Genomic DNA, 231,290 nt, shown 5'->3' with positions numbered 1-231,290 from the left:
AATGTAAATTGTTTCTCAAGACTCTGGAGAGCAAGTTTCCTTTTAAGTCCAAGAAATAAATCTGATACCAATCTGGACATGCTTTCTACATGAGAGGACACTTTACTTACTTCATGTAGAGGAAAAGGAGGCTTATGGCGTTCTTTACATTAAGTATGTCAATATACATATGGTTATCCATTACAATATATATATGTGTGTGTAAAGTGTATTTCGGTTTTGACATGAGGTTAAATTTTTAAAAGGTGAGAAGGATTTTGAAGAAAAGAAATGTGAATCATTAAAAATGTGTGATATTTATAAATCATTTTTACAACAGAAACTGATTTGCATTGGGTTTTAGATAGGACAAGATAGTTGAGGCAGTGTTTGGCTTCAAAACTTCTTTATTTATTAAACAAACGAACTACTAAGTAATGAATCCAGAGAAATATGAGCTTATCAATCAAACATGTTGTAGTTGTTACTATCACAACATCAAAATGGTTGTTTTTAAGGTTTTTTTTTTTTTACATTTCTAAATATTTTTTTGTGAGTGCTTGGTGCATTTTGTTTTCCCCTCCCACCTTCCACTCGGGCCTCTTCTCTCTGCTCACCTGCATTGGATCTCCAATCAACACACCTGCCTGCAATCATCTTCTCCTTCAAGAACCCTGCTCCAATACTCAGTCTGCCAGATCATTGTATCATTCACGGTTTGCTGGTTACAAGTCCAGCTTCAGTTTGCCTGCTTACTAACTTCTAACTGACTAACTTACTTATTCTTACCTGCCTGCCAAACTGACTCTGACAGTTTTCTTTTTGTCCCCAGGATTATCTATCTCACCCTACAAAGCCAACCATCAACTAGCCAGCCAGTAAGCCACCCCCTGTTCACTGCCTCTCCCCCAGCCCTGGCCCCCTCAATGCTTATTCAAAAAATAAATAATTTCTTGACACTGTCAGTCTGGTCTGCATTTGGGTTCAGCCACAGTTGTAACAGGTTCTTAATTAACAGACAATGACTTTTTAATATGTCTTCTAATAAATATCAAAAGCAGTGAAATGCTGGACTTTCCTCCCAGCAGAAAGATGGGGGATCTGACAAACAACTGTTCCCAGAATTTTAAGAAAGGGCTGTTTTTGTTCCCTGCCTTATCTTCTGCATGACGTATTTAAACTGCACAGACTGTTGCAAGATCATCACATTTTCATCCAAAAAAAATCAAATCACTCAGCTCGGTTTACTTTTACACAAAACGATTATGCAAAAGGTACAAGCTGTAACAAATGACCCTGCTTAGTAACAATTACAAATAAAATATTCCTACTGAATCAATCATAGATTAAAATCTGAGCCAAACCACTGAAACATATAAGCGTTAGAGGTCCGCTGTGATATGAAACTAGCCAAACTAAATGTACTGAATCCAGACGATGAGTCTCCAAATAGATAGACAGATTGCACAACCATTATTTGAGATTCCAGGAAAAAACCATTTTGGGGCCAAGCAAAAATTTCCAGGGCAGAGTTTGTCCAGCTGCAGATATAAATACTCCTTCCTGCTCATAACTGCCTAACATGCTCAAAAGCAATAATTAAAACTAATAATATTGAAGAAAAATAAACAGTCAAAAACATGTGGTAAGTGGAAACTTTTTCTTTTTTAACATGTTAAATGTTACAAAGTTTTATAAATTATTATTATTTATAATTTCTGTTTATTACTATATAGGATAGTTTTGTAGCATTCAAAAAGATTTTTCACACCGCAGCATTTATTGCCTGAAAGCTTTTGTGCAACAGTTAGTATTTAATCTGGACTTTTATCTTGGATAAAGATATCCAACTTCACCAAATTTTCCAGGAACTTTCTCCATGAATGTTTTGTGAACTGATTAAAATTAAATGTTTAATTGTGCAGTTATGTGATTGAATAAATCCAATGTTCAAAATGTAACTGTAAATCCTGATATGGGCACATCATGACTTACATAAGCGTTGAATGTTTGGGGATTCTGTGTTGTCTGAAGGTTTTCCCTGGCTGCGCTCCTCCTGGCTACATGCTGTCTTGCAGATGTGTTTGATGCTGGAGAAAGGATTAAACAAACTGTGCCAGGTAATTAAAATCAAAACTTAGTTCCATTACTTTTCTAAGGTCCATGGACATCTGTTTGACATTTCATGACACATAGCTACCGAATTAATCATTTAGTACTAAAGGTCTGGACTGACTGATTGAACTCACATTTCAAGTCAGACTGTAGTCCACAATACCTTCTTGCCTAAATACATTAGGCAAGAAGTAGATAAGTAGATCTAACACCTCCTCACCAGATGCAGTTCAGAAAGATATTTTACATCTTCATTCACAGTTCAAAGTTAACAATTCAGAGTTGAGCTGTTCATGGACTCCATCATGTACTCCATCTTTTTGATGGTATGTTGCCATCAAAGAAGGTCACTTGAAGCAGTATTCATGGTTTTTGTCACACTAAACTCATGTGGCTCAAAGCACAGGGAGTGGATGGGTTCCCATCTTTGCCCTGTGATGAATACATTAAAGGCCACTGTTTTTCTGGTAGAAACGCTCAGAGAATGAAAATATCTCATTCAGGCTTCAAAGCTGCATTCTAAGCAGATCCCTGGTTTAGATATCGACTGCAGCGCATATGCTTTATCAAGATAACTATGGTATAACAAAAGAATTATTTATCACAAGTTAAAGTTCTACCAGAGGGAATACAGGGAAGAAGAACAACATTTTTTTAAAATGTTAAAAAGGTTGAATTAATCACAATGGTGAAGTGGTCCTAATATTTCAGCTCAAGAGCAATCTGACAGAATAATTAAGTAGTGGCTTCATTTAGGTCAAGAGACATGAGAACAAGTACAAAAGACTACACAAAAACCTTTTAAGTGTCTATCAGAACGTCTGAGGCGTATGCATTAGTAGAACACATGTATGACCTTCAAGCTTTGAAGAAATTGTAGTCTGGTTGATCATGGAGTCAACAGCAATCAAAGACATGTTTCATTAGTATAAAACTGAGTTAGAAAGAACACTGATACTTTTCTCAAATGAAATTACAATAGGACAAAAAAATACTCATAAAGAAACTACACTCAACAAAAATATAAACGCAACACTTTTGTTTTTGCTCCCATTTGTCATGAGATGGACTCAAAGATCTAAAATTCATTCCAGATACACAATATTACCATTTCTCTCAAACATTGTTCATAAATCTGTCTAAATGTGTGATAGTGAGCACTTTTGCTTTGCTGAGACAATCCATCCCACCTCACAGGTGTGCCACATCAAGATGCTCATCAGACACCATGATTAGTGCATAGGTGTACCTTATACTGCCCACAATAAAAGGCCACTCTGAAATGTGCAGTTTTGTCTCACAGCAAAATGCCACAGATGGCGCAAGCATTGAGGGAGCGTGCAATTGGCATGCTGACAGCAGGAATGTCAACCAGATCTGTTGCTCGGGCATTGAATGTTCATTTCTCCACCATAAGCCGTCTCCAAAGGCGTTTCAGAGAATATGGCAGTACATCCAACCGGCCTCACAACCGCAGACCACGTGTAACCACACCAGCCCAGGACCTCCACATCCAGCAGGTTCACCTCCAAGATCGTCTGAGACCAGCTACTCAGACAGCTGCTGAAACAATTGGTTTGCATAACCAAAGAATTTCTGCACAAACTGTCAGAAACCGTCTCAGGGAAGCTCAACTGCATGCTCGTCGTCCTCATCGGGGTCTTAACCTGACTCCAGATCGTCGCCGTAACAGACTTGAGTGGGCAAATGCTCACATTCGATGGCGTCTGGCACGTTGGAGAGGTGTTCTCTTCACGGATGAATCTCGGTTTACATTGTTCAGGGCAGATGGCAGACAGCGTGTGTGGCGTCGTGTGGGTGAGCGCTTTGCTGATGTCAATGTTGTGGATCGAGTGGCCCATGGTGGTGGTGGGGTTATGGTATGGGCAGGCATCTGTTATGGACGAAGAACACAGGTGCATTTTATTGATGGCATTTTGAATGCACAGAGATACCGTGATGAGATCCTGAGGCCCATTGTTGTGCCATACATCCATGAACATCACCTCATGTTTCAGCAAGATAATGCACGGCCCCATGTTGCAAGGATCTGTACACAATTCTTGGAAGCTGAAAATGTCCCAGTTCTTGCATGGCCAGCATACTCACCGGACATGTCACCCATTGAGCATGTTTGGGATGTGCTTGACCGGCGTATACGACAGCGCGTACCAGTTCCCACTAATATCCAGCAACTTCGCACAGCCATTGAAGAGGAGTGGACCAACATTCCACAGGCCACAATTGACAATCTGATAAACTCTATGCGAAGAAGATGTGTTGCACTGCATGAGGCAAATGGTGGTCACACCAGATACTGACTGGTTCTGAGTCCCCAGACCCTCAATAAAGCAAAAACTGCACATTTCAGGGTGGCCTTTTATTGTGGACAGTCTAAGGTACACCTATGCACTAATCATGGTGTCTGATGAGCATCTTGATGTGGCACACCTGTGAGGTGGGATGGATTGTCTCAGCAAAGCAAAAGTGCTCACTATCACACATTTAGACAGATTTATGAACAATGTTTGAGAGAAATGGTAATATTGTGTATCTGGAATGAATTTTAGATCTTTGAGTCCATCTCATGACAAATGGGAGCAAAAACAAAAGTGTTGCGTTTATATTTTTGTTGAGTATATGTTGGTCAAAAAAATGTTTTTCTCTACATTGGTACTGTAGGAGGTTTTATATTATTTTGTTCATTTATTCAGAACATGAAACATAACAAAAAGGTGAACATAAAAAAACCCAGAACGAAAGAAACCAGACAGAAAATAAATAATAATTATAAACAGTGTTTATCATAAAAGAACAAACAACACTAACATTTCAACTTTTATTCTGTAGACTGGCTGGAGAGCCAGAGCTGGAAACAACAATTTGTCAAATTTTCTCTGTACAAACTTTCATTCATTACACACAAATAATGTATACAAGCAACTTTTCTGTAGCGACCTTGCTACACAGAAAAACTTGTAACAGCACAGCTACAGCCTAACAGATAATTATGCAGTTAAGCACGATGCCTCTCTAAACCGTCCACAATCTTCTGCAGGTGCTATCATCATTTAACTATGTTCCTCTATGAACAACATTTAATTGCAAAAGTAAAAGTCGAATAAAAACTCCACCATCTATGAAAGATGAAACATGTAACTGCTCCAGAGTATCAGACAAAGGTTTACTTTTTGGAAATGGACCAGTGGCTTGTTTCTTTTGTTTATTTTTTTCATGTTTATTAAGATTTTTTCCTGATACTCATTGCTGAATAGATGTGAATTAATATGTGGTGAAGGACAAAGCTTTGGCTCTAGAGTGAATATAATTTATAAATATATTAGGTTTCGAAACCACTTGAAGGAACAGACTGATATTTAGAAAGCTTAGATTGGAGAAAGCTGTAAGCAGGTTTATTGAAATCCACAAAGCATTTATTAAACAAATGTCATCGGTCATTAAAAGGTCTGATGAGTTGATCTATTTACCATTTACTATTGCTTGACATGTATCGACAACGCCTATAAACAATAAAATAAACCAATGTCTGTGTCTACATCTCAGCCCCCAGGTTAGGTTCTTTCCGGTCTAGGCGAATGATTGGAGGATCTCTGGCTCCTCATGTCCCCTGGCAGGCCATGATTTACCTCTCTGACAGCGTTCTGGATGGAGGCTATGCAGGGGGTGCCTTGATCTCTGACCGCTGGATTTTGACAGCTGGCAGGAACCTTTTTGTCCAGAAGACTAGGCAAGCTACTCGGGGGAAAAATCCTAATATTCCTAAAGTCTATCTGGGAATCTCAGGTCGGGTACAAGCTGTTGAGTCCAAACAGGTGGCTGTACAGAAGGTGAGAAAAAAACAGTTTCTCAGCCTTATTAAAGATCCCTTTCACACTACTAAATGAATGCCGTTTATCCATTGTGTGTGTAACTTTTCAAGTTCCAGGAAATATTGTATATTTAACTTCCGTATAAGTATCACCAATGAAGCTCTAAATGTAAATAAACATATAAAGTAGATTGCACTGACGTGTATGTGCGTTGTATATCCTTAACAGTGTCAGGTGGCAACAGACATTTCTCAATAATAGTTTAACCTCTTTTTACAAAGACATCCTGGTGTGGTTTGGAGACATTTTTCCTACCTTGATACAATAAATATGGCAACACATTTTTTATTAAAATAGGCTTTAGGCTTTAATTTTATAGGCTAAGATGTCATTAGTCTGTAGCTATAATAGCCCTAGACATATAGACAATTCACTCATGTTTGTGGAGCTTTTCTTTAAAACTACAGTTCCAATTTCTCTAAAAAATGGTTTTAAAATGAATTGAAAACATATTCTTGACTGGTTTTGTCTAAATCAAAAAGCAGCTATTTGAAAACTGAAAGCAGAGTACAACTGAGCCAACAAACAGCCGGACATTTTGGCATATAAAAAAGAAAATATATCCCAAACTTATCTTAAAGTATATGTGACTGGCAAAGTACAATTCCTTTTATAATGGCATTTAAAACAAAATTACCTATTATACAAAGAGTCACATGTAATGCTGTGATATGCATAACAATTCAATAAAAATAAAACAATAATTCTCAAACACTAAATCAGACTTCCCTCTCTTGATTCTTCCTGCAGGTTGTTCTCCATCCAGGTTTTCAGAACCAAACTGACTGGGACAACGACCTGGCTCTGATCCAGCTGAAGGAGCCTGTGGTTATGAGTGACGAAGTGACACCCATCCCCCTGCCAGAGAGAAACCAGGACTCCCTGGGAGGTATTGGGATCATCACAGGCTGGGGTTGGGGGATCCATCTTAGTCTTGCTTCGTCACTCAAACGCCTGTTCCTTCCTCTGGCTGATCACTCTTCTTGTAAGAGCTATTATGTCAGGGATGATAGCACACCAGCTGTAGACGACAACATGTTCTGCACTGGCCCTGCCCCGTTTCAGCATAACGTTTGTTTCGGTGATGCAGGGGGTGCTTTGGTGTTCCAAGATGATAACACTAAGGATATTTTCGCTGGAGGAATCCTGTCCTATGACAAGGCTTGTACCAGGAACAGATATGCAGTCTATATGAAGATTTCTGCATATTTGCCCTGGATCCACAGTGTCATCAGAGGAGACACAGAGAGATCGGCTGCTTTGCGCTCTGATGTGATGTCTAAGCTGTCATCATGGTGACAGTAGAGCCCCAGGCTTTCTCTTGTTTTTCAATTTAATCTTTGATTGATTTTATAGAGAAACTAATGTATGAAATCACATGATTTTTATCAAAATCTCTTTATTTTATCACTTTAGTGTTCTGTCGCCACTTTGTTGTTTTACAAATAACATCAAATTATTTTGCACCTTCTTTTAAATAAAGCCAATATTAATAAAAAAAAAAAAAAAAGGAAACATTATCGTCAATCATTTAAGTAGATAGCAAAAAATGTCCAGTCATTTATTGACATTCCCATTGGTTGCCTTTGACCGACAAAAGGGCCAACTAAAAACCAGTTGAAACAAAGCAGTTTTTTTCCCTGGTCTATAAGAGTTTTTTGGCTTTATCATAACCGTTTTTTAGTTTCTCAAATCGCTCCTTTGTCAAAATGTTGTCCTGCATAGTTTAGCTTGCACGTGTTCAATTCTATCTATCTATCTATCTATCTATCTATCTATCTATCTATCTATCTATCTATCTATCTATCTATCTATCTATCTATCTATCTATCTATCTATCTATCTATCTATCTATCTATCTATCTATCTATCTATCTATCTATCTATCTATCTATCTATCTATCTATCTATCTATCTATCTATCTATCTATCTATTGCTGGAATTACTTGATCCTGATCGCTCACAGAAAACGAGTGAGTCATCTTCCTCAGCTACACAGTGAAAGTTTCCACAACAATTATGATCTGAACAGTGTAGTTCTACTTTTTGATCGTCAAACAAGGTCTTCTTTTTGACACACACAAGGCAACATGTACGAGTGCATCACATTTTAAAGCAGCCCTAAACAGGACAAGTGATTAGGAACATCAAACTAGCAATAAGGGCTGTAAATGAAGGGCACATAGAGCATTAAAATATAATGATATTAGTGCTGGTGTGTTGTTATACCAAGTCGAATTAAACATACAAAGAGTATGACTTTGTGTTTTGGTTTAAAGCAAATAGATTGGGTGGGGCCAGCATAAGACTTAATTGGGCCCTTGAAGAATTAATTTTGGCAATTTCTTTGACCGATTCATTTTTTCAATCTCTGGCCAATATACCGATTTTTTTTTCGTTTCAACAAGTATAATTATTATGCATAGAAGTATTCAATTGTATGCATAATGGCTCTTTAATTATATTATGGATTAAAGCCCACTTTACCTTAGAAGTCCTATCATGACGTTTATCTTGAGGCAACCATGACTATTTTAGATATTCTTAGTCTAAAATAAGGAACTATGATAAACAAAGCCAAGCTCTTAGTCTACAGGTCACCCATCTGCATGTCATTTACCCAAATCCTTGTTTCCCTGGGAGAAGAAGCCAGTCCAGTTTTGCCAGAGCCCCTGTGGCCAACTGCAACCTCCTTGTAGACAGCAAGTAATACGCTGGCGGCTTGAGACAGATATGCTGTGACAACTTGCTCTCAGGTTGGCAAGTGGCCTGAAAATATATATATAGTGCATATTACTTAGAAACCAGAATGAAGAAAAATTCTTTCACAGGGGATTTGTTCAGGATTGTTTAAAGCCTTACTAACTGGGAGGATAAATTTAGAAAACAAACTTTTTTTTCGTCCCAAAGAAGCTTCTATACACATCATTTTGCTATGTCTTGCCTTACTGTTAGTTATATAAAACTGGTATCAGAAACTTTAAAACAAACTACAGATTCAATAAAATGTTAAGAATAATTCTCCCTTGTTTTAAAAACAAGGCAAAAAATGGGATTTGTAAAAGGGAGTAAGAAATTGTTTAGCAAGTCTGCAGCAGGGGAAAGAGGTTTTCCTCTTTGACTTCTAAAATATTTATTGTGCTGTCAAGGGCCATTACTCTACACCAGTCTCAGAGTGTACTCTCTCTGGCTCCATCACTCCTGCAGAGCACTGACTTACATCAGAAACCAGAATTAGTATGTACATGAATTGAGTATGTTGTCTTAGCATGTTGTGTATCTAATGATGCATTTTCACAAGTCATTCAAGACTGAATATGAATTTTCCAGCGCCTCAGTGTGTCATGTTCAGTTTGTTTTTTACATGACACATGTTTAACTTTGGATAGATTATTTTCAAGCCATTACTAATTTTAACAAAGTTGTCTTTAGAGATTCATGTTTCATTGCATTCAATCCATTATATAACAAGCAAGTAGTTTGTAGCTCTGTGCGCCTTCAACTTTTTGATCACTGTGTTTCATGTAAAATCATCCTTGTCCAAATTATAAAGCAAAAATTCCATTTGCTTGATTAATTTAAGATTTCTTACATCACATTTTTCATTGTCAAAATAAACTTATACACAAATCAAGTCTTAATGTGCACTCTGTTGTCTAATCTTCACATGTAAAGAGTTAATGTACAATGTGCCTCTCAATAAACAAATAGTTGGCTTTGAGGAAGCAGTAGCCTATACAGCTTATATCAGCCACACGTAGATTGAACTCCTCAAACAAAAGACTCTGGCTTTGAGGATGAAATGATACAAATCAATGATACTTCCTATGCCAGTTTGTTGATAGACACATGCTGTGTGCTCAGCTGTCAGATTATGCACTCTGTCCTCATATGTAACTAGGAAACTAAAGCTTTTTGAGCGTCATGTCCTCTACCTCTGTATTTATCTCACCAAGCTTTTCATATACAACTAATGTAACAGATCCTATGAAGTAAATCATCTGATAACTAATTTCCCACTGGTTTACAGTCTCTATCAGTCATCTATAACTTTTATAGATATCAAAATAGATGTGAGTGGATGTAAAGCATCTACAGCATGAAAAGCAACATAATTAGTTTAGCCAACTAACTTACAAATAAGATTATACTTGCTGAACGATTGTGTTCTTTTTTTTTTTCTCTGCTGGAAGCTTTTCCGTAATCAGTACGTGATTTGTGTGCAGTCATTGACACCTCGGTCTCATCTATCAATGTAATTCTGAGAAGCTGACAATGTGCATTAAGGTCTCTTGTCATGGATTGTCAAGGTGCTATACAATAAAAGCAGAGAAAAGGGCAGCACATTTTTAACAGCTGCTTTGTAAAGATGTACACATTTACATTTATAACATCAGTAGTGGCAGTAAAAGGCTGATGCAGCCTTACAGAGGGGCATCATCTGACATTATAGAAAGATGTTATAATGTGCAGAAGCTTCATTCTAAACGTGTAACTGTGTACTGTCTTTCACAAGATTCGCTAAATCAGTTCAGATTTTTCTCTATAGTACAACCTAATGATGAAGCCATTGCATTTTCAGTTTAAGTAAGGATGTCGGTTGGGACATCATGAAGAAAATGTCACAAGCTGCTCTCAGTGTTATGTATGTCATCTAATGTAACAGACTTCAAGTCAGTGGTGTGTGTGTTGTTTTTTTTATCATGGAAAAGGTTTAAATTGTTACATTATCAAAGGTTCCAGCAGAGCCACAGAGAAAGGTTTAGAGGAGTAAATTCCTCTGACCTTTATTTTGGAATTTGAGACGAAATGTAAAACCAACCTGCTTGCTTGGGCTTCTCTGAAAGCAGTTCCTGTGTGCTGGATAAACAAGGCCCCCTGGTGGCCATCAAAGTAATAGCGTAACCTTGTGTTTTTAATCTATGAAAAAGATTTCTTGTGAAAATATTGCAATAAATGTACTGATTAATTGAACTTAAAATTTAGAATCAAATTTCATATATATGATGCAAAATCAAGTGTCATACATTACATGGCCAAAAAAATATAACATGCCACATCAGCTTATTGGGTATAATTACCAATTATATGTAGTAATATATAACAGATGTGTTTATCTATGTTTTTTGTTGAACCCTTGTGATGCGATGCAACTATCACTGAAACCATACTCGCCAAGCACCCTCCTTTCACTTAGCAGAGTCTTAGACAGGAAATATACAGAGGTGTGAAAAGGCTTTAGAACTGAAATATGCGTGTATGTGCACAAAACAGAGCTCCCATGTCATAGAGCGTGTTCCTCTGACCATGTATGAAAGTTATGAAACTGACACATGGAGCTATGTCACGTCTGACATGAAGCTCTGTCTTTTTGACTATTTTTTATAGTAGTATAATAAGAGATAGATAGATAGATAGATAGATAGATAGACAGATAGACAGATAGATAGATAGATAGATAGATAGATAGATAGATAGATAGATAGATAGATAGATAGATAGATAGATAGATAGATAGACAGACAGACAGACAGACAGACAGACAGACAGACAGACAGACAGACAGACAGACAGACAGACAGACAGACAGACAGACAGACAGACAGACAGACAGACAGACAGACAGACAGACAGACAGACAGACAGACAGACAGACAGATAGATAGATAGATAGATAGATAGATAGATAGATAGATAGATAGATAGATAGATAGATAGATAGATAGATAGATAGATAGATAGATAGATGGTAAAAGGGAGGGGATGTTTTTTTCAAGGGACATTTGAAAATGGAGGAAAAGCCATTAATCTATTTCAAGTTCTATTACATGTAGTACATTCACAGACTGAGGCCCAATTTCAATTCCTTTCATTCAACTAGTCGTGTGTTAAGCCTTGCTGAAAAGCTGAATCCACTCGACAGACATCCATCTCTAATCTATCTGTGAGAATAATGACTCTTTCCTGAAACAGACTTTATGTACAGTAATTGAAAGAGAAGAGACAATCATCTTCATGGCTGCATGATTCTGAATTTGAATGTCCTTTCTTTCAAAGAAGGCCGAATGACATCACTATTCAAATAAAACTCACCCGTCCATCATGAAACAAACACCCACACAAGCTACTGGATCTGTGCACACAACCATGGATTACTCACACAAGGGCAACCATACATCTTTTGTTGCACGGGAAGTACATGAATACACTCAGACTTGAGCTGCCTTATTGAAAATATCAGCAAAGTTCTGAGTCATCATCCTGTGACTGGAGACAAAATGTTATGGCACAAACGTTTACAACTGTGTCCTTGTTTTTGAGAGTAGACAAAAAAGTCATCCATGGTCAGAAGCTTAAAGGTTAGACTCCTCTTTTTGTCTAAGGTCTGCCTGTCATAGACCACTATGTTCCTGCAGTTCCTCCTTCACTAATTTAGTTAAATATTACATACACTTATGAACTTAGGATCTTTTTCATTCCTGTACCATGTTATGAAGCAGAAGTGCACGTAACTAGGAATCATTGACCAAATAATCAACGTATAATATATGCAGCATACTGTACATGCAGACCATGGAAGACAGATAAAATACAGAAGATATACAGTATTACAAGAGTCAATATTGTATTTGTGACAGGATAAACTAGTTGTCATTTTTTTACCACACAAACATGGTCGGAAGTTCTTGTGGTGAGTTCTTTTTTCAACTCTTTGGTCAGCAGTCATGGTTAACCAACGAGTTTTAGTTTACTTAAAAACATGCATTATTACAAACAATTCATTACATCACCATCACAGTTCAATTATCTCTAAAAGCAAAAAAGCAATAGAAGTTAAAGGAATTGAAAATTAACTGTGATATGGTTCAAGTTGATATACATTTTGAATACAGGAAAGAATTAACTGCATGTTAATATGATACAAATAGTATATTTTAAACTATTTGGAGAACATCATTCATTTGTGTTTTATCACTTGGACACATACCATGCTTTTATTCAGCTTTTCCAGAGTTTAGAGATGTTTCATCATTAGCATGTGCATCCTCTTCATCTCGCTCATCCCATATAAACTCTAATATGCAGTCCTGCATCTCGGACTTGAAGACACTGTTGAAATATTGATTTTGCTCATCTGAGAACATGTTTTTCCAATCTCCTATCTTGCCTAAATTGAAGGAGCAAGGGAACAAAGAGACAAGCAAGACAATTAAAAATTAAAATACATGTTCTTCTCAGTTGATTATAATTATAAAGTTTTTGTTGTCTTTTTTTTTAACCTTTAAGATAACAAACCACTCAAAATAGTTGGTGTAGATTCAGGACAATATAATGATCACAATAATATTAAATGTCAACACTCGTACAACTGCATGTCTTCATGTGACTAAGCAAGGGCCAGGAGATGGTTACCTTAGCTCAGCATAAATACTTCAAACAGGGAAAACAGCCAGGCTTTTTAAAAATTAACAACATCTGCATATGAACTCCTCCCAAGCTCACCTACACGTTATATTTACTATTTTTAGCTATGTGGTGCTTTATATACAAGTGCTGACATTGCTGGAAACTCAAGGAAGTTACTACCCTTGTTTGATAGTGAGACTTGAAACTACTGTTTGGTTTGATGAAAGTATCAGGTTGAAGAAGAGAGAAGAAAAAGTTGTGTAATCCCTTTGACATGTTGTTTTTCTCTCCATGTAATCCCTCAGACTCCTTATTCATCGTTACACATGAACTTTTAATGGTCTGTAAATAAGAAATTAAGAGCCCTACCTTTTCTCATGAAAGTGCTCTTCGTATGGTCCATTATGTCTGGTGCGACCAGGGTGTAATTGACCATGTTGTTGTGTTTCATGCTGTTGAAGGTGGAGTGTCTCACACAGTTGTTGACCTCTTCCTCCCCCAGGGGACACTGCAAGAAAGAGCTCACCCTCTTTATGGCCTCATGTATGTCCTAAAAACAGAAGGAAACCATGTCTCGGAAGTAAACATACAAGTGACAATCTGCAATGAAATGCTACCTATATCAAAGACTAATGTAAAATATGAAGATACATTTTGATGGCTTATAAAAGTTTTAATAAATGAACTTTGAACTAAAGTCCTTTGGTCTCAGGCCTGTGATTATAAAACAAGATGATTGTGTATCTTAGAAGTAATCCCAGGCTTAGGTTTCCATTTAAAAACACCAGCCAGCCTTTTAGTGCGAGCAGATAGAAAAACTAAATCAACTTTACCAGCGACATCTCCTCATAAGTGATGTGAAGCAGATTGTTCATAGTGGCTGTCTGATTGGTCCAGCCTTTCACATGGTCAAACCAGGATCCATAGGACACTGTAGCAATTAAGTGACCCATTTCAGTCAATCAATACTTTTGGCTGAAGAGCTCAAATCACCTTGCTCTTAAAAACACATCTTTTTTTCTTGACCATACTCACACTTGCCCTCCAGAAATAATTTTAAGAACTCAGAAAACGAGCCGGCCGCAGGGAGGAAGTTGGCCATTTTGTGGAAGTGGTAAAAAGACACTACAACGTCTTTAGGGTTTCTGCTCACGTATATAACCTGTAAGAGGAAACAGGAACGGTGTCAAAATAGTTTTACAACACACTAAAAAATGTATGAGTACAGAAATATTTTATAAGGATTAGCCAATGTTTTTTTGTTTTGTTTTTATAACTACACAACATAAACTTGATTCAAATTCCTCAGAGTATTTAATGAGGTACTGAGCAGAGCATTTTCAAGTTTAAGAACCAGCATGTCTGTTTGTTTGCTTCTGTTTTTTAATTATCGACCTTACCTTCAATTTTGCCTCTAAACTCATCACTCTCTCTCTTAGCTTTTTATGACTCTGTGGTCTAAATATGAGCATCAATATGTATATCTGACCTTAGCTTTGGATCTGTTGAGGCCGGGGCCCAGTAGGTGATAAGGCAAGTGTGTGGTGATGACTCGAGGTGTGCTGGGTGAAGCCTCCAGTATGGCAGCAAAATAATATTGCTCAAGCCATGGAGACCGAGTCCAGTTTGGGACATTCTGAGACATTTGCGGGTCCCCTTTGTTGGTTATGAGACTCACAATTTCCTGCATCCATGTGGTGCCTGTTGAGAAAACAAAGAGATTCACCTGGAACTGGACTAAGTACACAACAGTTCAACAACATGAGTCATGGTATTTGGATTTCAGCATTAAGTCTGTAGGAAGTTCTCTCTTTCTTACCTGACTTTGGATAGGAGACGATGAGGATATCCGTGTCCTGAAATGGAAATTTAAGAGCAAGTTCCAAGGAGTCCTGGGTATGCAGGTGTCCAGGAAAAGAAATACCATGAAACATTTCAATGACATCCAACCTGGCCATATTAAACGTTGGTAACCTAAGTATTTGCCAGCCTGAAACCTGTATGAGCCTGTCTCTCTCTCTCTCTCTCTCTCTCTCTCTCTCTCTCTCTCTCTCTCTCAACACTCTGGGCCTCTTCATGCGTCCGTCTCTGTGAGTGAGAATGACGGATGAACACACACAAAGGCTTTTCATGAGCTTGAAAGAGGAAATGGGAATCGGACTCCGTCAGTGGGTGGATTCTCAAAATGCTTTCCAAAGATGACTGCACGTTGCTCTATGTCAAAGTGAGTAAAACAGGAACATCATTTAGCAATGCTCTCATTGTAGACAGACCCACTCACCTAAATTATTCATCATTGTTTAACATCAGCTCTCAAAAATGTATAGCATTGCAAATGAAATGACTCTGAATGTGTATAACTTGAAAGGGTTTCACTGGAAGAGATGAAATCCACAACCAAATGTTTAACAACTTTGCAGCACACTTAATAAATCATTCAAATCGATTTTTGTGAACATCTGTTTTTTAACATACACTGCGTCAAGTTGTTTCAGATGAAAAACTTTTTTTTAATTCACTTGCTGCCACTACCTATGCATTACCAAACAATACCGACAAAGGCCTAATTATAGGCCTGCACTGTAATTTATAAGCCTATAATTGAGCCTTTTGTGATTTCCTCTCTGTGTGGGCAGATGTTTGTACTGAAAGTTAAAGTTTTTACTGACCTGATTCTCAGTCTTACGTCTTTCATCGTGAAAAGAGAGACAGACATCATTACACTGTGAGCTGTTTTTTTCACAGTATAGACAGAGGACAGACTCTGACTGAAGGGTGACTGTATCCAACTATTTATGTGGACAATATTGACCTTATATTGTCCACTGCAGCTGTTTATTTTGAAATACAATATTTGGTGCAGAACGCTGCAGCACGCCTTCTTACTGGATCCAACAGGTATGAGCACATAACTCCGGTGCTCTCCTCTCTCCACTGGTTGCCTGTTCATGCCAGAGCGGATTTTAAAGTGTTACTGCTGACTTTTAAAATTGTAAATGGCTCTGCACCAGCATACCTGACTGGTCTCTTAGATTTGTATGTGCCTGCTCGGTCACTTCGCTCACAGGGGACTGGCCTCTTAGCTGTCCCTAAGGTTCGCAAAAAGACTATTGGTGAGCGGTCCTTTTCATTCCGCGCTCCCACTCTCTGGAACAGCCTCCCTGCGGACATCAGACTTTCTTGTTCCATTGATGTGTTCAAAGCAAAGTTGAAGACCCACCTTTTCACTGCTGTTTATGCCTGATGTTTTTAATGATGTGTTATGTCTGTGTGTTGAGCTTTTAAGCTGTGTAAAGCACTTTGTCTAAAAGCGCTCTATAAATAAAATTATTATTATTATTATTATAATATTTGATGTCAAGAAGTATTTATGTAATTTTCTCAAGAATTGAACATTTAGAAAAGTTTGGAGTCAGCTGTTTTTGTTGATCTTCCTCAAATAAACATAGAGATGTGAATATGTTAATAAATAAACAATACTTCAATGTTTTTATTCTACAATTCATTTATCAGACACGTCAAAAGGTACATAGACGTATGTAAATGTAACATATTCTTATTATTGGCAACCAAGGGGGACTTCTTATTTCTATTTTTGAGGGAAAAAAAGTTTTTTTTATTTTTTTTTAACAATTCTTTGAGCAGACGCTTTTATCCAACGTGACGTACATCAGAGAATAATTACAACACAAGCAAGGATGTAGAAAAGAGGAAACGATGTCAGTAAGCGCAAACGAACAGCTTTAAGTCTGATCGGACACACAGGTGCTGACAGGTCGGCTGTTTCACACAGACAAGGCACAACACTGACGGCTGTTCTTGAGAGCTCTAATCAACATAGAGACCATCAGCACACAACAGCAATGTAGCGGCGCATCGTGGTGTCATGCTAGTTATCTTGCCGTTAACTATAACACTACACTACACATAGATAATTAAATATATCTTCGGGTGTGGATACAACTTCTGCTGTCCGTCTCATACGTCTGTAGAAAGGCATTACATACACAGACAGAACACCAACAACAGTAAAATAGTACCTCACTTGTCTTTAAACCAATATCACTCCGCCAACTGGAACCATCAGCAACCTTAAAGGCAAAGTGCATCGTGTAAACAGTTACTCCTGTAATGGTATGTAAAGTACAACCTGTAAATATAAATGAAAAGCATTAAATCAAATAATGTTTATCAACTTGAGAAACATAAAGATCTATACAATAAAACTTCAAGACAATGGATACTCATGTCAGTCTTTATAGCGTTTCTTCAAGGTGCAAGAGGGGAAATAAACAGCACCATCTATTTTAATGTGTTTGACATATGAAATCAAAAAAGCATGCATAAATTATGCATAAATACTGTATTATGTTATGTAACTCTTTGACCTGGTATAGTGGCATTCATGAATTATGATTTGACAGTGATGATGAGCTTTATTTATTATTGGGGTGACAGCCTTGAAGATAAGGAGGTGAAGATAATGAGGGCAATAAATGAATGTTTTTTTTATGAGGGATACCTTTAGGGGGCTATCTTATCAGTTAAATGTGTTATAAGTTACAAGTTTGTTTGTGGCCAGGATAATGCTCTTACTCTAAATTATTATCTGATTAACTCAATTAATCAATTAATGTCACTAAGTGCAATGAGAGACATAAACACTGTTGAGTACATAGCAGGCCATCTCTGGTCCTGTCATAGCTGCTAACCCGAAGCAACTTTAAGCGATTATATTGTTTCTCTTTCCTTTAATACCAATCAAGAGGACATCTACAGACATCTGCAAAACTTGTTTTGATTAAACATTAAACGTTTTTATTACAGAAACAACTTCTAACCATATCTGTGAGATAATCAAGCTGTTAGAGATTTTTCTTTGATATGCCACATCGCAGCGGATTGTCTTGGAAAAGAAGAGGTAACAAATAGTGCTTCAGCGATTTCGATATTTTTTTCAACTAATGAGCGATGAATATCATATCATACCATTTTTTATACATGAGAAAGGTGGAGGTGTGGTATTGAAAAGAGTAATTGCACACAGACATCCCAAATAATAAGGAGTCATATGTTACTGAGAGGATCCTGAAAGTGTGCGAGTATCAAGATTCATTTGAATGCAGAGATTGATGAGGCATTTATGCTTTAAAATGTATAAATTTAATTCCACAGGTGTTAATAAGGCACATACATGTTAAAAACCAAACAGATGTGAATGTGAGGGATGGACGAAGTTGATGATATGTTGTGACATCAAGAAGCTAGACTTAGTAGTATTGGCTTGAGGCAGTCACTCTTCATTGAACTGTTGTCTTGCTTTTGAACTTTGATAATTTTATGCTGACTTTTATAGACCCAAGGATTTCTTGTCAGCATGTGAACTTTAGAAAAACTCTCAATAGGTGCAATATACTTTTGCGAACATGCATTGGATAACATGAGTTTGTTATCAGAGTTTGCAGGACAGTAAAAGCTACTGTGCTACATTTATGACTGCTGACAGTATAATCAGAAACAGACTCAAGAGAGGAGGAGCGATGAGAAGAGCAGAAAACGCAAAAGCACAGAAAACTGGAGTAAGAATCTGACTGAATCGACAGATACAAACAACAACCACAGATTGATTATTGGCAATCAGAGAAGAAGTCTATTCCTGCAGCAATAGGTCACCAGGATTGCATAGAGCTCAAAGGAAGACCAAGAAGAACTATCTTGCAACTCTGTTTAGGAAAAAAGAAGTTCAAGGACACAGAAGAAAAAAATCTGCGTATGTAGAAGTGTTTAGACGTTTTAGAGATGCTTTCTAACGTTATCTCAGCTGTGTATTTGTCACTCTGGGTCAGTTCTTCTATGGTCAACTCGGCTGATGATCAATACATGACCAGAGCTCTGAAATTGATGTCCGAGACCCCTCTCATTGATGGGTAAGTGGGAACCTGTATTGCATGAAGTCAATGTGCTGTTTGAATTGTGCAATCTACCCTTTTGTAGTTTGATCAAAAACAGCTTAAATATTTTGGAAAGGCCACTTCTGGAAGCATTTTCTTCTCTCTGCTGCTGAGCCCAAACTAGCCGTTCTCCTCCCTGTTTTCAAACCACAGTGTAGCATGACTGTGGTGAAAAGGCTCTGCGAGCGAGCCATCTTTGACTTTTTGATCTTTCAGACATAACGACCTGCCATGGCAACTTCGCCAGCAATTTAACAATGAGCTCAACAAAGTGGATCTTCACACGCTTAACTCAACACATACCAACATCAAGAAGATCAAGGATGGACGGCTGGGGGCACAGGTACAAACAGAACACAATTTATGGGAAAGTTCAACACATGGTTCTATACTGTATGTGCTCCTGAGTAAAACTGTGCTTAATGAATACACTGCTCATATCACTGAATAAGAGAATAAATATTAGGAGTATCTCAAGAAAACCATGACTTTTTAAAGTGACTTTTCTTATTCTTAACAATAAGTTTTGCATTTTGATTATTAGCCCTGGATTCTTTTATACATCTTTGAGTGGAGCTTATGTTTTAATGCCCCTGAAAACAAGGTTTGTCTTTCCTGTTTCATCTTAAATTCCATTTTTCCTGATGCCAATCACAAGTGTTTATGTTATAATGGCCTGTTTTAAAACCTGTTAAGGAAATCATGTCATGCAAAAGGTTGAATAATCTAGTTGAACAAGGAAACATATTAATAACATATTTAGTTACCTAACCTGGATTACATTTTATTGGAAAAGTTTTATTGTCCATGAGGAGCATTTTAGTTTGCAAGAGAGGTCCATACAGGCAATACACATCGTAAAAGCAGCACAAAGACATAAATGCATAAAACATAACTGTAGGAGGACAACAGTCCATGCAAAAGAGGAGAAACTTCAGCCTTAATGAACCATCAAATCTCATCTGACAATACTGTATCTTTATATTAACCTCTATTAAGTATCTATCAACTTGTAAGTTGAAAATTTAGGCAACACTTGGAAAAAGAAGTATCAGCAAACTGCTGGTGTCGAGGAAATTATGAAGAGTTGACTCCACACAATAAGACTCCTTAGACTCAGATGGCTCATGTTGATGAAAGTTTATCAGATGAATACTCGAGGAGACATGATTCAACATCAAACTTGTGGTTCAGTGCCATGTTCAAACATAACAGCCAGACTCTGCATATATTCAAATAACTTCATCATTATCAGGGTCGTGCCACATTGACCCACCTAAACTAATCAATGACGTCAAGGAGCCTGGAGCGAACAACAACTCTCCCAGACATCCTTGCAGATATCAGGAAGAGCCGACGACTCTCTCCGCTGTCCTTGGTGTCTAGATAAAGCTGAGCTCTGACTGACATCAGCAACAGTGAATTAACGTTACACATTAACTTAGAAATTACAGAAATTCCATGACAGCTGGCTACACCAGAAACCTTGTCAAATGTGCCTTCATGAAGCTATGATTGCTGTAAATTATATATGATAAGTGGATGGACTTCATATCTGGGAAATGCTCTCTCTAATTTCACAACTGCAACACTTCTTTAGTCAAGCAGAAAATCTCCTCATGACTTTGTCAGAAATGTGTTTTTCGTACTATGCTAGCTTAAAGCTCCTTTAAGAAGTTTTCACCTCATTATAAAACACAGTGAAATGTACACTGATGCCTAAATGTGACATATATTCATTAAATATATTTATGTATTTGTTTTTAATGACCGGAACTGTTGCCATGAGGTAGGTGTCAGACAAAGTTCATTACACTCACAGAGTGAGATCTTTTTCTTAAAAACACAACAAAGCGACGAGTGAACAGCTTGTTCCACAGTGGCCTCCCATGCTTCTTGCAGGAGCTCAAGTAAAGAAAACTGTGTTTTTGGAAGTTGACATGCTATCAGGCATCAAAGCACCACACACAAAAAAAAACATTATTTACTGTATATTGAATGACAGTTTTGAAAGGCATGGCAATGATTTCTTCTGTGTCTCAACCTGTGATTGTTGATTGTTTTTCCTGCATTAGTTGCTCTCTCCCAGGTGTCTTTGGTAAAAGAGAAACTTTCCATAGATAAGCTGCAATATGATAATTCAAACATTATTCTGTATCTCTCACACAGTTCTGGTCGGCATATGTTCCCTGTGAAACTCAGTACAAAGATGCAGTCAGACAAACACTGGAGCAGATAGATGTGGTTCACAGAATGTGTCAAAAATACCCAGACACCTTCATGTTTGCCACCAGTGCTGACGGTAAGACATTGCAACATAATTTCAAGCATGTTTCAGCAGTGTCATCTCTAGTGAGTTCCTCCCTGACTCTGCTTCTTGGATATATCACTCTTAATCTCTCCTGTTCCCGCTGCACAGATATCAGTAAAGCTTTCAGCATGAATAAGACCGCCAGTCTGATCGGGGTGGAGGGGGGTCACTCCATTGACAGCAGTCTGGGCACCCTGCGCACCATGTATCATCTGGGGGTCCGTTACCTCACACTCACACACTCCTGCAACACACCATGGTAAGTGTAGGTTAATGCCCAACACGTAATCAACAGGTTATGAACTTACCAAATGTCCAACAACTTCAACTCCTTTGACAGAGGGCGGCTGGAATCTGCTGGGAATCAAATTCTGTCTTCAGGGTTGAAATCAAAACACAAAGGTCGCTTAACGCTGTGCCTGCAATTAAACTGCATATCTTGACTTTGATCTGAAGTCGCTTTCTCTTGTTGAAGCTGACCATATCAGCTGACAAAGACATTGGAAGACTGATCATAAAGACACGGTAAATCTTAAAACTGTGCTAGTTTCAGTCAAAGAACTTCCCTGATGGCTTCTTTGCATGCATATGAACTTATAAATACGATAGCGTACAAGTGTCCTGTGCATAGATCTGTGAGAATGTGGTGGAGGGGATTTGTGTTCTTGAGTCATGGACAGATTAATGGAATCCTTTAATTATATAAAGGTTCTAAAACCACATAAGAAAAATACTCCTTATAGGCAATTAAGTTCTGCTTTGTCAATCGTATTTACTGTAATTAGAAGTTTCAGATGTACTCAAAGCAGAACTGTAATTGTCTTTCATGTGTGATTATCTGTGTCTGCAGTGTGGACAGTATTTTTCTGTTGCTGAAGGTACAGCAAAATTGAAATGACATAAAATAGAGCTTTAACTTATGACCATTCAATCACTATTATCTTATTGTATCGCCTGAGCTTTTAGGGAAGGCTTGGATGTTTCGTTGTGACGTCTTATTGGTAGATTTCATGGTCAGTTTAGGTCATGGTGTGGGGATTTCCGGGGATTTCCAGCAAGTGTTCTGAGCACTCAAGGCAAAAACAATTTGATACTTAGTAGCTTTCCCATAACGAGTTTTACTGCCATCTTATTGTAACTGCACCTGGCTCATTCAGATCAAATGAACTTGAGGAAATAATGTCTCACTTACAACTTCTAAACTGTATCCGTATATTTTTCTGCACACCTGTTTTAATAAAGTAGTTAAATGAGTTGTGCACCTATTGTTTTGACAACAAATATAATTATCAAGTAATGTTTTTTTGAGTGTGTGCATATGGCATTTATTACCAATTTGTCCAGTAAATAACAAAACAATTTAATGATAGTGTCCAGTGATACTTACTTTGACTTTGTTTCATAAAGTCTATTTTCCCATCAGGGCCGATAACTGGCTTGTTGACAGTGGATCAGAGCCATCTGAACACAACGGTCTGTCACCATTTGGCAAGGTCTGTGTACCAGCAGAGAAGGGCAAAGTATTTTATAATGTAATAAGTTTCAAAGTAGTGTTTTAAAAACGTGGGGGCTGTTTTACTATAAAACTTTTTTTTTGTTCCAGAGTAATTAAAGTCTGACAGCTGAGTTACATCGAAGTATCAAATTAATGTTTTAGCTGTTAAAACAACGCATTACTCCAAAAAAATAGTTGACATTTTACATTGTTAATTATGATTGTATATGATATTATTTTAAATAAAAATCAGGCGCATACTTTGTGTAACATTAAAAAAAAAACATGCAAATTGTGCTTTTATTAAACAGCAACTAGTTGTGGAAATGAACCGTCTGGGGATGCTGATCGACCTGGCTCATGTGACTGTAGCAGTGATGAACCAGGTGCTGGACATGTCTAAAGCTCCGGTCATCTTCAGCCACTCCTCCGCCTACAGCATCTGTCCACACAAGAGAAACGTTCCTGATGATGTCCTCAGGAGAGTGGTGAGCGTGAATTTGAGTGTTTTTATGTGCATGGGGTCATTTGACTGATAAGTGGAGTAATAGGCAGGCTTTATAGGTATCGATCCTACTGTTGCCAAATGTGTTCAAAGATTTATTCAAGTATGATTATCAGGCAGAACATTTAATTCTTACGGGCAAACAGGTAAGCAACATTTCTCTGCTTTAGCAGTGGTTTTGTGGTATTTACTCTTCTTTATATAAAGTTAGGTCATTCATTCCTGTTTCCATTTTATTCATCAAGCCCTCAAATATGTTAACAAAATGAATCTAAATGTGTAGACAGTTTAAAGATCTGAGAGAAGTATTAATCGACATCTCTTACCCAATCTGAGTTGTTTTTTATTGTTATTATAGTATTTATATTTTAGGGAAGACTAAAACAATTTTTTAACTTTGGCTCTCAAACTGTCCTTCAAATGAAACCACCTGAATGTTTATTGGGGTTGTTGTTTATGAGGTCACCATGAAAGGCTGGCGACTTCTGGTTTAATTTGTAACAGTCTTTATTGTGCCTAAAAAGTTTATTATGTACAATTTATTCTGAACCTTTATTACCACAGTGATCTATAAATGAATGATAAGAATACATCTCCCTCTGATATGTGGTGAGAGCGAGGTGTACAGTAATTTAAAAAGGATATGAAAACCGCTCCAAACTACCACAAGCCATGCAGTGACTTGCCTGACGGCAACCAAATGACTGTTAAGCTTTATGAAAACACATCCTACCTTTGCTGCTGCTTATTTTAGATAACACACCTGTAAATGCTTTTTTATGGCACCATGGGGTTAAAAGTTGTAAGTCAACATGTTGGTGTCCAGTTAAAATGACTCATTAGTTCCCAGGTTACAAGTAATAACACGAACTAACATTAACGCTGAAGAGAACATCTGGGTGTGCCCTGTAGAAAAACACAAAACAATAAAAAGCAGCTCAGTCAAAACCAGTATATGGTGACTGTAATAGATAGATAGTTTGAATGCATCTAATGGGCCAATTTATGTCTCTCCTGTTCCCTGTTCTTGATCTGCATTTTCTCTCCCTCCATACAAGGCATCAACGTCAATGAGTTTGACACATCAAACAGCGTCAAACTCATTGACCCAGAAACTGTGATCTACAGATAGAGCATTAAGCTTTCTTGTAACATCCTGTGTGTGTCTGTAGAGTCAAGCAGGAGGAATTGTCATGGTTAACTTCTACAATGACTATGTGACCTGCAGCAAGACCGCTAAGATCTCTGACGTTGCCGGTAAATAGTCTACCTGTTTTGACTATAACAACAACTGTAAACCTGATTAAATATTACATTTCATCACCCATGTTTATGGCTTTCATCATAGATCACTTTGACCATATAAAGAAAGTGGGTGGAGCAAACATTGTTGGCTTTGGAGGAGATTATGATGGTGTTACAAGGTCATTACACAACATTCAAACATTGATATAAAAGACTGAAACATATCTAATGTGTTTAAATAAAAGTACACAGTGTATTTTAGACTAAAACTGTCTTTCCTGAATGACTTCCTCTCAGACTTCCAGAGGGTCTTGAGGATGTGTCCAAGGTGCCCAAAGTGGTGGCGGAATTGCTGAAGAGAAATTGGACTGACACAGAGGTTAAAGCTGCTCTGGGAAACAACCTGATCCGTGTCCTGAAAGAGGCTGAGCGGGTGAGGATCTGACACACATGCATCTGAACTGTTCTTTTTAGTTATTGCAGTCTTTTGCAGTCACACAAAAAGTATTTCTTGTCTTCTTTTTCTCCTGCTTTGAATTTGGTTTAGTGTGCTTTGGCGCCTACCGAAGGTCTTTGAGTGCAACTGCACTTAACTGTCTTAAAACGTACACAATGTATTACTTTATTCTGCAGTTCAACTGTCAATGTCAATGTCAGCTTTATTTATATAGCACATTTAAAACGGCTAGTGGCCAACCAAAGTGCTTTACAGTAAAAGACAGAATTAGTTTCAGAAACTAACCCCCCACGAACAGCAAAAAAGATCAAAATAACAAGAAAACCCAATAAAAGTGACTTATACACTGCCAAAAGCCAAGGTAAACAGGTGTGTGTTTTAGTGCTTTAAAAAATGAGAGACTGTTCGCAGTCAGCACAGTCAAGGGTAAGGAGTTCCACAGAGTTGGGGCTGCAACTACGAACGCTCTATCTCCTCTAGATGTTAAAAAGAGTCGAGGAACGTCTGAAGGTCTGATGAACATCTGATTAGCTGACCTAAGGGCTGGTGTACCACAATAAGGTCGGACAGGTATTCTAGGGCCAGCCCATATAGAGATTTAAAAACAAATAAAGAATCTTAAAATGAAGTGTTCGTTCGTTTTTGTCATTGTGCAATTAAAACTTTGATAGAGCATATATATTTCTACTGATATGCCTTCCCTGATCCTGAAATATCAACATGTGACTCACTAGTTTAATTTAGAGCAAACCATCCAGTAGTTTCTTCCATAGTTTCATAGTTGTGGCAATGCAGAAGAAATGGACCAATCAGTCAAAACATAAAAACAAATGTTTGGAGCTATAAAATCTAATTTGAGTTTTTGTCCGCTTGCTGAAAAGTCTCGTCTATGTGTTTGTCAGATACGTGACGGTATGAATAACGCAAACCCAGATGATGTTCCTATTCCATATGACGAGGTGAAGAACACGTGCAGGACGAGCTACGGGTACGAAATCTCAGGAGCCATTCGTCCGCTCAGCTCAGTGGCCCTCGTGCTCACGCTGGTTCTCCAAGCTACAGTTCTGTTAACAGCTTAATTTAATCCTCATTCATTCAACTGATGGTATGTATGAGTGTATGTAAGAAAACAGTCCATTAATTCAAATATAATCTGAAGAACATCTGTTTTAGTTTTCAAATCGACTGAATCACTGAAGAGATTAAATTGGTTGTTTAACAGAGTTTTAACAGGTTGTTCTCATCCTATTGGAAAGATTTACTGCAGATTTACTTACACTACAATGATCTAAAACCCTTTAACATTGTCACAGTTATCTTATTCATTCATCATGTCGGACCAAGCAGAGTTTATCAAATCATCTGGCTGTTTATCATTTTTAACTAAAAGCCTGTCAGAAAGATGTCACTTGGCATATTTTGAGTGTTATTAAAAACTGTAAAATATGCAGTGTTACCCGAGTGCACATTCAAACACAAATCTTACTCATTTCACAGGAAGCTGAACAGTTCCCAATAGTTCATATTATTGGAAAACAGCTCCATCTAGTGTTCCGAGAATGCCTACTTGTGCTGATTTGCATGTTTTGAATTTCATTTACAGATTAAATATTCCGCTTCAGGATAGGAAAATTTGACTTCAGCTTTTGTAGTGAACCACCATCTCACTGTGTCATAGTTATGTTTATGCTTTTGTCTTGTGTGAAGCATTTTAAATTGTGTTTCTGAAATGTCTTATATCAATAAATTCTATTTGACTTGACTAAATAAAAAAATCATCCTTGTTGTTCACCAACTGAAGGTAAATGTAGAAATCGACAAATGTTAACGACACCATGAAAGTTGATGAAGGCCCCACACACACACACACACACACACACACACACACACACACACACACACACACACACACACACACACACACACACACACACACACACACACACACACACACACACACACACACACACACACACACACACACACACACACACACACACACACACACACACACACACACACTTGAGTCAAAGCAGTTCAGGATCAGTTTTTACTTCACATAATGTGAGGCCACAACAAAGAAGAGCTTCCTCACTGCTTACAATTAAATATCAGATACAGAAAAACAAGGCAAGAGAAACTGTAGGTTGTATTTGATAGATGTCATGAAAATAGAAAACAGTAGAAAACAATGCCCTTCAGTTCAGTTTGGCTCATTTAAATACTGAAGGATTGAAACAACATTTACTTTTTTGTAGCAATCTCTAATCCTAACAAGTCAAAGAAAGGCCTACCTTCAGCTTTGGAGAAGTGTCATATAGTATTTACTATGGCAATTTTTGGGGGGGGTGGGGAAGATACTATAATATTCCACTATTTTTGCCAAACAGTGGAATATTGGATTTATGGCACAAAATATTGACCAGTTCATCTTTTGGCGCCCTCTAGTAGTATACACACACAACAGTGTGAGTTTGGTATTCTTTGCTCCTCGGGATCTGATGAATCAGACTGACAGAGTTAATGAAAAGTGTACGAGTCACTGATAAATTGACAAAGGGATGCTGCTCACATGACCTACAGCTGCAGCACTGTTCAGAGTGCTCTACTGGTGAAACTAGAGTCTGACCCTTTGGTCTGAATGGCTCCACATGGTCTGGCAGGAAACATTTCTGTCCAGGCCAGAGTTAAAAAGTTGTTGCAAGGATTATACCACTTAGTGGTTAGGCTCAGAAAAAAACAAGTCATGAAGGCCTTTAGTTTTTCAGTGCATTATCTGGATCCACTTGAGAAAAATGCCACAGCACATTAACAGCTTCATGTGTAAAACACAACAAGAATAAGAGACAGATTTTTTGCAGGCAGTAACAAAATCATTAAATCCAGGCTCATGATATTTCTTCAGCTGAGTTATAAAAAGCCAGTGACTCAGATGGGTTTACAGGAGGATGGTCATTTCGTCTTAATGTAGAGGTATGTCATGAAGGACAAAGACGGATAATCCAAGTCTGTATTGATGAGGCGGGTAAACAGCTAGGATACGACCTCTCTCAGTGTCTCGTTCTCCTGTCCCTGGGTTTCACTGTCTGACAGGAGAGGCGGGTGTGTTGGCACAGCTATCCTATAAGGCAGATTGTCTTTAGTCAACATCCTCCTGGTGGCAGAGACCAGTCGGGAATAGTTATCCGGGTTGTACTCCAACAAAGGGGGCCGAGCGCACAGTAATGGCAGGTTGTCCCTGTCAGGCCGGGACAGGAAGAGAGGAGGCCGCCGCTGGCTCTCGCCGTCCTTAAGGGAGTCTGGCAACTGCTTGCGTTTGCTTTCAGGTAAGAGCATTATGCAGAGAACAGAGAGGACAGCGAAGGATGCGAAGATAACGTTGTGGAGGAAGTAGCCGCCATTGTTCTGGATTTCCATCAGGGAGGAGGCCGCCATGCCAACACAACCTGCTGCCAGCACGAGGCCGAGGCAACCACCTCTGACAGAGAGATGGTAGAAGAACAGGAAGAGGGGATTTTTTTCATTAAACTATCAGCAGGACTTATACAAACTATTACTAGAACTTATACAAGGGTAGTAATTGAGCTTTAAATAAAATTCAGTTTCTGCCTTGTACTTGAACACTCTGAAACTCAGTTTATAGCTTTGACACTGATGATAATGTTCCTAAACAGCTGGGAAATTTAGTTTACAGAAAAAATTCCCGAAAGCAGGAACCCATTGTGCATTTGTAGTATAGCTTTTAAAGCAGCAGACAAAACAAATACTTATTCAATTTAGCCTCATCCATGCAGATTTACCAGTACAATTAAAATAATAACAACATCATCCTCATTACTTTAGTTACTTAGACACTTACCGTACCACGGTCGGCATCACCTCACAGGCAAAGAACACACTGAGCATGGCAAGAGCCTGAGAGAACAGCAGACCCACAACAGAGAGCACCAACACCAGGCCTCCACGCAGGTCTGCCCAACAAACAAAAAAAAAGTTTTCAGTGCCTTATATGAGGTGGTTAAAAAAATAAGTAAAAAGATAGCTTAAAATAGGCAAAAAAATCTTTCACAGAAAATCAGACAACGACATGTTGAGGTTCACCAAGGAATCGTTTTGGGGCTTCGGGGAATTAAAGAAATAGAAAATATAGTTGTGACTTACACTGAGTAAGGGCGAGCAGAAGCAGTGATGACAGTCCAGTTATGATGGCAGAGAGCAGCAGCATACCACGCCGACCAAAGTGATTGACAGACACACAGATGAAGATGCAGGCCAGGGCTCCTGTTATCACTCGGAGGAAATAGCTGAAGTAGAAGTTTGTGGAATAACTGTGCAGGTTTCTTGTGAAACAGTACTGGATACCTGTTCCAATGAAACTGAAGGAAGGCAAGCATTAGACTATTCACATCGACAAAATACAAAACTTTGCAAATGACTGTTCACATGAGAGGAAAACGTTTAAGCTTTAGATGTTTATTGCATGGACATGTCAGCGGACATCTTTTTTTGCCTACTGTTAAAACTCACAGTGTGAAGCTGAGGATGAGACAGTTCTTCCAGATCACATGAGTCCGACGGAGCTCCAGAATTGAAAAGTACTTCGGCTGACAGTCTTCTCCGTATGCTGAATCAATCTCTGTAAAAATGAAGTGAGGTTAGAAAGCCTGGGAGGAATTCAGGAAATCCTAACTGAGCCAGTGTTTTCAGGCCAGGTGAAATGTATCAGTGGGGACGGCTAGATTGATACTTTCGTCATTAGAATTGCAAAATAAAACATGGCATTGACAATTTAAGGCTCTAAAATGTAGGAAGGGAAGCCATGTTATTTCCCCTTGAATAAAATATGGCTCTTGATCTCTTTCTTAGGCCTCCTCCAGGGTAGGTCGGAAATCTAGTGAGGTAATAATGACTCTCCCTGCATTGAAGAACAGATGTACTTCAGGACCCTGAGTTCACTGAACCCTGTTTGGTTAAGAAACAGAGGACACATCAGTTCTATCTGGTGGAGTTTGATGTGACACAGGAATGTCATTTACACAGACAGAGCAGTACTGGAGTTAAGTTACTCTTTCAACCATTTGTTTATTACATTTTTAAACAAAGGTCACTCCCTCCTCTATCCTTATCAGTGACATGTTATAAAATGAAAAATGTGCTTTTTTTAACCAACATGTTGAAAATATATAGAAGATAAAAAAGGAGGGTTACAGCTAAAGTAATGCTGACATAAAATATCACAAACCAGATTTCTATTAGAATTTGAAGGACTGAGTTCTTACTCAGTAGAAATAACATATCCTAATGCTGTTTCAGGGGAATTCGGGTAAAAAAAAAAAAAAAGCAGTCAGTCAAGCGTCTGTGTATAAGATGGATTTGATTGATAACAAATATGATGTTGTTGTTTTTGGTTTCAAAGTTATTTCAGGTCAATTTTAGGCCAGAGGAATGACAAGAGCAAAATGATAAAGTATATATGAAATTGAATTAATTATACATGAAGTGAACTACCTGATTGAAAACTTAAAAGGTTTTTCCCCAAAACTTGATAATTGACTAACAAATAGGCTTTAAGTGTTTCTGTATGGGTGTGTGTGTATGTGCACCTGACAGCAGAGTTTCACCAGGGTAGATTTCATCTCGCAGACAAACACCGTTCCTGGTGGAGAACTCCTGCAGGCTCCTCTTCACCTGCGGGATTTGAACTGTGGCCAGCAGCCAGCGAGGAGACTCCGGAAACACTGATGCACAGCTAAAGAAAACAACTCTGTTATCTCAAAGAGATATGAACATTCTTTGTAAAATTAACACAGAGGAAGAGAGGCAGAACATGGGCACAACCTGCTGTCCCTCTTTTTCTCATGAGAAAGAAAAAGTTGTTATATCATACAGAAGCTAAAACACAGAATGATTTCAATTGACTTATTCCTTCAAAAATAAGCTTTTGAAAATGAGCCTTTGATAAGAGACATGTTCATCTAAAAGGAACGTGTTTTATGTTTTTATCTGAACTACTCAAGTTGTTTTTTCAGTTCTCTGAGTTCTGTGTGCTCATCTAAAAGACTTCATGAAACTATTTCGATTAATATCAAGACTTAGCATTAAAGGCATTCACAAGGATTTTGAAAGCAGGATTTAAGGTATTTAAAGACGAAGCATGTGAATTCAGTTGTGGCTACTAAACGGTGTGAGCTTGAAAAAAGAGGATCTCCAACCATCAGATATGTAAAACGGATCAAACTGTAACACAACGTAAGACTGGCGGTCTGAACGTCCATGCAAATAAACAAACTGTAATTAATGCTTCACCAAATACACATGTATAGGTCCCCTTATGCATGTTATATTTTGACCATCTGACTCACCACCAATAGGAAAGCAGCAGGAGCAGAGGCAAAGTGGCCACAGCCTGCAGAATTGGCCAATCACGGCACAGAACAGCGATGCCCGGCAACAGCATCTCTGCAAACACGGCGAAGAAGCCACTGATCATGGCAACCATGAGACGATGAGGAGGATCACACAGTTCCAACCCTGAGAGGATGAAGGGAACAGAGAGCAAAGAGAGGTCACAGATAGCATCAAACACAGCCGAAGCTAAACTAATACATCCGTCCAAAACAAATCAATTTCCTGTCAGGCTAGTAGCCTCTTCACACACGAGGCTACCAGCTAAAGTATGTCGCACTACATGTGTTTGTTGGATGATTCACATTTCATCCCAACTCAGAAAATCACACACAACTCACAAAATACTATAAAAAAAACAAGGGAGCCGGTGGCCTAGTGGTTAATTAGTGTGCCTCATGCACAGTGGCTTCAGTCCTAAAAGTGGGCGGCCCAACTTATGGTTGATTTGCTGCATGTCATTTCCTATTCTCTCGCTCTCAGATGGCCAAATCTATCCACTGTCCTGGTCCTCTTATAAATGCATGAAGGACCAAAAATAAATCTAAAAGAGAAATAAAATACAACAATATAAATAACGCTCTTTAAAAAAACCAAAAAAACTTTAGTAACACACAACATTAATGAGACACCGCCCACAAAGAGTTACATTTGTACGCATTTAGCTATCTCTTGTTATTTGTTTGTCTGTTATACATGTGCCCAGAATCTACACATCTTTAGGAGAAGATGTTCTTTCTGTCTCATGCTCAGGTACTACATACTGTATGTAAATTAGCTTATAGGTCTGGTAAAGCTAATAGTCCACGTACTGTCCCTGTACAAAGAAGTCCTAATACTTAAATTACTTGAACAATATCAGAAAGCATATTTATAGTATATTTTCCTTTTACCTTCTACAGCCCGACCGCAAGGTCCAGCGGTTATGACCTTGCATAACCGCTGGATGACCTTGCGGTTATGCAATTTCTTTTCTTTCTTTTTTTTATGTTTATGTTGGCCCTACAAAACCATGTGAAACACAATTTTCATCTTATACATTCTCTGAAGAAAAAAACGTGTTCAACTTTCTGGTTGATGTCCAACACCATACTGCTGGTACTGAACTGGAATGGTCAAATTCTAAGCAAAAGAAATAACAAAAAAAAAGAGCAAAGGTGTTTAAGGCTATAATATGCTTGAATAATAATTACAGTTACAGTTAAAATATTCTGACTTGGTAGGACTTTGACTCCACCACCTATTTCTCTTACTACTACAAGCTCTTTATACTTTGTTTGCAAGGTTTAAACTTTGCCGATGGAAAAATACCAAAATACAAAGTTCAACAGACTAGATAATGCTGCAAGGAGATAAAGTCATCTTAACCTGAGGTACGAATGTAAGCTTGTTTGGGAGTGTGACCAGCTGTGTGAGTCTCTCCTGACCTTTAACCTCCTTCCTCTCCAAGCAAGAGAGGAAGGAAGGGGAGTGAGGGAAAAATAGAGGCTTACTCCATGCTCATTTCCATGCCTTGAGTTCTGTCCTGCTTTTGTTTTATCCTCTGAAGAGGAGCAGTGCTGGCAGGACATCAATTTCTCCTGAGCCTTCATCCTACCTATCCCAGCCCTGAAAATACAAATCTGGACTCAATCTAGTCCTGACCTTGCAGGAATGCATCTAAGACCATCTCCTCCCACACAGGAATGTGTACAGTTTCTAAACATGCTAACAGAATTACATTCCTGCAGCACCTAACTCCTGCTTCGGACAGTTCCTGGAAGAAAACACATGGTTTTCGTTATAGTATGTATCCATACCAGTCAGAGACGTCTCATCATGAAGACATTCATGCTGAAGAATGCCACTGAGCGTAGAGTGGTAAACTTGAGACCCCCTCAAAGAGGACAGCTGAGAGGTAGGAGTAAAGAAAACCCGAGCAGCTGTCCGCTGTCAGTCAGTAAGAGCAAAGCACAAAATACGTCTTAAAGTCTGCCATGCGTGTTCCCAACCAAAGGACTGAACAAAGTTCATATTGTCACATTTTTATTTTCTACTTAGTTCTTAGTATTAATCAACTGTTTTTATGCAGTTTTCTACTAACGTCATTGTAGAGAAACAAGCCTGCAGACCCACATTTCCATGTTTAACCAATAGACTTATGTATTTACATTCTGCAATTACCTCTCCATACATTGTTTTTTTTTTGTTATTTATAGTGTCAGGGTCTACCATTCCTGCACAGGATGCAAACTGCTGTGGATCACACAACGGGATTCAGAGGACACAATGAAGCATGTAATCATGTGTTTCCTGTATTTGTTTCACAAAACTGCTTCACTGTGTGCAGCAGTAACCTACTTCTCATCACAACAATGTAAAGACACAAAACAGTTGCTTCTCCGTCATATTTTCTTGCTCGGGGAGTGTGTCCTGTAGTTTCTGTCAATACAAGTGATTACAGTTGCCAACAAATGAAGCAGCACTGAGATATGTTTCATAGAGCTGCAGTCCTGTTGTGTCTTAGTCCAACATTATTTTTCTTGTGTAAAAATGAGGCTTGTACCTTAGTGGTGCGTATTTGGCACCAAGTTGTTGCATTTGAGCCGCCAGGACTTCCTACACGTTTAATGCAACTGAAAATACCGTATCTCTTCCTTAAGAGTTTACATAGCGATTAACCCAAAGACAATTCAGTTGGATTATCAGACTAAGTAAATAAGAGCTGTAGCCGTTGTGGATTCAAAGGTCAGGAGCCAGTCTGGAGATGACAAATACTAATGTTCAAACTGAAGACTCATGAGCTTAATGTTAAAAAACTTAAACAGCAGAAGACACGAAAAGAAGAAACAGATGTTCTTGATCTTTGCTTTTGAGATTGAAAGATAAATACGTTTTGCATTCAGCCATTTGAGTTTAACCAACATGCCTGAAAGTTCAGGGGGGCCATGTGTTCTGTGCATCCCCTTTATCACATCTTAATAAAAGAAACAACCATATCCGATTCCTTGACACAATGTGACTGTTATTAGATGATTTCTCATATCTTTATGTTATCAGCAACAGTGCCTTTGATACAAAGATAAGAGTCTTTAAAGGAGTTGAAAAGGGATTACAGGTCGTCTCCTGTTCATTATGTTGTTAAATTAATCTAAAACATAAAACAATATCTATATAAAGTTGTGTATATGATGGATAAAATTTTAAATTAAGATATTATCAATCTCACTGTTGATATGAGATGTTTGACTGTCATGTGTTCTCATATCATGAAGCATTCACATAACTTTCTGAATGCATACAACTTGTTTAATTGCACACTATTTTGTCCCTTTAGGCGCACTGTAGTCTCTGAAGTGTTTCCATGTGATGAAAAAAACGACACTGCTGTGCCTTTAATGTCTCATGTAATTTAAAAAAAAAAAAAACGCTCTGGCAGCTCAGTCGATAAATCAAAAGTCATATCCGCCTAATTAACCCTTCCCTTTTTTACCGTTCCTTTCAGTTGTCACCATTTAGTCTAAAATCGTCCGTTAAGACAAAGAGAAAGTACTTTCAGCTAATTCTTGTGTTTCATTGGGAATATTTTTGGACTTTAACCAAACTTGACAAAATGAGCAGTAATCGTATAAGCTTGAATATCTAGTTGTTGCGATCTTGGAAAGACACAATCTTCATTAAAATAGAAACATGATGAATTGCCTTGCCAGACTTCAGCATATATGCAGGATACTCACTGGCAATGTACGAGGTCAAAAAGACCCCAGCAAGCATGGTGCCGTGACAGAGACGGAGCAGCAGAAACATCACCGCACTGTTGGACAAACAGACGGCCACCCCTAACAGACTGGACAGACTGAGGGAGAGGAGGAAAACTCGACGACGACCCAACCTGAACACAGAATGACATGCAGTCAGACTTCACTGTGATCTTCTAGTCATGAAACTTCCACAAGTAAAACACTGGAGCACCAAAGTGTCCACTCCTGAATCAACAAGTTAACTTTAACTCCACTCATTTGTAGTACAGGTTTAGCTGTTTGGCCTTCAGCCAGTTTAACAAACAGGAGCTAACACTAGCTCTTCACTCATAAACTAAGCTAAGAAGCTAGCCAAGCTAGGTAGGATAGTTTGGCAGCATATGCAGTTGTTTTCCCACAAAGTCATAAATGTTGTAAAGGTACAATATTAATGTTTATTAATAGCTTGGGCTTTTGGTTGACTAAGAAGAGCTTTAATATCGCTGCTACTAAAGCTGCCTGGAACAATAAGGTAGAGATTCTAGCTTCATGAGGCACAGCACATATGACTGGCAGATTAAATTATAATATTACAACTTCAGGTGACATTTTTTAAAGGATCAAAGTGTTGATTCAATTATACAATTTACACCTCCATATACAGTCAAAGCAACTTACCAGTCACACAGTGTACCAAGGCAGATGTATCCTAGAATCCATCCTGTCATGAAGCAGATGTGCTGCAAAGGGATTTTCCAGTAGTCACTGCACACCAGGTTCCACTAACAAAAAAAAGACAAACATTTTCACATCCTTGGATCTCGAAAACTGAGGCTAATATTGACTTGTTCAAAAGGACCTTTGAAAAAACAGAAAAGTTTCTGTAAATCAACTTAAAATGATCTGAATGCATCACCAAAAACACAAATTGAACCAACGGGGGAAAAAAACTGGTTATGCTTTCCTTTAACTTATACAAGTTATACAAGTGCTTTGATTATTTATCTAATTAATCTTTAAAGATGTTGTTATAGTAGTTATTCATTAAAATCTAAGACCTATATAAAGGGTTCATGGTAAAAGTTGTTTAGTGTTACCTCAACAGTTTACTGCATATCTGACCAAATCTGTGGTTTACAGCACCAAACTAATCTTTAAGTGTTGACACTGAACACTTCAATCTTTAAAAGTTCACTTTTATTTAGTTTGATTCTTAAAATAGGCTCAGGCATTGCTTTAACCTCTGTGCAGTGTAGCTTCAACCAAATATTACTCAAAGAAAGTACACAGAGCAATTGTTGTGGACTATTTCCAGCAGACTAGTACACAGTTGGTGCCGTGGTAGATGATTCTGGCTGCAGGATGGTGTTTATAAGATACAAAGAAACTGTAATAAAGGGACCCAGTTTGACTTGCTGTAGTAGGAAAATAAAAGAGATCTATAGCATCAGGAAAATAAGCTTAATCAAGCAACAAGGACTGTTGGACATTCAGGACGCTGGAGGTCAGATTGTGCTATTTTGCTAAACAGTTCGACTATTTTATACAACAAATGTTATACTCTCAGGTGGCTTACATTGTAGGTGGAAGCAGTAAACATACATGCTAACCCTGCAGTGGGCATGCATGTTGGATTCATGTTGGATTCATCTCAATTCAAGGATTCAATATGCTGAAAATATCAGGCTACAAGTCAAGTCTCTAACAGAGAGAGATTGTTTTGAGGAAGCAGGAATGTAGATCATGTCCTTTCTTATTGAGTTAAGATGTCTGCTGACAGTTTTATTACATTACAACAAAGTAAGACTCAAATTAGAACATACCAGTAGCTCTTCGCCTGGTTAATATCAGGCACTGAATGTAAGGAAATTATTGGCCCCTCCTTTCTCCTTCTTTAAGCATTTTACGGATACACAATTTGGCTTCAAAGTTTGGGATTAAAGCATTTAAATTAATTAAAGTAGACTTTAAGAAAGTGCATAACTGTGAAAATTGTGAATATGAACAAAGCTGATGCACATAAGTGTAGAAGACATTTTTAAAGTTTTCAACTTAGGTCTGCTGTGGCTCAGTTGGTACAGTTGGTTGTCTCTCAACCGTGAGGCTGGGGGTTTGATCCCCAGATCCTGCAGCCACACGTCAGATGTGTCTCTGGTCAAGACAGTCAATGCTTCATTGGCAGCATATGAAGTGGATTAGTTTCCATTTGATTGTCACTTTACATAGTAACCTCTGCCATCAGTGTGTGAATGGGTGAATTTGCATTATCCCAAGGAAGGACTTCTGGCACAACTATATGAAATTCATATTAATTAAATAATCATTTTGTCCCCAATTCTGTCTCAAAACCTCTGGATGCAATATATGAAGTTTGCCTATATGCTACATGTTATTATTTTTATAAACACACACAATCGTCAGGGAAATGTCTAATAAAAATACAAATATCCTAAATCTAGATGTTGATGAATGTCTCTTTGTCAAGTCAGTGAGTGTCGATCGAAAGACCCATTTTAAATTTACTTGTGTAATCCATATTTGTGAATGACGTCATGGCAGGGGAAGTGTTGATGCTGAAGGAGATGATGAGGGTCTCAGGAAGGAACATTTAGGCCTCAGATTTAAGCACCACATCATTATACAGCTGTAATGATGTGGAAAGGAGGAAAAGTCTTGTCACTGCCAGTATCTATTTCCTGAAATCCATTATATAATATGATACTGTGAGGAGAAGTTGTGGGATAATTACCCATAATGTCTTTTTCCTGATTGTCAGCACCCCCTCTCTACAGGACAACGGTTTAGGGCCTGTAAACCAAATTCAACCCCTGTTGTTTTGAATGCATGCTTCAAAATGCAAAATGCACAGTCACAGATGTAATTCACATATGTGCGGTCTGATTATCAATATTTGCGCACTGGGATGGATCCTTGAATAGAACAAGTCCAGTACGACAGGCTGTGGGGAAGATAAACAAGTTCCTGCTGCTTATCATCACAAGCAGCTGCACAACAAGACTTAAAACATTTTAACCAATCATCTGAGTCAAAGTTTGATAGATCGGAAATGCAAACACCAAAGTCCACAATCCAGTAAAAATGCAGACATGAACTATCGTTATGTTGTTTTAGATGGAGTGCTGGTCGAGCAGTAAACTGGGAAACAGAGAGGCAGACAGCAGACAAGTGAGAGTGAAAGAAAGCTCTCAGTGAGTTTGAACCATGTTCAACATGGGCAAATATTTGACTGCATGCTGTGAACAGTCACCTTCATGGACACACATGCTTCCAGCAGAGATAAATGACTTTTAAAGAGTGGAAACTGGAACAAATCCAGATCTAAACCACCATGCTGGAGCAAAGCCAATAAATTAAAACAGTTGTCAACGTGACAACCGTTTTAATTTCAACGTGACCAACAAAGGAAACATCTTCCAGTAGGGTTTTAGAAATACTTCTATAGAAAGTGACAGTTCATGTATATTCCTTGATTAGTGGTGAGTTTAATCAAAGGGTTATAAAACAACAACCTGGGGATGAAAGCTTGTTTTGATACAATGATGAAGCCCCTCAGCCATATTGTAGTTTTAAAAAAGTTCAGTATCTTATTTTAGTTAGTAATTTCTAAGAGGTCCACATTAAAGTGCAGTCTCTTACCTCAGTGACAAAGTTGCTCTGAAGCCCCGCGACATGGGTGTACTCCCACCCTTTGGTGCAGGGCACCTTCTGCCTAGGTACATTGCCCGAAAAGTCCGAGGTATTTGGTGGGTACTTGAAGAGTTCACAGTGGCTGAGCCCGGTTCCGCTCACCCAGGGGATTGTGAGGTTGAGGTATCCCTGAGAGGTGAAGTTGCTGAGGACGAAAGTTGAAGGCAGGAGGTGCGGGTCTGGTTTGCAGTGGTACGCGTCCGGGATCAGGGTGTAAAAAACGTCGCTAAAAAGGTTAAGCATGACGGCGAAGTTTGGCAACCAGCTGAAGACGACAACGATTCGGTTGTAGCGTCCATATCCGCCGGTGTGAGGGAAGACCTTCGCCTCGTAATCCATTTGAAAGCGGGTGTCGGCGGTGGTAGATGAGTCTGGGGCCATGGCGCGGTGCGCGAGAAGCAGCAGCAGGTAATGCGCTCGAGGAGGAGGAGAAAGCGGAGAAGGGTGGAGATATGAGATGATCTGACACAACGCGGCATGGGGATCAAAATACGACACACCTACCTGGCATCCTCAATGACTAATTGCTGGGTCACTCCGAGTTATATTAAACAACACGGGGAGAAGACGGTTCAGAGGAAGAGCCAAGTTTGTTTGTTTACCATCTATCGCGCGTCGCAGTGATTTAGATGATTAAACATAAATCTTATGATTTTATATTATGGCAGAACGTGGTTCCAAAGTGAAGTGATAAAGATGAAGAAATACATCATTTTAAGATTTAACAATTCCCACTTCGTGATAGAAGACGAACTTTTGATACCACACCAGATAAAACAAAACTTAAAACCCAACTGATAAAAGGTGAAGTCTAAAATCGAGTTTGCTTCTTCGCCTATTACCTGCGTAAAAGCGGTGCAAAAACCTGGATCCTACGTCACCTATAATGCAGTTTCAACAATATATCCCCTAAGTGTCTCCTTATCGCCATATGATATCTAATTTAAAATGTAGATCAACTCAGTTATGTTCGTTTGAGGAACTTCAAACTGTTCACATGATCCGTAGACCTCCTGGTCATGACTTTACATTTTTATGCTTTTGACATCAATTATATGACTTAAATAATTATTTCTGGTGGCATGACGTTATTAAAGAAGCTTACAAAGCCAATCTCACGTTAATTATGTGTCTTTTGTTTTGTTTGTTTTATTAGACTCAAATTGTCTTGTACTACCTGACTATACTTACAATCACATTATAAGTTAATCAGGCAATTTGATGTAGAGAACATGATTTTAAAAAGAAAAACAATGCTGTAGAACTGGTTATTAATAGTTCTTAGTTTGACACCGCCCTCAATAATGTCTTCATTTTAATTGATTCAGCCTGGAATTACAGTAGGCTTTAGTAAGGGTCCAGTGATAAGTCACTTGATACTGTGTGTGGTGTTATCAATGCTTCAGCTGGGATTGGACCCAAGATGTCAGTGCTTTTCTGGCTCAACTGGTGACACATTTGTTTCATCTGGCTTTAACTCCAATTACACACTCCAAGTCAACACTCATGATGGCAAGAGTAAATGACAGGAGTCACGCGGAAAGTTTGTCTGAGAGATGACAGCACATGCAGGCATAACAAGGCACGACTGGTTTGTCTTCCTTGTGACAGTTCAGTTTATAATTCAGTAAATGTACATTTATAATGACAGTAAATGTATGATTTAATGTGGTATAAATGTCCAACATTTACAATAACATGACTCCCATGAGCACCAGAAGAGGAACAATAAAGGAAAACTGTGACGTTTGGCTGAACCAAGCTGTTCCTTTTGACATTCAGGCTCAGTGACTCAAGTTTTCAAGAATGTGATATCATCACATGCACCAAGCCATGTCAGAGAAGCCATTTTGAACATCCTGGTTATGAAACATCCTGTTGGCTTTCATGTATCTTTTCAAACACCAAACAAGGTTTCCTCATCTTGCTGACAGAAGCCTTGACTACTCCAGACAGCCATAATTTGTTTGGTGGTTAAATTGATCATGTTTATTTAATTGTCACAGTTACTCTGTTATATGAAGCCCATATTCCCTGATAAGTGGATTTATTTAGTGTGTAGAAGATGAATCTTTGTGATGTTATTGCATAAAAATAAGCTTTTATATAGAGAGAACAAATGGGACAATGCAAACACAAAAAGAAGACTTTCAGGACGGCATGTAATATTTCAAAATTTTATTAACGAACATAATCTCTGAGGAACAACAGCAGTTCTCGCGCTCTCTGTACATGCAACTGTAGAAAATAACAATTTAGAATTTTTACTTTTCAGTTTGAGTCTTTTTTCCCATCCATCCTCATTTTCAGTTTCTCGTGTTTAATTTTTTGTCTTTATTTTTTTGCAGGAAATCAACAACAGCTAGAGGTGAAAGTACTGGATTTCTGTTACAGCACTGACAATAGCATCAACGACCCCCCTCTCATGAATCCCCTCCCTCCCTCCCCTCCTAGCTGCTCCAACAATATGTACACAAATAAACTACATTGTACAAATAAAAAAATGTTACATTGTTACATCATAATCACCTGCAGCAAGCGCACACAGCTCGTTTGCTGTTAGAACCCCACATTCTACGCAATTTTTCAGACTAGTACAAAGAGGAGGGTGCAAAACGTCCTGGGAGGTTTTATTTACAGAGCTATGTACAGTATGTCTCTTTCACGCATTACAAGGAGGAAAATTTACACAGCGGAGACCAAAGTCAACTCAAAAACATACCACAGGTGTCAGAAAAACAAAACAAAAAAGATAATAAATAGGTTATTTCTCACCATTTAAAGAGTAGTTCTCCATGCTTTGTATTAGTCATTTTCCACTCTAAAAAAAGGAACAAAGAAATAGCTACAGTCTGGGTTTTAATTAAAAAAATATACAAATAACCAACGAAAACTAGAAAAAGGCTTGAAATCGTGATTCTATAGAATGAAAAAATAGCAATTATGTATATTTATGTCCAATAAGAAAAAAACAACACATAACAAATCTAAAATAAACAAAACGAATGAATGTGAGGAGAGTAGAGGTAATATGTTGCTGACTGAGGTGGCATCAGGCTAGCATCTGTATCACCACAGCCAAGTGCTCTACTGTGCATCTGAGGATTGTTGTGTTTTTGTGTCTGTCTTCAATTTAACCAGAATTCACTGCTGTCTCGTTAGTAATTAAGATTCACACTGGGGAATCAATGCGGATGGATGTGTTTATCTATTGCTCTGTGCAGCGGTGTACCGCAGTCTGGGGGAGAAATCACCTTTCAGCTGTGTCCACCATCACCATTTCAAGCCTTTGTGGTTCAAATTAAATGATTACGCAAGTAAAAACAAAGGCAGGGATTAAACCGTTGAAAAAGGGATGACACAATAAACGGAAAACGCACACTTGTTGATGTCTTGTAAACAATAGTGAAAGGGTGTGGTTGGTCGGGGCATAGTAACGGTATACATTCTGCTCAAAAGAGCAACGTGATTGACATGCCACTGGTGTTTATGCTCTATACAGGAAACAAATAACCCTAAGATGAACACGACAACATTCAAAAACTACATAAAATGAGCTAAAAAAAAACACGCAGGGATTCTGTGAACAAAAGACACTCTTAAAACCTCTTCCCAAAAACTAAAACGAAACTGTGTCAGAAACCAACAACAAATGAAGAACATGACACACAGGGCTTAAAGAATACATTTGTGGGTATTTGTGTCTGTTTTTGTATACCAACCAGTATATGTTTGTTTCTGAAACATTTCCAGACCTTTACATCTAGCCACCTTGTCTGCACAGTGTAATAGCAACAACCATTGCACTTGACTAGACATACCATACACAGCTATGCTGACTGACAGTGTGTTAATAATTTAGAAATGTTCAGATTATATTGCCATCAGGATACATGAGCAGCTCTCGCACAAAGACGGGCCCACTTAAAAAAGAGGATTAATAAAAGGAATCACAAATCAATGTTAAGATGGGGTTTCAATTAAAGGTTGACTTAAAAAGTAGAAAAAAAGAGATTGGTTCAGCGTGAAGCTATTTCTTTCCCCTGTTTCTATTAATGTCTGTTAAACTTTTTGGTTCATTCTTAAAAGGTTTAAGTCTCGTAACTGTCTGCTTGGGCTCAACATAAGGACGTGATAGCGGCAAACAGCCACTGCATAACAGAGTAAATAAGGAAGTAACCTAATGTTTAAAAATCCCTGACAACACTAGCCAAACGCCTGTAGATTAAACATGGAGTAAAAGACGGATGAAACTGGGGCTGGTGGTTTAAATCTGTGATGACTTCACTGATGCTGGGGTTAAACTTAAATCAGATGTGGGGAAATTATCTCCCTGTTGACGCTCACAACATTTACATTTATTTATAAAAGCCCATTCTAGTGAAAGGCCACATGTCTCAAGATAAGCCAATTAGGGTTCTGCAGTTTTCGGAAACTCTGGTGCCATCTAGTGTGTAGAATTGGAACAGCACATTGGGACAAAAGGACAAAGTCATCACGGAATAAAACTATTTAGTGGCTGTTACAAGTCTTCAGTCTTAAGAGAAAGCAGACGAGCTAGGAGAACAGACAACTATATGAAGTTCTGAAGAGCCAGTTGGCTTTCAGACAATGACGCTTTGTGACGAAATTATTTCAATCCAAGTTCAGGAGATTAAAAACAACAGCAAATATATTCGTTGGAAACATTTCCAAATTATAATGATGGTTTTGCTTGTGAATGACATCTAACTCTCATCCCACCCATATATATCTATGTGACTTTGCCCAACAATGAGTACATTTTTTTTTCACTGAAAAAGGCATTTTCTTGGTTGGAATTTTTTTTTTTTTTTTTTAAGATATAATCGTGTATTAAAGCAATGAATAATAATCCTCTGTCTATTCTTTAAATAAATCCTCAACAACTATTCTGCTACATCTGAGGGACTATATGGTGGTTGGCCTGTGGGAGGCCGGTTTAATCCAGAAGTGATCTCTGTCAGCTATTTGTGAGTCATGATCCATGTCCAGGTGAGTTTCTAACCCTGGAGTGGGTCAAGAGATGGGATCAGACAACTGTACTGGAGTCTTTCAAATACTGACAGAATCGTGTACACATTTTGGCCCATGGATATGAGGGGGGGGGAAAGTGCTGCCCAAAAGTGAACTGTACATAAAAAGATAATTTTTATTTCTTTTAGGTTTTTTTCTTTACACTTAACTGAGTGATATTACAGTACATAGGTTATTTACAACTGTGCAGTAATGTGTGGCAAAATAAATTATCTAGAAGGCAGCAAGAATACATTGGTTAACGAATATAAAAACTGTACATAATTTACGGAATACAACTTTTTTTATTTTGTTTTTGTTTTTTTTCCATTAAACTAATATTGGCTCTGTAGTGTTTCAAGTCACTTCCTCAGAAACAATGAAATGCCCAAGTAAAGAAATAGACAAAAACAATATTTCTCTCCTCCTGCCGAACCACGATTTCTCAAAAGTCTCTTGAATCTCAACATTCGTTATGTTTGTTTTTTCTTTCTGGTTGTCCTGTGGTGTTTTTGCAGTCCATGGCGGTCTGATGCGTTTTTATTGGAGCGAGCAGGATGGCTGAGGAACACTCCGGTCTGTCCTCAGAGATCCATGCCTGCTGTCTTCTGTTTAGCCAGGCTGAGAGGCTGCAGGCTCAGTCTCTACCTCTCAAACACTTGGCCCTGATGTGCACACACATCCCTAACCCTCTCCCGTGTTCCCTACCTGCTGCAGGCTCTGGTGCTCTACTGTTAAGCAAGGCCTGGTGCAGTGTGAACAGAGAAGGCCTCCTCTGGGTGTACGGCCATATCAACCCAAAGCCATCAGCGACTGGTCCAGGCTTCCTGGTCTGTTCGTCTGTAGATACACGAGGAGGATTCACATGATGCACCACAACTCAGTGGACTTCCTCTGGGTCAGTGCTGGACTAGTTCTCTTGGCCCACCAGGAGCCTCGAGTCATCAGAGGAGGCTTCTCCTCAGTCCTCTCTCAGGACAGGCACCACGCTGATGGGATAGCTCTACTCTGAGACCTCCTCCCAGTGGTGGTGGTGGGTCTATTGAAGCCGGGATCAAAAAACAAACTCAGAAAATATATCTCTGTCCACCAACTGAGCACTGAGGAGTTCTGTCGCAATGTCAGAGTCTCAAAGCAAAAACTTTTTCTGCTTCTCAAACTCTGATCAAATAAAAGAGTAAAAACTTTGAGAATGAAAGTGCAAGTTGTGTTTTTCTTTTCTCCTGTAAAAACAACTTTCCTTCTTCATGGAAGGGAATCGAGAGCAAGTTTTTTTTAATTTTCACTCTTTTTCTATAGAATATAATTTTTTTTCTGTCTTATGTCCTCTGTCAAACTTGCTAGCCCTTTCCATTCGTTCGGTTTCGACGAAGTCTCTTTGAGAAGAAATGATTCAGACGAAGATTTGTTTCCTTCTTTGAGCACAGGTGTGTCACGCAGGCAGCAGGACAAAGTCATCGTTGACATCGACCATTGGCACGTAAAAGGACGGCACTTCATTTACGCAGAGGGACTTGTGCACTGCTGGGTCAAGCTCCTGGACCTTTAACTGCCACTCCATCCTTTGCACTGCGTTGAGAGCAGCTGCCTCGTGTTGTTGCCGCATCAAAAGACACGTCTAAAGGAGGAGAAGCCAAGATATATATATATTTTTACAACCATTTGTATGTGAAAAAGAGATTATGGTATTCGTACCTTAAACAAAAGACATCAATACAAGGCAGAGAGGGGTTATTTACCTTCATGCGGTCATATTTATCATCCACATCCTGGATCCAGGAAATGAACTGGCGAGCATTAAAGCGATCTCTCACAGATTTATTCTCATCCCCCTGAAAACAAACCCAATTCATAATACACATAAGTCAAGAAACAAGATTATTTTTGTCTGGCTCTGTAAGAATAAATAATCAACTCTACATTAGATACATTTCCTACCTGGCTCTCTGATGGCATGTTGTATACTTCAGAGTCCAACAGCATTGTGCAGGCGCTGAACGGCACAGCCTGGTTGGCTATAGTCCTGGCCGCTCTGCAGTGAACCCTTAAAACCTCCTGCTCGCAGGAAACAATCAGCTTCTCCTGTGAACAGAGAGCAGTGACAGAGGTACACGTGAATATCAGATATAAGAATAGAAGTCAGTAAACCTACAGGCTTGTTGCCGAGGTGAATAGAAATTGGTCTTTATGAACAAAGCAGCTACACATGTTTCAAAGAAATGGTCCTCACTTAATGAGGTAGGAAGATGAAATAGATTTGTGTCTGCAATTCACTCAGGTTCAGCCCAGGAGCTGAGGGTATGCAGATTTCAGTTGAAATTCCATTAAGGACAGGCTTTGATCTTTCTTCAAAGAAGTGCTCATGGTATTAAGTGCATATAGTAAACGTTCATGTATTAAACCAGGGCCAGGGAGAGAGCCGAGTGTATTAAGAGAATATGATTGAATATTTCTTACCCGTTCTATGCTGTGCTGCAACCTGAGCTTCCCTCTCACTGCCTCCTGTTGTCTGAAGAGCTCTTTCAGAGGCTCTGACAGCGATGGAGGTGGAGCAATCTGATGAACAAACAAGGGAAAACAAAGAGTCTCATATACATGCATTTACAAATACATGAACATTCATATGTAGCATCAACCTGTACTGGCTCTATTTTAAATACTTAAATTCATGTTGTGATGGGAAAAAGCAGAAACACCATGACTCACAACAGGTATGTGAAGCTTGCTGAGCGGTTTGCCATCCAGAAGGTAGGAACCCGTGTAGGTCACATATTCAGCGTAACACTGTGGGGCCTGTGGGGTAATGTAGCACAAAATCTTCCTCTTCTCTTCGATCTTCTTCCTGATCTGCAGGTACTCAAAGTAAGGATTGGATCGATCACTGTGGTAGGGCTCGATATCATCCAGCTTGATAGCGTTAACGACAACAGCCAAGGTTTGCTGAATCATTTCTCTCGTCTGCTGCATGGCTGTGTTTACCAGCTGGACCTGGACCTGCTGCCCGGCAGAACGTGGGAATTTCCTCTTTCGTGGGTGCTGAGTCTGTGACTCCTCATCATCAATGGGGAGCGGGCGACCTTTCGTCGTCTTACTGATCACAACCGACGCAGACGTCGTCACAGCAGTGGGGACAGAGACTGCTGGGGTTGAATTAGTGGAGGAGACACTAAGCACAGATTCTTTGTCTTTCTTTGGAGCTGAGAGGGACGAGGCTAAAGTGGGCGTTGGGGTTCTCGTAGGGATTGGATTAATGCTCACTGCTGGACTGGTTGTTACGGGGGTAGCGGCAGAGGATGAGGTGATTATGCAGGAGGTAGGAGGGATTGCAGCAGCGGAGGGATTGTTCTTGGCACGATTGCGGGTCATCCTTTGAGGAATTTCATCCACCTTCTTGGGGAGATCTACAGTCGGAGATACTGTTGTTAGAGGTACTGGAGTTAGCTTGGATGTGGTCTCTTGAGTGTCAGTTAGTTCGACTGTGTTGGAAAGGGCAACTGCGACAGGGAGCTGAGGAAGAGGACTGCATGATGCAGGCTCTTCTACGGGCTCTGCTACAGGCTCTGACATCTCCTCCTGCCTCTCCTCTGACTTCATGGCAGACACCGATTCCGTGGTGAATGGCGAGGGCTCAGTTAAGGTCTGGACTTGTATCTGACTGGCATCTGATTTCATTGATGAATACAATATATTAGAATCCAGCTCCTCGGGTTCTCCATAAAGTCCTTTTCTTTCCAACATGCTGCCTTGTTGCTGTGTAAGACAGAGGGAGGGGTTAACTGGCACACTTTGAGGCTCAGGGTCCATCTCTTGCTGGAAATTGGCATGTGGTGATGGTACCACTAAGTCTTGTCTAGTAGGTTCCTCTAAAACTAGATCTCCAGCAGGACATGAAGTTTTATCCAAGTTTGGCGAGTCCACCTCCATTATATCATCTCTTTCTGTGATGGTATGTCTAATGTGGGGTGTCGCAGCCTTGTTGTGGTCAGCTAGCTCTTGGTCCCGGGGATCAGCTTCTTCTGCCTTGTCTGGTAGTGGTAGGTCAGGCAAGGAGAACGGGCCAAGGTCGTCCAATTCATCAGCATCAGCTGAGAATGGGTCCGCCCAGGGCACAACCGGCTCAGGGGCCTCAGCTGGAGACATATGGCTTTCAGTGGTGGTATTGAAGTTATGAGTAGTCTGTCTTCTGTCTGGTTCCTCACATGTTGACTCACTGTCAATTTGCTGACTTTCCTCTATGCTGGGCTTGTTGCAGTCTTGAAAGAACGACTCCAGCCTATTGGACGACGATGAGGTGTTTAAATAGTTGGGTTCCACATCAATTGCTGCATCAGGCCTCTCTGGAGAGGGGATGTCTGCCACAGCATCCTTCTGCTCATCATATTCCTCTGGGTCCTCCTTATGCCACCTATTCCAGGTGGCATAAGGGGAGGTAACATTTGGGTGGCCTGACAGGTGCTGCATGTCGCTGTCTGAGTGCGAGTACGGGCTGGTTATTTTTGAGACCGCTGCCTCTATCTCCCCGTACGTCCGATGGGGTGATTTGAGATCCATTTCAGTGCTCCATCCCAAGTTGTGATCATAACAGTTCTCTTCGTGGTTGGGTGCAGAATGTGCGGGGGAGTGCTGGTGAACCTCTGGACCCTGTGGGTCTGGGGACTCTGCAGGCCAGCTCTTCCTCAGAGGGTCCTCGACTTGAGGGGAGAAGGAACACGGTTCCCTTGTTTGCTCTGGCTCCCCCACCGCACATTGGTCCCCATCGTCTCTCTCATCCAAATCACCCATGTCACCTTCTTCTTCCTCCTCCTCCTCCTCCTCTTCGTCGTCGTCATCATCTTCGTCCTCATCATCATCTTCCTCTTCCTGTTCATCCACGGCAGAGGGAAGATTTGAGTGGACCAGGTTAGGCTCACTGTGGTGAGGCTCTGAGATGTCATCAATGTCCAAGGGGGGCAGGGCTGCAGGAGCCGGCGTAGGTGGTGCGGCGATGTCGAAGCAGGGCTCCTGGGGCTCTGGCCGGTGCACCGGTGTAGAGGGTTTGGGCAAGTAGCTGTTGTACACACTCTCAGGAAGGTGTTCATGACCTTCTGAGTCAGAGAGAGTTGTTGATGCCAAATCTGGACTGTGATGGGCTGGTTCCTGTTGCGGAGACAACATTCTTATGGGGGAGAAATAAGGAGGCGATATGCACTCGAGCCCATCCACTGTTGCTGATTTGTCCTCTAGAGCTTGTGAGGAAGATGTCGGATCATATTCAGCGGCAGGATCACTCTGCTGTCGGAGGAACTTGTCGGCCTCAGCCTTGAACTCATCCTCTAAAGGCCTGCGGACGTCAGAGGACACAGATCGGCTCACAAGTGGAAGCTGGAGGTTCTTTGCAGGGGTCGGGCAAGTGCCCTCCTGGAAACTCTGGGAGCTAGAGTACCTGCTGGGTTGACAATAAAAAGACAAGAAATGAGAAAAGTGTCACATTCAAAGAGAGAACAACATTTACTGTTTAAAAATAGTGTCATTAAATACCTTTCAAAGAAGGATGGGAAGCAGGCGTTCATTGACATAGTCATGGCCGATGAGGTCTGACAGTCCAGTCCATCCAGCATAATGTCGGGGTAATCCTCTGCACTACATGATGGAGTTCGTGGAGTCTGCATTACTTCCTCAAAGCTGGGGCAGGAGATGACCGATGTTGGTGTGGGAACACCAGTAGGCCTGTTTTGATCAGGTCTTGGAGAAGCTGGGAGGTTCTCCTTCATTTGATGGCCAGCTAGCCAGTCCTTTGAGTTTTGACTGTCAGTGGGCTGGAACTTCCTGCCAGGGGACATCATCTGTGCTGGCAGACCAACATCCTTCAGCTTCTTTTCTTTAAGACTCGACTCCAGACTGTTGGACTTCTTTGACGACAGCTCACTGCGATTCTTCCGCACTTCCTCAGTGGACTTGGTTTTGTCCTTGAGTTTGGGGTCCCCTGACTTGGGTCTCATCTTCTCCATCTGCTTCATCCTCTCTTTATGTCTCTTGTGGCGCTCTTCAAACTCCTGGTCTTTAAGACTCAACATCTGACCAAAGCTTGTCATTTGATAATCTCCATCCACCAAAAGTTTTTCACGTGGACGGTTATCTTTCCGCACTGTGTCTTTGGACTGAGAGATCTTTTCATTTTCATCCTTGACCTTTGACTTACTGTGGTCCAATCTGTTGTCTTTGTCCAAAGTGTCTCGATTTCTGTCCTTTTTCATATCAAATTTAGGACTGTCTTCTTTTGTGCGGTCTTTAAGAACAGTGACCTGTGGGCTATCTTTGGAGCCTGACTTCACATCCTCTTTAGAGTGTTTAAAAGATCCAAAGCCATCAATGTACTTGTTCTTCTCCTCCTTTATTTTCTCCTTATGTTTCTCCTTTTTCTTTTTATCCTTTATTCTATCACTAATGACACCAGAAGTTTTCTCTTTATCTTTTTTGGACATCTCTTTTTCAAACTCCAATGTTTTATCAAAGTCGTCTTCACCGTCTCCCTTACTCCCATATGGGAATGTGTAAGGGTCTGCCTCTAGAGGCATTGGCTCCTTCTCAAAGGGTAGACTCTCTCTGCGGCTGTAGGACTCTCTAATCTCCTCCGTCTTGTCACGTTTGTCTCCTTTGTCCTTTTTGACCTTTTCTTTCTCCTTGTCGTGACTTTTCTTAGATGACGATGAAGATGAGTGTCGATGGCGCTCTTTCTCTCTGAATTTGTCCTGAGGTGTGGATAAGGACAGGGAGTCTCTTCTGTCCTCAGACATGTCGATCAGGCTGATGGAGTCATAGTAAGAGGTGAGGACCGGCTCATGACCTCGGTCGGTGAAACTATCTGAAGAGATTTCACTGTTCTTGTCATTTGAGTCGTCCTTGTAGTCATTCATAGCTTCCTCTTCCAGTTTTTCTAACAGGGACTTTTCATTCTCACCACTGCCTTTTGAAGGTTTCCTTTCCTTTGAGTGGTCCAGCTTGTCTTTATATTTGCTCTTTGTCTTCTCCTCACTGGTGTCTCTTTTGTCCAAGAGCTTCTGCTTATTTTTCTTGTCCTGGTTCGAGTCCACTGACATTCTGTCCTTTCTTTCCTTGTGTTTGGCATCCACTGAATCTTTCTTGTCTTTGTTGTGTTTCTCTAGGGAGCCTTTCCTCTCTTTACCCGTGTCAAATGTAGCCTTTTCCTTCTTTTTCTCTTTATGGTCTTTGTCTTTCACCCTCTCCGTGTTGTGTTTCGCTTCTGCTGAAGATTTTCTGAGTTTCTCGGAAGGGAAGTGATCCAACTCATCCTGGTCAGGAGTCGAGTCTTTTCTGATGGTGTCGGAGAACGTTACACCTCCATTGTAGCTGTCCTCATCGTCATCACTTTCATCAGTAAATATGTCGGCTATCTTGTACCACGTTTTCTCTCTTTTCTCAGTTTTTCTTTCCTCCTTCTTCACCTCCAAGAAATCCTTGTCCCTATCAGCATGTTTGTCTTGAGAAGTCTTTTCTTTCTTGTCCTTGGTCTGTTCGGAGGACATCTTTCGATCCTTGTCTTTGCCATGAGACTCTTTGTGTTTGTCTTTTGCTCCCTCCTTCTTGTCTTTGGCGCCCCGATCGACGTCCTTTTCCTTGACCGTTTTTTCTGTGGAGGCTTTCTCGCTCTTATCCTTCTCCTGATCAGCTACTCTGTCTTTTGTTTTGTCTTTGTGCTTGTCAGCTTTCGTCTTTTCTCGCTTTTCTACTCCGTCGCTCTTCTTTTCTTTCTCCTTTCCGGAATGGTTTCTTTCTCTGATATCACAAGATTTACTGACAGCATCAATGTCTTTGAAGAAGGTATCATTGCCATATTCATCTCTTACAGATTCCTGCTTGATTTTCATGTCCTTTCTTTCCTTCATGAAATCATAGGAGTCTTTACGTTCCCGACTTATGTCCAGAGAATCTTTGTCTTTTTTGTCTTTTACAGTTTCGGTTGACTCCTTCCGCTTCTTTTCTTTTTCAACTGAGTGACTTGAGTTTAGTTTTTGTTTCTCTGACCAGTCCTTTTTCTTTTCATTTGTCTTTTCTGATGAGTCTTTTTCTTTCTTCTTAGACGTGGCCTCTTTATCTGTTCTCTTGTCATTGTGATCAGATTTCTTGTCCTTGACTTTGTTTTCTTTTCGCCTCGTCTCTTCCTTAACCGTCTCAACAATTAGCTTAACGGCATTGTTGGCTTTGTATTCCTTGTACTCTTTCACAGAAGCTTCCCAGCTCTCGTCCCCGTAGAGGGAGGAGTCAGAGGACATCTCAGAGCCCCATCTGTCATGATGGTCATCTGAGGCACTTAGCTTCGTGTCCTCCAGGTTCAGGAAACGGTTGTTGACGTCATAGCCTTCATACTCAGGCTCTTCCTTCGGCGCCTTGTCTTTTTTGCATTTCTCCTTCTCCTCCTTGGTGTTCTTCTCCTTGTCCACCTTTAGATGCTTTTCCTCTTTCTGCTCACTTTTACGGTCCGCTTTTAAAGAGGATTTCTCCTTGGACTTTTTCTTTTTCTCTTCTTTGTGAGCCTTTTGTTTCTCCTCCTTTGGCTTCTCCTTCTCTTTTGCATTTCTATCCTTGTCAGATTTTACAGGCTTCTCCCGCTCCTCCTTAATCGTCTTGTCCTTGGTGGAGTCTTTTGCTTTCTTGTTTTTCTCCTCTTTCGCTGTTCGGTGCAAGTCTTTTCCAGATGACCAATCCTTATCCTCGGACTTGTTTTTCGAAAGCCTGTCCTCCTTCTTTGAATGGTCTTTTTCATGTTTGGATAACTTGACCTTGCTTTCAGCTGCAGATTCTGACTCAACAATTAGTGACTTCTGTCTTGAATCATCAAAATCAAAAGAATAGCTTTTGACAAATTTCTCATTCATGTCTTGATTAAGTACTAGACTGGGAGCTTTGTCCTTCTCTTTATTTTTGTGCTTGTGCTTTACTTTATGCTTTTTCAGCACTTTGCCATCTACATCAGTTTTAGAGATTGAGCTGTCTGCATTGGAGTTTTTGTAGAGATCAGAATTTTTCTTGTCTACAGTGTTACTGTGCACATTGTTATTCTTCTTTTTATTCTCCTGCGCTTTCCTCTTAACTTGTTTTATTGACTCTACACTGGAATCAGCAGAGGAGTAGTCAGATTCGCTGGATAGTCTCGTTCTGACTGAATCTGAAAGAGAACTGACATCCGACCACGTAGGAGACGACACAGTCTTCCAGCCATCTGTCCTCCACTGCTTTGGATGCTGTTCTGCTAATGATGGTACTTGTTTTTGAGAGTTCAAGTTGCCATGGGATGAGGAGGAGGATGCATTGAAGCCAGGGGATTCCTTCAGGCTGGCTGCAGAAGAGTCCTTTAGACTATTAGAGCCCTTATCATCTTCACTCTCCATATCTCCACAATCAGAATCAGATGTACAGAATTTGTCATTGACTTTGCCAAACCTAACTTCTTTACTGATGTTATTTTTACTCTCCTTCTTCCGCTTCTTTTTTACTTTACTTTTGTCTTTCTGTTGCTTTGAGCTCATGCTGCCAGAGTCTCTTGTCTTAGTATTTGTTGGCTGGGCTTGTTGCCGTGGCGTAGGTGCCGGCGTGAAACACAACGTCCTATCATCCTCGTCTGAACTGTTACTGTCAGAGATGATCCGCCTGACAGTTTTCTTTGGTGTGAGCGAGTTGCTTTTGGAATAGGTTTTGACCTCCATCTTGGGTATGGAAATGAAGCTGTTAGCCTTGGGGATCGGTTCCTTGCGGAAGTCTTTTTTTAACAGGTGTTTATCGTCCACGGGAGGCACGCGCTCCTCCTCATCATCCTCATCAAATTCATATTCATCTTTGACAGGTGTGACGGCGGACTTAGGAGGGTCTGTGTTCTTCCCTTTCGACTTGAGGCCCTTCTCAAACTCTGAGTCTGTGTTATTGCCTTCAACGGAGCTGGAGGGTGCAAACGAGGGGGCGTCCTCCTCTTCTGAGGATTCTGTAAAAAGATAAAAGAGGCACAATCAATATTAACCCTTTGACCTTATGCATCTCATAACAATCATACAAGCAGGCTGCCTAAAGATTTAATATATATATATACCTGATGAACTTTCTTCACTTGAGGTGTAAGTCCCTTTCCCCAGCAGTAGATTCAGCATAGTTGGAGAGTTGGCAACCTTTAATGGCGTTTCACCTCTCCTGTTGCTTTGCCTTGGGTCCCCTCCATACCGTAAAAGTAGCTTGACAACCTGAAACAAATAACAGATAACTGTTAGACAGACATATGGACATGATGTGCTTATAACATGTCTAACAAATCCAAACCAAATAACTTTTATAACCTCGGGAACAATAAAGACGCTGTTTCACTTGAGCTGCTTTACAGAGATGGATTTTCCTTTACCTTAAAATGTCCATTATTGGATGCATCATGTAGAGGGGTGTCATCATCCAGACCCTTTGTGTTGACCTCCGCTCCGGCTGCCAGCAGCTGCTTGGCCACATCATAGTACCCCCTGTTGCATGCCTCATGCAATGCAGTCCAGCCTAAACATAAGGGGATCAACTTTTTAAGGAGGTGTATGCAACAAGTGACTGTAAAGACTTTTAAAACAGTAAGTCTCGATATGCACAAAGTAATGGATCATCAATGAAAAGATCTTCTCACCTGCAAAGTCTTTTACATTCACATCAGCTCCCTCACTGATGAGCTCCTTGATGCGGCGTACCTCTCCGCGGATTGCTGCTCGGTGCAGCCGAGTCTCTCCCCTCTCATTCCGTTTATTCACTTTGTCTTTGGTTTTAGATGCAGAGTTTGGCGTTCCCTTCTGACCCAGACTGGACTGTGACTGATGCTTTGGTGTTGTGTCTGTAGGTGTGATGGAGAGTTCACTGTCAACATTAGTTTGAAGTGCGTACAGCCACAAGAGGGCAGTCTTACTCTGGCAACAAACCCCAAATGTGGTTGGACCTAGTCCACTTAAGTTTATTTCATCACATTTACAAGATTAAACTAAAGCCTTAATCACATTCAGATCATTGAGTTTGCAATGCTATTGTCTGAAATGATATTTGAAACACATTCATTTAATCCAAGTCTATGCCTTCAGGCCTGCAGCAAAGCAATGACTACTATTAAAAGTGGTGATGTACTGGTCCTCTGCAGCCTTATTCAAACTCAAATGTCAACAGCATGAGAAAAAGAACAATGTAAGGGCAAAAAGAAATTGTTCAATTTACAGCCACACTCTGCACACCAAAAATAAAGTTGCAGTTACAGGGGAAATATGGGGGGAAAACACGTATCAGAATCTGTGTTCTGATTAGGCTCAGGTGAGTGGGTTGATGCAGTACATCCAGAGAAATGCAATACCTGCAGGAGAGTTTGTTTTATTTGCTTTGTGGTCACATGATGTATCCAAGAAGAACATTTCCAGTACTTAAGGTCAACCAAATGTGACTTCTACTGCTGCCAAGACAAGAAGAACTTTTTAACTGGTAGAATTGATAGATGCAGCTGGAAAGGGAATCGATGTGGATAAGCTGGAGCCTTGTTCAGCTAGATTTAAATGGAACATTGGTTTTGGTCCAAAGGCAGAGTTTGAGTTTGTGCTCAAAACTTCAACCAACGACTTTACTTCAGGAAAATAAACAATAACAAAGAGCCTCATGTTTTAGCTTCTCCCTGTGCGAGCCTACCTTCTTCACATAGTCTATATAGAAGGCTTTATCCCATCTCTCTTTTCTTGTATGCCTCCAATCCACAGAACGTGGCCTCCATGATAAACACGCACCTGGACTGTTGATGGACTCCTCAGCTGTCATTTGCATGAGCAAGGCCACCTGCTGCCGCTCAGAGAGGGGGTACCCAGCCCGGATCCCTGGCATCCCCATTCCAAACGGCAAGCCCGCCTTCCGAGTGTTAGTGGGCTCTTTTTTAATGCGCTTTCGCTCTGGACCTGGTTTCTCTGTAAAGAAAGAGAAGAAGAAGGGCGGAAAGTTGATCAAATTGCTTTGCAGGGACAAACATGTACTTCATTCACAAATTTGAATCTTATTTGCCCAACTGTGCAGGAAAGACAACACGTCTTATTAAGTGTTATACCAAAGAGTACAGGGAAGGATTGTCTTTAAAATCATTCTATATTGTTCTTATAAAACTGGACTTGACATCCAAACCAAGAGTCTCATTTTGACTTTCCAAAACAAAGCTGTTTCACTTTGTTGGCTATTTTGAGGTGTGTTCAACACTACTATTATAAATGTTTTCATGTATACTTAAGTCAGAAAATGTAAAAACAAAAACTTTTTACAAGCCGGCCCCTACAGCTCTCTGTTCAAATTGTCAGACCAAATGACAGCTAAGCAAAAAGTGTTCAAATGTCAAAGTTACAAACTAATGTTCTCATTACAATACTTAGCCTCCGGGGTAAGAGTTTTTAACCTCTGAAAACAAACACAAAAAGAAGAAAAAACACACATGCTCACATACTACATAACATGCATGGATGTGTGTGTGTGTGGTGGGGCTGACTTTTGTGTTATTAACCAGCTGCCCCAGAGGACAGAAGCAGTCTGTTTATGTCCGTCTGTCTCCAGGCCAATCAGCCTGAATGGAGTAGAGAGGGGGAAGAGGGTGTGACTTGGCAAAACCACAGTTATTAGAAAATAGTTGGTTTACATTTCAGTTCAACAAGGCCTTGCCAAGGTCACCACATGCCTGCCTGCCTGCCTGTCTGTCTGCCTGCCTGTCTGCCTGCCTTACTGTCTGCCTGCCAGGCTCACTGGAGACCCAGGGCTACTGGACGAGGCAGCTGCTCCACAAAGACACACCCTGCAATTATTTTCAGTGGCAACATACAGTACCATCTGATGACCCTTACGAAGGGAAAAGCTCCTGCAACACTTCATCACTGAGGGGGAAACAACTGCTGAAACCCACAGCTAGAAAACACTAGCAACAACACAGGCTACTAGCACAAAGACAGACATGGAAAAAGCACTTTCTATTATGCGTGTACAGAGAGTAGAGCAGAGGAAATGGTGTTTGAGTCTGATTTTTCTTGGGGACTTTTCTCATTCCAAGAGTGGCTGCGTTGTTGAAGGCCACAAAAAATGAAGATAAATAAGGGGAAGGAGGGAAAAATGCCGGCTTATGCTTCCGTTCCAAAAATGTTTCCAGGAAAAGCTTTTTTCCAGTCACAAGAACAGAGCTGATTAACTTTCACTAACATCTGTGAATACTTACAGCTAATGTTCCTCCACCCTTCTTTGATACACTCTCACGTTCTCCGAAGCAATTGCCATTTAGACACATTCCTTCTGCTGGGACTCTAACAGTGGGAACCACAGAGTAGACGCAGTCCAAACATGTTTTCTGAGCAGCAGAACAGAGAAAGTGCTACGCCAGCTTTTCCAGGCTACGTTTACAAGATTGGGAACCAGGACTGTTGTTATTACATTAATGCACACACATGCAGAGGGCCGCTGCCCAACAACATACAAGAAGCAAGATTCAAGAGAGGCAGCAAGCCGCTTATTTCTCACATGTACAGTATCAGACTTCTGGAGTCACAAATGAATAATGCAGACCTGGAATGTGAAGCATGTGAGATTTGAGCTTTTTCACATTTTAAGCCACATCAGCTAGACACAAATGACAAGTTCTTAACTCAGCAACTACTGCATGTGCATCATTTGACAAGAGGCTTTGAGAACAGCTTTACACAAAATGTGTTCCACATGTTGACAAAGGAGGGAGGAGTATTTTCCTTCGTTAATCACCCTGAGAATCTGAGGGAAACATTCTGATCAAAATGGTCAAAAGGACTCGATCAAGTCTTCCGTGAGTCTTTAACTATTTTCCACAGAACTGATCATTAATACACACATGCAGATTGCTGAGCAACACAAATAAACAAAGAATTTAACAACATATGCCGGCAACATTTGAAAACTCGCGAGACAAGATAAGAGATCATAAAGAATAAAAGGAGTAAGCAGGCACAGCTAGCTAGTAGCTATGCATGGTCAGCCGTGAATAGACGTGTAGCTGAGCCAAGGGAGGAGACCACATCAAACATAAATGTCTTCTTATAATAGAGGCAGAGTTCTGATATGGCAGGCACACAATACTACAGTGTCAGCTAACGCCAAGACAAAGAGACTGTCTGCTTCAGTCAGCCAACAGACTCCTCAACAAGACAAACCACTCCAACCAGCCTGACCAGGTACGTCTGACCGGAGCGGGTTGGAGCACAGCAATGTTCTGCTCAGGGACAAATAAAAGTTGCATAAACAGGAAGTGAAGGGAGAAGAGGCAGGAAGTGGCCAACAGGATGTTTTGTCAGGGCTTTGTATTGCGCAGGAGAGACTCATAAAAGTACAGTGTGAACACTGCGGGGTGTGCCTGTCCCTGGTGTGTCTGTTCTCTCTGTCTAACTTGTACATTTGTTACATGTTGTTTTGAACTGCTCTGCAGTGAGCGCGTGGCTTCTGTTAGGGGTTTCACTGTATGTTGTAAATCTGGCAAGAGGGGAAAAGATGGGCTGAAGAGATTTTAAAAAATTCCAGTCCTCTTTTGCAACTTACTCCACACAGCCAAACTCGCACTTCAGCTCCACAAACCTGACCATCCTTACTGTGCATCACACCTGAGCCAATGGCAAAGGCACTGCAGCCAAAACAATCACAGCTCTTTCTTTTTCTAATTCAATTCCAGAATGTAAAGTTTGGTTTTCTTCCTACGTGTGATTTCACCTTGTGAGTCACCCATGTGAACAGTGAAAGAACTGGTCAGGGTTAAGGCCTCACCTTCTTATCATTTTTTTGTTTTTCAGAGCAGCATGCTACAGACGGACAACGACTGGTTCAGTCGCAGGTAGTCAGGGCTGTGTAAGTAAACTACAACAGAATTGTGTGTTTCAATGTCTCAGTAGTCTGATTTTATCATAAAGGATGAATGCTTTCAAGATTGTTTCTGTATTTTTACAATTTCACTTTTGGCCACTTTTTGGAGGGGTAGAGCAGGAATCAAATATTCGGTTGATTTCTTATGTATTTGCCGTTTCATTGACGATGGAGGTTTTTTTAATTACAGAATTACAAATGTGAAAGGAAGGATGATCTCAGGCAGGAAAATTGCTGCTGTCGAGCAACTTCTATCTAAGAGGTAAAGGGAGGCTTGGCAATTCAAAGAGGGGAGGGTTGAGCACTGAAGTATGCAGGTTTCTGATTAACTTCAACGTGATTGATCTGCAGTGTAACGTTTACACGAGTACAGAAAGTACTTTCTTTTGCTTCATTTTTTTTAAACACTGAGCAGACAGCATTGAGTCTGATTTGACATTAATGTAGGTAAACAACATTACCGCATAGGTTTGGTTTGATATTCATTAGGACAGTTTCCAACACTAGATCTGAAAGCACCGACAAACATGAAGACATAAACATGTAATGAGTTAAATTTAAAAAAGCTCAAAGGGATAAACAGAATTATAGACGATGTCGCAGAAAATTAGCCAGTGGGATCATAACACAAGGCTGACACATTTTTTTTTCTTCCCCCAATTAAGGCATCCGAGGTTGACAAATTCATCTATTATACATATTTTCTGTTTCCTACATTTACACGTACAGAGTTCAGGCCTGATTCCACGGTGGCTGGTACAGTAGCTTTCTGGTTGTGATGCAAGCTGTGAAGCTCTTCGTGGCACTCTGGGTTAATACTTGTTATCCCACCAGATTTGCTGCAGTGCGTTTTAGGAGCATCCCAGAAGCAGCTCTACACTCTGCTTCACTAAAATCACACTGCTAGTTATTTTTGATTGAGCGGCTGTCTTACAGATGTTCCAGTGTAAAATCCAAACTTTGAGCATGTCAGTTTGTTTTACCAGGATTTGAAAGAATTAATGTCAGCTAAACACTTATCATCCAAGCTTTTACTTAATTGACCCTCATGACAAGACTTTTGAATACCAATAGTTTCGCCTGCTAAACAATGTGAGTGCAAACCAAAAGGGAATGGAGACAGGAGATAGTAGTGGGTTAGGCTGAGGATGGCAATGTGGGCTTGTGATGTGTCAGAGGTGTAACATTTAGCAGAGGTGTTAGACTCTGACCCAGCAGGGTCAGAACTTAAAAGGCCAGTCGACAACATAGGACTATAAAGCAGATATGCAGATACAACTCAATATACAGTTGAAAAAAGTACATAGTAACACAAGCCCTGAATGTCCATTTAAAAACATACCAGGGATTGGTTGAAATCGTTGGTACCAAATATCAATATTCTAGTTTTTTTTATTGTTCTGAAGAGATTTCCCTGGTAGTTTGACTCACGAGCCGTCACTTCCCGACTCCCCGCGGTCACACTAAAGCCATGAAAGAGGGTCAGGTAAATTAATTGGCTGAGGAAAAAGTTGACAGGGGGATAAAAGAAGCAAAAAAGGGTTAACCCTAACCCCGTTTAGGTTTTGCAATACACCAGATATTGCATAATCACTTGATATTTATCATAGTGAGCCCCTTAATGTGCATTTCTCAACACTGATCCATACAGAGCCAACACATTCTCTTGAACCATTATGAAACAATAGATTTACGTATGTCATCACAGACAGATGGCATCAAGACTGTATAAACGATGATTGTGTAATCTTCAATGGTTCTACATCTGTGAGGACACAAAACTTTCACGCCACATTTCTGTTTGTAGGAGAGATGTAAAGTCAAGAGCCAAGGGCTCCGTAGCTCAACAACAGATCAAGTGATTAGCATAATAAAGACAGTGTCCAGCTATTCTTCCCGAGTGGTGAGAGTTCACACCTTTCCTGACTGGGGGGGGGGTGGGGGGTGGAGAAGCCACGAGAAGCTCGGAGCAAACAAGCCAAGAGGTAAGAAAAATCAGACCACAGAGACCAATTTGATAAACATCTGACCAGGATTGGATGTTTACATTTGAAACCACTGACTAAAAGCAGTCATGTATTGTTATGGACCATAGAGTGCTTTAACTGGGTTTGGAGAACTTCTTCAGTACACATACAAGCATGCAAAAAGAAATGGCTCATACACTACAGCGACCTCAGAAAATGAACGAAAGGAAAAAGAAAGACAAAAGTGAGAGCATCTCAATCAAAAATCAAAGTTGTATTTACGTCTGCTACACAATCCCAACGCTACAAAACACATGTCCTATCTTACTGGACATCCCTCAAACCACTGAAGTCATCTGCTGCAACCTGCACGAGCCAGTCTGGTTTAAAGGGAAATCTCCCAACATAAACCAAACTAGCATCTCAGTCAGCGCTGATGAGTCAAACCCAGAGCGTGGAACCCTTAAAGCTAAAGTTACACGAGCATGAGCAGTAGGCCTTTTCTCCCTGATTAAAAGAAAACACACAGCAGGAGTCTTACCAAAGCCAGACCTGTCCAGGTCGGTATGTGACAATAATTCTCAAATGCATCATGAGTTCTTTCGGTCTTCCTCTCCTCTCAATCTGGGATTGTAGCAGATAAATCCTCTGTTCTGCCACGGACAAAACATCTACATTGAAACTAGCACTTGGAGCTCATTCACTACACAGAAGCCACACCCCTTTTTACAAGGCACGCCTCTCTACTTCCTGCAAGCCACAGAGGATGTGATGTAGCAGCTCTTATTCCTCTTAAATTCCCACTTTACAGGTACACTGAGGGGGAGAGGTAAACACACACGGAGTAAATGAATCAGCAGCCTCTTACCTGAGTCAGAATCTTTCTGGTCTCCATTAGCTCCAGTCGTGAAGGGCAGCTTCCTTTTAGAAGCCTTTTCTTTCATCTCTTTGAGCCCATCACTGCGATCCAACTTGGGAGTCTTGTTTGACAACACTTTATCCTGTGGAAGAAACAAAACACATCTTGAATAAAACCTGAAGTTACAGGGTTAAGATGGATAGAAAGTGACAGTCCATTCGAGACTCTGAGCTATCCATGCACAGCCGCCTCTTAGAGTTTGTGCTTAGCCCCGAATCTTTTTAGCTAATGTAAGCTTTGCAAAAGGAAAACTTTTCCATTGAGTTTCCTCCTAGATTCTTGGCTCCTCGGCCACATTATAAGGAGCCAGGAGCAGGGAGAGGAGGCTCAGCTGACGCCGTTTAGGCTCTGTGGTCGACAGCTGCTGGAAACAATCACAAGGCCGAGTGTGTATGCTATCAACAGATGTAAATATTAAAGTATGCGCTTAACTTTTCCTATGATAGTGACTTTCTTATCTTGACAAAAATAAGAGCTAAAAGGAGAATGCAAAAAAATAATAATAATAATAATCTGGAGGTATCAATAAATTTTTGCAAGATTACAAAACAATATTGTCATACATTCATTCCATAAATCTCAGTGATATCTTCAAATTATTTTGTCTGAAACTATTTAAAAAAAAAATCAAATGATTTAATAACAGTGTGAAAAGAGAAAAGTTTCTCAGTCATGTTTACAGCCAGCAGTTTCTATGAAGGAGAGATTGAAGAACAAAAGAATCCGACCCACCAAGAAAAACAAACAAAAAGAAACAGATATACCAAACACAGAAGAGAACTACACAACGTTCAAGAAAATGTTCAAAGCAAAGCCTTAACGCAAAGACACATTCTTAATTCAAAGCTTTTCACACCAATCATATTTAAAATGTGGAATTGTTTTATCATTTAGAAGAAAATAGAAGCCAAGCGTCTGCCTCGATAGTTCCTAGAAGTTATCAGTCAATGACAGTATCGAAGGTCTGAAATGAAATAATACAGAAATAAAGTGCACACTTTCTGACAAGGGTCCTTATGTGTGTAAATATCTGACAGAACAGTTAAAGGGCCTTCAGAGCAGAACCAAACATTCATCTTCCCCCAACAGACAACTGATATTTCTGATGACCTTTCCATACAGTAAGTGGCTTGTTTTCCTGAATGGCTTGTACAAAACAGTGCGTGTCATCTGGTACAACGTTAAGATTTAGTTTTCCATCAACATGCTCCATTAACAGGACTTCATCATGGAGATACAGGAGCAGGTAAGGTGTCATGTAAAACGTTTTTTTCTTCTGTCTGCTTCTCATGTCTGTCCTCAGGGCAGGTTTTCCATTATGTGTCGACTCTTTTAACTCCTCCTCCCCCCCAGCCCTGCCCCAGTCATAGGACTATGATGTCATGGTACAGTAGAGACAAACAGTGTGGGCTACAGTGAGCTGATCTCTCGCTCTCTTCCTCTTGTATTCTCTCGGTGTCTGAGTCTCTGCTCTGCTACACAAATGCTTTGCAAGAGATCACATCATTAGTGGAAAAGCGTGATCCACACATCTGGGCAATGCAAACAAAAAAAAAAACTACAGTGCTTCTAAGTGAGGCGATTAGATGTAAGAAAACGATTTCTTAAAATGATATTATAATATGTATGAAACAACGTTGATATATTGCATTGTTAGAATATGGCCACATCCCCACATATTTTCTCCAGATTTAGACCAGGTTGTTTCTTGTTTAAAGTGACTAAAAGAAAGCTTTGACAACTCAACATTTTCCTTAGATCTGCCTCCATAAGACACGCTGTTTGATGGTCTCCTAGCAATGCCTGCTCTTTTCGTCTCTCTGTTTTCCACCCACCCCTGTGCGCTTCATTCCCTCCCTCCCTTCCTCCATGCCAGAGTCTGATGCAATCCTTTGCAGAGGGCTGTAAATCCATGCCTGCATAAGCTGTACCTCTCCTCTCTCCGCCTCTTGGTGCTGCTGCTGCTGGTAGTTTAACAGTTGGCACACATTGTGACATCATCAAGCTGCGCCCGAAACTTTGTTCTTTTAAAAACAACATGACTCTGCCTGTGTAAAATGCATTGAATAGCACCCTCACATATTGCATTTCATGCAATGTTTATTGCTTGTCATAATAACAACATGACTCTGCATGTGGTTGTGCAATTCAGCTTTCTTTTGCCTGTGTTTAAGGGCATAAAGGCTGCATAAATCAGTTATGCAATAGAGTTGTGTAATTCTGTAATTCTTCATTACAGCAGCCCCCGGTAAATGTTGGAAAAGTTGTAACCATTCTTTAATTACAAAACTATTCCCCCTGGAAATGTGGACCAGCAAACACTGTAATTCGTGGGTTCTGTTTATTTTTGTACACATATTTGGTAAAAGGCAGGTTCCCGAGGCAAGACAGGAAAAAACAAAGAAAAAAAAAAAACAACAACTCAGAAGTGGCAGATGAAGCGACTGTCCAAATCTGTAATGAAAACGTGTATACCTATAATAGTGCACAAGTTCTAATTTATTGACGCGCATCTCCAGGTACATTGGATTGATTGCGATAGAGTGCCGGAGTGCTGACAAAATTGCAGTTAGAGATGACCTTTTCACCTGTGGAAAGCTGTGATCTGCATGAAAATACTGGTCAGACTTTGCTGTGGGCCGGGATGGGTACAAAATAAAGCAGAGCAGAGGCAGCCGCTTCCAATTCTGAATGTAGGAAAAACCCCTAAAGAGACATTTGTCACTGGCCTGTCTTTAGTACCAATGTGATATTACCCTTATTAACAGAAACAAAGATAAGTTAAGAGTACTATGTTTTACATTTAAAACTTTGGCATGTTTGGTGTCAGCTAGCAGGGTCTCTCACCTACTACTTTGTTACTGACAGCGGGAGTTTCTAGTCTTGGACATCAAAACATTGTTGCACCGGATGACAAATTTGAAGCTTACTACAATGCACCTCCTTGATGCAAATGACATGCCATGCACAGGGCACATTCATGAAGCAGAAACTGTCAGAAATAAAGGGGACACTGAGGAGCTGGGTGGGGATAGGTGATACTTTCTGCAAAAGAGAAACATTCCCATACCTTCTACTTGAAGGATAATCTTCCCCTCATACGAAAAAAAACAAAAACATGTTGCTGTTTATTTCTGCTAACAGCCCCTCACTGGTTTATCAGGCCTTTCACTGTTTTATAACTGCTGACGAGATGTAGAGGTTTATAAACAGGTTTTAAGGACTACCAGTAATTGATTATGTACTGTACACAAACAGTGTGTGATTGGGCACCATGTGTGTTTGTAGGTTGTTTTTTTCCTCACTCTTACCTTCTTCCCACCCTGCTTTTCCACCATGTCAGTGTTGAGTGGGAAGTGGTCCAGCTGGGGGGTTTTCGAACCCCCACCTTTGGGCATCGTTCAGCTCTCCCCACGCCAAGCTTCATTCACGCTGCCATTGCATCGTCATCAACCGTCTGGAACAAAGAGAAGAAGAGATGGGGGGGGGGAGTTAGCAACTGGCCACTAGGTTTCTTTGAAAACACATTTACACACAGCCAGACAATACAGCCATTAGCGGTACATCAAGCACTCTATTTTCTACCATCACACCCCTACTCTGGAGGGGGAGGGAGAATCGAGAGGGAGGACAGAAGGGTTGCAGCTGCAGCAGGCAAAATGGCTTATTCATCGTACAGGCTGAAGCTAAAGAGCAGACAAGGTCTGTCCAAATACCTCAAATCATTCTGGGTGATCTTAGCCGAGAAAAAAAACAGCAATCCTTCTAAACAACAGACGCATACAATCAACCATCAACCAAAACAGTCACTTTCTGGAGTTAGGGAATGACGCGACAATACCATGTGAGATATTGCATAACCCCAAAGTTGTGGGATACCGAGAGTGCTGGGAACAGCTGAGGAATGTCCTCAGGAACGTGATGAGCAAGTCTTAACAAACACTTAAACAGCTACATGACAGTACCCACCATAGCCAGCTTGTTATTGTTGGCGTCTACCACAGTCAGCTGAACGAACTAGGAGTTTTTAAGTGGTTGTGCAAAACACTGAAACTTATGCTGAAGATTTGGTACGACATTAAAAAGCAAGAGCAGTGCAATAAGAAGGTGTGCTGGCTACATCACATGGCAAGTGTTCTGCTTTTCAGCAGCTCTGTGTCTGACAGAGATTTATAGCACTTTGCCTAAAGAGCCATTGTTTACATTTTCAACGGCATAATCCTAAAAGGGAGGAGAACATTTGACATATGGGGAGAGGATGAGATTTTCTTTGGATTATATTCTACATGAATGTACAATACAAGGCCAGTAAACAGATGAGAAATCCAGCACAGTTCACCAGGTTTGCTGATTTCAATACAGAATGAAAGTCGCTCACAGGAGCTTCAAAATACAATTACAGATGCATATAAAAGATTTGTCAACAACTGAAGGTTCTTTGAGTTAATGTTTATTTTGACTTATATGCAAGAGTAACACCACAGTGCATCACGATCATCTGCCTTCCTTTGTGAAGAGAGACCCATGAATTAATCATACATGCTCTCTTATTCTCGCCTCTTTAATCCACTTTTTCTTACGAGTACATCCAGTATGATCATCCCTGTGACTGACCGACTGTCTGCTTGGACAGATGAAACCTTGGCTGCATTTTTTTTCCTCAGCTCTGAGACACTGGCACTCCCATCTTCCTGGCACTCCTGTCTTCTCTGGCGCCACTTCCAACCCCCCCCCCCCCTGCCCTCCCCCCAAATCCCCACCCTCCTTTCCTTCCCTTCCCACTGCAGTCATCCTATCCAAAGACAGCTATTTATATCCCTCCAGTCAAGTCAGTCAAGTCAGAGACAGCCAGCCAACCAGAGCAGCATACAGTTACAGAGGATGTACTGCTCCACTTTTCCTGCTCTATGGAAAGAGACACAGCAAACTATGGGCCTTTTCTTCTCTCCTATGGCTCATTGTTACCTATTGCTAAGTGCCAGCTCCAACATCCCCTAAAGCCCCACCACAGCAAACAGAGTGGCAGGAAGGTGGACCACTCTGACAAATAAACTCATCTTGCAGCAACACAAACACACACCTCAAACTAGGTCATCTGGGCTTCGAGAACAATCATTGCTGAACTATTCTCAGTCTACTATGACGGGGGGGGGGGGGGGTTATAGAAACATAGCATTTGACAGACTTCGGAAAAATAGGGAAATTATGTTTTTCACAGTATTACACAGGCTTTATTTTTATAAAGTAATTTCAAGCCAACCTTAAATACATAACATCTGCAAACAGTGTGAGCCTGTTTCAATCAGTGCAGTGTTGCTGCCATTAAACAACTGAATCATAATGTTTGTGTTTTTTTTCACACATGTATAATTCCTAATTTATTTTCTAACTGGGTATTCCTGCAACTGTCTGGAGTCTGCATGTTGTCTGTTCATGGGAAACAAACCATGTTGTCTTTTTAAAAAAAATGTTTATGTATTTGTACGTACATGATGAAGTCAGAATTTGAAGCATATTTTGATTAAATATTTGGCGCCCAGTATCAGGACTGTTGCTCTAAAATAAATAAATAAATACATTAAGAATAACACATCCTTTGTGAGGAAGTCACAGAGTCTGATCACAAGTTCGACTGTGAAGGTCAGAAAGCCAAAGCTTTGTAGATCCAAATTTAAACCCCTACAAATCAGCCTGCAGTGTAGTTTAAATCAAACAGCTGCAGTCTTTAAAAGAAGAAAAAAGAAAAAAGACTTTTATTCTTGGGTTGCACGAAAGCTGAAGCAAAGTGGACACTACACTTTGAATGACTAATATAGCAAGTCAGGCTACAATAACATGTTTTGTGATATAAAACAAAAAACTATTGCTGTTATCTTTTTGCTAATACTGAAAACAGAGCCTCAGGATACACGTCGTTCTTGGATCATGTTGGTACAGTGATTTATTCACCAAGCTGCACCGATTATACACTACTATTGTGTGAAGAAGTCTAATACATTTCTGCCTCAACAAGGTAATTACTGATGGAAATGTCATTTTGCCAACTTGGCAACAGCTGCACAAGCTATTTCCAGGCATGTACTTGCTTAGCTTTGTTTATATGTACATATGCAGTACACGCAAATGTATGTGAAAGGTGACAGAGCGTTATGTAACACAAAGCGGTGGTGGATGATCTAGACCGGCATCCTGTTTCTTAACAGCTATCTGGAAAATGAAAGACAACAGCACACTACTGAGACTCTACAGGGAAGATTTATAAAATATGTCAACAAGTGTTTCAACTTCATCTTTTCAAATTACATAAGCATATTTCTAACCCCAACATGTATCTGGATACCGAGGGAAATCCTTTTTTTTCCAGAGGGATTCTGGGTATAGGAGCATCATATTAACAAACCTATGACATAGGAGCTGCGATATAGGGTTTTAATTTTCATCACTTGATGTCAGCCAAGTTCGATTTGGCCATGGAGATGATGACTGCAAGAAGAAATGGTGAGTCAGAGAAGCAATCTCTTCCAAATGAAGGACAGGACCTGCCAGTACAGGCATCCATCTCTACTCAATCACCCTTGCAGACACACAAACACCTTTCTTACTATGCCCCTCATTCCTTTCTCTCTTAATCCTCGAGCATCCTCTCCATCCTGTGAGCCACTCCCTCTGCGGTCAGATAGAGGCCAGCTCTTCAGCATATTGCAGCAGACTGTTCGCACACTCACAAATGCACCGACACACACCACAAGCCCACTTACACCAGGATGTTGTAGTACCAGCTTAATGAAATGGAAAACATAACATTATGCCTTTAGTAAATGTTAGGGCGTTCAGAAAGCTACAAAAGAAGCACTAAGCTCTAACACTGTTAACACAAACCTGTTAAGTCCATAAATGATGCTGTGGTTTTATTCTCCTTAAAGCATCAGGAGATCATGTCTTAAAGATCGTTCAACATCAAGCTTGCATTCAGGAAAAAGTAACTGTTAAATCTTGGAGGGATTAATATATATATATTATTTTTTTATTGGACGGCCCATCAAAAGAAGAAGTGGGTCTACATGCATGTGCAAAGCATTTCAAAAGGCTTTAAGAATAAAATGCTGATTAATTAACAGTTTTGCTTCATTAAGAAATATAAAAACATTCAACCTTGAAGACACATTTTTACAGTCCCCTTTTTTCTTGCATTGTAAGCAGTTCTGAAACAGTAGAAGTTGATAGTGGAAAAGACGAACGTGAGCACATATACACACCCGTCCACCCACACTGAGGAAAGTAAAACGTGCTGGTGCAAATATGAAAAGTGGTTGTTTGCTCCAACACCATACCACTCCTTACTCATGGCGCTCATTGTACACACAGTAACACACCTTCATTTTTTCTCTTCCACAACAGCAGCTGAACAACACTGCAGCTGTACACAGGGATGGGCATGTCGCTCTCTCTGTCTGTGCTCATGTCAGTAGAGTTTATGTGTGTATACTGTAGTGTGTGCACGAAACCTATTGCTTCTTGCACAATCAGACCCTTGATCAGCAGCACACTCGCTGGCAGACAGTCAAGTGTTATCTCCCTCTATTACACAGATATGCCAGGGTTTACACACGGCAACGTACATGGTGAAATAAAAGGAACACAGGTTTGAGTATCCTCATCACAGAGGTGTTTATACGTCACATAAGGCACGATAAGTTTATTATTTACAGGGTCATCACGACTTAACTCCATAAGAAACATATCACATCTGCTGCTGCAGAAATGCAGTCATAATGAATCACGAGTCTGCAACTGAACTCAGTTGTTTATATTTGTCACTTTCAAAAGGGACATTTGACCTTCCATATTACAAAAACATAATAAATCAATAATTTGTGTTGGCATGTAACATTAAAACCTGTGACAAAAAATTGCTCAAACTGGGTTAACAGCTAAACTCTTGGTAGTACGTCTACTAGACGTGCATAAATGACTTTTAAGGTAAGAATTTGGTATGGTGCGCTTTGACACGTAGTGCTGTTAAGCCTTCACTGCTTAGTCAATGTGCATTTGTTTACAAGCAGAGGGTGCGAGGGATGTTGCAAGAAGCAAAACGACTATGTTGACTGACTAAGTACATTACTGGATTTTGCACAAATGTGACTCTGCAATGGTCTCCAACCTGTTGAGTTGATGAGTGGAGTATGCCCGTGTGTTGTCAGCTGTTGCCGTGATGTAGTCTGTGGCTATATGGCTACATTGTAACGTAAAATGGGATTACGTATTTATTCTAATGCAAACCTGACCTGAGACATAACTGAGGTGAGATTACTTTCTACACCCAGCAAAGTAGCTAAAATGAGACACCGATGACATGGATAACAACACAGCCCAAGGTTACGTCAAAATCTGTTGATGAATAAACTCTGCCTCTTGCTCCGTCAATCCCTTTTTTCTCTTCTTAGCTTCATTCCTCATTGTCCTCTTTCAAACAGTACAGAGACGGCTAACAGGCGTCTAGTGCCTTCCTGTTGAAAATTACAGTACAATCAAAAAGACATACGTGGAACTACTATTTAAGGTGGAAAAGTTAGACATGGTTTCTTTAAAGGGGTATTCAAAGGAATGTCGCTGGGATTCATGTTTCCAGTGTGCACTCAACTGCGTGTCCCTAAAACTTCATACTTCAGTGCGGCTTACTTTTTCCTTCCTCATCCTAATCACACGCTGTCTGCAATGTTGTAAGATGACCCGTCTCAACTTCAGAGATTTCTAAGCATCACACCACTCACAGTCCTTTTATTCATCAACACAACTACAGCCATATATCTCAATGAAAAATGTACCACATCATTCAGCTGTAGTTGGTCAGGCGCTTATCCTGCAGTGTATTTACATGCCATGCAGGAGAATGTGCTATAGAAGGACAACAGCAGCTAGCTAGCCTGTTTGGTGTGCAAATAAGCCAACCAGGGCTCGGCTGCTGTATCCTGGCAACCAGAGCCCAGCTTGGCTGCTCAGTCCCTGACTTGGGCCCATTCACTTCAATATAAACCCGTGTAGAAAAAGAAGAGACCAGCATACAAACCTGTGCTAACACATACACAGGCTCAGAGAGGAAGGATGCATCATGTTGGAAAAGAACTGCTTACAAAGAGGAGCGAAGCAACCGTGTGCAGGCCTGTTGAATCAAGAGCAGTAGTTCACTGTGCAGATCGAGGCTGGATACCAACCTGATCCACAGAACTAGTTTGTATTTTTGAGTTTACAAGTTTTGCATTTCTTTTTCTGCTTAAAAAGCCTGCATACTTAAATGTCAATATGAGCAGCAGGTGACACACAAGGGCAACTGGAAATGACAAATATATATTTGAAATATGAGTGAGTGGGAGTGGTCCTATTATCCATGAGGCTCTCGGAGTAGAGAGTGCCAGAGAGCAAGAAAGGAGTGAGATGTGGGGAGGAATCCAATCACTCTGTCTGATTTTCTATTCTGAGCACGTTCACTCTCCCTTACACCTCTCTGTTCCATCCAATAACAGCTCAGTGCTTGCAGCCTGCCTGCCTGCCAGTCTGGTAAATCATGCCGTCTTTGCCAGTGACCTCGCTAAGATAGTGGCGGGCCTCTATATATATGCCGCTAGGCTTCAGGAAAGGCCAGAAACAATCTAGTACTTTTTGGCTTCCTCCTCTCCAATCCCTTTCCTTCATCAGTGCTCTGACTCATTCTCACTTCTTGCTCCTCTCCGAGTACTTCTCTCTCATCTGCCTCTCTCTCAACGCTCAACATCTCTCTCTCTCTCACACACACACGCACACAGGCAAAAGCCTGACATTGCCACAGCAACGTGTGAACGAACTTGCGCGCGCACACGCACACGCACACACACACACACACACACACACACACACACACAGAAAGCCTGTTGCCTAGCAACTCGGGGATGAGACAGATGCAGGCCTATCAGAGAAGCTAGGGATGGAGCCGTGAACAGAGAGAGGGAACCTATTGATAGAAGAGTGTCTCTGCATATCAACCCCAAGCAATGAGAATTCAATCACTTTATGACCTTTACATCAGCGTCTGACCAAACAGAGCGGTTTCACTCACATGCTCAGATGTGCTGACAAAAGTCATTTCTAACATACTCAAGAGGGTACACTTACTCTACATCACTCACTTTGGATAAATGTTTGAATTGTGCAAAACATTAAGGACTACTGCACAGTAGGCTGTTGTGCAGTAGAAGTGTTCATGCAGACGTGTCAATTGAAATAAACAGGAATAATCCATTCAAGCCTTGCAGAAATTAGGAGCTAAGAAAAAACACAAAAATAGCTCTTCAAACATTAGCTGAAGCTGCATTATCTGCTCCAATTCTCCAGATAGCTTGGGCTCACGTTCACATATCCTTCCCTCCCCCTCTGAGTGAGTGCTTGTTACATTGTTGTTATTTCCCTCTCTCTCTCTGGCTTGTTTGCTTGAGCCATGTTCGCATGCAGGAAAAGGTATCAGACTGATCAGGTCTGTAAACAAGGTTATTGAAAGTGTCTTTGTGAACAGAGTTTATTCTTTAAACGGGATTATTATTCTTTTTCAGTTCCTTGCCATCTTATCCGGTCAGGATTCCAGTTAGAAATTGCTTGGCATTAGCCTGGTCTGCTATCCGTGTCCAGTGTGTGTGTGCGTGTGTGTGTGTGTTTGTGTGTGTGTGTGTGTGTGTGTGTGTGTGTGTGAGCAAGTATGAAGCGGTTAGATGGCTAGCCACTTAAAGCCGTACCCTTAAGCTACACCCACGCACAGCCGCTCAGTGAATTTAGATCACAAGAAAGAAACAGTTCAGCACAGATACACATTTTGAAGAGCCAGCGGAGGTCTAAATATTTCAATCATGCTGACCTCAACTATTTACAGTTGTTCATACCATCAAGTGTTTGTGTGTAAAAACCCTTTTTGAATCACTGTTAATCTGTCAAGTTTGCTTCCTGGTTACAAAATCATCCACTAGCTGCTAATTAAAGGTGAATAAGTTCAAACTAAAATCTTGCTAACAAGCTAGTATAACATTTAGAGTTCAAGTTACAAATGCGAACAGCCTGAGAAAAAGATGCAACGGTTCCAATGAACCCAGATGTGCATGTAACCTAATCAAACATTACAAAGAAACTACTCGTGTTAAACTAATGAGTCTAATTAATACAAAAGAGCAAAAGGACTTTTATTTGTCCTAAAATCTTAACCATCACACCCTCGTAAAGTATTGTAAATGTTTAATGCCATTTTTAAATAGTTACATCCATAACCCTCTGAAGTTGACGCTGTCAGACACAAGACAACTCAGCTGTGTTTACATCATGAGCTCTAAAATACGTCACAGCACTGAAATACGGTATTTATTATACAATACAATTCTAAATGGATTCATCCTATCCATCATATTCTACTCTCACATCGGTTCACGAAACCGCTCTAAACAGCGTGGAGACTGTTCTCTGGACAGAATACATATATCTATACACACTCCTCGTCGTTCCAGAGGGCCACATCACAGGGGCCACCACAGACACTCATTTCAAAGTGTCCTCTCACCAGGACATAGAGGAACAATGTCAGTCCTTGTTGTTTTTACATTGTACATTGTCTCTAAAGTATAACATTAGCTTGGGTGGCTCTCCACTTAGCTCACAAGGACAAAACTACATTTCAAGACATTTTTGCATAGATTTACAGTTAAAAACCATTAAATAAGACAGAATGAGACAGCTGTTGAGATGGAAAAGCAAAACCTGTACTACAATGCTAACATTAGCAAGCAACAGCCCAAGCAGGGCACAATGTCAAACAGTTTCTTCAGCCACAAGTCACAGTGCCTAGAACCTGTTGTTTGGCTTAAGGCCTATGAGCCAGTGCTGTAGCTTGGAGTGAAGGCTTTCATGGCATGTTTAATCCAGTTTTAGTTCTAGTTACAAGAAGACAAATCCAGCATTTTCCTGAGCGCGTAACAGACAGAGGTATTCAAGACTTGATGAGCGTCAATCACAACCAATGCCTGAACGTCATTGTACAATTCTCATGCCACATTCATAGAAACATTATGTGGAAGGAGAACAGGCTCTTGTTATTATACCACAACAGCATTCATCCTCTATCTGAGCAGACACAGAACTTGAACATAACATTTATTTTGCTTCTATGACAGTCAAAAAAAAGAAAAAAGAAAAGAAAGGAGGAAAGAAAAAAAAGCCTCTTGAGGGAATTAAATACTTTGTTTTCAAAATCAAATTGTCTTGTTAAAAGAGACATTCGCAACCCTACTTCCACATGTGCATGTTATACGCAGATGTAGTGTGCAATTTGTTCAAGTGTGTGTGTGCGTGTGTGCGTGTGTGTGTGTGTGTGTGTGTGTGTGTGTGTGTGTGTGCACGTGTGTGTGCTCTACCTCATTATTCCTCCAGAAAGGGACTGACAGAAAATAAATGATTGAAAATGTGTGTGCCTTCTTGACAGAACATGAATGAGTGAGTGTGTACGTGTACAACTAAGTGTGTATGCTAGTAGAATGTGAGGCACGGTGACTGGCTCTACATTAATTAAGGATTACGTGAGGAGGTAAAAATAAATGCAGAGCAGAGGGAGAAAGCCTGGATGGATAATGAACAGACCAAGAGCAGCAAGGGAGGAGAGGCACAGAGGGTGGAGGTGACCTTTCTATAGATGAGCATTATAATGTCTCGTAAAAAAATACTGACAAACACAATGCTGTCAAAAAAGAAACAAAACTGCCACTCCCCTTTCGAAGCAGATTGTATGCCATGGTGTAACTGTAAAGTTTTAGTGTAAATGGGACAAGACTCGTACAAAGTTACTTTAAATGTTCCTTCAAACATCGAACCCTGCTTTTGGGCAGGTTGCACATTTTTCTGCTGTCGTCCTACACAAAGCAACATTACAGGTGTGCAGTGAACCGCTCTCATTACTGGCACCGCAACTACATTCTGCCAGGACGTGGATGTTTGTCTTCAGTTTAAATACACACGTTTGGCTGGAGTGCACATACTGTACAAGGCAACGCTGATTGCTCAACCTTCCAGATACAGTGGATGACTCAAACTAGTTTAACAGCTTGATCTGTGAAACACAACAACTCGGATCATGTCCCCGAGTCTTCTGCACGTTTCGCTCTGACATTTGGAGCCAGTTGTCCTACCTTCACACCGACCAAAGGGCACCCGCCTTCATCCCTCGTCAGAGCATGTGTCAAGGTTTACTATGGTACAGCAGGTAGACGGGTCACACCACTCACCACGAGGATACATATCAGTCCTAAAACATTTTCATCTCCTGCACCAGGAACTCTTTCCTCCTGTACATTTCAGCTGAAGATGACGCATTCAAAAGGAAAATGGCCGAGCACTCAGCAGGCCATTTGGTTTGATCATATTCAAGGTTTGCATTTGTCACATGCTCATACAGATGTGCAGTGAAATGTAAGGACTGTTCCGCAAGGCCAGGCAACACCAACAACAATAACACTCAGTTTATCAATAAAAGAACAAAATATAATCTATAAAATAAAGAGTTATTTGAATGTACACTATAATAAATATAGAATAGTGTAAACAGTGTGAAGTGTCTGTGTGTAAAGTGTAAAAGTGACCAGGGTCCAGTTAAAATACTAATGTATGAAGACATCTACATTTTGAACCGACCCCTCTTTGAAAACAGATTCATGTTTTCGTTCAGAGCACAGCCATCGGTGAATTTATCATGACTAATTGCAATTTTGGCAATTTGTCAATGTGGTGGAGCTTTATCGTTATTGCCAGTCTAGTACACCAGAAAAGGAGCTGCCAAAACTGCCAAAGAGTAAGACAAGTTAAAAAAAAGAAGAAGAAAAAAAGAGAAATTACTATTTCTCCATGAATAGCATTTGTTGTTGTTGTTGTTGTTGTTGTTGCAGCAGCTGAGGATGTGGACTTGATGAGGGACACGTCAACACTGATTGGTCCGTACAAATTATTTTGTCCAAAAACCCAAATAGACAGCCAGTTCAAGACCTGACTCAGACCAAGCCTGGAAGTTGGACAGGTGCCAGTCCTGAGCACTGTCGAGCACCAAACCCCAAAAACTGCCCGCTGTGGGCAGTCCCCTCACTCTGAAACCTCTCCATTAATGCATCTTTTTAAAATAAAAAAAAAGATATTCAGCCATCCAAAGAAGACGACCTGATTTAAAGAAAACAACTTTTTACATCACAATAACCCAGCTAGTCTTATAACTATCACCTGATCAAGACTGCAGGAGTATTTACTCTCTCTGGATTAAAAGATAAATGAAATGGGGAAAAGCAGATATTGATCATTTCTAAATGAAGAATAAACCTAGACACTAATTCTTCAAGCAAATGCAAGAAACAAGTGTCCACAAAGTCTTGTAATGAAGTTAAATATGGGATATACTAGGAGTTGATTTATATAGTCATACAATTGCACCACATCCTATGGTACATCTTGAAACCTGGTGATGTCCAGAAACTTCCATGAGCCAGTGTGCTTTAGACTCATGGTAACAGGTTTTTTTTATTTTTTATGATGAAGACCCTTAAAGTCATGGCATAGACCCCTCTGTAATATCAATGTTCTTTTGCACGTTCTGCAGCACTTTCTATGAGTTATTACACACAGACCAGGAGGTGGGACAGGTAGCTGACTTGGCATGTACATAAACATAGGAAGAAAACCAACAGCAGAGACCAGCAGGAGACAGACAGCCAAACAGGCAACCTGATCCCTACAATGCCAGAGAAATGCAGGCAGAGCCCGAACAGAACAAACACACAGCTTCAATTTCAGCAATTCTAAATGGAGCCTCGCTGGCGAGGCAGAGGAATCATTCCTCAGACACACACACACGCACACACACACATACACACACACACGCACGTGGGTGCAGCGTAGCTGGGGACCAAACAGAATGTTAATGCTGTCCTGGTGCAGAGGGGTGGAGGGAGGCAGGATCCCAGATGAATTATAAATCACTGGGCAGGGCCGGATGGAGGGATGGAGGGAGGGAAGGATGGAGGGATGAAAGGCCTGCTACTGCAGAGCACAGCCAGCTGAGAGCTGGGGCGGTGCCTGCCTAAAGAGGGGGCAGAGAACTGATGCCAGACTGACGCTGTGGTGAGGGCACGTTCATTATCTTCAGTAGAATGTACACATGACTAATATTCATATGAATGCATGTTTTAGGACATATTTACCTATTTGCATGTTATTGAGGAGCAGAAAGGTGTTTGGATGCCACATTAAAGTCTTTGGCAGGCTCAGAGATCATGCTCCTTAAGATCAGCTTCCCAACGATCCGCTGTCGGGACCCGAGAGGTGATGGATTCAAAATCATCATGACTGTCAACATGCGAGAGTCGCCACACACCATTTGAATGATAATAAGCATGGCCATGTGTTTCCTGATCCTGTAGTCTCTAAGCTGAAGAAGTACTTCCCCTTCTGGACTGTGTTGGCTTGCATGTTCCATTAGTAACGGCAATGTAACTACAGTCTGAGCGATTTCACTGCAACAGATGTGGATTGTTTAAAATGTGGGCATATGGGGGCGCCGATAGCGCAGCGGCAGCGTGCGCGCGCGCGTACCATGTTGCGAGGCTTTGCTCCTCGCGCGGGCGGCCCGGGTTCGCGTCCGGCCTGTGGCCTCTTTCCCGCATGTCTCTCCCCACTCTCTCCCCCCTTCCGACTCTATCCACTGTCCTCTGACTCTATCAATAAAGGCAAAAAGGCCAAAAATAAATCTTTAAAAAAAAAATGCGTATATGGGCATATGATGATTCGCGGTGGCTGGCTCTTGTGTGTGAGTTTGTGCCGAAATGTACATTGGTGAGTTTCGGCGTGCTCACAGTTATGACAGCAGAGATAGAGAGATAGGAGAAGGTCGCTGCAGCTACATAAAACATGCTTAATACTCGGAGAACAGTTTTGAGGACTTTTTGGGAAAACCTTTACCCGCCCTGTGATGGAAAATCTACCCGCGTTTGCAGCTCGCCGGGTGTTAATTTCAGACCCTGTGCCCAATATAATGAAAAATCTCCGCTAATTGCAGTTACGTTAAACCACAAGCAAATACATAACAAACATCCTATTTCCGACAAATCCTTCAAAATAAAAGCCACATGTAATAAAGTTGTATGAATGGGTTTATTGGGAAATTTGCATCAGGAAATGTGGTGTTTTCAGCAGCTTGAGCTCAGCAGAAAAACTAACCTTAAAGCCACACAGATCCAGTTAGGAGCTACAACGTACTGAACTCATAGCAGAGTGGTCTCCTACACCTAAATGAGTCGAGCATGGCATGAAACAGGCGTGTGCAGTTTCTGCAATGTGCATGCACTCAACATGCTTTATATGCCATGAATTTCAGAAATTCCTTCGCCTTGGCCAACCCTCACTTTGAGCTTGTTGAAACAAAGTGTCCTGGGGCCTCAGTGTAGTGAGGTCTGAAAAAAGCTTCATGCTATGACTCGATGGTGATATAAAGAGATGAACCAGCAACTGGCAGTAGAAGTTAAAAACAGAAGTTAAACATACAACAACAATGCTTCAAACTATTAGTGCATGCTTCTTAAATCAAGCACCCAAGCAGTGTTCAAGCTGAATTAGCACGTGTGTCTCTCTTGTGCGTCAAACTGTGTACGTGTGTGTGTGTGTGTGTGCGTGCGTGCGTGCGTGCGTACTGGCTCTCCATCTCAGTCCAGAATGGAAACTGAAATAATTGGAAGGAGCACAACCCCGAGGGGATTGTTCTTCCGTTGTTCAGAAGGTATCACTTCCAAGTATCTGAGCCTGCACACAGATGTGCATAAGCACAAACACTCACGCACATAAACTTCTAGACAACAGTTATAAACATGTGTGTGCAATTTAGACAATTAAAGCTCTAAGCCATGACCAAATGTTGCCCTACCGCAGAGGAAACAAAAACCGTTTCATGTGAAAGGAGAGAAGATTCAATAGAACAGTAAGTAAAAAAAAAAAGAAAAAAAAAGTTTTTGATATAATACAAAATTCAAGGGTTGTCACTATTTAGGCCATTTCCCTTCCCTTAAAACTTTAGTGATGTCAAACATGACATACTTTGACATCAGTAGGCTGTGTTGTCTTTGCACAAACATGTGACATTACAGCTTTATCAACCTTTCTATTTTATGCATACTCCTGAACATTTATAGATGTAATAGCCTTCTTTAAACTTGCATCAAACTCCTGAAAAACTCCTAAAGTAACCACATTTTCCCCCTCACACTTTATTTGGAGTTTCTCCTGCGAGCCTCTGAGTAGTCCAAGTGAGCTGAGGCCGCAGCACGACATAATCAGGTAAAATTCACCCTAACTTAGCGGGAAAGGGGTTGTGGTGCACAAACACTGACTGCATGCAGACGCAACCAGTCTAATCTCAATGCACGGAATTAAACTACAGCTATAACTTTTATATTGTGATTCTGTCAAACTACATTGGAGCTGTCGCAGTGAAGGAGTCCCTCCTGTGGCAATTCAAGGTGGCTTAATAGTGCAGTATGAGTTACTGTCCCATCAACCTTTTTTCATTTTTTTCTTGCATATTTGTTTGTGAACCAGGGGTGTGAAACTGGCCAACCACCAAGAAAAAATGTATTTATTATTTTCTTAACAAGGAGGCTATGAATTCAGAGACATAGACAAACACTCTCGCTACTGAACAGTGTGCAAGCACCGCTGCATAAGCAAAGCACCGTCACGGCAGCAGCAAATACCACCAGAATCGACAACACAGCCCCACTGTTCTCCATAAGAAAATAATAACATAAATAAAAGTCACCATTCAAATGATCTTGTGGGGCAGATACTATTTGCGAGGACAGACGTCAAATTGGATGCGTTTCCTCGTTTCACATGGATCTTTTTGGCACAGATTTCACTGAGAAGTTATCAAAAGAAAGTTGGTTCTTCTTCATCGTTTGGCTGAAAGTCGTTCTCAAAGGGGCCAATTTACATTCAGTTCAGGTACCAGTGCAGCTCCCATTGTTTACATGTGAACATGTGGTGTGTGTGTGGGCTGACTTCACGTGTGGTTGTGACGGTTGCCCCCAGCTCCACATTGGCTTGTTAATGTTGTGGTCATTTGTTTTTGCAGTTACAGCGACAGCCCTACAACACAGAGCATTGATATACAGCCAATGAATATGTTTATTTAACAAGCTTGAGATCTTGTCACAAACCTTGTGTACAAAGGGTGCAAGAAAGAGAATACATTTAAAGTCCAGTGAGCTTTAATGTGACGCATAATGAAACTGTTTCAGGCACGAGGGAATGCAGGTGGGTGAGCTGCTTGTTTGTGCAGCCGAGCTCTGCAGGTTATCTTTATTTTCTCACACTATCATGAGGTGAGGAACTTTATTTATCCGTAAGGAACTTCAGTCGTGTAAACAAAAAAACAAACAAACAAAAAAAAAAGCCTCAGTGCACAGACAGTGCACACGAATGGCAGCGTGGAACAAAATATCCCAAACACACATGCGCATCAACATGTGAAGTGCAATCAAAGGGAGTGAGTATAGTTATCACACATCAGCCATAAATAATGCAAAGAATTATAAAATGGGTTAAAAAAAAAACCAAAACAAAAAAAACCATTCACGTTAACTTGTGAACGTATTAAACCTGATAAATAGGTCATGAATAACGTTATGAAAAATGAAAAAATAGATGAGCCATTCGTGAGTCTTGCTGATGGAGGCTGCAGCACAGAAGGACAATAGATACTATGGAAATCCCAGCTGAGATGCAATCTTAGCTCTCCTAAGGCATCATGTTAATGTCAGCTCAATTGTCTCACCACAGCTTCCTGTGCAACATAGAACGCAGTGCAGTAGACGGTAAATGTTAGTGTTTAGGGACACACAGTGCTGCACACAAGCTTCAGACACTGTCAGGACAAGTTAAAGAGCTCCCAAGCAACATCTCTTCAACTGACTTGAGACACTGATACACACAGTGTTGGTGCATTCTGGGATGTTATGACTTTATATCCTCCCGAGTGTTGGGTGACATCAATAGGGGAATAAAAACATTATGTGGTGTAACAGACCACAAATCCCTTGATTTGGATAGGATCATGGATTTGTTTTATTATTATCACAGATTAGATTGTTTTTTGTTGTTTTGATTCTTCTTTCCTTATCAAGATAGGAGTCAAACTGTGTCTTTTAACATCTCCCCAACCAATCAGAATGCTTCTTCATGAACCTTAATAATGCATAACCTCTTCTATTTTTTTTTCACTACAAGGTATACTCCTCATTGGTACAATTCCCATAACAATAGCAGAAGCAGATAGATTGATTAAGGCTATGGATCATGTGCGGCCTGAGCCGTGGGGGCTGATCTGAACACACCAACGGATCGAGCATCATCTATTTCACCACTCAAAACAGTCTCAGCCAACAGATGACTTTAACCATCCAATCCACCTTTCTCTTGACTACAGTCAATTTCATTGATACAACAAAGGTCGTGATGAGTTTATGTTTTATTCTGTGAATATTGGCACTTTTTTCCAAGCATGCACCAGCAGCTTCAATGAAAGCTCGAGAACACGTGTTGGCTTGTTTTGAGGTTTATTGTTTTGTTACTCAAACTGCTAAAAGAGTTTTCAAACACCTCTTTTGTCAGGTCAAATGTGTAAAAAAAAAAAAAAAAGAGTCCTTAACGAGAGGAAAAACACGCATTTGATAGAAATGATCCAAGACTAAATCGTTTTCACCAGCAACATGCTCTGCTATTGGTTCAGTAAACAGCTTACAATCTGCATCCCTAATATGGATAAAAACTCTGCTTGATGGGAACGTCTTGAGTTTGTAAGTTCAGCGGCGGATAAAGCAGCTTAGTCATCCCAGCAACTATGATGAAACTGAGCAAAGCGTCTGAGCGCGACAACACACGCATGTTTGGAGGAAAATGAAGGGAGGTAAATAAATTACCTATGATGGAGAGGTAATTACAGCAACAAATTGCATGCAACCCAAAGTAAGGAAGAGAGCTGGGGTTTGAACGGGGAGGGAAAAAAAACAGCACGCAAAATAAAATTAAGGACAGGGCTGATGCAAAAATCTAGCGCTATAAATATACATTTTTGTTTTTATGTTTTTCAGAGAGCGCTCTCATGCAGACTAAACCAGTCAGAGACCTTTTGGTGCACTGGAATGGCTGCCAAACCAACTCCTGATCTTCCACACTCTCTCAGATGTTCCCTACCCCCGCACAGCACAGCTGGAATTTCCTCTTGAATGGCCCTGTGCTGACGCCCACTCTCTTTTTGGAAAACTTACTTTGAAGATGAGCAGAGATGATAAATATAAAATAGTTATGCTTGGCATGACGGGGCCTTCTGCTTAAATATCTGAAAAAATGAACAATGCTGGCATATTTTTTCTACAGGCCACCATGCCCCATGACAGATTTCTCCTGGTCTTACTAAAAATAAAAGTGGAAATACATGGTGTAGTGTAGAAGTGAAAGGGGATAGAGAGCAAACTTTGGCTGCACTTTACTGCCTCTCCCTGAATCACACAAAGTCAGTCTTTGCTTGGACTGCAGCGACATCAGAGGTTGTTGAAGAAGAGCCTCTTCTTAAGGCCTCATTCTGTCCTCCCTAAAAGAAGGGTGGCCGCAAAAAAGAAAAAAAAGAAGAAGCTCAATGTGGAGAGGCAGTTCAGAGGACAAGAGGTGCATTGAGGCAGGGGGAAAGGGGATAGGTGATACAGGCGTGTGAATGTACAAGCCCAAAACCAAGCCTCCTCAGATTTCCTTCACAAAGCTTCCATTTTGCAGTGGCACTCCCAACCCCCCCTTTTTTCCTCATCTTGCACACAGATGCAAGTCCCTCATCGGCTTCTTGCTCCATTGTGCTTGCCTGGCCATTTAAATGTGCTCTCAGCATGCCCTTTTATCTCATGGCATAATGTTGCATGTAACGGTTGGCTACCATTATACACTCTTAACTGTCAACCCTCTGTGTATGTGATGTAATATTGGAGTGTTTTCAGGAAGCACTGAAGGGGGGGGGGATGGGCTCGCAGGGCATTGTGTTTTTCCTTAGCTCCTCCTTCTGTTTTTGTTCGGTTGAGTGACTCATCAAAAAAAAAAGAAAAAAAAAAGCCCCTCTCTGCACCCTTTTCCTCCCCTTCCAAGGTCTTGCCAATATGAAAGCAGCCCTGGAGAGAAGAGGACAAAAGCTCACACATGTCAGACACTCAGGCCATTTGGGATCTGGGTCAGAATAGTGAGCTGGTCCTGAAGTCTGGTGATTACTGGTAGATGCCTTGGACAGACCGCAGACGCACAAAGACTCTTCAGCTAACTTATTACTTTAACTTCAGAAAACATTTTAAAGTTTTAATTGGAGGGAAAAAAAAGTTTCTACCACATCTAAATTAGCACACTTGTGTCAAGAGGCCACATTGGGGGAGCTGAGAAGCAGAAGGCGTCATTCATATGCAGATACTCCGGGTGGAAGAAGCACAGATGAAGAAGAAAGGGGTTTCCCCCAACACAACAACATGGCGAAACAATCCCTCACAGGGATCTTTACAGACTGCTTTCTGTTTCAAAAAGTGCCATAACTGGCTCAGCCATCATCACCTCTTTCGTACCTCTTTCACATTGATTCCGAGATGACAGAATATTGGAGTTCCTGGTCTGTGAATACACATTGCATTTCGGCGTTGCGGAAGCATGGCACGGCGGGAGCTCGACATAGACGCAGTCGTGCACACACACACACACACAGTGCTGCACTCCCCTGTTGGCTCCGCTGAAACCGTCTCGCCTCTGAAGACGGCAGGAACGCTCATCTCCCCCCCCCCCCCCCCCCCCATCACACCTCTGCGACATTCACACGGAAGGCGAAACTTCACAGGGGCGTAAACATCACGGCTTGAAACGGCAGCCTGAATAGGGCTACAAACTCACATAAATAGCAAACTGCTCCACAGGTAGCATGCTGGGGGACGAGTAAAAAGGCACCTCCAACAGATGTTGCAGAGTGCGCTGGCCTGGATTTGACCCCATTGGATCGTCAACATTGTCACGCAATGGGGTTAGTAATGAAAAACAGCTAACGTCTGATATTAAGATAAAATATGCGTATGCTGGTATAAATAATGTGAACGTAAAATATTTTACATGTAAAAACCTGTGGATAACTTGGAGCTGGAAAGAAAAGAAAAGATGAGGAAATGTTCATTTGTCACCTTGACAGCAAACTTATGGCCAAAAATACCAAAATAGGCCGTAGAATTTCATTTCTGACGTAATACTAAATCTGCTTGCCGCAGCTGATGGATTGGGAATCTAGGTCAGAGTAAATGCAGTGTAGAGAGAAGGAGCGAGGCAAGCATGTCTGTTTTTTTTTTTTTTTTTTTCTTCCACATTGCATTTTGATGAAGATTTTCCCTTTTCAGAACAGAAGCTGCTCATTCTGAACGTCTTTATTTTCAAACAGTATAGTGCTTGGAATCGCTGTGCGCAAAAAACATAAACACAATTAACACGCACGCCATTGTCGGGAACAAAACTGTAAATGACTGTACATTTTTCCGTTTGCGAGATGAATAAAGGATTATTTTATCTGTAAAACATTTAAAATGAAAAGAAAACAATATATGGTCCCTTACCAAACACACTTCTGTTCACGTGGCCGTGAAACTATGGAGGAGCCCAAGTAGGTTGTCTGACATGGACCTCTAAAATTGACTGTGCATCAAATGTCGTGACTGCAAGCCATGGGGTTGGAATACTGGCTAACATCGCGTTTCCTGCATTTTCCAACCTGACCGTTGCCGTTACATATCTGCAGGAGCAATGATGTCGTGAGCCATTATAATCACCTGCTGCTCAACTCCAATACGATGCGCATCAATCACATGGTTTCCTGTAAAGAAATAAGTGACTGCAGGTACAGAAACCTGGTGATAAAACAGGAATAGAAATTGGACTGTCGAATATCGTTGGAGGTGAGTATTGCAGAACTACGCAGACACATTTTACGCACAAGTACTCAGAACAGCGTTGGCCACTACGGCATAGCTACGGCGTACATTCCATGCCGAAGTATAAACCAGGCTTTACACAACACTGAACGTGAGAGGGCTCAAGATAGAGCAACTGAGCAGGGATCGGGCTTTTGAAGCATAAAGGAGTGAGTCATGATGACCTACATAGGCTATGGGGAGAGAGTGAGAGAGAAAGAGGAGGGGGTGGGGGTGGGTTGGTAGAGATTCCTTGCGCATATCAAAGTGTTTACTTGGCTCTGCATGTGCCTTCTCACTGTGGGGGGAGGGATAGGGCAAAAAGGAAAGGAAGGGGGAGCAGATAACATTAGGATGGAAAAGAAAATGAGAGGACAGGAAAGAGGGAGTTAAATGTTACAATAGCTGACACAGTTGCTGCCTCCCTTGATCTCTGCACTTTATTGCACATGGCGAGCTCAGCCAAGAATTTCCCCAAACCTACCCGTAAAGACAAACGTACCGATGTCTGGACTAGCACAGACATACAAGGCACATGCTTGAAAAACAGTCAAGGCAAGCCCATTCGAATGCCGAGCTGCAGGCACTGCGGTGGAGTAAAGGGATAAGTACAGTGATTTCAGTGCATGGTGAGGCAGTGCAGTGTCTCCGTAATATCCCTGCTAAAATTCACTTTAATACCAAGGAGACGAGCAATATTCCTGGCTGATCAATAAGCACTGCAGAGAGATCCTGTTCTCTTTGAAGCCAAGCCGTGGATCTGGTTTCCTAATCACCTCCACCACTGCACCCTGCTCCTCCTCCTCTTGTGTCCCTCCCACAGATTTTCCAATACAATGAAGCAGTTTTCACACTACATGTGGGTCTGAGCTGGGTCTGTCTGCTCGGAGGAAGAAAAATGGGGTGGCTGCTTCAGAGAGAAGCACCGAGGGAGAGCAAAGGAGAACAAGGAGAAGTGGTACTAGAGGAGGGGGAAAGGATCAGAGTAGAAATTGGATAACACAAACGGCTATCATATAAAAATGTGTTGTTGCATGATTTACAGTTGAAATAGTCACCAGATCAGGGGGCATGGGGTATTCATAGTGTAGTATGGTGAGGCTCCAAGCTTTACACTGGTCGGGATGAATGAGACTTTACATGTGAATTAAAGCAGTTACATGAAGAGAGAATATCTTACCAAACACATTGTTACAGTTTCAAACATAAAGGCTAAACGGGTACTTTCATTGACTGTTACTTGCTTTACCCTTATTACTATTCAAATCCCAAAGGGAGAGACCACAGTACTCTCACTGATTAAGACTTTAACGTGGAGCTCTTTTTTTTTCACTGTATGTTTGGCTCAAGTTTGTTTTGACAAACTAATGTTACTACTTCGAAAAAATAATCCTCAAAATCAAATCTGTGATTCAGGAGGTACACCACCTCTCCCTCCCTCTTTCTACTTTCTTTCCCTCTCTCTGTTTTTTTGCTGCATCACCATTAAATGCGGCCATGGGAGCTCTGCCAAAGAGCTGTTAACTGCCATCTACAAGAGGAAGGCTGCGACCAAAACAACTACGCTCTGTGTTTCCTTCCTGTCTGCAAGCTTTCTGTCACACATACATGCACAACGTTGGACTATCTTATAATGCGTTCCTTTTATTATAAAGAACAGGACTACTGATAAGAAAGCTGTAGCTTGTGGTTGCAGGCGAGCTCGTAGCACAGAGGTAAGGAACAGGTTGAAGTTAGTGAGTTTGAAGGGTGTGATGGTTACGTTCACATTTGTTTCAGGTAGAGTTTAGGAGGTGAGCGAAGGGAAGCTGAGGTTAGGGAGGAGATGGAGGACAGACACAGGCAGCTGGGGGGGGGGAGGAGGGGAGACGCACTAAAAGGACTGGTGAATTATTGATGAGAACCAGCAGGCTGGTCCTCAGTCCTAATGCACAGACACACTAAAGGTGCACACAGGCATTCACACAGAGGATGGATATTGTTACACATTACATCAGCCTCTGCCTCCTCCTCTGTCTTTTTTTTTTTTTTTTCTTCGTCAGCCACCACCCACAACTTCAGCCCCAATGTAGCCCTTCTGTCCTCTTGCCTCTTTCCCTCAACCTGACTCTGGTCCTATGTAACGCCACCCCTGCAACAACTTTCCCCCTCCCCTACGAGTAAATCCTGCTAAATAATGAGAGCTTCAATTGGCTTCTGTCACAATTCAAAATGATAAACATGCAATACTTGTGTTGCAGGCTGGGCTACACAATTTCAGAACGCGTTAACCACAAGATCTGAGTTCACGTCGAGGCGAGGGAGCCACTACATTACCAACGCTCCAACAATGCTCTGTTCTGGTCAAGCACTGTGTGCTGGTGGACACATCTATCCTGCACAAACACAAAGGGGGGGGCTGAACCAATCCGACTGCCATGCTTACTCCGAGCTCTGTGTGTGTATGTGTACGAACACAGAGACGGAGAGATTGTTGACGTCATGCGGCCTGCAGGAAATGTTGTGTCTGAAACAAAAGAGCGGGGCGAAGCACAAGGCTGAGGAGCAGATAAATAAGGTATGGAGAAATGAGGAAACCATAAGGACAGATAACAGGTTAAAAAGATGCTAAATAGTGTTTGGACCTCTCTGGGAATCAGGAAAAAAAAGAAGCAGCTAATAGTTTGATAACATGCTGTTGAGTACTTAACCAGATCCTAGAAGAGCCGTTGCAATTTTAGAAGATATTCACGAGATTCCTCCAACCCAGCCAGAGAAAAATACGACAGACACATGAATTATAAAATATACTATCCATCTCTAGACATGAACAATATGTCACATAAAGAGTATTTGTCAAGTATAGAAGCAGAGTAGAGAAGGAAGTAGAAGAATGGATAAACAAGCGCATAGTAAACCATTTTAAAAGACACTGAACTAAATATTAGTCCATCAGCTGTTCACACAGACGTTATGGCTCTGGAAGACAGGAGCATTGTGTGCGTCTGTTAAAAGTCCTTACACTCCAACCATTATTAGTCAGGTAAACAAACTAACTATATTTACACACTTGGCCCGCGATGTCAGTGAAATTTCGCTGTAGCCGTGGACCGTTTCTCTCCAATTAGCCGGCCTTCTCTCGCCACTCGACCTGGACCAATCACACAGTACGAAAGCATCTCGCAGGAACAGTCCAGTACTTTGATCGAGAAAATTGGGACGGAAATGACTGTGGGCTGTGTCAGGGTAAACCGGCATATCAACCAAAGCAATGTGTAACAACATTTCGCACGGGCATGTGGATGCTAACCTGCAGGGAGGACACAAGTCTGGCACTGCTAACGTTAGCCACACGGGAATACAGTGAGTTTTCTTAACCTCCTGGTAATTATGTGGTTGAAAACACAACTTTAAATTTTACAATGTTGACAAATTGCATCACAAGGTTTGGAAAGAAAATCTACACATTAAGACAGGAAGTGAATGTTTACTGTGTCATTACTGAAAAGGGACTTGTATCATTCGAATCCAGTAACTTGTTTTGATACTAAAATAAGCAACTACAGATTAAACGACAGTTTGAAGTTTGCCCAGCAGAGACAGGAAGGTTTTACTGATGATGCTCATGCACTCCACCACATTTTGGTATATGTATACATGCGTGCAGAGCACTGCATGCTGAACGGAGCAGAGCAAAGCTGACCTGCCTCGCTCTTCCTCAACATTGTTATTGCCTGTGGAGCTCTGGTCTGCCCCTCCCCCATCGCTCTCTATTTCCCCTCCCCCTGACTGCGGCAGGCAGGCAAGCAGGGCAGATGGTATCCTAGCAAGCAGAATGACCCTGGTGTTCCTGCCCCTTGTTTTGATCCTGCAGTCCTGATTGTCCAGGCCTAATCCTACACTAGCCCGAGCTGCTGGACCTCTGCCAGCACTCTTATTAAGCACACAAAGGCTTTTCATTACAGCCAGGGTGCTAGCTAACTCGTCAGCCTACACACACTACCTCTGTGCCGTCACTCGGCTGCTTTTCTTCATTCTCTACTCCTCTCCAGTTTCCCCTCTTGTACTGAACACTAGCTTGGTCTGTACTCGGAAATATTCCACAATGAGCCCATCAGCTCCTCTTCCATCCCTTCAGTTTAATGCGACTTAACATCGTCCATCGTCCTCTCCTCTCTTATAAGTAACATTGTAACAACACCAACCGTACACAACTGTACACAACACATACTTTATAGTGTAGCATTAGCACAACATCTAAGACAGATAACACATCAAATCCATTGGAAATGCAGATTTGAATAGTTCAGATTCAGATTGAATGTGGTCTGAACTTTCAGCACAGTGTCAGGCGACAAATGATGCCACAGGGCAGAATAATAACAGTGATAGGAAGGGAAGGGAGACACTTTATGGAATTTGTCACACAATCTAAATGTGTGGCTGGGAACAACTTGATATATATGACAGAGGTTGTTACTGCTCTGCATGACTACATTCATTCTTAGCAGGGATTACTACAGGATAAAGTCAAATAACTACAGCCAGTCTTACTGCGTCTACAGAGCTACACAACTGAGATCGTCCTTTTTCTGGGAATAATCCCGTTTACTTCATGCTGACTGCCACTTAAGGCAAACGCCTATCAAGACGATGTGATGTATGGTAAGTTATTCATGCTTTGTTTTTATTTCTGACCTGAACTCATGCCACTCTCTTTGAATGAGTTATCTTACTCCACCAACAACAACGGTCTGTTTGCTTGCCGAAACCATTTTAAACTACAAAACGTTTGTTTTAATAGCAGAGAGAGAAGAAAGGGAGAAAAACGACTGATTCCCTGTGAGCAGCGCAGTCAGAAGCTCGCAGCTTGTTAAGGTGCTGTGCGTGTTTTGTGTTGTTTTTTTTCTCAAGGCTTAGCCATGCACTCTGAAACACTCGCTCATTCTTGCTTCCTCCTCCCCTTTCCTCGCTCCTCTCCATCTCTCTGAGCTCAAATCAAAGATTATAACTGAGAATTCTACTCCATGTTGCCTAGCAACCAACACAAGAAAGCCTCACTACATAAAATCACATGAGGGACATGTGCATGCCCATGCACAACCACCCACACATAATAATACAGGGTTTATGCTTCCCCGAGGCCAAATCCAGAAAAACTGTTATGAAAATAGAAGCTTTAAATGAAGTGCTTACATTTTTTTTAAAAACATGTTATGGTGAGGTCAAAAATAAAAAGAACCTGCTCATTCTGAAAGTCTTGATTTTCAGGCTGTACTCCATCTATAACACCTGTATAATAGTTAGAAAGCCTGTTCAACTCTTAAGAGAACTTGTTTTTATGTGGCTTGGTTCCCTGTTGCTGGTAAAGACAAACTAGAATTACAATGTAGTGAAAAACAGGAACCTGACTGCAGGAAACAACAGAAAGGAAGGCAGACACTAGTTGAAGACAGGTCATAAAGAGGGTGACTTTTACTATTTTACAGCCCTCATGTTTACCAACACAAAGGGTTCAGTGTACAGTCCAGCTAGCCGTTGCCCGGCTCGACCAGATGTCGTTTACTTGACCAGAAACACACTGACTGTTTCAAAATTAACACGCTGGGACTTTTTCTTTGAATGATGCTGTTGGCTGAACTTACTACAGGAATTCTGTTAGAGACACTCGGCTTATCAGCCTGAACAGGTTGAGTCAATGCAGATGATGTAAGACAGATCGTACCAGACAAGCCAACCTTCTGTACTTAAGAATCCATCAGGCTTAGTGATCAATAGGAATAGGTCCTGACTTTGTGCCGCAGCTGCCGCATTGCAATAAAAGCCTCGCTGGGCCTGACCTGGCAAAAGCGTTAGATTACTAGAAAAACCTTGTCCTCTCCATCTTCCACCCTAACACACAAAAATAAGTGTGAACTTGCTGTCACATGCTGCAGACTGTGCTATTGTATACTGCGATTCTTCTGTGTGAGGGAGAGGTTTGTATGCATGTTGCATGCACATAGCTTGCTGCAGAACATTTCCTCTTATTGCATCTCATTGCAGACACTCGCGTACCGACGCTTATCTCTTGCTAGACACCTGAGAGGATTACATATTAGAGCTGTTCAACAAAAGGTAGCCTCCCTGATATGAAGGCTGTGTTGGACGTGTCTGGTGCTGTCAAACGACACGTCTTCCCTTCACTGCCTCCTTTTTGAAGGCGTCTACAACATAGGACTGTGCAATTCTCTACATGTACAGATTTGCAATTATTTTGATTCTGCGCAGAAGATAGCAGGTCGTCAGACCATGATTAAATCGGTCGACATGTAAAGTGAGTGTTGCTTCTGAGCCTTGCAGTTTCTTCCTTTACCCATGTTTGCCTCTCCCCTCTTCTCTGGCCTGTGACATCATCACCGCTCCAAAGAGGCGCTCTATATTTAGCTGCTCACACCCCTGCTGGGTCTCACTACTCTGTCAATGCCTCGGCCGAGCTCGATCCCCCCTTCCTCTCTGCCTCAGATTCCTCCCTGTTCGCTGGGAAGGTTGGATCCTTTTTAAGAGACAGAATTAAGGGGAAAGGAACAGAGCTGGAGAAAAAAAAAGGACGAGAAGGAGATAAAGGAGGATTCTCATTGAAAAAGAAGAAGGGGAGGGTTTAGAGGAACCAGCAGAAGGGTGTGAATAGCTGTGCCGTAAATCAGCCTCTCCATAAAGTCTCCTTGGGAGAACAGCTCACATGTTGCCTCGTTACGCCACACTTTTACAATGTGAGCTGGCATGCTCACACTTCAAAAAAACATTTTATTTTTTTTATTTTTTAAATTAAGCCCTGCAGAGCTCTGCAACACTACCCTGCACTCTTCCAGTGCTCAACTGCACGTTATAAAAGAGTGTGTGTAGGGGAGAGAGGATGGGGGAGGGTGCAGTGTGTCTGTGACTGGCATTTCAAACATCCTCCCTGCACAAAATAACATCCTGGGAAGATAATCTGCGAGCGTGTGACAATTTATTCAGGCTCACGTTTCTGCAGAGTGTGAAAGCCACTGAGCGGTGGAGGGGAAGTGCAGGAGACCGATGAGTGCGTGCTGGTTACTTCTGCCTAGAGACACCCAGCTCACAGCTTCAACCACACGCAGAAAAGGACACAGCCTCGTTTCATTTGCTCTTTCATTTCCACCACCTTACTTAATAGCAAGTGCACCTTCATTTATTTTACCCATTGTTTTTTTTTTGCTATCTACATCACTGCATTCTCCTAAAGCCACCCATCCCCCTCGCTGCTGTTTGGGCTGCACATTAAAACTGGAGGGAGGCTGGAATTAGCTCAAGTGTGATGCAGAAGAGGAGGGTTTATGGTGTTTTGGACGAGTGAGCAGGAATGTACCAATTTATGGCTCTCTTTCTACAGGTTTTCTCGGCTTACTCTGGTCTACAGGAGCCTGGAGGGTGAAGGCAAGTCATCAGGGTCAACACCAACTGCACTGGGCCAGACGAGCTACGAGAGCATATCTGATTCACTTTCACAACACTGCTTCCATGCGCCGCAGATATATCCGATTAAATACATGGTGGTGCGAGTTGTTTTGCCACAAACAACATTTCAAAATGCCTCGTCTAACAAGGCAAGAGAGTAAAGTGTGAACAAATTGTTAGAGTATTGCTATCGAAAAATGTGCAAAAAAATACATCACAAAACTGATGACAACAATGAGAACCAGAACATATTTTATAAACATGCACACTGCTTTCTCACTCAAATTGGAGCGTTGATATATGCATGTACCATTTGACCACTCAGATAAAGCTGGAGCTCGCTGGCAGCTACATTGAAAAGATAGGAGAGAGAGAGAAAATTGTGGTGAAGGAGATTCTCTTGTGTTGGAAGAACTGAACTCTCCAACAAGAAACAGCATCCCTGCTATATGAGATTCTTTTGGAATTGGGACAAACTAACGTACCAAACATTATGAACGTCAGAAAGACAGGAACTTCAACAAGCTTCACTCTGAAGCCCATCCATATTATGTTGAAATACACGTTTGCCTCTATCCCAACCTCCAACCGTCACAGTTTCATCATGAGTCTGCCTCTTCAAAATAAGTACTGTAACTTTTCTCGAGACGATGTTTGTTATGAATCCGTGTCAATAAAAACAAAGATTGATTGAATACTTCACACTGTTTTTATATATTGTGCAGCCAGGCAGATAAGAGATCTACTGAACAGAAAAAAACATGTCCATGAAGACAGCAGTGTTATTCTACACACAACAGCTGATGATTCACTTATACAACTAAGTCGCTCGGGTTCAAAACAAGACTGGGATCGAGTTAGCGATTTTAAGAAGTGCTGGTTTCTGGAATAAAATGAGAGCGTGGTAAAGAAGCGCTCTAGAGAAGCTGAAGTCAAAGGTTGTAGCTCTAAGTCTGGCTTGGTCTAAGCTGTCGTACTCGAGAGGCCTCCTTTGCTCAAAACTGAACCCTAGTACAGACCTGGATGTGAGCTTCAGGCAAAAGGAACATTATTGTAACTCCACATTCTAGGATATAGGAGCAGCCCATTAGTTTTATAAGCAGTGCACACAAATGACTTTACCCTGATATGGTCCAAGACCCGTCAGACCCTAAAGCAGCAGACGACTTCAACAAGTCACTGGCGTACATTAGAGCAACACTTGCACACTCACTCACCCACACAGACACACACCATCAACCCCCCAAGTAATGTGCTAGTGATTGAAGTGGGAACTAGGGGCTTCACTAACAGGTGGGCACACATGCTGCTCGGGAGATTCATCAGATTATCCCCCCGAACACTCAGGGCAGGCTTGCCTTGATACACAGTGTGCATGTGTGGTTAGTGTACAGGCTTTTCTCTGCAGGACAAGTGAAGAGCAGATCTACCTCATCTCATTCCCGATCACGTACACATGGAGCTCTGTTAGGACCCCCCCAACACACACACACACACACATGCACACACCTTTATTTCATCTAGTTACTAGATTCATGTATTGTAAGATGTGATGAAAGCGGTTTGGGTGAGAAACCATAGCGATGCATCAGGCTATAGACGCAGTGACAAGTCCTGACCATTTCAACAGGTGAGGTTCTTCATTCTGTTGTATTCAAATCGCTTTTCTGCATAGCACAAAGACGGGCAGTCTGCTGAAAAGAGTATTTCTCCAAATCAGTGGACGTGACGTATTTCTGAGGAGGAGAAGTTTAAATTGCAGTGACAGGACGAAACAAGATAAGCAGAGACACTCACTCCAAATCACAGTACATGTATAAATCCTGCACTTTACATTTTAGGGGCATTTTAGTTTTATCAGGTGCTGCAATCACAATCCCTGTATGGAGAAGATATACTCAATATCATAGGCCATGTATCATGATCGTACCCTACAGTGTGGTTCACAGCCACAGTAAAAATGTCCATTCTATAGAAATGACCAAAAATATATTTGACTAGATCTTTCTACGAATACCTTGACATGTTGAGCAGCCCAACTGGCTCAGTGCTGAGGTTAAGAGTTGATACATAAATAGTACAGTGCTGTCTGTTTTGAACCCCTTAGGCCTCTTTGACAGGTGCGGTTCCTTTTTTTCACAAGTCACCGCTGGTGGCTACATGTGGCACGACACTGGAAAGTTGGAGAAAGCAATGCCAACTAGGCCACAGGTAAACTAAGGGATCAGGCTACAATCAACATTTCTTCCTGATAAAAAAAAAGAAAAAAGAAAAAGTGCAGCTCAGTGATGAAACTGGAGCTGAGCTGGTCTAAAGAAAAAACAATGAGCTGGTGTGAATGTCTGATACAGATACCTTGGATAAACTCGTCGACCCGTTTGTGTGGGTGGAAACACAGAAATGCACCAAGGGTTTTAAGAGACCAACCAGCAGCTTTGCCACTTTATTTCATGAATGTGGGTTGGCAACCATTTCCTGATGCCAGCATTTAGCATTCCTCTCTGCTCCGGTCTAAAAACAGGACTGTGAAACTCATGGGAGAGAGACAGACAATACATCAGACTTCTTATTTTCCAGTTCAGCTTATTCAGAGTGCGTTGCTCTACATCACACCAATACAACAGGGACAGCCAAAACAAGCCTAACAGCTGTGTCAGCAAAGCAAAGACCATAAAAAGAATCAAATATTACCAGCATGAGCCACACAGGAAAAAAAATATCTGGATGAAAACAAGGTGTATAGGGCTAAAAAAACAAAAACAAAGCGTGCCCCTATCACATCTTCCAAGGAATAAAACTCTGTCACATGTTCATGTTGTTTATTTCTGTTGAAGCTTAAATCCTTTACTTTCACACACATGATCATTTCCTCCTGTTCCAGCACTCGACCACATCCGAGTGACGGATTCATCCAACATCTACTGGATTCCGTCTCCACGGAATGACAGTAGTTCTGTTTTGCAACCGACCAACAATGTTACGTCCAGAACAAAGCACACGTGTGATGAGTTATACGTTGAACTGGAAGTTACATCACAATAGATTTGAAAAAGGTGAACGCCACGAGACTATATCTCAACATACACTGCAACGCTAAATAATCCAGCCGTGATGACTGGACTTTCTTTTCCTTTTGCTTTGATTCAGCCCAAAACATCTCACAACGTACAAATACGACGCCATTCTGTGTGTTAAATGTGAAAAAAGAAAAAGAAAAAGAAGCTGCTGCTTCTGACACTAAAATAGCGGGTCATTGTTTACTAAATAGCTCAAATGAGTCATGCGTTTAATAAAGTCGTGTGTACTACAGATAGGTTAGCTACTGACCACTGGTTGGGGATAGTACTCATTCATCTTGTTGCAACATATGACACACGCTCAGGTGAAATATAGCAGGATTTGTCTAGACAGCCTAAAAGCTGCAAAGAGCCTACTCAGCATTCGAAACCTGCAAACTACAGCACTGGAAATTACTAAAGCCATGTACGCCTTCGCTAACCGGCAATTAATCTATTAGTCAAATTAATTGGCTTATAGTAGTAGCAACACTTGCCAATGTGACATTGTTATCTAGAGGTGCGAGAGCTAAAAGCTGCACTATAAAGGACTCCCGATATAGGGAGATGCAATGCAATTAAAAAAAAGCAGGTCCAAGAGACCAGCGCTGATTCAGTTCCACTCATCATCTTTGAAGGCAATACTACCAAACGGGCAGTATGACATGTCTGAATCCAAACCTCTGAACAAGAACTGTTCGTCAGATCGTTGTTTCCAACACCAACACACAGGCAGCATCATCACGCAAGAGTGTTGAATCTTGGCTTTGTAGTCAATGTATACCAACTCAACACACAAGAGACAGAAGTTACAGTAGGTCACATTCCACCGTGGTCTGTGTCCATTTGGCTTTGTTCCATCCAAATAATGTTTGTATTTCTGAAGAATGAATGCAGCAGGCTAACTGCTGTCGAGAAAAATGAAAAGATGCAAAACTACCAAATGTGTTCACTGGGTGAGTTTAAACCTTTTTGATGTGTCCAGGAGCAGCAGATAAGAAGCAGGACAGAAAATAGACAGTCACCACACCTCTGATGTCTTATCGGAACACATCACTGTCACACAAACAAGCCACTTTCTCCTCACAAGCACACACACACACTCTCTGAATGTGAGGGCGGATGAGAGTGAGTCACTCTACCTTCTGGCCATGGACAAAAAATAAAGCAATCTGAGGCAGTGAGACTGGGCATTAACAAATCTGCCTTCATAGTACATGTACAACTTGTGCGCACGTAGATAAGAAAAAGTGATCAAAGCCCAACTGTAACAGACGGGTTCAATTATCAAGGTAAAATATGGTCATTAACATGACAACACTCTGGTCTATATTTATAACATCTTCCCAGGTTTGCTGCTTTCTATCAGGACATTCTGTAGGATATAAAAAACAATGCATGAAATGCTTCCTAACATGTGTTGTTCCAACTGAAGCTAGAGCAAAGAAAGTGAATGAAAGACTGAGTTATTGTCTGGACCAGTGATTTAGGCAGAAATGGGAAAACAGGGGGTGCAAAAAAAAATACAGGGGGTGCAAATTATTTTTCAGTGTCACTAACGGCGGCGCGGCGGTTATGTGCTCCCTAACACACTAGTTTTGAAGAAAACTGAATAAGTCTCTAAATGGTGCATTCTGTTCAATAAGATGCATTGTTACACGTTTTAGTTTTCACATTTTAGTTTTCCCAAGCTTCATAATGTTGATTTACTGTACAGCCCCTACCCTGACACACCCCATCATCATTTGACTGCAACTCACTTGGTTCATGTTGTCTAAGCCCTTTGTTGGCCCACTGCTTCTATCTGCACTTTCTTTAAAAAACAAACAACAAACACATAAATTCATAATATTACATGTGTCATCCAGTAATAATAGATCCCTAGACCTTGATAAGTCAATCATCTGGAGCTAAACCCTGCAGTCCGTTGATTGGTTGAAAGAGTCGTCACTTCCTGTGTTACGTTGGTAAACAAAACTCCACCGTGTTTAAACCATTGACTGTAACACAGCTGATTGTTTACGTGTGTATTTCTCCTCGCCGCACACAGCCTTCTCTGAAACAAAGCTGGATTGAGTTCTTGTAATAAACAGTCACATGCCAATGACAAAGTGGATGAACTGCTGGATGTTTCCAGCGTTGGTTTTGTTTATGTAGCGTTTTTCTCTTTTGTTGGATTTATTAGTTAGCGGATAGCTGTTAGCGGTTAGCTGCTACCATCTGACGCTATTTACATAGCGGCTATCGTTATCCTGACATTCCGCCTACCAAATAGGGCACGGGTGGCACCGTACAGAAACCCGTGTAGTAAGCACGTCTATTAAATGTAGATTTTTGCACGGCCTAGGTCAAGCCGTGCAAAAATTTCAAGGCCGTGTTTTTTTTAAAATAGGCCGTGCAAAAAGCGGCTTCGCGGCAGGCTACCTAAATCAGTGGTCTGGACCCACATTACAATGCTTTTCACAAACATCTCAAGAAATCGCCTGTAAAGAACATACACGATAAAGCCGATGGGTGATAGAGCTGATTGTTATCCGAGTCGTAAAAAAACCCTGGGAGCTTCTCACTTCCCTTATTTCCATCGAGCGTACTCCAAGTTGCGTCTTAGTCAAGTGAAAATGATTGATTAGGTTCTAATTGATGACATTTTACAAAGGTGAAAGGTGTTTGTGTATACTCAAACTCTCATCCTCCTTATCATCAGACATTCAAACAGTCTGAGGGATGATAAACAGAACATGAAGGATGTATTGATTTGATAGAAGTTATAGAGCTTCATATTTGGTTGTTAATCTTCATGTCAGACTCTTTTTAATCCCAGCTCATCATAGACAGACTCTTTACAAACTCACAGCCGTTTATAATCTCTGTAAATGTCCGTCAGTCCGCTAAGCGTCTTTTTAATGTCCGTCTTTTCTCCGGTATTAAACTCTGCTCATGTTGACAAGTTTCACTTGAGTCTGATCCGCTGCAGCGTCCAATCAATGAGTGATATCCAAGAAGGGGGCGTGTCTGACAGTAAAAAGAGTTTGGTGAAGTAGACTCTCGTGTTTCCTCGATCGCCGCTCCTCGGATCTCTCTCCTCGATCCTCTCTAGCTTTGGGACGATCCCACAACGTGACGGATCTGGAACTCTCCAGTGGAGACGAGTTATCCGTCTCCCATCATGTGACTGTAACCTGTGCGTGTCACATCACAGTACATGTGATGTTAGTCAAGTAACATGAAGCAGGTCCATCTGATTCCTTCGTTTCCATGGCTTATCTTCCATTGAAGTGTGTGTGCTATCACGGTCCGTGGTGAATAAATAGTCTGCGTCTCCAACAATAAGAACAAACAGGCTACATGCACACATCACTGCCTTTACAGTTACACCAACATGACACGAGGCAGACGCTGAATCATAGATTTTAATTGAGTGTACTTCACGCTATCAGCAGCACCGTGTCTCTGTGCTCATTGATAGGGCTGGGAAACTTTTGTGTGTTTTCAATTTCAATTCTATGAATCAATCGAGAATATATTTTCCATTAAAAAACAATTCAAGATTCATGATTCAAAGTCTATGTTTGAATTAGTAATTCAGGATCCACTCAAGTCATCTGTGAGACCGGCTGAATTTCTTGCTGCTCCATTTGGCCTTCTGCTGAGTTAAATGGTTAGGAAGAAGTGACTGATAAGCCAAAAAAAAAAAAAGAAGATTTTTGGAAGTTATCAACTTATCTGAAATCTCAGAAGATAAGAATCCCCCCCCCCCAACATCTACATGTTAATGCTGTGGCCAAATATAAAACAGACTGTTTACTGTATAACACACGTTGAAGTGTTTTGTGAGTCACAGGTAGCTCAAGACGGTTCACAGAAGGTAGCTGTTTGAATGAACACGGAATAGTTTAAGCTGGATGTGGAGGAAAACAGAAAAGTAAAGATTGGCCGGACAAGAACGAAGTAGAGAGGCTCATTGGGGAGGAGTGAGCAGCAGTATAGGAGAAACAAGCCGCCGAATACATTTGGATTACATTTGTGTGTTGGTTTCCCCAACAACACTTCTAAATATAACTCTCCACAACTGGAGCAAATGTTGAATAATGAACTGTAGGATGTGGTGTAAAAGAAGAGACGGAGGGAAACATTCAGGCAACATTTTAAACAGAGAATGTTTTTTTTGTTGTTGTTGCAAGGATCATGACCAAGCATGTTGAAATACAATCCTTCCATCAACAGAATGATCATGTTTACTCTGAGATGGATCATCTTTAGGTCAATGAATGAAAGGAAAATCAAAACATCATATCTGGGTAATCTACTGGTGCTGTGTGTTCAGTTAGTAAACCTCTCACACACTGAAGGGAACAGGAAGTTTCTGCTATTAAAAAAAGAAAAATGAAATTCAGCTTTCTCAGAGGGCCGGTCCAAAAAGGAGAGGTGGTATCAGTGCTAAAAAGGTTTTATACAACACAGACACTGTGGGAGTCTGGAAAGGCATGAGTGCAGCAGAAATAACTTGTTCTTGAAGCAACACTACCATAAATACATGCACACAGCTGTTGTTACTAATACTAAAACTAGCAAAAAGGTCCCATATCTGCATCTGATGTAGCATGTGGGGAAACCACCATCCAGGTACGAAAGCCAAATAAAGTGACTTCCATATTTCTGCTCGACTCAGCGGCCACTTGCAGCAACAGTGACAAAGGCTTTGTTTTCATAATGTCGGTAATAGATTGCAAAATATCAGCAGCAGCTGTATATATATAAAAAAACAGCACTGAAAGGTTCATATTTAAGACGAGACGTTGCAATGCAATCAAGGCATTTAAGGAGAGCAGTAACAACTGACGTCTCTCAAATCAGGCAGAGCTAAATCGAGGCTGCACAATTAATCCCATTCTCATTGTTACCATGATGAGCGATTGCAGGGTTTATCTTGATGAAGTCATTTTTTTTTGTAAACAAGCAATGCTTTCTCACTCAGCATGCACACACATTGGAACTAATGGATGGAGACCATGGGCATAATGATTATGCTTTCACATCATATTACAGTCAGATGAAGCTTGAGCTGTGCTTTCAGCTGCCCCTCAGATTCAATGGTGCCAATTTTGTGGTCAAGTAAACAGCTTTTTGTTTGTATTTCTGATTCAAAAGGAACTGTGGAAACAATATCGTTATCACAATTTTAAACAATGTTAGAGCATATTGCTTGTTTTTTTTGTTCATATGGTGCAGGCCGAGTGTCAAACAAAGACTGTGGGAAACACGGTCACAGATAATTAAAGGCCGGTGGGTTTAAAGAGTTAAGTTGGAAAATCAGGATGTATCTAGAAGTATCACATGCCTGCATTCAGATCATTCAGGAACTCAAAAGGTCTGCTGGGTTGATATGATTGTGATACCACTGAAGATCTTTGATCAAGTGCTTCTCATGCTATAAAACACTTCTCTAGTTTACTTTGCAAAATTGGCAAAGCCAGGAAAAAGCTTTTCAAAGGCTAAATCTGAAGAGTGAGGGAACTAGCATATAGAGCTGTCCATTTATAAGTGAGTGCTTAAATAAGTTTTATTTCTGATGGGGAGAGGATAGAAAAGGGTGCGAGGTTTTGAAGCCTGAAAGGAAGTAGCATTCACTTTTGATCTGAGGTCACAAAAAGAGGCCCGTTGTTTCTTCAAATTGTAGAGGCGCAACCATGGCAAGAAAACAGGAGAGTAGTGATGAGTGCTATAAAGGAGTAACCCAACACAGAGCTTCCCGACGTGCCACTTTGTGAAAAGAGAAGATTAAACCAAAAAAAGGTGTAAACCTTAGGAAAATGAACTGAAGTTGACTTCCAATAAACTCGAAAACATGTTTTCGATCATAGGTCAACTCCACCAAGACCCCATCTCCGCAGCCCCCCGCCCTCTACCCCATAAAACACAGAGTCACTAACAGAGCTGACACTTTGTCTGAAACAAAAGTTGCCCCTCGATACTCTTCCCCGTTTGCCTTTTCTCCAGTGACTGTGGCTCTCCTTCTGTTATGGTTATCTACATTTCCGAGAACAATAAGGCGGAGGCAGTGAAGCCCAGAGAGGGTCAGGAAGGGCCACAGATGTCTGCCCCCGGTACCCACCCCTCCCCATGCCACGTTCAGCTGTCTCACTTCTATTGGTCAACAGCAGAGGGGAGGTTGAGCATAGTGGGTAGGTATTGGTTGCATTGGTGCTAATGAAGGGTTTCTAAGAAGGGATGGAAAGAGGCACTGAAGCTATTGTGACCATTTACTATTACATAACTGCATGGCTCAAAGACGTAAGTCAAGAAGAGCTGCCACAATGTGATGAAGAAAAGCAGACATAAAATCCAATTAGATGGTCATTGGTCAGTTGAATACAAAAAAATAATAATAATAACAGCCCAACTATGGGAAGAGATATATGATGACCTGTACTCTCTGCAGTGCATCTCTTCTATACTTCTTCACACAGAGAGCTTCCCTCCTCATCAACAGGCAGAGTAGGTATTGATCTTCCCTCTGGGTTTCCTATTTACAGTCTGCTGGTTAGCAGGGAGAGCAGAGAGGGTGTCTCCCAGAAACAACACTCAGCAACCATTGATTTGTAATTAAACCAGGACCCTGCATTCTTACACCAAATCCCTGACTCGCACAAGCCTCAGAATATGACTGAACATACGGTCATGTGAGCCCATGGCCTACAAACACCAACAGTAAGTAGAATACAACCAGATGGTGAGCTGCAAAACTAAGAAGTGGCTCCTTTTCAAAACAATTATCAAGTTCTGTAAAGCACATTATCTAAATGAAAACGCAAAATGCCATGTTACAGCCGTCATGTGCATGCCAAGTCAAAATGATGTCCTGGACACCTCGGCAAGCAATGTTTGGCTACGTCTGCTACTGCACGCTTGCAATGACGTCAAAACGAAGGAGAAACCGGCGCACAGTCACAATACAAGCCCCAAACTCTCTTTGTGTGTACAAAAGGCCAAAACACAGAAACATACCAGTCTATCTGTGGAGTGGGCCTTTAACTGAAATCTCATGTCATTGATATATCTAACTTTTTGGGCTTTACTAAATCTGTATTTACTTAAGTATTTAATTCCTCCATGGCACAAATTAAAGCCAATTCAGCTCGAGGTCTGTATCTGAATAGATGGGAGAGCAATGCTATTGGGAAAATAACTACTCAAAACATGATTTTCCTTTGAACTTTAAAGAGTTTCAAAAACTATCACAAATTCTTGGTGAGCATGGGTGTCAAGAAAAGTGCCAGAGAACACAACTAGCTGAGCATCCTGGTCCAAATCAAAGCCCTCTCCTCTTTCTTCTAAACACTGTCTGAAGCAATGAGAGCTTCTCGGTGGCTAAAGGGTTTTCACGATCAGCAACGAAGTGTTTGCAGGTGAAACCTTCACTGAAAGAGCAAAGCAACAAGGAAACAGTGCCTGTCTGAAAGTAGACAGGCACAGTTAAGTCTACGGTTATAGCTCGATCAGGCCATTTAACTGGACTACAGTCCTTGTCCCAGTATAAGTGCATAAAGGGACAATCGATTTCTTGATGGAATATGTCCTACTTCCCCTGTGCTAAATGCCCCGCATTAAGCCAGATACAAGTTCTTCTTCTGGTTTATTTAATATTTCAAATACAAAAAAAAAAAAAAACCCTCCATGTTTCACTTCTTTATTTTTATTTCAAAAGGGACAATGCATATTTGTCATCTGTCGTCCCTGAACAGATTTGATAAAAGGCTCCCCTCCTTCAGCTGAAACATCATAAACTGTGTCTCCTGAGGTTCTTGCTCGAGCACTTGTATCGACTGATACAATGCTACGCGACTTTGGGTTCAAAGCCCATGTGGGAACTGAGGAGCAAACCACCTTAACCAGTGTTGACCCAATTGGGGCAAGAATGCAAGAGTAAATCGAACCCCAGCCGCATCTAGGTTTTTTTTAAAAATATAATTTGGACTAACATGTATTTTAAAAGTCCAGTTTTAGTTGCAAAAACTCAACAAATCAATTATTTGAACATCATGTAAACTGAGTGGACCAGAGAGTGTGTGGTGACAAGGCATTCTAGGGTCACAGTTACAGTAGAGTGCATGTCTGGATGTAAGAGCTGACAGCAGAGTATATGAGAAGCAGCAAAAAAAAAAAAAAAAAACAAGTTCAATGGGGACAGAGCAGACAGGGAGTTCCAACATGGAGGAGCCATATGTCAGCAAAGGTCTCTCTCTTTCTCTCTCTCTCTCCCTCCCTCGTACTTGCAGAATTCCACAAACTCCCATCCCCATACCCACAAACACAGAAACCCCTCCTTGCACGCCGCAGAGAGGCGTGCAGGTTGGAGGAGGAGGGCCAGGAGGATGAAGTGGCGTGGGAAGGGTTAAGTCCAAAAAAGATCCATCTGCTTCCTCGTCTGTCCTCTTGGCTGGCTGCTGGCCTGAGTCCAGCTTTTACACAGCCTGCAGCCTGACACAAAACATAAACTCATAAACACACAACTGGATAGCATGAATCCAAACCACAGTGCTGACAGATTTGACCACTTCTGCAAATCTTTTTCTATAAATATGAAATGGGAAATGCCTTCGACAAGATACGCATGCCATAAGCAAAAGACCTGCACACGACATTCAAGTCAACCAGTTTAACAGAACTGGATTAGAGATTTTGCATCACCTCCGAGTTCATTCAAACACAGGGAGGCACAGGTAATACGAGAGGAAATCACCTTATCATGCGTTCATGCTAAAATGAGAATATCATTTTACTAAAAACCAACACGTCAGCGTGCTGAATAAATAAGAAGATATCAACATGATTTTCATCCACCTAGTCAAGATAGAGAGAGAAAAAAAGAGTGCACATGCGGACAGAGGAGCAGCTGCTAAAGGAAGATGATAAATGTTTATGTTTTACTGTTTACAGTACAGGGCTCATATTGAAATATTCTTATTCTCATTTGTTATTTTGCTAATATTTATCAAACACAAACATCTCCGCTCAGCTGAGGGCTCCCACTTCCCCACACTCTGAAGCTCATGGCTGACACGGCAAAAACAGGCGGTTCTCTTATGATCATAATGTTTTGTTTTTCTGTTTTGTTTTTTTTTAGCAGAAGGGAGCACTCCTTAAATGAATAGGGGAAAGTGTTTGGATACTTGTTAGTTTAACTGTTTTTGAAAAAAATAAAATAAAAATCAGAATCAATGATTGAAAAAAGTAGCCGGCTGTAGTTAAGTAGTTGACTGTTTGGCTGACAGCGAGCGTTTGTGGAAAGCCAGAGTGAACACCTGAGAACATCTTTAGCATTGTTGTACTTCCACACCAGCCAAACTGTAAAGCAAAGCACCTCTTTGGAAATACTTTCTGAAAAGATAACACATTACAAATCTATGTTATTATACATATCACATGCACCAAAGAATGTTCACCAAGAATGTAACGCTAAAAGAGATTGAAGCGTCTTGTGTTTGCAGCTACCGAACTACTGGCTACAGTCAAGTTCATGGGTCGAGGATAAGACTGACGGTGAGAAATCAGTTTCCAAACAAATATCCCAGAGGGACAGCCTATCCTCTCAAGTCAACTCCCAGGACCATACAGATAGTTAGCTAGCCAGCTTTAGCATCTCTTACAGCTAAACAGCCCACTGCAAATCCCAAAAGTTCATCTGAGAGATCACATTTGGATGTGAGTGTTTGACATCTGTCGTTGGTTGAGGGCTACAGTTATCAGGACCAGTTAGCAGTCTGTTTACATTGTGTCTCTCGCTCCGCTATCTGTCAAACATGTACAATAGTCCACCCGCTCAGCAGCCTGGAGGCTACATGAACATTTACAGACATTCTCCCTCCTTTTGAATGATTTAAACAGAGTGGAGGAAAGGTCTTTATCAAGGTTAACGTCGACTCGACAGGTGGACGATTTACTGCAAACATAGACGACACTGAGGAGTCCAAAATAGTATAGGCTTGTTAAAAGCCTGGGGAAGTTGGAAACACGAGTATCCCAGCTCACTTCTTTCAGTTCTCCTTACTCTTCAAAGTCAAAAAGTCAAAGCCGTCTTCGTTTATTTTTGCCACATGTGCTTGACGTACAGAAAAATTGCAAAAGGACATTTCTCTCCGAACCACGGAGCAAGCCGTAAAAGTACAAAAAGATTTGAAAAAATAAAATATATAGGATATAAAATACAGACACACCAAAGTACAAATAATGTAGTGAAAAAGAGGACCAAGTGTGCTTTAAAGTCCTTTTGTCTTTTATAAAGTGTCCAGCTGATGAGGGGAGAAAAGTTCAACTCTTCAGTGATATATAAACCCCACTTTAATGTCTTTACATGACAAAGAGGAGGACTCTTCCTCCCATCATACCTGTATTGAATGTGCATGTAAACACAGAATGTCATAAACTTGCATTTTCTTTCCTTTCTAAGACTTAAAATGTACTCAAATATAAGCAAGAGCATACAAAATCCTTTTATTACTCAGCTGTGTAAATACTTTAACCACTTAGGTAATCGATACCTTCAAAATCTGAAAAGAAGCAGGAAGGCCACAACAACAAAGAGAAGCTTCAGTTTAAAAAAAAAAAAAAAAAATCTCTACTTGAACACTACTCCGATGAAATACAGTACATGCCTGGACCTATCAACGCGCAGTCTGCAAAGCCGGACAGCTGCAGGGAATCAAAGGCAGGAGCATAAAGGGAGGAGACAACAATATGTGCACTGCTGCATACACTCATAAGGGAGTATGTTGTGTGTTCGCAGAGAAGAGGGGTTTGTCTGATGAAGGAACACCTGGTTAGGGAGAGGCCCAAACCTGCTACACCCTCACAGTTACTCCTCTTTTGTAAGTCAACAACACTACATGAAAACCTGTTTCAGTACAGTACACTGGACCGGATTTTCAATGGTGAAGGCAACGCAGGCGGACTTGTTTAGGCCGTAAATATTGGAGGTGCGTCGGTGAACAAGAGAGGGACACAGAGGGGCGTGCAGACTTACAGTATGTCAGACAACAAGGTCAGCTCATCCCAGGAGAGGGGTTGGCTTTCTAACAGAGTACAGCTACTTGAAACCAAGGTCACTACTCTGTGGCTGAGAGAAAGGAGACAGAGCAGTGGGGCCAGACAGGGACAACTGTGCCACATGGGCTATGTATAGGTTGGAAGTGTTTTGAAGGCTAATGAGTGTACAACAGTGTTTAAAAAAAAAAGAAAAGAAGAAGTGTGATTTGAATATACAGGCCTTCAAATTGTACTGTTTATACTGCAATACATCTTACTGGCAGAGAAGAAAATCCACACAGATGTAGTGTTTTGCTAAATATGTGCACTGTTGCAATAGCTACAATCTTTTTAGCAGTTTAGTAGCCGCTATCAGTACTCCTTGAACCTTTCATAGACCTTCTTATTGTTTGATGGCCTTCAAGAAAAGGGATGTTTTCTAAACTTTGCACTCGAGCACACTGTCAAATCTTCAAACAGCCTAAAATATGGTCTAATGAGTGCTAATCCAGACTGAGTGCTAACACATTGACATGAAGGGGAAACAAAACACAAGACTAAGTGTGTCTGTTCTTTAAATACGGCCACTGTCCTCAGGATGATGGGACAACAGTGAGGTGGAAGAAAAACATAATATCTAAAATAGTCTAACTAATTTAAACTAAATCTAATTTTAACTTACTTACACAATCAACAAAACGTGAGGTTTGTACACGTGCACAGCATGCGGCGGCTGCATGAGGACTGTTACACGCAGCTAGATAAGGGATATTGGATGAAACAACAAAACCAAACGGTGTAAGGAAGGAGGGTGAATTCAATGTTATCTTATCTTTCCCCACCTTGGACAAGGGCCTAGCAGCTCTAAAATTAGCCATCACATCTAAACAGTGTTTGGTGTAGCTACTCTTTGATGGGAACTTGGCTCATGGCTGACGCACAAGCAGATCTCCAAATGCAGAGATGGAGCCAAGAGAGTGTAAAATGCAAACTGGAGACATGCAGTCCTTCACTTTCTCCATTCCTCCCTTCCGTTGCGGGCATTTGGATGAAGCTTTTATCCAATCTGTCATTGAAGAAGCCTACTACAGCAGTAGAATAAACATTATATTGTAGTGCATTAATATTATGTGTTTGAGAATTACACATTCATCACCTTTGGGACAAAAAATATTGTGACAATATTATCAGGACTGCAAAAGCTGGCCTCACTGCAGACTCCTCACACCCCGGACCAGACTGTTCAGACTCCTCCCTTCTAGAAGACGTTACAGATCACTGTACACCAAAACAAACCGACATAAGAGCGGTTTCTTCCCTCAGGCTCTGTGACTGTTCAGAGTGTCAGACCTGCCGCTGTAAAATACCGTTAACTGAAATCATCAAACAAACACCCACTGTGATTGTACACACGACTATTTAGAACTACATTTCATGTTTAATAGCAAATAATGAAATGTAATGTAAATATTGTCCTCCTCATCAATCTACACGCATTGTTTATGTTTTCAATAAAATACAGTTGGAGTAATCAGCATTTAATTCTTCTGACTTCCACCAATTACTAAATCTGTTATCTATAGCTGTTATAATATCAAGTTTAAAAAAACGACATTATCGGCACATTTTGGTTAATGGAAATAAGTCATGCACTTCACTGAAAAAAAACAAAACAAAAAGACATTAACAGTGCTGCAGAAGAAGACAAAGGCAGCAGATATGACTCAACAGACTGCAAAAATAAAAACAGGCAATTTCTTTTAAAAACAGGATTCTAGCCGATGACTGTAGGAGAATACATGGCAATTCATAGACCACCAACATCATAAAGTCTTAACCAGTTGAACCATCAAGTAGAGCTCCTGTTTGTGTGTGCCTGTGTCTTAACATGTACTTAAGTTTGTGGAAAACAGTGATTGGGAAGAAACCATGAGCTCCCAGCAGCAGCAGAAAGGGAAAACTTTTTTGAAAACAAAGCACAAATCCTTAGGCCATGGCTGTAAAGGAATTCTACTTTCTTGCCACTCGCTTACATAATAGAGGTGAAACGGATCAGCAAACTTTGTGTGGCCTATAATAAATACAACTTCAGACACCCATAGCAGAGTCTCAGTGGATAGAAGGCAGTGTTTAAGCAGCAGCATGTAGATCTTCTGTACAAATTACAGCACAATATAAGTATATTAGTATATAAGTGTATATAAGTATACACACTTATATAATATAAGTGTGTCTAGCTCATCCTGATATCTGTAGACAGACGACAAGAAACCTTCTCATATTCTACGCATTTATGTTGTCTAACTTTTGGATCAAAGAAGATGAGGGAACTGTCGAGCAAGCGCATAACGCCAAGGCCAGTTGGGTTGTGACTGTGGTGTATAGATGCAACCGCATAATCTAGCTATGTTCGCAGACTTTGAGAGAATCAACTAATATCAGTTGGATTAATATGTTTACATCTATTTTAAAAGTCCGGTTTTAGTCACAATAAGCTCTCGGGGATAAAAAAACAAATCTTTGATCCTTGACGTTTCAAACTGCACGTAAATGAACTGATTAAATGCTTACTGGTCTGAACCCTCATGACGCAGAGACTGCCAGGTGGGGTAGTGTGTGTTCGTGCGTGTGTGTGTGTGGTCAAACGGGACAAAAACACGCAACTAGGGAAAGCTCGCAAAGCATATCTCAACCTGTTAGCTGTGAGAAATTTCACACTGATTTTGAAGTGAACTCTAACCTGCTGAGTCACCACTGGGCATGCTGCTGTGGATCTCCTGGACAGGGCAGTGATACATAGTACTGCATGCCCGAGCTTCACCATCTGCCTGAAAACGACGACCTATGGCAGACCTCAAATTCCTCTGCCTAAGATGTGAGCTCCCCGCCATTCAGCTCGCTTTAGCGTATTTCTCTGCACTACACGCCACAGTGCCTCGCCTGTTCCCTGCAAACAGACTCCCTCTATACAGCATTAGTATGCGGGCTGCCAGGGGGGGGGGAGGAGCAGCAGAGGGGAGGAAGAAGGGAAGGCTGGGAAAACAAAGCCTCTATAGTCGTCTCTCCAGCCGGGCCAGGCCGAGCCGAACTAGCGGGGGCGAGTTATGTAATGTGACTGGCAGGGCCCACTTCCCTGTTCAGAGCTGCTGCACACACTAATCCCCACTGAGGAACAAGCCCTGCTTTTGAGGAGGAGGAGGGGGAGGGGGGGGAGGGAAAGGGGGAGCTTTGAGGAAACCAGAGGAGAAGGTGTGATTACAAGAATTTTGGCCTTTCATCTGCAACAAACCTAACACAGACACTTCCCCTCTATGCTCCTCTACTGAAAGGTAACAATATCGATCGATGGCAGCCATGTTGATTATGCACCACTTCCATACAAGAAGCCTCTGTGTGACATGTTATAATGACACTCTCAGCACACCTTGGCTTCTACATCACATTAGAGGAAACAGGAAATATGATGGTCACAGTTAACATGATGCACATGTAACTCAATGTCATTACACACCTTACTGCAAGAAATGCCTTTTTCTTTACTGAATCTACCCCTAATGTGTCCTACTCCCAATATGTCCTTGCTACCTTCAGCTGTTCTGTCAAAGAAAGCCAAGTCACAAGTAACTAAACACTCTGGTGAATATCCTTCCATATTGTTCGATGTTTAGTTCAAGTCTAAAACCCCAGAAGTTAGCATTCTAGCGCCATGGGGTCTATCCTCTTAAACTCAATGGGGATTTGAAATGGGTTTGTGGTAAGAACAAGCCTAAGAGACTTAAGTTGGCGTTTTGTTAGATGATATAAACTATGTTAGGTAATACCCCCACTTGTGAATTTTTAAGGTTTTTAAGAGTCCTTAAAAATGCGGCTGCTAACAAGTGGCTAAACGTGACTCCAGGTGTTATCGGGGACATGAAATGTCATCACGCCGGACACAACCGTTTCAAATGGAAAAGGTACATGTGTGATTAAAGTTACGATAAGATGTGATGTCTCCTGTACGTTTAATCTTCAGTTTAAGGCAAAGCAACGGTTTCGCTAGCTTGTCCAAACCCCTGATTTAGCTTATCAGGGATTGTCTGAAGCGTAACAGGAGTGATTTTAAAATCTTCCAGCACTGGTGAAATTCGCTATAGCACAACGTTTAGTCGGCTTCATTAACACTTCAAACATCAGAAAAATGGGGCTAATTTGTGATGATAATTGAGCTGAACGAAATACCTCTCATTAGAAACGCGTTTGCCGCAGAGCTTATTTTCTCCAATGATCCAAAATCCAATACTAAAATCCCATTGGAGAATGTTTGATTCCATGGCCATGCTGCATCCGGATTGGCTGACAAAATTACACTTGGTTTGTTCTCTATATGATGAGTGATGATAAGCCTATGCAACACAAGGTTGTCACATAAAGAGAGAACTTCTAGAAGCCTTCACTCCTGTGTCTTATATTGGTGCACATGAGCAATTCTATAATCACACTTTGATGCCAGAGCAGATCATTGTCAAACCCACACATAACCCAGAGAGGGAGAAGGTAGACACGCAGGGTTTAATAAGGCTGAGAGGAAGTGGCACAGTCACAGAGTGAAAGAGAAACACAGGGTGAAGAAAAGGACAAGCCATCGAGTCCATTCTTCTAACTCCTGAGACCAGGTGGAGGATTTAAGGCAGTTAAAAATAAGTCTGATTCTGATTTACTTAGCCGCCTGCCTGGAAACCATGTGACTGGCATCACATGAGGAGCGAGAGGAGGAGAGTGGCAGAGGGTTTATGTGTGTTTGTGTGCGAGTCCAGCCCTCATAGGCACACACACCCACAGCATGCACTCCACTCCTGGCACCATAATAAGCTTTGTGATCGGTTGCCTTGGTTTCCACTGACAGTAAGCAGATATAGGCTGCTCGGAGAGGTAAACAGAAGCAGTTCTTGCTTGTGCACAGCCACAGGCGCACAGACACAAGAGGTGGGTGGGAGGAGAGTAAGTGAGACGGAGACAGAGGGAGAGAGACACATTTGTGCAGAAGAAGAGGGGGGTGTGCTCGTGTTGCAGCAGTCAGTCAGGGCTTCATCATTTTTCTTGTGTATTTTGTTGATTAACTAACATTTAAACTCCAGAGATCAATCTTTGTATTGTCTCCATCGCTCTATGAATTTGTGCATCTGCACTAAACAGCATAAGATAGGAATGTTTACTTGCTGTAAAGGGCTGCATTCGATGCAAAAGGCATACCACATGGAATTTCTCTGATAAATACAAAAATGTTGTTTGAATGAACACGGTAATGTGCTGAAGATTAGGCTACATTAGACACACAAACTATCAAAGGGTTTAGGGACTTGTATCGGTTTTGCTCTTCTTATTTTTAACGAAGGAATTGTGTCTAATGTTGTATTCAAACGAGGGAACATTCCTTCAGCTTAACCAAAAATGTGCACTCAACACAATTTCAATTCAAGGAAACACATGTTGCTCACTTGCTTTACTTAGAAACAGATTTAGACTCCCATCACTTCAGAGAAGCATTTCATCCTCAACTTCTATTGGTGTCATGAGCAGCTCTCGGCTGTTCAACCACCGTCTTGTTGTGATTCACTGAACACCAGAGTTCACCCCCGAAAACTTTTTTTTCCCCAATGTCATTTTGCATGAGTGAAATCTCATTGAAACGTCAAAGAAGTGTTTGTTTATATTTTGCAATTTTAAATGATACCCTGTCACTTACAGCACGGGATATTTTAATGTGTTTACACGTTCTAATTTGACCCTTTTGGGACTGAAAACATCCCAGTAAATATCATGTATGATAGCAAAGAAAACAGCTGTGTTTAGGCATATCAGCAGTAAACTTATCTTATACCAAATGTGTTCTGTGCTCATTAACACGTTCAGCATCAATTACTGACAGGAAGACGGATTTTCGTGTGTGCAATATATGTGTGAGTGACGGTAATGGAGAGCTTTTGCTTGACACATGCTGGTTTTGCACTACAGAAGCGGTGACCTATTTTTCACAGTCTCTTACGCACACACAAATGCACACAGGCGCACAGCCTCTGAGAAAGGGACAGGGAAACAGAGGTTAGGCATGCACTAAATCCTGCTCTTAATACATGCATACCAGTGGATAGAGTTCAATGCGGCTGCGCTTTCAGTCTGCTTGTTGGTACAAGCAACTACTGCATACACAGTCTCTTGCAAGACTTACAATAAAGGGTAGAGCCTGACGCTTGCAGTGTGCAATCATACATGTATACAAGTTCTCTCAAGTACAGACCGCCTGTCTTTAAAAAAAAAATATGATCCTGGTATTTAGGATAAGCAAGGGCCTGTTGAGTTGTCTGAATTTCAGTGATTGCAGAAGAAAACCTGCTATGCGAGATCAATTAGATCCACACGTGCCACATAGTGCACACTTGTCTCACTTGGAAAGCAAGGAGACTTAAGACAAGATTAAAGTGCAAATTATGACAATTCAATCCTGTGTTCCTCACTGCTGTTCAAAAGGACACACACACACACACACACACACACACACAATCAGATGTAGCCGAAAACAAACCATTTTAAGAATCAATGTTCCGACTTGAAGGCTTTCATGGAAAGGGTCAAGAATCAGCAAGTTGGATATATTTTCAGAAACATAATCAGTAAACTTACCGATTCCATGGCTGTGGGAGAATGTCAGTGGGCTAAAATCCAACAAGAAAAACCCCTGCTGCCGCAGACTCCCCAGAATCCTGAAAGACAAGAGCAGACATTAATTAGTGGGGCAGCACAAGCAGTTTAACTTTCCTTACAACAGGGAGGTAGGCACTGTGCTGGATGCAGGGAGTCATGTTTCTGCTCCCAACATTGCTTATCTAGACTTTATAAAATGAAATGTGACATTCTCCAGGGTTCAAGCTTCGGTCCTACACTTTTTAACCTTTACAGTTTATCTCGAGGAAATGTCATTGGGAGGCGTTGCATCAATGTTTGTAGTTATGCTGATGACACACATCCATGGATTCCATACATTGCTGTGTCTCCTGATGACACAGGGCCAATTGATTCCCTTTCTAACTGCATTTCAGATAGTGAGTTATGGACAGCAGATTACTTTTTAAAGATCACCCGGGACAAAACTCACTTTTTTTCACCCTGAAAAGCAGGTCAAAGGTTGAGGTGTGATATTTGACACAGACCTCAGCTTCAAACCTTCCATCCATGATGTTACAAAGAGAGGCATTTTATCATGAAAAGAACATAACCAGAGTGCAACTGTTTTTCTCCAAAGCTAACGCAGAGACACTTTTTCACGCTTTCATCACTTGCAAAATTGATTACCGCAACGCTCTTCTTTCTGGTTTTCAGAAATAATATATGTTGCAGCCACTCAAAAATTCAGCTACAAGACTGTTTACAAAAACACATTTAAAAAAATAATCTTTATTGGTTTTTAAAGCTTGTAATGGTCCTATTCATCAGATTTCCTGTTCAGAGCTCACAAGAACAGTCTTTTACTTGTTCCAACGTCCAAACTAAAACGTATGGTCAGATATCTGTCTGAGGCTCTAACATAGCCTCAGACAGAGAATATAGCCTGTGCCCCTTAATAGTTTGACTCAGTTTCACTTGTACCCAGCAGAGCATGCATTTGCATCTTCATTTTTGGGTCTCACTGCTGGTCTTTTTCGACTGATGTCTCGCTTGTCTTGAGTTCAAAATGATTAAATGAAGCGGGCTGTGGTTGTGAATCACGCTCCAATGAGCAGCTGTAAATACTGTAACTACGCTAATGGAGCTCAGCTTGAATTATTTGTTGATAAACGTATTTTTGGACAAATCCTTCACAATTAAAGCCCCCTTCGAATATGTTGTTGGAATGATTGTATTTTGAAAGAGACCTATCAGGAAATGTGGTGTTTTCAGCAGCAGCTGAACACAACTCTGCAGAAGAGAGAAAAAAAAAAAGAAAACCACAGAGATGCAGTTATAAGTTACAACGTACTGCTGAACACTGAGCACATTATAACTTATTTAGATATCTTTCTTGGCTCTTAGTGCATGAATATGGATTGAAATGCATACTCCTTTTTTAATATTGTAACACTGTGATATTAAAGCATTAATGAAAAAAACATATACATATATGATGATATGAATCGCAGGTCTATCTCCCACCACCAACGTAGGCTTCTATTCTCTAACTTGTATTCATGTTTGTTTACTTTTATCTGCTCTTGCTTCCCTTCAGTTCTCCTCTGCAAACACACAGCTCACAACTCTCACACAGCGGCTTCTCAAGCTCTGCCTCTCTTTCTGCCCGTCTTACAAAATTCATCAGCAGTACATTTTACAAAGACATTAACATTTTACAACTTCAACACACTTAAAAATAAAAGTCTTCAGTGATTCCATTTAGAGAACAGTTGGCAATGTTTCACTTTTTTCATTATTTTCTCATCAAGTAACTTTCTATAAACTTCAAGTTGAAAGAAAAGAAAGTTTCCAATTCAATCAGAAATAAATAAGGACCCTCAGTGTAAAGAACCCTCAAAATAAAGAACAGCAAAGAACAGTTTGCTGTGAGAATCTCACAGCTTAACTGTTAACCTTAACTGGTATACTTGTAAAGTCGTCATATTAAGTGTATGAATATGTGAAGTATGAATATTGTGAGGTTAGTGGTTGTATTTAGCTGCTGCGTCATGTTTGGCCAGTTGTCAGGGGCCGGAGTGGAGCAAAAATGCCACAGCAGAATTTTAGTCCCAGTCCATCCCTGGCAACAGGTGACACACAGGATTTATATACATATGTAGATATTTATATTTAGATGCACTGATCCACTTTTTTTCCAGTTACAATACAATTCCAATTTTTATCATAATTAGTTTCGGTATTATGTGTAAGGTTACAAAAAACTGTGGTAAATCAGGCATTGCAAAGAGCTGGCTTCAAATACAAACAGCAACAACTTGTTTTTTAAATTAAATATCTACAAATAGGAACTGTTGGCTCCAGTCAGATATGTGTGAGATCTAAATGACTTATTCATCCAGAGGTTCCATGTTTAAGAGTTTGTTATAGTGTCTTTCTTTTGCAGATAAAATTCAGGCCTGAAAAATTCTGTTTAGAGAACCAAGACAAAAGACTCGTACTCCCAGCATGCCTTGCAGATACTGCCAGTGTTCTGAATCCCGAGCTGGGATCATCCATTGAATGCATTGCGAGCAGAGTTTTCTCAGAGAGCGTCTTATTCATATACTGAATTCAAACAGTATCAAGAGACTGTAAAGAGTACGTCTCGTTCAGTTCTGCTAAGAACAGCTAGCTTTAGAGAGTGCATTTAATAGAGTTCTTCATGTGAAACTGTGATAATATTTGCTAGTTATTTGACCACTGAGTTGAGTGTCATTGATTAATTTGATGTTGCTTTGTTTAAATAAACTCTGTTAGAATTCAAAGAACAGTTTGTGAGTAATGGTGTATTTGCATTGGGACATAGGTTGAGTGCAAAGGGCTTTGTGTTCGGGTTTCATTAAGTACAAATTGTTAATTATAAATAATGTTAGTATTTATTTATTTATTTATTTTTTTTATTGAACTCAGTTTGATATAAGTGTTCATTAAGATCAATAATTATTAAATATTTATTCATGTTAATTTAATAATCAAATGTTATTCTATAAAACCCCAACAGTACTTTATAATCACAGAGGAGAGTTCCATCTCTTCTGAGGTCGTGACGGAGATGATTTGAGGGCCCTTAAGTTCAGTCTTACAGCGAGACTCTTTGAGCTGAGAGTGTTTAAATCACCAAACCATCTTTCGTTTTCTCTTGTATTTGTTGAAATAATCGTGATTGTCATTTCGACTAAAATTGTTTGGAACTAAAAACAATCCACCTTTTCAGATCATGTCAGTCAATTTCACCATGTTAAATGGGCTGTAAAAGAAGCCGACACAAATAAAAACTCTTTCAAGTCTAGGCCACCATTAAATAGCAATAGTCACTAGCCATAACCAGCCTAGAATATCTACTAAAATGCAGCACAGGGCGACTCGATGTAAAGAGTTAGGACCCAGCATCTTGATTATGTTCCCAACCTTTCTGGCTGGCGTGTCGCCCTTCCCCCAGTCCCTTCCCAGCTATGAGGGCAAGGGTTTATCAGGATTTAGGAGGCAGGGCATGGGGAGGGGGGTTATTTAACAGAAGCCCAGTGTTGGACTAGACCAGTGACATTCCAGACTCAATATGAACCCACATTTGTTCCATCAATCTGGTATTAAGACATCACAAGGGGACTGATGACCAACAGTCATTAGCAACAAGCTGCCAGGTTCAAAAGGATTTTGAACAGCAACAACGAAATAAAATAAAAGAAATCACAAAAAAAAAAAAAAACTCAAGATGTATGGGCCCTACTTTGTAAGTGTTCATTTTTAATATTTCCTATGAGCTATAAGAGCACATGAACTGAGAACAGCACGGAGGGCTTTAGAGTAAAAAGTACAAAGCCTTGTAGCGTTGGCAGGGTGGCAGGTGGGTATGCGGGACAGGATTAAGGCCAGACGAGGATGGCCTTAGTGGTAAGGAGGATGATGATGGTTAGATGCGTATTTGTTGTTTGTACTATAGTGGAACCTGTGGGGCTTTCCCAGCGGGAAGTACAGGATTGACGGATTGTTATAATCCAGCCAGGAAGCAAAGCACCACCCCCCACTAACAGAGTTTTGAAAACATTGCCTTTGATGATCACCTACAGAAGCGGAAGAGAGAGAGAGCAAACTGTTACCAAGATGTGGACACTATAAACTGCATGCTTACACCAACATGCATCAAATGCCACAAAACTGTTGTTTTACCTTTTTTTTTTTGCAGCATTTAAGCGAGTGTGTGGGTGGGAATGCATTCCTCTTCCTCAGTCTACTGTTTCTACACTGACCTGCACCTACGTGATGTGCCTATAACTCCCCTCTTTTCTACCACAACAAGCAGAACTCAACTTTGTGTTCGACCAAGATTCATCAACAACTAGTAGTTGAAGCAAGCAAACCAATGCCAAAACAAATAATAATAATAATAATAATAATAATAATAATAATAATAATAATAGCTATTAGTGGAAAAAAAATATATATATCTTTTTCTACGTCAAAAATCTGTCACAAGTTATTGGAGCAATGAAGATCAAAAAGGAACAATTTCACAGATGTACAGAGACTCTTAAATGCTGCTTCTGGATTATTATTCTGTGATTTAGGTGCTTATTCCTTGCACAAAACCTTATAGCTCCTCTTCATAAGAACCAAAAGACAACATACAGGACACCAACTCAACAACGACGGTTTAAGAAAGAAACATTAATGAAAGGTATAGAAATGCCAATCAAGAGGCTGTTGAACCAGCTTATCTGGAGGTCAAACTCAGCCTTGTTAGACACGTTTACTAAGTTGACAACGTTGGAATGAGGAAGCAATGTGTTCGACCAGTTTTGCATTTGTTCAACCAGGTGCTATACCACACGCCTTCCATCTGAGAACATGTAACACTATCCCCGTACATACTATACTGTGCACCCCGGCCAATGACAGCTGGCTCTAAACTCAGCCTTCCAGAGACTCTACTCGAACACTTCAACCTTCTTAAGAGGTCCAACAAGAAGTCTGATCTACCAGGTCGTCTTCTTAAACAAAACCTACATTTTTTCACATTTGATAAAAACCTCTGGACAAAAAAAAGCGCAACACGTCATGTGGCCCAGTAATCATTTAATCTTGATTATCTTGTTTTCATGATAGCGGGAAGCCAAAATCATAATTGGAACATGATTAATATCCTGGCAATATTTCTCAGTCATTAGACCAGAACCCTTTATGACATGTAACATAACATTGGAAGTTCTAGTATTAACCTTTTTCAAAATATTTCATATATATATATATATATATATATATATATATATATATATATATATATATATATATATATATATATCAATATGTTCATATATGTAAATCAAAATATCGTTACTGTGCACAAGACTGCAGATGAGCACAAAACATCAATTATTTTCTCAGTCATTAGAAAGACAAAAACAATACAAACTGACACGCACTTTCAAGATTCCATATAATAAGTTTGCTTTACACATGAATGTTGGAGAGCTGATAAAAAGGTCAAATTAGAACGACTGTTTGCTGGGCTCCATTTTAAGCAGACCTCAAAAGAACAAACACTGCATCTGCTGTATTCCAGGCTGAGGCCAAACATTTAGCATCACCATGCATAATTACAGCACATTTTTACTTCTGCATCACCATGACAACATATCTGCATATTTAATACGTGTGCGTGATCACTGGATGTGTCCCTGTTATCTAACAGCTGAAATCTCAGCAGAGCCCTTAACTACGCTCGTCGCAGCAACGGAGGTGTTGTCAGGTGCATGTGAGGAACCAAACACTTTGACAGAGACCTTCAACACGAGTCAGAGGCTGTGATGCTAGCTACCTACAGCCTGCCCTGACACAACAATAAACTGCGATCTAAATGAAACTCATTTTGGTCAAATACAGTAACAACAGCTTCATCTACTTTGTCCATGTCCCTCTGTGTGCTTTCATATCCATCACGCATGATTAGGATATCGGGCGACGATTGGTGCAATAGACACACCAACAGCCTGCAGACAGCCAAAAGGACCTCCTGGTGGGCTTGACAATAGAAAGGGGGAGACTGCTAGTTTCACGTGCATAACCAGTGGTGACACATCACGTTTAAGTGTGTGTGTGTGTGTGTGTGTGTGTGTGTGTGTGTGTGTGTGTGTGTGTGTGTGTGTGTGTGTGTGTGTGTGTGAGAGTGTGAGTGTGATCTGGGATTATGAGGGAGACAGGGGCTCTAAAGCTGACTTTAGAACACTGGCATCTTTTGTCTTGCTTCTCTGTTAGTTGGCATCCGATGACAGGAAAAGCTTCCATTTCCCCATACTGGTTACGATTCATACAATATACCACAAGCGGGGACCAGTATGACTCGCAGGGCTCTAAAGCAGCTCTGCTGTGATATCTTAACTGGCCGTCCTGTCACAGAGCCAAACAGAGCCGGCTGAAAGGTGACCTGGAACAAGAGCGCGTACCTCAGTCTGTTTCATAAAGAATGACGGAGTCCTCCCAAATATCACGCAGACACATTAATTCACATTCACAGACGAGCTGGACTGAGTGAGTTCCTAAGCAGGACAAACTTAGCCAGGAGATCACAAATGTTTGCACAAAGTCTTAGCAGAAAACTAGCGAAATAAAACCTGTTTACCTTAAGTTCTGTGTCATAGACTTCCTCTCAAACACCACACATGAGCACTTTGTGTTATTTGCCGTGTGGAAACAACTGAGGGCCACGTTCATCAAATGAATCCAAGGCTGAGTCTGAACAGACTTACACAATGAGAGGCTGGGTGACATTAAGTGAGATTTGCCACTGACCCAGCTTTCTAACATCACTTGTGCCCATCAATTTAACCAACTTATCTTTTCTATAATCAACTTCCTTGTCCATGTGTCAGCATTGATCGGCAGATTTGGCAAATACTACAATTTCAGCTGCATCGTGTTCCAGTCAGCTCCAACCTTTTCCCTCGTTCTGTTTTCATACTCTCGGTCACATTAAGCTCTAACTGAGATTTTTCTCAGACTGTTGGGAGTGGGGAGCAAAATATACTCAACTTCAACAAAACAACTGACCAACTCTTAATTATTATGATTGTATATGAATATTTTGCACTACAGACACTTGATATCAGGACAATGAACACAGCTCTGAGTGAGAAACTGTGCACTGACATTTGGCTCTTTATTACAAAACGCAACCACGCTTTGTTTGAGAGAAGACTGTGCGCTGCGAGCAGAAATATAGACGGATAAACTGATTGATTGTGTATTTAAACATGGCGGGGTTGTGTTTGTCTTTTAATGCTGCTGTTATATGGGACCAATCAACAGACTGCAGTGTTTAACTCCACCTTTTAGGGTCTGATCGATATACTTGACACCTCAACAGAAGGGTACCAAAAAGCAGGATGGTACGGCGCGGTAATTTGGGGATCTTTCCCGGCTTTAGTCAGTAGAAACACAACAAAATGTGAGCTGTACTGAGACGAAGTGAACTGAACCACTCGGTGGAAACATGGCTTTAGAGAGGCTTCATCTCTAAATTTAAAAAAAAGGACTGTTCAATATTTTCACATCATAAAATGATGTGCTGAAGATAACGGGTTAGCCTAGTTGATGATACAGTGTGGAGTGGCAGTCACTTGGGAGCTCAGTAATGGTTAGTGCAGTGATGTTGATGAAGAACACAACCTATTTTAGGTCTGAGCACTTAACAAAATAAACAATAGGAAGCAGGAGCAGAGGAGGAAAGAAGCCTGGGCTCAGCCTGCAGTATGTGGAAGCATCAGGTATCAGCGCTTATTGTTGTATCTTCACTAATTTAATTCAGTCATCAGCTTTCCTATGCTCAAACATTGGAGGGGAAATCTGACACTGAAGGGTGTGGGGAGAATGCCAAGGGGGAGCTGGAAAGGAGGGAGAGGGAGAGAAGAAGAGATGCACACCACACCTCTCGCTTCAAAAACATCTACATTATTGATAATGCTTGGTTTCTGCAGGGAAGGACCACAGCTCGCGGATCCCTTTTTATTTCAAACGTGAGCAACGAACACAGAGAGCATATTGGCAGCTCTATCCAGATCAGTTCAGCTCAAGACCAAACACGCGGGTGAGAGATAAAGCATCAGCACAGAAGATGGCAATGAGCGCTAATAGAAAAAAAAGCAAATGTGGAGGAGAGGATGAGACGAAGTGAGAGAGGGAGCAGGGAGTTCTAAAGAATATACAAATGGTGAGTCTGTCAGACCGCTGGGATGTGTGGAGACCAGGTGAGCAACAACAAGCCTTGGAAATAAAATCCTGATATTTAGTGAAGGCAGAGAAGCAAGGCAGGAGGACGAGGGAGGGAGGGGATGCAGGCTGCAATGAGAAGGAAGCAGCACCACCACCACTCGTGACACAGTTAGCGACAAGGCTTGTTTGTTCAGCACAGCCATGCGGCGGCAAATGCATCTCTCTCTCTCTCCCTCTCCCTCTCAGCTCTACTTGCTATGAATCTTCTGCTGTTGTCAAGGTAACAAGCTCTCTGGACTGGGAGTGAAAAAAAAATCTTCACATTCAAAAGATGTCTTTTGAAATGCTGGCCTCAATCTGAAAAGCATGTGTTCTCAATATACAGCACACGCTATTGAAGGTATCATGAGCTCTGCTCTGCAGCTAAAGCATATGCTGATTTTTTTTTTTTTTTTTTTACCATGGAAACAGAACGATCTCTGTGATGCAGCATGTTGGAAAATAAAGGATGGTAAAGGCAAAAGTGTCCTTTGAAGTTCATAGTCATACTAATTGATCTTAGTTCTCATCAGTAAGTCAACAGCGTAGCCCTCAAGTCTCGTGTCTTCTCCCAGCACAATTTCCAATGTGACCAAATGAGACATCTGCGGGATTGCATCCTGATTAGGGATGTAACGATTCACCCAACTCGCGATACGATTCTTTCACGATTTAATTTACAAAATGAGACTTAAAAAAAAGATTCCTTTCATTTTTTTCCCATGAAGACACCAGTGCACCTCTTAATCTCTTTAGCACTTAAATTCGTTTGGGCGAGTGGGGCTACAAACCTGCTTGTTAGCAGCTGCCATGGTAACGGCTTCTTCTCACAACCAATCACCTGGGCTCTACAGCTGCTGACACTCACTAAATAACTGAGTCCCTAAATTAACTTTTTGACAAAATCTGCCATAGTCCTACTTAGCTTTCCAAACAACACAAATATATGGGTGTCCAAACACAGTTGCTCGTTCCTTTTATCTTTCTAAGCACGATCACAATCTCCGTTTGTGATGAGGCAAAGTAACACTACCTGGAAACACTGCAGTATTTCTCTTCTCTCTGCATCAAACCCATGTCGCAGTGGCCTCGGCCATCGTCCTACATCAACATGCGTGTGTTGTTGTGTCTGCGTGTCTCTGCAATACTCCAGTATAAAAAAACGGTTTGTGTACATAAATCCATGGCGACTGAAACCAAGCTTCAATGTTGGAGTTTGAGATGATAAATACTGAGCAGCACTTTGATATACTGCAATTACTGCAAAGGAGAAGAGAGTAACATTGCATTATAAAGCGAGATTAGTTCAACTGAGTTAGCGTTACTTGAGACAGAGGTGTAACTTCTCCAGCTTCAGCTTCGTTCGACATGCAGCAGGCAAGCGGGCCGGGTTACAAAAACAACTGCTTAAGGCCAGCTACCGTAGCTTTCAAGGTACATTAGTCAAGAGAAGATCGAAAAAACAAAAACATGAGGTATAAGCACAAGGAGGCTCGAGCGAAGACAGACAACAGGCAGTCTGCATCACATCATCATCATCATCGCTGTGATGACACCAGAGAGGAGAAGGAAATAATAAAATAATGTTGAGTTGAGATCTGCTCCCATTAAGTTTTGTGGAAGTAGAGCTCTTTGGAGGGCTGATACTGTTTTGTCTGTTACCAACACGGCGAACAACAACGAGGAAATTGGACAAGATGTATGAAGAAAGAGGAAGCAGAATTGTGCAGGACAACAACATGCCTATTTCTGGACTCATCAGCAGTTTTCACTATGGATGGATTTTACAATCACTTTTCATTTCATCCAGAACTTGTTCTACAGACAGTTCTGATGAGCAATACACACCGCAGAAAAAAATAGCAAACAGCAGGAAGGTTTGTATTTTACATAGTAAAAAGAATAAAACCAGCACTTACCCAAGCAAGAATACAAATAGTAATTCAAGTATTTGGACATTTAGATTACCACGCCTTAGTGTGCGTATTCAGGAAGAAAACCAGACATGAGAATTCATTTGAACTATTTCAGATACCTGGTCTGTAGTGTAGTACTCTGAACCATAATGATATTGAATGTTGAACTCAGAATGGTGATTTGGCACTACATTTATCACATTTGGGAGAAAAGCCAAACCACTGCCTGGTTATGGTGGACTACATTGAGGGGAAAGTTTCATTCAATCATCTTGCATTGGAAAAATTCTGCGTTTTAACAATGGCATTATATAAGTCAGTGAAGGCCAGCCAGCCGTATTCACCAACACTGTGATTTGATTTTCTATAATAAAAGCTTCTTTTTTTTCCTGTCATACAGCCTTGCACACAACCAGAACGCTTCCACAGTTCTGCCATTTGTCCTTTACTGTTGCCATGGTTGCAGTGAAAGACACAGCTCCATGAATGTTGGAAATGGGAGTAGTAGCTGCACATGACACATTAAGGACATAAACACACCACACATGCTCTAACACCACACAACAAGTCGACTGCGATGGTTCTGAATGCCTGCGGCTCTCTGCTCACCCACGCACTATTTCAAGCCGGTTGAAAAGTAGGCATTTAATAAATATCTCTGGCTGACACACATTGTCTCTGCACATATACTAAATCATGTATCCTGCTACAACACCAGCGCTCGGATTCCACATGGAGATGGAAATCTCAGATTAGAATCAAAGCACATTTTTATGTGTCTTAGCCGTTTGTAGCATTCCTGTTCATGAAGATTAGAGAATAGAGATCAGCCCTCCCATGGTTAACAGTGCAGTGTTTTGTCATACACCAGTGACGTTACTTGACCAAAGTCTTTTGAGAAGTAGTAGCAGTAAAAGCAGAGAGTTCTTGTAAACGTTGTGCGAATAGAAGAAGAGAAGTAGAGCAGGCATAACTGAAATAGGCAGTTGATGAAAAAGATGATTTTGAAGGATCCAACGTCAATAATCCGTGTTGCGCAGCAATCACGGGGATTCATAGACACGGCAGACCGCAGACACCCCCCCCCCCCGAACAACACTGAAAAATCATCCAAAAATGACCTGAATCCTCCGTGATTTCTCCTTGTTTACAGAACTGTGCAAGATCAAATGGTCACGTCTGTCCCTGAAGACAGTAAAAAGCTTTTATTATTGTCCATTTGAAAAGCAATGTCAGTCCTTCTCTTCTCTGGTCTACTGTCGACCTTTTTGAATCCGAGCATGATCACAACTGAGAGTTTAACATGACCATGGTGTGATGCCGTGGAATCTACAGTGTAGGTGGGGTATAGGGTTATTTCCAGATTAAGCTGACTGAAGGGCACATGGCCTAGATAATATCCTGCTTCAAAAGTGTGTTTGGTACAAGCAGCCAAGCTTGGCACGTGTGAGAGTATGATGCCTGGACAAAGAGCCACGTCAGACCTTTCTCTCAGGTTGTTTAAATATAAACTCTCCTTAGAAATTGTTGAAAATACAAGGCAGCCGGGCATTTAAATCTTCCTGAGTTGCTTGTTCACACATGCACCTCACACAGGGAGACTACAGCCCTGTTCAGACTGCCGTATTATGCCACAATATTTACAGGAGTTTGATACAATTGTGAAAAGCACCTTTACAGTATTCTGCCACAGTCCTACGTTTCCTTTTGTCCACATTGGAAAGCTGTCCATACCCGCGGGGTGCAGCGAGGCCGCGAGGACAGCAGAGGTTGTATCGCGTGTTTGAATTTCATACGAGTTGTGTTTTTGAGTCATATCTCCCCGGCCTCACTAGAACTACAGATAGGACAGAACTTTCATTGTGAAGAACTTGTCCAAAATATAATTCACTGATCTTCAAAATAACGCAGCTTTAGCGGAGCTACACTTAGCATTTATTCTTTATGATGTTGTCTGGAATCAACTATGTTTAGTACACATCACTGCGTCCGCTCCCTTCTTTTAGTCATCCTGGACTTTATGAAATCATGATGCTAATCCTCGCTAAGGGCTAAAGAGAGGATTCCAGCACATAGACCATCACAGTAAAACGTCCTGTGGTCTGAGTGTGCAGGACCAGCTGCTCTGCTCATAAAGTCAGTAAGCACAGGATTGACTATATTCATGTTGTTTTCTGTCACATGTTTTAAATGCGTTTATTCAATGCCGTGGCCAGTAGGTTGACCGGACCGCCACAACGCTGCGCAGTGTTCGTCAGCACTGATTACGTCCCTGCCTCTATGCGTCGACCGTCCAAGTCTGCATCCACATGCATCCATTCATTTCAACCTCACTACCTCTTAGCATGAAAACATGATGGTAAAAGTACGAGTTGGCAGCAAGATGTTAGAAGCATATCTGTTCTGACTGTATTTTGTGTCAGACATGAAATGAACTGCTCATGTTGCGCAACACACAAAAAAGAAAATCTCAATGAGTTCAACACATTTAGGTACAAAAACAATGATTAAACAAACAATAGATCTTCTGTCAAACCTCCATCTAACAGTAGAGAAAACTGCTTGCTGCATAGTTTACTATAACTTCTTACAAAGGAGGAAATGAGGCAAACGCCCTTAGCTTCCTGCAAGCAGTGCTTCCTGAGGAACCAAGGCTACTGCAGAGAGGTGGAGATAGGGGGGAGGAGACAGTCAAAGAGAGAGAGAGAGAGAGAGCGAGAGCTGAGGACCATGCGAGGATGCAGAATGCATGCATACTGCTTTAAACTCTAAGGATGGGAGACAACAGGCCGCAGTGCAAAAGTGTAAGCAAATAACAGAGAGAGCACGGGTGTTAGGTGGTTAGAGAGAGGACAAGAGGAGAGCTGAGCCAAGTGTGTGAGAGAGCAGCATAACAGTGCACCACAGGACTGAGTGCAGGAGATGATCTCATCTGTCCAAGAATCACACAAGAAATTGGACATGTTTCACACGAGTACTCGGAGCATGTGACGTGCTTGTAAGGAGTGTGGCGACTTGCATTATCAACATGCTGAGGGGGGATAGCAGGGCTGGCTTACTTAGTATGTTTCCAGAGGACTATTGAGCAAACATTTTACGTTGACAGACTTCAATCTGCATCTCTCCTTCGACCAAACGCTCCTAATTTAGCTCTTCATTATTTCATAATTTAACAGGAAAGTCTTTCATAGCAGAGCAGCTGCAGCTACAAATAGATTTTAATTCGGAACTGCTCTGCAAGGAAACGGCTCTGCTCAAACGTGTATTTGTCTGAAATGAAATATGGCGTTTCATCTACTGACAAGTGTCTATGCTGGTGGACCTTTGAGCATTGCTGTTATGTTGAAATCATACATAGTTATTATTCCTTACAAGATCTATGTTTTACTGTTGATTTCTTTCATCGTAGGTCTCGCACATTTAATTCTACAGATTTTCTACGACGACAGAAGCAATTTTATTGCAAGATACCATCCAATTGGTGATACTGTTTTAGTTTTACTGATTACCTGTCTTTGAAGTGAAGACTTTCTGGCCTCACAGAACAACATAACACAGTTTGACAGTTGACCCCTCTGTTTCATATGCCAAAGTGTCCCTGCAGCAAAAGTTCACATCAACGTTTCTCAAAGAAACGCCAAAGAAACACTGAGCTTTGCATTATAAAAAAGAAGCTTTCAAATTCTATAACTAAATATAATGGTTACATTGATTAAATATCTGGTCCCTTGAGACAAAGAATATCCATCCTTTGTCTTTTATTTATACTTCGGGGGAAAGAGAAAAAACACATTAAGTATACACAACTTTGCCTCCCAAACATGGCCTTAAACATCCTTCAATGGCTCACCTTCATTCGAGTGATAGCACACGTGTTGACAGGAAATGCAGTGATTATGGGTGAAATTGGGCTTTGCATATGTAATGAGAAGGAATAAAAGACCTGTCCTACATCCACACCAGAGATTACACTGCTGGCTGCTGTTTCTAAAAAAAGATTCACTGCAGGGAATATGAGTGACACAGGCACACACGCAACCATACACACACACAAAAAAAACACACAGATGGGCACAAAAACAAGGCAGTGTATTTATAGGCATGAAGGTTCTAGTATCAAAGAACTTCAAAGATCAGTGTCTGGTTAACTGTAGTCATCTAATCAAAGATTTGTGACTATTCGAAGCCTTGGCAGACAAACAGAGCGAAATGTTGGGACATATTATTGGTAGCTTCAGGCCAACTTGAAACCTATTCTGTATTTCCTGTTTTCCCAATTTCTACTTCTCATTAGGCGGCTTCCTTTCTTGGCAAACTAAAAAGTCAGTGAAATGTCTCTGCAATGTGACACGGGTATACAATGTGGACGTGCAAGCCTCGATACAAGAGCCAAACACATTCTGGCCTGTAGCTTTAAGAAGGGCTCTATGTTGCCACATATTCAGCAGGGAAAGTCCCTGTGCAGGCTGACTGAAGACGATGTGATTTTCCACTCACTGCTGACTGCTCTGGCTAAACACGAGCGCTTATTCATATCCTTGCACCAAAGTGAAAGTGAAAACATTGTATTTTAAAATGACTCTGAATAAATCAAGAAAATGAGAGCATTATTTATTTTCTTCATTCATCATTTATCCTGCTGAAAATATCATGGGTTTTTAAACCAATGAAAATGTACGCATTTTCTCATGAAAAACCAGGACATGTGTTAAGCCTGAATCTGTGCGATTGATATGTGATGGAGAAATCTTCTTTTTTTTCTTCTTTTTTTTTTAAACATAAGCAAGTGACTGTCATGTCTATCACTTGTATAACCCAATGGGAAACACAACATGACATGTGATATATTTAACATTCTTACTCATCCTCTTCATAGTTATTTCAGATTTTCAAATCAAAATAGACCCAGGTAGTGATCATGCTATGTGTTTGAAAGCAGGCATCCTTACACACAGTTCAGTGTGACGAGATCAAACGATGTAGAAAACAAGTAAAGTGGGTGAACTAAAATTAGCAACATCTTGTGTTTTGCTATCTATCTTCTTAAATACTATTTCTTCAGATTATGTATATTAGCTTTAAAGATCCCTGACATGTACAGCACAAACCATAGTTTTAAATAAATAAGTCAACTGTTACTATCTGGTCCAGGCTAAGCACCACTATAACCCTCTTAACAGAGCACGTTTAAAATATTTACAACTCCATGACATGCCTTCAATATAAATTTCACAAAGATGGGACAAGTGGAGTCATGGTTACAGAGCTTTTCTTTGTGTACTCGTTTAGTTCATGCAGTCTCTAATGTTCCTGTTTGAGGATCTAGAAACATTAAATGTGTGTTGGGGGAAGAAGTGATCCCCACTGTGGGGGGATGTGTGTGTCCCACTGTTTCTGCAAAGCTATTACGCAATGTGGATTCACAGACTGGGAAGCGAATATTACGCCGTTATGGAATCAATATGAATGTACAAACATGTAATGATGGAGTAGCTTCGTTATTGTGCTCGCACCCTGAAAATAATGTTTCACTTTAAAAGATGAATGAATCACAGAGACCTTCCCCTTAAGGATAGACTTTCCGTCAGAAGGAATATGTGATTGTTTTTCACTTAAAAAAGTACCAAATACTTGGTACTTTTATGAAGCAACTGTAAAAGGAAAAAGAAGCAGAGTCTAAAAACAGGTCACCAACTTATTTAACAGTAAGCTGCCTTCGCTCTATCTGACTGGCCAAATGGAGTTCATGCATGGCTCATTAATACAGGGCATATGAACCATTGCTCAGGTTGAATGCATGGCATGTAAATGTCAATGAAAATATGAATTCTAATTTAACCCTGCTGTCTTACCTGTGAGCTATCTATCCATGCAGTGTTAAGAGAGTCTTCCACAAGCACAGATCAACGCACAGCTCAAACTGGGAAGGTCATTGCATGAGAATGGCAGAGAAACGATCAGGGCTTTCACCAGGAGAGAATAGATTTATTGACAGATGTCACTACGGTTATTGTAAAGCACTTTGTAAACCTGTGGTTTTAAAGGTGCTGGTTAGTTGGTGCATTTGTCTTTTCTTCCCAGCTTTCATCTACACATTTATGATGTTCTGCTTCCAGATCTTTACACAGAAACGAGTCATAAGCGTTGATATTTTATTCTGTGAACTTAGCCTTTAACTTTTCAGTTTGAGTCAAAAGGGGGGGGATCATGGATCTTTATAAAGATCCATGATCCGATCTGAACCATGTGATATGTGATCCATCTGAGGACATCTGATCTATGCTGCAAAGACGGATGAACGGAGGCTACGGTTTGTCTGTAGGATCTTTTTGCTGCAAATTTCATTATCAGAGTATGTGCTTTAAAAATAAACGCGTCCCGAAAGTTGGAATCCATGGCAATAAATAACAAAAAATATTTCTCACTCAGTCTGTCCACATTTGACCCGTCTGATGGAGGACAAGTTCTTTAACAACATGTTGATGCAGTCAGATGAAGCTCCATCAGCTATGCTCACATCAGTCTGTGCCAATTTAGTTGTTAAAAAATGTTTTCTTTTTTTTTTGGCTTCAGGAGGAACATGTTGCAACAAATCATTGTGTAAAACATGTAGCAAAGAATATCAGCATAAAAACTGAGTCATAGACAGCAGGCTTTACTACACTCAATTTGTTAGCAAATTATTAACATTAAACACACTGTACATCATGCAGCCCTCTTATGTGCATAAAAAGTAGACTGTATTTCTGGTTTAATTTCATGTATTTTCCATATCGCAATATTTATATGGCAGACAGAAAAGATATCAAAATATCTTTTCAACACCTTTTTTTCAAGATGCATCTCTAGTCTGACATCTTAATGAGTTAAAGAGGTGCCTTCTACCAGCCGATTGCACATTATAACCTCCATTACAGTCTGCCCAAAGTGAGGACTTCAAACTCTGCAGCCAAAGTAAGCAACACAAATAAGCCTTTATAAAGAATTCACATGAGTAAATCATCTGTCTGAAGGCAATTACCCACAAAAATGTGAGAAGGCAAAGTACAAACAGCAGCACTGACAATAGGTGTAGCGGGAGAGAGCTGTTAAGGCTGACAGTGGGATGAATCAAAACCTCTTTATAGCCACCAGCCTGGCTGTAAAGACAGAAAAGAGCTGAGTGGTGAAAATGCATGTAGTGGTCAAAGAGGGTGCTTAGACCCTTTGTGTTAAGTATACTGCCCCACGGCATGCTGAGGTGGGGAAACAAACCATGGCGGCTCGTAGTAGTGAGCAGGGGCATGGGCCCCGACTGACGGACCTCATCTCTCTGGTATTTAGGTATGCCTTTGCTTTTCATTCACATCCCACCCGCACAGGCGCAGAGGCCCATCTCCCCACAGTCCGCCCCTCCCCCTTTCCTGTTGTTGCATATCAATGTAAATGGGTGGATGAATGGCTGCAGCTGGCCCATCAAAAGGCCAGCCCTGCTGAAGGGCCGTGGCGATTGAGATTCAGCCAGGCCACACCACCTCTACCCTCCCCCCACCCAACACTTTGTCCTAACACCCTTTACCCCCTGTCTCAGCTAAAAGCTCATCCAGCATGTGTAGGATTGCTGGACACAAGAAAACTGATACAGCCGTTTTTCCCTCCGAGCACAACAGAAGCGAGCATGAAGCGATTTACCCCAGACATATTTCATTTATGGCAGTGTGACAAAGGCCAGTTGTTGACAAGATACAAACATACCATTTTCACTGGAGAGTAACGAGGAACAGCAAAGCAAACACTTTATTCACATATGCATCATTTCCTATCAATTTGCCCAGGTCTGGGTACTGGTGCTGTTGTGTACCACCATCAGAACATGCCTCTGTCATAGGCAACACCACTACATTTAGAACAGAGTCAGGCATCAACGTCAAAGTAAACTACCATCTACCATCAATAATTATATTTGCCGATTGACAATAATTGTGCATACCGACATGTATAGCTTTGAAAATCCAGTTCAAGATTAATGCAGAAACTTTATCAGAAAATATCTGATTTTCTCACCATCATTGTCAGACATGTCACTGATCTGTACACCTTCTTCAATTTCCAAAAAACAGGGTTTAAATATCTAAAATAGGAAAGGAAAAAGAGCATCACTTTTTTGGCAGTAGCCCAGTCTGTAGGGACTTGGGTTGGGAACCGGAAGGTCGTCGGTTCAAGTCCCAGTGCGGACCAAATCTGGAAATTTGTCTGGTAGCTGCAGAGGTGCCCGAGCATTGCTGGGGTGCCCTTGAGCAGGGCACCGAATCCTGCACCACCACCAGCAGCTTCGTCAAACAGACGTCTCTCTGTTAGTGCATGTCCATAGGATTCTGTTTGTGCATGTGTATATTTCAGCCTGTGTGTGTGTGTGTGTGTTGCATGACCATCAGAGCGTAAACAGAATTTTCCCTTACGGGGACCAATAAAGTGAATCTTAATCTTAAATCATTAAAGAACAGGAGAACCAAGGAAGGCAGAATGAGTCCAGGTAAGCAAGCCTGCGTTGTCATTTTCCCTGTGTGTCAGCAACAGTCTGAACAGAGCAGAACAGCTGAGGCCAGAGGGACACAGTATTTCTAATACCATGTATGGATAACACATCATCTCACACAGTCTCCGGCTCAAAAGAAAATCCCTTCAAAACACCAACTGTTGTCTTCGGGTTTGAACCATTCCTTCTTCATGCTTTCCCAGCCGAGACTATATATACTATCTATAGCCGAGACTTTCATGTAGTCTAACACTCCTGGAAGATTAAACCACTCCAGTAGCCTTCACATGATGTAACTGTTAACTCCTTGAACTTACTCAACAGATGGGTTTTTAAAGTCAACAAATTTTCTCTGACAATGGGGACTCAAACAAATAATTGTTTGAGCCCGTGTGCCAATTCAATAGGAAGCTAAGAGCATACACATTCTACATTCCATAGGCCAACACAATCTCCTGATATGTCCATCAGATCACCAATTCACCTTATTATTAAGCATTGAATGCTCTTTCATCGCACAGAAGTTGATGTACACACATTTTGATTCACCCTGAAACAAATCTTCATATCAACAAGGGCCCAGCTAATGCGTTTTTTTGTTGTTGTTTTTTTTGGGGGGGGGGGGGGGGGCTTATACAGACATCGCTGTTGGGGAGGGAAAGATATGATACCAATATTGGCCATTTTCTGTTTTAAATCTATAATCAATATATGAGATATGGATATTTATTATTTATGTGTTAACCATTCAAATGCTTTCATGAAACATTTAGATAATCAAGACAAGACGGTCTTCAACTGGAAAGTAGCTGCGCATGTGCGTACGTGCATCACCGGTTGACACTGACATGCTTTTTGACTGGTGTATAAATCTAGTAATATCGGCCAGATCTCGCCCAGCTGCTGGTTGATCCATGCTACAGTGTTGTAAGGGTATAAGATTGTTGGAAATCTGAATAAAGCTGTGAGTCTATTTGTTATATGAGAAGACGACATATCCCCTTTTCCAGAACTTGATCCGGAAGAGCAAAAGCCACATCTGTAAAAAGCACATTTCTAGAAGAAGTAGCAGCATGCCAGACTGGAGAGCCTTTCCCCTTTGATGTGCAAGAGATGCAGGGAAGAGAAAATATTATCAAGAGCAGCACAGCGGAAGGCTAGGAAGTAAGCACAGCGAAACACAAGTTGGAGACGCCATGAACCATCAGGACCTCCGAACCCCAGATATGAGGCTCTCCAGTCCCCGAGGGAAACAGCAGGATTGGGGCCCGCCATTTTGTTCCATTTCACTTGGAGGATAGAGGAGGGGGGCAAAGGAACAGGGCTGAGTTTCAAAGGGCTTTAGATGCCATTTGAGTATCCGCAGAGATTGTGCCGGTATAACAGCAGCTATAAAAGATTTACACAACGCGAGCAAGGACGAGGAGAGGGGAGTGAGAGAGAAACTGAAACACGGGAAGAACAGGGAAGCCAGAGATGGACAAAGACAGACAAGAAACAGGAGTAGCCATGCTTGTTTACCTAAAAGGACCACACTCTCTGCAGGAGAGGGGGAGGGGAGAGCCAGCATGGACAGAAGGCAGGCAGAGTGGATGCCGGAGCTGAAGCTTCGGACTGTTTGTTTTGTTTTTTTTGCTGATAGAAGCACACCCTGTTTTATAATACTTTCACTGGAATTATTCATACGTTCTCAGTAATATTTTAGAACAAGAGTCTGCAAGATGTATTGCATACTATGTAAGTCACCAAATCATGGGGTTAATGGAGTACTCTTTTTAAAGGCCCGAGAGCAGAATAAGTGCCACCACATCACGTACACTCACAACAACAAAAAAGGCAAAGTTCTGCGTCACTCAAATGTTTTAATTCTCACTTCTCTAACTTACAAACTGATGACACAAACAGGACTTTTTGACCACACTTGAAATACAATACTGAAGAAAATTTATACCAATATGCTCTTTAAGCAAATAACACAGACATACTGGTTCTTAGAGAAACCCAGTAGTGATATCAAAATGGAAAATGTCACGGACAGATAATATGAATTGAACTAATATGTATGGGTGCAGATGACCTACTGGTTCGGTCGCACCACATGTACAGAAGCGATGGTCTACCAAGTGGACGGCCTGTATCCAGCCTGAGGTTCCTTACATCATGTCATTACCAACGCTCCCTCCATGTTTTCTACTCTATACACAGTCCTATTCAACAACAGAAAAAAGGCCCAAAATAACATCATGAAACAATAACAATGGTAAATCAATGTGAATGTTCCATGTAGAGCATGATGCAACACTCTGCTAACTCATGTAGCAGAGGATAACTTAGCTATAAAACAAACATATGGATTCAATGTAAGTAAGTAAATGTGTGGATCAATGGGTTGATGCCAAATATATTTACTAAATCTACTGGCAACTTGAGCTGAATGAACGAATAGGACTAATTTATGGAAAGAAGATATCTGTATGCACAGGAAAAAAAACAAAACGGTCTAGCTTGATAAGAAAAGGCAGTGAACACAATGTGCAAAAAAAGGAGCTCTTCCAGATCAGGTCTTCAAATCAACATCCTGGTTTTCAAGGTACATATTGTCAACACGAAGCACAAACAGCTTGAAGAATTTTAGAGCCTTCTTCGGGAAATGCGTCGGGATTACTGGCTTCCGAGTACTACTTAAGGCTGACCAGTGCTCACTTTGATCACCTGTTCGCTAGGATTGGTGCCATGGATTTCTTGGATGAAGACAAACTGTAGAGCGCCTGCCCATCTGTCTCTGGTGCATCGTTGTCTGAATCAATAAATATTCACTGTATCATGTCTAGTTTATTCTTTGTGTATGATCTTGAAAGCTATAGGTCTTTTACAACACATTTTAGTAAGACATATTTAATGCAGTAAAAGAATACTAATTTGAATATTTTCCAAATCAAAGTTTGATCTGATTGTGTGAGCCTGTCACAGTAATCCAATCAATATAGAAACAGTAGTGGGTGAAGCTAAATCTCCAACATAATTGTCTCACATCTTGTGGTTCTTGTTTTTAAGGTGAGCAATGGCTACAAACTCAGGAACAATTTGGCTTCTGCCATGTAGCACATTAAACAGTACAGTTAAAAAAAAAAAAAAAAATGTGATGATGAGGCTACCAGAAATGTTCATCAGGGTTTTAAAACCCTCTGAACTTGCAAATAATGGTCATGAGTAAATTATAAATCAAGCTTTACAAAAGGAATGTTACTGAAAATACATCAAGTTAGTCCGACAAGCAATGACAAACGGACAAACTAACTAGAAGGTAAACAAATAATCAAGTGGCGTAAAATAACCGGAGAAAATGTTGTTGTCTTGTTACACTTTTGAGAGATTATTATGCAGAGTCATATTCTGTTGCATCAAATCGACTGTCCCTCTTACTGCAGCGCTCTCCTAATCGTCCCTCTCGTCTATCATCCCTGTTAAACTTCGAAAGGATTCGAAGACCTCGCTGTTGTCATTCCGGTTCTACAATCTCAGCTCTAGTACTTGTTTACAGAGAGCTATTTAACCATTCTTGGCCAGGATAATCATCTGGGTTTCCTCTGCAACTGACACTCAAGCTACCCAAACACAGATATCAAGCTTGTCCTGTTCTCTCTCTCTCTCTTTCACCTTTGTTGTGTTTTTGACAAATTCAACAGTGATGAGCTCAAACTAAGTATGCTACCGAAGATACTGAGCAGGCCACTTAAAGAGTCTCACAGATGACAAAAACCTTTCAAAAGAGGAGTTGAGAGGCATGGAGGAAAACTTGTTTATGATGTTACTTGCACATTTCAAGATTCAGTTTAAAACTGAAATTAATTAGGGTCAGACTAGCAGCTGTGAGAAAAGAGCCACAATAAAACAGAAACACTAAAATGTTGCCTGCCTTTAAATTACCCAAAACGTGTAACCCCAAGATACAAGAAGAGCTCATGACCTTTCTGGCCCCACAGATCTCCATTTCCTGTAGCAGGCGGAGGGCCTGGTTCTACTGATCAACTCTAAACCCTAAAGAAGTCCCAAATGGAGACCATCAGTTCAGCACTGTCAAACAGCATGGCTGCAACTATGTTTACTGATTAAACCACAAACCTCAACTGTTGTGTATATGTATATTTTTAAAGGTTGCTTTTTTATTATAGCCATCAAGACATAGCATCATAAGTGCTGCGTTATTTGTAAACATTCCGCCCGTCTTCAGACACAAACACAATAAGCTTTACAAAATCTTACACTAGAAAGTCCAAAAGAAAATAATAAATTACACAAATATTACAGTTGAACCCTTAGAGTGACAACTGGTATTAGAGACAGAATGTGTCAACATCTACTTTACATTGAAATGACGCTCATCACAATACTCATGTAAACAGAGTAGCGCATGTGACAGCTTTTGGATTGAGGCTTTAGCTATTAAAGAGAAAGAGGACCTACGCAAAACTCTGGGGAGACAGAGATATGCATCAGTGCCTCTGCAGTGTAGTCAACACGAACGCCCCAACAAGCTAAAACACTTTCAGTATCTTGGTGGAAAACACCACCAGCGGCACTGCAGTGTTTTCTTCAGCACTGGTACTGCACCAAAGTGGAGAGCTTCTCCTACATATTCTATTTCCTCTACAGCTCATTTTAAATCAAACCATGTTGTATCCGCCCCCTGTGCTGCTTTTTGTGCACACAAACACAAACACCACACTGGCCTAACTTTGGTAATTGTGTCACTAATACTATCTGTACATGCCCTGTTAGTCAGCTGACTGTTTACAGTTGGTTTCTGGGTGGCTTGTGTGCATTTAAAGCTGGGCTATTTCACAAATAATCTGCATGTGTTTTAGTTCTGACACACATGTATTGCTCTTCTAATAGAAGAGGCTTGTATCACATCAGTTTTGCTTTAGTGCTGGAGCAAATTAACATGACATAGAGCTTCATGGCAGGGATTTATTTCACTGAGAACACTTAGCTGCAGGAGCTTGTATATTAACACTGCTTTTGATGACCAAACTGGGATGTATTTATTGATATCTCTCAATAAAATGAAAGATTCTGGCTGCCTGGGATCTTTGCACGTGGTAAATCCTGAAGCCTTAATTATGGTCAAATGTAAGCAAACATTACTTGTAAGCTGAACACTGGATCCGTAACCCTGTTAATATGCCTGTACTCTTACGTGCATGCAGGATTTCACCATATGCAGCACTAATTTCCTTACCCATTTAGGTTGCATTTTAAATCACCCACACACTGGTAATGCAAGTCATATCAAACATATGCTTGAATTTGATGTTTTCCAAATAAAAATACCAACATTTAATAAATTATAACTAAGCATTAGCAAAGAAAGCATGGGTTCAATAGGCAAAGCTGAACATATTTCGGTGGAAATGTGTTACAAGGATAACATGTTAAGCATCTCCATGTTTTCATGTTAAAAAGAAATATAATTCTCGCAAGTTGACCTTTGTCGCAGCACACAAACATCAGAGTTAACCAGTCAGTTTGTTGTTATAAACGAGCCAAGAAAACTGCGACTTACCTCAGTCTGAATGTCCACAAATTCAAACAGTTCTCTGAATCTTTAATGTTTAATATATGCCTCGATGTTTTCGGCCGATGCTGGATGGTCCCATTTGTCGCCGTCGGTTCAGAGACGACTGGTTTGGAGACATACGCATAAATTCGCGTCGACCATTGCAGCTCAAAGCAGTTCAGCAGTAACGAGGCTAGCTTGTTCAGAGCCGTGTACACCAACAAACAGACGTCCAGGAGGGGAAAAACAATAAAATATCCACGCAACCTCGTTTACAGCGTTACTATTTCGTCTTCACCGCAAGCTACGAACCTTAGGAACTCCATTTGCATGACGGTAGCCTTGCTTGGGTGAACGTAACCCATCAAAAGATTATATTTTGTTTCGGTTTAATCCTCTCCGCCAACCAGTACGAGCGGTTTTTCGAGCGGCCTTTGACTTCGGTGTGTGCACGTTCAGAGCGGAAACGCTACTGGCCTAAAACGAGCTTCCTGATTGGCTCTGCCACCGTAGGCGGATACCATTTCCGCACAGAATGAAACTGACGCCATTTTGGATCTACACAGCACACATCTCTTGCTTCGAAGCGAATACAAGCGGGGCTCCAACGTGGCTGACCGCAGTTCCCAGTTTCAAACGCCATAAACCGCTCTCCATTATATAGTTGGAGACTTGGAATAGGAAATGGAGTACAGACATTGTGTGCACTCGTTCTCTAGACCTCTAGAAACTCAAGTGTGTAGTTTTTTAAAAAAAATATATATCACAGGTAACAGTCAAACGTTCATTTCTCACGTGAAAGTAATCTCAATGAGTGTTCGTATTAAATAAAGCTATGAACTAATACATGTTCTCATAGCCTGTCATCGGCTTACCTATTTTGAGGAAAATGCTATACAAACGTCTGCAATAAATATTGCTCCAAACACAAGTAAGGATCGGGAAAGGCCCACCACATAGATGAGAATAAAGCAAAGCGTGCAGGTGAATAAACAGGTTTTTTTTGTTTGTTTTGCTTACTGGCTTTATTTCAACATATGCAAAATGTTTATACAAACTCTTTAAATGATGAACAAACAACAGATAAAATATACAGAACGAGTAAATTCGAAAACATTAATAAATAAATTAAAAGAGCAGACAATAAACTGGAGCAATGACAAAAAAAACAAAGAATTTGGATAAGTCAGCATTAAACTTTCTAGCAATCCTGCTAGATTTCATTTTTTCAGTGGTAGTTAAACATATTTAAAAAATATATATAAACCAGTCAAAGGAGGGTTTGCTGTTTCTCCATTTACTACAGTGAATATGATATTTACTCATGAGTAAAATAAGGTGAATAAACCAGACGTACCCTTGGTCCTAGGGAAACGTAAAAGTTTGAAACAAAGTCTCCAATTGGCTGTGAGAAAACTCCTCCACTCTAACTGGCCTGTCAGCCGCGTCACTCAAGCTGACCCGAACACGTCGCTTTCTGCCTTGTTTATTTATAAAGAGGAGGTATGTGCGGGACGAAGCTGCGTTATTTAATTCTAATGACAAAAGCCGAGACCTTTCGATGTTACAGAATGTCCATCAAGTAAACAATAAAAAGTAATTGTTAAAAATAACTTATTGAGATTATTTGGGACGAACACCAATGCATGACTACTGCTGACGGGACATTGCATTTATATATTTTAATCTTAAAACGTATGACGGAAAATGTGCTATGTTTATTTTTTATTAAATTCACTTAATAACTGTACCGACCTCAAGGTCCATTTTGTCATCCAATAGCGCCCTCTGGGGGATGACTGCTAAAGTGGAAAAACTCTTGAAAAAAATATAGCCCACTTTATGTCGGCTACAAACTTAGCTATGGATTTTAGACTACAAGTCCAAGACATATATCCAAATAAGTTAATTTTTAAGTAAACGGAGTTCTCTAAAATGATCAAGACCAAAATCTGCATGGTATTCACATACATACAATAAAAGAAGATAAAGAGCTGTCTAGAAATTCATATGGACGTTATCCAGCTTGCATCATTAAAACAAATTCATTCATTTGGAGTATTGTTCTTGTTGCATTAACTGAAGCATCAATAACCTGTTATAATTAGATTTAATCAATGCATTGCACGATTGTGTTATCTATGAATGTATTTTTTAAACGTGAACTTTAGAGAATATCCATAGGCAGTAGCCTTTTTAAGCTATATATAAGTAATATATAGGAAGTCTGTTTTTTTGTTGTTGTTTTTATCATGATAGTAATTGATCAAATTGTATGTTCTGTATTAAAGATAATTACATAAATGAACCAAATAGTTAGACAGCGCAGTGGGTGTATGGACCTGACTTTAGGAAAGGCGTGTTTTTACTCTACTGCGTTGTACACGTAAAGATGGACATGATGTAGTGTTAAAATAAAACAGGGTAATCAAAGTCAAATGCATAACTGATTGAATAATATATTGCAGCGTTGGTTGGGTAAACCCTGCGCAAACCTGTGCGCAGCGAGCAGCTGCTTGAAGAGCAACACGGAAGGTTGAAGTTGAAAGGTCGACACAAAGATATTACAAAGCCTCCGAGATGTGTTACACGTTTAGCATTGAATTTAGAGTAGATATGAAGGGCGACTTCTTCGAAAATGTGGTTTGCAACAATTACTAATACACCGTATTTATACTAAATACATGCTGTTTTGGTCTCTTACACTTGTAGCGCAGACCGGGCAGAGCTGTGTTGTTGTGTCGATGATTTCGAGTTGACATCTTTGCTCCTCTGTTAGGTTAAATAACATAGCAAGCTAGCGGTGAGTCAGGGTAGAGATCAACAACAAGCGTGTTATAATACACACTTTCAGCTTAATAGAATACTTATAGCTATGGCATCGCAATCGATCAGTTGATAATCTACATTTAGTGATCATGTCAGCCTTGTTGTTGCTGCACCGTGCCGCGCTGTGCAGAAAATACAGTCGAGGTTTACTGTTGACTCTTTCAAAGCAAAGTTCTTCTACATCAGAAAACAAGATCCCTTCCAGCGGAAATGTTAGAAATGTGCTCGAAAGATGGGAAACTATCAGAAAGGTGCTCTTCAGAAAACAGACCGGACTCTTACAAGTTGGCAACAGAAAATCCTTCAAGTAAGTCGCTGGTGCAACCTTGAATGAGTGCATTATTACCCACATTTATCTTGTGATCATACCTAGTAATAGTTGAAGTTGTGTATACTTGCAGCCCTTCATTGATGAGTTTTACTTTTGTAAATAAACGAGATTCTTCTTCCCTCAATTTGAAATTGAAACGAGTGATACATCACGTCATTTTTTTTACATCACGTGATGTCTTTTAAGTGTTTGACTTAGAGGGCCTCAAATTACAAAACAAAAACAAAAATCGGTGGAAATTGTCTAGAGACCATGACAATCACTGGTTCCATTAGCTACCGTGATTTTTTACCTGAGTAATTATTTATTTTTTTAAAGGACAAAAAACAGTTTACCACATCTTTCATTTTTTAGTCTTCTCCACAAACCTTTGGGTCCTGGCATGGAGGGAGTCTACAAGGAGTTAATCAGGAGCAACCTGCTGAGGAACCCTGTTGGTTTGGCAAATCTGTTAGGTGAACATTTTCATATCTTTGTATGATTTATATTCCTCGTTTTAGATTTATTTTACGCCTGCTTTTAAGATACTTTGTCATCTTCATAAAATGATGAACACATTGATTTTAGGGGCAACAAACTTCTTCAGTACATCGCAGAAAAAAGAGGAGAAAAATAAAAGTAATGGACCCAAGGGGAAAACTCCAGAAGAAGATGAAGGTCAGTGCTAAATTGAATCGGCTGCTTTAAACATGGCAGATCTATACCGACACCACATCTCGCTGCGATTTAGTCACTTCTTTGTCTGGTCGTCATCGTTCATTTCTTTTACAAAATGTCTCACCTTTTAGAGGAGAAGAAACGTCGTGAGCAGGAGGACCAGATGTACCGGGAGCGCCTCCGGGCCCTCTTCATCATTGCACTCATCATGAGCCTGATGAACTCCATTAATACCAGCGGTGGCAACATCTCCTGGAATGACTTTGTCAATGAGATGCTGGCCAAGGGAGAAGTGTCCCGTGTGCAAGTTGTCCCAGAGAGTGACATTGTAGAAATTTACCTTCATCCTGGAGCAGTTATCTTTGGAAGGCCTGTATGTGATGCTATCCACCACAATTTAATGCTAAACTACAGACAATTAGGATGTGAACTTTTACTCTAGACAAGCGTAGTAACCTCTCATGTCCTGCTGCCTGACTTGCTTTGCAGAGGTTGGCACTCATGTACAGGATGCAGGTTGCAAACATTGACAAGTTTGAGGAGAAGCTAAGAGCTGCTGAAGAGGAACTGAATATTGACAGTAAGGACAGGATACCGGTGTCCTACAAACGCACTGGATTCTTTGCAAAGTAAGAACCCATTCTTTAAGAGCAGGCTTTAAATCAAATCCAATGTGTTTTGAACTTATTTAAACAGCCTTTTCAAGTTGGAAGACGGCTCCCATTGGATGTCTTGAACCCTCATTTTCTCTTACTTTGTAGTGAAGAATGATTTTAATTCTGTTCACTTTGCAGCGCTGTCTATGCTCTGGGGATGGCTGCAGTGGGCGTGGCCATCCTCTGGTATATCTTTCGACTGGCAGGCATGGGTGGCAGAGAGGGGGGCTTCAGTGCTTTTGTAAGTGAGACCACATGAGCAAACTGTTTTGTGCAACACCTTATTAAGTTCCATCACTTAAACTATCCTTTTGATTGCATGTGGCGACACACCGAACAGAATCAGCTGAAGATGGCCAAGTTCACTATTGTGGACGGCAAGTCGGGTAAAGGTGTGAGTTTCAAAGACGTGGCAGGCATGCACGAGGCTAAAATGGAAGTGAAGGAATTTGTGGACTACCTTAAGGTGAGACAATCATCATCATCATCATAATGTATTTAGCCTTGCATAGTTCTTAATCATGTTCCCTTACATTAAGCACACATGTTGCACTCAGTCTAAGAAATGAGGTGATACGCCTCAAGGGGCTTATCCTCTCTATTCAGTGTTTAGTTCAGTGTTTGCTACAATATCTACATGATGAACTGAAGTTTGTAAAAAGTTCTCTCCCTCTTTTTTTCTCTTTCAAACATTGAAATATTAAACTAAAAATGTTGATGTTATTGGTTGTTAGAATCCAGAACGATACCTCCAGCTGGGAGCCAAAGTTCCCAAAGGTTCACTGCTGCTTGGGCCTCCAGGCTGTGGGAAGACCCTGCTGGCTAAAGCTGTTGCCACAGAAGCTCAGGTGCCCTTTCTGGCTATGGCAGGCTCTGAGTTTGTGGAGGTCATTGGAGGTATGTAAAGATAGCACCCGTATGTTTTCTGGGAATTGTGTCACCCTATCTGCCATTGTTGACGTGACTCTCATTGTGTTTGTAGGCCTCGGTGCGGCTCGAGTCAGGAGTCTGTTCAAGGAGGCTCGAAGCCGAGCTCCCTGCATCGTCTACATCGACGAGATTGATGCCGTCGGAAAGAAGCGCTCCAACAACATGTCAGGTTTCTCAAATACAGAAGAGGAGCAGACCCTCAACCAGCTGCTGGTAGAGATGGATGGTGAGTCAATGAAGGATTTCAGAGTAGGTGTTTGGTTGTCCTGAAAACAGACCAATGTAACTTAGTTCTATTTCTTCATTGCAGGAATGGGAACAACGGACCACGTCATTGTGCTTGCTTCCACTAACAGAGCAGATATCTTGGACAATGCTCTCATGAGACCTGGCAGACTGGACAGGCACATCTTTATAGACCTGCCCACTCTGCAGGTATTTTCAACACTCACAGAAACCAGAGTACTTACACTTAAACTTGAACGTGGCAGCAGTAGCGCACTCCGTAGGGAAATGGCTTGGGAACCGGAAGATCGCCGGTTCAAGTCACGATGCGGACCAAAATATGGAAGTTGGTTGGCTGGAGAGGTGTCGGACCACTTCTCGAGCACTGCTGAGGTGCCTTTGAGCAAGGCACCGATCCCCCACCAGCTCAGACATCTCTCCATTAATGCATGTCCACAGGTCCTGCTTGTGCATGTGTGTGATTCAGGCGTGTGTTTGTATGAATGTCTCTAAAATAACAGAGTGTGAACCACAGTTTCCCCCTCAAGGATTAATAACGTATATAAAAAAAGAAAGAAAGTAATCCCAGTTGTCCTGGTTAAAGAAGTGAAAACGTGTCTTCTATGTAGTTTGTTTCTTTTTTTGTTAATTAACTTCTGCAAAAACTCAATTTAGAAGCATGAAAGAAATGCTTTTATGAATCTGAATCATATGCACTTGTGTTTTTCTGTGTCATTACACCCTTTTGAGTGTCTCTTTTCTTGCAAACCCTATCACACTTTTTCATGATATGCTATCAAGCGAACGGACACACGCTCTTGGGCTAACCAAACTTTTTGAACTGTGCAGGACGTTTTCGTTTCATGAAGTTCTTAATCCACTCTGTTTGTTTCCCCTCAGGAGAGGAAGGAGATCTTTGAGCAACATTTAAAGATCTTGAAACTGACCCAACCCGCAGACGTCTACTCTCTGCGCCTGGCTGAGCTCACACCAGGCTTCAGTGGTATTTGCACATCCACTTTTATGTCCTCTTGTTTATATTTGAGTACCAAAAGATTGGCCTTCAGTTATAAACAAACGAAAGGTCTTGATCAACAGAAATGAAAGATTTTTGGAATTAACACAAGACGTCACCAGGAAGTCATTTCACCATCTCACTTTGTCGCTGCAGGTGCAGACATTGCCAACATTTGTAATGAAGCTGCCTTGCATGCTGCCAGAGAGGGCCACAAGTCAATCGACACCTTTAACTTTGAGTATGCAGTGGAGAGAGTCATAGCAGGTACGCTGTTTTCGTTTAAAAACAAAAAAAAAAGGCAATTTTTAGAATTCTCTTCCTAAATTCCTACTGTGTGTGTGTGTGTGTTCGTCTTCTTTAGGAAGTGTAAAGAAGAGTAAGATCCTGTCTAAAGAGGAGCAGCGGGTGGTTGCCTTCCATGAGTCTGGACATGCCTTAGTGGGATGGCTGCTTGAGCACACAGAGGCAGTCATGAAGGTAACACATTCCTTTATGAGCGCTCCAGCATGTGGTCTTGGCTTTTTTAATGGTTCTTTCTGTACAGAAACTTACTCCAACACATGTAAATGTGTGCTGTTTGTGTATTGAACATTTCTTAGACTGGTAAATCCCAGATCTACAAAATAATACTGTGGAAGCTGTCGGCACCAGGCGTATGCCAAGTTTCTGTAAATCAATTGGTCCAGATATCTTTTGAATCATCAAACTACTCTGTCCTGTCTTTTTCTTTTTCTCTGCTGAGCTGTGATTGTTTTTTTCTCTCCCTCGGTCATTCACACATCTGATTATGTGTCAAAGCTGACGGGGACATCCAACTAGGTGTTAAGCATGTAGCCCTCGATTAACATGTCGAGTGTTTTTGTATGCCTGATAAGCTGTCAACAGTTCCAGCCTCAGTGCTTTTATCGTCGAAGAAGAACACTCTTTACACAACCTGACCAGTGCTTCAAATAGTGTTTGTATAATACTGATGGACACATATATGATTCACAAACAGGACTACACAATTACACAATCTACACAATTATGAACTTGAATGAGCAATTTGGGAAAGCACTTACAATATCGGCTAACTTTCCACATGGCCTTTGTCCTGCTCTCTCATGTGCTTCCTTTCTTCTGTTCTGGGATGAAGTTTAATGTCCACTTCACTTTGTTGTTCACCTCTATCACAGATTATTTAGCTTAAGTTTCTTTTAGTTTCTTTTCTATTTTTTTTTGGTTCCATCATTTACAGTTTAACCATAAGCATGTTTTCCTTTTTGGCTGTAGAAGCCACGAGAACGTCACTGCTCCACTCCACGATAAACTTCTAGTCAAACATACAGTATGTTCTGAAGTTATATGGGGATGTGGCAGGTTGCTCATTGCAGTTAGTGTGCAAGAACAAGGCTGCGGAAAAACAAACGATTAAGCTCTTAGAAATGTCATGACTGAGGTCTGTAGAAAAGAAATAAACTTAAATACCCAAAAGATCAAATTGTGGTTTTTTTTTGTCTTCCTTCCTACAGGTGTCTATTGCCCCACGGACTAATGCAGCTCTGGGATTTGCCCAGATTTTACCCCGGGACCAGTACCTGTTCACCAAGGAGCAGCTGTTTGAGAGGATGTGTATGGCTCTAGGAGGGAGAACTGCTGAGGCTATCACCTTCAACAAGGTTACAACAGGTACACTCCACCTTTTAGATATTTGCCTTATACAGTAGATTATAGAGTTCGTTTGTAGATGCATTATCCTGACCTTTACACTTGCACTCTGTTACTTATTATTATCATAAATTGAGTGTAGTGCTATTATTTTTTTTGCTATAGATTAAACTTTGATCTGCTAAAAGTGGAACTTTTAGCCAAGAATCTAAAGAACACCTGACTGTAAACATTTCTCTTTGAACTGAAAATGACCGTGTGTCTCCAGGAGCTCAAGATGACTTGCGTAAGGTGACACGTGTGGCCTACTCCATGGTGAAGCAGTACGGCATGACAGACAGTGTTGGCCAGGTGTCGTTCCCAGAAACAGAGGAGCAGGGTGCCATTGGACGTCGTCCTTTCAGCCAGGGCCTGCAGCAGCAGATGGATCATGTGGGTTCTTTCATTAGATGAGCAGTTTGTTCCTTGTTAGCCAATAATGGCACACTAAAAGTTCAGTTTTCACCACATGTAGTTGTTTTTTTAGTACTCATTATCTGTGTGCTTTATCTACAGCAAAGGTAATACTCTGCATGTTTTTTATTATATAGCTGACAGCATTATTTCCCTTCTTTCAGGAGGCGAAGATTCTGATAGCTCGTGCTTACAGACAAACTGAAAAGCTGCTGCTTGACAACAGAGAGAAGCTTATTCTGGTCAGTTGATCTTTCTGTCATGATAAATGTTGTCTTGGTTATAGAGCTTACACGTCCTGTTTAATTCATGGCACCCCTGTTGTTTCCAGTTGGCAAACGCACTGTTAGAGCGCGAGGTGGTGAACTACGACGACATCGAAGCCTTGCTGGGTCCACCACCACACGGGCCCAAGAAAATGATCATCCCACAGAGCTGGCTGGAGGCTGAGAGGGACAAACAAGACTCAGGAGAAGTCGAACCTCCACCACCTCCCCACAAACGCCGAGACGAAGACATGGATCCACAGATGGCTTGAGAGTAGCAAACAGGGCTCATAGTTGCTCATTTTGCTGCGATTATCAGGGTCTGGATAAATGTGGCTTTAATTCTTCCTTTAAAGCTTTATATATTCCTGACAGCAAAACTATTAAAGTTTCCTGAAGACGACTTTAGTGCGCAGTAGCTGACTCATTAAGATGATCTGAAACGGGCTAGAACAGGCCAGTTTGGCTCTGTTCTTCCATAAAAGAAGTGAAAAATCAGTTTCTGTTTTTAACTAGCCTGAGGTGCAGATCATTTAGAAAAGCTCACTGATCGACTCTATGTGCAACCAACAACAATATGCTGAATGATAGAGTTCTCAAGCACTGTGGCGTGTACTGTAAACGTTTGGGCTTAAATATGCCATTAAGAACTCATGCATCCACTTCACAATCGATTCTCTTTTCCACTTTGTCGTTGATTGATACAATACATCTGAAATCATTTAGTTAGCTGCAGTAAAGTACAGGTTGTTTTAGCTAGCTGTGGACATTTATAGTGAACAGTGTGCACTTGAATCAGGTCAGAAACAATTGGCATGCCTTGTTATAGAGGAACATTTCCACATGTCTTGGAATTTCCCTTTCAGGCTGAAGCCCCCGACATGTTGATGATAAGTTATTATTCTGCTACAAGAAATACAGATTGAGTCAATAGGACAGATATATGCAGTCTTTCCTTTGGTTTTGGTTGAATTTACCACAATTTGATGTGAAGTCCCAAAGGACCGTGTTGCTACATATGAAAATAAAGTTTTAGTTACACGTTGTGTGCTGCTCTTTGTGCATTTATTACATTTACGGTAATCACACATATGTGTATGAGAAGCAGTCAAAACATTAAACACTTGATAAAAGATCATTTATTTTGTAGACGCCAGTGAAATCTAAATTTGATGAACATGTGAAGACAAAATCATTCATAGTCCTTAACTCCACACTCGGATTAATGAGTGTTATGTGGTTTAATGGTTAACAATGTTAACAGATGCTGGAATAGAGGATTTATGATCTTAGAAGAAAAACAGTCAAAGTTAATATCAAAGCAAATTCATCTTATAAAATAATATATATATAAAAAAAAATACATTAAAAAATGAGAATCTCAGGCTTGTTGTACACATCATTCCTGTGCAATGTAAAATCAGAAGGTAAACAACAACAGACATGGACATAATTTCAACAAACATTCTGTTTCCCTTTAGCCTTTCCTGATTGCTGATCATGTCAACACAATTTTACTGTCTTAGTTACCTTTCCTGAAAACTTTGCAATAAGCCATTCTGTGTGCTGTGTCCAAATAATCCTTGAGTAACCCGCGGCACATCGGATTAAAAGCCCATGGTTTTGCAAAGTATTTTTTCCCCCCACTTGTCAAATCTCATCCTAGAATATGTGTTGTCCAGAATAGAAAACACCTGAGGTGTGTTCTGTCTCCCAAACTGCTGGTGAATCCGACAGGCCTTCTCGCTCTCCATCCTAACGTGGGTCGTACATATTGGCCAGTTTCTGAAAGCGTGGTCCCCAGCTGTTGAGGTAATCGTAGTCCTGGTCTCCATCAGAGCTACCTGAAGCGATGGAGCTGAGGCTGCCTGCCAGTGAGCCCTCTCCCTCGTAATCATAGATAAGTGCTGTGTCGTATGGAGGCACGTTAGGGTCGTTGTCTGCAGCCTCCAGGCCCTGGAGGAAGAAAGGGACACTTTTAATTGCCTTTAAATGCAGTTTTAATTCCCAGAGTACGAATGATATGCTTGAATGAAAAAAAAAACATTTATAACCATATCACTCTGAAAGGCACATTGAATGGATATCTTCTCTATTTGCATTTCTCTATCGTGAGACAGTGACTCCTTACTCTTGAAAATGCTGAGTTTAAATCTGTAAGAGTATAAATGACAATAAATCTAAAGAAAGTTCTCGTTTCGTATCAGTAAAAAAAAAGGATTTTTTAAAATTGTGCCTTCATAACAGTGCTTATATTAAGTATAATCATATAAGAACGTTAGACTGACTTGTAGATTTAGGGTCCAACTTTTACCAGCATCAGAAAAACGTGCAAAATGCAAGATTTTCTCTTCCAACGTTAGTCGATCTATCAAAAGCTCTCTCTATATTATGTTTTTAAAAGCGTTTTATGGAAGAAAGGGTCACGAGAGAAGCTCCTCACATCATGAATGAAGTCCTCAATGTCAGTGGGATCTGCAGGAGGCCTCCTTGGGTACGTGGGTGAGGGCAGGTTGTGTGGTGCATCCTTCCTGAGGGGCTGCTTTCCTCGAGGGACACCAGGCGCTGGGTAGTAGCACCCCGGGGTTGAAGGGATATCATGGGGATTCCACAGCAGGTCAATGTTAAAGGCATTCTGTGAGGTGAGAGGTACAAGTTTACTGTGCATGTACTTTATGGATAAAGAGAAATGAAGCCAAGAGTCAAAAAGTAAGAGTTTTTGGAGACATGATGACACCATTTCATACCATCTATTAAATACAACCTGTAAGATTTTAAATCATATTGTAACACTGCTGTAAACTGCTGCAATAAATACCTAATTGGCACAAGGTTCAGAGCACTTCCACTTGATTTTAGACCTGTCTAGCCTTACCTCGTCCTCCTCGCCTCCTCCTTGCTCGTCATAATTGAAAACATTATCACGGATGTCGTCTTCTGATTCGCCCACAAGCAGACCTGTTCCTTTCTTAATGTGATGACGTCTTCCACAGGTTGTCACAGCCACCGCCATGAGGAGAAGCACCACTGCAGTTAAACAGGAATAAAACGTACCGATAAACAAATAATTCATGATTTATAAGGTCATATGGTTAAACATGAGGTGGTTTTAAATAATCAACGTGGGTAATGGCTATATTCTCAGCAAACATGAGGACGTGGGAGAAGACCCGTTTCTGCGGACTTTGTATTTTTGCACATAGCTGTGCCTCTTCATGCACAAGAAAACACACTAAAGAGCATAAAAAAAACATAAAAAGAAGAATATGGGACCTGTAAGGGTAGACTTACACAGTAGGAGAACAATACAGGCTATGATGATGATGAGAGCGATAAAGCTGATCCCCACACTGGAACCCAAGATAGCCCCTACTTCAGACCTACAATCACCGAAGGAGTCGCAGGGACACACAGTCACATTAACCTGAGCATAGGCACTCAGAACCGGGCTGCCAGCGTCTGACACCATCACTGTGACCGCATACTCTCCTGCCTCCAGCTCCACGAGAGGATGAAGCACAGCGTGGGTATCTGAAGAGGGAGAAAAAAAAGAAGAAGACATGTTTGATTTCAGGAGATTCATGGTACAACAAAACAACAATTCTGCAGACTCCACATCTGTGGTTCAGTCCTTAACCCTGATTGTTTGCCCTTGCCATTGACTTGGACGACGGTCCAGTTGAGTGACCCATCCAAGGGCATGTCAAATGTGAAGGGTGCAGCGTGTGGAGGAAGGTCTTCATCCACAGCAGTCAAAACCAAACCCGAGCCAGTCCGGCTTGCATCCTTACATACAGAGCCACTCAGAGGGATGAGCTGAGGGGGGAAGTCATTGGTCTCCTTCAGTGTGATCAGCACTGTAGCCGTGGATGACAGTCCGTCTGCATCTACAGAACAATTTTAACACACAGCATTGACACACTCAGTTAAAATAGTATTTTGATGGGGGTTTTTTTTGGTTAGGTGTTTAATCAATACTTATTTCACCTAGAATTTAGCTCCAAACTGACCTGTAACCTTGACAACAGCTGTGTAGATATTTTTTTTTACATGTGGAGAGCGCATGTTAAATGTTCTCCTGGCACTGATGTCTCCTGTATCCTGGTTTATGTCCAGCCACCTCTCAGGATCTCTGCTAATCTCGTACCTGCCACAAATATAAAGAGGAATTTACAAATATGGAAAAACTTACTGACTTTTATGATTTCTTAACAACACAAAATGTATCCTCTTTGTGGAATTCTTGTGCAAGCCCATCGGGCTTCACTCCCTCCTTGCACCATTTATGGTAATGTGCGCTAAATAAATAAACTAAACTTTCGGTGCTGGGTCATACCTCAGGTTTGAATTGTCTGGGTCAGTGGCGATGTTGCTTTTCAATAAAGTACCAGGAAGCACTGACTCGGGGACCACAATTCGTATGGGGTCCTCCATGAAATGTGGAGCTTCGTTTTCATTCACAACCCTCACCATCACTGTAGCTGTGCTCACTGGGAGGTTGGGAGCCTTGTTGCTCCGAGGGTTGAGATTTTCCACCATCAGGATCAGTTTGTACTGGCTCTGTGCTTCAAAATCTAATGGCTGCATGAAAAACAGATAAGGAATGAGTTATTGTGAAAATGAGACTTTGCCCCTTACAATGGTATGATGTACCAATAATCAAAATGATCAATCTTTATTAATAATCGATGTGGTTAAAGACAGACATTTTAGAATAATTTACAAATTAACCAACGTGGATCTGATGTTGAAAAAAAAACACTAAATAAGGCTCTTTCTCTTGCAGTTTAAAGCCTGTATCACTAGAGGGTGTTGTCGAGCTATGTCTGACGGTTTCAAAGAACTTCTTTTTTTTTTTCTTTACTGAAAACTCATTATCACAAAATCCACAACTCACACACCCCTTAAGACTTAACCCTACATCTTGAATAGAGTTTCATGTATAATATAGAATTTCACCAGACAAATGACAAGGTGTGACCTATTAATGGTTGGCCCCAAAGTCTCTGACGTCGTTCTAATATCCTTAACAATCCTCCCCTCCCTCACATCATCAGACTGTACCTTCACCACTCTCAAAACACCCTGGTTGGTGGTGGGATCTGTGCTGATGGCAAACTTTCCATCAGGATCATTTGAAATTGAATATTTGGCCTCCCAGTTTCCTGTTCCAGGCTCATCTCCGTCCGTCACTTTAACCCGGCCAATCTCATCGTCCTTCCTGTTCTCCTTAGCTGTGAAAATGTACTACAGATCCACACATAAAACACAGATTTAAAGATTATGAAGTGATGCATATACAATTAAAGTCTTCACGTTTAATGATTGTATATTAGGTGTTTTAGATAGTAAGTGAAAGACTGCCTTATACATTGCTGTGTGAGACTTACTAATGCTGGGCTGAACTGAGGAATGTTGTTGTTGATATCAGTGACATGTATGATCGCCACTCCTTCACTTGTAAGCCCCATTCCCCCCATATCGGCAATCTGCAGCTTTAATTTGAAACTTTTCACCACCTGTGACAGAATATATGAAATGTTACGTAAAATGAGCTATAACACGTTGATCTGCAAACATCTTCAACCTATGCTGTATGTTACCTCTCTGTCCAGGCCTACATCCCTTGTGTAGATGGCTCCTGTCTCGTTGTTAATACCAAACATCGTCTTGGTAACAGCGTTGGCAGGAAAGCTTTCCTGGCCAATGATGGAGTAGCTAAGATAAGCGTTTTCTGTCATGGGGTCATCTGCATCAGTGGCCAACACTGACATCACTGATGTGCCTGTCAATGAAATGTGAATCTACAATCAGCTGGACAGATCTTTCAGAGTGAATCACAGATGTGTGAATCTGTAGGAGTTCAAAAATATTAAACTCTGAAACAAAATGTTTCAGAAGTCTTAAACCATGCGGTCAAGAGTAAGAAACAAATTACAAAATACAAATCAGTTTCTTTTTCAATCATCTGCTTTCTCTAACTTGTTCAAGAACAGCCCTTCGGCGCATAAAATTGAAAAGGAAATATTGTAGCCACTGAGTAATACGATTCACAAATTACAGAACTACTTTTAATCTGTAATAACCAATTTATTCTTGGCGGCTTTTAAGAAGCCTAAATAAGCTGCACACCCCAAAAAATATGATGCATGTATATATGTCCAACTTAAGCTTGCTTATTTAAGCATGTAATACAAATATGAATCCCCCCTTTTTTCTTTTTTTTTTAGCTTTTCTCGAAGTTCTTTCCATTCCTGAGGGAAAATCTGGCTTTTTAGCTGCTAAATACTCCAAATGATGAAGATGATGGTGTAGACAGTGTGCGTTTAAGCTCAACTGTATTTGGTTGTAAAACCATGACATTGAGCTGAAAATTCCCTTCAACATAGCTTAGAAAGACTAAGGGAAAATATATAATAGATATATCCTGCATCAAATGCACGTAGTAATCACAGGCATTGTTCATGTACTTGATTACAGGAGCTTTAAACTGTTATAGGTGTCCATGAAACACTGGAAAGAAAACAGTACTATTAAAGTAACATACTTTTGTTTAAGTGCTCCCAGTTTTAGCTATGAAAGGTATAAGAGAAATAAGGGGGTATCAAATGGATGATAAGAATGCTATGGTTAAAGTTTGCAATGCAGTAGCTAAATATATGGCTGTACCTGGTACTGAAAACTCAGAGACAGAGCCAACAAACTGGCTCTGGGTGAAGGCTGGTCTGTTGTCGTTCTGATCCAGCACCATGATCTCTATGGTGGTCGGGTTCTCAAGCCTCTCTCCACTGGGGGACAGCGCAAAAGCTTTCAGCTACACACAAACACACACACACAGGCAAACAAACAATAACAAAATTCTGATTAGAGAATACTCCATTTGTGAAATATGTACAATGAATAACCACCAATATTCAAGATAATCTTTTGGGCAATTGTGGTGTATGTACACAACACATGCTGAAAATGGCAGAAAGAAATGTGCAGGATGTTTTGTTTAAATTCATGCGTTACATCACCAGTCATCTGGAAGAAACACTCTGAAGTTTCTCCCAAGATGCCCATAAAGGCCCTTGGAAAGTGACCTCTGGCTGTTTGTGCCGGTGTCTATGACACTGATAAATGATTTGAGACAAACACATGGACCTATGCTCTGAAACACATGTCTGGTCTCATTATCCTTTTTGATTTGTGTTAAGTACTTCTGCTTGATTGTACTTTGAAGCACAATTTAAGTGCCTGCTCTTTTAAATATACTCTTATTAATTCTCTCTTACCGTGAAGCTTCTGTGTTTCTCTCGGTCCAGTGGTCGTTTGCTTCTGATTATTCCTGTTTTGTCATCAATCTCAAACAGATTTTTGGGGTCCTGGTCCACTCCAGGTCCTTCTAACTTGTAGATCACCTCTCCTGTAAAGATTTTGTCCGATTTGATCTAAACACATATAGAAGGAGATTACATTTATTATCTTCACAACCTCATGGGGAGTTGGGGGTATAGGATTGTAAAGCTTATGTTGTAACACCAGATGTGAGTATGTTGACAGTCAAGAACCTTGACACAAGAGTGTTTAAGCTCAGAGAGGCCTTTGACTTATGGCAGGAAATGAGAATCAGACCTAATAATAGCGAGGACTCTATATTTTATGTATTCTACATTCACTTTCTTTGACACATGGTCTGTGATGCTTTTTCATCACCATATAAAAGCAGCTCAATATTTCTACTTGTAGCGAAAGATTTATATGATAACTGGTTGTCTGTGACAGCCTGAACAAAACATTTACATTTCATGTGACTTTTAAACATGTTTTGTTGAACTTAAGTGTTGTGGGCCTGGGGCTAATTCAACACTGTTATCCATCAGCACATTGACTGTACGACATACCACCAACTGTTTGAGCTTCTCTCTGCTTTATCAGTGTCGCCTAGTGGAGTGTTAAGCTAACGTCAACATCTTTGTTCAGCTAATCTCCAGCTATCCCTTCTTAGCATTAGCTAAAATCAGGTAATGTACAAAAATCCAACTGATAAGGAATAATGATGGAAGTTGAAAGCTGTGTGAACTCATAGCAGATAACACTGTGTTAACTATACAGGCTATCTTGTCAAATTAAGTGAGCATATGGATATTATTAGACAACAGTCATACACAGCCTGTGATAACTGCATGTTTTTTTAGTAAATGTTTGTTCTCCTTTCAAACTGTGATTTATACACGGATTTGGAGACCGTTGCCATGCATAATTGGCCAATCAGAATCAAGTATTTCACACACTATATGTGATAATGATTTCACAATTTCCTTTTTGAGCTATAAGGTATATAAGGCATAAGGTTATTGTTATAAGCTATAAACGACACAATAAATCACATCACTGGTACAAACTACTAATAATACAGCCTCAACCTTAAGTCAAGATATCCCTCAAGTTTATATTAAGGCTACCCTCAATAAGTTATTTATTAAAACCAGTAAACATCTAATCCTAGCTAACTAGCTAGCTACATAAGAAAAATTCTGCTGTCAATTAATGTTCTTTGGCTAAAAGACAATCCTGCTTTTGTCTGTCCCTGTCTGTATTCCCATGGTTTCAAAGAGAAATTATGTTATTTGAGTGGTATTTGTCTACAATGAATGTGAACTGTATATAATGTGTGAGAACAGAAAAGGAATTGCCATGTTTGTCCCGAGTTTCCTGTGAGAAACAATAATGAAAAGAGGACATTTAGCACTTAGAAGACTGTAACTTGGCAATAAATGTACATGGTTAATAATACTCAGACTGCTGAAGCATATAACAGCTGCGTTGCTAACATACACTTGGCATGGGACTCCGGATATCAAGCTCTGTGTAATGCTCTCAAGGTGGATTGTGTCTTTCATAACTAACACTGAAAGGATCTCTTATTAACCAGTACAAACATGATTAATGATAGCAGCAAGCAAAATCTCTTTGCATTCAATTACTTCTGATTATTGTTTTTGGATTAACTTGAAGTTTGGTTTTTATTTTGTTTTGCCTTTAGTTAAGTACCTTTCATGACAGAAATGCGACAGAATTACAAATTCTGATGAAATTATTTTTATTTTACATTTTTACCTGGACAAGGTCTTCAGGAACCTGTTTGCTGTTCTCCAGCACTCTGATTGGAGGGATGATCCAGTCTCTCTTCACCCTGACCATTCCGTTTCTCCGCAGGTAAAGGGCTGGTGGATGCAGCTTTTCCTCTGTGTGATAAGGCTCTGCAGAAATCCACACCTGAATAAAAAAACACAGCACAACACAGCAAAAAAAAATCACATATTAAAAAAGTGTCAGGGATATGCAGATTATTAGACATTCAGACAGATTGCATTGTAGTTTAAAATACAGAAATAATGTATGTCAGTAAAGTTGGACATGAAGCGTATTTTTCGATTCAAGTATTACTCACTTCCTGGATGACTGAAATCATGTCATTATAGATATGTGCAGCTGTTCAAAAACCAAGAGTCTCTCACAGTGCTATTACATTCCCGGTGGCTTTATTGAATTTCTGTGTGATAGCTTCAACTATGAGGTTGTCTGTAATATGGAATCCATGGGATTGTGGGGGGGCAGAGAGGAAGCTGTACCACAGCCTCAGGTTTCACTCACTAATACATGTCTTTGTCAGATGGCTTTGATCTGGCTGCAAATTCATCTAAGGACTGGGAAACACAAACACTAATGCTCATTTCACAAGCCTTCATTCACCACATTGCTGTCTTAGCTAAGTTCACACAAATGTACCCACTTACTCACACACACACACACACACACACACACACACACACACACACACACACACACACACACACACACACACACACACACACACACACACACACACACACACACACACACACGCACACACACACGCACACACACAACTCACATGAGAGACACACACTCACACAACAGCTGTCGAGTATGGATTTAGATCCTGTGCTTTCCCACCCGCATACCCCCTCACACTCACAAATTCCCCTTTATGCTCAGCTCTGCACCTGACTGGGAGTTTGGGGTCACCTTACGGATCTGCTCTGCTTCAGGAATTTCATGGACACACTGATATCCGTGCTTTTTCAAACACACACACAAGCTGACATACATGAATGTGCGTCAACAAACACCCTCCCACATACAAGCATGTACACATTTCCGTTGCTTCCTTCTTTTCTGTGGGAATTCACTGGACTTGGCATTAGTTCACATGTGTTTTACAGCTCAAATGCAAAATCTATAGAAACGGAAGTAAAAGGGGTCTCTAAGGTTTTTGTTTAACCTTTGAGATTTCCATTTTTTTCCTGCTAAATATTGATGGAAAATCTGTTTCATTTCAAATTGTAATGAAAGTAAAGAGGATCAGTGGGTACTACAGATGGGACTTGTGGGCTAAATTACGATACACAATATGTTCGATATGCTATACGAGACAATTTATGATAAGATATACAATGTGAAATAATACAATACAGTGGTTCACTATAACTAGTATCTTGCATGACAATCATACAATGATTTTTCTTGACATCTTATTGATGAAAGAATATGAAATGCTCCTAAAAAGCAGGATTAATGTACAATGTATTCAATGCAATTTGTCAGTCTTACTTCTAATCTAACTTCATCTCTTCACACTTTGTTTCACTGCTATTCCACATTATCCTGCTTTTTTCAGTTTGTCCTACTGTAAACATCTTCTTTGTCACTTAAATTTCCTTTCATGTTATAAGCATTCATGTCATAAATGCCCCCGTGAGAAGTCATAAAGTATTAATACAGTGAGTTATATTGACAGGGAAATCTGTCTGAAGCCCATAATTGTCTCACCAATATTTCTTCCAAAAGATGATTTTGAATATTTTGAGAAATGCCTGTGATCCCTGTCATGTATGCAGGTTAGGTGATCTGATACTGTGATTCTATGGCATGTTGTTCAACAATGCAGGGAAAAATGGCAACCATGGGTGGCATCTGCAGACCGAGTCAGAGGGCAGGCTAATCTTAGCTAGTTCTGTATTCTTGTTCCCAACCTATTTAACTTTTTGCAGCCATCGTCATCTACACATGAACAGAGATGTTTACACTCACATTCCAGCAGTGCATGTCAACCACACTAATGAATCCTGATAGCTATCTGCTTCCATACTTAGACTTGAAAAAAAGTTAGGCAACATAAAGATGTGATCTCAAATCTCCATAGTACACATTCTGCCATGTCACTTAACCTCAACATCAATAACACCTGCATCACAGTTGTGTTTCTAAATATAACACGTCTTTTCTGATATGCAGACACCATGGCTAAGATAAGCAGCTTTAAAGTGAGAATGCACAGACAGTGAGGTGAAGACCAGTGTGAGTATCAAGGAAGGTTTATAAACGCTCCTCCAAACACCTGGCTTTAAGCATGATTAAATAAAAGAAATTCCACTTACAGAATGAATGTGTAAACTGAGGATTGATTTTCAAATTGATAAGGGCATTTCATTATAGCGTTTGAGAAGACTGAAGACAGAAAGTACAAAGAATCAAATCCATCAGGATACATAATCTGGGGACCATGAGTGTCTTTATATTTTTATAGCGAGCCAGGAAAAGGCGTGCTCTTTAAAAAAAAAAAAAAAAATTCCAACCTAACTTGTAGATAATTTAAGTCAGTACAAATTATCTTATGGGGACTATTAATGTTGAAACAAAATGTCACTCATCCATCAAATAGATATTGGCCACCATCCATTGAACCACATCACTGGCTTGACCAAAACAATGAGATTCAGCCATGTTGTGTAAAGTTGATAGAAATGTAAAGTTTAGATTTTTTTTATAACATGTATTTCCATTTTTTAAACAATTAAATAAGATGATTATAATGTTGTTAGTCAATTGAGTGTCAGTGACGATCTGCATATAAGACAGGGGATAACACCCAGTGTAAGAAAACTAGAATCAACCCCAGTTTCATGAAAGCCAGACATCTGAAAATTGTATTAGCTGGAGTTTTGGTCTGCTTAATTTTTTTTTCTTTATTGACATGACCCTCTGAGTGGTTGTTGTCTTACTGAAGCTAACCACAACAGCAATATTGTGCTTTTATAGTGTTTACACAACATAAACATATAGAGATAGTAAGAACACACTTAAACAACTTTCTTTTCAAACACCCTACATCATGTTGTACTCTTCCTGTTATTGCAACTTAAGAGGAAACTGTGACTCCACCAAGTATCTGCCTGTTTCTTAACGTTTTCACCAGACCGACATGCAGTAACTCCAAAGTATCATCTTACCAATTAGACCAAAGAGTTCCTTTTCTGAAAGGCTGAGCGACGACACCACCTACAGATTGACTGTTTTAGAGGCTTTTCCCAGAAACCTTTACGGCCTGGCCTTTCACCTTGAGCCCTCACAGAAGTATGGACAGCTTGTTTGGGGATGATATGCCCTCACAGCAAGAGTTGTTAAGCACTTCTGCTGAGGAGTGTTCACTCAGTCCAAGAAAGTTTGATCCTACCTCTACACTGCTGACTCTACAACTCCTTTTGTATTCATTATAGACACTGATTGATCTCATGGAAAATCTGTAGAAGAGGATTTCTCCTGAATAAATCATTGAATGTATTAGATTAATAGGAAAGCAAGTTTTCATTTATAAGAAGTATATTTGAGTTAAATTTTGCAATACAGACTTAAAGTGACATTTTCCTAAAGTACTGGATTCAGCTAAATTCTATTAACCCCTTGGAACATTTAAGTTAATCTATGTTATGTCTATTTATCCTTGCAAAATAACCACCTTAAAGAGTCTAGCTTCAAGAGGAGTGTGTATGTCTGTTTATCTCTGTATTAAACTGAGTGACATAAGTTTCTCCCCTTCAGATATGTGTGAGCAGAAGAGTATTTAAATAACCCAAGAAATAACTGTCCAGCTAGGAGGCATGTCTGACAGTCTTTTTGGCTAAAGGGCTTTAGGTCACACAGGTGTCCCTCTAGTCACTCCTGTTACTGGTCCTCAGACATAGACATGTACTTAGTCAGTCACCCACCAGCAGGAGTGGTCCAACACCCATTCTCTTTGCTAAGTCATGACTGCTTGGCATGGGCATGGATGGCCTATTTATGGTGCCACAACAAGTGTGAGTCTCTCTTGGAACATTTGTCTGAGGTTGAGGAATGCTGAGCAAGGTTAAAACATTGAGTCTAAAAGGAGTGCTCAACGGGGGTATAAACATGGACTAACGAAAAAAAATATCCACATTGCAACGATCCTGGATTAAAGTTGCCCAAATTGCCATCACTTATCCATCGGTCGCTGAATATTTTACCATGCACATTTTAATAGCTAGCTATGAGTTACATGAGTTAATTTACATATCCAAAAAACACTGTCACCAACTGGTCATCCATGTCTCCGTCAAACTGACTTCACTGTTCTGTCGGTTACTTTTATCATCTGGTTTTGTTGCTCTTTCCTCCTCATGAAACATTAGTCAGCCTAAAACAACCCACAGGTATCCACACCCAGCAGGACCTGTGCTTCAGACTCTAAATCCTCTGACTGATTGTTTCCGATGAGTGAGACTTCAGCGCCAGCTGGCTGCTGCTACAGAGTCTTGATCTGTACCCGATTTCATGGTCAAACAGCGGCCCACTCGTCTTTCCCCAATGGGGATTACAGAGCGAGACAAATGGCATCACGTATGCATCTGGGAACAGCTGTGGCTGGTGCCCCCTCTCAAAACAACATACGCCCAGCAGGCCCGAAAAGCTACTTTCAAAACATCCCCTGCATACTACGAATTAAAAGAACACAAGTGGAAGTGATCAGGTAACACTGAGAAAAGCCCCTGATTTGGACTTACAGCTCTCAATGCTTAATTTTATTTATTCTGAAAATCTACATCGTTAGAGTTTGTGATAGTGGTCAGCTTCCATGTAAAGGAGCTTGGACAAACATTTTCAAAGCCGCCTTTTAGTCCTCATCTGGAAGTATTCCAAAGATAGATTTTGGGAGTAGATTGATCCAGTTCAGCAAAGAAATGGTATGAGCCACTTCTTATTAGTTCAGTAATCATACCTCTGGCATTTAAAGATGCAATTTAACCCTGTATAAACCTCCACCACATAGATCTTCAGTTTCCCTCTGACAGAATGGATCTTCATTTTAAAGGTCATGTTAGAGAGTTTATAGGTCTTTTAAAAATGTTGAAATCTTCTATATATCATGATTGAGGTTTTTCCAAAAATATCTATCTTACATCATAAGGGGCTGTGAGTGATTTTCCTCTTGCTGTTTCAGTGATCCATGACTTCCATGTCCTGAACAAACATTGTGTATTTTCTTTTCTTTCCTTTGATTTTTTTCAAAGTAAATTGGGCAAAGTTATGCAGTGATCACAAAAAAATTGCATATATTTACCATCAAGACGGCTGTCACAACTGTATAGCATCTTGCAACATCTACAATGACTTATAGAGCATATCCAGGCCGCACATGCCCTTCAGAATCACTGGAGGCTCACTCACTCACCATCCTAACCTGGGCTGAATTACTACTCCAAACAGAGAGAAAGACTGATGGTGGTTGGAAGTGCTGTTGGTGATATTTCAGTTTACATTGTCATCCATTTTTAAACTCACGATGGTGTATGCCGACAGGGGCTCCTAATGATGCCCTGAGCCCACTGTACACATCTGGAGAGATCTGTCTCCTCAAAACACTTTATCATCCTCTCTCCAACCAGGATGAAGTGTTTAGATCGGACTCAGCCTCTGATTGCAGAGCCAGCTCTGTGCCTCTATTGATGGAAATCAGTTGATGTTTGGTTGGAGACATCACTCAGGTAATAATATAAACTGTGTATTTGAAGAGTGGGGCAACCAACGGGGACTGACTGGGATCACACTCTGAAGGAGCAGGAAGTGAAAAATATTTCACTGAAATTTGGGTGTAGGTTCATTTTGATCCATACAGCAGGGACAGAGACAGGAGCAGAATGAAATACCGAAACTTAAGTGCATGAAGTGCCTCTGCAGGAGTACAAGAAATTTTTATCATACTACATTTTTTAGTATTTTTTTTAGCAATGAGAAAGAGTACCAGGAGAAGCCCTTCCAATGTCATACGTTTCTGGCAGCTGTTCTCTGCTCTTTTTTTTAATCAAATGTAAAAATAACAACTGATAACAAAGTCCGCAGAAGTTGCCAACAGAATAAACCTAAAATAAACTTTAACTTTACAGACTTATCCCATGAGGTATAAAACCAAAAACAAACACAAAAGTGCTACATGGATAAAAACAAAATCAACGTAATTTGCTCATTTCGGTTGACCACAAGCTTTATAAAATTATGATTTGTCTTACCTGACAAAGCAGACTTCCCAGCACACACATCATCAACATCCGTGCTGCCATCCTCTCTACCTGCACTCAGAAACTCAGACCTCTAATGGCTTAAGGATCAGGGGCTCCTCAGTTTAGAACTGGACTTCTGTGCAGGTCAACTGTGCAAATCTATCCAACCCTTAAGTCTGTCCCCTTCTTTCTTTCCCTCTGTTCACTTGCTCTTGCAGTCTGTCTGTCTCTCTCCCTCCTGTCCTCTTCCAGTGTCTGTCTCTCACAGCTCCTCCCTGTTCATAGCCGGGGTATGTTTCACAGTCGTAGGGTAAAGGGGTTTGAATTTCAGCAGCAGCCCTCCCATGTACCCCAGCACATGTGCTGTCACTCACAGGCTGGTGAGAGAGGAGGGAGAGAGAGAGAGAGAGGGGGGGGGGGGGGGGGGGGAGTAGTGATGAAGAGAGAAGCAGGGCAGCTGTTTGTGGTGTAGACAGAAACAGTGTCTTCACAAGTTTGAAGTAGATGTATAAGTATGTACACTTTATTTAACAATTTTCAAAAGACAGACGCCAAATAAGGGAGACTAAAGGGAAGTAGGCCGAGAGATTGATGTATGGACACGACAACTTAAATTCAAAGAGCTATTAGCTTTCCAGGCCTCCACATTTCTGTAACCTGCAAAGAAGGTGGCATTTTCCTTGTAAGGCTTTCAATAAATCCAAGAAAAGAACATCTGTATTTTTCCATGTTAATTCATTTACAAGTTAATTGTTAAATCATTGCATCCAACAGGTCACAATAAACAGAAATACGATGAGTTAATTTATAAAGAGCTACATGACAGTGAAACAAACTTGGGAACAGTCCTCAGTGGTTTAGCACTTGTTTTCTCTTCTAGCTGTTCTTGCCTGGATCACCCTTTAAGCCGTAAGTCGGCATACGTAACCCTTGTGTTCACCATGGGTTTGTGTCGTGCCCTCACACATTCAGAGCATTCAAACACATCTCTTTGATCTTTGTCCTATTTTGGACACTCTGTCAAAGCAGAAGATGAAGATATATGGAGCTCTGTGGGAGATGTCAAAGCTTTACACTGTCATGTCTCTGGTGCTTCAAACTTGACTGAAACACCGACATGAATGATGAAGAAACTACTTTTGTTAATGCCTCCACAGCAGGAATATATTGATGGGTTCACCTTAAAACAATAGGAAGCTTATGCGGGATATGGTTGCTGTTCTGGGTCTGAAGAGTAAAGCCAAATTCTTTCCCTGAACCTGAAATCTAGTGGCCTGTAGTATTAGCACATTCATGTGGAAATGTTTAAGAAAACTACCTTATTTCTTCATTGGTCTGTAACCTCTGCAAACAGTTTTCTATGGACGTTCTTTGTCTAATTCCTCAATAAAGCATGTCCATTGTGTAAATATAAGTCTCTTTTTTCTTCACTGTACTGTGTTAAGAAGCATTTAAGTCCAAATTTCCCTCCCAATTAACTACACATTAAACATGAATAAAAAAAGAAATGAGCTTTGTAACAGAGTAATTTCAACAAGATTGCTCAAAAGTCAAAGACTGATATGGATCTTTAAAAGCTAGCTGCTATAGATTGATAAATAGTTCTACAGTAGACAGAGGTAGTGATGTCAGGACACTTTAATACTAGAAAGTGGAGCAGTGAAATAATTGAGGATGTTGGCAGGCTGACCGCATGCTGAGTGGGTGTCGGCATGTGCTTGGTGTGTCGTGTGTGCGTGTGTGTGTGTGTGTGTGTGTGTGTGAGACAGAGAGAGGGTTCTGGTATAAAGGGTCGATTTTACAGCACCTGTCTCTGTCATTTCAGGCAGAGTCAGTTGGCAGGAGCCACCCTGATGTTTCTTTTCCTTCACTCCCTCTCACACACTTTCCAAACAACAGGCTCTCATACCAGAGTGAACACAGACATTTAATCAGTGGTTTGAATAATACTTCTCTGCCAAATGGAGATAAATAAAACAAAAGTTTCCTGCAAAAGGTGTAAAAGAGTTTTTCTATAGTGAATAAAATCAGGTCCAAATGTGATGCTACATTTTAAATGTTAAAACCAGTTAATGAAATCCAATCCAAAACTGTCTTGCATTTCTAGTTTCAGAGAAAGTCTTACGCTGCCCTCTGCTGGTGTGGATTAGAGCTTACCTTAACTGTGACAGATAGCTGAAGCAATCCCCTGAAGCCTGTTGATTACTTCAAAACAAACGTCTAACATTGCTAATCAATATCTTTATTATTAAGATGCATCTACATTTAAAAAATGTGCTGGAGTGCTTAAATGTCAAAATACACATCTAAAACAGGAGTGTGGACTGATACACAAAATAAAATAATGCAAAGAAAAGGGTTGAAGTAGTTCCTCTACCAAATCATGGTATCGCTTCATTTACTTCACACATTCAATTAGCAAAAAAGTATTTATCTTCAGCTACAACAGAGCATCTCCTTCGTTTCTACCTCCTCTGAAGAGATGAAAATGTCTCAGTCAAAGACAACTTAAAAGTTACGAAAAATAAGATAAAAAAAGAGGAGAATAAATGTTTAATACAATGTACATATTTTTAAAAGATTATTTTTCTGGCTTTATTCGACAGGGCTGCTTGAGAGAGAGAGACACCAATTGTAAGATATTGAGGGACAACATGCACCAAACAGCACCAACATCAGGACTTAAACCCACGACCAGAGTAACAATGACGACAGTCTCTGCATAGGGGACGCATGCCCCACCAACTGAGTCAGACCAGGGTCTGCACTGAGCATTTAAAGGAACAGCAGGATTGGGTAATAATCTGTGTTGAATAATTTAGATGGTACTTTACACTTACAATAAAACATTTATGCAGCTTTACGAGCCTTTAAGTGTATTTATTTTGTTTCCTTTGCTTTCCAAACAAAACAAAAAGCAAGGCAGGTCTTATTGTATTTTCTTGTTTGTAGATTCAATACATTAACATTTTGATATGCAGTACAGTAGAGACTTCAGTTCTGGTTCAACATACTTGTTGTCAGCTTCTGGTTTTGCTTTTAGTTGGTTGATTAATAGATTAACAAGTGATCCACAGACTATTAAGACCTGGCTTTATTGCAAACAATTAATAACACAAGTGTATACTAAGGTTAAAGTTGTCTGTATCGTGCCAAACATCACAACAAATTCAGATATTGGCAAATAAACTAGAGGGGAACAAACATGACATATATAAAAGCAGTATATTTGCACTGCACCATACTGCTCACTTTTGATTGAGAAGTCACACAGTGAAATATGATCACGAATTCCAAAGGCTTGTTCCTGCAGAGTCCCACTGAGGTGATAATAACAAAGACTAGGTGCTCTTGGAGGTACAGTCAAGTCCCCACATAATATTACTCTGAACACACATGTGGCTTGGAAGCCCACTGATTAGGAAATAAAGAACAAACCAGGTAGCTGTCTGGCTCAACAGGCAGACTGAAACACTACTAATGATGAATATTGGAGGGAGACTTTGGTTTTCACACGACATTACAGAAACCCATGACAGAAACAACATTGAGCTATCTGGAAAAAAAAAAAAAAAAAAAAAAAAAAAAGGAGCATTTCTTTGTTATTGTAAGACGAAATGACACCATGTCAGTAAAGATACATAATAATACAAACCCACCATCTTAAATTTCTATGTTTTCATTTTCAAATATCTCCTCATGTGGTAAACATTTTGATTTGGTACATACTATGACTGAGTTTTAATTGCATAGTGATAACCTCACCATAAGGCGGCCATAAGAGGCTAACAACAATCCGCACATTGACCCATTGAAACACATTGAACACTTTACCAAAGCCAAACCAATGGGAATTGTTACGATCATACACATATAATAATAACAAAGATTAACTTAAAAAGAATGTAATCAAACCCAAACGACATACACAATACCTGGCTGAGAGAAATGGAACGGAATGCGCACGGCAGGCATGGCACGGCACGCAATTGGCTTTAAGCCCTGTGACCAGGTGAGACTCATTGAGCATTCAGTGGCTTCACCTGGGCTGGAGACAACAGAAAGGGAGAAGGGACACACAGTACAGGGAAACATCTAGCCGTAACCATTAAAAAACTCCAACGATTAGAGTTATCAAGGCTTTTAAACTTTATAGGCTTTCAACTGTATCAGTCTTTTTTTATAATGGTAATTATAAATAATAATACTTATTATAACAGAAGCCTAAATGGACATGCAATCAGTTATGTTAAGTTTTCTCTTAGTCTGGTTATCAAAAGAAAACAACAGGCTGGTGGTCATTTTGAAAGGCAAGACATCAACATATCATACTGCCATTGCTCCACACTAATAAAGTTAATCCTTTTTCTGTCTCCAGTGGTGCTTTTGCAACTCTAAGATATGAGATAAATAAGTTGAGATGTTGAAAAAAGAATGAACAGAAAACATTCAGCTTTTGTAGTGGAGAATGGAAACCGGTATACGCAGTGTGAATCAATGGTTTTTGCAGTTTTGCAAAAACTTGCATATTCCTCTTTAGAAATCCTATTGAATAATTATTAAATCAATATAAACAATTACATGTGTTTATTTGTACATTTATTATCCTCAGGTTTATGTCCGTTTTACTACTAACTAATAACTTCATGGTTGTGATAATTCACTTTCTAAAATCATCTTTTAGGGGTTAAAAACTACTACATGGAAGACATGACAAAAAGATTCAACATGTAACAAAACTGCATGTATGCATGTAAAAACTGCACACCTTACTATCAGTTTAAAAAAAATAAATGTTTCTCCTGTAGACATCTAAAGTCATGTTTTTGTGCCTTTGTCATCCGTTCCTGGATGAAACATCTTAAGATCTGACTTCCACACGGCCTAAGAAGGCCTCATTTGGTTCTGATTGTACCATTTTTTCTACTTTTTGGTACACCATCTTTAGCTGTGATGGTTTTCACCTGCAGAGGGCAGTGTTGGACCATGAAAGCATTCAGTTTTAGCCAAACTTGTGAAGCGTGAGGGTTTGTCTGTTAAAAGATGTGTCTGAAGAATAGAACAAATAATGACCCTGAAGATGGATTGCAAAAACAAAGGAAGGAGAAAAACAGCAGACACTGACTCACAATACATCAGGAGGGCAGTAAAGTGCTTTCTGCTTTTTATAATTAACACAACAGACCAAAACGCCTTCATCATGCATCATACAACATATACATAAACAATGTATTATGCTGAGACTATCTCTGCATTAGCATTTGCATTGAAGTTGTTTTCTTTATCTCATTTTCAGTGCAGGAAAACAAAAAGAAGCCTCAAGCACGACAATACAACATTTCCAAAGGCAATAGTGGGTGGGTGATTGTATGAGAGCAGGAGGTGGTGGGGTTACTGCAGTTCTGCCTTGCCCCAGTCAGCCTCCACCAGCCTGGGTTGCCAATTAGAGCCAACACATATGACACACTTGACTCCCCCGCTTGAACCATGGCTGGAGATAATAGGCCTCTTCCTGCAGCTCAATCGATGACATACTGTCCCAGGGTGGATGTCTGCCTCACATGCACACACACGCACATACACACCCTTTCTTTCCCACTCTCTACCTCAATCTGTCACAGAGTAAAATGTCTGTTTTCTGTTTCTTACATAGAAATATTCAAACCCAAATACACCAAAAAGCTTTCTGCTTTCTTTCCTCCTTCTTTTAAAAAATGGTAACAAAAAAGGCGGAGCATGTATAGCTTGTTACTCAAAGTGAGATAAGACAAGAGCAAAAAAAAAAAAAAAAAAAAGCATATTACACAGTTAAGCTAATCCATCAGTTAAGTGTGTTCATAAATCTGGCTAACCCCAGAGTAGAATCTGGGCCGTGTGAGGGCACCTGAGTCATGGGGATTACAGACATTATGGTAATGGATATCTGCTGTACAGTAATAAGCAGACAGCTTGCGTGAACTTGCTCTCAGCGGTCAGGTCTTGACATTGCCGTTTCTGACTTGAATCTTGATTCCATTGTTAGACCTGGGATATCAATACAGCTGGGTCACTTACTGCTGGCTTAAAAAAGCTCTAACATTGCATCAGTACAAATACAAATCTCTTGTGTGATGCAAACCTACCATCATAACATCATCCCGTCTACGCTGAAGCTGTCATGCTGGCTATCCCGAGGATTTTTTCTTCAGAGTGCATATTTCTGTGTTTGGCTCTTGGTATGTATGTAAACAAGGAGAAAAAAGGAGCAGCGTGCCCCTGGCTATCGCTCATCAGAATCGAGGCAGCGCTGAAAAAAGTTGGTCATTATGTTTTCATTTGAGTCAAAACACATTGCCAGCTCCTTCTTTTATGACTCCCTTTTTTGGCATCACCATTTATGCGCTAGTACTTGGCAAGAATTCGTTTTAAACAAAGCTAACCAAACAAAAGTTGCATGTATTTTACTAAGGCCACACTAATTAAAATACTTATGTTTGTTGTCTCAAAAAGTAGGAAATCGTCCCTTTCCCCATCTAAATGGAGGAGAGCAGGCATCACTGATGCTCTTTGCAAGGTAAGAGCAAGTAAAAACGAAGGAATGAAGAAGAAACACAATTAAAGGATGAAAAATGGAGAGTGGTTGAGGGCCTCTGTGTGGGTTTTGGATGAGGGGTAGAATTTAGGAGAGCAGTGGATGGGGATGGATGTGGGCAGGGTTGACAGTAGTGTGCATGCGTGAGCCTAATCTGCCTCCATCAGCTGTCAGAGTCAGGGATGTCAGGGCTACAGAGGCTCCTGGTTCTCCCTCTTCCTCCCTCTCCCTCTCTTCGCTGGCAATGTCATGTTGTCAGCCCACATATGCTTGTCTGCAACGGAGGGCGGGGGTGGGGGAAGAGGGTGTCGGGGGTAGGGTGGAAGAGACATAGGCACATGGGCAGCCTCCGTCTTTTTCCTGTCGCTGTCCACACTTTTCTTGTTGCCTGTGTGTTGCTGACGTTGTTGCCTTTTAACCCCTGCAGCTCCCACTGCCCTCTCTCTCTCTCTCTCTCGCTCTCTCTCTCCCTCTCTCTCTCTCTGTACAAAACACATTACGCTCACAGGGCTTTTAATTCTGGCAAAATTGTGTCTCTCCCTTTCTCTTTCTGTGGACTTAAAAGCCTTTTAGCCTCTCTAATTTGGCCAGCAGAATGTTGAGCGTTGAATGACTTAGACTCATCAACAGTGATCACCACAGCTGATCTGCGATCTGGTCTCCTGTAAAAGTGGGGATGGTAATAATGAGGTAATAAGGAGGTAGAATGTATACGGAATATCATGTAATAACCAAAGTAATAACTAGATAATAACTTGACTTAACTTAATGTGCATGTTGTGCAAATTATTTAGTGCTGATGATATGATAAAGATATGACATACTATGTTACTTAATGAACAACAGGAACCAAAAATAAAATGCCATACATTATGTTGTTATTTGCATGAAATCATATTTTGGATTGGTTAGGATGATTATCGGGGTTTCAGGCATGCCTCAACAATTAGGTAACACAGTGTGAGATTTTATGTCTATTTTGGTCAATGATTTCATGCTTCCTAATAAAATATAAAAGCAAAAGACTTAAGATCAGGAAACCTGTGGCAAATTTTAACCGAAGGGGGTTAGTGGTTGAATTTGTAAGTCTAATAAGCCTAATGTTTTATGATCATTGTAAAAAAAAAATTGTGAATCTTATTTTGAAGGAGAATAATCATTTTTTGGCTTACTAAACAAAAGAAACTGTTGGGCTCATGTGTCCTGAGCAGGGAGAGTCGCCGAAGACAGCAGTCAAACGTTTATATCTAAATGGGTTACAGTGCTCTCGCTCCAGTGATCTGCCCCTGGCACCTGCCACAGGGGGCTTTGAGGCTACCTGTCAATCAAACTCAGATGACCCCCCCATATTCTGCTCATTTCTTAAGACGTATGTCTTGGCAAACTCATTACAGCCCATCCCCCAATCTCTGACTCCACACAAAAAAGATAATATTTCTACATAGATGTTCCCACTGCAGCTCTGGTGTAGCATGTAACACGTTGACCATAAACCCGTGCAAGGTACAATTTGTCTATATGAATGGATTATAATGCTCTATATGAAATTAAGCTACAGTTGTTACATTTCTTTCTGAGCTAAACTGCATCGTTTTCTGAAGATTTCCAGTTGTATATTAACGCAGAGCTTCTTTAACAGGAATAGGTCAAAACTTACATTAAAAGCTTGGTAGACTACCTGTGCAAAAATGCAGAGGAACTAGAAAGAGAAGAAGAGTGCAGTGCTGCATACCTTGCTACAACAGAATAAGTCACAACCTTGATCAGGCATAGATGTATTTCTAATTAATGTTAATATATAGCCTCAGCAATAACATGTATGATTTATAACTTTGGATCAATGGCATTAAGCTTTCATGAGCAAATCCTCCACGCCAAGATAACATTTCGACTCCCACACCTGCAGACATGCACAGAAAACACAAATGTGCTCAACAAAAACTCTCTGTCACACATAACACAAACACACAAATACGCACACCCCTTCTGGCTATGAGTACCCTTGCCCCGAGTGCTCCCTCACTGCAGTCTCCACAGCAGTCCAGGAGACAGTCTGAGTGCTTCATGTTTGCTGTAACACAGAGTCATCACTGTCAGAGCCATTGATTTGTCAACAACATAGTGATACACTGTAGATAGATAATGGCCCATCTTGTGCACAGTTGCTGCATTTTTCTGGACAGCCGAGAAGCATCTGTTGTTATTGTTTTCTTTCTTTCTTTCCTTTCTCCTCCTCTTAATACTCCCTCTCCCCACCCACCCTCCCACTCACACAAACACACACAGACACACAGACACACGCATCCACATCCCTGCCTTTTGGAAACAATGAAAGAAAAGCTATGTGTCTTGTTCAGCTACTAAATAGCTGTCTGGTTTGTGTCTCCTGAGGTGGTTGCACATCAGTGGCTGGCCCATCTATCAGGCCACTGCATGGCCCTCAAACATCCAGGTATAAAGATGATAAATACACCAACCCCTGAAAAGGGCATGGACAAAGATGGATGGATATGGAACGAGAGAGACAGTAACACATCAAAATGGAGTAATTGGGGGAGAATTAAAGGAAAAAGACAAGGATTCAATTTTAAAAAAAAAAACAGAACAAAGCACAGTGTCCTGGTCCTCCTTTTTGGTTCAAATTGAGCTCGGTTAGATTACACTATGTATGCAGTAAAGATACTGTATGTGCTTCACTTAATGAAAGAACATGCAACTTTTTGATCCTGTAGATGCAACCCTTCAGCCCCAGCTTTCAAATATTGCACTAAACCTTCTTCTGATTGAATATAATTTTCACTTTAACAAAACACTGTTTAATAATGACACAGCATGAGAAGACTATCAGAGGCATTAAAACACACTCAAATTGAAAAAGCTTCTCAGACGGAACAACTTGCTAGCGTAGCGAAGGATGGCATCAGTTCAGATAATCCCACACAAAATCGGAAAAACAATTTGTAGGTGTTTCCAAAAAAACACAGTCATACTTCCATTTCAAAAATTGTAATCAGCTTTTAAATATACATTGAGCTCAACTGAGCTGTGAAATAGTTTGTTTTGGTGCCCCCACTTCCTCTTTACATCACTGATTGCTTATGACTTGCAAAAGTATAGATTTTGACATCGAATACGTTGCTTTAGAGAATTCAGAAAACAGCAGTCTGAAGCGAGGTAAGGGGAACTTAAGAGGAGCAAACTTAGAAATAGGTTTATGAATAGCTCGTCCAAGCTTTATGCTCTTATCCCCCCATTCACTCTACTGTTTGATTAAACACCACTTTCCCCCATTATCTGGGCTGTCACTGCATGAAGGAGCTATCTGCTCTGTGACTGGCACACTACTGCCTGCTGCCTCTGATAGCATTCCACTTTGGTTAGGTAAATAGGAACTGAACTGAACTGAGACTATTTAAACAGTCTAAATGTAAAGAGATTAAAACTGTCCAAACAGAGTCTGAGCACAGGGATGCATCCATAAAGCGCCACTGCAAGAAAAAGAAACTAACATGTGGGGGTTTTGAACGACGCACACACATTTCACAAAGTCAAAAAGACAGACACAAGCGTCAGAAAAGCTCAAGAAAAGACACAGAGAGAAAGAGGACACATAGAAGCTGCCCTTTAGTTGTTTTTGATGCCTTGGTGCCCTCTGACCTATAAAATCTCTGCTTGCACACACACAAACGGATACAAGTGGCACGCGGCAGGCAAAGCAGGATGGACCTGGGGACAAGTTTCCGCCTGGGTGCCTTAAAATTCGAGCCAGTCCTGCCCTGCTCTGCCCACAGGCCCCCCAGACTGGCCAGTCGAGTGAGCGACCTCCCCTGACTCTAACACTGTGTGGCAGGGGGACCTAGAGACAGATGTTCCCTGCCACTGGCATGATGCAGACGAGGAGATGGTACCAAATGTGCACATGGACTATATGTGTGTCTACGAAGAGAGAGGGAGACAAACTGAATGCTTCAATGGTGATATGGGGGGAAGAAAAGAGGAGCAGCAGTGGGCGGGTGGGTGTCAGTGGAGATGGTAAGGGGGGTTGTAAAAGGAGAAATAAATCAAGTCAAAGCAATTTGTAGCAATGGCTGCTGCAGTGTCATTAGGAATCCCATCACGCAACGGCTCCTCTGAGCAGTCAGCAGACGCAGGTTGACAGCAGGCCAAAGAGGAATTTTAATTTTTCTCCCTGTCTTACTTCTCCCACCTCTGATGCATTTACTAAGTACAAACCAACATGCCCACAAGTAGCGTTCAAACGTCTTCAGGTAGGGCGAAAATTCAATATCATAATTTGAGCTGATTTCTAAAAAAAATTAAATTTCTTTGTCACAAAAAAAATCAATAAAACCAAAGATAATCCAACTTTTTATACTGCCTCTGAATCCAAAACTTCTAATATCAAAAGTGATATGACTTAAGATTGCCAAAGTGGCAAAAACTGCAGGTGACAGCAATATTGTTACAACTGCAACGCTTAGATCTCACAAATAACTACTAATAATAATGAATTTCTGAGGTGAAATCATTTGCTCTGTTAAATTAGATATGATGTGACCTGATGGGTGTGACCTTTTTAAAAACAATTATACTTGATAAAGATAACATCTTCACCTAAAGCAGCATGCAGGGTGATACAGATACAGTATGGATGTGTGTCAAACACACAACCAACAGATCTGACAGAAGTGGACAAGCAGCCAAGACAAAGACTGCGGTTATATCGCTGCACGGTCAGAGCCGGGCAGAATAATGCTGCACATTTCTCCTATCAGCTGCCACTTTAATGAGCAGACAAAATGGCCACTGTTGAATAATTAATATGCGGGTCCATTAACAAGGCATTAGAATGCATTCTATCTCTTATTGATTTTTTCCTGTCTTTTTTCTTAGTTGAAAACTTTTACTCCATCCGTAGACCACTCTGCGTCCAGCGCTGGCGAGAGTGAAATATGGCTGCTGCTGTTTAAATGTCAGCTTTGTAATTACACATGGAGCCATGAGCTGGGCAATCCCCCGGCCTGAAGGCCTCTGATTTATGGTCAGGCATGGATGGAACTGCAAAGACACAAACAGACAAAACACATACATGTATGAAACATTGGATTCTCTTTCACACATCCACAAACAAACAACTTAAAATTGATGACACACACTTTTTTTTTTTTAACTGTATAGTTAATGCAGTGTTAGCTTAAGGTGGGGCTTTTACATATTAGCAATGAAGAAGGACACAATAAAGAGTATGGTTGATCAATGCCAATTATCACAAATTAATTCCTTTCTTTATATTTGTAAACTTTGGGTCATCTACAATACTTTCTCTTCATGAAACTGTTTTAACATTTTCTGACGTCTCACTGTTATCTGTGACTACCGTAGTGACTTATCTTTTTTTGGTACGTCACTTGACCGCTTTATAATAATAACATGAGCAGGCTACGTTGAAAGACAATGGTATGTTTTGAAAATAATTATGTTGGCACTTTTAAGTTAGAAAAGGAAATTTGTTTGGAGATTTTGTCGGCAATATAGTCTTCTGAAAATGTTTAGCCAAAGCTATTTCAATATGAACTCACATATCTGACGGTTAAAAACTCCGACCTCAGTGGTTTTGCACAGATAAAGATGAGAAAGAATGAGTTGAGCAAAGAAAAAAACCCAGTGACAACAATTTTAATAATACTTGAAATGACACAACACGCTTAATGTTGCTGTCAGAATGTATTGCCCTTTGTTTTCTCTCTGTACTTATTAAACACTTTGGGATTTGAAGATAGAAAAGCAGTATAATCATTGACTCTGGAAAATGATGTTGGACATTTTTCATTAAAATGTCACTTTTTAAATAATAGACTGAATGATCAATCTCTAAAAATCAAATAAATCTGAAGTTAAATTGAATAAAAATAATCATTTTACAGCCCTGCTATCTTGAATGGATTCAGAAACTGATAAGAGTCGTTATTTTTCCTAGTTTCTGTTACTCGTACATAAAGGGCAACATCAACCTCACTTCTTCCCTCCATCCAGTATTTTTGCTCAGCGGTCTAACACAGTGTCTAGTGGCATGTGGGACACCCTGGTTCAATACCCCCTCCCTCACGCACTCCGCCCATCAGTCAGATTCTGGGCACAGATACCTGCTGGGAAAACCAATCTATATCTGGATGAATGGAGGAGGAGAAGCGCGGCCAGATCAATGTACAGATATTGATACACGCAGCCATGCAAGAAGACTACACTCCTTCTGAACTCATTCTCTCTCTCACTGAAAAGATTAGGAATCAAGATGAACTGCTGAGTAAGGTTTGTGTGTGCGTGTGTGGATGACAAAAGAGACACTGTAGCAGTGTGGCAGATAGTACAGATAGAGCGGGAGGGGAGAAGGAGGGAGTGGAGATGTGAAGTAGAGACACAGATTACCACCACAGAGCTCAGTAATGGTGTGAGGGGAGCACGTCAATAATAAATACCTCCCATTACAGCACGGTGGACTGCTGCTGCAGCCTGTAAAGCATGACACCCCACTGACTCCCTGATCTACCCCAAATTACCCCTGATGCTCTCACACAGAGCTTCTGTAGATGACAACATACACTGACTGCATCAAACAGAGAGATAAACGGCACAGCTATATGCACGGATACATGCATGAAATCAAACATGCAGCTGCAGCAATGAATTCGTTTTGTGCAAAGTACAGAGGTTGAGCGTCAGGGTTTGATACTTGGGAAGACTCCCTGTTGGGGTTTAGACATTTTTTTAAAGAGTCCCCTCCATCCCCTCTCTTCACACAGAGACAAGGCTTGACATCCAGGTGTTTTATAGTATTTGTGACTCTGATCATCCATCAAGCCGATCGATCACTCTCCCAGCAGCTTTTATTAATGATCTTGTCAGGCAGCCCGCTCTCGGGTGCAGCCGCTTGTCCAGAATGATAGATCATTAGCTAGTCTGCCTGCTATTTATTCTCTCATGACCTTGTCTCTCTCCATTGTTGAGTGGGCCGAGTTATGAGAGGAGGGACATGATAATTTGTGATTGATTCAGGTTTTTTTTTTTTTTTTCAAACAAAAAAGTTTTGTCTGGAAAAAAAAAAGAGTACTCATTACGCAAAACATTCCCATTAAGAATCAAATGAATAAACCTTGGATTTTTTATTTTTGATCAGTCATAAACCATTTTGTGGCTTTATTTATGAAAATGATTTTTTGTATTGTATTGTAATTTGTGGAAGTGAAAAATAAAATATGCACTCTAAAAAGTAAAGAAGTCCCTTAATAACTTTCTTTAAGCTATATTTAGGTAGAGAAACTAAAGTAAATGGTGTGTGCACACTTTATGAGTATAAACACAGGATTTAAAATATTTTGGGTCATATTGGTTTGGTAGTTCAATTTTCAACACTTGTAAATGATAGCACGGTAAAAAAAAAACGAAACAAAAAAACATTCAAAATACTTTTACATTACATGTCACATTTATGATTTTTCAAATACATTTATATACTATTGGCAGTGTAATGCATGGTCCATCATCATTTCACACACACACACACACAAGGTTCAGTATCTCGCCCAAGGATACTTAAATATTCCCAGGACACTTTAACATGAAGACAAAGTATCAAACTCACTCTGAGACTGACTCATAAGGCACACTATGTACTGGGATAATCTACGTTTTCCATGTCCACCCCTAATCTTATAAGGTAACTATTGCTACCAGATTAATTTGGTTTAAAAATAACAAATTCTTCCTCTTAAATGTATTCACATTTCCCAAAGTTGTACTTAAGTAGAGTATAAGGTAACAAAAATGTTCATATCCGCAGCAACATTTAAGCCACTTGTAAATGTGCATCAATTTAAGTTCACCTACATTAGAAAAACATGCTGCGGAACATCAACAGACAAGAAGACATACATAATTAACATAAAGCACAGAGTTACGGGAAAGGAGAAGAAAAAGAAAAAAGGGGGAATGATAGACAGAGAAATAGGGAAAAAAAGGTCAACAGAGAAAAAGGCAAAGAGAAAGCAGAGAGCAAGTCAGCAGGAGTTTCACAGGAAAGAAGCCCGAGGCTGAGCCAGTGAGGTGTAAGCAGCTTCAGAATAAACATGAGCTCCATGTAAACAACAACCTGCCACTACAAGCATCGGTTACGCACCCACACAGACCTGCTGGGGTTCTGGATTCACTGATGTGTGTTTGTATATGTGTGTTCTGTATACTCAGGGTGTCCCTTGGGCTTGAGAGCCCTGCCTGTCATCCTCTCATCACTCCTCTCTCTACCAACTTACAACCTTAAAGCCTGTCATGTTGATCATGGAGCTACAGGCCCAGCGCCTCCTGTGATTGTCAAAAGTGTGCAAATGTGAATATTTGACTGTATAATTGTAGCCTGCTTTTCTGTTCGTGTCTGTGACGTACAGCTGACATGCAGTGTTTCAGAGCACTGCTTTGAATCTAAAGGATTCTGTGATTCATTAAAGCAGTTTCAAATGACCTTCATTGTTCAAAGAGAACTCTTCTTGAGTTATGCACAATGGACGGCTTGAGTCGAAATTGTGTTGGAGCAACAAAGATCAATTACAAATACTATATGCACTTGTCTAAAAATGTCTCGTGACCTCCAAGTATTGGCTGCATTATGTAATTGCTAGTTATAATACATCAGGTACTATATTGTTGAGACACTACTTACACGTTTAAATTGTTGTGTTCATATAGTAAACAAGATTTACAACCAGCTTAGCAGAGTCTAAAGAATTTGCCCAGGGCTTAGCTTCCGATGACCCTGATAAAAGCTGCAAGCCAAAACACATCGGCCTAATAAAGTTGATCGTTATTCTACAAGTTCTGCTGGAGCTTTTTGCCCTCCCAGAGTTCAACTCAAAATCGAGTTCAAATGCACTTTCTCCTTTAATATTGGAATCAACTTCCTGCCCATAGGTGTCTGTGAGCCCTGTTGCCTTCAACCAGGTGCATGCTGGGATATGATTCTGAAAATTGGGTAGAGAAAATGAATGGATGATTGAATGAATTGGCATTCAATCAGTGTTCAGGGTGCAACACAAAATATCAGTCTGAAATGCAATCCTGTTTCAAATATTTGTTAGCTTGCGAAGGCAGCTGGTTCCTGTTATAACCTGATGTGTCCGCCGTCTGAAGAGGAAGCTAAATTAAAAATCAACTCGCAGTCAGGCTTTCATTAAAGGTATCCTGTGACAAATACACAACAGAAAACATTAAAATATGAACTCTGCTTCTTTGAAGCCTTTGTTGTTCTACCCAAACTCTCCATGCGTCTCCAACACACAAACAACCACACTGTTGTCCCCCATAACCCACCCTGCAGGACCCTGGGGCCCAATAAGCAGCCATCTGCAGACAACCTCTTCCACCACGCTCCAGCAAACACAGCCAGGGAGTATATGAACGTGCGTGTGTTCGAGAGAAAGAGAGAGGTGGATGTAGTTCAAGGACAAGAGCACTCCATCAAGCCAGAGTCTTGGGAATATCCACCAGCTTACCCATCCTCCCCCTCTGTGCACCAAGGGGGCACTGGAACCCATCCTGAGTGCCCTCCTTCAAAAAAAAAAAAAAAAAAAAAAAAAAAAAAAAAAAAGAATCACCTACACTGGAGTCTATCTGCTACAACATTCCACTTCTATGCTCTTCAATTCTGATTTTGACCCTCCACTGCTCATTGCAGCCTCAGCGTGGCAGCCCCGGCCTTTCTTCCAGTGGCTCTGGCGTGGATGGGTGGTTGGGGGGGGGGGAGATTTGGGGGCACTGAAGCTGTCCTCTGGTGCTCCTGCAGCCCTGCCTGCTCATCCATCCTGGCCTGCCAGCCCACAGATCGATAGCTCTGCTCTCTTAATCAGGTCTCTGGTGACTGTGGGTGGACAAGTGTGTGTAAGCGTGTGAGTGTGAGCTGGTGTGTGGACAGGAGTTCTATCAGTTTGGGATTAGACTTGTGTCTTTCCAGCCCTCATTTCTCTAGCTTTTCAATACGACTGTTTATCTTAACTTTATTTTACTCCTTCCCTCTTCTTTGGCTTCTACTTCATCTCCAAATCCTTTGCATATCACTTGTTCAAAACTCTTTATGCTGACTTTTTTACAGCTTCATTTCTGTCACAAACCTCTCTTTTATCATCTTTCTCCAGCCAGTTTTTGTTAAGGCTTCACTCTCCTTGACAGTCCTGCTTTGTCTTATCTTTTCTCCTCTCTGTGCCTTTTCTTTCATCTCTTCATGCACTCTCTGCCTGTTCTGGCAGCATGCCAAAGCTCATTCAGAGAGAAGCTCTCATCAAGTTGGACCCGGTGTTACTGCTATCTGTTTTGACTTGTGATGAGGACAGAGGAGGCGAAGTATTGAAGAAAAAGGAAATGAGAAAAGACGAGAGGTGAGAAGAGTGAGAGGGCCAGTCAGATGGACTGTGAGGAATCCAGCTGTGCTGTTGTGCATAGCTAGAGAATAGGCCTTCAGGCTCTAATCACACCTGTGTAGCCACAGCTGCACACACACACACACACACACACAAACACAGCTGCACATACAGAGAGTTTCACAACCCTGTTTATGAGAAAATAGCAAATAAAAAAAAACTCTTGTTAATTTGTCTAGATACATTTTTTAATTTTCAGATAAACATGATCTTTTATTTCAAGTGCATCACTGTATATAAAACGCTGAGGACCTGATATTCACAGTGTTTAATTACTGATCACATTTTTAACTTCATCACTGCTCCTCGTCTACCAAAACATGGTCTCTTATTTGCTCTTGGTGCAATTTAGCATGGTTCTTGGCAATGCTCATATCATTTTTGAATTTCCCTCAGGATCAATAAAGTATCTATCTATATCACTCAACCATCAAAATGATCACGGCAATATCACCATTTTCATCCCCCCCTCAAGAAACACTCTACTAGTGGGTGTACTCGCATTGTTCCAATACTTTCTGGGTTTGAAAGGACCAGTTTTGACGAACCAGGAAGTGACATATAGCTTCAGTTCTTTAACCAGGAGTGTGTCGTCATAGATATCGGAGAAAGCCCCGTCATGGGAAGAAGTGTCGCAGCAGGTCCTTCTTGTTGACCTTGCCCATCTGATTCCTGGGCAACTCTTCGACCAGCAGCAGGCCGGTGGGGATGGTGTAGGGTGCCATGTGCTCTCTGCAATAAACACGGATGTTAATGCACTGAAGAGTGCTTCCTGCATAGAGGAAGATAAACACAGACTCAACACAGACAGTTGTGCACGAGGACACACACAACACTGATCTATGTGCACACATGGATGGGAATGCGCACAAATGTGCACCAACAAAAAAGAAAAACAAAACAGAAAACAATTGCAAAACAAAGGCTAGCCCTGTGGCAGAGTAGTGGAGATAAGGAAAGAAATGTCCTTCATACACGCTGCAGCTCTCCTCTCTAATACCCACAATTCGCCTTCCAGACACAGACAATTCCCTTCATACAAAACAATATAATCACTGTGAGATGAAATAAAAAAAAAAATAATAATAATGAAAGGGAAAAACAGAAGGCTGCGATAATTAAAAGTGCTTTATTTTTTCCGTTTTGGGTGCATGGTTGTTACGTCAAGTCTTGAAGCCTGAAGCATTTCTATTATCTTCTAACCTAGTTTGTTTGTTTGTGTCTGAGAGAGAGTGTGTGTGTGTGTGTGTGTTCCTGTGTGGTTGCGAGTAAGCATAATGACTCATACTGCTGTCATCAAACTCTCCTTTCAGCAGATGTCTCTGTCTCTCCATTTCTCAGAGCCGGTAAGTAAAGTGTGAGCGAGTACATGTGCGTACATACACATCACTGTAATGGAGCTCGCTCGTGTCACCAATTTCTTTAGGGCAGAACGTGTGTGCATGTTTGTGTGTGCGTGAGCATGTGTGTTGGAGGCAGCGCAGGGTGCAGAAGGTCTGATAGAGATTCAGACTGACAGCTGAAGCCAGGGCACTGAAGAGTGAGCATCCATCTACTTGTTTATGTCTCATTTTATCTCCCTCTCTCTCTCCCCTACAACCCGGCCTAAGCAGTAGGCTGTGTGCTGGCACTGCCTGTCTGCTGGCAGCACCCCTGGCTGCAAACACTGTGTGTGAAAGAGTGTATGTATGTGTTTGTGTCTGTGTGAGCAAGCGTGTGTAAACTCAGGTCACAGGCTGCAGTAGTAATCCACCATGCTGGACCAGCAGGCCACAGCAGTAGGATCTGACGCCCCCACACCATATGGAGCCCACAGCCTGACACACACACACACACACGCACACACGCACGCACGCACGCACACACACACACGCGCGCGCACACACGCACACAAACGTGGAAACAGACAGAATACACACACTTGCACTTGCACACGCGTGCGCACACACACACAAGCACACAAACGTGGAAAGAGACAGAACACACACACACACACACACACACACACACGCACAAAAGTGGAAACAGACAGAATACAAAGATGTGAATAAATGATGCTGGTGGGAAACACAAAGATAGTGTGAAAGACAAAAACAGATGGTAGAAAATGTGGACTAATGTGATGTGAGAAAAATACTAATAAAATATAATATTTAATATATTTTTTTGCCAATCCACAGTTTAGGGATGTATGTCATATTTTGGGACAACATTTCAACAGACTGTTCTGATATTTGGAAAAGAGACAGGGGAGACAAAAACCTACTCAACAATAATTCATATTTTTTCCTCCCCTTATCCTCATTAGTGGTCTTTGTCCTCTCTTTCTCTCACATCCCTTCCTATTGATCTGAGGTCCTCAGGTCCCGTCGCCGGGGATATGTGAGTTGAACTGCTGGAAGAGCTGCAGAGTTTGCATTCAAAGCCTTTATTTGTTTTCCACCAAACTGACAAAGAGCTGTGGAAGTTTAGTCCTTGAATCAGCATTATAGAATAAAACCTAGGATGGGTCAGTGGCTGTGGCCTAATTGGTAGAGTAGTTTGACTCAACTGAAAAGTAAAGGGTTCGATCCCCAGCTCCTGCAGCTTCATGTTGGATGCGTAGTTGTGCACGACACTTAACTTCAAGCACCCTCAAAATGCTTCGGTGGTGGTGTGTGAATGTGTGTTAATGGGATTAATTACTTCCGATTGTGTCTTCACAGTGCAACTTCTGCCATCAATGTGGTGCAGAACATTGAACTTTGCAGAACTGGGATATAGAGGATATTTTGTGTTCTTTAAAAAAAATGAATTGATTGATAAATAACTCTGAAGTATATAGTCCAGTCAGACTACTGCAAGGTAAAAAAAAATAAACTGCAGCCTGAAACTTCTCAGTGCAACATTTTGTCCCCCCTGAAGCTTATGAGAAGTGTTATTTTCTTCTGACTACCTGGCACTGACTTCACAGAGAACATGATATGGATAAAAGTCTCAGCACCTTGCCCAGATCTTCAGTTTTGGCAGAGTCATGCCCCGCCCCTTCTTCAGCTGAACCACAGCTGTGACTTTCTGACCCCAAGTGGCATCAGGGGCCCCGATCACAGCAACATCTGCAAGAAAAAAATACAACACGAGACACATTACAAGATAAGAATCTTAATCCAGTGACATTGATTACATGTGTTCAATCGTATATTTAATCACGGGGTGTTTACATGCATTAAGACGTTGCTTTCATCAAATACACCTTTATTTTAGGGGACAGGCAAGAACATCATAAAAACTCCTCCGTCATCTTTTCTGTTGAGCTGTATTGTTGCCATGCATGTTCATAAATTAGAGAATTACATACGGCATTAAGTAAACTGAGGTGTTGACTATTAATGTGAATACTCTCCAGTTCAATCCTTATTTATTCTAGGTTATCGTCCCATTTTACAACCAAACAGCGACAGAGCATCCTCACTCCACTCTGCTCACAGTCTACACCTGTACATATCTCTCACCTCTGATGTCTGGATGAGCGAGCAGGTGACGCTCCACCTCAAGTGCACTGATCTTGTAGCCGCCGCTCTTGATGATGTCAACACTGGTGCGACCCATGATCCAATACACACCATCTTTGTACACCGCTGTGTCTCCTGTGAGACATACCAGCACAGAATAAGAGAGTGTCATGGTCCTTATGAAAGCAGGTGAGAAAAAAAATCATGAATTGAATGACACATGAAATGTTTTAACCCAAAATATTTTTTAGAAATGGGGAACATTTAAGTGAATAGTGATTAACCTGAACCAAAAGTCATAATGTAGAGGGGGTAAAGATGAAAACAAAGTGTTTTTTGTGTGTTGGGGCTGTGCAATGGATGAATGATTGTTTAAGCCCCCCCCCCCCCGTCATCCTCTAGACACACACCCTCCACACATAGGTGTCTGGGGGACAGGTGTGGGGGAGGATGAGTACAGTATGTGGGACGAGGGGCTCAGCTGGTCCGGGGGATGACAAGCAGAGGAAATGGGTCAGTATGGATGAGTGGAGAGAGACGGAGGAGGAGAAAAATGGACAGAGGAGGGAAGGAGCGCAGAGGAGAAAAGACGGAACAGGATGGTGTCCTTTTGGTTGGATTATTACAGGTGGTGTGTCCACAGCTGGGGCCGAGGAGGGAATAGACGCGTGTGTGTGTGTGTGTGTGTTTGTGTGGTTGGATGGTTGAATGAAGGTGGTGGTGTGGGAGGTCAGCAAAGGTCAGAGTTAGGTGCTGCAGTTCATGTTACAGTAGCACACTGGGAGTTTTAAAGCTTAGAGTATTTTTTTTGTCAGTTTTCATCATAATAACCATTTCATCGTTTTCTTTGGACAGGGACAGGCCGTCCACTTCCCATAGGCAAGGGTTTATGCAAAGCTCACTGGCTACATTTCAAATTAGTTGACTTTAGACTTTATCAATCATGTCATTGAAATCTCAGGAAAAGCGTATTCCCAAAAACACTAATAGGTTCTTTTATTTCTTGGGAGGGAAAAGTTTGCACTTGGTAACTTTAGATTTTTTTTTTTTTTTTGCTTTTATAGATACTAAAATAAGTAAAGGTCTACACCTGAAATATGGAACTTAGACGGAAATTAAGTGTCCATGTCTTACCTTGAATATACATGAAGCATATGAGGGGAAGGATTTGATTTTTGGTTTTAAGTCTGTTTTCTCTGCCATCTTCCATCTGTTCTCCACTTCATCATTTAATCTAATTTGTTCTCTAATCTAACCCTGTATCCCTCCATCCATCTTGCATATTGTTTCCAATTTTTCAGTTCCCACTACTCTAGTGTCACCCAAACACACACAACTATGTTTTGTCCTGTTTTTGTCTCTCCACCATCTTCCCATCTTCTTCTTCTTCTTTCCCCTTTTGCCTCCCCGCTTCAGCATCAATAGAGGGCCCATCTGTTCCCATACATCACGCACTTCATTTCAGTTTATTAGCTGGGATAAATCATAAATATTTCATTATACATCACGGGCGGCTGTCGCCTGCACACCGACAATTTATCACCGCTGCCCTCTCTGCCGGCTTGCCACGGCGGCTATAAGCTTTCCAGTCTATTAAACAAGATTGATACAGTGTGTAAATTTAGATATTGGGAATTTCTTCACAGACCACTGCTCCGCACTGATAGGCCAGGGTAAGAGGGGAAAAGGGAGAGGGAGGATGAAGGGAGAGCAGGAGGAGGGAGGGAGGGAGGGAGGAGAGGGAGACGGATGGTTTTTAACACTACTAACAGGGTAGTTACAGATTCCTCGATTCTCGTCCCCTTTTAGAAAAGAGAAAAAAAAGTGTTGGAATAATTAGGTCCCAGCTAACGTTGCTTGCCCATGTTAAGTGAATATAAAAGGGGTCAAGAGCAGTTTACATGTGCATGATAAGCTGTTAGTGTGTCTTGTAAGTGAATGCAAAAGCCGAAACAAATACAATAAACTACACTTGATGTTCAAGTGCAAAGAAAGGAAATGGCATTAATGAAGCAACATGTGCCAAAGGGGCTGAAAAGAAAAACTCAACACAACATACTTGGAGTGAGTTTGAAGTACTTGTACATGACTCTTTAACCTTGTCTCTTTGACGAGAAGGAAATAACGAGGGATAGAACAGTACGTTTGGAGAGCGGCACATGAGGGAATAGCGATTGGAGAACACAGACTGATAAAAGAGGAAAGAAGGGCGGGAGAGAGATTGCTGCAAACTGTGTTACTGGGACGCACACTCACAAGCATGCACACGTACAAATACATACAGTATGTACACTAACAGCACATCAATACACACACACAAACAGACACACACACCACTTCAGACATCAGAGACTCTGCCATTATGTGTTATGGCGTCGGAGGCAGATATGGCCGAATGGCTTTCTTAATTAAAACGATAAGAAGCCTAATTGCACTGGGCTTTCATTTCATTCAGAGGCATTAAAGAAAGTGAAGGCGCACAGTGTGGAAAAAAAAAAGAGAAAGAAATAAAAACAGATCAAGACTTCAACTGGAGAGTGGAGGGCAGAAAACTTCCATAATGTCTTTCAGAAAAACAAGAAAACCACATTAGTTGTCTCTGCGGCAAAGTTCACTCTGTTGTAGCGTAAGTGAAATTCCCTGAAAAATTAACACTCATTTATTTGAAAACATGAATTATCATTTCTGACCAGGAAAAAAAGCCACATTGTGCAGGGAAGTGTGTTATCAATGTAGTTTTTTTTTTTTAATTCAGCTACAGTAAAAAAGCAATTTTTCACAGAGCAGAAACACAAATTGTTTCTGGAGCAATTCCTGCTCCAGTGTGACATTTGAACAGAACTCTTGTTGTGGCCTCTGTTCCTCTTGTTGTATTTTACATTTTTTTCCCCCAAAAAAGAAGAAGAAATATTAAATTAAACAAACTGAAGGGTTTAACATTTCTGATTTGTGAGTTAGCATGTTACCTAACCTCTCACAACACTATCAGCCAAGAAACACACACATCTAAATTACGACAGACAATAAATAAATGTAAAAGACTACAGAATTAGACCTGTAGGTTTGATCCAGCTGTCTGAATCAGCCTGGTGTCTCTTATTCTGTCACACAAACAGCTTGCCTGTGGCGGGGCAGCATCATGGATACTTCACAGTGTTTGTGGCATCCAATTCCTCATTAAATATGACAGAAGAAATGTATTATTTTCAGTGCTTTTTTTCAAAATTGCCAATCTCTGTCTTTATGTGCTGCAGTCCTCTTAATTTGTTTTATTATAGGGGGCCTTGACCTAAAAAAAAAAGTAAGCTACACAACTATTCAAAAGACAGACACAGTCATGTGTAGTCCAGACATGTTTGCTTAGTTTGGAACGAGCGCAAAAGAAAAGGTCAGAGAGTGACATATGACAAAGGCCAACATCACAAAAACACTTCAGCCTTTCTGCCATAGGCATGGCTGCTGGAGGTGTCGCCAAGTAGAGGGGAAACTAAAAACCACAAAAACAGTTTTTGTGGAGGTGACAGAAGTCGTCTATTAGCCTGTCAGAACTTTCCAGCAATATAACAGAATTCTGCAGCTGCTGATACTGACAGAAATACCCGTTATACGAGTGTCTGGAATTGAATGGGATCCGAGTGTGACCTTGATCTAAGTACCATAGTTGTTTTTTGTGCGCGAGTGTGAACAACCCACTCAACCCTGGAGATATGGCTGGCATGTATCCTCCTGTAAAGTGCACTTTGGGAGATAAAATGAAAACATGTCCACTTCCACATTATATTCTCGTCCCGTTTCTGACTTTGTGCACCCTCAAACTCAGAAAGACTACACTTTCAAAAAGAGGGAAACATGTTTTCATCCATGGCTGGAGTTTGTGCTCTAGTAGGTGGGAAGTCTTATTATGTGAGTTTCTACATTTTAGAAATACATATTCCAACATGCACCATGCCCGCATGTCTGTCATTTCTTTTAAATTATTAAAGCAATCCATTTCACAGCTTTAATTGCTTCATAACAAAAGTGGCTGTGCCCTCTGTTTACTCTAAGCCTCTTTTGTCCATTTCGTTTCAGTTTGTGAAAGAAGTTCTAACTTTTTCTTATAAAATACTGTTCTGTGAAATCCTTCTTTAAAACCTCTTTTTTTTTCACAGCCATTAAAAGACTTTCCTATTTCCTGAAGAACAAATGTAGTTTTTGTGAGTCTGAAGTACATTTCTTCGTCAACATGTTGCCGTTTCTCCATGTCATCGTAGAAGTCTAGCGAATTGATTACAAACCAAATACTGTACCAGACAAATAATTGTTGTCTGTTAAATGATTTGGCTTTTTATTACAAAAAAAATTCATTTTCTGACTGCCTTCTCAGTATGGTACAAGTCGTGTTGACGAAGGACTTTGAGCTTCAGTTGGAGTCAGCTTGGGCTCACTGAACTGCCAAAGGGCTTCAGGAAAACTCAGATTTCAACATGAACCTGTATCATTGAATGTTTCACCACTTTAATTTATGCAGGCACATATGTGTTGGAGATGACGAGAGCTCTCTGAATAACTTGCTTCTAATCGGTGCCTCATGAACTATGTACCGTTGAAGGGATATTTTGAGACTCTGAAAGTTTTACAGCCTTCCATGCTTATCTCTTGCATACCTTTATGTACCACTAATGACAGCGGGGCTGATAAGAGTAACAATGTTCATTTTCAAGATAGATATGAAGAAAACAAGGTCACCTCAACTGCTTTTAAAGGGCAGCATAAAACGAGGCAGGAAATAAAGTAAAATGACAGTCATTTGTTTGTACTTAAAAGACAAATTCAAAAACATTTTAACATGACATACACAGTTTCAGTTCAGTTAGTTCTTTTAGACCTGCTACTGCTTATTCTGTCTTTACAATCTGAACCACTTTACCACTTCACCAGAAGGTATTGAGATAAGTGCCTCAAAGCTAGACTTGAACCCCTCTGTAAACCATCTCTGCAGACACCACCAAGTCATGAAACAAACTTTTTTAATCATTTCAAGAACAACCTGTCATTGAGAAAAACTCAGACATCTTTTTTTTGCCCTTCAGGAAACTTGACATTTAGAGACACAATTTGACAGATACGTCGAGTTTGTACATGTCTCTGCACTAGAATCATCGAAGTGCTTAAAGTGAAGCCAGCGAATTGCCTCTCTCCTGCAAGAATGCACGAGTGGAGTCACAGTCTTTCACCAGTGCAGGTTAAAGCTGAGTGCCCTCCATCACTGAGGAGAGGAGAGTCTTATCTGCACAGGGCCGAGAGGTCTGAGTGTGAGTCATGCCTCTTCCCACTGTGACTGTAAACACTTAGCATATATGAATATTAATGCTCCACATTAAAGCCCCGATGACTAGATGGAGGAGTTAATGAGGATAAATAACAGACAGCCAAGCAGTGAAATCTCAGCTCTGACATTATTTATCATCCTTAACTTTTGTCACAGCTCCTTTTTTAGCAATTAATATCGTACAAGAAAGCACTTTGCACTTGGATGACTGATCTAATTTGTTTAATATAAAGCAATTAAAGTAGCTTGAATTGCTTTATGTTAATGTTGCTGATTATATTCCTTGCCGAGTTGCCTCTCAAGTAGCAGATAACAAGCTGAACTTGAGGATTGATGTCTGTCTCAGATCTGCCATGTTCATCAAGCAAGCCGCTTAACGGCAGTTTACATGCTCCCCCCTCTCTGCACTGAATCACACAAACCCGATAGGCTGATCGACAAAGCGACTTCGGAAAAAAAACAACGGTAGAACAAAGCAGATTTCATAGTTCAGATTTCTTTTTGATTTTTTTGTGCTTTGTTTCTTGTAGCTTCCTTTTAAAAAACAAAAAAAAACAAAACAGAAAACGCAAATAAAAAAGGGAGGGAAAAAGCACGGTAAACAAAAGTGAAAATGCTGATTTTCCCCCCACAGATTTCTTTTTGCCGTGCGTTATGTGCAGGATATAAAAAGTCACAGAAAGGTGATTCAACAGCTTGAGATTCCTCCTGGAGTTTTGTGCCTCACATGTTTTACTTCATTTACCTGTGACTGGTGTTAGTAAAACGAGGACCACCGCTTGTTGACAACTCCCACAGGGAGCTCTGACATTGGAGTCAGGAGGACACAACGGGACTGAGGGTAAAATCTGACAATGGGAATGCAGAGAGGGAAGGGATGGAGGCAGGGAGGACGAGAGCACAGCTGGGAGCTAAAAGAGCATTGTACAAATGACGAGTGATGGCTCTGCAGGATATGAGCCACATTCTGTCTGTCTGCCTGTGTAGGATTCACCCTGAAGACCTGACGCTCACCTTTACTGCTGGGGTCACATCTCTCACAGTCACACAATTACAGACTCACGGAGAAGCATGCATGCTTTAACATAAGATGCAGCTATACAATTTATGCGTTTTAACATTTGTAAAAGTAAACTTCATCGGACTTATGTCTGTAAAAGGCTAAAATACCTAAAGTTTCCATAATGTTGTTTGTTTGGGAGCCTGACAGGGGCATTATGAGATTATTCTGAAAATAATGGTGCAAAACCTTTTTTTTTGCCAGTCTGTATTGACTTTGCTCATGCCGTAAGATGTTGTTGGAATGAGCCTTTTCTTTCAAGTTCTATAAATAAATAATTTAACTTAGGATAAGACAGGGTTAATAGTCAGACCCCAAACACAATTTCCTCTACACTGCCTGCTAAAAACCAAGCCTTCATTATTTATCACTCAAATGCAAAATTTGAGAAATGGCTAATGCCCGAGCTTCCCTCTCGTCCCACAAGTCCTTATTAATTTATGTGTTCATACATTTATTTATGGTTTATTTCAGAACATCTTAATCCATTCTGGGACTCTGGGGCTCTCTTTGTTGACACTGACTCTAAACCCAAATCTACTGCACCACTTTAAGTTTCTCTCTTTCTCTTCTCTCCACTCCGTTTCCCCTGACTTTTTGTATTTACATGTGTACATCGAATCCAACAACAAAAGTGCTGTCAGCATGAGCTGTACTTAAACTGTTGCCGTGGACAGCAGGCAGACTGCACAGCAGAAGGAGCACAATAAAGAGGGGTTAAAAAAAAAAAAGGAGAGAGAGGGGATCAATGTGCACAGAGATGTTTGTGAAGATGAGAGGAAAGAAAGAGGGAGCCCTCTGGAGAAGGTGACAGCTTCCCTATAGAGCTGCCAGTCATGCTACACAGCACCAGCTCACACACAAGAAGACACCTCAACGTATTGATCTGAACTCTCACACTTCTTACCCTCCACTTTTTGTACAGCTTCCCCTTCCTATACACTTGTCTTGCTCCAATATCTGCTTTATTTTATTCTCAGACTTCATCTTCCACACGGTGCAAACTAAAACTTGTAAGGACATTTTCAAGCACTGTGGATTTTTAACCTTTTTTTTATTTATTTCAAATCACTACACTTCTGATGACTGATGTAACTACTGTAAATCAAGCTTCAAAGCAGTAGCCAGATCTGCTTCATTTAGACATTCACATGTATTTTTCCAACCATAGGAACATTGTCATCCACCTGCGAGGATGAATATTTTAAACAACTTGGGTGGAAAGTTGATGCATTCATTTCAAATAAAATGTAAAAAAAAAAAAAAAAAACGTGTAAAAAAAGACTAAAATATAAATATAAAAAACATAAATGACGTACATTTTGGCAGTTCCGGATGGGCTCTCTTTTAAATTCATGGTGCATTCATACGTCTTCCCTTCATGCAGTGGTTCAGTGCTTCCTGACTGAAAACCAGTAAATGTTGAAGTGATGCACCAAGCTTTTTTTCTGCAAATAACAGAGTTGATGGGGACCTACATTCTTTTCTTTTTTTTTATATATATATATATGAATATGTAGAAGCTCATTATAGAGTAATGGAGGAGAAATAATTTAGGATGTTAGCCTTGAAATGACCCGATGAGGTCAAGTATGTGAATGCCTGTATTGTTGTTGATAGTACGAATTTCTGTGAATACGTTCAGTTTAGTTACATCTTGTAGAGATGATTTTGCTGTTAGCAGACTACGATTTATTCTGAGAAGATATGACTATATTTGAAGAGAAACACATTATATGAGGTATCACAAAAGTATAATGTATTGCCTCAGTTGACAGTAGAATGATGAAGTGTTCTTCAAATAGAGGTTTGACATTTAAAGAGTAAAAGGTAATGTGATTCTTCATACCATGTATAGAAATATCTAAAGTGGGAAGGAATTTGTGACATCTGTTGTGCTGTATATAATGGCTCCACACTGACCATTAAATTGTCTATCTTTCAGCCTGCACAGAGTCTCAGTGTTGTCTGTTAGATCAGAACCACGGCCGTGATATGCTGCGTTAATATTATCCAGTCTGTTGATAGATTCAGCTATAGGGACATTTATATTATTCAACCCATCAGTTGTGTATGGATTTTTTTTTTGTTTTTGTTAAAAGTATTTGTAAAATGAAAAAAACAAAAGAAGTATATCTTAGTCCGATCCTTGAAAAGCTGTCTTGTGCTGAACATGGTTCATTTTTCCTCCCTGACCTGAAGGTCAAATCCTGTAGGCTGGAGAAAAGGTGAGATGCAGAAAGCTCTGTGAGGTGACAAGGGATCAGCCGAGAGTTAACAAGTCAGAGAGGGAGTGAAGATGACGCACAGTGATGGAGAGAAAGGTGGAGTGTGAAACAGGCAGCAGGTGTGAGGGTAAAAAGGGTAACAGTGTGCGAGGGGAGGTGGACGTTAAGAGTGGGTTAAGTGCAAGAAGTCTCCTTCTAACACTCCACCAACCCCCACCACCTGATATTCACACTGAGAGAGTTAGTATAGTCATGGCATGAGTCTGTGCGGATAGTTTGACAATGCCAATACTAAAACTTTGATATTGAGAGATTCTGTTTTTCAGTCACTACCCATGAACCTCAGCGGCTGTTTCTATAAAGACAAAGCCCGTAGATAAGTTGAGTTTGTTTAAAAAAGGAAAAATAAGCAAGAAAAGCAGCTTCAGTGAAGAGCACAAAAATGTGCTTTCAAACATGCCTATAGGTCCCTAATGAAAAAGTTGGATCTTACTAATCACGTATAAATGAAAGTGTTTTTTTAAAGCTATTTATGTTTTACTATTGACACAATAACATGCTGGACACCCAACCAGATGTAAGAATGCCTCACTTTGGTGGGCAGATTCTCAAAACATGTAATCTTACTAAGCAGACGCTCAAGCTGAGGGTGTCAGTGTCTGATTTAAAGTGATTTCAAAGACTGCAATTAGTTCACTTATTTAGCATTGCTCAGTGCAGCAAGATTTATGGTCTTTGTCTTTCCATACGTTCTATTTCCACGTCAACGCATTTCCCCCTCATTAGCTTCAAACTGGACCATTCTGAGAGTTGTTTTATTTAAGTAGCGGCTCATGTAGCCTCGAGCACAGATGAGAGGGTCGCATTAGAGTTCTGTTAGCTCTCACACTCTGCAATATAGATTTTTATTCTTTGAATTATTTCTAACTTAAAGTCTTCAGATGTCACATCAGATTTCTTGCACCTCCTCAGGAATAATAACTTTTTCATTGACCTCGTTGTGACGCTGACCTGTAAACAGACCTTAATGGGTTACCTTCAACTTTTTAATCAACTATACATGTCACTGCACATCCTGCATGAGTATGTGAAAAATAAAGAATCTTGAATCTTGAGGTAAGTTCTCAAAAATGTTCTCATTATTTGAACTGATGACTCAACCATGAGAGTTGAACTTTCAGAGCTTTTTAGCAGCCACCTCAAAATATGTAAGTAAAAAAATAAAGAGAACCTTTATGTCTGAAACCTGTGATGCCCCAAATAGTCGACTTGCTTCACATACCTAAATATAAATTGTGTGTGTGTTTGTGTGTGTGTGTGTGTTTAAGTTGGCATTAGGGAACACAGGCAGGTGGGTGAGTAGGGAAAGTGTTTGAAAGCTTCCTATAGAGTAGTCCACTGGGTGTGAGTGTATTTATGTGTGTGTGTGTGTGTGTGTGTGTGTGTGTGTGGCTTGAGGGAGCTGTCTGTGGGGAGCTGATTGCACGGGCTCTCATTATGTGGCCGGTGGCTGTAATGGAGTGTGACAGCAGCGTGCTGTGCTCTGGATCTCTGTCCTTCCAGCCTGCAAAGCCAATTAAACACACTCTGCCCTGGTCTCCCACTGCTTCACCCTGCCTTGCTCTCCATCACTAGCGCCTTCCTTGCATCCTTTTTTTTTTTTTTTTTTTTTTTTTTACCCCTCTTCCACCTTCACCACCATCATAACAAGCTCTACACTTCTCCCTCATCTGCCCCCACACTCTCCAGGTCCTTACACGCACCTTTGTGGCGGACTCTTTTAACCCTTCTTACGCCACATTTCCAAGCTTGAAGCCTTCAAGTTTTCTTTGCTTCTGGTCCTTATCTCCGTTGTCTACATGAAAATTAAAAAGTCCCTACAACATCTGCCCCCAATCCTAACTCCCTGAACACCCCCCCCCCCACACACACACACACCTCTCGCCCCGAAGTCAACCCTGGCTCCCTGTGCGATGCAGTAAAGCATAAATCCTTTGGGAGGTGGTAGAAAGAAAAGTGCTGGGCTGCAGGGAGCAAGAGAGAGTCTGATGACAGCTTCCCTGTGTGCTCCCCCCGCCCCCCACCCCACACACACACACACACACACACACACACACACACACACACACATAATACACACTAAAGAAGGAGGGTGAGAGAGAAAGGAAGATGAGCGAGGGAGCAATACTTGGTTTCTCAAGACCCAGAGCAGTCACAACCACTTAAGAGGAAAAATGCCCTGCAGCACCAAAAACACACATAGTCCATTTATCACTCCCTCATCGTCGCCCAAAATGTGCACACATACTAACCATACCGGTACTGGTGTGTGTGGGTGCTTCCTTGACTGAACTCCTGGTTTTTCAAGTGTTTAAAAATCGAGCTGTAAAAGCGCATTTTGCAGCTGAGAGACATAAAAAAAAAACCTTCTGACATGTTTCCTGTTCCTGTGACTCCTTCTGACAGTGCGACCTGTGTAGATGCAATCAGAGGCAGACTTGACTCCCTCCAGGGAGAGGCGTGTGAATGTGTGGCTGCATGTGCGGTGACGGTGCGTGAGTTAAGTGAAAAAGGGGGAAGGGGGAGAGGAGGGGTCGGCACCTGTTTTGAACCAGCCGTCAGCGGTGAAAGACTCTCTGGTCGCGTCAGGTTTGTTCCAGTACTCCTTAAAAACTGACGGACCTCGGACCAGGAGCTCCCCTTCTTTGCCCTCCAGACCTGGACGTACCTGCAATTAATTCAATGAGGGAGATTGAGGGAGACCAAGCTCGACAGTTTGATAGACTTAAGAAGAGTAAACACAAGACGTCAGAGAGATAATTCCCTTATACTGGGTCACGGGTCGAACGACAGCAAGAAACAAACATGCTTAACGAAATGAATGAATGAATTAAAGACTAGTTTAGTTTAATGCATTTTTTTTATACACACGTTACATGTGTAACTTCATTATTCATGACTTACCTGAGTCTCTCTGTTATTGCCCTCCACAATTGTGGTGTTGATTGTGTTATTCATGACAATCTGCACTTCCACTCCAGGAAGTGGCAACCCGACAGCCCCTGTCAAACATATCAAGCACAAACACAAACATAAAACAAGGGGAAATAGGGCTTTGTAAACTTTACGGGATGATTTTTTTTTTTGTCCTCTTTAGAAGAAGTTGAACATTTATTGGGGCAATAACTGCTGGAGTAATTGTCATAAACCTTCACTTCAGTATTTCTACCTCAACAGGAATGGGCTTGAACCTCTGTCTGCAGGGCATAACTGGTCACTTAATGGTTTGCTGAGCTTGTAAAACACCAAACTGAAAGCCATTCGTCTCAGTCCCCAGTCAGCTTACTTGGACAGTGATGGGGATTTCTTTAGCAATGCCTGATGCAGCAGTTTTTGTTGTCCGATATGAAATAAACTCCTCATGGAAGAGCTGTTTTTAGAGCTGTCTCTAAAGTCAAGTCAGCCAAACATTCAGGATGTTGTGATCTATCGATTATTATCAGTCTCTCCCCTTAAAAAACGACACTCAACTGCATGAGCTGTAGCGCTACGTCAAGCAAACCTTCACAGTAACAACACATTTCACCAATAAAACTCCACGCAGCTCCAAAACCACTCACTGAAATAACAGTCTCGACTTTCCACCTGTTTAAAGCTGTTTCTTCAGTCACAGTCCTGAATGCACAGCAGAGCTACTGCTGAGTGCTTGACAAGGCCTTTTATGTCAGCACAGTTGCATCAAATTTTAATACGTGAGCCGACAAATTATGAAATACAGTAAGAAGTGAGTGTAAAAAATTAAATAAAAAAAGACTGAAGGGGCTGTACATCACCTTGAGCGCCAGGATGCTTTAAGTGAAACTATTAATAAGAAATGTGTTATATTTTGGAAAATGTCCACCTGTCCTGACATCATCTGCAGCCTCTATCTTTGTGTGTGTGTGTAAGTGTGAACGCCTGGGTTAAGTCATTATTGCAGGGTGCACAGGAGATGCATAGAGAAGGTGCCAGTGTTTTTCGTGTGTGTGTGTGTGTGTGTGTGTGTGTGTGTGTATGTGTGTGTGTGTGCGCGCATGTGTGCATGCCTGCCTCAAAGGCCATTTCACAGTCGCCTGCTCTCCCAATAAAGAGCATGTCAGGTCCTGATTAAAGAGTGATTCTCTCACTTCATATTGATCTAATCCACTTCAGTCCTGATTGGCGATGTCTCTCACACACTGTCCAACATCTGCACTCAGTCCAGTAGCGGGGAAATTAAAAAAAAAAAAAAAAAAACACTGAGCAGAGGAAAAAAAATCTGGTTGTTTCTTCGTCGAGAGAAGGATAATGCCTAAAGCCAAGTTATAATGATCACTGCATCCCGACCTGCTGTAGGCGTGAACAAGGTTAAGTGAGACCTTAAGAACAAGGTTTATTGTATCTTATTTCCGTTAAAGTCAGAGTGGAGGACTGAGTGGATCAGGATATTAGAAACTCCACGTCTGACTGTGGAACCTGAACACGTCTTTCATTCTTCAAGGTAAAATATGCAACATTTGGCATATCAAATCTAGCCTAACTAGATGTATTGCAGCGTAATGACTTGTGCACTGAGGAACAGCTTTGATTGACTGGTGGTAAAGTGCACCAACTACTGGACATCTACTCTGAGAGACACACATCAGATCTAATGTTCCAATTTGTTTCTTTTTTTTTTGTCTTTACACAACTACTTATGCCATTTTTGAAAGACGATCAATGCCTAAAAGGAGAAACTCTGAAAATGTCTGTATCGCCTCGAAAAAAAGCGCACTCTTTTAAATCAAGGACGTCAGAGTTTATTACACTAATTAATGTCAAAGATTAGTGTGGAAGTAAATGGAAAGTTATTTTTCTTGAAAGCTTTATTCTGCTATAAAATGTTATCTTGTTGATTTTTCGCAGCAAACGACATATGACATCAAGCAAAACTAAACTCTCTTAATGTCTGATATAGACGTGGATGGATCAGATGATCAGACAAGTCGTAAAATAAGCTAATAGATTCTGTTTTGGAGAAGAAAAAAAAAAGAGAAAATGATTGCATAAGCGTTAGATTCTGCTGTGTTCCAATATATCAGGCATGGTAAGAAAACGTGTTTAGGTGTCTAAGTGACCGACAAAAACTCAAACGTGGATCAGAAACTGTTTTCAGTGGGTTGCATAGCTGCAAGGGAAAAAAAAGCAACACAGAAATAAAAAATTACAAGACCCGAAAAATCAATTGAATGACACAAACAGATGTCCTTGAATGGCAACGTCTCCACTACGCTCTCTACTCCTTCAAATCCTCCTTTCAAATCATGTTTTCACTCTCACTTCAAAAGCTTTTGAAATGTTGGTGACCAACATTTGAAATTCTGTGCATGTTGATTTAACAAGATTTATTAGGAGCATGGGCACACAGGGCGGGAACGGGTGAGTGGAGCAGGAAGGATGAGAGTTTAGTTTGTTCATCGTTTTCCTTCCACGAGGTTCATGAAAGACGTCATTATTTTCTTCTTCAAATGACACAAAGCTTTAGAAGGATGGCAACTACCCATAATGCATTTCTTTTGTTCCCAAGGTCACTGAGAGACAAAAATAGGTTTAGCTGCAAAGTGATTTAATAATGATGTTTAAAGAAGTAGGTTGAACTAATCTCACACGTTTACATTTCAACAAGGAAAATTTGACCTAGAAATTCATGCTGCTGTTAATCTGGAATGCTCCAGAACTGTACCTACACAACAAAATCAGGCCAATATGATGCCATAAATATAGCTGCATGTTTTTTTTAAAGCAATTACTATCAAAATGTGTATTAAAAGCTGAGTGGTCTGCTGCATGTGGAGGATAGTGTGCGCACAGAGAAGGTGACTGCACTCCGCCCGGTCTTCTGAGAGTGTTTCCTATGGTTTCTATTGATCCATTTTAACCTACTTAAAGACAAGACAGGAACACACTGACTCAAACAGGCACAAGCTCATGTCTGCATACACACAAACATAAACACATCGTACGCGAGAGTCTCTCCGTGCTGCAGTGGAAACATCAATAGAACAACAGACCTTTTGAAACCGTTCATAATAATCACCTGAGAGGAATCAAACTCAGCCTGCTCAGTTTATGCCCAATATAACCTGACAAACAAACAAAAACAATACCCTAACAAAACAGCAGACAGAGGATTACCCAATACACTTGCAAGCTCATTAGCTTTAGCTGTAAAGCAGAAGAGTTGGCTGGGGAACAGCAAAGGAGGGAGATGGTGGAGATAGGCAGATGAAGGGGGGAGGACAGGAGAAGACAGGAGAAGAAAGTTACCACCACAGGTCTGACCTCATTTCCACACCCTGCCTTTTGTTTTTTGCCTGCGTGAGGGCGGTGTAGTTGGGATCATGGGGTTTAATTTGACATCACACCAGAGAAAAGCTGCCAACAATCAAACACAACACATAAAGCTAAAGAACAAAACCGGAATTCTAAGGGAGGTAGAACAAGATCAGACCTATTTTTAAAGACAGATGTTCAAAAATAGGAAAGGTAAACGAGTGTGCTCACACATAGTTGGTGTCTTTCTAAAAGTGCAGAATTTATCAAGCCAACATTATTTGCGAACCTGGGCTGTGACGCTGTAGTGGTACTCAGACATTACAGATGTAAAAAGAAACATTTCATTTATCATTTAGAATCTGTAAAAACATAGTCATCAAAATTAAGTAAAAACAAGGATTATCTTTCATTAGCATGTAGCCTCATTTCAAAAGATATGAATTTCAGATTTTTACAAATCTTCTGCATATACAAACTTTATTAAATGTGCTACTTTGAGCAATTCCACACTAAAGTTCAATTTTGGAAAAAAATGGAAAGTAAAAGTCCAAATCCTCACCTCAATTAAGGATTTTGACTGTATCTCCAAGACCATCTTAAACTCTTCATAAACCAAACTTTCTGAAAAATACTTTTGTTCTGGATCAATTTCCTGCCATTAATCTAGCAGTAGCAGTTTGCTACCTCCTACCTGGTACACGCAGGCCTTTGAGCGGGTTGGACAGTGCCATGCCGATCTCGGTCATGCCGTAGCGTTCCAGCAGTGTGTGTCCTGTGATCTCCTCCCAGCGCTGAAGAGTGGGAAGAGGGAGAGCAGCAGAGCCTGACACCATCAGCCTGCAGAAACAGGGAGGAAAACACTCCAGGCTCGAAATGACTTACATTTTGAAAATTATGAAATGCCATTAAAAAGAACTTGTGAAAAAAAACCAAAATGACTATATAAAGCCTATCAGGACTGGAATCAAACAAAGAGGGTAAAGAGTGAATCAATGTATCTAAAAAAAAAAAGAAAAAAAAAAAACATCTGTGAAAATGAAAAAAAAGAGCAAAACAGGTTTCATATAAATAGGATGATTTCTTGTGCAGGAGCAATTTACATATTAGTTTTTCTGTTAGACATTCTCATTAAATGTAGGAGACTTATGATTGAGTGGGATTTATCCACAGTGTACCAGGTTGAGAATATTGGCTTCATGTAGCCAAAAAAAATGAAAACAGCTGACTCATTAACTCTGATGCCAAAAAACGTAAAAAATACTGAGGGAACGACTCCAAAGCAACATAATGTGGGGTCATTTATTATGACATTGTCACTGAAAAACGTTCACAAAGAAAATGAAAGCTACATTTAATGCAATTCTGTTAGGTTTACACCTATAAACACACATAGATGACAACCCAAAAGAGAAAAAAAAAAAGAACAAAACAAAAACATCTATCTCTTATTGGCCAGCTCAAGACTGAGGATCAGTGCTCCTTTTTTCCTGGAACTCAGCTGGAGGCATTTCTTCAGTGCATTGCTCTCCAAAACGTTCAATCCATGTTCATGTGGTTTCAGATCTGGTGAATGAAATTCTCTGATACTGTCATTACTGTTTTTATTACAGCCCAGCTCCATTTCTTTGTTCTTCAGTTGTGCATGTTTGTATTCTCCAACCTCAGGTGGACCTAATCCAACCTAATCTTTTATGCTTTTTATTCTTGAATGTCAAATCTCTTGAAGCGGTGTTTGACTTTTGTCCATGAACAGCTTCATAACAATAACATCGACTAAATTACTTACTAAAATGGTCAAATGTACAGTATTTATACACACACACACACACTGCATGCATACACATGAAGCCACAAATACATCTCCCCAGGAGTAAGCTGTCTGTCATTGATCCCACTGCCAGTACCTGATCCTCTCCTTGCAGACGGCTTTGACAAAGTCCTTGACACGAGGCCGTGTGAAGTGCTGATCATAGTGCTCGATCAGCTTAGAGTAGATGGTTGGCACAGCCATGAACACATTAACCAGGGGCGCCTTGGAGCTCAACAGCATCTCCCACACCTAGGACGCACAAACACACACACACACACACACACATGCATGCGCGCGCACACACACACACACACACACACACACACAGACAAATATAACTGAGGAGGAGATAAGGCAAGGTGTAAAAGAGAGTGGTGTTTCTAATAGACAGGGGCCTTGAAAAATGATTGATCAGAAATCAACCATTTAGAGCATGTACAAGAGACGTATTTTCTTTATTTGATTTAAATGGCAGAGAAAGCTCTAGACGGCAGCCTCATGCTGAACCTGTCAACACGGCAGCAGAAAGAGACAAGAAGGGGAAAAAAAAAATCAAGATTTGTAAAGGTCAGGAGGAAGAAAACAGCAGAGTGCTGCAGGGCAGAGCCGACACGTTGGCCAGTTAAAAGGCCTTCAGTACGGCTACTTTTGACAAATGTGCTTTTTGACTGCTACTGTGTCCTCCACTGAATACACACACTGCTTCAAACACACACAGATCCAGGCGTTAATGGACATAACATACATCATGGACCACATGAACATATAAAAAGCACGCTTCAAATATCACATGAAGTCACTTGCTCAAGGACAAAGGCATCTTAAATACCCAGCCCCACCCACTTTACTTCATCCCCTCACACACACACACACACACACACACAAATACTCAGACACACACACGCACTCTGGGTAGACGATGGGAGGATGGGACGACAGCATGAATTAAGTGAAGGTGAACGACAGCTTCTCTAAGTCCCGTCTCCCCCCCCCCCCCCCCCCCCCCCACCCCCCCCACCCCTCCGGGAGACAAACGCTCCTCCCCAGCTGTCTCCACTCCCTTACCATCCCCTCCCCTCACTCCTCACTTCTCTTCACTTCTTCTTCTTCTTCCATCATTCTACCTTCATTCCCAAAGTGCTTCTTCTTCATTCTGATTTCATCCCTGACCCCACATCTTTGCTTCATCTTTCTTTCTCCCCTCGCTCCCTATCTCACATTCACTTACCTTCTCTCTCCATTTCGTAATTTCCTGCTCCGCTGCCTCTGCAGTCTACCTCACACACACATAGACACACACACACACGCACACACACACACAGAAAAATGCAGTTTCTCTCATCATCTGTCTCACCTATACAGTACTACCACATTCTTCTTAATGTCCTAGCAATTTCTAAACTCTTCCTTCCAGTTTTCCATTGTACACTCACCTAATCTTTTATCTATGAATCTCTCACTATCTCTCCTCCTCTGGCTGAAATAAACAGACATAACAGAAATATGGACAACTAGCTTCCAAGGTAAAAACATTTTCAACAGTCAGATCAGATCCATATCCCCCCCCCCCCCCCCCAATATACTCATAAAAATATCTAAAATGTGTTTGTCCACAGCTCACCTGTACACACACAGCATAAAACTTTGCACAGAGAGGAGGATATTAACTGAGGGTGCCCCGACCGTTCAGGGTGGTGTCTATCAAGTGCAGTGGAGCGCTTCCACAAAGTCTAGTCTGGAGCAGAGAGGAAAGCAATTTATGTCCGTCAAAGAGCCGGCCTCCACCTGGGGGACAGGAAGTAGTGAGAACCCAAAGCAATGGCCTGCATCCTAAACAACTCTATGAGTTGTGAGCAGCCCCGAAGAAGTCGAGCGTTGATGTTTCCAAAGAGCTGAGCTATCACAAGCTCTCAGTGGCTGTAGAGCGTGCTTTGACCTTTTTTGTCTGGTTACCCTTTTTTTTTTTTTTCTTGTTATAAGTTATTTACTTTCATCAGATAACATTCAGTTGATTTGAGACTTGTGTGCAAATGTGGCTTTTTATGGTTAAGAAAGCAATTCAGTTCTCAATAATAAAAGGAAGTATAGTTTTTGGTATCTGTAATGAAATACCAATGTGTTACTTTGAAATCAAAATAAGAATTTCTGGGATCGCAATGAGGCTGCTAATTGTTTTTTGAGCTAAATGTGAATATGTGACTGTTGGCTGGCCATGAAGGCAATTCTAACATGCCAATTAGCCCTTGTCAAAAAAGTGTAGCTGTGATTGATTCAGCATCACTACTGTATGTTTTATTGACCACAGTATTAAAAGCAGCCTACATTTGAACCAATGACAGGTCAAGATGAAAATTCAGAGCGGTATTGTCATAAATTCTGAGAGAAATGTTCAAATCTGCATGAAATGGTGAAGCTAAATGAAAGACTGGGGATTATAACTATTCAACCTTTATTTAAGTCTCAAAAGTTACCAACTTTACCCTCATGTAGAATGATGAAATCAAACAAACCAAGAGAATATGATATTGTAAAAACAATGGCACACTCCAGTGAAGTGGTTTGAGATCCTAGCCTACATGTGTTCAACAGAAACGAGAGGGTCAATCTGCAGAGTGTTTTGTTGGTAATTTTTGGAGAAAAAACCCCCCCGGGACTTGAAGTATTAGACAGTTAGTAGAAAGAGTTTAGTAGAGTCCAGTATTCCAGTTCAGCGTAGATGTTATGTAAGACGGCGATCGTCAGATGAGGGTCGATAAAAAGATACAAGTATAAAAGATTATTCAACTACTGGAGTACATGAATCACAGGAGGCAATTTAAAAAAGGTGCAAAGGACTAATGTTTCAAGGTGTACAGCGTGTCCCCCAGAGTCAAACAGAGTCAAGACTTTATAAAGTGCCTTAAGTGATTCGTACTCTTCAGTGCTTTCTTTGGTTTCTGTGTGTATGATGGAGTCCATTAAATCCTCTTCTATACATCCAAGGTCCTTCTCTGAGACCTCCATCTACGGAGGGGCTGTAGAGAAAGAGATCCCTTCTAAAGAAGACTATTGTTTATCACACCTCTGTGCTGGAGGAGACCAAACAACTGTGTTATACTGAATACAATGATGAGTGCTGTGGGGAGGGGGGGGGGGGGGGGGTCTATGGTAGTGAATGTAAGAGCAGTGTGATAAACTGAGTCAAGGGATTTGAGAGTGGAACTGACAGTATGCCTGTAGATGGAATCAATGTAATCCAGGACTCACAAAAAGAAGACAGCTGACAATACTTTTCCAACAAGTAAGAGGAAAGATCTATTTCTGAACAGAAACCCGAGTTTCTGCTGAAGTTTGCCAGTGAGAGCTTCAACACGGTGATTAAATGTAAATGATTCATCAGATGTGTGCACACAGTGACCTTTCAACCCTGCTACCATTGAGTGTGGATCGTTGTCGACTGTTCAAGTCATTATCTGGATGCCTTGAATTTCCATCAGGATCAATAAAGTATCTATCTATCTATCTATCTATCTATCTATCTATCTATCTATCTATCTCTGCAGGATTTATCGTCAAGGGGAAACAAACATCTCTGCATAGTTCCAAAAGAATCCACGCATTAAACGATTTACACTTCTCTCTCCAGGATCAAAACAAGTTCCAAATATATATGACACCCCTCTTACTTTGTTCATCCAAAACCATTGACTATGAATTACGAATTGTCATTTCTGATTTCAAATTGCAGACCTTGCGTGAGCACGAGAGGATATTTTTAAAGCAGCCAAATAAGCCGCTTAAAAAGCTGCTTGCTGTAAGCGTTTGATAATTGATGCAGCTGGACAACTTCCCTCATACTACTTTTGAGTTTCACGTTCAATAAAACGAAGATTCATATAAAAGGGACGTGAACCCCCCTGCTGTGTGAACCTCAGGGACAGTATATGTCCCCGTCAGACTGTTACAGCTACACTTGAAAGAGACTTATCTGCGCACAGTTCCTGTGCTGAAATTTTCTGTCACTATCTCCGGGCAAAATCACACATAAAAATCAATAGTGGCGGCCTCTGCTGCCTAGGCTACCCTTCAGAGATCTGAGGGGATAGAAGAGACAGACTATCGATCACTTCATCAATGTACTGTAACTTCAGGAGGAGGAGAAGAAAGGCTTTTTTCTGAGGCTGAGAGGAGGGGTTTGTGGGTTGGTACACAAGGTCAGGGATAACAGCTGAATACTGATCGCTAGAACAGAACAGCAATACCCATGTTGACAGATACATATGTCCTTTGTAGACCTTTACTTTCCACCTACCTTCAATGCATTGAGTTATACAAGACACACAAACCAAACACACATGCATTCGGAAAACAAAACAAAACGTTGCGTCTACAGTATGTGCCAAAAACACACTTATACACACATACACCCTCGTACCCCTCCCTTCTCAGGGCCAAACAACCACTATCATCCTTCAATGTCAGCTCATCGATTGATCCGCTGCTTAAGCCCCTGCCGTGAGTCGGCGATGGTCAGATACAAAGCCACACAGGGCAATTCATCACTGAGCCCCCAACACTTAGTTTGACAGTCGAGAGAGAGGGAGGAGGAGGAAAGAGAAAAGAGGAGAGACTGATAAAAAAAAAAAGAAGAAACAAGGAGAAAGAAATGAGAAGAAAAGTTGAAAGAAAGTGAAAATAGTGACACACAGTACAGAGAGGGACGGATGAGGAACATGCTCGGTGCCTTTCGGAGCCCTTATACGAGACCTCTAAAGGTGACACACTTTACTCAGCCTCCTCTGTGCAGGGGTGTTAATGAAAGGTTTACTGTACGAAGACATAGAGCAGACGAGACCTTCTGAGGCTGGAAGTCAGGCAGCATGATGCAGGTGGCGCCCACCCAGAGCGGGCAGAGCAGCTTGTTAACAATGCCATGCACATGGTGGAGCGGCAAGGTGTGAAGGATGATGTCATCTCTGGACCACGCCCACTCTGAAACGAGACACTGAACCTGAGGGCGAGGGGGGACACAAGGGAGACGGAGAGGGAGGGATCAGCACGTCAAATTGTCTTTTTAATCAAACACTACAAGAAAACATTCAGTTTAGCTTGTTCAAACTCTGTACATACAGTAGAAAAGCTGAACAATAACTCTAATTAATCAAAGTCTAGCTACAGCATTGTTCTGGTCTACAGAGGCTTGAGTTGCTGGAGAAACATTTATCTCTCCAACAATAATTTCCCCTAATTATTGTGCAAATTGAGTACTTATATTTAGTGAAGATCCTCAGGTTTAGGAAAGCAGCAATCATTACAGGTGCTATGAAATACTGTATCACAGAATCTACAAAACATTTTTAAAGCATGCTACAGGAATTGTGGTGCTGGTGTGGCCTATTGGCAGCGAGTTTGTGGTTGTCTGACCCTCCACATTCGCTGTATATAATCAGCCACTCTCTTCTCCTAACACGTCTCTGTTGTCCTTTCCTAATGAAGGCACACATGGCCCGATGACAATCTTTTTTTTTTCTTTTTTTTATGTAGCAGAAATAAAATAAAATAATAAAAAAAAAAAAAACACAGACATGAATAATACTTAGAAATATATAGAAAATGTTTGGTTGCATTGCATTTAAGCAGCCATGTCATCATAACAAAAGAAGCTCACTGTCTTTACAGGACAGACCAGTACATCTACATAAGTCTCAAACACCACTGGTGCAATATATATCAACTGGTATGCAATGAAACCTGGAGTTTACTTAACGTTATGTAACTCTAGATAAACAATATGAAGGTGATTCCTTTCCCAAAATGAGATATGGTTATTATGGAGTATATTGGCATCATCCCTGTGCTCGTGTTTCCTCACACTGTCTTTGTGAAGCTTTTGTATTTAGGGTTGAGCCGGTGTGTGTGATGAGGCGCTGATGCCTTTTAAGGGGATTTCTACCTCACATGGTACGGGCTATAAAGAAAAAAAAAAGAAAAGAACAAATTCCAACGGGTTGCTGAAACACTTGCAACATGCACATGCCGTCTCCTGTTCATGTTTGTAATGATTACACTAACACGCTCAGGAAGGTCAGTGTAGATTGGGCTTTTATTGGAGTTTTCTTTCACTCTGCACTGTGACACTGTTTATGATGTAGACACGTAATACAGCTCATGCACAGAGCACCTCAAAATCAGTGAAAGAGAATCCAATTGTCCATTCACAAAAAAAAAAAAAAAAATAATAATAATAATAATTGCAGACTGTGTAGGCACTATCAAGAACGTAACACCCCCAAATGACGCAAAAAAACAAAGAAGCACATCCTGTATGCACTCATGGTCAAACACATCAGGCACTGGGGAAGAACAGGATAAGTTTTGGGTTGTGATCTTAAATCCAAGTGAACATTTGGGAGTGTTCGTGGAATCAATGTTCCTTTCACTTTCTGTCTGAAGTCTTCCCTCACATTAACCTGACAGAGGAGCTTTCAGGGATTCTGACAACCTGATGTTGTTGCCTTCCAGGAAAACAGACAGAGTCACTTAATCACTCACTCACTCACGTCCCTGGGCCAACCAGAGACAAATGAAGCACTGCTGTCTTTCAGAGTGATTTAATTTTCCACACTATCGGACATGTAGGTCAATTTAAGCTTAAAAAACACTGGGAAATCTTCAGTTGATCTTTAATGGCATAAATTAGTGATTATTCTGAAAGCTCAACTGGAACAAACGAGAAATGATGCTAATCAGGAACTCAAATATGGGAGTGGGGGTGTCTGAACACTTCTTGCCTGAAAAAATATGCATATCATTTAAGTGGCTATATTTGTGGAGCTCTGGGTCGTCATCTTATAATGTCTGTCTGCACGGCAGAATTAACTAGAGCACAATCACCCTGACTGGAATGTTGAAGTACGCTTCTTTGAAATGACATTGCAGGGTTTTCCGCAAAACAAAAAACACAAAGAAAAACACATAGTTGTAACATGCTAATGCTTTACTGTGTAACTATAGGGTCTTAATTCATTGGACAAAGATGAGCAAAACCCCTGGAGTCAGGCATTACACTCCAAAGTCTGATGACAGAGTGTAAGTTTGTTCATATTAGGAAAGTCTAAGTGTCATTCAAGTAATAAATATTTAATTCATTTCAAGATTTCAAGAAAATGTGGACAGAACACACAGCGACAGAAAGGTGTCTGATAGACCCCACACAAAGTAATGATGGCTGTACAGTATGAGTGAATATTTACTTTTCTACATAAAAAAAGAATAGGGAGAATCTTTACGTAGAGCTCGACCTGACTTTTAAAAACCCAAACGCTAAGCAGGACATCTTCACACTTCTACGACTTATTTGAGTTGCTACTTATTGACAGCCTTACAATACATCTGGGGCGGCAGTAGCTCAGCCCATGGGGACCTGGGTTATGAACTGGAGGGTCGCCAGTTCAAATCCTAGTGCAGACAAAATATGGAAATTTGTCCGGTAGCTGGAGAGGTGCCAGACCACTTCCTGAGCGATGCCTTGCTCAAGGGCTGCCCTTGAACACTAAATCCCCCCCCCCCCACCAGCTCCGTCACTCTGATGCATCTCCGTCGGTGCATGTCCATGAGATCCTGTTTGTGCGTGAGCCTATGCGTGTGTTGCATGTTACCCTCGGGGATCAATACACTAAAATAAAATAAATAGTCAAATCTGCAGATAGCTAATAGTCAGTATATATTTTCCTTTGCAAGTTATCAGTAGTTTTAATAATTTTCTGCATTTGCTGGTGACTGTACCAAACAGAGCAGTATTTTTGTCTTAACACACTAACAAAGAAACACCGTACATATTTTGAATGTTATAGGATTGTAATGAATTGAGTGATTTATTTGAAAATAATACATTTAAAACGGGATTGTTGTGAACAAAATACATGTAAATCTTTGATCCATACGACCTAATAGTTATTTGTCTTATCTGTCATTAAGGTTTAAGATAACATACACAGCTGGTTTGCAGCCATCCCCCACTGTTTGTGATTTTAATTAGCCACACAGCTTAAAGTGAATTAGCACCAGCTGTACTATAGTCAGCTATGTCAAATCTGTAAGCAAATGCTTTTAAGCTACGACTTGTCTTTTTAGCTCGACACATTCTTTGTAAGTTTACCAAGAAACAATTGGAACCATAGTTGGAAAGACAAGATTTACCATGGCTTGGATGTTGCTGTGCGTATGCAGCACTCCCTTCGGTCTCCCTGTGGTACCACTGGTGTAGATGATCATAGCTGGTCGCTCGGCCCAGTCTGTGATGTCTGCCTCCTGCTCTCTGGTGTCTGAAGAATCTAAAGTGCTCAGGTTGAAAGTAGCCGGCAGAGTAAGGCATGGTAGCCCCAGCTTCTGCGCCAGCGGCTCTAAGGTGTCAGCAAAGGGATGCCCTGCCACCAACAATGAACTCTGGGAGTCAGAGATGATGTACTCCAGTTCAGATTGAGGGTGTTTTCGGTAGAGCGGCACCGCCGTCCCACCACTCATCCAAGCGGCCCATTGTGCAACTGTATAGGAAGCATCATTAGCACACAGGAAGGAGATTCTTTTTCCTTCAAGACGCCCAAAGCCAGAGTTTAGAGTAGAACTAATTCTACTAGCAAGACCTAAGCTGCTGCAGTACAGCTGCTTGTAGCTGTGGCTTCCACCACTGTCAATGATAGCAACCTTATCCCCAAATGCGATAGCTCTGGCAAACACCGGCTTCTGGTGTATCCTTGATGAAGGCGCTGTAGTCCATCTGTGAGCCTGTCTTTGAACGACAATTCTCAGATTCCATTTCTCTGGCTTCAATAGGTAGAAGGTTCTGTGAAAAGTAGCTTCAGAGTAATGTAATGTCCACTTCAGAGAGTGGCACACAGCAGAACGTCCTAACGGCATGTTTGAAACTCTCAGACCCTCAAGTGTTAGGACATCAAGATGGCTCCATTCTACGTCTCTGGCACCTGTGGAAAACAGAAAGTGTAAGGTAGGCAGACTGGATAAAAGGTATGTGTATACATAGAGATACATGAGCAAGACGAACACATCATTTGACCTCATCTCCTTTAAGAGAAATACTGTATAGAGTAATTATTCCTCTGGCCAGGGTTCAAGTTACGTGGGAGCCAATGGGAGCTCACCTGCCTTAGAAAGTGTCTGAGCTTCAATGACAGCAGCAAAAAAATACATTAACATCAGCTATTTTAATAACACATTATACATATTCTAATGTTTTCCAAAAAAATAAAAAATACACACTATTAAACAGTTTGGTCTAAGCTTAACCTGTGAGTCTCGGACCACAGGAGTTTAGTATCTGTGGTTTCATTTCAAATCACACACACTATCCATGTTTTTGTTTGTTTGTTGTGTTTCCCCTCTTCAACTCAGATTATAATTTCAACCCTGCCTCATTCACATAATCTAAACAACCGACATTTAATTTTCATTAATTTTGCTTTACAACACTTTGCACAAGCTTACTGAATAAAGTGAACATTTGTTGTTGGATGGAAACATGTGCAGGTTGGAAATGAAATAATTAATTGACTTAGGGAAAGGTAATTGCATCTCAGCAGTGGTGGGATAGCAAGAGATTCATTTCTGTGAACGGGAATGATAGAGGTATTGATATTCTCATTTATGGTGTTAAAAAGTCTACAAAACTATAAATGCTCTTTTATTTGTTTAATCAATATAACAGGGTACAGCCCAAACCTCCAGCTTATAACACAGGCCTTTAAATTAAAAGTGTAAAGCTCCCTACATAACCACAGTACAATGCTCTAAGTCACTGCCTCTTTAGTTTGTAAACATCAACCTGATGATAACTTTAACACCTGTCACACCTGACGAAGATCATATTCCAAGGTAAATGACGTCGAACTGTTTACGACTAAATTATGACCGACATTCAACTCTCAAATGAGCCAAACGATGTCCAGATAAAACATGGATTTTAAATCTCTCAGTGTTTTTGAAATTGTTATTCAAAACATCGAAGTCAGTTTCAGTAAAAGTGACCGTCAACATGGCTTTTAGCATCAGCTAACAGCCGCCTTAATACAGAGAATAAAAAACCTATCCGGAATGATGTTGTGGATATTTTTTAAATTAATGCACATATGATGTTGGACATGAACCTCCTACAAGTCACATTCACCTTACCTTAAATAAGAGCCGGTACATATTTTAGTGAGGGACAGTGTCGCGTAATCTATCTTCCGGTATGAAACAGATGCCGCTTCAATAGTTCCTGTCTCTGTTTCCCACCAAACGACGTTTGAGAGTTATTATTGTGAGTAAGTAATATTGTACATTTTTTAAGCACCTTTTTTGTGTGAATTTGGGGCTATCTTGTTATTATTTAAAACGATTAACATGAGTAAATTTCATTGGTATTATTTAAACCTGCAGAGATGTCTTCAGTTGCTGATAGAGCTTAATTGAATTATAATAAAGTTATTTTCAGCCTTTTTACTTCTTAAAATTTTACACGAAAAGTATGCATACCATCTAATGTTTACTAAACGTTTTTGGGCTTATAGATGCAAGAGTATTACTCGAAGCTAGTTTGAGGTAATACTTTCTGTTGATTGTAGAGCTTGTATCATGGCGGCCATCAGGTGGTTCTTAACTCAGCTGAGTGGTAATTGTAAAGACCCATCCCAATTTAAAGACCTTCTGATCCAGCAGAGAGGCTGTTATGGGGAAGTGCTGATAGGGGAAGGGAGAGTGCAGTATATTCACAGCTACCCCATACAGAACTGTGCTGGCTTCAGATACCACGCCAGTCCTACCACTCAGTGTGCCAACTAGCTTGGCTGGCTTCATCATCACAGTGCAAATGGGCACATTCAGCCGCCAGCTGGCAGTCGCGGGCCTCAGATAACAGAATGGTTCAGACATGGCACACGTTCAAAAAGTTTTCACTTCCCTCCCCAAACCCCCTACACTGCAAACAAGGATGGCATGTTCCTACCGAAATTGAAGGCTTTGTTTCAGAGAACTCCCCTCCACTCTCAGGAATAGTATCGTCAAAGACCACTCGTTCCCTTTCGTGGGGAAAACGCTATTCAAGGGGATGCTATGCTACCCCAGCAGCTATGTCATTTTTAGAGAATCCTTTATTTGAAGGGCATTTACATAGTCTTTTGTCTTTTTTATGTCGACGCTACTGATGCTTTTCTACCAAGATCTCGACCTAAAAAGGACCGAATGCGTATCCTGATGAAACGAAATAAGGCACAGACGACCCACGTTTTTGGATTTGAAGCCTGGATGTTGGCCATATTTTTGACATGTGGGACTGGAATATGAGCTACAGAGAGACTCATTCATTTATTGTGGATCCATGAAGGTGTGGATGAAGTAGACTGTCAAAAGGGGTGTCATGTGATTGTCTGTTTATCAGGGAATCGAGGAAAATACATGTCTACTGTGAGGAAGGATTGTTACATTTGTGGTGAAAACGTGATCAGATCAAGAGTCTTGCACAAGCTTGCATTCTGCTGTAATGGCCTGCTGCCAACTCACTATCCTGCAAAGACCACCTGAAAGGATCTCATCACTGACGGGCAGAAAGACGCAAGCCGGCGCCAAATCCCATCTTGGCAAAGGACTGCTTCCGAGGAAAAAGAGAAAGAGGGAAAGAGGGGACCCCCCATAGATCTGTGAGAGAGGCTGAGATGGTAACACAAACCATGGGGAGTACCCAAGCATGTGTCAGGTTGGCATCTATGTGAGAAAGTCTTGGCAAGCTCTTCGTTCTCTCCCCTCCCACCCCAGCTCACACGCAAACACACTGTTGCCCTGCTTGGAACACATGGTACATCAGCAGCGGCATCTGGCCGCGCTGACTCCTGGCAGCTGCGCTTCGTCTTCGCCAGTTGGGAGTCTTGGCACTGCCACTTCATCAACTACCTGTGGCTCCTCCCGGGTAAAAAGGCGGGCGATGAATTATTCTGAGGCTGCAGCTGCAAACTTGAATTTCATCCAAGATATTCCCTGTAAACATATGACTGCCTCACACCGCACATGCCACCCACATACTAATACTAGTACGATTGACAACATGGCTTGTTTTCTGCACAGAGGGAATTGTGTGTACTCATGTGATGGTATGGTTCATTTGAGGTAAAAGATGACGGATGTTCTGAAACAATTCTCTCTTGGTTGTGCCTACATCAAAAAAACAGACAATACAGGAAACTCTTGGCTAACAAACAAAGGTGTCTAAAGTCTTCCATCTAAAAATTACAAGACTAACACAATTGTCTTTTTTATTCAGAAAGGATATGATTTGATTGTATATCAGTGTTCTTTGTCAGGCAACATCATCATTTATCTTTGTGTTGGGAGATGATGTTGAAAGATCAATTGACGCATCGTCCAGGATTACACTGAATATCATTTTCTTCCTTTCTTTGAACAGACCAATAGCAAGGTGACCTTTCATCTCGTAATAATTTCCTCACATTCCACTTCTAATGGAGGTTTTGACAACCAAGGACATCTGCCTGAAGCACTTTGAATATGTTTGAGCTGTGACATCATAGATTGCTGATAAAGAGTAGGACAGCTTTGTCTGATGATTGCCTCCCTCTCTTGAAAGAAAAATTCCAATGGCTTCTTTGTGTGTGATGGGCTCGCAAATTAATCTCACAAATATTTGTGAAATCTCTTTATGAAAAGTTAATGATCAAATAAAGTACAATGTAATGTTGTGTTTAGTCTTTTTTTTGGCCTTTTATTTTATGGAATTTAACATATACTGCTTTGAATGAGCTCATTCGAATGACAAGGTGTCAACTCTTTTTCATGTGTCCAGGGATTTGTTTGAAATCTATTGAGCCCTCTGTTGATAATTCTAGGAGAGGTGTCTTCATATTCCCAAAACGTTGTCTAAGTGCTATGCTGTTCAATTTTGACAGCAGCACGTTGGGGAAAGAAAGTACAATGAGTTGACTGTGATCACAGTTATAGATAGATATATAGATAGATAGATAGATAGATAGATAGATAGATAGATAGATAGATAGATAGATAGAGGGAAATTCAGGTTAGTTAGTGACAATGTGAGCCATGCCCCAAGTTATTGATTGATTTTCTGTGAGAGGCAAAGTAAGAAGTAGAAGGAAACGTTTCGAAAGCAGGGGAATGTAATGTTAAGAATTATTGAGATCCACTTGCTGATGTGTGAATTGGTTTGCTTTTGGCTAGTTGAACTTGTATAGCGCTTTTCCAGTTTTCTGCCTACTCAATAAACTACATGTCACATGCATAGGCAGAGGTTTTTATATGAAGTGAACATCAGTATCAACAAATTTCTGTGATACACATTTAACCGCCGCTGATGTAGCACAAGAGCAATTTGAGGATCAGTATTTTGCCTAAGGACACTTTAGCTTGTAACTGCAGGAGCTGAGAGTTGAACCTACAACCCTCTGGTTGAAAAAAACGACTCTACCTCTAAGCCGCAGCCATCCCTGCACCATAATGCATGACTCAAATTTAAATTAAAAACTCATCGTATGAGCATTTAATTTTATTATAGCTTTGTTTGAAGAGAGAATCTGCTGGAAGTGGAAGCTGTTAAGAATCTGTACAATTTAGAGTTTGAATTCCTTTAACGCACACTGATGCTCATATTCTCTCACTTTTCTGTAGGTGTTAGTCATCTGACAGTGACCCAGTGGGAGTTTTTTCTCCATCTGTGTCAGTCTGACCCATTTTAGCCCTCGGCCACGTCCAACTGTTCCGTTTCCCAAACATATGTGCTGTGGCGGGGGGATAAGCGAACCGTTGCCGTGTGGGACCTGCAGACACTCAGCAGAGATGACACTGGACCCTGATTTCTTGTCTGTCTGCTTCCCACGGCATATGCCATCATCAATACTGGCCCAGAGGATTCACACCTTAGTGATTTGAAAAAACACCAACACTCCTGCTGCTGCTCCTTCCATCGTCGAAGACAAATATGTTGTTTTGGTTGTAAATGTTGCCCACCAACTTGATTTATAGAGCTGTAATCTTGCTTGTTCATGTTTATCTGTTGGACGATGCTTGCCCTCACTTGGTCATCATCATGACTCTGCATCTCATTCATTGCTTAACTTCTCTTATTTAACATTAATCCACATTTCCCCTCTTCCTACTAGCCAACCCTTGATTTGGCACTTGACTTGGAGGACAGGCTGGCTACACTACCCGTGCAGATCATAACACTAGCCAGTGAGGGCAGAATAGGACAAACAGAAGAGGGATAGTGTTTTTTCATACAGATCCATGTTGGCAGATGAGATAGTATCATTGCACAGAGCCAGGACCCACTAGGGACTGTGGGGTGTGAGGCACATATGGGCAAACAGGCTGCTGATGAGCTGCTTACATGAGCCTCTCATCATGCGGCCTTAGAGAGAAAGAGAGAGAGAGAGAGACACGACTTCTCCAGAGGATTTGAAGTGGCTATATGTTGTTGGTCTGCATTGTTTGGGTTGGCATAGGATCTTGGAGTCAAGCTGAGAGGCCCTCCCTTTAGATTTATTGAATGTCATCCAGATAATTTGAGGATAAACTGTGCAACATTAAAGGTCGAATGAATATGCATCCAAATTGTTTTTGTCATTTACACATTCTCTTAATAACTGAGGCAGACGGTGTGGTCAAATGGACGGAATAAAGTTGAATTAACTGTAGTCTTAAGGTAACTCACCCTAAATAAATGATATCAAACTTCCTGACCTACTGGCTGCACTAAGCTGTAGATTGCTCTCGAATTCTTTGATGGCTTTCCACTAATGCCTTATTGATTCTCCTTTTTCCCTTTTAACTCACACGTGAAAATGGAAAGAATTGTACAAGACTTCCGCCCCCTTATCTTATTCAGCTCACTAACTCTGTCCTAGCTGCATCAACAATATGCTGAAAGGTTTATAATAACGTATTCAATCAATCATGCCAAAGATGCATATGGTTGCACTTTATTGCATCCAGATGTAAAGGGAAATATTTAATTAATCCATCTTCTTTAAAAAAAAACAAAAAAAAAAAACACATTATTTACACAGCTTGGATAAAAATAGATCTGTTTAGTTTTCCTGGCTATGGGAAAGAAATTTACATTTCCCAATTATTTTCAGTGTATTTATTTATTTTTCTATTTTTTTCAAAGAAACTTAGGAGCAATCCTTCTTGTTGCCTCTTCTGCAAATACTATAGGCTCCCCCATTAGCCCATAGCCACATATGCATACAAAAAAGGACACAAAAAACTCTCGGAGGCTGCCAGGCTGCAAGGGTGGTGTGTTGTTCTCTTAGAGACAATGCCATATGTTGTCTAGCCTCCCAGGGAGGACAGAGCCTACTGCTGTCCTGACTCTGAGTGAAAGTCTTCGCTATTTAAGACATCACATGCTGGAAATCCTAAAACTCCATATTTTTTAACACATTTTATGCAAATAGCTTTTCAATTTCTGGTGTTTAGATCACCCATATGAGTTACTAAATAGAGGTTTATCTTAATAACTAAACCTTCAGTCCCTTTACGTTTGGTTGTATTGTTTGTCTGACAATGTGTGAGTGCATATAGCACTTAGGAAGGGCAACTAGTTGTAAAGTCATTTTTTTTGTACTGTATACCAGGACACAAGTAAAAGTGTTGGATGGAATGTAGACAATGGCGAACCTTGCAGCGAGAGGATCTGTATTTTCCTTTTCTCATCTGCAGATCTGCAAATTCATTATAATCAAGCAAAGTAAAAAAAAACAAGCTTTTGTTCATAACTACCATCTTGGATCTTTCAGAGCCCTTGGATTCGTCCTTCTGCTCATTTTTAAGAAAGGAGACACGGAGAAGAAAAGAGAAGTAGAGAGGAAAAATTGTAGAGCGCAGGGTGTTTGGATACCTTTGGTTAGTAGTGCAGGGAGGTTGATGGGTGTGTTTATTGAAAAGGGGATGAAGGAAAGAGTGGGTGTAAAAAGTGTGTTTGTGCATTGACTTGAGGGGTAGGGGGTGCGTGTTCAGAATTTATCTTATCTGTGTGTTCATTACTACTTTGCATTTCAGGCAGAGAGCTTGGGTGCTCCACTAAATCGCAGGAAGGATTGTTAGACACGCGTGTTATTAATTTTTTCAGGGTCCCTGTGGCGTCTGTATGAATCTTAATGCTGCTGACTGCGCTGCTGCTCTATCGACTTTCTTTAAAATATGAAGAAGCTTTGCTGGAAGCGCCTGGGGTCATTAGCTGAAGAGTAGGCGCAAATCCCTCACCGAGCCTTCTCTGGCTTCGCCATGTTAAATGTCCTCTTAAAATATTCATAATCATACTCTTGCCTACACACACACACCCACACATGCACTCGCACACACAAACACACATATGTACAAAGACAATGCACCAGGGACACAAGGGGATCAATATTAAAATGTATTCCTGTTTTGGTGCTGTTAATTAGCTGCGGTTCTTTTAAACCATGAAGTTTGAGAACAGATTAACAATATCATTTTGTACACAACATAATATTTACTTCTGCTCCCTCCGTGAGGACAAAGAAAGTATGCATATCAGTGGCTGTTGACATATGGATTTTTTTTATTCACTATTTGCTGTTGCTTCTGAAATACTTTAGTAAAGCATTTCAGTATCTTATCATCAGAGAGAGGTTCCTCACCTTGATGGACCACTTCTTTATTTGAATTGCCCCCCAGGGGCAAATAACGTTTTTTGAATTGAATTGATCACATGACAGTGACTGAAATGTGCTGAGGACACTGTGACTTCTGGTATACTAGTGCAGTTTGTAGGTAATACTAAGTGTGGATTTGCATATCATTTGGTCTGTTTACACTGGATCCTTTCAGCACTTATCTTGGCTTTTAATTATCCAATCACCACTTCCTGTTGTATAAACTTGGAAAGTCCAATAAGTCACAGTTCCTTGCCAATCCTAACAGAGGTTGCCTAATACAATAATATAAGTGTTTAGGCCTTGTTACTGATCAAACAATGAGATCTAACAACAGAGCACAGTGTGTAGTTGTGTTATCTTTTGAACACCTCTGGAAAGCGAAATAAAATGATCTGCAACACTTCTATCATCAGTGTAACAATCATGGCAGAGATCCACAAGTACACATGCATGTTTTGCTGTGGTACTTTTAGAGTAAAGAGAATATAATGTTGTTAGACTTATGTGTCTCTTTGGAGACCGGCAAGGGTTAATCAGGTTCTGGAGAATTAACCTTTGTCTTGTCAACATAAAAGTACATAAATATATTTACATGAAGTTGGTTTGGGTTTGGGTGTGGACAGAAACTCATAACATAATCAATGCAGGGTTCAATTGTTTTATGGAAAATGTCGAGGAAATGATCAAGACTTGACTCGACACAGTAAAACTCCTTAGACTCAGATGGCTCATGTTCGTGAAAGTTTATACATCAGATGAATACTCGAGGAGACATGATTCAACATCAGACTTGTGGTTCAGTGTCACGCTCAAACATAACAGCCAGACTCTGCATATATTGAAAAGACATTATCATTATCCCGGTCGTGGCACATTGACCCACCTAGACTAATCAATGACGTCAAGGAGCCTGGAGTGAACAACAAGTCTTTCCAAACATCCTGCAGATATCAAGAAGAGCTGTTGACTCTCTCCCAGCTGTCCTTGGTGTCTAGACGAAGCTGAACTGTTTCAGGTCTGACTGACATCACGAACAGTGAATTAACATCACACATTAAGTAATTACAGAAATGCTATGACAGAAAATATTCAAGACGCTTTAAAAGATATAGCTCCAAAATAATTGTCAAAGCTGAAATAAAATCTTAATAATATTATTTAGAATGGATACAATATTCAATGAAACTTCAAAATGAAAATGTGAAAAAATGACGTGTTTGCAAAACATGGATATAGTGGAAATTTTAAGTTACATATAAATCCTATCAGTTTTTTTTACCTGCTTTACTGTCAAATTAAAGAGCCTGTGTGACTCTATGACCATCATGATTCAGCCATTAACCTTTGTAGACAATTTCCTGTTAAGTTAGCTATACGGCCAGGTAAAAAAAAAAAAAAAAAAAAAAGTCTTTTATATGTATTAATTGTAATAATGCCCGTAAACTGTACTTTACACAAGGAAAATAGACTATTGTGTATGTGTCCTGTGGTTGTTGTAATAATTTGTACATTAAAGAGATCTTAACTGAACTAATTATTAGCTGAACTTGGCCATGACCATGCTATTTTTATCCTAGAGTCATTTGAACAGGGTTAAGTTACCGCCCATCAATGGAGTCGAACATGTGTGAGACAGGTGCTGCGATGGAGACCAGGCCAACACAATCACGTTGCTACAGAAAGGCGCAGGCTGCCTAATTGAAGCCTGTTTGCGTGGCACGCTGTCGGACAATGGATCCAGGCTGGCAGATGTATCAGGGGTTCGAATGATACATACAAATCCACTGAGAACAATGACAGAGGAACAATGGGTGCAGGCGAGCACACGTGTGTGTGTGTGTGTGTGTGTGTGTGTGTGTGTGGTGTGGTGGGGGGGGGGGGGGGGGGGGGGGGGTAATATACAGAAAGGGTCACACAGTCACACTCTCAAGCCACAATGTTCATGTTTTATATCGCAGAGTAAAAGCTGTAAAGACTTGTTACCTAGAATCATTTAATTTAGTATCACAGCTCCACCACATCATATGACACACTTATAGATTTTGCCGACAAATTAAGACATAAATATTTAACAACGTGGCAGGAAGCAGTTATTAGAATGTGCCATTTTAATACATAATTTCACTTTGCAGCTAATTATTTTTTGGTGTTCTTCCTAAATCTTGTTATTATGTTGAGACCACAAGGATGTTTGACGTGACCCCTTGGAGGATCCTGACCCCATGGTTTGTAACTTTAATGAACTGCAAGTTCACTACTATTATTTTGTGAATGATTATAGCAAAAGTACTGTATCATACAGAAGAAGATAAAGCCTTGATTTTTATACAGGAATGACTATTTAAATTTCATGATGGAAAAAGCCCCTCCCTTCCAGTGGTATGTATTGATTTGTGTGTAGCTTAATGTTGCTCTTTATGGCAACACTGCGGTTAGACAAGCCAGTAGGAAAACTACTCACTCCTGCCCGCTGTTATAACTGAATCAATCCATTAGGTGAGCATTGAAACTGTGGTCAATCCCCGTAATATTTAGTGATTATATATGGCTGTAAATTGAATTATTCAAAATGAGATTCAGTTAGTAGGAGCATGTTAAAACCCAGATAGAGATGGATGTTTTCCCTGTGCCACAATGCATTACATCTATACATTAAATTGAAAATGTGAGCCATGACATGAGGCCATGAGGCGTAATTACAGGCTGTTCAAAGACAGTAGGGCATGAAAATCCCTGTGTGTATGTGTGTGCTTGTGTGATGAATAAAGCGACAGTCGGAGAGAGAGACCGAGAGATTGTGTGTTTGTGAGTGTGTGTGTGTGTGTGTGTGTGTGTGTGTGTGTGTGTGTGTGTGATTCCCTGGGAAAGTGACTGCTGTTTGTCTTGGCCCTCTGTCCCCTCTTCCAAAGGGACTGTGAAATCAGAAATTAAACGCTTCACCATCGTGAACCAATTCAGAGTGATATGTCTAATTGTTTGTTTATTGGACCCTGTTCAAAAGCAATATTGTGAAGGTCTTCACAGGCTCTGGGAGCTGGCTTTTATATTCAAAGAAGGTCAACCACGATCATGCCAGTAAGCATAAGTGGAGAGACAGCACAGACAGAAAGAAAGTAATGTGAAAGGAACCAGAGGAAAATAAAGAATATGGGAGTAATTATTTATATAATCTCCACAAACGGCTATCTTATTACTCATTATCCTGCTCTGTGAGGGCAGATGGATGCTGTTTGACCTGACCAGCGATAACAGGCTGCTGAAATGGTGGCAGTACAGACCACAGCAACAAACTTACCACAAGGGTCACAACCCCTTGACCTTTTTACATCTGGGTTCTATTGTTCACTTTCATTTGAGTCCATTTGCTTTTTTATTGTTCTGAATGTTGCACTATATGGAGGGGAGGCATGACCATGCATTACATTTAAGTTAATGAGAAGACAAACAGAAGAGACATTCAAATGTTGAACAGAGAGACACAGCCATTTAACAGTTTGAAGCAGAAAAGCTGAAGAGCAGAAGCTGTAGAGGTCAGCAAAGCAAAGGTCAGTTGATAAAAGCTTGAGAATTATATTGCTTTATGCTTTTTTTCAAAAACGTAATCTACTGTTTTTGTTTTTTAAGGCAGACTGTGCTGAGCAACTAAAAGTGACTCCAAGAAAGGAAATAGAAATGTTTAAACCTGAAGATATTGTTTTAAAATATCAATAAATACATTTGTCAATATGAATAAGTACATTAGGTCTTTTCGCTCACAGGACTATGAGGAATATGGCGAGAATGTTTCCACCAATGTTTCAAAATATATGTACTGAAGGTAACTTGAATCTTGTTCACCACATATTTTACTCTAAGCCTTATGAATTGCTAAATAATAGGCAGCAGCAGTCCTCCTCTTAGCCCAACAGCCAGTTTGGAACAAGTATTCAGATCTATACTTAAAGTTCAGTTTCGGTTTGATGTGCTTTGGCACCCACCAAAGGTCACTAAGTACAATTGTAATGTCGTAAACACACGCTGGTTATGTATTTACATAACTGTCGTCGACCATCCTGTTCTTAGCCTCAGCCATTGCACCAAACAGTACAGACAGGCTAACTAGCTTCTTTTTAGCTAAAAGCTGGTGTGAACTATAGTGCCATAAAGCCAAATATATCTCTTAATGTTGATTGATTGATGGATGAATTGATATAACTTTATTGTCAAAGTCTAAAATTTGTTTTGCATGACAGTGAACACCAGACAAATATTCAGAGTCCTTCAACACACTTTGATCTGGAATTCAGGACCATAACATCTGTAACAAGGCTTTGTCTGTCCTGAGAAGTGTCAAGATTGGATTATTAACCAAAATCCTAACAACAAGGATGGCAATAGCTCAGTCTTAGGTTGGGAACCTGTGCGTCACCGGTTCAAGTCCTGGTGCAGATCAAATCTGGAAATTGGTCTGGTAGCTGGAGATGTGCCAGCTCACTTCATGAGCACTGCCGAGGTGCCCTTGAGCAAGGCACCAAATCCCCCAACCAGCTCATTAACGCCTTCTGGGGGCAGCTACCTCACTCCTCCTCTCTCCATTAGAGCGTGTCCACAGGATTCTGTTTTGTGCATGTGCACAGTATACTTCGGCCTATGTTTGTGTTGCATGACTTAACGGGGGAGGGGGGAGGGGGATAAAGGAAGTCATAAACACACACTTACTGGATAGTTACAAAGATCTTTTGGAAAGAACACAAAAAATAAACAAATAAAATTGATGTACATTTGTAGAGCAATATATCGCTTTTTTCAGTACTGGGTCCTGGGGGTGTTCTGCTTTTCTTAGATACCACTGATGTAAGGAATGGAATATTAGGCCCCTTATAAATAGACAGATAGATATACAGACATGTGCTTAGTGACAGCTGCAGGGTCTGAGAGCAGGTGTGATGGAGGGATTGAGGAGACTAATTTAGCCATACACTTGTGGTGCTAACGAGACCTCTACCATGTGCTGAGACACACACACACACACACACACTCACACATACACAGACACACTTACACCGATCATCTGTTCTCAACCCTGAACAACCCCCACCCTGTGCTTGTGTGTATTACTGTTTCTATGTATGTGCGTCTATCTTGCTACAAATGCCATATGGAATCACCTAGACAACTGTCAATGGTGCTACATGAGAAAGGGGAAGGAAATGATGTCTGATGAATAATTCAACTGTAGCAGGTAGTTTTGGTGAACCTTTGGAGTGAGGTCACTTTACTTTTCTTCATATCTCACTTATTTTTGGATAACAAAACATTTTTTTCACTAAATCTAACAATGTTTCCAATGATTGGTGTCATTATTGGTCATTGCAATTCTTGCAGACATCAATTTTGGCTTTTAAGGCAAAAAGAAGAAAAACTCAAATATATTTCACAGTGACTAAAATGAAAATCAAAAATTATTAGCTGGTTTTCATAGAACAAGTTAATGAGAACAAATTAGTATTTCATAAAGAGAATCAAGTTTAATTAGTGTGAAATAACAATTCAAAATGTTTATTCGAGTAACACTTAAGCTTGACATCATTTTTAAATCAATTAAAACATTGATTATAATACGTCTCACAGGCTACAAAGTGTTCGGTTACCTAATTATGTCTGTCTTTGCAGAAAGGAATGTTTCAAGGTTTATGCATTCCTCATCATTTCTACAAAATTCTAGTCCAAGCAAAATAAAAGCAGAAGGAGTCCTAAAGAAAATCTTTTAATTTTAGAAACTTAAAATTAGTTAATTGTTCACAAAAACAACATCATCATCAACAACAACAAATATGTTAGAAAACTTTTGTTGTGACAAAGTGTGCATTAACTGTTTCTGTGTATTCAAGAAACTGTGTATCAAACTTTCATAGTGCTTTCAGTGTGAAAAAAAATCTTCCTGCTAATGATTTATTTAGTCAAAAGTCTTGTGTCCATGACATAAAACCCCACTTTCCCACAGGGATTAGTTGATTTGCTATTCATCTATAGCTTCTGTGTTGCATTACTCTTAAAAAAGCAATTTAAGACATTATAAGTGAAGGACAGATGATATTATGACTGTGTGGTTAATCACAAACAGCTACAACAAGTTTAAGATTATGAATAATTGAAAAATAAATAAAACAAAAGGATGTGCAGTGAATCCATATTCAATCTTTGTCTGTTTACGACAATCCAAGGCCATACATTACATTCAGCACAAATGAGTTGTCTTGTTTGAAGCTTGAGCCATGACAATAAGCACACATTGACTGCTGAAAAAAGGTCCTCTCTGCTCACCTCCCAATGGGGAATTTTATTTAATAGGGGCAACGTTTCAATTTACAATATCTTCCTCAGGCAAACAGGGCAAGAGGCAAGCAGTATTTTCTTTGAGCACACAATTCAATTTTCCACGAGCAGCACTGAGCCATGACGTGTGAGATGATGTGAAATGTGATTGCAGCGACAGACATACAGTGGGAGTCTGAGCAACATGGTGTAAAGATCTAACTGCAGCAGAAATGTAACAGGGAGTAGGAAAAGGTGTTTCTGAAAACTATGCTGTGTGTGTGTGTGTGTGGGTGGGTGGGTGTGTGTGTGCAGGGTTAGCTGCGGATGGCAGATGTCAGACCTCTCATCCCCACCCCCACTATGGGACCACCTGTTGGACTGAGGACATCTGGAGGGTGGCCCATCTCTCTGGACTGATACAACCAGGGTCTGACCCAGCATACTGACCAATGATACGTAATCACACCACAAGACAGAAAACTTCCCGCGTGTCTGATGCTCACCCTTCTGTCTGTCTGTTGGTTGTGGTGTACAAAGACAAAATGACCTAATTTAAGTTTACTGTATATAAAGAGGTATGATACATATTAACAATTCAAGGGCTCAGTAGTTGGATTTTTGCAGAAAGGTGTGCAGTGCATCCTTGCTTCTTTTTTTTTATTTTCAAATAAAGATCAGTATTTTTTTGTTATTATGGTAAATAACTTTGATTGGAAATGATTTAATTGTAGGAGAGGCAGGTGTAAATAATGTTTACACTATACTATGTACAGTTCAAATAAAACAGCCAAAGTGGGCCTAACTACACTTTGAGAGGACAAGAATGACACTTAGAACTTGAAGGGTTTGTAAAACTCCAATGGCAATCATAAAAAGGAGAGGACCCAAGACAGATCCCTGAGGAACACCGGTAGTGACTGTACACCATACACACTTTCATGTTAGTCACAACTGGACAAAAACATGCAGCATGCTTACTGTTAAGAAAGCTGCATGTCAGGTAAAAATAGTGTCAACAGGTGAGTTTACATCCTGCATCATAGTTCACATACAGTGCAGAACAGGGATAGTGTTTGAGTGAAGACATGATATCTGAGATAATGAACAGTATAGGGTCAGAGGAAGAGAAGAGCTCTGCAGAGGACTGATAGCAGCCTGTGCTTACTGTAGGTGGTACATTAACCACACGAGCTGTGACTCCTTGATACCTTCAGAGAACAAACCACTCATCTACAGCATCTGCTTGTGTTTGCAGAAAGTTAGAAGACACCGTGGTGGAATGGCTGCTGTTGTCTGACCGACAGCAGACCAGATTCTTGTGGTTTACTGCAGGAAGAGACACCATCAAGTGGGTTGTTGTCCTTATAGGGACTGGTTGTGCTCAATTTTGTTGTAAAAAACACAATTTCATTTCAGTTTTTTTCCCCTCACTAATAGATCATTTCTATTGAGAGCAGTTTTTTGAGAGAGCGAGCATTAAGCTTTCAAATGATTTGCATCCATTTATATCTCAACATTATTTATTTTTACTCCACCCTTATACAATGGCTTTCTGCCACTTAACTTTCACACCCTACTTAGGGAAGAAAGTACATTGACAGGTTATGGAGATTAGAGAGACATCACACTGACAGAAGGATCTACTTGTTTTTCTGCAACAGCTTGCATTAATTGGGTGACAGGAGTGTTAAAAAAAGGAAGTGTGCGTATTCCAAACAACTGCCAGCGTTGTAACAACTGTGCTTATGTGGAAAGGTGGCGAAATGATTGCATTGACTCTGAAACCTTCACATGTTTTCATCAGACCTCAGTGTTGGAATGCTTTTGCCATATCTGAGAAAACAAATCACAGTCAAAAACATTGGACTCATGCACTGAATGAGCAGAGAAATGTCTCTAAACCTCCTCCTAGTCTCTAACATGGTGAACACAGTCTCGAGCTGTTCTTTTACCTTAACTTTACAGATTGAGGTGACACTTCCTTATTTTGAAGAGCGTATTACCTTCTGACTGCAAGGTTGAAGCCTCTTTCTTCATGTCAGTTTCTTTGAACATAAAAATGATCAAAATGATTATTTATTAGAAAGAACACATTAACTGATATGACGTCTCACATAAACAGTCTCAAGAGAGTACTCCTGTAACAGTTTCATAGGATTTATTAAGGAGTTATTTTAGGAAATAATGAGCAGCGTTAAGAGTAAAGAAATACTAAAACATCTCCCGCATCCTCCCATCCCTCTCACTGTCAGCTGCTGAGACCCTCGCCCACGCATTCATCCCCTCCAGACTACTGCCACAGTAGTCAGAATTACGCTGCTCGTCTCCTCGCACACTCCTGCACGAAAGACCACATCACCCCCCAAAAAACATAACGGACTCCCCCACAATCCTTTAAACCCTAAAACCTAACCTCTTCAGCACCAACTACAGCCACGAACTCTCAGCCTCCCCCCTTTACATTATTAATTGTACTGACCTTGTTGTGTCTTTTGTTTTTGTTGTCATTCCTTGTCAAAGCGTCTTTGAGAATTTAGAAAAGCCTTACATACAGTAAGACACATTTTTTGTTATTATTTTAAAACCTTTTATTGTTTTTTTTTCTAATTGCCAAAAAAGTCATTTCAATGTAGTATGTGTCCACAACCAGAAACTCAAACAAATTTTCTTTAGTGTCAAACTAATAAAATGTGTCATGTGTACAAAAAAGACAACAGAATTAGTGCTCAAAGTGTCAAAGAGAACATTCTCAACATCGAATTTGAAAGTATTCTCCCCCGTACACTGTCTTGTGGCAAACAGTTAACTTGCTCAGCTTACACAACTCACACACATGGTGTCTACAAAGACTGTTTGCTTGATTCTATTTTTATACAGTTACTGAAAGATTGCCAGGCTATTGTAGACACCATTGAATTAGATGGCTTTGGTCAAGAGGGCTTTCATTTGGCATCCCTGCGGAGCAAGTTTGAATAGCATTCACAGCAGTGTCAAAATTACAACTAGATATTTGGCTCTGTGAATAACTTGTGAACAATGGCAAGGGATTTGAATGAAATTGGAAAAGAACTCCTGTGGATTTTTTTTTAAACAAAATGTTTAATGGAATTGGTTGGTTCCAAAGAGACAACCATTCAGCTCATGTGAAACCTGCTTTAATTTGTAGTTTATTTGATGTAATTTAATATTATAGTACAATATTTTGTTATTTTTACGATATATTTTTTAAACCAAGTTTATAAAATGCTTTCGTCTGTGCTGGGTAAAGCTCTAAAACCTGATTGAACAATTCACTATAATAGTATTACAATTCAAAACGAACAATAACTGGGTCAAATGTTTTTTTTCCTCCTATAAATTTTGTTTATAAAAGAACATTTGAAAATAGGTCTAAAAGTGTTCAAATCAAATGATGAGATAGATGGTTTTTCAAAAGAGGCTGAACTGTTGAATGTTTAAACTTCATTTTAGAGACAGTATTTTTTTAAGTTATAGGGAGAAAGCAGTCTATAGAGATCCATTTACCGGTGTAACAGAAGGGTCTATCAGTTGGTGTGATCTGGTCTCTGATGTTGTCAACCTTCTGTATAAAATAAAGGAGAAAGTCCTCCTTTTTCTCTTTGGAGGCAGCATGACTGTGGATGGTAGAGACACTCATGACTCTGTCTCGAAAAAGAACCCCAAAACACAATGTAATACACTTTCATTTTATTGTGTAATATTTTCCCTTCTTAGAACAAACATGCTGAAGGCAAAATGTAATACACATTTTCTTATTAATTATAACAAATTGTTAATGTTATTATAAATTGTAAGAGCTGCATTGTTCATTTATGTAAGTGTAAAATAGGGTGCTTAACATAATAGCCAACCAGAAATGTCCACATTAATGTCTTCATTTATTTACACAAAAACATTCATCAGTGCATTCCTGAAAAATGAAAAGAATAGTACCGAATCAAATCATTTAGAAATGTATGATTATTAGTTAATTAGATTCGTGTAGTAGCAACTTCCTGTGGTCAAAACTACATCAGGTGTGAAGGGATTCTTTAGCTTAATCAAAATTGTTCTTGAGAAGCAAAGAAACGACACAACACTCTAACTTGAGGCATTATAAGTAATTCTGGAATGCATCGATAAATGTTTTAATTGTTATGTGTATTGATTTTTTGAACCAAGACTGAATTTCTGGTTTGTTATTACATAGTGCACCATGTCATTCAATTTTCATGAATAATTAATAATAACCACAATTTACAACAGTTAATTGCACAATGTTGGGGAATGGATTGCATATTGTAATGTCCAGCAGCTATTAAATAGAGGTCGACAGTATGACAGTGGCAAAGAGATTTTTCTCCAGTCTAATCTAACAGTGAGGAACAACAAGAGAAAATGCCTTAAAACCTAACAGACTTTGTTGCTGTTTTTTTTTGTTTGTTTTTCTTTCAGTAATTTTGCTCTGATATGGTCCTCTTACAATCCCAGATTTCTTGATTAAAAAAGACAGGGATTGATTATATGCAGCTTTCCAGTGCGTTTCCGTGCTTGTGTAGGAGCATACTGTGCTGAAACGTGCCAGGACCAAGGAAATGTACCATGCTCGAGCGTGGTACAGAGCACTCCCACTTGTCAAATGAACGGGACTTTGGTGGTCAAATGTGCTTGAGCTTGTTAAGGATTACCTAGTGTGAATGTGTCCCAAGTGTTACTCAGTCAGAGTCATTAAGTATTCAGGTATGCCTCTGAAAATATGTTGGCAGTGCATGAGTTAAAAAACGTGAGGGCGTTGAGGTTAAATGAGGAAGTATCAATCTTGTGGTCAGACACACACGTTCTTTGTCTAAAAATGATTAAGCGACAAGTTCAGTGAAAAGACAAGATTGAGAGTGTGGCCCTCGAAGTGAGTGGGCACATTTACAAATTGAACTAAGTAAAAAGATAACACATATACAAAACATATAAAAGTCAAACAGTAATAGAATTCTGACTTGGAGAATCAGAAAAATCTTTGCTAAAGCTTGCCTCAGTTTAGGGGGCCTAGAGACGAGGATGCAGCGTAAGAGAGCTTTACTATTTGTTAATGTTTTTGTTACGAACAACAGCTACTTCGCCACCATGACCAGATAGTTCAGTGGTTGATAAAAAATGACACAACTGCTGGCTTGGCTTCAAACTGTAGGATTAAATTGCCTTAACCTCGACCAAGCTTCGGTAATCAAAAAAATATTGAAAGATTCAATACAATCGTGACAGATAGAAGACTTGTTGAGAGGAAATCTAGCGGTTGAGGTGTGAGATTTACTTTGAGATATTTGACATACACAGTTATGACTTTTTACAGGCAGTGACATAATAGTATCATGTTGTGTATTTTTATTCTTCCCCATGCATTCAGAGAAAGATTAAACATAATATGACTTTAAGGTTTCAAAGCCGTAATACTGCTGAACATCTTGATGAAGGAAAATGAAATCAGAAAGCTACAAACTGTTTGGTAAAGTCTATGCAACACAAAGCTATTATAATTTGACATCTGTCTCCGATATGAAGGATTTCTGTTCGAGCAGTTCTTTCATCTGCCCTCACTTTAAGCCTTAATTCTGTATCCGCTGATTGTTTGTGGAGGCGAACACGTGTCATAATATCACACACACGTACTTTAGTGTCAGGTAGTGAAAGCACAATGTATCTGTAACTGTGCTTGTGTCGTAAATGTACACATATTTGTGTGTCTGCGTGTGTGTGCCTAATGTCTAACTCTGCCTGTGTGTGTATTATCCCTTGTCTATTTTGGGGTCATATTTGATAAGCCTCTGAGCGACGTGGCAAGATGAAGTGACAGTTTGTCAGAAAACAGGTCATGGGGCAGTGACTGTGTAGGCGGCCCTCCACTCCTGCGTGCCGGGTATAATTAGGCACTCATTACCATATCAGTCAATTACCAACAACCACTCTGTGTGCTTTCTCTCAGGAATCTGCCCTTCTGGACACCAGCTCTGAAGAAGAACAGATTTTTTTTCTGACTGCAGAAGTAATTATTAGTATTTTTTTTGTGCCTCTCTCCCTCCTTCCCCTTATTATGATTGCTACTGGTAAAACAATGGCTTACGTTTTTTGTTGTGCTGTATTGCTGCGGGCACCATCTGTGGTGGTGAGGGGGAGGCACAACAATACCCGGCCATATGGTCAGGGCATCAGCAGCGGGCTATATCTGCTCATCAAGTCCTGTCATTGTCATCAGCCGCTCTGCTCATACACTCGTCTGTGTTCATCTGTCACACATGCACATGCTCACGGACTGACACAGCAATATATGGTCGTATACTTATTTATGAGCCAAGGATGAGGTTGGATGAGCAACTGTCGTATTGAAGCATATAAAAATGTTTCCTTACACGTATTCACAAGACTCAAGTCTTTGGCCTCTTTGTGAGACAGTTTGCTCTGTAACTGTAATCCTTCAAAATATTCTGGAGTAGTCGAAAAAGTTGGTCTTTTGTTGTTGTCCCCCCCCTCCTCCCCCTTACTAGTCTGCATCCAGCACTGTGGCATTATCTTGATAACTTATGATCAGCTTCATCTGCACCAATGAAATAATTTGTCATATCAACATCAATCCCAACCCGCAACCGTTGATTGGTGTTGGGAGCTTGGGGCTTTTTTTAGACAAACCCATCTGCTGTCTCGCACCTCCTAATCTGCAACATAGTGCATGCACACTGCACACTGCAAACACACACGCACACACACACACACACACACAGACTTATGAAATCCTAAAGTCCATACTGGTGCCACTATTCTGTCCTACATATATTTATCTAACAATATGCTTTTCTAGCCTTAAATTTGCGTTTGAGTATTTATCTGTCAAGGACTGGTAGACAATACGGATTAATTTAAATCTAAATCCCATCAAGAAAAGTAGATTAAAAAAAAGGAGAAGGGAGGAAGACAAAGGTAGAGGTAAGTTTTTAGATGCATAACCTAATTGAAAATGTTAAATTGAAAAAGGACATTAGTGCAGATGCTTGAGGAAAAACAGATAACTTAAGAGAGATCTCAAAAGGGCAGAGATAGAGAGAGAGTGGGAGAGGTAGTGCACACTGTCCGGTAGGGTAACTTTTTCTGACTGAAGTGGTAGCTCATTCTCTCAGGTAGGCGAGGTGATTCTGTCAGGTGAGGAAGCTCAGTACTTTAGGTATAGGGTACAGTAGCACATTGGGTGATGTAGGCTAACTCATTCAGGGATGCAGTGTAGCTCATTCTATCAGGTAAGGTGTTTCAGTCTTTCAGGTAGGTTTGCTCATTGTTAGAGGGGTAAGACAAGGACAAAGAAGAGGGCATGTGAAAACTAAGATATCATTGGTCATCTCACTCTGTATCGCACCGCAAATAGTAGGAACGTTGAATCGTAACAGACTGTGAGACTGTGGTTTCTGATAGTTCGCCAGAATGCATAATTGACACAGCACTTCGTTGTGCAGACAACACATTCATGCTATCACTTGTAAGTTTCTCTCACATATAACACATTATGCTGAGGAAAACTGTAAATATTTCATTAACACACTATCAAAAATGTGTTAACATGATTTATCATTTTGACATCAGGAGAGTAAATTGATCAAAGTAAACAAAGCACAAAAAAGGATTGTAGTTGTGTAGGACAGCACAATAAATCAAGATGTTATCAAAAACACTATCCGAAAATATTATTGCACAACCTCTTTTTATTCTCATATTGTATGAGAGAATTCAAGTTTAAAATGATTTTGATTGTAAGATTCTAATTTTAATCAGCCATATTTCAGCTAATAGAAACTCACTGCTCTTGTTTGTAATTATTTCCTGTATTTTTTATCACAACATATACCGCAAAAAGAAAACGTTATTAATCTTTTAAAAACTCATTTCTTCTGTTTTAAGATAAATAAAGACTGGTTTAATGAATTTGGCTATCAGCTTTGGCCAGTTGGTCCCGCTGTTAAGCGGGGAGGCCCGTATGGACAGTCTAATTCTCTGCAGATCTCAGGGATTGGGTTATTGTTTATGGGATCAGCTAAACAATAGGCAGGGGAGTGCTCCTCTCTCTATCATTGTTTTGCCTCAGGATGTTTCGAGGACTGCTCCTCTTCTCTCCCTCGACTCTTTCAAATCCACACTTCTTGACCTCTTTCTTGCCTGCCTTTCACCCTCTGCTCCTGTCCTCTTGTGTCCTCTTATTCTGTCTGCAGTCAGGGCCTGCTTGTCCTCCTTGTTGTTTTAGACCAATAAACCTCCAGCGCTGTTTGCCCTCTGGTCACCTGGCCCCACACCACAGCAGAGGGGAGTTTGGGGATGACAGTTGCCCCTGGCGAAAGGAAAACAGGCAGTGGGACTAAGTGGGTGATGGGATAGGAGTCGGGATGGAGGGGGGCGTTGCAAGGCTGCTTCTGTCCGTCTGTTTCAGCCGTGGGAGACAGCTGGACTGGCTCTACCCTCCTGGCTTGTGGGGGTCTGCCCTGTTATCATAGCCATAAGGACCAAATCTTTGGCTTGGAACATAACCCATGTCAAGTGTCTACTGGATTTGGCAAGGAGAGAGACTGAATACTTCAACAAATTAATGTATCAGGAAACAGCCGATGACAGCCCTGTAGGTCATTCGTTTTAGTTGTAGTGTTTTTTTGGAGGGGTTTCGCAAGCTAAAATCTATATGATTAGAGGATGGCAAAAAAGTAAGTGAAGTGAGTGTTTTTCAACACTACACAAATAAAAATACTTTAATAAATTATCAAAGAAAATTACGATCAAGAAAAGGAGAGGAAAGAAATCAAGAACACACGCCGTGCAAACAATATCCAATAATACTTATTTTTCTAGTAGTACCTAACTTTCTGAAAGTATAACACAAGCTTGGCAGCTGCATTTTGCATCTCTGATTGTCTAACATATATTTCCTTTTTATCAAATTTCCTGAAAGGTGTAATTATGTCGGCCCCCTTGAAATATCCCCGGCGTGTTTGCTCGTGTTCGTGTGGCGCTCAGCACATATAATTTAATTTGAATTCATTACTCCCCCTCCTGTCAGTTAATATATTCATGACTTCCAATTCCCTCAGAGCTGTCCCACCACCTGGAGTGTCCTCCCTCATCTGTGTCACTCCTCCCCCCTCCTC

At 40.7% G+C, this 231,290-nt stretch overlaps 8 protein-coding genes across 11 annotated transcripts; 3 read left to right on the top strand and 5 right to left on the bottom strand.

Moving 5' to 3' along the window:
- Positions 1 to 1,554: 1,554 nt before the first annotated feature.
- hp (haptoglobin) lies at positions 1,555 to 7,394 on the top strand. The gene is made up of 4 exons (XM_079339164.1): positions 1,555 to 1,624; positions 2,014 to 2,099; positions 5,659 to 5,942; positions 6,735 to 7,394. The coding sequence occupies exons 1-4, from the start codon at positions 1,620 to 1,622 to the stop codon at positions 7,281 to 7,283; spliced, it is 924 nt and encodes a 307-aa protein (XP_079195290.1). The 5' UTR covers positions 1,555 to 1,619; the 3' UTR covers positions 7,284 to 7,394.
- Positions 7,395 to 12,438: 5,044 nt separating this feature from the next.
- sult5a1 (sulfotransferase family 5A, member 1) lies at positions 12,439 to 15,591 on the bottom strand. The gene is made up of 6 exons (XM_079339611.1): positions 15,212 to 15,591; positions 14,882 to 15,093; positions 14,428 to 14,554; positions 14,226 to 14,323; positions 13,762 to 13,942; positions 12,439 to 13,153 (listed from the first exon to the last, which is right to left on the bottom strand). The coding sequence occupies exons 1-6, from the start codon at positions 15,522 to 15,524 to the stop codon at positions 12,981 to 12,983; spliced, it is 1,104 nt and encodes a 367-aa protein (XP_079195737.1). The 5' UTR covers positions 15,525 to 15,591; the 3' UTR covers positions 12,439 to 12,980.
- Positions 15,592 to 18,879: 3,288 nt separating this feature from the next.
- dpep1 (dipeptidase 1) lies at positions 18,880 to 27,115 on the top strand. The gene is made up of 10 exons (XM_079339120.1): positions 18,880 to 19,319; positions 19,560 to 19,686; positions 21,513 to 21,645; positions 21,763 to 21,913; positions 23,078 to 23,147; positions 23,461 to 23,637; positions 24,827 to 24,911; positions 25,003 to 25,078; positions 25,197 to 25,332; positions 26,259 to 27,115. Exons 1-10 carry the CDS (start codon positions 19,192 to 19,194, stop codon positions 26,433 to 26,435), a joined length of 1,260 nt encoding a protein of 419 aa, XP_079195246.1. The 5' UTR covers positions 18,880 to 19,191; the 3' UTR covers positions 26,436 to 27,115.
- A 283-nt stretch (positions 27,116 to 27,398) lies between these two features.
- Positions 27,399 to 39,569, bottom strand: slc22a31 (solute carrier family 22 member 31; the record flags this gene model as incomplete). The annotated part of the gene is made up of 9 exons (XM_079339693.1): positions 27,399 to 28,834; positions 29,216 to 29,327; positions 29,518 to 29,732; positions 29,884 to 29,992; positions 30,960 to 31,105; positions 31,719 to 31,887; positions 35,478 to 35,632; positions 36,159 to 36,262; positions 39,138 to 39,569. 9 exons carry the CDS (start codon positions 39,567 to 39,569, stop codon positions 28,390 to 28,392), a joined length of 1,887 nt encoding a protein of 628 aa, XP_079195819.1. The 3' UTR covers positions 27,399 to 28,389.
- Positions 39,570 to 41,351: 1,782 nt separating this feature from the next.
- On the bottom strand, positions 41,352 to 137,961 carry ankrd11 (ankyrin repeat domain 11). Of its 2 annotated transcripts, none has more exons than XM_079339145.1 (14): positions 137,489 to 137,961; positions 113,224 to 113,303; positions 65,306 to 65,451; positions 61,944 to 62,076; positions 55,994 to 56,167; positions 54,868 to 55,068; positions 54,604 to 54,746; positions 54,301 to 54,448; positions 49,740 to 54,195; positions 46,929 to 49,647; positions 46,680 to 46,778; positions 46,161 to 46,304; positions 45,962 to 46,054; positions 41,352 to 45,840 (listed from the first exon to the last, which is right to left on the bottom strand). In XM_079339145.1, the coding sequence occupies exons 3-14, from the start codon at positions 65,390 to 65,392 to the stop codon at positions 45,655 to 45,657; spliced, it is 8,583 nt and encodes a 2,860-aa protein (XP_079195271.1). In that variant the 5' UTR covers positions 65,393 to 65,451; positions 113,224 to 113,303; positions 137,489 to 137,961; the 3' UTR covers positions 41,352 to 45,654. The 2 variants fall into 2 exon arrangements, with proteins under 2 accessions (XP_079195271.1, XP_079195272.1); XM_079339146.1 differs by having other exon boundaries at positions 46,929 to 49,644.
- Positions 137,962 to 140,008: 2,047 nt separating this feature from the next.
- On the top strand, positions 140,009 to 147,540 carry spg7 (SPG7 matrix AAA peptidase subunit, paraplegin). Its single transcript, XM_079339147.1, has 17 exons — positions 140,009 to 140,618; positions 140,997 to 141,097; positions 141,210 to 141,299; positions 141,431 to 141,672; positions 141,789 to 141,928; positions 142,094 to 142,196; positions 142,296 to 142,421; positions 142,690 to 142,852; positions 142,938 to 143,111; positions 143,196 to 143,320; positions 144,011 to 144,113; positions 144,282 to 144,392; positions 144,490 to 144,605; positions 145,640 to 145,796; positions 146,044 to 146,207; positions 146,393 to 146,470; positions 146,560 to 147,540. Exons 1-17 carry the CDS (start codon positions 140,401 to 140,403, stop codon positions 146,764 to 146,766), a joined length of 2,418 nt encoding a protein of 805 aa, XP_079195273.1. The 5' UTR covers positions 140,009 to 140,400; the 3' UTR covers positions 146,767 to 147,540.
- A 112-nt stretch (positions 147,541 to 147,652) lies between these two features.
- cdh15 (cadherin 15, type 1, M-cadherin (myotubule)) lies at positions 147,653 to 162,086 on the bottom strand. Its single transcript, XM_079338750.1, has 14 exons — positions 161,887 to 162,086; positions 155,597 to 155,755; positions 153,772 to 153,927; positions 153,164 to 153,308; positions 152,098 to 152,279; positions 151,885 to 152,013; positions 151,559 to 151,741; positions 150,831 to 151,075; positions 150,505 to 150,641; positions 150,151 to 150,381; positions 149,786 to 150,025; positions 149,370 to 149,521; positions 148,938 to 149,129; positions 147,653 to 148,450 (listed from the first exon to the last, which is right to left on the bottom strand). The coding sequence occupies exons 1-14, from the start codon at positions 161,935 to 161,937 to the stop codon at positions 148,250 to 148,252; spliced, it is 2,403 nt and encodes an 800-aa protein (XP_079194876.1). The 5' UTR covers positions 161,938 to 162,086; the 3' UTR covers positions 147,653 to 148,249.
- A 16,977-nt stretch (positions 162,087 to 179,063) lies between these two features.
- acsf3 (acyl-CoA synthetase family member 3) lies at positions 179,064 to 209,480 on the bottom strand. Of its 3 annotated transcripts, none has more exons than XM_079339157.1 (10): positions 209,306 to 209,480; positions 207,320 to 208,101; positions 203,976 to 204,131; positions 199,236 to 199,390; positions 198,023 to 198,168; positions 193,963 to 194,060; positions 193,600 to 193,726; positions 182,400 to 182,534; positions 181,892 to 182,003; positions 179,064 to 179,640 (listed from the first exon to the last, which is right to left on the bottom strand). In XM_079339157.1, exons 2-10 carry the CDS (start codon positions 208,034 to 208,036, stop codon positions 179,526 to 179,528), a joined length of 1,761 nt encoding a protein of 586 aa, XP_079195283.1. In that variant the 5' UTR covers positions 208,037 to 208,101; positions 209,306 to 209,480; the 3' UTR covers positions 179,064 to 179,525. The 3 variants fall into 3 exon arrangements, with proteins under 3 accessions (XP_079195283.1, XP_079195284.1, XP_079195285.1); XM_079339158.1 differs by lacking the exon at positions 209,306 to 209,480 and adding an exon at positions 209,281 to 209,301; XM_079339159.1 differs by lacking the exon at positions 209,306 to 209,480 and adding an exon at positions 208,978 to 209,271.
- Positions 209,481 to 231,290: the final 21,810 nt, after the last annotated feature.

This window comes from Symphodus melops (genome assembly GCF_947650265.1).
Source record: "Symphodus melops genome assembly, chromosome: 3".
NCBI lineage: Eukaryota > Metazoa > Chordata > Actinopteri > Labriformes > Labridae > Symphodus > Symphodus melops.
Note: the sequence above shows the minus strand (reverse complement) of the source record. Positions and strands in the feature narration are given on the sequence as shown.

Coding starts and splice junctions, on each gene's coding strand:
- hp (XM_079339164.1), top strand. Junction 2,100..5,658: donor GATTAAACAAACTGTGCCAG/GTAATTAAAATC, acceptor TCTACATCTCAG/CCCCCAGGTTAGGTTCTTTC. Junction 5,943..6,734: donor AACAGGTGGCTGTACAGAAG/GTGAGAAAAAAA, acceptor TTCTTCCTGCAG/GTTGTTCTCCATCCAGGTTT.
- sult5a1 (XM_079339611.1), bottom strand. CDS start 15,524: ATGAAAAGCCTTTGTGTGTGTTCATCCGTCATTCTCACTCACAGAGAC. Junction 14,324..14,427: donor ATTATTTCTGGAGGGCAAGT/GTGAGTATGGTC, acceptor TAATTGCTACAG/TGTCCTATGGATCCTGGTTT. Junction 13,943..14,225: donor CTTATGAGGAGATGTCGCTG/GTAAAGTTGATT, acceptor TTCTGTTTTTAG/GACATACATGAGGCCATAAA.
- dpep1 (XM_079339120.1), top strand. CDS start 19,192: ATGCTTTCTAACGTTATCTCAGCTGTGTATTTGTCACTCTGGGTCAGT. Junction 23,148..23,460: donor GTCTGTCACCATTTGGCAAG/GTCTGTGTACCA, acceptor TTTATTAAACAG/CAACTAGTTGTGGAAATGAA. Junction 24,912..25,002: donor TAAGATCTCTGACGTTGCCG/GTAAATAGTCTA, acceptor CTTTCATCATAG/ATCACTTTGACCATATAAAG.
- ankrd11 (XM_079339145.1), bottom strand. CDS start 65,392: ATGCCCAAAGGTGGGGGTTCGAAAACCCCCCAGCTGGACCACTTCCCA. Junction 46,779..46,928: donor GCAAGCTTCACATACCTGTT/GTGAGTCATGGT, acceptor TTTGTTCATCAG/ATTGCTCCACCTCCATCGCT. Junction 46,055..46,160: donor ACATGCCATCAGAGAGCCAG/GTAGGAAATGTA, acceptor GTTTGTTTTCAG/GGGGATGAGAATAAATCTGT.
- spg7 (XM_079339147.1), top strand. CDS start 140,401: ATGTCAGCCTTGTTGTTGCTGCACCGTGCCGCGCTGTGCAGAAAATAC. Junction 142,422..142,689: donor AATTTGTGGACTACCTTAAG/GTGAGACAATCA, acceptor ATTGGTTGTTAG/AATCCAGAACGATACCTCCA. Junction 146,208..146,392: donor TGCAGCAGCAGATGGATCAT/GTGGGTTCTTTC, acceptor CCCTTCTTTCAG/GAGGCGAAGATTCTGATAGC.
- cdh15 (XM_079338750.1), bottom strand. CDS start 161,937: ATGGCAGCACGGATGTTGATGATGTGTGTGCTGGGAAGTCTGCTTTGT. Junction 151,076..151,558: donor GTGTTTTGAGAGTGGTGAAG/GTACAGTCTGAT, acceptor TTTTTCATGCAG/CCATTAGATTTTGAAGCACA. Junction 150,026..150,150: donor GACCGTCGTCCAAGTCAATG/GCAAGGGCAAAC, acceptor CTCCCTCTTCAG/ATACCCACGCTGTGCTTCAT.
- acsf3 (XM_079339157.1), bottom strand. CDS start 208,036: ATGCCGTTAGGACGTTCTGCTGTGTGCCACTCTCTGAAGTGGACATTA. Junction 204,132..207,319: donor ACAGCAACATCCAAGCCATG/GTAAATCTTGTC, acceptor CCTCGCCCTCAG/GTTCAGTGTCTCGTTTCAGA. Junction 193,727..193,962: donor GCAATAACAGAGAGACTCAG/GTAAGTCATGAA, acceptor AATTAATTGCAG/GTACGTCCAGGTCTGGAGGG.